The 243,793-nt window shown below is 36.7% G+C and overlaps 3 protein-coding genes across 20 annotated transcripts; all 3 read right to left on the reverse strand.

The window, feature by feature from the left end:
• Nucleotides 1–2,249: 2,249 nt before the first annotated feature.
• Nucleotides 2,250–12,866, reverse strand: LOC117412226 (sodium- and chloride-dependent GABA transporter 1). 3 transcript variants are annotated; one of them, XM_058988488.1, is made up of 15 exons: nt 12,477–12,866; nt 10,851–11,196; nt 10,434–10,565; nt 10,015–10,115; nt 9,703–9,812; nt 9,477–9,609; nt 8,765–8,899; nt 8,574–8,677; nt 7,651–7,775; nt 6,998–7,110; nt 6,162–6,293; nt 5,787–5,889; nt 5,481–5,581; nt 5,041–5,208; nt 2,250–4,282 (listed from the first exon to the last, which is right to left on the reverse strand). In XM_058988488.1, exons 2-15 carry the CDS (start codon nt 11,086–11,088, stop codon nt 4,178–4,180), a joined length of 1,800 nt encoding a protein of 599 aa, XP_058844471.1. In that variant the 5' UTR covers nt 11,089–11,196; nt 12,477–12,866; the 3' UTR covers nt 2,250–4,177. The 3 variants fall into 3 exon arrangements, with proteins under 3 accessions (XP_058844471.1, XP_033876279.1, XP_058844470.1); XM_034020388.3 differs by having other exon boundaries at nt 10,851–11,255; XM_058988487.1 differs by lacking the exon at nt 12,477–12,866 and adding an exon at nt 11,708–11,903 and having other exon boundaries at nt 10,851–11,255.
• A 30,336-nt stretch (nt 12,867–43,202) lies between these two features.
• LOC117412225 (sodium- and chloride-dependent GABA transporter 3-like) lies at nt 43,203–69,044 on the reverse strand. 3 transcript variants are annotated; one of them, XM_058988484.1, is made up of 15 exons: nt 68,749–69,044; nt 68,025–68,258; nt 65,871–66,005; nt 65,245–65,385; nt 64,445–64,526; nt 62,573–62,705; nt 60,216–60,350; nt 50,210–50,313; nt 49,749–49,873; nt 48,401–48,513; nt 48,046–48,183; nt 45,932–46,034; nt 45,721–45,821; nt 45,259–45,429; nt 43,203–44,577 (listed from the first exon to the last, which is right to left on the reverse strand). In XM_058988484.1, exons 2-15 carry the CDS (start codon nt 68,242–68,244, stop codon nt 44,425–44,427), a joined length of 1,854 nt encoding a protein of 617 aa, XP_058844467.1. In that variant the 5' UTR covers nt 68,245–68,258; nt 68,749–69,044; the 3' UTR covers nt 43,203–44,424. The 3 variants fall into 3 exon arrangements, with proteins under 3 accessions (XP_058844467.1, XP_058844469.1, XP_058844468.1); XM_058988486.1 differs by having other exon boundaries at nt 68,668–68,752; XM_058988485.1 differs by lacking the exon at nt 68,749–69,044 and adding an exon at nt 68,446–68,607.
• A 26,439-nt stretch (nt 69,045–95,483) lies between these two features.
• LOC117411782 (plasma membrane calcium-transporting ATPase 2) lies at nt 95,484–243,092 on the reverse strand. Of its 14 annotated transcripts, none has more exons than XM_058988497.1 (26): nt 242,760–243,090; nt 209,803–209,858; nt 160,254–160,775; nt 144,723–144,920; nt 140,143–140,400; nt 139,816–139,941; nt 136,742–136,867; nt 136,024–136,056; nt 134,729–134,821; nt 131,223–131,264; nt 129,439–129,603; nt 127,657–127,871; nt 127,240–127,482; nt 112,706–112,947; nt 111,900–112,134; nt 109,510–109,689; nt 108,956–109,043; nt 108,581–108,687; nt 107,877–108,068; nt 105,040–105,253; nt 104,117–104,328; nt 103,857–103,964; nt 103,304–103,486; nt 102,483–102,657; nt 100,599–100,649; nt 98,253–98,341 (listed from the first exon to the last, which is right to left on the reverse strand). In XM_058988497.1, exons 3-25 carry the CDS (start codon nt 160,450–160,452, stop codon nt 100,642–100,644), a joined length of 3,642 nt encoding a protein of 1,213 aa, XP_058844480.1. In that variant the 5' UTR covers nt 160,453–160,775; nt 209,803–209,858; nt 242,760–243,090; the 3' UTR covers nt 98,253–98,341; nt 100,599–100,641. The 14 variants fall into 14 exon arrangements, with proteins under 14 accessions (XP_058844485.1, XP_058844472.1, XP_058844474.1 ...); XM_058988498.1 differs by having other exon boundaries at nt 98,288–98,341; nt 100,596–100,649; XM_058988502.1 differs by lacking the exon at nt 100,599–100,649 and having other exon boundaries at nt 95,484–98,341; nt 102,571–102,657; nt 242,760–243,092.
• Between the last annotated feature and the right edge of the window lie 701 nt (nt 243,093–243,793).

Below are 243,793 nucleotides of genomic sequence, written 5' to 3' on the forward strand. Positions count from 1 at the left end.
ATATTGTTAGCATTAAAAATTGTTACAGTTCAATTTAGAAAAAAAACACATCTTCTCTACTTGGTATAGTTAAGGTAGAGGATTAATACTGTTGCCTACACAGACTTGCATATCAAACACCAACAGCAGTTTAATTGAGACATTCTGATCTTATTAAGCTACATTAATCAGAAGGTCTAAAAGCTCAGCTTTACTACATTCTGCTGAAATCATTTGCCAAAATACATGTTCAAAATTAGAACGAACAGCAAAAAGAGTTTGCACGCGATTCACAAGAGGTTAAGTTATAAACATAAACATGGGGAATCACAAAACTATTTCAACGTTCATAGAACGACCGTTTCTGTGGCTTCTTCCATACTATATCTGCCACAGTATACATTTATCCACTATGTAGTAAATGTCACCACAAACACATTGATTTAAATAGAAATAAGTGAGTGTGGTTACCATGGCATCAAAGGCCTATTTGTACATCCACTGTTTGTTTTCTTTCCCTTGACAAACATACCAAAACATTGGGAAGTTGGCTCTTAATATATGTGTCATTGGTGGAAGGAACGATTCTTTGGGAAAGGACATCCATGGTCAGAAAAGGCACCTACCAACCATTGTAAAGTGGGGTGCTGCATCTCTAGGCAGAGCTGTGTCTTCACCTGTGAAATCATCTAGTTCTGACCCTTCTGTGGTTTGAAGCGGGGAGGAAAAAGCAAGCGCCTCGAGGGAGAACAAAACCGCCAGAAATAAATGACTCTTCATTGCAAACCTGTATGGTTTTAAAAGATAAGACATTATCAGTGTTCAAAAGCTTCTCTTCCTTTTCAGAGACCAAACAAAAGATAAAACAATTACTTGGAAATGAAAAAAAAGCCCAAAGAAATTATGGGTGCTAAGGAAAGAATCATTTTAAACCTGTTGACTTTAACACCAGCTGCTTTGAGTTACAAGCTGCTTTTCGGCTGGTTAAAATAGGCAGCTGAATCTGTCAGGAACAGTTGGCATTGATTTAGTCTAGGTGGTCCAATTTAGACACAGCTATCAACTCAGACAAAACGAAATATCTAATGATAAGATCATTCATATAAATCAATAGAGATGTCTACCTTTAGCTTAGGGTACTGCCACAAGAATTAATATTCATAAACAAAAACGTATGTTGTATTTACCTCTAATTAACTCGATTACCAATGTTCTGCGATGCTCTTTAAATGTCCATACATTTCTAAAACGTAAAAAAAAACACACACACACACAACAACAACAAAAAGACCACAATGAACTAAGAAATAAACACCTAACACCACACGCACTTGGCTTAATCAGATTTCGGGGGAAAACACACAAACACACACACACACACACACAAATACTTTCAATAACGAACTAAACAGTGCATCAATCAACACCATATACGTTTTTTTTTTGTGTTTGTTTTTTGTTTTGTTTGCCAATGTCCAATGCTTTGGGTATTTCTAATACAGTATATAAATATGTTTTGAATTACAGTAAACTCACTACCCCACTTTAAAAAAAAGTTGTAAAAGTTAAGTGAACTTCTGATTACTTACTTCAGTTGTTTGAAAATTAACATCCACTTCTCAGCTGTGGTTTTGTTAATATAACAGTAAGAATTAAATAATATGTCCCTTTTTTCCAGAAGGCTGTTTTTTTTTTGCATACAGATTGATTTTTGCTGTACCTGCTATGTCTCCGCGAAGTGAGTTTACAGTAGATCAAGTTGTGGGCTGGGCTTACATTTTCGCTGGGAGGTTTGCGTCTCAAAATCGTTGTTCTTAAATTACAAGTGTGCCCTCTGGGGCTATGTCAAGGCAGGATATATTATTATTATTATTATTATTATTATTATTATTATTATTATTATTATTATTTAATACAGGATTTTTAGGATCTACAAGATAAATAAACAAATACATAAATAAACAGATAACGTGAATGAGAATCACATATGCCTCTCAACCTATCAATTCATGGACTGTGAGGTTATTAAATTTGTGCTGAATTTGTCACAGTTTAAGTATAATCACTGCTTCAGATGACCATGAACATGCTTCTATAATATTGCATTCATTTTTAAAATTGTACTACCCTTGACTGGATAATCTAGAGGCAATTTCTGTAAATATATATATATATATATATATATATATATATATATATATATATATATATATATATATATATATATATATATATATATATATATACAAAAAGACCAATGAGACAGCACACAACATAATAAAGTCTTTATTTGAAAGTCTGGAAACATATATGACAATCATGCTTTTTTCATATAACACAATCTAGAGACATTTACAAGTTATATTATTTTTATAGATTATTATACATTAGGCCCATGAAACTGTCAGAAATATACAAAACAATTATTTCTACTAGACGTTGTAACTATTTTTTTTTTTTTTTTTTTTTACATTTCCATTAGCTATGTGCTTACGTTTCTGAGTTCAACATATTATTGCAGAAAACAGCCAATAATTTTTTTTTTCTTTTACATTTAGACCAAAAAAAAAACTCATACAGATTCTTACAGTTACATGTTTTACTCAGTACAGTTTTACAACATAATTTAAGAGATAAAACTGCAGTATGGTAACGTTATACAAAATTCACCAGACATATATTCATTGCACATTTTAGTTATATAGCTTTGCAAAGAAAAAAAATGACTTCTTTAACCAGATCCCTGTCACTTATAGCTGCCATAGAAGCAAACTAACATGTTCTCAAAGTAGATACATTGGCAATTGTTTGTGGATTAAAGCTATGTGCTTTTAACCGGTAAACTATATAAATAGGGACAATTAAAAAAAAAAAAAAGTCAACTCTCTCTAGATATTTATTGCCAACGTACTGTTATTAATATATTTCATATAAAAATCAAAACATCTTGTTCCGGTAATGTAAGTGCCCTGTAGTCTGCCGACAATTGTAGTTATCACTGGTACCCCTTCTGTTAAGCATAGATTTAAGAGATAAAAAAAAACTTGCACAGTCATTTAAGTAAACTGTGGCTTCAAATAAATTGATTCATTGTTGGCTTAAGGCCTTCATAGCACATATTGATATAACAGTTTCAGAGAAATTTGGTCACTTCCACCATCTCTTATTCAATTCAGTACCTGAGGGTTGGCACATTAATGAAAGAAGCAGGTTTGGATTTTCAGCTAATGGGCCATCACAGTTTTAATGTTTCTTTTATGAAAAGATCAGCCCGTGCTTCACAATGATATGGTGAGGTGCTTTTTTTTTTAGTTTCATCAAATCTAGATGTTACACGGAAAATGTCTTTGTGCTGTGAAATGTTAAAAATCAGCAATTGTTAAAAAGAAAAATCAATAACATACAAAGTTGTTATAAAAGTAAGATCAAAGTGTAACAGTCTTTCCCAATATTAATCTCATTTGTTGACAGGTGTTTAATCATTTTAAGGGTTACCGTTAATAGCTGTCAATACTGGCCATGTACTAAAGGACTATTGGTCCCAGCCCTGTGGATGAAAACATATGTTTGTGTTACAAAATACAATCCATTGGAATATAAAGATATTCCAGCCACATACCATTTGGCCATGCTTGTTGCACATTCCCATAAAAAGCATAGCTCATAAATCCTTAGTTTCCAAACTTAATCTTATATTGCTCTTACCTGCCTTTTAAATATATGTATTCAGCTCTTGTTTGTAAAATGTTACACATTTTCTTAATATACTGTACAATCAAACTTACTCTATTCTAAAATGATTCCAGTAATAGTATGTAGTTTTATAGCTCAATAACATGTAAATACAGTATCATAAAAGTTAGCTTGTCATAATCGTGGTGTCCTGCGAATTAACATATTATACACCAGCATCCAATTTCAATTGTAGTTCAAATTACAGTAGTTAAATGGATATAACTGAACGTTTTAGAAACCCTAACAGTCTACATTTTGCATATGCAATACAAACTATCGCTAGGACATTGCTAGGTAGATTTTTACGAATGAAAAATAAAATAAAATAAGAAAACAAGTTTTGTAATCAGGTTTGTCAAATTTTGCCCCTGGAGGTAGGTAAATATTTTTCAGACATGTAAGTCCTTGGTCACGTACAACCATGATTACTTTTTCTGCATTAGAGTTGACATTTTGAACAGGTTTAGATGTAGGCTTCTTCGATGACAGGATTGGCATTCTCAGCATGCTCCGGTCCACTCCCTTGATTCTTAATATCTTCTGAAGGCTGAATCATTTGTCGAAGGCGCTGGAAGCACATAGTTTAAAACGATTCAGTTACTGTATCACATGTACATTGGTTTTCCTCCTGCATAATACACAGATCTTACTTGTCTATCAATATATGTATTTATTTATTTATTTTCTGATTAACTTACTCCTGAATGGATGAATTGCAGTGCTATCCAGTGGCAATGAGGTGACCAACCCACATTGCCCCACGAGCGTACCTCAAGCCTGCCCAGGAGGGACCTCCCTCTTATGAGGTGAGGGAGAATTTAAGTCCTTATGCCCATTCAATCCTTGAGTTCTTTGAGACTGCCAGCAAAGCTGGCCGGTCAATTTTGTTGAATAGTGCTGTGGTTTGTCCACAAAGTTGGGACTACTTAACTGATTTCACTTGTGAGATCGATTCAAACTCAAGGGTGCATAACTGACTACATTTATTTAAATCCTTGTAAATATGTATACTTTCTTTTAAAATGACCGGAATTGTTCCTCATCATAATAGAATGTTTTAAGCTTAGCCCACAGTTATTGTGTTCATTATGGACATCTTGAGGTATACGACTGAACTGCAGCAATGCATGCACATCTTTGAAACTGGAAAAGAAACTAGTTTGGGATACAACACAACCCTCTTCATCGGAACTGGTGAAATGTTACACAACCTACCTTACCAGTCAAACTCCTCTTTATCTAAATGCCTGTTAACAAAAACTTTTTTTTTCCATTGGCATGCTACTGTATTTGATTTTATCAAAATTATACAGAGAATTTCCTTACCTCTTTTGGAGAGCCCTTTAGCGTGACAAATAGGTAAACCATAAAGCCAGGGATTAAGAGCATGGAAGAGAGAGCCATGCACCACCCAACCCCTTGACCCCATGCTGGGAAAACGTAGTTGTTCATAGTCAGCGGAACCATTTGGAAAGCACTGAAGAAGAATACACCCTGGGGTAGAGGAAACAGAAAGGGTTACACAAGAGGAGTTGTTTTGCATACAAATGCTGATTTTATTATCCTTTTTTAATTGCATTTAGTATGATTTTCATGCAAGCTTTCAATACTTTTGAGACAGTGTTCCATCAGGTGGATCTGGATTTCACCCGATAAAGGGAACTCCTGTATGTTCTCTTGAAAGCTTGTGTGTATAAGTGAAATTAACATGCTTCCTTCTTTACATCGCTGGGCCACTATTAAAAGTAAAACAAAAGATAACTTACAGCTACAATTAAAGGAGTGAAGATAGACCAGCACAGTTTCCACCAGATACATGGCCTGTATCCAACCATTTCTTCAATGTTGTCATAAAATCTGTTAACACCTTCAAAAAGACACAAGCGAGAGGGGGATGTACCTCATGTGTTATAAGACAAGCATACATGTAATGTATTTCAATATCTGCCACATTACCATTGCTAGGCTTTTTGTTCAAGGAGGTGGGGACCGGACTGCCTCGAAAGGACTCAGTATGAGGGCAGGGCAAGTTTAGTTGACTTTACTATCTGTCACTATAAGTTAATACATACCATAGCACCAGGATATGGAGATGCACTCAAAGAAGACCAGGAACAGAAGACACATTCCACTGGCAGAGTAGTAGTCAAACAGTTTGAACACGTAGATCCCACCCTGGTGACATTACAACATTGTGTTATAAGCCTTGCTACAAAGTTCTTATTGTATTGCGCGCAATGTTCATATTATAATATTCTTATAAACGGTTTCTCTTGGTTGTTATTGATAGCAGTTACTGAATACAAAGAGCAAGTTCCGTTTACATACAGAAGAATAGTACATTTACTTAAATCAGAAACATAACAGAAGTAAGAATGCTATATATATATTTATGCATTTTTGTGCATTTTTAAGTGTCAGACTTAAATAATAAGGATAAAGGTTACCTGGGTGATATTTGATAGCCCGATTAGATATGACACGAAGCACACAACTGCAATAAAGATCTCTCTTCTGGGACGCAGAAGCTTTGGAAATTCATCAACCAAAGCTGTTATGAATCCTTCCACTGTGCAGAACTAAGAAACATATTATGCAGGTTATTAATCAGATTTAAAATTAAAAAAATAAATAACTTTATTTTACCACTAACATTTCTGCAACATTACATATAAATTTATAATGACCACTTTAAATGAGTATAACATCCCTTACAAATCTTTAGAGAAATAAATACAATGGCCATTTAATGAAAGAGCTTCTCAATCCTTGCCCTTGGATACCTCTAAAAGCCCAGGTTTTTGTTTCAACCTTAATTAAATAATTTTTTTTAGAGAATTGGTCATGGTAGTCACACTAATTACCACAGAAGCTCTGAGACTGTGAAGTGTAATTGCAAATCTGGGAAAAGCAATTGTATCATTTACAAATATACTACTTAGTTAAAGGAAAGAACAGTGGCATTATATTCTTGAAGCTTCAGTTAAAATTATGAGGAAGGCATCTAGCCACAATGTGTCTAACATTTTTAAAAACTAAATAATGTAATCTTTTTTAAAAAGATGTGAAGTGAGTGCTGGTCTTCTTCTTGTAACAAGTAATATTTCTCTTTGACCAGAGGGCACCCGCAGTGAATGCTATGAACTGAGATTCCAAGTGTTCTGTGGAGTTGAACACAAGCCCTTTGATCATTTATCAGCTAAACATTACAGCACTCTTTTCTTCAAAATGACATCCTGTGTATGTGTCAGTTTAGAAATGAAGAAATGCAGAACACTGTTACCTGGCTGTCAATCCCAAGCATAAGCAGCATGGAGAAGAACAGAATGGCCCACAGTGGAGATATGGGTAACTGCGTCACTGCCTCTGGGTAAGCTAAAAAGGCCAATCCAGGACCTTGACAAAAAACATATAGAATTGAAATGTGCTGTCATGGGTCTTAGATATAGTCAAAGTGAGAGGACATATTCTGGGAGATACAGGGCTGCTATTTGTAATGCATTGTACAACGGAAATCCATTGTTTCAGGTTCACAAGGTCTGTGTTTAGTTTGTTATGCAAATGGAGATGATAATTTGGCTCAGTAAGATGACAGAGAATTACCAGCTCCTAGGGGAAGACACTATTGCAAAGGGGTAAAAGAAATGGTAATAAACAAATTTGAAGCCAGATTCTTCCTCCAGAGAAGATAACGTGACTAAAACCAATAGCCCAGTGTAATATTTATTCTCTGCATGGCTTCATACTACAAAACAGGAAATATGTATTGGAGGGCTGAATTACAAACACCTCATTTTCAAATCTGATGTAAACATCTCTGCCATATTATCAGTGTATCGAATTGTAATAATAAAAAAAAAAACTTAATCTGTTATTATACTGATAAATCACAGTATATGCATGGTCAATTTCATTATTTATTAGGAAAAAAATTACCTGATGCAGCAACATCTGCTATTGGCCTCTTTGTGACATTGGCCATAAAGCCGACTATGGAGAAGATGACAAAGCCAGCAAACATACTGGTAGCAGAATTGATGCAACACACAATTATGGCGTCCCTATGGATCAGGAAAAAGCATAGTATTTATTTCCATTTTGCAGATGACCACATTCACTGACATTTCTTAAATTGATTGTATAGAATATAAAAATATTTTAACTTTGTATACACAGTATATTATCTGGAGCTCATTATCCAGACACTTATACAAGTTTACCATGGTGCATTTGCACAGTCATTTAACAGTCTTCCCATGCCTTTCCCAAGGTTATACCATGTATTTACCATAGTTGACCGTTTTTTAAAAATATCTTTTACCTTGCCTCTCTGGGCTTTACAATACTTGCTTATGCATTAGCATGCTTTCACTATGCTTTTGCTATAGGAAACATTTAGAAGGAGAAGTCTATTAATTGCCAGTTACCTGGACCAATATTATTACACTATTGTTATCAGTTTTTTTTTAGTTTTTTTTTTTTTTTTAACGTGATAGATGTTAATTAGGATTTTGCGGGTTGCAATAGTTATGATTTTAAAACTAAAAAGCATGGTGCCTGCAGTTGGATAGTTGTCCAGAAAATCAACTTATTATTATTACTTATTTCTTAGCAGACACCCTTATCCAGGGCGACTTACAATCGTAAGCAAATACATTTCAAGTGTTACAGTACAAGTAATATAATAAGAGCAAGATAAATACAAGATAAAAACTTAACCAGACTGCTTACATGCCCCCATTAGTCTGTTTATTTGACATTGTACCGTATACATTTTCAGTAGTCTCTGCTGATTGGCATATTTTTATTTCAACATTAATAAATATTAGTTGCACAAGATTCTTTTTTTCCCCACTTACTTGTATACATTGTTATGGAAAGGGTTGTAACTTCCAAGGGCAATCAATGAGCCCAGCCCCAACCCATAGGAAAAGAAGATCTGTGTGGCTGCATCCAGCCATACCTGAGAAATGAAAAGTAGATGTTTTAACAGGGCACAGTCAGCAAGGGCAGGACGCTATATGAGAGATGGGAATCCTGGGAGCCATACCTCGGATTCTTTAAGTTTGCTGAATTCAGGAGTGATGTAGAACAGGATTCCTTCCTTGGCACCAGGGAGAGTCACTCCACGGATAAATAAAACAAACAGCATGATGTATGGATAGGTGGCAGAGAAGTAAACCACCTGGAAAACAAAATGATTTGGACATCATTTTAATAAAAAAAAACAGTTTTATTATGCTAGCCTGGTAATGTAAGTTAAGTATCTGTTTGGGGCGGGGCGTGGGAAGGGGTGGGATTGCATGTCAATCTGCTAAACGTGTCTTAAACCCAAGAAAGAAAATAAGGAAAAGTAGGAACTTTGCAAAAATTGGTAAATTAGCATAATTGCTTTAATGTATTAATTGTATTAATGTGAGGGTTTTACACCACAGCAATTGTGGTGTTAGAAATATGGGGCTAATCAAGGGATTTTTAAAAACTGGATATGTGGATCTACAGCATTGAGGGTTGCATTTTTTGTGTTATTATTGAATGTTGGGCATGTAAAGGTCTCCTAATATTGTAAATATAATATTTGAAATAACAGTAGACCCAATGAGTTTTTACATTTTAAACATTGTATTATTTGTGTGATTAAATGTGCATACTTTACCTACACTTCAAGTTGTCTGTACCAGCACCTCATTAGATAAGAGATTAAATATGCTTTGAATATCAAGAATCCACATGCTTTAGAATGTTCAACACCTGTCCCTCACCTTTCCAGTCCAGCTAACACCTTTCCAGATACAAAAGTACACAAGAACCCATGCAATTGCCAGAGTTATTGCTAGCGGCCACCGGATTTGCCCTGGTTGATCCAGCCCATCTGTCATCTGATGCATGTTGCGTCTACAAAAACAATTACAAAAATATGTCAAATATCTATACCCCTCAGCATGGAATGCGTTTTTGTAACATTACAAAAAAATGATAGTATCTTACTCCCAAAACTCCGTGACTGCACTTGTAAGGTTGGCGGTGTTTACAATACTGTAGTTTGTATAGCATCGATCTGTATTCCATGGGTTATTACAGCTTTGCCAAGGAAGCTCCTGGAAAACAGTGGATTAAGTGACTTTTCAAGAAACCCAGAAGATAACTTGTTTTAATTACCAAATTGGCTACTGCAGGACATTATAATAAAGGAACACATGCACATGAACTGATTTGAGAATCTGTAGGCAAACTGTTTTCACTGGTATAGATTATAGAATATAATTCTATTTTAATTTGCATGGAAATAAATATACTTACAGTGGTAAAGGAGTTATACAGGTAATAAATAGCCCAGGAAATAATGACAATGTAGTATATGTTTAGCCAGAAAGACAGGACAGCAGCAGCTAGACCCACACCTATAGTGCAAAAAAAGGATTGTACATTAAAATAAGGATGATTCAAAAAGTAAATGATCTTATTCAGTAAAACAATATCCAGTGTAAACACATAGAATCTGCACAATAAAATGACAAATCATCCAAAGCATATACACTATGTAACTCTGCCCATATTATTTTACTAATTTGAACAATATTATTTCCATTACAATTATACTGTGATGTAATTTACATATTACAGTTTGTGGAATTAATAATAACAGACAACATGAAGCACCGAATGCATTCAATTGCAATGGCTGAAAATATAATGGTTTCATTTATAAAATATAATACCTTTGAACATAGGAGCCAGTTTCCAGACTCCAAGTCCCCCAATGGACGTGTATTGACCAAGGGAGCATTCGAGAAGAAACAGGGGCATTCCAGCAAATATGAGGGTCAGAAAATAGGGAATCAAGAAGGCTCCTGGACAGAAAGTAATAAAGAAATATTGTATTTTTTACATTTCTAAAAGTAGTTGTAATTACAATATTCTGTTAAATTTGTTTTTTTGTTTTAAACAAAACTATTAAATATTAATATATAAACTCATTTTAAAATCAATATATCACTATTTTTAATTGTTCGTCCACCTTTATAAATATTCAAATGCTTATAATGTATTAATGTACAGGTGGAAGGGAGGGTTAAAGAACATTCTGTACAGTACTCCTTTTTAACACTCCTTGAAGCCAACGAAATCTTGTTTACCTCCACCATTTTTGCCACACAGATAAGGAAATCTCCAGACATTGCCCAGTCCGATTGCATAGCCCACGCAAGAAAGAAGGAAATCAAATTTTCCTTTCCAATTTTCTCTCTCGGGAAGCTCCTTTTTCGTCTTCTGCACTTTCACCACCAGCGTTTTTGGTTTGTCATTAGTAGGTGGTGTCTCGTTAACCTCAGTTAAGATATGTCCATCTGTTGTTTTAGTACCATTTGTCGCCATGTCTCTTGGTTTGGCAAAGGTCCTGGCAGACGGACGGGAGATTTCAGAACCAGACCACGTAGACAGCAGCTTCGCGGTTCTTTACCCAATTATGGGACCGACAAATAACTGGAAAACAAATAGGCGCTGATTCTGCTTAAAAAGTGCCACCCAGGAAGGCGGTTAACCTGAAAACAGATATGGGGTCGTTAGCATCAGTGTCTTATACACAAATAACCCCCAATCACACTTTCTTTTAAAATACCTTCCTTCAAAATTAGGAATGTTTCAAATTACTAACCAGGCAAAATATACCAATGGACAAGATTTACGAGAATAGTTACAGTAATAAACATAGCTCAAATATATTGTTGCTATTGCACTCTACAGCGAAGAAGGTATTACCTATCGGTGCAATGTACTGTGTTGCCAATGAGTAGTACCTTTCGTACACAACGTTACCAAATGTTCAACTTCTATTGACCCCCACTACCGAATTTAAAAAATATTTAAAATAAACACACGTGTGATAGCTCTTACACAATTTCCCCGCAGATTTTCTTTTAACATTTAACACATCTGACTTAGCTCAAAATATCAAAGACAATAATTGTAAAACGATTTTAAAGATCAAGACTACCTGCGTGTATCAAGTGCATCCACTATCCCTTTAGTACTGTGAAAACCAAAGCAAAACACATCATCCACTATCCCCTTACTATGAACACCAAAGCAAAGCGAATTGCACATGAACGTGCCAAACACTACCCTCAAAATTACACTGGATTAATAACGATTGCAGCGTTCCAAAAACAGATAATTCTGCATGTTAACATTTTAAACTGATGGTAAATTTCATATCATAGTCTTAAAATACCAAGCAATGGTCGCTCTTTTTTCCCCCCTCTTTGTCAGCTTTGCTTAAACTCATTTCCATAGGTTTGCACACAGGTAGCTTTTTTTTTTTTTTTAAAGGAGACAGAATGTTTTCGCTACTTTCTAAATTAATTTTTTCATGTTATGTTGCTGACAAATTTTCCAAGATAGTCTATTCAGTGTCTTTGACATACACCGAAAGTGACAGCGTTTACTGTTAGCACTGAAACACGAGTCAGGCTAGAAAATAAAAAAGATGCTGCTTTATTCCTCTTTGTTGTAAATATAACTTGCCTATTACAGTGGGCAAATAATAAAATAATTAAATCTGGGTAGCATTTAAGGAAATATTGGATCAAATAAACGGCTTTCTTTTTTCAAACAAAACTTTATATTTATTTTTTTGGCAAAAACATAAATAAATAAATAAATAAATAAAAATCCTAAAAACAAGTATAACTTCAGTACTTCCAAATGTTTTCTATTTATGTACTGTATTAATTACTGATTAGAAACCAAACAGAAATACTCACAGCAAAATCGTCGTATCTGTCAGTGCGTTGGTTGTGGAGGCATCCGCAGTTTATTCTTGAAGTTAAAGTAGTGGGACCAACCAAAGAAAGTTTATTTTTTTCCAACAAAAGCCTTTTAAACAACCATGGACGTTATCCTGGTGGGAAATGAGACTGTGCCTCTATGAATGATGCTGTCCACAGGTGCGTGGTGCTGAAGTAAACCCCAACACAAAGAAGGAGCAGCCTCTTCTCCTTGTGCCACCGTCTAACATCAACCACCAGAAACGTTACATGAAGCACAAATCCACACTCTCGTCTACATAGCGTCAATGTCATCTGGAAGTCAGCCCTCCCATGTACAACATATCTACCACTGAGATCGCAGCGGGTTTTCGACTGGAGCATCTTCTTGTCTCAAGGCTTTATTTGGCTTGGGTTTTTCACATAGTGGGTTATTTTACAGCATTTGATACTTTGATACTGGTCATGGTCAGATGGCGCCTTATGTAATGTGGCTTTGCGTTTGATCGAGTGTGGCAGTTCGTAAAGTTTTTTGATTTTTTTTTTTCTTTTGGAGCAGGTTCACATTTTTCACTCAGTTACCTGATCTGATTCTGATTTTCAATACAATGGATGCCATCTGATGCTGGATAGGAGCCAGCTAACGTACATTTTAGTACCGCCTGAAAGTATTGCATTTGATTTTCAAACAAGATGTAACATGAAACAGCTATGCACTTATATGCACATGTAGAAAACAAGTTAATACAGTAAAACTAGATTTATTTTGAGTCTGAAATTAAGAGTACAGTATGCGTTTTTAGACAGATATTATCTAGCTAAGGTTCGTAAAAAAACATTATTATTATTATTATTATTATTATTATTATTATTATTATTATTATTATCCACCAAATAATACCCACTTTATATATGTAACTCACTGCTGTTATCATTGTTTATTGAACAACAATGATAGGGTAAAACACAACCATATTTGCACCTGTCACGAAATACTGGAGGCAGAAACAACGAGCTGGTGCAGAAAATTGGTTCTGGTGAGCAAATCGTAAACTAATTTTCTGCCAGACAATCAGTTATTTGAAACTGGCATATTACGAACTAGATGTCAACCGTGGTCTAGTTTCTGGCAAAATGTGATAAGGAAATTCGTCAATAAAGGGGGTCTGGAGGTGTGAGATAAATTGAAAACGATGCTTATAATCTTCTTAGCTTGCTGTCTCCAGAAATAAAATGCCCTTGTGAGGGAACTTAATTGAACACACTAAATGCAGAATTTAACTCCCACATTGAGATAAATGAACAGTTTCCCGCTAGAGGATTGGGCACCACCGTGTTAGTAGGGACGTTTTAATGAAGTATAATTGAAATACAGAAAACATTCAACACTTGGTAAACAACAACAACAACAACAACAACAACAACAACAACAACAACAACAACAACAACAATAATAATACTAATACTACTACGACTATTAATAATAATAACAACATTACTTTTTATATAAGAGATAAAGGCATATGAATTACATAACGCTCCTAAAAACAACTTTCACATTTATCTGCTTATTTTTATGGCAGCTTAAAATTTTTTCAAGATCCCCCTCCGAAAAAAAGTCTACATTTAAGAGGAGAACGTTTGTAAGATTTAGCTGAACTTCACATGACACGTGAATGTCACATGACACGCGTGCCAACGACTAATGGCAACTGTTCCACTGGCGTGTGAAGAATCGATATCAACAAGAGTAGGTAGCAATTTATGAATATGCAACTGGTATGGTCGTCCTGTGGATTTATGTTTGTGCAATCGGCAGGACGGTTTTCAAGAGGGAAAAAAGTTATGAAATTACCGGTAGTTACTTAAGAGAAACGGTCAAAGAATTCTGTACTGTTGATATGTTATTATAATAGACCAGACCACAACAAGCACTCCCACATGCGAATGACATGCACCACACAATATGTTCCTTTGAATAATCTACGATACAGAACGGTGCAGGAAAAGAAAGACGGATCATTCAATGACGTCTTAAAACTTTCCCATCTGGAAAGTGCACCTGTCAAACGTTTGCCTGGACATTAACTGACAGTATAACTGACATTATTGACACACATCTTTGAAAAATTAAAAATCTAGCACTGTGTTTTCAAGAAGTCAAAAAAATGATGCTGACCTGTAAGATCCAATGTATATATCAATGTAAGCCTTTCTGGTAGTGTCATTGTCACTAACAGCAATATTTAAGCAGAAAGAGAATGTGACCTCCTGCTAAAAAGCACTGTTGCTCAATAAATATTTAAACACCTATTAACTCTTGTACTGTTGTACATCACACAGTCAGTGCTGGCTAAGCCTATGTAGTTGAAAGGATTGTTCAACAGGTCCTGCAGGCTACTGACAAAAGTAGGAATTGTTTATTGAAGTATTACTTGGCTTTTCAAAGATGAATATAAACTGTTTGATGGTTACATTGTCTGTTCTTTTGTTGGCTTCTTTGACAACAGTTACATGCGCATTTAAACATGCTTTTATTTATAAAAATAAATAGAAAGCCATCTTTTAATAACTCATTATTATTTATTTCGTAGCAGACACCCTTATCCAGGGTGACTTACAATTGTTACAAGATATCACATTATTATTTTTTTTACATACAATTACCCATTTATACAGTTGGGTTTTTATTGGAGCAATCTAGTTAAAATACCTTGCTCAAGGGTACAGCAGCAGTGTTCCCCACCTGGGACTGAACCCACGACCCTCCGGTCAAGAGTCCTAACCACTATTATTATTATTATAATTATTATTATTTATTTCTTAGCAGACGCCCATATCCAGGGCGACTTACAATTGTTACAAGATATCACATTATACATTATTTCACATTATACAGATATCACATTATTTTACATACAATTACCCATTTATACAGTTGGGTTTTTACTGGAGCAATCTAGGTAAAGCACCTTGCTCAAGGGTACAACAGCAGTGTCCCCCACTGGGGATTGAACCCACAACCCTCTGGTCAAGAGTCCAGAGCCCTAACCACTACTCCACACTGCTGCCCTCATGAGTTAAAAGCTTTGTAAAAAGACATTCTCCTACCTTTTCTTTTTTAGGTTGCAGGGCAGAAGGTTGTTCATTGAACCGCACTAGTCCTCAAAAATCTCAGCTGTGAGCAGGTGCCTGCTCTAAGGTTTCAGCCCCATAAATCACACCCTTAAGCAGCTCCTGTATTGTACTATTGAAGTTAATGAGTGCCCAATTCCAATGGTTTATATACCCTGTGCCTTATCCCTTTGTGCTTTTTATGTTCCTTGTCTTTTCTAGTCTTATCTGACCCCCCTCCCTTCCCCATGAACAATGATAAACCACATGCAGTACTACAGTATAATAATATACTATATCATATTCAAAGTTAATTAGTGTCAAAGTATCCTAGTTGTAATTTATTTTTTCATTTGTATGTATCCCATGATACAGTTATATGTAGAAACACAATTCTACAGTGCATGTAACTACTGTATATTTGTATTTTCTAAATTTCCTATGAAATATGGAGTAAATATTTACCTCAAGGCTGGTAAAGGTCCCTATGACAATTTGGAATAAATTCCTATAAGATCCAAAATGTAGGCATGCAATCTGAATCACTGAAATAATGACAGATGGTAAGTAAATGGTAAGTAAATGAGGGGTGAACTAACCTACTAAATGATACAACATGGAATTTAGCATTTCAAATCCCATCTGGTTTACTTTCCCTCTGGGGACTGGGTATGAAACATGCCACACATTAATGAACCTGCAGTGCAATTTCAAGAACTGGGCAAAGTGAAACTGGGCAACACACTTGATTGCTCAACTGAAGACAGAACCTTTGAGACCACATGAGGTGGCAATTAGATATTCTTACTGGAGCTCAATTTTCAGATTTAATGCATGATTTGTACTGAATGATTCAAATCTATAATGCAAATGGTACCGTATATATATATATATATATATATATATATATATATATATAGAGAGAGAGAGAGAGAGAGAGAGAGAGAGAGAGAGAGAGAGAGAGAGAGATAGATAGATAGATAGATAGATAGATAGATAGATAGATAGATAGACAAGGCCACCCCCCCCCCCAAAAAAAAGACTGATTTGTTCCAGACTGTCAATAAAAAAAGGGTTTGACCAGAGAACATAGTGAGACAATATTAAGCGAATCAGCTGAACCAGCTGAAGTGGACTGCAGTGTATTTAAGCCTGAGTTATAGCTGTCAGTCAGTTGCCAGCAAGCCACAGTAATCTTATTTCAACTCACTTGTATTTTTACTGTCCTCAAACCTGCATTCTTTACAGACTACTTTTTAAGATCATCATTGTATAAGTATAAATATCTTATCCCTATGTTGTGGAAATACTGAGTCTATAACACAGCCCTACTGAAAGGAGCACTGTGTCAGGCATCCTTAAGGAATGGTCCTCTAGATGAAAATACTGATCCGTGCATGTGCTGTTTGAAGCAATGGTGACTGATACAGCAGGCTGCAGAAGATTATAACATCTGAAAGGCTTCAATCAATACTGACAAGAATCCAACAGCTTAATGCAGGTTGTGAGAAGGAACAACATGCACAGGGAGTTGTGCAGTCTCTCATAACCATTGCACGCTGCATTGTTTGTCATGATATACATGCAGCAGTTTTCTTAGCATTTGTTTGACCACATTTATCTAGGGTAGTCATCAGGGCATGATTCAAAGACGTGGGGGCCCTACGCTAACCCATATTTTGGGGGCTCTATGCATATTATGGCAAATGGTGTTATTGGCATATTGGTTACTCCGGCCCTGTGTTGGGGACAGAGAGTGTGAGAGAGACAATTGTATATGGAGTGGGGAAGCGGACATTTCCAGCACTGAGAAGAACTGAGCACGGTTTTATTTGTCTTAAATACATGTTCGGCCATGGAGTTTGCACAAAAAAAAAACAAGGTGTCAAATACAGATGCAGTCAGTGCCTGTGCATGGTAACCATTCATTTTCCAGTTTCAAACCAAAATTAGGTTTTGCAGCCTTAAGAATTGCATTAAAATTTTTTTTAAAAAAATAAAAGCTTTTATATTCAATGTGATTGGCGTTGCATTTTATATTTCATTATGGAGGGAAAAATATATATTCTCCCGATTGTGGAGCTGCCATATAAAAATGTGAGAAATGTCATCAGTGTGTCCATCTGTCTGCGGTTATTATGTAGTCTATATTGTTCTCATACAGTTCTACGGTTATGCCCCAATACAGTGCTGTGAACACGGTTTATATTTTCTGCACTCTTAAGGATAGTTCACGCACTACAGTGTGGTCTGTTAGCCCAGTTGAGACTCACTTATTTGTGTTCGTGGGTTGCTTTGAGCTCTCTATGAGATATTCTGATACAAACAAGCCCTCACGGGGCACCTACGCTATAGCGTAATTTGCGTATAGGTTAATTCGGCCCTGGTAGTCATGAAGTGAGTGAATCATTTTGCAATGCTGCTGTGGACAAAATTCTTAACCAATCGGAAAAAATGATTTCTATCAGGATGTGTTGTGCGTCTGCACTGTGGAAGAGTGGCTTGTCAATAAAACTAGTTACACAATCATATCATGTCTGAGGTCTTATCAGTGACCTTGGTTTTAAAGTCAAATATTGATTTTCATTTCACACAGCTAGTCAAACTAACACTGGTTTTACTGTACTGGTGCTTTGCTCTATGTTGTGTGTTTAATAAATTACACACATTAATTGATACGCATTGATTTTTATTATATACTGTATTTTAGGCCCACGATACAGTTGTTCGTCTTAAGCATGGCAAAGCATGTCAGCTTTAACAGTAACTAATTATTCATTAGAACAACACAAAAGCATACAAATTAATTTTACAACATTGATACAGACTGTACTAACCTGACCCATGAGTAAATCTGTGGTGTTGTTCAGACATAAATGTGCTTCAGCCAGTCGTAGCTGATTTGGAATTGCTTCTGCAGAATTCCTACTGAATTTAATCTGCAATGCTTCTGTTGTAAATGAAACAGAAAGGGCATGCCACTGAGATGCCAAATGAAATATCACTCTGAGGTAATTAAAGCAGCAGCTTATACTTGGAACATTTCTTGTTAAAGAACTCGAGAAGTGGAAACGGGTTCACTTAAGGAGACTGAATCTGTGCATAGTTAGTTACATAGCTTCTGCTCTTTGTGAAAAAAAAATTGAAGTTTTGAAAAGGAACTATAGACAGTGAACCTAGTAATGCACTTTATCAATGTCTTTTCTGTTTTTTTCTTCTTTTTTCACTTTTATTCTACCTTTAACAAATCAAGTTCCTTGTTTTTTAAGCCATGACGAGAAGAGGTTATTTTGTCAGAGCTACTCAGAGACGTGCAGCTTCAAGGAGCACAATAAGTACCATCTTCATTTGCAGTGAGATCAGGTAGCATGGAGCCATCCCTCCAGATGGAGCATCAATACTCAATTTCCTCTTTTACAATGGGTTGGTATGAGACTGAAATATGTGTTGCTGTCCAACAGATGACAGGGGGGAATGAAAGCCCTTTGTGCTGGAGAAAGTTTTTGTGAACACCCGGCTGGTGTATTCTTTCAAAACAAATTCCACAGATCACTCGGCTATGGAAACTGCCAATCATGAATATGAATACCATCCACTGACTCGAATAATTACAGCATATTTTTAAAGAGGATTTGTAGCATATCTGCAAAAACAATTATCCAAGTTATAATGTAGCTTTGATTATGAAACCAAAAATAAATAAATAAATTATACTTAAAATCAGGGTCTTTTCAAGTGTGCGGTCTTGAAGTATTGATAAAGCATTTATGACCAAGTATTGTATTGTATTTCCTTTTTTGAAAAAATGGGATTTAAAATATACAGTGGTTCATTGGGATGGAACAAAATAAAATACAATTGCAAACTGGCATGTCGGTCCTAAGTTATTAGAGTAATGGAGTATTGGAGTAGTGGTTAGGGCTCTGGACTCTTGACTGGAGGATTGTGGGTTCAATCCCCAGTTGGAGACATTGATGCTGTACCCTTGAGCAAGGTACTTCACCTAAATTGCTCCAGTAAAAAAAAAAAATCCAACTGTATAAATGGGTAATTGTATGTAAAAATAATGTGATATCTTGTAACAATTGTAAGTCACCCTGGATAAGGGCGTCTGCTAAGAAATAAAAAAAATTAAGTGATCTTAAAAAAGCTTGGATGGGTTATAAGAAAATCTACTTTTTCAGCTATTGATGTAAACTAAAAATAGTTTGATCTCATCTGTAAAATAGAGACACCCATCCATTCTTCACTGAGAAGATTTATTTACAATACCCCAGACATGAAATGATGCTTACAGCTACCCTGGATCATTGTAGCCAGGTGTTGGTTGTTGGTAGATTGATGTGTCTCATTTGACAGTGGCTGTAATAGGATACAGCACCTGCTGTACAGTGCGAAAATGGAACAAAACAATAGAACTTCACAGCGTTCAAAGATATAACTTAAAAATCATGAAGGACTGTTAGAATGATGATAGCTACAGTATATTGAAAGACTTGCATGAGTATATTTTCTGAGCATAATACAGTTGTAAGGGAATGTTTGTTTTAGTAACACAATACACGTGTTGCTTGAGTTAGATGCATTCTTATGTACTAGTTTCAGTGTTAATAGATGGAAAGTGAATGATATTGTCTGTTGATGGCATTGCTGTGTAGTCTTCTGCACACCTCATTGTGGTGATTTTCAGTGTCCATTTTGAAAAGGGACGAGCGCCAAATAAATGATTGCAAACCTGGAGAAACCAGGCGTTGTTCAATCTACATTTAGACAACAACCAACAACCTAAGTGATACATCAGTTATACAAAACCCAGCACGGGAATTGCAATTCTTTCCTGTCTTCAGTAGGAAAGATGTCAAACCATGCAGTGCTGTGGATTCATTCCTTGAGTAATGTTTTCTCTTACCTTATTAAGTCACAGATATTTTTTTTCTCTCGCTCTATTCAGGGTATTAAATGCTTGTTTTATGAGCTCCTTTAAAAATAAAACATGTGTGTTTTTATTCTAAAGTTAGGGGGGGAGAGGCTAGCTTGCCTCTTTTGAAATGTGGAGATTTCCTCGTCACTCATATCACAAGTTAGTGGTTAAACTGAGATTAGAAGCAGGGTCTCCAAGTTCTCACCACTAGTATAGGGAATTCTCAGGTTTTGGTATTGTACTAATCAAAGACCACGAGAAATACAGTTGCTATGTTTTGTCTTAAAATGCTATATATAACCCAATTCAGTGCAGTACATATAGCTATTTATTATACAAGGTACATCAACAGAAGGCAGACAGAGATTAAGAATCAAATGTGTCTTTTCACCAGGTGACATAACAGCCTAGAACAAATAAGTTGAATAATTGTAATATTTATATATCTGTTGCTAAGCAACAAACCAGCTAGACTTCACTTTGGCGAAGCTCATCTACTGAATCCTTTGGGATTTCACTATGTCAGTAGCTGAAACAGGCTTCATTAATTTTTATAGAAAGTCTATGAAGTGTGCAGATTAGGATGGTAAGGTTAATTCAAATTAACAAAACAACTGCAGAGCACTCCTTTGTACTCAATCTGTCAAGCTGTATGCAAAGAGTACAATGCAGTATTCAAACCATGCTTTGCCTGTCAATTTTTGCACACTACAATAATAATTTCTGAGTAAGAATTCATTTTAATGCATAGCAACACAGGGACAATTTAATCTTGACTCCCTCAACGATTCACTAATGAGCCAGAGGGAACACAGTAGATTTGTTGAGACCTATGGGACCTTCATATTGTCCCATAGGCCTGTGTACCTGTTTAATTTAGACCCAAAACAGATGAACTGCTGTTCAGTAGCAAGCCAGACCAGATTGTGTCACCAAGCCCAGCATCTCTGTCAGAAATGTAAAACAACATGTTTTACAGTCTGTATTAACTGTTATCCCAGTTGCCTAAAATTGGAAGCAGTATTTTTTTTTATATACTTGCCAAAACAAGCTTCACAAGAACACCAAATAAGCACAAAAAAAACAAGAAATAGAGCAGTTCTACAACAGCTGTAGCTTCTTGTAGACACTGTAAGAACATTAACGAGAGGCCCAACTGGTGTAGAATTGCTGTCCAAAAACATCTCCTCATCAGCTTCTCACATTACTGCATAGAGAATAAGAGAACAGATGCTCTTTGCCTTGCCATATAGTTCTCTGAGCCCAGAAATCTTTCTTTGGTACCTTACGATAGCTTGCAAAACTTTGAACTAGTCATGTGTCAGGAGATCTTGGACAGGCGACTGCTAGAAAATGTATTTAGGCCCTCTTTTCTCCAATGGAGTAAGGTAATGAATAGACCTCTCAGCCACAACAAAAGAAGATATCATATCTGGGGCAAAATTGGCTTCCATAAACCACTAGCTGTCACACAATTTCAGTCCCACATGTGGGTAGCAGTGTTTAACAAGGAAAGGGCAAACTTACACAATCAGCAACAGCAGGAAAATATTTAGTCTAGTAGAAATAAAAGAAAAAACACACACTGTTCATACATCTTTGCTAACTATATTAATCTGTCTGCTCAAAAAAAGGAAAAATCAATGCTTACTAGAACATTACTGTCCAGACGAAAGGTACAAGAATGTGTTTCTTCTAACACATACAGTGCAGTACACTTATTGAGCCCGAGATTCTGTTAATGTTTACAAGACATGCAACGTATTCATTTAGGAGCTTGTTTAAATAGGCTCTGGACACCAGTATGCTGCTAATCACGCCGGAGAAGATTAATAGTGCAAATCAAAAGAAGTATTTTGCCAGAGGCATTATCTGCCAGATGAGTTTCCTGTGGCCTGTGTACCTGTTTAATTTAGACCCCAAACAGATGAACTGCTGTTCAGCTGCGACACTAAAATGTACTGGATAGCAAAGCAGAAAGTGATCAGTCATCATTTACTTTTGTCATTTAATTTGCTAAATGATGATAAACGTGTTGCATTACAAAAATAAATGGCATTTAGGAGTTACATGTTATCACATACTTTATGACACATTCATGCAAATGAAGGGATAGTGAATGGTGCAATTTAGCTCATATGATAGAATACTGTTTTATTATATATATATATATATATATATATATAGAGAGAGAGAGAGAGAGATAGATATATCATGAAAAGAAAAATAATTAAATGGGGAATTACATATATTCTTTACTTCATTTTTACAATCATTGGTCGTTTTTTCATAACATTTGCATGTGGGTAGAACAGACTCAAGATTCTCTTACAGAATACTGAATAGGTTTGGTAGCAGAATCAGGGCATTGTCAAATATCTGGGTCATTAACACTGTTTACATGTAGATTTTAACAGGATAAAAATGTCAGTATATGCAACCTACGCCACCTAGGACTGTTGAAGAAATGCTCCTAGCCTTCAAATCAATCAATAAAAACCTTTATTTATCCAAATGAGTCAACTGAGAACACATTCTTATTTATAATGACGACCTGGCAAGAGGCTCGCAACACCACAGCAAACAACATCAAACACAGATATTCTTGTACGTTATCTTGATTTCTGGGATTCCTTTTTCTACATTTCACTTTTTGGCTGAAGACAGACTCTTTTTTGATGTGTCACAAATGTGTGCCTTTAGAAATGTAGATCCTAAATCACTGTAGCCTACGGCTTTTAGGCAAACACCGGTCAACCAGTTGTATGTAGGTGTGCCAAGTTATGTTGTTTGCAAACACTTGGATTGCTTTTAGCTCATTAGCTTGTAGACACAGATTGCCTGCAGATACTGACCACAGCTGCAGCCTAAATAGATAGCTTTTATGTGGAGCAGTCTTCTGTGGCATCCATCACCATTTTAAGATGGATTTTGCAGATTTTTTTTTTTTTTTCTTACACCAACATGGAAAAACTGTAAGCTGCAATATCTGCCAGAAAACATTTGACCTTGTAGAAACGGAACCCAGGAAATATCTTGAACAAGAACAGAAATGGCCCTGGGGTTTTCTATCAGATTTTTTTCACACCTTCCTTGGTTAAGAAACAGGGATCAGTACATTGACACACTTTACAGAATGTGGAACATGTTGTTTATAGGCATTCAAATATCAAGGTACTGCTTTCAAATGAAAGCTGCTGGTTACAAACGAAAGGGTAAAAATCTAATTTCCTATTTGTCAAATCTGTTTGACCCGAAAGAGTTTTAATTCCAATAAGCAATATGTTACATGTTGGGTTTGCTATAGATATCATGTTGGATTGCTGGTGGCTGAAATTATTTTAGAATGAGAACTACGGATACTTTCAAAAGTTCAAAATGTTGTTATAACCACGTTCTAAAAAGCGGTTTAAATGCCATTGGCTCCTAGTCGATATTTCAATGTGCATTTCAGTGACTTGATGCACTGGAATAGCTACTAGAAAGCTACAAAGCAATTGGGTTCCACCATAACCGATCAATGCTTTTCCAATGATTTGCGTGTTTTCAATGCCTCTGCGTTCGTTCACGTGATCATTTGAGGTAGAATGAGGGGATGCCGTGGAAATGCAGCACTGGAAAATATATTAAAAAGATCAAATCGGCTTCAGTTCATTAGTAGCTTTGAAAAGAAAACCATTACAACATCAAATACATGTTTGTTTTAATGTGTGCATCTGTTATTAATTCATTTTTAGTAAGATTATTATACTAGTTCTATGCACTGTAAAGAACATTTGAAAATAGCCCAATACTCACAGTCCCTGTTCAAAATATATCCACAACAAGCTACAGTAAAATTTATACAAACAAAAAAAAATGTTGTAAAGTGTAATTATACCTAAGGTACTTATAAAGCTCAAAAGGCACTTAGGTTTATTTTAACATTTTTTTTCTACAAATCTAGGACAACATAAGAATTCTAAAACACAGAGTGATAGGAGCTGAGAGCAGTATTGATGCTCGAGTTACAATTTGTCACTGGATGGAATGTAAACATGTCCCAGAACAGAGCCACACTACCTATTAGCAGTTGATGATGAAGAGAAGGCATACTGAATTAATAGGCTGTGCTGCTGATGGACTTGTGATTGATATGTCAAGTAATTGCCTAGCGAGTTTGAGGTGAGTGCAATCATAGCTATGTGCTTTCTGTGGAGATTTAAATTAGCTTAAATTGTTCTCCTTTCTTGGAAATACACTGTGTGTGAAAATAGTCGCAGACAGCTGCATGTAGTGTTTTGTTTGCATGTTAGATGTGATGTGTCTTTTCTGTTTGTTTCTGTAGTGGCTGTTACACAAGGTTTGAGCAGTTCCTCACACTATAGGTTTTTTGTCCACTTCCCATGTTCTGTACAGTAGTTAAAAGACAACGGATGTACATTATCAGGTCTTTTGTCTTTCAGTTGTCTTTTACTATTGTGGAGTTTCATTAAGAAGAGGCGTACATTACAGAAAATTTACATTTTTCCACAAAGAAACAATGCTCTGACTCCCTGGTGCTGCAAAATGGGATTTTTTTTTTATCCATGCAGCTCCCCTTATCCCCTGCAAACCCTCTTCATCACTATGGAAACAGCCTGGTTAGCTTTTCGACTGGCTTGTGCCAGGCCGTCATTTTATATAACACTGTGCAGAAGAGCTATTTTGCTGAATGTTTGTAAATTAATATAAACATTGCTTTGAAAATAGTGCTTTTATAGCCACATTCCAATAAACATTTTAGTGTTTTACCCCTCGGAAAATTCACTTTATTCCGAGTTAAAAAGAGGAGACCATAATATGTGATACTGCCATCTACTGAGAGCCGAGTGAAGTGCTTTATTCAAAAATAATAAAGCACTTTGTTCTGCCAAGCATTTGCTTTTTACTGGTGCATAATTATTTACAGCATGAGGCACAGTCCCACAGTCGGTGAGCCACTGTAATATGCTTTCTTGAAGGAAATAGTATACGGTTATGAAAAAGGGAGTACAAAGAAATAAGGTACCTTTATTTTCTCAGCTCAATGTGAAACTTTTTTTTTTTATATAATGTATTGGGTTACATAGTTTCTGCTTTCTCTTCCATTATCTGCAATTACCTCCTCTTACAAACTGTAATGTTATGGATCTACATTGCCCAACTGTGCATACTGGTAATAGATAGCACTTGTTCACACAGTAATAGATTTAAATTTTGTTAATCCATTAACTTAGCTGCAAAGAGGTGCATTATTATCTCAGGAAATCACTGCTGTTGGAAATAGCCTGCAGCATTTTTTTTCAGTTGTTCCTGATTTTTCCAAAATCCTCCTATTCCTTCCTTTTTTGTTATTAGGCTTTGAACTTTTCAGTCTGCAAATAATGATTTGGAGGGAATGATAGAGATTAAAATCATATAATGCCAACACCTAGCGTAGTAAATAAACCACATGTACTTTATCTATAATCATTTATTTTGCAAGAAAGTGAATTTCTGAAAGTGAATTCCAATTCAACCATTGGTTTCGCCTCTCTTCTTTTCTTTTTTTAAATTTTTCATTGGTTGAACTAGCTACCGGTTCACAGTGCAGTGTCTACCAAATTTGATTGACAGATGACTAATCAAAGCCGTTAATGATGTATAGCGAAAGTATGAACAAAGAATAACAATGCTGATTAACTTCATGAAATGATGATCTTTCCGCATCATCATTCTGGAATTAACAATTGAAAGTGCAATTGGGCTGTATCTGAAACTTTAAATCATAGTAATTTTTAATCTCGGGTGCATCAGTTAACAAATATTAAGCGACTGTATCTGAAAATAAAAAAAAGCCCGCTAAATCTTTGTCAGCCGAATGTGAGCGTACATGTCAAACAATGTGCTGACATAAAAGAAAAAAGATAATACGCAAAGCGATTTTCGGAAGTTTATATCTATACTGTATATATATATATATAAGGAGGCTGTGTGGTCCAGTGGTTAAAGAAAAAGGCTTGTAACCAAGAGGTCCTCGGTTCAAATCCCACCTCAGCCACTGACTCATTGTGTGACCCTGAGCAAGTCACTTAACCTCCTTGTGCTCTGTCTTTTGGGTGAGACATAATTGTAAGTGACTCTGCAGCTGATGCATGGTTCACACACCCTAGTCTCTGTAAGTTGCCTTGGATAAAGGTGTCTGTTAAATAAACAAATTATATATATATATATATATAAAGAGCACTCGCTGTATATAAAATTATGAAGAAACCAGTAGGCTGTATAACATTGATTATACAGTATATTTAAGTGTATTTATCTAGGTAGTTCAGTCTTTTAAGAAACAAAGATTACTCGCTTAATGTTTATGAAGTGGCACATCTGAAATCAATCACAATTAACTGTGTGTATTATCCTGTGTGCTTCACTGCCTAATTTGAACTTTAGTATTTGTTTAGCTTGTTTACTGCTGAATACCTATGAAATCTGTGGAAAGCTACATTAAGTTGTGAGTGTTGAGTGCAAATAATATTGATGCAGCTCACATATCTAAAAAAAAAAAGGACTGGACAGACATATCGATTTTTTATTTTTTAAAGCGAGTGCTCTTTTTGTGATTAACAGTAATAATCCCTTTGATTTCTTGGGTGAGGAAGTCATTATAGAATGGCTTGGAATAATATGTATCTTAATGGGAACAGTAGCATTCTGAGGTATGTTTCAAGTGTATAATGTTGCTTATTCTGATATTTGCAAAAGAGCAAATTAGCATAACGTTGTAATGGTTGATGATGATAATCATACTTTGAATAATGCAGTCGCAATATCAACATATTGTAATACATACATACAAAGGCAATAGGGATAAAAACATTCAGAAAGTGCAGAATAGACATTCATTAAAATGAGCTAAAAATGTGTTGGACTGCAATGAAAAAAGCTATTATTTTATTTAACCAGGTAAAACAATTGAAACAGTTCAGTTCTTGTGGTGATCTGGTCTAGTAGGGTCCCAAAAGCGCAGCGACACGCACAAGCGAAACTTATATTTAAGTTGGTCAGGTTTAATTTTCCAGACCTCTTCTCTTTAATTTTAGCTATAGTGTGACCGGAATATGGTTTTAGTGTGATGTAACGCCATTAAATAGTGGTCAACCTTAAAAAACATATTTTTCAATGCTGGTAAAATTCTTCAGTAAGTTTATGTTATGCATTGTAATGAATCTGAAAATTCTGTAGGATTCTGTAAACATAAAGAGGGATGGATACTGACGGCTCGTTTGTAAACCAAGCACGCTCTGTTCATCGAGGAAATGAAGTGGCACACACAAATTACCATCTGGATAAGCTAAAGTAGACCCAATCTCACTTCTGCTCCATTAGCTATAATGGGCTGGATTTGTATAGCTTGTGATTCTCATAGAGTAATAATACATAATGAGCTGCCAAGTACATAAAAAAAACAAAAACCTACATGCATCTATACCTTCCTTGGTCATTAACATCACAAACCACTCTAATTATCCAAGTCCTCTTAGTTACACTATATGTAATAATTATGACTGGATTTAGTTCTTTCATGAGTATGTGTTACTTTTACAACTCCTTTTTTCAACTTGCATTTAATGCTACTTAAATGCATAATGGCTTCATCTGGAAGGAAAGGGGCCATTGCCAAAGACCTGTTTAGCTTTTGTATTGCTTATTTTTCTTCACTGGTTTGTGAAACAGTGTATAAAAAGCAATGCACCGGGTTACAAGAATTCAATTACACATAGAATGAGACTCTGTTACTTCATACCAACGTGTCTCAATGAGGTCCCTCGGCATCTTTGATTAGCCCTTGAGAAGCTCATCCCAAGCTGGTTTCAAGGAAGACTGACTGCATGTTAGTTGGTACAGTATAAATGAAATTGGTCCAAGTGTTGTGCAAAAGGAATGAATATTATGAGATTTCTGCTTGAATCTGTGATTTCTGCACAGCACACAATGTCACTAGTGGTAGCTGCATCGAGAAACTTAAATAAAAAGTCAAATAGTAAAATCCTATTTCACTAATTAGTACGGGCAAACATTAACTGTGTCACCTTTACTGTAAAAGCCATATAATTTACTCAGTCTAATCTTACTTGCAAGCAATACACACACACACACACACACACACACACACACATATATATATATATATATATATATATATATATATATATATATATATATATATATATATGTTTTGTCCAACTGTTGTAAATGCATGTAAATAATAGCTAAGATCAGGCACTGAATGTGCATTGAATTGAACACATGGAATGGGTTGTTTGCTGCACGTGGAATAAATGAGACCTTTCAGTTAACCACAAGTGGTGATGTAACCGTGTAGTGCATCTTGTCTGAAGTTGAATATCATAACCAATGAGAACACAGTGATCTAAAATAAATATCCATGTGATTTGCCAAATAACACAATGATCTGTCAGGCACTGTTATGTAAACCCTGATTTCTTCCTTGCAGAGCTGTCAGTAAACATTGCAGACACTGTAAGAAATGTCCTCTGGTTGGTGTCAGCATCCTCATGATATGGGCTCCTGGTAGTGCAGAGGCTGAATAGGAATTATTTTTCAGTTTTGTTACGAACGTGGGCTTGTGTACTCATGTGCACCTACATTTTACAAGCAATTAAGGACTTAAGGTTTCATTTTCTTTAACTGGCTTAAATAAATAAATAGAGCTCTTCCTGATTCTACCATGACCACTGCAAACGAAACACCTGATGGGGTGTGTGTTGTAGTATCGCGATGTTAAAAGTCATGCTGTGGAAGTATGTTTAAAAACCTCAGGCGGGTTACAGTTGGGTTGAGAGGAATAATAACATTGGAGTCAGTTCTTCCAAACTGTATTGTAAAGGTGATACAATGAATTCATGCTTGGAGAGTTATGTTCCTTGCAATGTTATAATGAAAGACACACAACCTGAAAAAACAATAGACTAATGACTATTTTATATAGTACTTTATGTACTGATTTGTTCAGTCCTGAAGCAATGGAAACATGCTTATTCCCAACATAATGCAATCTGACTGTAATGATCAACTTGAAATTCAATTTGAAAGGGAAAGGAATTGACAGAGGCTATGCATAGCACCATCCTGTGTGAAAATAATTGAAGTTGATAAATTCAATCAGTAGGAGAGTTCTTGTGTGATAGAAGGGCTGATGAAAGACGACAAAAATTTAACAAGAAAATAAGTTCAAAGAATATGCATTGAGAAAATGTTTTTTTTTTCTTCATTTTTAAACTAAACAATCTTTTTCTTTATTTTAGCAACCTGGGGCAAAAAGAAAATATGGTATACCAATTCTTGCATTATTGCTGGAGTCATTTTTTCCCTTCTGTTTGCTTTATCTTCCCAAACATAGAAACAGAAAGAGTGAAATGATTGCCTAAGATTGCAGTATAATTTTACAGGACATTTACATTTGTATCATGCAATGTGTCTGTCATAGTACAAGAACTGCAGCATATTGAATGTCCAGTGCAACCCATTTAAACAGGCATCCATTATGAAAGCAGATTAGCTCTGACATTGCTTTCAGTTTCCGTTGCTCCCTGTAATGCAATGTGTCAGGGCTATCACAGGAAAATTTAACATCTTGGTGTTTTGTAATGCAAGCTGAGAACAACTGCCTTGTTATAGCCTGGAAATGTTCTGATACTGTAAATACTAGACTTTTCAGTCCTGGCTGGACAATTCTAGTTTCATATACATCTGGGCTTAATTTTATTAGAATCAGATATTTTTTTTCAATATTTTATTAATATATTAATACATTAATAATGTGTCACTAGTAGTGCACAATTACCTATAATTGTTTTTAATTTCTTAAAAATCTCTTATTTAAATGTTTCATTTTTCATAGTATGCAAATCAAATAATTTGTGCATGCAAATCAAAAAAATATATTACCGGTAGTTCAGAGACTAGAATCCAGTTGGTTTGCTAATACGTTCGATTCTGTATCAAAGTCAAGAATCTAATGACGTGGGGATCTTTTTCAGGCGGGTGATCTTATTGACATTTTAAAGCAAAAGGCCAGTCAATTCTTTTATCCAGATTGTGACGAAAAAAGAGACAATTAAACATAGCCATGGGGAGTTTATCATATTTAGAATGTCTAGCAGCCAAGTTCTAAAAAAAGTGAGCTGCATTCCTGTGAAGAGTCATAGATAAGATCAGAGAACCATACCCCAGAGCATTCAAGCTACGGAGAAGGATTTCATTAACTAAGTCTCTAAAAATGATACCACTCGAGGTTATATTAAGGTGCCGTATAGGTGATTTTTATGGTCTTGGAAAACACCCTGCAGCTGAACCCCATTGGGAAAGAATGGTAGATTAAATATGTTCATCTGGTTTTTATATGAAAAAGATATGCATGTCAACATTTCTCTTATCACTTATTGAAAGCCAGGAGGACAGTCATTAGAATTTCAAGGTTACATTTCCAGAAAAGGGCATTTAGTACAGTAAGCGAGAGTGAAAAATTATTCTGCGTTTTTAATAAGTAGGTTGTTGAGCAAGGTCATTGAGCGTTCTCAATTTTGTAAATATATACATAGTATCTCCAGACCCTCATCTCTCCCTACACCCCCACTCGACCTCTCCGCTCCGCCTGCACTAGAAGACTGGCTCTACCTCCTCTACGCTCCCCTGCCTCCAGAGCCCGCTCCTTTTCCACCCTCGCCCCGCAGTGGTGGAATGACCTTCCTACAGATGTCAGGACTGCCCAGTCCCTGATCACATTCCGGCACCTCCTCAAGACTCACCTCTTCAGAAAGCACCTGTAGAACTCCTCTGTTCTTCGCCTGGGACACTTATCACCCTTCCTTAAATGCGCTTTACTTGCTCTTATCTGCCCCCTATTTTACTGCATTTAATCCTGTACATCAGAGGACTGTAATCTGCCAAATGTTGTAATCTGTAGTATTTTGTATTTAATCATATCCTGATGTAACTATCACTGACACTTATCTGCTGTATCATTGAATTGTATTTTGTCACACTTGTACTTGCTTGAACCAAAGTCATTGTATTTATCTTGCTCTTAATTGTATTATTACTTGTACTGTGATACTTGAAATGTATTTGCTTTCGATTGTAAGTCGCCCTGGATAAGGGCATCTGCTAAGAAATAAATAATAATAATAATAATAATAATAATAATAATAATAATAATAATAATAATAATGATAATGATAATGAGCCATTTTCTGCCACACACAATAATTAAAGAGAACATATTAGAGAACACAGATATCTGTGTTTTTAATAAAATCACTTATATGTATTTTTTGTTCTACATTGAAGCATATTTGATGTACAGAATGTCCTTAAAATGCCATCTCACTGTGATTTTTTTGCATCATCACACCAATAGGCAAAGCACGGGATCAGGAAAGGCAGGACACTGCTGCTGGACATTACCAGTTGATGTCTATATCAGCAAAAGGTTACCATGACCAGTTCTGACAAGTTTGCCCACCAGGCTTTTGCATGCAGTCCCATAGAAATATAATTAAAAAGACTGAATTGAAATAGATAATGGCAATTGCTGAATCACTCGTCTTAATCATAACATCAGTCTTGCTTAAGACTTAAAGCTTCTACTGACTGTCTTCAGTATTTTTTTTCAGTGCTCTGCTAATAAGCCAAATATGCCATTTGGCTGTACCCATTGACTCTTTCTATAGCATTATGTGAGTAACTGCCCCTTTGGACCTGTCAATGAAACTTTGGCTTGACTTTAGATGCGATTATAATTCAAGTAAAAGAAATCACCAAAATCACAGTTATGGATTTATCAAAATTCTCTTATTTTTTCCCCAGTGTTAATTAAATGTTTTGTTTTGTTTTTTACAGCCTGGCTGTCACTCCTAATGAAAATATGCTGGCAAGGTAACATGTACTGATTAATATGCTGGGACAGAAGAAGTTACAAAATCAATGTATATTGAGATTACTGAATTTAGACAATAATGAAGGAAAACCCTCTCTTTAGGAGGAAACCTCTCTATCTGTTCCGTCTTGGCTGCCCATGGCGGTCCTACATCCTATTGACTGTGTTATGGCAAGGCATTTTTCCAATCCCTATTTCATAAGCCCTTTGTTACTTTTAAAAACATTCACAATTTTACTCTTGTCAGTGCTATAATCAAAATGAAGAACGTAAGCATGCAAGCATACAATAGTTTCCAGGTCACTGATATCTCTAAATGTATTGCTTTCATTGTGTGTAAAAGTCTAAAATAGATTTTGGCTGCTGTAAACACACGTGATGGTTTTCTGCCTGAAGTAAGTAAGCTCAAAGTCTATAAATCACAAACTGAATGTCATAACCATTCAGAAGATAAATGCTAGATAAATAGCAATATATTAGCATTGGCATCTGCAATCAATATTACTTATACTGTCATCAGCTTACAAGTCCAGGCAAACCAATTGAACTCATTTTAGCTTGATACAGCTGTTGTTATGTCATGTTAAGATTTTTGTTTTCTTTATAAAAATTCAAATACAGAAGGATCAATCAATGTTGTTACTTCTTATTGCCACCACTCTATTTAGAAGCAAAAGAAGATCTGCAGGTGATGTTTGTCTGCAACTACTTGGCCTATAAGCTTTACTGTTTAACTTTTCCCATCTACTGACTGTAAAGTTACAATCTCAAAGTGGGGATGGATTTATGAGCACCAGAGTCTTTTTGATGTGCGGTGCAGATAGGCAGCGAGGTGTGGTGGCGAGATTTAACAGAGATTCCAATCAGCAAATAAAAAATATCGATTTATTTATGCCACGCAAAATCTGACACAAGAACGACTTGGTAATGTTACTTCACTGCCTGTGATATTTAGTTATTGTGACAGCCACGTTCCTGGTCGATCGTGTGAGCTCGTCACATCAGGAACTTTCTCCTGATCAGCATGGATAGTAATTAGACAGGAACAATGATATAGGTTTGAAAACAGGGTGGTACCTGTACTTTTATTAAAAGTATGGTTTTTCCACAGATATTATCATGATCTTCTTCACAATTAACATAATACTCTACATAAACAAACAAAAAAACTAAATATCACCGATAGAATTATCACTTTACGTTCAGAGGTATTCCAATATAGTATTATTTAGGTCTATCCATATATTACGATACAGTAATTGGTGTAAACATCTGCACCCTTCTATAAATATGTGTTCTAAATCCCAACTGTTGCTCCCTGGTGGGGATTAAGGGTTATAGAAAGGGGAGGGTATGAAACGTCATTCTGAAAGACATTTTGGAACAAACTGTTCAGTGCCATGGCTGAATGTGCTATTTACCCACAGTGCCAATTAATTCCCCTCTGTAATTAAAATATATTCGGAACATGAACACAACTCCCTTTTCCCTTCTACTTCATTTTGATAAAAATGTGCACTATAGAGACTGTAGTGAATAGGGGCAAATAGAAACCACCAATATTAACTAGAAATTGTATTTATCTGTTACCCTACTCTGTACTGTATTGTTTGTTATTTTGACAATAAATGACAAAATGATAAAAGCTTTTTCCATGGTTGTTTCAGGATCATTTTGCCCTCTAAGATTTGTGACTGTAATCTTACTAGACGACTGACACTTTTTTAATTTTCTTGCATGCCTGTAGCTAAATTGCAAGAAAAAATATTTGTCATGGTTTAAGAGGTTTATTAACTTCAAAGCAAATGGAGCTTGGTTCTAAAATCCATAATTCATATCACACACTCCTCAGCACTCTGAACAAAATAGATTTCTTCATGTGTACAAAGTTACAAAGCTAATACTCAGTGTTATAGACTGGGGGGTGGACGCAGGTCCACTTACTTTTTTGGAAGGGTGGACACTGTCCACCCGCTATTTTTGGTGAAATGGCATTTTTCACACTCCATCTTTATTGTTATTTTTCTTGAATAGTAGCCTATTTTATTTCTCCCCAATACTTTATCCTTTAATGTTCCTGACGCAGCTTTTCCTTGTATTGCGTGTGCGTCTGCTCTCTGGAGCAAACGCAGTCACTGGAGTCTTTGTACTGAAATTGACAAGCGGCACCGTGAACTGAAATTGACCTGACAGCAATTTTTTTTTGTAAAGAATGTTATCACATAATAATAACGCGTTGATTCAGTTAAGACATTTCTAAAGTAAACAAAGTGAAAATTAGCATAACAACATAAAACTGCCTTCCTCATCGATCCTGCGTTCCTAGCAAGATTTTTTGATCTGCTGAAAATAATTGTGAAAGCTTATAATATTAATAATAATAATAATAATAATAATAATAATAATAATAATAATAATAATAATAAATAATACTCTGATGATTGAAAGCAGGAAGGATATTCTTCCTTACAGTTTATATGTGACGGCAAGGTCAAGGTTATTTGCCTTTCTTTTTGTGTACAATGTATATTTGTTCTCCAGTTTTAAATAATTATTGTCTAATCCTAACAATTTGTGTATTTAATAACTGTTTTTTTTTATTTAAAATGTTTAAACACTTTTCTTTGGGACCAGTTAGGAGATGTGAGTAGTCAAATTGTTTTCCAAATGGTTTCATGTGGGCACAACTGGCATTAACGTTTTTGAAAATCCAGTATTGCACCGAATATAGCCTTGCAGCCAAATAACATTCATTCTAATTATTATACTGGTAACTGATGGCCTAAAACTTAGTTCCAATCTTCACATAATATAATTCTTTACATGCAAATATACAATTTCTCATCCAACTAACAGTATGATTTTTCATGGATCCAGGCTCCCCAGACTCCATTTTTCAGCAGACTGGATTTTAGGCAGTAGGTCACTTTTTCATCAGTGTCATTATTAAATCCCACTCCTGTTTAAGATCAATTGAATGCAACTCGTTGTTTTGCAGGAGATTAGGACAAGGCATCTTTTAAAAACAGACTTTTATTGCTGGTACATTATTTTAAGAAAATGTCACTTCTATGGTTAAGAAACAGAAGTAGCATGCAGCACTGAATCTACAATTCTTAACAACCAGAATAAATCATCTAATAAATACATTAGGACAAAAAATAAAATAAAACGAGCAAAAAATCAAAACAAAGACTTTGTGCATTTTGACAGTATAGCCAAGATTTGATTTTATTTATGCTGTGGAATTTATTGATATAATCAAGTTGAAAGGTCATAGGTTAAAAAGATTAACCTCTCCCAATGTCTGGTGCCATGTGTCTATTGAACCTGAAACGAAAGTTAATTATGATAAATAAATCAAACCTTGGCAGTATTTTACCAGCTGAAAGGTTTCACAGTTTTCCCCAACATCTGCCATTTATTAAATATTTGCCTTCAAGGCAAACGTATCAGCATGACCCGACCATTATAATGTCTAAACATTTCAAGTCAAAAGTATTTGTTGCTACCCAACATATATCAATAGTGGCAGACAACAGTGAAATCCAAAATTAGAAATTCAGTGATAAAAAATCGCTTTTAATTACAATACTTACTGTAAAGAACTGTTAATTATATTTGTTTGTATTGCTTAAAATGTTTTACTCGTGAATCTTCAGTTTGTTGCACTGCATAGTCTGATTTTCATGCAGCAAACAGGTCAGTCGTGTTAATAAGATGCTGAGAGACTACAGTGTTCTAATATTTCAATTGTTTCCAAGCATAAGTACATACTGTTTGCATGTATTAAAAAAAGGAATACATTACAGATTGAATGACATCTGTATGCTGTAGCTGGTAGTGGAACAGAATAGCAATAGACTCACAGAATTAGATCATTACAGTGCAGTGCGCAGTGGAGATGTACTGCCACACGTTTCAATATAATTTGCACTGAATGTTTTTTTTTTAGGCTTCTGAGACATAAGACATCATGTTTAGCTTCGGTTGCTGTGTATGCGCCTCCCGGAATAACATCATCATTTGTGCAGCACAAATGTTTCGCGATGGCGCTGTGAATCATTGCTGAGGAAAAGAGAAAAAAATGGACGACTAAAAAAGTAATTTTCCTTCTCCTTGATGCTGTCACCCTGAATCTTTTCACACAGTAGCCGAAAGCTGTCCTAGCATTTCAATGAACTGGTTGAAGGATATTTCACCCCATAGTAAGGCCTGTAGTCCTTCAGGTTTTCTTAACAGTTGATGATACTTTATTAAGGTTTCTTCTGCAATTATGCGAACGGCTTGTTGCCAGATTTCCATCAGCAGTTTATTTTCTTTCTGGTGATTGACTAATCATCCTTTTTCTTAGGCGATTACAACCAGCTTGCTGGAGGACAGAGACGTATATGTGTGTGTGTGTGTTAATCATTTTATTAAAATGACTAGAAATCAGTAGATGTTCCGATATTTAACAAGCAAGGGGTTCAAATGAAAAGAGATATTTTGTGGTTAAAACATTAAGTGTTTTATGTCTTGTACCAGGGGGTGTGCTGACACTTGTACATGTACTCGGAATTGTCTTTAGAGAAGTATTTTTTTTGCAGGTATTAAATAAATCAGTTCATGAATGTGTTAGTTTCAAAACAAGAAAAGCTGTCCTTCCCTCACCTTTACAGCTGAATATCAGTCAATGGCTATTGACTTCGGCATTGCATGTTTTAAAAGCCGATTGAAGGCAACTTTTCCTCTCATCAGGAGCGCTGGCATTTTTACTGCTTTACTGCCATACATTTCGAAATCAACACATTAATGAATAGATTTATTTAATACCTGACAATAAATACTTCTTAGAGGCAATTAAGAGTACGAGTGTGAGTATCAGCCCACCACCATTTTATACCATACGGTATGAGCAAAGGTGAGTTTATTCTTGTGGTTGCATCCAGACTACTGTATAGTTTCTTTAAACAATAAGGCATCACTTTACCCTTTCCTGTTTCTTCCATTATTCTTTTTGAATCACATCATACTGGGAAAGTCAATACTGTTTATTAAATTAACAAGTACCAGCTTTCAAGACCTCAATGGTCTCTTCTTCAGGCATAAGCAGAAATTTAAAGAAACAGAAGTTATTATTTACATTTGCATACAAGAGTTGTTAGATATTTGAAACAATGCAATTCTGAGTACAGAGAAATATTCCATTCCTATAGTAACTAAATGAGATACCTTGATAAACACACACCAAAAAAAAACACCACACACTTTCACATCATGTTATAGCTGAATATAATTGTTTTCTTAAGAATAGCTACGAATTGAACTACCTGAATTTAGTAGCACCTGAATTTAGAATACATACTTGGAAAGAGAAAAAACAAAATCCTGGACATTTTCTTATACACATATAAATGCTAATCGTCAACCACATTGATGCTGTCCTTGTGTATTTTTGGATGGAGGATAGGGTTTGTAATAGGCGAAAAAAACACTACAAAATCTATTTGCTGTTCAAAGCTTTCCAATGTCAATATTATAAACCCTATAATGTTAATTCTGTTTTACACTAGTGCAAAAGCTTATGTTTGCTCAACAGTAAAGAGCCTTCACATTATGTATACGCATAATTTCTCTCGTCCTCAGGAGCCTTTTTACTGCAACTAGATATCAAAGTAGTGCCCACAGTAATAAGCTGTTTTATTCATCTAGTTTTCCTTTCCTCTTGTCTCAATGGAAGTAATTGCCATCAGACTGTATTAAGGTTGTGTGTTAACAAAATATTTCTAATGGTTGAATATCTTAGAAGAGTTAAGGTAACAGACAATGGCACCGATTATCTCCAGCTACGTGGCTGGCTGGTAGCAGAGGACTGACATTAATAGAGACTAACCCTACCCCTGTATTGACTGCAGCCCCACCTCCCCAGAAGCCAAAACTATAGAATGTAAATGAAAATATGTAAATACACAGTTGAACAACAGTGTACATGCATATATATATATATATATATATATATATATATATATATATATATATAAAATGTTGTTGAAGCTGACACCTGACACCCTGGGATCCTTCAAGAAGCTGCTTCATGAGATCAATAAGCTCCTTTCTGGGATCAATAAGCTACTAACAACCAAACGAGCAAGATGGGCCGAATGGCCTACTCTCATTTGTAAACTTTCTTATGTTCTTTATATATATATATATATATATATATATATATATATATATATATATATATATATATATACAGTGCTCACCCTGCATAATGCTATAGTGGGGAGCCATAGTTACAAGACCGTGCTATTTGTGTTTCTCCTTATAACGAGTAAAAAAGGGCTACTGTAATGGCATTATGGAGCAAATGGGAGCCACGACACTACCGTGTTATAACGCACCATAAAGAGGCGTGTTATAATGGGTGAGCACTGTATATATATCAACCATAATAAAACACTCAATCATAAGATATTTAGCAATACTAAAATAAACTTGTATGCAATGATACTATATAAACTTGAGACCAGCAGAGTTCAAAGGTCATGTGATTCTTTGGAATCAGAAAGTACTCACTTGACCTTTGTATTGTTTCTTCAGGGCGATTTCACATCAAGTCACTTGTCAGATTCCGGCACACTTGGATGAGGCTCTATAGGATTAAACATCTAGTTTTAATCCTCTGGAGTACTCCGATAGGTCATAACGTTGTTTATTCTGACCCCCAGCCTAGACTTACATAGTTAAAAAAAAAGAAAGAAATTGGTCAATATAATATGTTTTTCTGCTTCAGTCTGGATTGCTTAGATCAGGTATGCTGTAACAATGTAGTAAAGAAGATACATTCAGAATACATGTACTGTACATCTCCTTCATAAAATGTTCAAAGCCTCATGTAAAAGTCTGCACCCACTAGCTTATTTTGCTTTTCACTTCAGATACATACATCCAAGCAATTATAACAGTGTGTGCCTTACAAATTGCAAATCAGAGTACATTTTCTTGTTTAAACCACCATTAGCATAATTATCCCTGAGTTCACATTGAACCTAGACAAAGTACTGTAGCGTGCAGCAAGGTTGGTAGGTGACGTAATCACACACAAAGACATAAGACCAATATACGCTCCTTGCAAAGGAGCCGGTTCTTTTGTACAGAGGTATCAGTGCTATGCTTTAGTGCGAGAGATCCCGGGTTCGCGCCCGACCTCCACCTGTGTGTGGATTGCCTTGCCCTGTGTGATGCGCCTGCCTCCATTAACCGAGATCGCTACATTAGGTTTTGGTGACTCCGAAGTGGCCCGTTCCAGGGGTGCTGTGATGTGCCTTCAACACAGTGTCCTGAAGGTCCCTGGGCACCACCACCTGCCAGCAGCCTTTCTGTCCATTTGGGGCTTCCCAGAGACGCTTTAGCTACAGTATCTTTATTTATGAGGAATAACAAAGCATTACAGATGCAGCTGTCTAAGCAGTTTATGGTAGTAAAATAATGTGTTGTACTAGTGACTAAAGGCATTACAAGCCTGTAGCATCGAGAGGTGACAGTGCTGGGAATCCATACTCAGCTGTGTGCTGCAGATTACATTCCTTTTCTCCAGCTTTTACATTCCTGTAAGCTTTTTGCTAACAACCAGTTAGCTGTGAAAATGTCTTACAAAAACAACAGTGTCAGTCAAAAACAGCTACTGTTCAGCTGACTTATGTAGGTTAATGGTAACTGCCAAACCATAAAAATTCCTACAGTTCCTCATAAAACTAAAATAAACTACACAATAATTACACCCAAGAAGCTTTCTAATGGTTTAGATAAATCCTCTTTCTGTCATCTTTTTAAAAAGATTGATCTCAATCACGTTGTCAGTGGTTGTTCCAATTCTACTGCATGTTACCAAGTAGAGTGCATCTCAAAGTACTGAGCAACAATGACAGGTAGGTAGCACTGAATTTAAAATGGCTTGGACCACAGTGCGAGTGTGAAATTGGAATGACAACAGGCTGTGCGAAGTCGCCGTTCTTCTCTCGGGATGTTGCATTGGTTCTGGAGCTCTCACCAAAACCAATCCAAAAGATTCATCAATAAATCCCTACTGTTTACATACTTGCTAAATGTGATTGAAATTTTAGACTGAAATCAGAGCCAGAACACAACTGACTTGTTTAATTATACATGGCTGGAAGCATGCCTTAATTAATGAAAACTTTAAATCTAGCGTATTTGACCATTTCAAAAATAAAAGCCATGACCGAACAATTTACAATCCACAAACTGATGTTACAGTCAAGTTATTACATAAAGGGCGCTGAAGACCTTAGTCTAATCTCAATTTTCCAAGCTGCAGTGTCCTGTTGACCTGCTTCAGATTGTCTCAGTCATGTCATTGCAATGTAATTATGTTCCCACTGACTGGATTTTCTACAAGACTCTGAAAGATCAAAGAAGCTTGGGACCCCAACTCAATACTGATACAAAGCCACATATAAACCATAAATCAATTTCACTTTAGGACAAAATAATTGGATTTCTTGACTACAATAGTAGTGCTTCAGCTAGATCAACTGTAAACACTGAGGCTCTTTTTTTAAACCTGCAGACTAATTATGGTGTATGACTGTGAAGGAGGAAGTGGTTTTAAGATTAGTGGCTATATGTTCTATAAGCAAAATCTCTACCCATGCATTGCCAGCCTCCCCATAGGGCCACACACACACACACACACACACACACACACACACACACACACACACACATACACAAGCCTAAGGGTTATATACACTGCACTTTCTCCTGAAAAAATCTATGCCATTTCAGTGGCCAATTTGTATCAGTTTTTTCTTTAGTAGCATTATAGTTTAAAAACAATGATGAGGTGGTGCTGTATCTTTATAAGTGTACAGCTATGAGGTCTGAATCCCTGTGCAAGTCATTTTGAAACCAGGCTTCTTGGTTGATTAAAAGCATTTAAAATCAGTGCCCAACCAGTGCCTGGAGCAACAGACATGAACACATACATTAAAATGCAGTAAAAACTTCAAGATTCAGGCCGAATTGCAGTATTACACAGAACTGTAATGCAAGAGAGCTACTTTTTACAAGTAATAGACCTGAGCAAGTCAATATAATGTACAAGAGACACCACAGAGATGTGGGTATGTGTAGAACAATGATGCAAGTTCAAAGACATTTTTAAGGATTGAAACAATTATATGATGCATTAGGATGCATACTGTGTTTTTATTGGGGTTTTTTGGGGGGGGGGTTTACACAATTGTGATTGGGGGGGGAGTGGGGGCTGGTCTAGTCTTTTTCTGCATTTTTGATACAATTTATTTTTTGGCTTTGCTGCCATCTGCTGGTTGCTTAGCATAAACTTCATAATGCTTTTATTAACATTTCGGCCTCATTCATTATGCTTTAGCATCCCTGAAGAGGCAAAGCAGTTAACAGCACACTAGTGCTTTATAAAGACTACCTCTTGGAAGGGGAGGTACTGAAAGATGCTTATTGATAACACTACTGTGTAATAACCTAAAATAAAAATAAAAAGCAATGAATAAATAATACCAAAATGGCTACTTAAGAGACATAAATTAGTATGGATGTAGAACAGTGGACAATGCTTACATATCTGTTGTTCAAAGAGTATTTTTAATTGCCACCAGAACCTTAATTTTTATAGTCTTAACTGTCTTGAAATGGAAAATATTCTTGCATCTTGACAATAATTTCAAGACCAAAAATCAAGAAATAACAGTGAAGAGATTTGTTGTTATTATTATTATTATTATTATTATTATTATTATTATTATTATTATTATTATTATTATTATTATTATTAATAATAAAACAACCTTTTGTCAACCCTCTATTCCAGGTGCCCACAGACAGTAAAAAAAAAAAAAAAAAAAACACAGCTAAATGGATCATTCTTCTATAATGCTACAGTATAGCTGTTTTTTTTCTGCCTTCATGATCCTGCCTTCATGCTGCAGTCATGTGACCCTGTACTGCCTTTTTACAGTTTCCATGGTTCCCAAGATGACAATCTTGTTTAAATCATTTTATAGTAACCCATGTCTATAAATAGTAGATTCTTAGCAAATGTCATGCTCAGACTGTGTTCAGTTTGGTCCTGGGTTTGGCTCTGGGGCTTGAGAGCCTCAGCATGTATCCCAGCCTCTCCCCCCCTCCTGACAATGTACAGCTAATGCAATTCGGTGCACCTCTCCTCTGCTCAGCTCACAGTCATTTGCATTGTATTATGGTTCTGTCTTGCTCTGACCTAGCTTTTTAGTAAGCTTCAGTACTATATGTGGCTTGCATGTCGATAGATAGATAGATAGATAGATAGATAGATAGATAGATAGATAGATAGATAGATAGATTTTGTTTTGAGCTTTGTGTAACCTCCCAGCAGGGGCTTGTAAAAGAGAGAAGTGCTTGTACACAGTAGCGGAACTGAGTTCAGTGTGTTACCTTCTAAATAAAAATGGATTTTAACAGAATGTTTCGGCAATCAGAGGTTCTGACCACATGTTTATAACAATCATGCACAGATGATGACAGCTGTGGGACTCTTGATATGATCTGTTTTACCTGTTTTATTTAGTTTGTTTGTTTATTTTTGATAGTGAATATACAGCATCGCCCTAATTCTATCTATTGTGAAAATTAGCTTCTCAAAGAGTAAACATTTAGATTTTAGAAGCATCTGACCTTGAATTAACCCTGTCCAAGCATGTTATCAAAAGAAAGCAGACAGCAAATCTTACTTTTTATTCTTTATTTTTAAAAATGATTAAGCAGACAATAGAATCTTGTGCCCTGTGAATACCAAAATCTGTGTGTAAAACAATACATACAGTACAAACTTCTCAATATACTGCTAAAACTTCAAAAGGACTACTGTATATCAAAAGTCTTCAGAGAAACATGGTTTTTCACTTTTTTTATCTCAGAAATAGGTACACAAACACTAGAAGTAAACTTTAAAAAAACAAAACTTAAAAAATAAAGTTGTTAAACCAGTATTAAATGTGCAAATGTACAAGCACAAGCATTAGTAATAATACATGACGATGTAGACCATGCCAAAGGGCTATGTATGTGTACAGAGTTCCTAGTAAATTCACCATACTGTAGCAGCAGTGGAAAAGCTATGGCTGTTCTTAGGGTACCCTTCAAAGCTGCCAGCTTTTGTTACATTCTAAACATAACTGTATTAAGTGCTTGGTGCTGTTACCTCAACATCAGCCACATTAACCTGATGCAAAAGAGCAAGGATTTCCCCCTGAATAAAATCATGTAGACAAACTAAGACTAGTATAGCTATATAGTAAGTATACACAATGTCTCTTGAAATATCATACAGAAACCAAAACTGGGTATATATCAGTCAACTTTGATTAAACTCAGTTTAATCATGTGGCATGAGTTCTGAGTTAGCAGTCTTATAAAATATCTAGGAAAAATCGCACTCTCCAAACTCGCCCTGCGAGTAAATAGGAAACAGCGAAAACAGGGTGCTTCATTTCAACAGATAGTTAAAAACATCAGGAACAATAAAGTACCCTGGAATTAAACTAGCATTTTAGAAACCCGTCTACAGCAAAGTAGACAGGAAACTTAGCCCCCTCTCACCCCATAGACATACATTCATATTTGGAATGGTCTGAAGATATCTACAATTAGAAACATATCTATACAAACACTTTTTCAAGGATAAAAGTTTTACAGCACATTATACATTGGCATCATTCTAACAGTAAACATTTACTTGTGTTACAATATTACAAGAAGTCACTTATCTCAAGTACAGTTTATAGTTGGTTACTTTTACAATTAATAAAAAGTCACCTTCTTAATTATAATGCATACTTAAAAAATGAACTTGTTAACTGAGTTTGTGCAAAACAAGCGATTCTATAATTAAATGGAATATTATTTATTATAATTTTTTACAAAACGACAAGGATTTTTTTTTTTTTTGCTTAAAAGTGTGTTTCTTTTTCCGTGATTGCTGAGATATTTCCTTCTCCTTTGAGTTTGGCATCACAGTCATTAACTGCATAGGACAATGAGCTTCCGCCTAGCTTACCTCGCATCTTCAGATCTGGATTGGCTGTGGTCAGTTTTTTAATTCTCTGAAATTAGAACGAGAACAGTTTGGGTTTCTATGAAGAGCTTCAAGCAAACTTGTGAGAATTGGTGCGATTACCTCAGTCCTAATTGAGCATTCTTTCAGATGTAGTTTTATATATAACATTACATTTGTACTGCTCTTGGGAGACTCACTCAGCTCCCCATCACTGAACGATTGAAAGAAAGGGAAGAGGGAGAGGAAGCTCTTTCTTAGCTCTTTAAAGACTTTCAATTGTGTCTCCTTTTATACCCCAGGCATACAATGTTACACTTTGTTTACTCAAAATGTAATGAGTTCCTTGTATTCTTCATCATCCCTCTCACTGAGTCTTGCTCTGAATATAAATTATGAAGCCCAGTTTAGGACTTCTATAAATAGTCTTTTGTGCTTCCACTTTGTACTCTGCCTGCACTTTAAGCCTCAGCGATGGGATTCTGTGACCTACTGGGACTTGGACTTTGTCTAATTTTGTTCTTTCCTCCAAAATAAATCAACTGGTGCCTGGTTAATTATCTAGCATCAGCTAAGCATGTTTACAGTTTGGGTTAGGGATTGGTTGTAAGGTGGAATATGATTTTTGTAATACTGTACATCACATTTTCCAAAGTCAACAATATACAAGTTTAGTTCAACTGGAGAACGGACCATATATAACCCCCCCCCCCCCCCCCCCCCCCCTTACCTCTGAAAAGGTTCCTTCTGTTCGTAATATTTGAATTAAAAGCCCGACCGGAATGCAAATCATGGATGAAAGAGCCATCATCCAGCCTATTCCATTCCCCCAATCAGGATACACATAGACGTTATTATATTTCAGGGGCTTATACTTTATCAAGTAAAACAGGAAGATGCTCTAAAATAAATACAAAAATGTGCATTAGAAGTTATACAAGACTCAGAGAACACATTACATCACATTACATCATAAACAGTGATTTAATAAAATAATGACTGCCCCAGGAATGATTTAAATCTTATTAACATCACTAAATACAACACAAAGACAAACAAAAGGACAGGTTTACAGGCGGTATTTAGAACCATTACAGTTCTCATGATTTAAAATAGACCCAAAGAATGACAAGGGTATTGAAGTAAAATCTAATAACACGATTAATAACTATATAATAAAAAAAAACCTTACTATACAGATGCCTGGGGTTAGAAACATCCAGCAGAATTTGATCAATTTTAATGGCCTGTACCCAATCATATCTTCAATGTTGTCATAGAATCTATCACTGCCTGTAAATAAAGCAACCGATTAGCAAACAGGAAACGGCAATTTGCATATCATTAACAATTACATAATTATACAAAGTAAAAAAAAAATAGTACTGAAAACTATTCCTTACCATAAACCCACCCTATACAGATTGACTCGAAAATCGCCACAAACAGAAGACACATTCCACTGGCAGCATAGGAGTCAAATAACTGGAAAACATACATTCCACCCTGTCAAAAGAAACTGGCATTAGATACATCATAATTAAGGCTTTTGTTTTTTGTTATTGCTTATTTCTAGCTATTTTCGAGTTTTATATAAATTGTTTGGTTTTTTTTCGGGCCTTTCGCTTTTTAGATACTGTATGAAATTTTTATTTTCGGTTACTTTCCAAAATTCTTGGGTGTTACAATATGTATAGTAACTCAACAGTGCTTGCACACTTCAATTGTGCTTTCTTTCCTGTAGGAATGTGCTGCCACTCAGTAGTTGGGGTGGGTTTAAAGTATTCAGAACAAGTCAAAGCGAGATTCAAGTCAGGAAGGGTATTTTATTTATTTATTTCACAGGAAAAGAGGTAAAGTCAATGTGAATTGAGTAACCATTTCCAGTGTTTTTACGGTGTTTACTGGAAATACACCAATTTAATCATTTTTGTATTGGGGGTGTTTTTATCGGTTAAAACCGAAAATCAGAAGCCCTAATCATAACCTTTCAACTTTGCAAACATCGCCAAACTCGGAATAATACCTAATTATTATTTATTTCTTAGCAGAAATAAATAATTTCTTATTTCTAATACCAAAGTACTAAGTCAATAACTACTTAAAACGATTTTAAAATGACATGTTTGTGTTCTGATGGTTTAAATGATATCAGTCGTCAAACCTAAACCCCACTGTGGTTAACAAACAAGCGTTATCTTAAATGTAAATATAATGGCTTTCAGACACGTTCCTGCCTGGCTAAAGCCTCAGTTAAAATGAAAATCCAGTCCTACAGTAGCTGTAGCCTTTATCTTGCTCATTTCATAGACAGATTACAAAGCACATTGAAAACATAATTTGTTAATGCCAAAGCTGATTTAATAGCCGATACAAACAGAAATAAACATAATGAAGAGCAGTTTGGATACTCAGTTGTATAGCGCATAACCCTTAAGAGGTCCATTTCAATAATCTTAACAGCAGAAGACCCACATTCGGCCACCCTTTAACTCTATATTAATCCTACTGGAGTTTTCACTACATTTAATAAGATACTTTACTGGAGATGAACACGTTTAATACCTGCTGTAAGATCTGCTGTTGTGGAAATCATTGAAATTGATCTCCAGATTTTATTTATGACAAATACTGAAACACTGTCTAAAAGCTGTTTGCTGAAAACCATAGCACCTTGACTAATAGTTTAAATTCTTACATATCCAGCTAGAGTTGCACATTCATTGATTTCACGTGAAATACAAAGGGTCTTGGCTTAAGACTCATTTCTCACTGGTGTGTGCAATGAATACTAAACCAAGGTCATGCATTTATCCCTACACCTTTCATCCATTTGCATAGTCAAGAAGCACTAAATGTATATGCATCACCTATATGCCGTGAAGCATAAAGTATCTAGCAGCTGATGCATGTAATACATTTGAATGTAACTGCACACAGAATAGATATATAACCTTTTATCCTTTCAATGTTTCATGCTTGTTTTAATCCTTTAACATACAGTACCAAGCAATGGCAGCCCATTGAACTAAACAAGATGTATCCATACGGTTTTCTACCCAGTTTGAAATGTCACCATCCTACTGCAGCCCATGTACCAGCCCAGGAGGACTCTATTGCTGTTGTCTAGCCAAACAGCTCTTTTAAACACAGCCAACTAAAGAACCAGAGTCCCATAATATGAAAGGTTTGTACAACATACAGTACAGCTATGGCCAGAAGTTTAGCATCACCCTATACAATTCTATCTAAAGTCGAATGAAACCCACTGAATAATACTGTGTTAACATATTGAATTACATACCGCTTTGTAGTTTCCCATATGCTAAAATTGACACAAATTGAAAAATGTGGCATTCCTAAATCTAACATGAAATACTGTACTACTATTATGGCTTTCGGTAGACTTTTTCAGGTTCTAGTTTCTTTTGGCCATAGCTGTAGGTCATACAAAATGATGTTAGAATACCCCTATCTGTATATAAAAAGCACACTTTTCTTTTTTTTTTTTTTTTACCTCTGTCAACATTATGAGCCCAATGAAGTAGGAGAATATTGAAAGTGCAAGAATCAGGAGCTCTCTTCTGTAACCTCTTCTGAAAGTCTTTGGATACATATCCATTACTGCAGTCACTAAACTTTCAACACAGACAAACTGCAAATCACAGAAATCCAGGAGAGAAACAAGTGTTACACACAAGAAATACTGAGCAGTATCATATCATTGTGTTCCGTTCTTTTAAATGGGTATTGCTCTGACTTCAGAATGAACTATGATGGGTCCAATTCTAGAGATGCAAAAATCATGCCAAAAACCTGTTGATAACATGCTCTGTAATACAACATTGCATTATGTGTATTTATTTTTATACCTGGCTATCCAACCCAAGGAAGATGAGCATCATGAAGAACAATCCAGCCCATAAGGGTGACAAAGGCATCATTGTGACAGCTTTTGGATAAGCAATGAACGCCAGCCCAGGACCTGAAAACAAAAATGAATTGACAGGCCTAGGGTTGAGATTTAAGCAAAGAGACCTGGCACAGAAGGAACTGTGAGCATGAACTTCTCACGCTAAATTGACTACCAATGGAAATGATGGGGAACAGAATTGAAAACGTTTGATTGAGAGTGTTCAAAATGTCCTTGACATGTTGAAATTATGGACAATGTATGGACGTTTGTAAAGAACCAGTCAAAGAATATAGCCCAGGTGTTTTAGCAGCATATCCCACCAAGAATAAAAGAATTACACATTACAGGTGATAAACAAGTTGGTTATTGTGATCTACATGCACGCCATGCAGTACAGAATCCTGTAACAACAACCATAGAACAATATTTCATAAAATACCCCAGTTGTTTCACATATTTATCCCAGGGAGCGATTTTCAAAGCAGTTATACAACTGTATGTCAAATGTAATTAATTTTGGAATTAACAACTTTAAAAACCTTTGTATAAGTCTATTTTCTAGGTATTTTTAGGGGGTCCTAAAAGGGGGGGGGGGGGGCAACTTATACACCGGTGTGACTTATACACTGTTTTTTACGGTAAATCTATTCAAGAGTCTTAAAGGTTCTATAACCATGTATAGAACATCCCCTGTTAAACAGTAACAGGAATACCTGTATGTGTCTTGCAATATATTTAGTCAACCTCCTCCTGAATGTTAAACAAGAGGTTAGTGTTTAAAAGCTGAGTGTGTCAAATAATGTATGTTCTCTGTGCAAGACCCAGTAGACCCTCCTTAATATTATACAACTAAGCATCTCATAACTGGTTGCTATGGTGACATGTGAATCTTTTCTGCTGCCATAGCTTTTATGGAAGGGATTTATGTAACAGTGCTCTAGTGATAGGAAGAAAACGGCTCAGATATTTGTGCTATATCAGCACACGGGAGTGTTTCAGATTTAAACCACGCTTAATATTTGGTCAAGCAATTTGAATTTGATTGTTCATTTTGTTAGAATTTTGTTCAAAAATTGTGGGTATAGGCAAAAATAAAAACTGTTACATTATTAATGTAAATTTACTTTTACATTAGTTGAAATATACACAGCATGACATGTAGGCAAATGCATATAGATGACAGTGAGTGAGGTGACCAATAGATAGTATGTCCAAATATACAATTATATAATAACAGTTGCCTCTATGGAAGTGCAATTCCTCCCCACATCACACTGCTGGCACGTCTTTCTCTTGTCACTCACCCGATTCTGCTACTGCCTCTATGGGAACATTCTGTTCAAAAGCCATAAATCCCAAGACTGAGAAAATGGCAAAACCAGCAATAAAACTAGTGCCGCTGTTTAGACAGCACAGCATAACACAATCCCTAAAAAAAAAATGAACCACATATTACATCGCAACTACAATAATGAAGATCTGTATTGTCTTTTGAAAATGATTCGATTGAATACAGTATGATGAATACTACAGTATAACACAGCATATTTATGTAAACTAATTCTGAATCACAACTGGGGATATGCTAAAACATATTTTTATTTTATTTTATTTACACATACTTCTAAATGTATTTTGCATGAAACATAGCACCACCATGTGGATCTGAATTGTACTTGAGAATACCCGACACAAACCATAAACATATATTCACCCAACTGAATTCAATTAGAGCATTTCACATTGGCTATGCAAACTACTTTACCTGTAGCAGTTATTGTTATAGCTGTTATAACTTCCCAAAGCAGTCAGACAACCAAGACAGATAGCATAGGAGAAGAAGATCTGTGTTCCTGCATCCACCCAAACCTAGGGAAAATAGAGGTGCAATTTTTACATATGCATGTATAAATAAAGAAAAATCTAGACTATCAAGGTTCGATGCTGTTCATATCTGTCAACGATTTAATAAATAGTAAAACATCAATTCTACTCTTACAACATATTTTGAAAAACAGTTCCTGTTGCATGACAATCTAGCAGCCTGTCCTTTCCCATTAGCAGGTGTCACATACTGTATTGGCATGCTTGGGCTTCCCATGGCTGACCTCACCCCCTTATTGCAATCTCAATTGGACAGGCAGAACTAGCTGGCCTCACCCCCTACTACTGCCCCCATTGCAGGCTATTCCTCTCCACTGGCACACATATTGCCTGCTTTGGGGGAAAACAGATACCAAAATAATCATTACCAAATATTGTTCACCAAAATACCAACTTCTGATGGGACACTATAACCTTCAAACAATTAGAAATGCAAATACAACAGAAAAAATGACATCTATATTTCAAAACATATTTTTCACAAAGGTTCCCATATTCTACAGTGCTATACATTTGCCAGTCAGCAGGGGGCAGATTTTCACAAATATGAAATGCTAACAATACAGTATGCACCCTAACTTTGTAAATTATCTACAGTAATACATGAGTTATGAATTATTGTGTCTCTAAAATACTAAACACAAATATATGTACACTTGGATACATTTTAAAGAAATATCAGTGACTAGGGTTACCATATGGCTCCAGATTAACTGGACGCTTTGAGACAGACCGGGATTTCAAAATTCCACCTAAATTGAAAGTAATTCACGTATAAATGAGCTCCACCTTTGCTGAGATTAATCCTGCTGTGGTGGAATTGCTTGGGCGCAGCAAACAATTCACACTGATCAGCTACTTCTGATCAGATCTTAATGAACGAATAGCTAATTTATCGATAGAGCAACGAGATGATGATGCGATTGTATTTGCAGAATAATATGGGCGATTGAATTTTAACAAACAGAAAAAAATAGCGACTGGCTGCAATTCATTCTTAGTATAATACAATTATTTGACGCACATGCGGGTATTTAAGCACCATTCTTAATTGTAGCTAAGGATGGTTCATTTACACCTTCATTTATTTCAATTTAGGGGCAAGTTTGAAATCCCGTTCTGTCTCACAGCGTCCGGTTAATCTGGAGCCGCATGGTAACCCTATCAGTGACATAAAAATCTGTACATTCCAGATTATATCTCACATGAAGATTGGGGCACTCAAAAAGCATTTAGACACAATGAAAACAAAACAACAACAACAAAAAAAACCATTTGAACCTCAACTTGCTAGCTAACACAGCTCTCCATTTGCATTCAATGCAAGTCACCCAGCAAACAAGCAATATAAGAGATTTACTGAAGAGGGTTTCTTACATTCCTTCATACTACTGCCGTTCTGAAAGTAAATTCTATCAGCCAACAGTACACAACCTGACCTGGAGTCACATTCTACTCTATACGAACAAGGTATTATTTCTACACATTTAAAGACAAATTCATCTAGAAACTCAGGGCTAGAAGCTATTTAATCCAAATTGTCATTAGCACAATTATTTTTCTGAATCAAAAAAAAAAAAAAACACCAATTAAACATCCACAATAAATATGAAAAGTGTAACACTCCATTTAAGCCCCTGAATTCAAACTCTTAGTTGTTTATTTCTGGTTTGGTAATTTTATGGGTGTGTTTTTCCTTTCTGAATTTTTTTGTTTCTTTGCTAATGACGATTTTGAGCAAATATTTAGCCTTAACTTAGCCCTTAATGTTTACACCTAGATGTGCACATTTTATCTTTACATAATAGTGAGCTGCTGGATATTAAATTATGAAAATCTATTTCTACATAGACACTTGGCTCCCCCTCTTGGCACTGGCTGGTATTGCTCTGTTAATGTCGATTTACAAATACAATAGAAATGTAGTTGGCAGGAATGTTCAGGTTTTTGGAGATATACTCACTCCCCACCATTCGCACTAGAACCGATGAACAGATTGAGAAATTCAGTGTAATTGGAAGCAGTTCCAACACAGCAGGGCTGCATGCAAAACCTTGTTTTCTTTACTTGGGGCAGATGCTTAGCGGATTAGATACACACCTGTTTTATCAAGGTGCAGGTGTGTTTTTTTGTACTGGGACATTAAGGGAAGTATTTGTTTAAATGAATAAAATACTTTTCCAATATAATTTGAGCTACATTCAGGGATACTTAATGCACTGCACTTTTAAGAGCATGGTAGATGTCACTATCAATTTGCCTCAGTACTACTACTGGTTTGAGAAATGTCATGCTAAATTAAAGAATGGACAATTCATTCTTTAAGTGATCCACAGTTGCATGAATGATGCTGTTATGTAGCCAACGTTTCTCTATACTTGTCAACCAGGAAATGCTGTGAGGTCTCAGGCAAACATCCCAAAAGCTGATGTTGAGTGCTTACGAACAGCACCTCAAATACAAAATCACCTAAAATGCAAGACATCATGCATTTGGGAGTACATGCATAACAACACAACAACAAAGCTGAGTTTATACTTCCTTAATATAAGACTTTAAATATATTCTTTAAAATAGGCCAGCAGAAAGACAGAGACAAATGCGTCATTTTCCTTTAAAATGGTCTCACATAACCATTGAACCACTAATCTTATTTACTGGGGAACAATTGACAACTTGCAGTATTTGCTTCACTCAGATGGTTTCCAGGGCAACACTTCTGACCTACAAACACAAACCTGCTTTACTCTAAGGCCACCCTTTCTCAGCTAATGTTCATTTATGCCCTTTTATTTCACACACAACTACTCTCAACTCTCCAATTCTGCCCACTATAACTCTCATTGATGGTGTCCAGCAGGAATTTAGCTGTTCAGGGTGCTCTGTTTAGCCATGCCTGGACTGCTCTGGCTGCATACAGGCTGTTTAAGAACTCCTTCCAACACACAGAAATGATTATCTCTCAAATCTGTTTTTAATTTTTAGAGATTTGAGCAGGGAGATGCTTCATTCAGGTGAACAAACTGTTATTATAAAACTACTACTAAGGAGAATTATACCTCGACACCTACGTTAAAAGTGCACAGCATCCCTTTTGGAATAACACGACTGTGATTCTTTGATCCCATATAATAAGACAATCTCTGGAAGGTCTTTAACACATGTTTTGGAATACTAAGTTCAAAAGCAACATCAATAACATCATCAACGGCTATTTCATTTAAATGGCACGTTTGTTACACTCAGTCACAAATCATTGATATCTGCCTGAGGCAGGTCTATCCTAGAACGTGCATACAGTACAATATTTCATCTCAGAAGTCCCTGGTGTCACTGCCATAAGGAAATCCATCGCTTTTCTCAGAAGGCATTCCATAAAGCTGTCCCCAGTTTTGCGCCCTTGTGGGTCTAGTATGCTAGACTCTACAGGTGGACACATTAATCGTTGAAACTGTACAAAAACTCACAAATGTTATAATAACAGTTTTGTGTTTTAATTTTTTTAAACATAGTGTTTGTTAGCAGCCTGATTTTAAAGAAGAAAATGACTTACAGCCTGAGCGGAATAGGATTCCGTGGGATTTTTTTCCCAAGACTGAAACTCTGTTTTAAATAAACAGCTGTGTTTTCTATGTCTACCTGACAACAGCCTTTGTAGAAGTGAATGATTACATGAAAATCACTTCCTTTTCACTCCATGTAAGGATTTCTTTGGGTTGCTAGGCATTCACGTTTCTAACTTCTGCTAATGTTACTGAAAGGAGCCCGAAATGAATATCTTCATTATAAGGACTAAGGGGGCTAAATACTGCTAACGCCAATATATTTTTCAGGTTCCCATGCTTTTTCCAGGCTTGTTTATGCATTTATTATGCTTTACCATAGTTACCTATTTTTTATAATGTACGAGTGTGTTTAAAAATGCTGTGACACTATTAAATCATAGCAACCCTGCTGCTTTTGCTCACTTTGGATTACTCATACTAACCTCCCTTTTGTATTCCGGTATGTCACCTAAAACAAACTACCTGTGTTTGAAACAAACCAACCCTGTGAGAGCACTTCATCGACATAGGCTCCATCCAATCACTGTATGACTAGTGTGTGCCGAGGCTGCAACAAGCTTGCTACAGTAAATAAATATCCTAGCCACATCACATCCTTTGCGATGCCACAACTCCGTACAATATGCCAACATGTTTTACAAACTGCACAATCATACTACAGTACATAAAATGTGAAAATAAAGACAATGATTTAATCTGGTTTAAAAAGGCCCACTGACATCACCAATACCTTGTTTCCATGGACAGCCAACTCAAGTCGACTCGAGTTGCGCTGGAATTGGTATGAAAAAGGAGGCGTTTCCATGGTTTTCCGAGTTACCCAAGTTATGTGAGTTGGGCAGGAAATATTTGTGAGTTAAAATTCAAGACATGCATTCACTACAGACGGTATTACAGTCAAATTGTTGATGATTTAAAAGATAAATCCTTCTAGATATTCTTTAGCATTTGTTTCATGCAGCACATATACCTCTGGCAGACTGGTATGCAGAACAGGGAAAGAAGTACTGGACAAGGGGAATAATGTGTCAGATGTCAAGGTGGATATGAGAATGGCAGTGATGAAGCAAATTTCCTTAAAAACATTAAAAGTAGACCAGACATTTCCATCAAAGGATTTACAACATGTGGAATTGATCTGATGCGATCAGAAACCCAGAGGCAGTGTAAACTGTGCCTGTTACTGTAGTAGGACTGTTCTTTTTTCTTTTAAGCATTTTTCATATAAAACATATAAAACAGAGCTGATTTTACCAGTGCTTGCTAGTCTAACTGATTAGAATGCCTTTCTTGTTGTTCTCCAAGTTGCTGCAGTGACATCGTAGTATACGAATTACTGTAAATGAGATAATGTTTTAGCAGACAGATTTAATTAAGTAAACATTTATTTAAATCTTTTTGGAATAAAAAGTATAAATGCAAAACTGCATTGCATTTTTCTTTGTGCTAAGTGAAAAAACGGCAATTCAAAATCAGTCAAAATCTCACAAGGTAGCAAATCTGCCGATTTTAATACCAGCCAAAATGTCCCGTACGGTATGTTCCCGTCCCCTACAACATTATTGATTGACATTTAGTGATGTCATTTCCTCCCAGCCCAAATCCAGACTTTAAAATTCAGGCTAGCCCGAGGAGTGAAAGCGGACCAGAGAATTGGGGCTCCCGCCCGAATTGGCAGCCAACACGAGTAATTTAAAAACGTGGGAACGGAGGTGTGGGGGGGGGGGGGCAACTCGAGCACGTACCTGGGTGACATGGTTAATGGAAACGTGATATAAGATTCAAACTTGAGGTACACCAAACTGAGGAAAGCAAAACAGTGCAGCTGCAGATATGCAAATATGAAACATTAGAAATCCCCAAATAGGGATATTTTTTAAATAGTTATTAGTATTCCACAATTCTGTAATTTATTTAAAAAATATAACAGGCCTCTGCACATCTGCAATTATTCCTGGGATATTGGTGTCCAACTATAATGTGTTTATTATTGACCTTTAGAATAAGTCTTATCAATCACATCTAGACATACTAAACAATGTCAATAATTTGGCCTCAGTACACAAAAGATTATAAAACCATTCACCATTCGTTGCATATATGTAGTCAAGTTTGTACAGTGAATCTTGATTTCTTGAAGGCTTTTAATAGTGTGCTGCATAAATTACTTCTACACAAGACTTTTGGCTGTTGGAATGGACCAAGGCTTGTTTGTACAACAAAAACAGCATGATCTGGTTAAAGGCCAAATGGTATCCTGTAATTTCTGGTTGTCTTCATGGGCCAATATTGGGCCCTGTGTTGCTTTTGCTATTTGTTAATGATAACCTTTGTGCTGCCAAATCTTCTGAAGTAGTTTAATTTGAATATGATGAATTCTAATGAGAACTTCAGAATGCCTTCTTAAATTAAATGCACTGATGAAGTATGAAGATGCATTTCTACCACCGTCAATTCATTTTTATTCCATTTATAATTTAAAGATAAATCTGATGCAGGGATTGGTGCAAATCTGATTTGCATTTGCATGAAAGTGCTGCTTTTAACTTGTCATGATCTGCTTTGCTTCTGTATGTGTCTGTCATGCAAATTGTATTTGTTTTATAAGATCTTAAAAGTGTCTTACAAAAAAAAAAAATAACTCCAAGCCCAATGTGATGTGCAAATACTGTAGCATCCAGTCAGATTCAGTCATGATGGGTAAGACATCAGATCGGACAGACTTTGAGAGAGGGCTCAGCTTCAATGACTGTAATCTTCCAGTACTGTGTATCTTTCTTTATTGCACTGTAGCTGCTGTTTTCAGTATGAATAATTCTGTGCCATCAGGTGTGTGGAGTACCTAGATTTCTACAAGTACATCTCATTGAGTAAATTTGAATATTCAAAAGCCCAATTTTTTTTGCCAGGTCTAATTTTGGAATTTCTTCCTTGCATTCAAATGACCAGATGCTTGTGCTATACTAACTGCAGTCTCCAATTTCGTCGAGTACAAGGGAGTTTTTCTCAGGCCAACCTTTAAAATATGTTTATTTCCCAATCCAGTTTATGTTGTTATTACTTTATTTTTATTTTACTTTTGTATTGAAAGATCACTAAAAAACTTAATTAAAAATAAAATAAAAACAGTTCAAGTTTTTTTTTTCTTTTTTAAAAACTATTTTTAAAATGTAAAGTTATTTTACATATTGAAATTGGTTGTCTTAGTCTTTTCCATGCAAACCACCTATTCATATGCATGCATTTTCTATGGCATCAGAATTTTATTTGCCTAGTTCTTATGTAAAGTACTAACCTGACTGCTTCAGATATATTAAAAATACAAAAACTGCTTTGAATGCCACTATTGTCAATTCAGATACAGATACAGTATGGGAAGTACCTTGCCTTTTACAACCATCCTATTGAGATTTGTTACTTAAATCTGCACATTTAAACAATCATTTCACATACTAATGCTGTAAAATAGGTTTTTCTTTTAAATATCCAGCACAGGAAAAAAAAAAAAAAACTTACAGAAAATAAATATATCACAGCAGTGTTTACTGAAAACGTCTACTGTACCATTCTACTGTAACTTAGATAGTACCCAGCACATTCACTATATCGAGCTGCCTTGGTTTTTACAATGCTTTACTATGCATGCCAGGGATTCGCCTTGCTTGCCTGCTCTTTACTATGATTTTACCTATTCTTACTCTGCCCAACTAATCAGCTATTATACGGATACCATGAACTATAATGAATCTGATATTGTGCTAAGGAATGCCACACATGAATGAGCAATTCTCAAGATATTTCTTAAAAAAAAAAACATTTTCTGTCGCCCGGGACATGCATACCCCTAAAGTATCATCCATAACCTAAAATTCCTCAATCAGAATTCTGAGGTACTGTAATACTTCTAACGAAAACATCTGTCTACTTGACTTAGTTTCTTAAAGTTTTTACCTTGTAATACAGGAAAGAGTGACATTGGTATTAATTAATGAATAGGAGCCAAAACACACTCTAAAACTCTCTTTTTACACAGAGTAATGCCAGATCACGTCCCTGAAATATAATGGATTTGTGCAGGCATTACAATGGTGTCCATTATCTGCATGTCACAGTTGGGGAAGGCCACAGCAAACATTTGTAAATAATGGTTCCTCACAAGTGGGATTATTTGTTTCTATGGTGAGCAGTGCCACCTTCTTAATTATTACAGTGAAAGGGGTTATTTTTACTTTAGAGAACCAAATATATTAGGTAGTGGGCTGTATCCTCAACCTGTAATAAATACACCTTCATTCAGGTACGTAATGTTATAGGTTTACAATCAATTGATTCGTTGTGCCATTAGGCAGCAAAGAGACTATAAACACTGACTATATACAGTGTGAACAGCACTTTCAATAAGGTTCTATAAAATATGGTGCCAGTAAAGTAAGGTCACAAAGATTTATGAATCCAGCCCTGTATGAGGTCAATGAATTACCAAGCAGCTAGTTAAACTGACATCTTTGTTCACCCTTGCCTTACTGCAATTCATTTACAGAAGGAAAGTAAACCCTTTGATATAAAACTGCATGTTCATAAGCCAAGAAAATGCTGTACTGGTTACAAGAAGGCTCTGCAGGGGGAAAGCTGACTAAGACAATAGATAAAGATGAATACTGACCTTTTTTAACTGGAGCGACAAGAAACCCAGCCCCTCAGCTCAGTCACTGATGCATATTACACTTTTTGACTTTCATCTTTTTTTCCCTTTTCCATCTCAAACCAGGTTTATCAAACAGCCTGTTCTTATCAAACCGCCGTACTTATTTTAAATGTTTTTTCTTAGCTACTGCTGTCTATTTATCCACAAAAAGTAATAGAATATTTGTCATGTAAGAAAAATGACATCATCCAGCTTTAGAGATTTTAAATAATGCATTTCCTGTAACATGTCAATACAATACAAAGCTTCTCACAGTAGTTCTTTTATTAAAAGAGTAGGTTCTCCAAGAAAGAAAAACATTTTTTGTTTAACCCAATCTACTCATTCATATGCTGCAAAAGCAACTGTGGCTGCTTTCTATGGACCTGCCCAAAAGCAGTCTTTTGTGGCCTTGCTATGTAGCCATCTTAAGTTTCAAAGCAGGATGATTTACAGGTTGTCATTATTCTGCCTATGGGTTGCTGTTTGGCAACAAAACCACACCGCTGAAGGGAAATGGTGGAACTCAACGACATTCACTTGAGTCTTGGCAGTGACCAATTTCCACCCACCGGTCATTCTGCATTGCTATTCAATGAATAACATTTTAGGACATGCTGCCCTCGTGGGACAGTGTTATTCAAATAATTTACCCCTCCCCAAGCACCCCCCAAAAAAGCATCACACACATCATCCAAATAGCAACTTCTCGAACTCCATCGAGTTCACACAACATATCGAAATATGTCATACAAAATGTGTGATAACATCTATCTATCTATATCTGTATATTAGGGCTGTCACTCGATTACTAATTTTGATCGGTTAATTTATGGGCATTAGTTGATTAGTCAGTAGATTAATTGGTGGATTAATCCATGCACATTTTTAATAAAGGTAACGATCTTATAGCGGCTGTCCTGCATAGTAATAATTAAAAAATTAATAATCTAAAAAAAAAAATAAGCCCAATGGGAATTTGGTCCATTTTTATTTTTATTTTAGTAAACAAATGTTACCGTCCTATTACCCTCATAAAACAGATTTAGGGACCTGATAACTGTCACACAAGCCCCAAGGGGCAGAGCAGCACAGTTACACGTACTGTTTAACCATGCACAAACACGGAAACAAAACACACTCAGCGGTTTATAACTAAATCAACAGTTCATTATGTTGGTCAGGATAAATGTGCCACGCTGGATTTTACCACATCATTCACCACAGCTGGTTACAATGCACACGAGTAACTTTGCAGACAAAGTTTGGCAATCATTTAAATCAGCGTAGGTAAATATTCCAGCTCCAAATATGCGCATATATATTTATTTCACTTCTGGGGAGAGAGAGCACTTCAAAATCAGCACTTCCCTAAATAACAGCATGCATTTTGTCTACCCAGAATGCACTTCTAATGCACAATTAAATTGTAATCAAAAATACTTTTTTTATGAATAACAGCAAACAGCCGCACCAGATCCACAATTACTCAAAATAAACCAAATTAGGATATAGTAGGTGTTCCTTATAACCTCTTTACACTCTGCCAGCCTCTGCTCATGCCTTTTTTAATGGATCCATGTTCATATAATCTGGTGTTAAAACAGCAGAAGAACTATCTGGCAGTGTTGGCCTACCTGTGGGTCTGAGAGGCGTGAGAGATCTGGATACAGGTAGAACTTTATTCCCTCTGCAGCTCCAGGTAAAGTAACCCCTCGAATCAGTAAGATCATCAGCATCACGTAAGGGAACGTGGCAGTCACGTACACAACCTGTGAAAAAAACGAAACATCTATTAATGTCTTGGCAAAGTGAACCATGATGACTTTTTAATTATAATTAAATGTAATGGTATAACATAATACGGTGCATGAATAATTGATGGGAGGATCACACATGGTTTGGCTATCCTAAGGGTCTGAATATATACAGTATTTGAACAGTGTTTTTACACTGTACAGCATGTGCTGTACCAGTAACAAGGGGCATAGGGTGGAGGTACATTTTATATATTTTTCACATAATTCAATTTCTAAGAAGAGAAAAAAATCTCTTCTAAGATGCCATGCGCTACCTGCTACCCCATCAATGTGCTATTACTGTTGTTCATGTACCAAGCTAAAGAGGGCTTCATTCAAAGGGTGAAAGCTACACGCGAATTACATGGAAACACAACACATAGGCTTATAATAAAGTACTTCCCATGTACAGAATTCAATACCACCATTTTTTATATCTTGTTCAGACAAAAAAATAATAAGCCAACAATAAGCAAAGCCACAATGAAAAGAAAAAAAAAAAACCTCAAAAAAGCACAATTTCAAATAAGAATGTGATTACATGTATTTCCAGCACTTACAATTAAAAGGTTAGTGACCCTGACATTTATTCCCCTGATGATTGACCACATTCTTCTTTGAAAATGCTTATCAAAACCCGATTGGAAAATGAGAGCTCAGAAGGAACAGGGAGGCAAAGCCTTGACCTACACTAGTGGGTTGATGAAAAAAAGCACTCAGCAAAACATCTCATGCCACATGAACACAGAAGATATAAAAATAGAATGCTTGGGCCTCTGCTAGAACACGACTTGTCACATTGATGTTCACAGACTATCAAACTTTTTTCTCAACAGGCTTAATCTAAACAAGGTGGCTAATCAGAGTACGGTACTCTCCTAACTATAGTGTATGCCTCGGGGAAGAAATACAGAAACTGGCTTTGTTGGGGCAGTGAGAGGAGCAGCAGGAAAGGATTTGGGGTGAACAGGCTGTGGCACTTTCACCTTTGGGATTCTTAATGTTTCGCCTTTGATTATTATTATTTTTTAACCCTTGGGAACCCAGTGGTAAATGTTTCATTCTTTTGATTTACAGTTGTAGTTTACTGTGACCACAGCTATGTGAGAAACACTCTCCAGCAGCACACAAAGGCCTGCAGCGCAGCTTTGAGATGGCCTTGAATGCTCAGGTCTGTATGGCGATGAAACAAAAAAAACCTTCTCGCTCGCTGCTTTAATTCCTCATACAGGGGAGGCAAGAGCGGAGAAACTCTGCATGCTTCTCATGAACAGTCTACTTTCCTCCTGTGAATACAGAAATCAATCTTAGCCTGGCTGTTAGAGCCTTGCCATGAATGAGCATTCTTTGCTATTACTTCATGCTGAAACAAAAGGCACTTCAGGAGATATAACCATTGCTGCCCAGCTCCTTTTCCTGGACCGGCACAATGTGGGCCCATTTCTTTTTCTTCACACATCTCTTTCCCTTTCTTTGCTGTTTCTTTATGCCTCATTGAATCTATTAGACTCTCTAAAGGGTGCTATTGAAAATAGTTCTGAGGAGGGCTAGTGACTGAATCCGAACTGTTGGCAATGGGACCCGGCTCCTTATACTGCAAAGGATGGTGGGTAAAAGGCAAAGGTAAAGGAAGGCCGGAGCCCTGTTTTGTTTTCAAATCGTGAGGACAATGGACTGAACCCCTTTAAAAGCTTTCTAGCTGAACAGGCTGTAAAACATTTCCAGTGTTACACTTTATTCATCTTTTGTTCCAGCATATCTTTGTTTTTATGAACTGTTTTAACAGATTTGTTTTAAATGAATCATACTCTAAAGACGTCAAGGTGGAATGCAACAGCATTTCCTGTTCTAGAAAAAAGGGGTATTACAGGTCTTTATGGTCTAAGTTTGTCATTTTTGCGAGTACGCATTCCCTTTTTCCCTATTTGCTACGTATTAGTAAGTGTGCCTTACCCCAGAGCAGTACATGCAAAATACATTTACTTTCAACAGCACAGCAACTGGTTTCTTTAAAACCAATTCCAAATCAATCATGCAACTTAAAAAAAAAACTAATATTATATATGTGTAGAGTTTATAACTGAGGCTGCAATTCCATACAGCAATTTGATGAAGCTTACCAGCAGGCAGGCATAGATAGAGTACTGCCTATGTTTCATTTAGCCCTGGGTTTCTAGTGAATGATTTTTTCTTACCTTTCCAGTAGATTTTGGGCCCTTCCATATGCAAAAATAGCATATGATCCAAGCTAAGAGAAGACACCCAGCCAATTCCCATCGTAATCCCCCAATGTGTTCAATTCCACTCGATATGCCCAGAACTCTTCGTCTGAAATTAACACATATATTACGTTTGGAAATGCCATTTCAAATATTTTAAAAAAGAACAGAATATATGTGACTCAATAAAGGGTCACTGTTCAGGACAGGAATTTGGGTCTTTTCAGATTTTGTTTCTGCTGAATTATGTGTACAACAACAGCTGTTGGCAAAGCAAAGACTTCATGCTGTTAGGGCACTTTTGGTTCCTACTTTGAAGCAAGTGATTTGAAGAAAGTCGTTTTTGTGAAAGGAATAAAAGCGATTTAACAGTTTAAAACTAGCAAGAAACTACTATGAACAATAAACCAATGGCTTCTTCCAAAAACAAAGTTGTTTTTTATTACTCCAGGAGGTTTAAGAAACATTGCCAGAGAAAGATGCGAATGGTATTTTGCTTTCACTACATCTTCAGCTTGAGCCCAGTAAACATGGTGGTGATTTCAAAACACATCAAATATTACTGTTTGATTATAAGAAAGATAACTTATTATACATGTACTGTATCCGATTCACTAACACTCAAGTATCTGCAGCACTGTTGATATTGTGCTTACAGTATAGTCCTAGTTTGTTACACATTCCCCACATGAAATACAAACAGCATCACAGTTAGAAGCTCTATCATTGGCAACTGTACAGAAAACCCATACTTAATAACAATAATACAGTATGCCAAAGTTGGAGCCATGCCATCTTTAGCTGTGCTAACTTCCTTGTTAACTAGTAATGTAAATGGATTGACAAATGATTACAGTAAAAGGGTACGCATTTCAGTTGTACATTTTCATTGGTTTATTGTTTAAAGCACATTTATTGCCAAAATAATTCTGGACAGTAAACCAATTCCCAATGTTTTCATTTTTTGACGACACATCCAAACGTTTAAAATACAAGAGATCAGAAAACTCCTTGAGACATGCTTTGAACACTGCAGGAAACTGAAACAGAAACATGAAAATAATTTCCTGTTTTTAAAATTCGGCACTAGAGCTTAAATGTACAGGGAGTGATAGTGATATCTAAATTTACTGTATAAACACACATTCTCATTTGAACTCATTTCAATATTGTTTATACATTATAATTTATTGAGAGAATCATAGAATACAGCCGTGTACCAAATGTGAAGACACTACTTCAAAGTAGTCTATATTATCGACATGGGCAGAGGTTAAACCAGTGTGGTTTTAAAAAAGTTACTAGGAATGTCATAGAAAACAGCTGTGTATCAAGCGTCAAGACAATAACTCAATCATAATTGTACTCTTTACAGCAGAAACATAAAACTCAATATGATTACCTGTTTCATATCGTGGCCAGCTGGTGGAGGTGCTGTATAAAGTTACTGGTGTAACTAAGAAAGGGTGGGGTTTGGTGAAATTGTTAAAGTAAAGGACTAAGATTGAGGTCTAAGGTCTCTGTAAGGTTTTAACATCTACACCCCACCCACTAGTCATGTTACGATGTACTTTTGAGCTTTCAACTGGTAAATAATAAATATTTACAATACACCAACTCCATCTTCTGGATATTTAATAAACTGCAGCTAATTACCCAGTGTACTCTTATGCAAAATTCAGTATGAACCTCAACTGACATGCAGTGTATTTGAATTTGAGTGTTCTGTTCACCTCTCTGATTGAGTACATACTTCGGGTGAATGACGTGTTGCAGCATCTGTTTTTATACATGAACATGTGGGGATACCAAGGTAATCATATAGTAAATTAAATAACAATTACTTACTCCCAAAACTCAATAACTGGAGAGGTTGCATTGGCATATGTGCAGTTAGTTGAGTTTGCCCTCTGGAATTCCACACAGTTGTCTGGCAAGGAGGGAAATAGAAGACAAATACCTCTTAACGTTCACTTATATTGCATGCCACAGACATCACCAAAAGCATACTCCATGCAAGTGTTTGAGTGTTTGTTCAACACAAGATCGAGTTCATATGATACCTGAACAGCTTCAATTCACTAGAAAGCAATACATCAAACATGGTGGTGTATTTCTATAGAGATGTCATTAGAAGAAATACACCAGCCTTTTTTTTTATTAATTGCCTTCTAGAAAATCGATTGTTGGTCCTGTAGAGCACCACTCCTCTGCAAACTCTTTCTGGTTGTTATTAGAGGAAAAGAGAGCTGTGACTTTTCTCTTTACCATATTCCCCAGAGCTGACATGCAGTTGCAATTCCTTTTTGATACTTTTAAGATCCCCCTGCATGAGATGTATTGGGGGGAGCGACTAAACTGGGACCAACCAAAGCCTGTTTCCTATCAGGAGGACAAGCAGAGAATTTCTGAAGCAGTGGACTGGTGCTCTGAACTACGAGAATGTAAAATAAATGCAGTAGTGGGATACCATCCCATTAACATCACTAAATACAATACAAATAAGGTGGAGTTCTGTATGATATTTAGCAGGTTTATTAGTTTTAAGAGGGAGGTGTTGAGATCTGCAGCAATTAAGATCGTATTCAATATTTCCATTTGTATGCACTATTTTGCAAACCTATTGTTGCAGATTTGATGATGCATACCTGTATTCCATTCATGTCCACAAGTTGCCCAAGGTAGATCAGTTGTAAAGCAGTTAAATAGGTAAAAGATAGCCCATGACAAGATAATGATATAATACACATTTAAATGAGCGCAGATGATTTGGGTGGCATATCCAATACCTGTAAAAAAAAACAGAAAATGATTAAATCAAAGTGTACTCTGTGTTTGCTTCAGATTTTCTGCTTCACAGAAACTTGAACATATAGTAAGTTATAGAACACCCTGCAGTGTTTGCAAGAAACGCATTACTTTAGCTGCGCTCTATCCTGTGTTGTCTGCATCGCAGTTCTATATTTTGAAGCACTATCCTGCTTGTTTTGATATTATTATTCACACAGCCTGGGTCATTAATCCCCCCTGGGAATACATTTCTCAACTTTTACTTAGGAGCGTTTTTAGAGAATTTCTCTTGGTGTAACAAAGCTCATGCTCCCTCCTCCAACAATGATTGTTTTCTGATTCCACCATTCATGTCAACCAGAGCATGACTCATTATCTGTAGACAAAAATGTGATACAGCAAAGGAAAAGCAATGTGTTTAATAGAGACTGCCTTTAGCTAGTCAGGTATGAGGGACTGCAGCTACAAACATAGATATAATTACCTTCGAAAAGTGGGCACACTTTCCTCCAACATGTGATGCCTCCTTCACTTGTAAACTGCCCCAATGCAGTCTCCAAGAAAAACACAGGAATTCCACAGCAGATAAAGAATATCACATATGGAATTAGGAAAGCACCTAGATATGATCAGAAAAGGGAATTGTTAACATACACCCTTTACCGTAATTTAAATTGCACGTAATACAAACTAAATCAATATCGTTATGTAAAGATCCTTAGATCATGTAATTTACACAGCTACTGCACTCAGCTGTGCAAGGCACTGATATTTCGCCTAACCACATAACAAATCGATTTTTGGTTAATTATAGATTATTATATATTTAATAACAAACGTTTAATGCTGTAACACTAATCTTAGAGATCTAATGAGATTGTAACTCCTTGTTAGACACCCTTGATGGGTTTACAGTGTTATTCCATGTACATGACCTGTTCTCTATTATTCTCTGAATAGCACTCCTGTTTCGTAAATCAGCCATGCTGTGGCGTACCTTTGAGTGTGAAACATTTAAAGTCTTCACATTATTGTACCGGTGGATTGAGAAGTCAAACAAAACACAAAGGTATGCTTTTCAGCCCTGTTACCATATTACAGTTACACTCATTTCACCTTAAATTCTCCAGTACGTCAAATGGCAACACTGTGCTGCCACAGAACCAACACAGCATATATTATAACTATGGACCAGCTTTTTTTTTTTTTTTTTTAATCTAAATAGAAAATAAACATACGCTTATAAGTGTACGGTATGACACTATGGGTCACACCCTCATTAGTGCAATGTTTTGTTCTGGTAGAAATAAAACAGCAAATGCCACTGTGATGCAAATAAGAAACAAGTTAAGACTCCCTACAATAAATTACATTTCTGGGTATCGGGATATTTCTGGTTTGGATCTTTTTTGCGTTCTTTTTTGCCTCTGAATTTTTTTTTTTCCCCCCAGCAAATGAAATTATCCATATTTTAGAAAAAGAATAATGATGATAATATATGTTTTGCTTTTTACTTCATTTAATAAATTAGTGCTTAAGAAAGCTCCCTAAAAAGGCCTAAACATCACTGGCCTGGTTCAACCAGGACATTCATCCTGGCATATTGTTCAGCATGCTACTGCAGCATGACCTGTTGTACTTATTATTATTTATTTCTTAGCAGACGCCCTTATCCAGGGCAACTTACAATTGTTACAAGACATCACATTTTACATTATTTCACATACATTATACAGATATCACATTATTTTACATACAATTACCCATTTATGCAGCTGGGTTTTTACTGGAGCAATCTAGGTAAAGCACCTTGCTCAAGGGTACAACAGCAGTGTCCCCCACTGGGGATTGAACCCACAACCCTCCAGTCAGGAGTCCAGAGCCCTAACCACTACTCCACACTGCTACTTGGACCATACATCACATTAAATCAAAGTATCCTCACTCGTAAACTGACTCATACATTCCTTAATAGTGTTGTTTGTCCTGCCTTAAAGTTAAAAAATAAATTGGTATAATGACATAAATCAGAAACATTTTAATGCAACTTTATGGTTCAGAGTGTCTAGTTTTTTAAACCTGCACACGCCTTGAGGATATTTAAAGATGCTGTGTGTCCTTAGAATGTTAGCATGTAAATATAAAACAAATGCCAGGGTTACAATTCATAGTAAATGTGCAACTTCAAGGCCTGGGCTCATGTATTTCTCTTGGAAGTCTCTTAATTGATACTCATTAAATTGGCTGTTTCACACCCCTCACACTAGTACTAAACACATGTTAACACTGCATAATACAAATCCTTCATAGGCATAATTGCACTGTTGTTTACATTTTCCAAATAACACTAGCAGGACTTTTGTTTGGACTGTATAAGATAATATGATCAGAGCACCTGCTGAAGTATTTGTATTTGTTTAACGTATGTCTTGCAGTACTTTCCAAACAGTATCACTATTTTCAGAACTATGTAATACTACAAGTGCTATAATAAAAACACAACAAAGAATCATGGAAAACGGCTGTTGTGTTTTTTTTTCCTGCTTGTTGTATTTTAATGTTTCCTTTAATCTTTGTAATAAATTGGATCACTGTCGTAGTAGATTTGTTGTTCTGTCAATTAATATATGTCTCTTACCTCCTCCGTTCTTATAGCAAAGGTAAGGGAATCTCCACACGTTCCCCAGTCCAATGATTTCTCCTGCCACAGAGAGCACAAATTCAACCTTGTTATTCCAATGGCCTCTTTCATTCACTTTTTTGTCATTACTGCGGACTAAATTGGTGTTGGAAGCTTCGGGGTCCATTGCATCTTCTGGTTTTCCATTAATTATTGGAATAGTCTTTTCATCCGTCATGACGTTTCAACAGCCTGTGTGAAGAAAACCAGTGAGTTTCAGAGATTCATTGTTATTTATTAAAAATAAATAAATAAATAAATAAATAAATAAATAAATAAATGTTACAACTCAATTTTTGTCAATATTATAGAACAATATCTGACCATTATATAGACAGAGAGAAAGAAAGAGAGATTTTATTTTTCTATAGAACGATACCTAATCAACAGCTGAGGACAGCTTTCATCTACAAACTGTGTCGTAGTACGTGGTGCAAACCCTCAAAGGGTGCCGTTACAATATACATCATCTCTGCGATGTTGTACTTTAAATGTTGCGGATCCTCCCAAAACAAACAGAGATAGTTTTCTCTGAACGTCACATGCACATGAATACAAAGTGGCATCAATGTGAGAGGCAAAGACCTAGAGCCAGGATCACCTTTGATGAAACTAGGATTAATTAAGACTTCTCCACAGTGGATGAATGCTGAACTTGACAAGATGAAGACACATTACTCACCAATATAGGTTGTAGAGTAAAACTTCCTGGCTGGCACGATGGTCACCCGTAACTGACGTCGCTGGAGAAGGGATGGTTTTGAAAATGCTAGTCAAAAAGAAGAAAAGATCTCTGGATCCGTTTTGTTTTTTGTTGATCTCTCTCTCTCTCTCTCTCTCTCTCTCTCTCTCTCTCTCTCTCTCTCTCTCTCTCTCTATCAGGGAAGATTGCAGTTATGGAGATATCTGGTACCCAGGCGATGTAAATTTTGCAAATGCTCTGCCTCAGACTGATCACAAACGCCTCTCTTACTGGATCAGATCCATGTGGCCAACAACAACACATAGCCTGTCGCTTCCACCAGTAATGTCATTTACAAGCGCAGCAATTAACGCAGCGACACCAAGAAACTCCCCACTCGGGCAGGACGCTTCGAATCAGAGATTGATTACTGATAAGAAGCTTGGAATGTTACGCTTGGACACACGTAAACCCACAAAGCAATAGCCTAGATCTTGCAATTGCTTATTATAATTACAGTAAAACATACCCACAAATTGCATACTATTTAAATTGACGGACATGAACAAAAGAAAAAGAGTTCCTTATACTGCATACATTATTGCGTGTTGTGTGACACAGAGTAAAATCAATAATTATATAACAATGCAATAGCCTGAGTCATGCAGTTGTATATGAAAACCTTGCAAAATGTGTAATGAACCTACAGGTTTGGTAGGTGTACTTTTCAAAATGCCCTAGTAAATTAATAATAATTCTTGCAATATCAAAATACCCGGAGCTGTACAATAAAGGGGGAACAAATGGTAAAGACAAGGCAATGAGGGAGAACGTCTGGCAGTCCATTTCCAGGGAACTGGATATACTAGTGTGTATGATTCGTTTACCTTTACTGAAATAAGTATTCTGGAAAGCTATTATGTATTCTACATTTTTTATTAGCTGTCTAACAGTGCTATCACGTGTGGATTTTTCCCAGCTGATGATACAATGAGAGGAGAGTCGCCTATCACATCGCGCGTGCCTGTCGCCACTGGTGCGATAGGTAGTGCCGCAGCGTCCGGTCCGGTGTGTGGAGATCTTAAGGCTCAAACAGGTTAGGTCATGCTGCAAAGTTTCTCCGTTTCAATGTCACTTGCAGTGGTCATGCAAGCAGTAAAAGAATGTTTAGAATATTGGTTCCTGAACAGAAACGACTAGCTTCATACTGGTATTTAACAATGTTTTCTTTACAAACGCTTTATGAACCCTTGAGAGCGTGTTACACACGAGTGCACAGTTTATTAGCTAGAAAATGGGGTGCGCTGCAGGATGGCAAACGAATCCAAATGGGCGATTTTCCCAGCTCCCAGTGTGTCCAGTAGTAGAGAAAGTAAGACTCTCTTTATATAGTTTTCACATAAGGTTCAATAGTTATTTGACTTGAACTTGCAATTTAAAGTAGCAGTATATTGCAGAAACAGCTAGGCCACCAAAGAGGCTGACTGCAAGAGAGCTGTCAAGCTGCCATTTTGACTTACTATTACGAGGTGAAATTAACAATGCAATATATTTTGCTGATTAGATTGTGTAATCTGTCTGGTGAAAGCACCCGAATTTGTTCTAGAACCATGTCATTTGGTTATTGTCATGCCTCAACTCATTGGAGATGGTGTGACCTGTCTGACAAGACAATATAAAACTGATATGTTACTGTGACAGGCCTATCCCTTTTGTCTTTTAAATTCGTCTTTGTTTTCCTTTGTACATTAAAGTACTGGACATTCAAGCCCTGTATTTGTTTTAAAAGTAAGTTTTGTCATAGACAAACTGCATTCCTTATGTACAACAATTCCAGATTAATGCACTCTGTTTTTATAATGTACAAAATATATGTTAAAAAAGAAATTACAATTTTATTAGTCTCTATTTCAAAATACTGTAGTAGGTTCAGTTTGTATCCTGTCTACTGCCCTCTACCTTTGGATCTGTATACAAGCTGTAGCAACTTATAAACAGAACTAATGGTTGTGAAATGTATATATTTAAAGCAAGCATACATTAGTAGCTTATTCAATTGTACTATAGGCTATACCGCTATCAGTGTATACATTGAAAAACGAAAAAAAAGAACTGGTACATAAACTGGCACATGCATTAAAAGGACTTGAAATACAAACATACCACTTTCATGTATACTTGCATGCCTTTGGTATGTCATAGAATAAAGCAAAGAAGCTGTGAAAAGAGATGAATTATTTCTTATTCTACAAAGATATTCTAAAATGGCCTGGACACATTTGTTGGTACCCCTTAGAAAAGATAATAAATAATTGGATTATAGTGATATTTCAAACTAATTAGTTTCTTTAATTAGTATCACACATGTCTCCAATCTTGTAATCAGTCATTCAGCCTATTTAAATGGAGAAAAGTAGTCACTGTGCTGTTTGGTATCATTGTGTGCACCACACTGAACATGGACCAGAGAAAGCAAAGGAGAGAGTTGTCTGAGGAGATCAGAAAGAAAATAATAGACACGCATGGTAAAGGTAAAGGCTACAAGACCATCTCCGAGCAGCTTGATGTTCCTGTGACAACAGTTGCAAATATTATTAAGAAGTTTAAGGTCCATGGAACTGTAGCCAACCTCCCTGGGCGTGGCCGCAAGAGGAAAATCGACCCCAGATTGAACAGAAGGATAGTGCGAATGGTAGAAAAAGAACCAAGGATAACTGCCAAAGAGATACAAGCTGAACTCCAAGGTGAAGGTATGTCAGTTTCTGATCGCACCATCCGTCACTTTTTGAACGAAAGTGGGCTCCATGGAAGAAGACCCAGGAGGACTCCACTTTTGAAAGAAAAACATAAAAAAGCCAGACTGGAATTTGCTAAAATGCATATTGACAAGCCACCATCCTTCTGGGAGAATGTCCTTTGGACAGATGAGTCAAAACTGGAGCTTTTTGGCGAGTCACATCAGCTCTATGTTCACAGATGAAAAAATGAAGCTTTCAAAGAAAAGAACACCATACCTACAGTGAAACATGGAGGAGGCTCGGTTATGTTTTGGGGCTGCTTTGCTGCGCCTGGCACAGGGTGCCTTGAATCTGTGCAGGGCACAATGAAATCTCAAGACTATCAAGGCATTCATGAGCGAAACGTACTGCCCAGTGTCAGAAAGCTCTGTCTCAGTCGCAGGTCATGGGTCCTCCAACAGGATAATGACCCAAAACACACAGCTAAAAGCACCCAAGAATGGATAAGAACAAAACATTGGACTATTCTGAAGTGGTCTTCTATGAGTCCTGATCTGAATCCTATCAAACATCTATGGAAAGAGCTGAAACTTGCAGTCTGGAGAAGGCACCCATCAAACCTGAGACAGCTGGAGCAGTTTGCTCAGGAAGAGTGGGCCAAACTACCTGTTAACAGGTGCAGAAGTCTCATTGAGAGCTATAGAAAACGTTTGATTGCAGTGATTGCCTCTAAAGGTTGTTCAACAAAATATTAGGTTAGCGGTCCCATCATTTTTGTCCATGCCATTTTCATTTGTTTTATTATTTACAATATTATGTTGAATAAAAAATCAAAAGCAAAGTCTGATTTCTATTAAATATGGAATAAACAATGGTGGATGCCAATTACTTTTGTCAGTTTCAAGTTATTTCAGAGAAATTTGTGCATTCTTCATTTTTTGTGGAGGGGTACCAACAAATTTGAGCACGTCTGTAAGTGGTGGCTTAGATTGGTTTTGCATAGTAAAAGCATGAGACTATGAATCATTCAAATTTAACACCATGGGCACTTGTCATATCAGTGGTGTGCTATATTTGTCAATAAATAGACTTTAGTAGTAAGTCATATTTAAAAAAAGTAATCTTTAAGCTCTGTCCAAGTAGTAAAACCAGTAAAACTTTCAGCGACAAATATTTAATTCTAATCGTACTAACCTAAGGTTTGTTTCCCCATGCCATTCCAGATGCTCTGTTCAGAGTCCTGAAACTCCCATTGTGAACTTTGCCATTTGTCTGCCCTTAGAGTCCACTCTTCTGCAACTCTTTAGTCTCTTTCTTTGTGCTATTCTGAACAGGCTATGAAAAAAAAACACCAGGTCTTAAAATAAATAATGGTCTTACCTTCAGTAATTAGGAATGCTTCAAATTAAGATGCCACTTAGGAGTTTCATTCTTAGAGATGTCATTATCTTTGGGAACCTCTGTCCCATGTGTCAGTATTTAGTACAGTCAATTTTAAAAAGCTGAACAGGTTTAGGCAAGGCATGCGTAAGAAAGAGTGCCCATTAGACATGGATATACCGTGTAGTCCCTAAGGTTCCCCATTCTTTACTAGCTGTATTGCCCTTTCACTGTTCCCCTATACTGGTGGATTATAATACCATTTGATCAAGAAGAATGTTTTATACATGAAAAGCCGCTGCACTACACTTTGTTAAAATATACATGTGTAAAGACATTTTGTTTGTAACATAACATCGGAACTCAACCACAGTTATTGTGGCCATAGCAACAGACCACAGATTCATAATGAATTCACACGGAACGTTCATTTGAATTTGGAACTAAAGTTGAGTATATCAAGAATGCACAAGCAGATATAGTGTTCCACCTATTACCATTTAACTGGTACGATAAATTGTAATAAAGTCTTATATTAGTATAAAGACCTGCAGATTGGATTGCATTATCTGGCTACTGCCACAGTCTTCTGCTCCCAGGGGTCTCACCGTTTACTGCTGTCAACATGATATCCCAGCTGTGAGAATGCACTGACGCTCAGTAATTAAAACGCACACACTGAGTTATGCTTAATTATTAGACTGAATATCATAACATGTAAAAATTGTCAGAATGAGTTATGAGCAGTTAGATGCTATGGTTTTAATTAAATTTGGTCCCAGCACACACATATGCATTTTTGCAAACATGTAAATTATAACCAATACACACACACCCCCACGCACACACAATACACACTATACAGAATGAAATACTGTGACTGTCACAACAACCTAACATCATCCGTAGTTAAGTTGCATACTGTATTTCTGTCATTTCTTTTTTTGCTAGTATGTTTACAATCCTACGGTATGTGTTTCTGCTGAAAACGAGACACTGCAGTTTAGAAATGGAAGGCTGGACAGGGACGTTGCTAGGATACCAAATCTACCGCATTTGCAATACAGTAAACTTGTTTCTTACATAGTCAAACCATTGTTTTTTTTTTAATTGTAATATCACATGGGAAAATAATGTGGTGTATTGTCAGCACACATTGCATGCTTGGAACTGAATTAGCTATTTGTGTATTTCTAGGTGGTGAGATTTCTTTGCGTTAATAATGGCTGTGCTCCACAGAGCGTTCTCATTAGTTACCCTATTAGAATTCCTCATTAGAAAACAGTTGTGAAGCTACAGTGCTACTGGTTTAGAATAGGTCCCTCTCAAAGGCACTTCTTTACTTAATAAAAAAAAAAAATCAAACCTATTATGAGTTTAACATTATTCATGTGAAGTATATTTAGAAATTCCCTAAAGTATCCCAGATCATTTTGAAAATAATTAAGGACCTTTGGCTCCCAAACTCTGCTATGTCATTGCCTGGAACAAAACAAAACCACACAAGAGCTTTTATCATTTCCTTTTATTAACTGTGATTACATTTCATTACATTTACTACAATCGGCATTAGGAGCTCAGGGGCTCATTCCTAATAGTGGGTTATTGACAACAAATGACAGTTGTACTTATAAAGCACCTATTATTTAAAAGATATTGTGAAAGTATAATAATAAAAACATGAGAAATGTATACTAGAAAAAAAAAACTCCAGCGACACAGAAGTACAGTGTTCATCAAGGAGTGGCCAGGCCGTGAGCATTTTAAGCGTCTATAAAGAATACAGGACTTAAAACGAAAGTAACACCTATGTCTTCCTCTTTTGCAAAACTCCCTGACTTAAATGTGGTTTAAAATACAAATTAACACTGTAAGGCAAGGTGCATTTGTGTAATCTTCTTAGGAAAACTACAAGCACATCGATATTTAAATGAGAGTGTTAAAACCACATTTTGTGAAATGTCCCTCAAACCGTTTAAAAGAAATTGTAGAATGGTGTCGGGTGTGAATTAGTCCCTTTAAGAGACCATTTTTGGTTTGCTGGTTTGTTGAAGTGTGTGCAGTTTAACTTGCAAAGTAATTTGTTATGTTTTGGGTGACAGTATTGTTGCACTAAATAAGTACAAAATATTGGAACACAGATGGGTGCAAATTTGGCATCATGGCGCTGGATTCTAGCAGCAGGGTACCTCAGAATGCGGCAGTAGCATAAAATTCTGTGTGTTGTTTTTTTATTCTCAATCCATCTGGACGACTCACATGACCCACCTACACTCATCCACAAATACATGAGAGAACTGCAATAAAAAACAGCAAACAAACCATCAAATCTTAGCGTTAGGGGAAGGGCTCATAATACATGTGCAGTGTTTTTAACAGAGAATTATAATATAACACTGAGCATCTGTACAGCTGTAATAAATGAATGTCTTGATTAACACAGAGAGTTAAGGCAGGGAATCTGTGAGGCTGCAAGCAGTGTGTCTATGAGACAGGTGGACTGGATACATCTTGTGATTTATATACAAGTAGTGTAGCCTTTGTCTTCTTGATGTGTAGGAAGAGAAAGGCGAGAGAACTGTCAAGCTGTCCCCCAGAAGCGATTTTGTGGTTTTTTTTTTTACTGTTAAAATGAGAAGAGTAATTGCACACATTATTATGAATATCTGTGGTTGTGTTGATTGAAATTCTACACTGGTGGCAGCTTATTTTAAAATCAAGTCAGAAAAAGGTTCTCTATTTATTCACTAAACACTACAGATGCAGACACCAAGAACAAACAGCAGCTAGTCTATGTTCAGTTCATTTTTAAAAAATCAGTATTCGTCAAGTGGTAATGAACCCCTCCTCCTTTTATCATTGAGACAACAAGACCACAAGTCGTGAGTTGAGTGGTTAATAAAAATCAGACCACCCACACGTTAACAAATCTGCCAAAGCATTAATGAATGCCAAGAAAGGACTCCATGTGACAAATTGGATCATGTAATTCTGTGTAAAAAAAATAACTGAGCGCAGTGTTCTGCACATTTTGTTTTTTCTGCAGGTGAGGCTGCAAAAGGTGAGTAAAACAAACAAACAGGCAATGCCATGTATTAGATAGATATGGCATACAGTGGAAGCAAACACCTTTGTGGAGATACTGTAAGCCAGTTTTCATGTTGTCCTTTGCATGTTCATCATATTAGAGGTAACCTTGGAATGCATCCTGTTACATAAAAGTTTGCGGTTATCATGGGATGGAAAAACAAATGTATCCCAAACCTATACGTATAGCGATAGCAAGATTATACATTTTCAGACATGTTAATATATTAGCATGTGTGGCGATACATTTTATGTGATAAATCACCAGCACCTGACATGTTGCCATTGATTTGTATTATGGGTTCATTATCCACACAATTATGCAGGGCTGGCAACAGCCAGTCCTTTCACTCTGTCTCCATATATTTGATTGTAAAGACATTCTAAACTAAAACGTTATAATGTCTGAAATACGAGCAGAGCAGACATTCAGAGTGAGTGTGACACTGCCTTGTGTAGCCCAAGGGGAATACAGAGAGAAAAAGACTGTCACCATGTTTACCTTTCAGAAGAATTATTAATATGATTTAGAATCACCTTTCTGGTGATGCAGTTAATTTAAGATCTGAAGAGCAACAGATCGCATTATTATCTTAAACCTGCTCCAACATGTACCTCCACCTACTGTGCTTTTATTGCATTTAGCAAGATTAATACAACCTTACATTCGATTAATATAGACTTTCTTTGTTCAATGAACACAAAGTATCAGAGCATATAAATACACCTGTCATGAAGCTGTGCTTTTCTCTGTCAGTTCTAACACATCCTGCAAGAATGTCTCATTAAGTAAAGGTCACATACTTATTATTCCATGGATCAAAGTTCACAAGGGTATGCACAACTATCCTCAGCAGGGACCAGAATATATTGACTGTTTGAGACAAGGGATTGATCAAATTTAGACCAATATAAACCCACTGCCAGTTCTTTTTGGTTTTTTAACAGAAAAACATTACTGTAATGTTAAATAAAAAAGAAGTGTAATCAAGACACAGCAAGTTAGATATGTTAAAAGTATCCTGAACTGATGCATATATTTTCTCAATAACAAACTCAAGTCTCAAGTTTATATCCTCAATATAATTATCTTAAATGGCTTCTCAATACACATTGACAACCATTAATTTAAAATGCGTAAAACATTGTGTATATACAATCACTGATAGTTATCTCTGAACTTGAGTTTTACCAGTGGCTCCAAACAGTCTTTTGCAAAGCTGAAAAGGATTGCAAACTGCATCTATTGCTGTTCAAATGCACAAACAGTAACTCCTGCTAAGCATTTAAAGTTGTTCTTTAAAACATTACAAAGAAACTAAGATGAAAGCAAGGTTGGGAAATACACTCAGTGTGAATCCTTAGAATAAAGTGGTACCCAAGGAATACAAAAAATAGCGTTGCTGTCTCTACACAGTCCTCACAGCGGTACCACGAAATGAAATAGAGGGTTCAATCATGGACTAATAATGCATCAGTTTTGAGTCCCAGGCTAGCTAACATCTATTCATTAGAATGCTGCTTATAATGTTTTATTAAACTTTGCAATTACAAATAACAGACATTTACAGATTGAATGGTTATTCTTTACCTTTTACACCAAATTCAAAACAGCAAAGAACGCAATTTAGCGAACTGTTTCTTTCAATGACAAGTGTAATCTCAATTTGCAGGGAAAAAAAAGGTCAAATTCACACTATTCCTTATTTATGGTGTACTAGAATCTTCCTGGCAGGCAGTTGTATCATTTCAAAATCCCAGATGAAAATGCATAGAATGGAATTTGAAAGTAACCTAAAGACAATTCCACCTTTGCTTTACAATACTCTCTGAGGACCTCAGTTCATTTTTTTATATAATAATGTATATACATCAGAAATCCATTGAGAAATGATATGAGTACATGTAAATAACTATGTCTAAAATATTTACCATTCTAAATGGGACATGCCAGCTTTCCAGCTCCTCCAGTGAGGATAAAAGCAGCTGCCCTTTTACAGGCCAATCTGTGCCTCTCTGATGCGATGTTAGATGGTCTTTTGTGGGCTAGTTCACATGTCCACTTAAGGTTCTCACGTTGATTAATGGAGGTTCTGCCTTGCAAAGAACCATGCAATGTTTTAGAGATTATTGTTCTTCAAACTTTAGAATTAGCCCATTAACATGTTGCTAATACAAAAAGTAAAGAGTGGATATGTGCAATTAATGAATTAGGACAAATACTTTATCTCTGCTGAATGCTGTTGTGTAAAATACAAATATATTATAAAATACAAAACACAGAAAAATACATTTACACATTCGAAAGAAACTTTATAGCATATGGAAGCAATGTATGTTTTTTTTTTTTTTTTAAATCATAGCAGACTCCACATAAGTGCATTTCACAGCAAGCAAGTCATTAGGGAAAAGATAAGAAACGTGGTAAATTAGAGTACCAACCCAATCAAGATACTACAGTATTTTGCATACAATTATTACAATTGTGGCAAAAATTGCATATTATATGTATTATATAATCAACAATGCTTCAAAAGAATCAGGTTAAACTAGGACAGTTATGTTTTTTTTTTCCGGTAGAACCATCTCTGGGTAAATATGTATAGACATACGATTGATCATTCATTTTATGTGTTGTTGTACACTGACTATCATATATCATCTCAAAGAAACAGCAGCATGGGTGATTTGGACTGTCATTCAGCTATAAGTGTGACATTTGTGTAATTATAAGAGGGATAGCAAGATGCAAACAAAAACAACAACAGTTTTGGCAGAAAACTGGTCACTAGCACCGTTATTCCCGGTGTGAACATGACATGCTTGTTTCTCTGAATGACCAGGAGTAAGACATTTATTTAACTCCATACAATCACATCCTTTGGTTGGAAAAAAATATATTTTTATTTCTACTATAAGTCAGATACATGCAGCAGATCTTAAGAAGCAGTGCGACCCACACTTATCTTAGACAAAGACAGTTAGTAAATATATCTCTCTGTAGCTGCTGTACATTACCCAAAATATAAATCTTTTAGGTAATTGCAAAAATCAGTCGTTCTAAATTATACTAGGCACCTTCTGTGTGTGTGTTTTTTTTTTGTATCTAAAGAAAGCAAAATATGGGGAAACTTCAGTACATCACTGTAGTACTAAATGCCCCCTTTTAGTGCTAACCAACCATTTACCATCAAAGGGCCTCTCTGTTGACAAAACCAACCCAACTCTAGCTCCAGAGTTAGGCTGATCACCCCCTCCAGAAACACCTCAAAGCCAGACATGCAGAAGATGGTTAAACAAAACAACACTGCTGCCAAAAAGCAATAAATAAATAAATAAATGAATGAGTGCCTATCTCAAGAGTGGACTCATTACTCAGTACTTGCCTGCACTGCTAATCCAGCATTGTGCATTGCTAATCCAGCGTTGTCTGCATTGCTAATCCAGTGCTTACCAGCGAGGCCATGACGATGATCTGGTACAAAAGAGTGAGGGGTTCCTATAAGGAAAATTATGTTACATGTTACCCTGTGCTTTCTTGCAAATTGTTAGTCTTTTAGACATGGGTTTTAGTTTTGTACATACTTTAAAAAGTTTTGAAAAATTGCTAGACACTTCATGTGGACAAATCATTTTACACAATTTCTTTATATCGTCCAAATGTAAGTATGTATTGTAGCTGAAGTGTTCCAGTGTTCCCAACACAGACATTGGAAAACCACTGCACAGGCAGAGACTGAGCCCAAACTCAATACCTTTCAATACCTTGATTTGATCTATTTTCAAAACTACTGTTAGCAAAGACTCCTGGAAAGAAAAGAGCATGCTATCGTGAGTACTGCCATAAATGTCAGTCATTTTTGCTTCTTTACACACCTAGAAGTTCAACAACATTAAAAGATTATACTGCTATTCAAAACAGCATGATAAAGATGGGCCCATACAACATAGCTCTTCTTTTTGCATAATTGGGATAGTCGTGATTCAACAGGACAAGCTTGCTGCTCATGAATTGACAAAGGAGCTTTGTGTTGCTGCTAATGCTGATTAAATGAGAGATTCCCTCAGCAGTTACCGGCTAGAACACCAAAACTGAACATTGAACCCAAGTGAGGAAGTGACCCATCGCATGTATGACAAAGCCAAAGTTATCAATCAGTAGAATGGAATGACTATCTGTTCCAAAACTATCAGCACAAATACAAGAGAGAGAGAAAGCGAGCAAGATCACTTTTTAGACAAACAATGGAGAGAGATGCTATGATTTCAAACATAACAGAGTCCAGCTATTACACTGTCTCTACTACTCTTTAAAGTTGAATAGGATGCTGTCAAAGTTTCACAAATTATATTGTCTTTGTTTTCTTTCTCCTCCCAGTAAAGACGTACAATCTGGTGTTGTGTTACATTCTTGACCTTCTGGAATCTTTCAGCTAATGTGCCGTTAGATACCTGTGCCATTAAAGACTATCCATTGAGGTAATATACTTCAATTAGGACCAAACACAATGCATAGAGTTGATAATATTTCTGCTCCAAAACAGTAAATATGTGGTTTATATTGTGGTGTGTCATTTTTAATGAGCTATCAGTGGAACCTGTGTCATATGATATATCATACATACGTTACAACAAAATCCAATCCTGACAGATTTTTTAATTCTGTGCATTTTCTTCTCTCTATAAATTGTCCCTAAAGAAAAAACAAGAATAGCAAAGGCATACTTTTCTCAAATACTACTGAAAAAGTGTCTATTAATAATATATATATATAAAGAATAGCTTTGCAAATAAAAGGTTATAAATATAGGTTGTCCAATGCTTTTCATGTCAGTCAAAGGATTTGGCAAGAAAATGACACCTTAAGACATGCCTGTGTGTTGAGTTTATACAAGAGAATACACACTCGTGTTATACAGCGTCCCCCGTGTGTGTATGATGAATTCAAAGTTGTTAAATGAAATACGAAATTAGAGGTGCTTATTACATGCAATGCAGGACAGAGACTTGTGTTAGGTTTTGCCAATAAATCTTATTGCAAGGGCCAATTTGATTGTTCCAGTCATGCTGCTTTCAACTGGGCTTTCACAGTTGTTTAATCACATTTCCCTATAACCTTGGTTCCCGGGAACCTTTCCTCATTATAGAGAGAATTTCAAAGCAAAATAAGCAGCCTCATAAAGAATGTCCTGTGTTTACTATAACTGCTCAAATAGCAAACCATAGCTGGACACATCCCTGCACCTCCACCAAGCACCACATGGTCAGGTGATGGACCCTCAAACCAAGTGGATTTGAGGCCAACTGTTTCATAGTGTACAAAACTCCATAATCAACTAAATACCATTCATGTGTACCGTGGAGGGTTTATCCTGGACTACTGAATAGAGATTAACTAACTACATAAAACTTGCGCTTACTGAACCTAGTTCTTGTCTTCTGTTTATCAGTCACAATAGTAAGGTAGGTAGGCAGCATTGTCAGATTTTTTTTTTTTAATTCTTATGAATCAGGATTTTTGTAGTCCTTTCAAGTTTTAAATATCACAGAGGCAGCATTTTCTTCATGGATAGTGATTACCTAATCACACTGCATAAGATGTCCTTGCTTGTATAGGTGCACACGGACTTGAAGTCAATATGAAGTTAACTTTGGGCACCAAGACTTTTGCTATTGTACTAAAATAAATATTTTAGGCATTCAACAGTTAATAAAATTTGAACTTTTCATGCAACCAAGTCATTGAATAGAAGAACATGATGCAAAATGGCATTAGAGATCCAAATGAAGTCATTATAACATTCACCCCTTGGTTACTTGATCAACGTCATCATTTTAATCAAATGCAACTGAAGGTCAGGCAGAGCTAAAGCAAACAAAACCAACATTTTGCTTTAAAACATAAGCAGATTTAAAGCAGGACAATGCAATGCCTTTGTTTGTAATTCAAGGATTAACATTCCTAATGTAAAACTTCTGAAATGTTTGGCACATTGGAAGGTACTACAAGGCATTTGGCTGGGAACAAATGCTAGAATTGACTGCACAAAATGTTATTGCTTACACAAACTTTAAATCCTGTAGATACAGAAAACGTTTCTCTTTTTTAAAGCTTGCCTTAATTTAGTACTGCAGTACTAAATAGCATAACGTGGTCACGAGTAAAAACTCAATCTTTTCAGTATTTGTCTCTTACTCTTTACTTTATTAAAGCTTAAGCAATGCATACCATACCAGTAATTATATGTCCTGAAATGTACTACTTAACTGTACAAACTATTTGTGCTAAACATTTACTGTATAAGTAAGACGAGTCAGATCAAAACACCTGACAGTTTCAGGGAAGCCATTACTTCAAACCTGTACACAATTCTATTAACAAAATAACAACTTTCTTTTTAATAACAATCTCGGTAGGTAGATTATTTGGAATGCCAGTCAATTTTACTATATTTCTTCACAAATCAAGAAAAGATATTTCCTTTGAATGTATCTCAGATATCAGCGCTGAAGGTTTACCTTCAATATTGCTGAACTCAGAGGGCCTGATTTACTAAGCAGCGGTAATTTGGCCAGAATTGCTGGAGGAAAATTGAGATGACTGTGCATGGTATTTCCCACGGTGTCACACCCTATTTACTAACTAATTAGAAGCAAAAATACCGGTAGGAAAAATTATAAGGCATAAATATTGTGGGTGACAACAGGTCTGAAGTTGCGCACGGCATATATTTTATTGACAAGTGAAGGCGCTTACTTACTGGTGACGGCAGGGATAAAAATATGAGAGATTCATCAAGTTTCACTGTTACAACGTAACCTTCCAACTTTGTTAAAGCCAGAAAAAACCTACAGAAAAATGTACATTGTTAACCATGTTTAGTTACAATTTTAGTAACTATGTTTAGTTACAATTTTAGTAACTATGTTTAGTTACAATTTTAGTAACTATGTTTAATTACAACTGTGATGAATCTTGTAACATTGTGGCAGTTGAAATTTGCTTCTAACACTGTTTGATCAATAAAGGTATTTAAAGGTCGGTTGGGTAGGTTTTTTTCAGTATTATTATGTTATACTCATTTAGTTTTATTACGTGCATCATTTTCATCCCAAATGGAACTTCGGAACCGAGTGTTCCGGGCGGTACTACAAGGTTTTATGAATGAAGGCAGGTATTTATCGTAAAGGTATGTGAAATAAAGGTCGGTTCGGGCGGGTTTTTCGTCAGCACTGTGGTGCTCTCGCCTATTTATAAGGCGGAATTTTTCAGTCCTGCGCAAAATCCTTGTCAGACCTTCGTGAATGGCTCATGAATGTATGGCAGCTCGTTCTCTGTGTTTAACATGGTGCTGGCGGCAGATCTACTTCACCCCTTTCATTTTGCATCCGCTAAATTCTTGTTTTCCGCACGGAAATGAGAATAGTAAGTAGGACGGGGACAGAACTGCGCACGGTAATCATTGTTTTGCACACGGTAAACACTTTTTAATGATATCCAGAAAGTACATGGGTTGTAACTGTCATTGGCAGTTTTAAGACAAAACCTCTTCACTAATGCTTAGCTGAAGTTTTGAGGTTGGTCCTCTCCAGTCCTTTCTATAGCTCCTACAGTATGTCTCTTGTTGGCAGAACTTTTTTTAAGGAGGGGTCTAACTTTAGTGTTAAATCACACTTTAAAAAAAAATACTTCAACGTGACTGAACTGGATTTAAACAGAATAGACAGTGTTCCGGAGCCCAAACAAATGGATTTAAATAGAAACAAGCAAATGTTTCCTGATTCGTTTTAAAATTCAAGCCACATAATGAAAAGCACAATGGATGAACAAGTAGATGTGTTGTAGCTTAAATATATAACATTTTACGACATTCAAAATTACGTAGTACCGTGTTGCAAGCAGAAAAGTGATTTGCATTGTTAAAGACATTTAAACAGACCATCCATTCTATTGAAAAAGCCTCGGATAATTCAAATCGGGATTAGGTCTCTGAATTTCCTTAAAAATATTATTAGCTAAGAATCACAAACTAACCAGAGTAAGCTGGCTTTAAAGGTTAAGCTAACACAAAATGTAGGGACAATTTTAAACAATGTGGCTTTGCACAATCTTCTTTCTCCTCGGGGCGTCATTCCTTGCAGGCATCAATGAGAACTAGGACTGTGCGAGTCCCAGAGGCACTGTGTAACCTATGTATTATAGACATTTCAATAGCACAATGTTCTGTTTTATCTCACAGCAGTTGTTTTCAATTAATTCAAGGCAAAGACGTTTGCTTCTGCAAACAGAGATACTGTGTTGCTTAAGAAGCAACTGAAGAGAAAACTCAGTCTCACAGCAGTATGTTCAGTCTGACTCCTAGCTGGTTTATAAAACTGTGCACGGTATGGGTCTTTGGTGAGCATATGCTAAAGCCCTTAAGAAGAGCAAAACAGTAAAAAGCAACTCAAAACTAGACAAGAGAAGCCTTTCCTTAAATGAAACTGATTCCTTTTTGGGGAGCATTTTCTTAGTTTCCCATGTCATTCCCACATCCAAGCTTTCCTAACACGAACTATAGGTACGGTGATCTCATTAGAACAATTATTAAAGGCTGCATTTTCCAACCCGGCCATCAAAGACCCCAGGGCAATGTAATTTTAAAATCCATCCCTTCAAAAAAGGCACCAGTGTTGGCTGTTTCTAAAGGACTGTCAATTACCTCTACCTCAGTTCAGCAAAGGAAAACCAGCGTGATTCAAGTCAGCGCCAATAGAGGTCTATTCTTTGGGGAAATCAGCCTGTGTATGGCCTTGAATTTATTTAGCTTTAAGCTCCATTGGGCTGTGGGAGCTCACTAAATATTCATTTTGCTTGCCAGACACATCCCTGCATGCAAATGCCAAATACCAGAGGTAGAGTGCAATTATCAGTTAGAGCGTTCAGTCTCACTTGTATGTTTAAATTGTTGCAAACATTTATGGAGCAGTTGAGGTTTTATGTTCTTTCTTTTTTTATATTCTTTATTAGTTTACAGTCTATTTTAATTTTATAATTTTATAAAACCTTACCTCTGGTCACCAAAGAGCACAGGCAGAGAAAGATGCAAAGCAACTTAAGTGTCAGAAAAGTGTTGCCTCTGTTGATAGAAGCACGCATACTGTTGTTATTTGTAGTTGGCTAATTCCCCCCCCCCCCCCCCCGAACTGAACTGAAGAAATCCCCTGAACAGGGTTTTCAAAGAACTCCTCTTGCTGAGAGGCTGAACTTTCCCACAGAAACAAAGTGCAAATTGTTTCGTTCTACATTAATCTCGGTTTTAGCAGTCACTTTGCACAACATTGCCAGTCTGCTGCACCACGCTTTTAGATATGATGCAAATTAGGCATTCCTCACAGCTGTGGTTGACAACAGGAAGTCTTAAAGAGCTTTCAAAACAAAGGAAGAAAAATGGGCCTTATTTATTCATTCACTGAGCATGCTCAGTGCCACTGTGCATCATGGGATGATCCAACACCATGGCAACTGCTGTAGTACATAAACCCTGAAATGCAAACACTGTATGCGTGTGGCTTAGCTGGGTTTCAAAGCTGGTGTGAAAATCAACATATGGATATTTTATTAAGATTCTACTGCTGAATACTGACATGCCATTTTTACAATGAAATGGGGACTGACTGTTGAACATACATATCTAATATAAAACATTACTTTATATAAAAAAAAGACCCATCCCAAACATTTGTACTCCTAAAAGGCCACAGTTAATAACAACAAAGTCATTAAAATGGTACTTGTCAAAGCATGGCTTCTCTAAATGCAATTTAAAATGAATATCATTCTGTGCTACAATACATCTCTATAATCATATTTCACATGCTGTAGATCCTCTTAAACTTCAGCCTGGTAGTTTTTTATGGATCACTTGCCATGATTATGGTCATGTGTACAGTCTCTACTTTTATATAACACCCAGGTTTTCGCAATCTATGAATTATTTACTGGAGAGTTTCACTGAAGAGATATTATATTGCTGCACATTAAACGCATGCATTTGCCCTAAGACAGAAAATAAGGGCTCCTGTGGACAAAGCTGATTTTTACTTTACCCAATCGTGCTGTTAAAAGTCAGAGTCAGAGACCCTCTGGTAAATCTAGTGTAGAATTAACCACACAATAAATGTTTCCATTTGACATTTACATTATCTTAAAGAACAGCTGATGCAACCCAATATAGTACAGAGCTTGGTGGCTACTTTCAGATCTGATTAGGAAATAAAACAACAGCTAATGTTACTTGAGACCATTTTATAAATCGGAGTTCCTTTATCATGCTATACAGTACCAGTCATCTTTTAACTTTGAAAAAATGACATTTAAGGGACAGTAAGCATAGTGCTACTGTACAAATGTAGATGCAGCAGGTGAGTCGTGCTGTATCTTTCTACAAAACAGCATGCAACTCATATGTGGTTATCCAGGATAATATTGGCACTATTCCATTTCTAAGATGTGAATTCCAATGGTAGAACAGTATGTCCAGTATTTGGTAACCCTCCACAGTGTCTTTAACTGCACTGTAATAACATATCACAAACAGCTGTGTAGTTACAATGCAACTACGACTTTTGTAATTGCATGTGGTTGTATATTTACAATATAATAACTATGTAACCTACGTATGTGCTATTACAGTTTCAGTGTAGTTAGATACACTTGATGGACTGTTGCCATGTATTTAACCCTATTTGATAAGGGGGAGCGATACGGTATTTAGCACATGTTGATAAACATTTTAGTATCCACTGTTTTTTGTTAATTATCTTTTCAACCTAATTTCAGTTATATTTTATATAAAAAAACCTCTGTAATTAAAAAAAAAAAGACAAAACAGCTGTTTAATGGTTAACGCTGTTTATGTCAGGGGACTAGGCATGCCCACATACTGTACATCGCTGTGGACCGATAAAGGAGAAGAGGGCTGCAGTAGTGAGACAGTGGAGAAGAGAGTTTGTGGGTCTGAAGGGTTAGTATTATGTGAAATATAGGGCAGATGTGAACATTATATTAAGCACCCAGGAGCACATTGGTTTTACCTGATGGACAGGGAGATGAAGATGCCCAGGGAACACTTGTTATTATGCAGTAGGACCTTAAGTCATATTGCTGCAATTGATTGAAGGAAGGTCAAATGCACTCTACTCATGTCATCAGGACAGTTTCAATTCATTACTTGTGTGAAAAACAATGATTACCTGTCAATACCGCCTCTCCAAAAAGGGCACCAGATAACCCCCACAGTATTTTGTTTTAAATAATATGAAGGTGAAGAAAGCAAGATAGAGATATGATAAGGTGTTTTCATGCTGAACCTTAATCTTGAAACATTTAATTGTCTGATAATTGTTTTTTATAGTTCCACATATAAAAAACAAATATACCCAACATACATGTGCCCTATGGGCATGATAATACAGTATTATAATAAAAATCACCATCTGATTATTGAATCCTTTCAAATGATTACGTGATAGGAGAGGAAACTTAGGCAATAACGCTTTTCCGTAAGTTGTGCTTATCCTGTAGATAGTGTTGATGAGGAGGCTGTGTAATACATGTCTTTTTAATACACATGCAGCTCATATTTCTGTAATATAAATACCCTGGCATCATTGTACATTTTTCCAAAAAGCTACATTGTCAGTTTTGTTTAGTACACAACCCGTTACTTGTTTTAGTCACAAATAAAAGCAATGTGGAAATTATTGTGATTATGTCAAAAGCATCATGCCTTTAACTGCAGACCCCATGGGCTGAATAGACAAGAACATTACTTGAGTTATTTATGTACCATTTGAATTCTTATGATATTTTACCATATAGCAAGAAAAGAGACCATATAGTCAAAAATGTCCATGTTTGTCAAAGTGATTCTGGCTGGGTTGTTTCTGCCATTGGTAAGTTTGACTAATTGTACATTTTTTGTTGTTGTTGACTAGTGCTGTTTTGTAAGATGTTAGCACCATGTGATAAAAAATAATTATTAATTTGAATGATTAAAAAAAAAAAAAAAAAATAATAATAATAATAATAATAATAATAATAATAATAATAATAATAATAATAATAATAAACACAAGAGCAACAACCCATTTGTGGTTTTGTGTATTTCTTTACAGATATATACATTTTTCTTCAGGTGACGGAAACAAATGAATTGAGAGCATTGGGACCTAATTAAGCTTGCACTGTACTGCAAGCCTTCGTGGTGTCAATATATCCAGGACTCATTGATTTAGTGCCGGGTCCTGTTATTGCACCAGACTGGAGCAGTGAGTTCCACTTGGTGGTATAATTATCCTTAAAGGTATCTTGTCTTCTTATTGTATCTTAATAAATCCTGGCAGGTTTCTGTGAATACTAAGTTACAGTTAACAGGACAGTCAAATTAAACCGCATCAGTAAAATGAATGCACATTTTTAATACACTTCACATTTATAAGCAGGATAAATAGCTTCCCAAGAAAAGAAATCCAGTTCTGCTGAACTGCAAAGATCTGGAGGTTTTTAAGCAAGGAGCTGCAGACCTAGATCTGTTTTTAACCTAGAAAACATTGCAGGTATAACTGTGGAAAATGTGTGAGTTTCAAAGACACAGTATTCAAAGCCATTGGTACAAGTACAGTGCTCCAGTCTGTGTAAGGATAGAGTGGGGGTCTAAGTCTCTCACAGCAGATTCAGTTCTCATAGGACTGCTCAACTTTAACAGTCATTAAAAAATAAAAACAAAATACTTTTCTACCTCCTATGGTATAAATCATTTCATCAAATCTCTACATGAAGTCAGAAATGTTTAATTCATTTATTTTTTAAAGATAAACATCACATTTCAAAACAATACTGCCTTTTTAAATTACTTATTTTAAAAACAAATCCTGAAAACATAACAAAAAGAAAAATAAATATTTCGAGGAGGGCTGAAGCGCTGCAAGCGAGCCCCCCCAACCACAATGCAAAAGAGCCAGGGGCTCGTCGGCATTCATGGTTTTAGAGCTCCCAACCTCATCCCACCTCACCAACAGAGGACAGACTCCACAACGGCAATGCATCACACAACACTGCCTGCGACACCCAACCTCAACTAACCTGTGTTCTGTAATTTAACCCCCTACTGACGGAAATCTCAGGTTCAAGTCTTTCCCATACTCTTGATGTCAATGCTATAACCAAGAGGACATTTTTAGACTGACACCTTTGTAGTCCCAGTGCAAAGTCAGCACTTTCGTCTAACTAATAGAGCAGGGGTGGCCAACCCTGGTCCTGGAGCACCGCAGGGTCTGGTGATGGTTCCACCTGAGTTCTCAATTACTTAATTGAACCGATCATTTTATTAATTGGTCAACACTAACATTTCCAGGTCTTTAGCCATTAATGATTCTACTGGACAGGAGCTATGGCTAAGTGCTATTAGTAAACATCAGGATCCCATTGCTCAAAGAAGGAGTCGTCATCCCGGAGGTGCAGGACCGAGCGATTCGGTCTCCTAGCTGGATAGCTTGGCTCCTTCCCGGGGTAACCTGTAAACAAACAAACGAATGAACGTGAACTGAGGGAGAGAAGCATACTAAAAGTGAAGGTCTTAGAAAGGAAAGGTTTTGGCTGGGGCTCCCCTCTGACTCATGTAGTGAACCTTCCTTCTTGGAGGACGGGGTGGCTCGGCTGACCCAAGGTTGGGAAGTGAAGCTTCACTTGCCCCCAGAGGATACCGTTACAGAGGTGACGCAGCATAGTGGAGGAGGTTGGGAGGAGAAAAAACTGAAACACAGACAAAGAATGGGGAGTGCTCAGGGTTTATATACGATTGGTAATTGAATTGGCACGAACTGAGAAAGGAGGTGGAGTCCTAACTCCTGTCTCCTGAACCCCACCTAAAGGTACCCAGAAAACCTGAAGGATTGTGGCTCTCCAGGACCAGGATTGGCAACCCCTGCACTGGAGCAAGGAGCTAAGAGGGCAGGCAATTGTGTTTCTTATTGAATTTGATGTAGAGGTGTAGACAACAAAGAAAACGGTGAACTTGAAATGAAGAAACTAGAGCTACTGTACAGGTTTAGGGTTCAAGGCTTCCATCTGAGACCCTTTCCGTGGCAGTTTAGCTTAATGTCAAGTTAGTTATCACACCCGCAAAGGAAGCTAAACATCTTTTCATCAAGTTCTTCCATTACAATGTGCATGCTCCCTTTCAACAAGGTTTCTCTTCATTCGCACAAAATATCTTGAAATAAACAAAATTAGCATGACATTCATTAGCCTGTTCATTAAGAACATTTTTCAGTACCTTTTTTTCTTTTTAAATCAAGTGCTGTCATTAACTGTGCAGTTGAAGCAGCACATACCATCATATAAATACTGTAGGCACCATAACACCTAATTATTGCCAGGAGATGATGTTCCAAATCAAAGTGACATGATGAAATTGGAATTGACTGTCACTTCATTGCTGGTAATAGGCCATTAGTAGAAAAATTCAAAGCTTTTTGTAATGGCTTTGATTACAGAAGCTTAACAGATATAAATAGGTCGGCTTAGGCATTTTATTTCCTTCACATTTCTTTGTGTTAGATTTATTTTTCTAGTTGAATATATTAGTGTGCTTTTATATTTTAATTTACACCTAACAAAATGTCAAAAATCAAACTAAGACTTAAATCATTGTACAGAAAATCATGAACCCATTTTTAAAGCATCATGTATAAGATATATGAACATGAAGTACCAAAGCTTCATATTAAAATTGCCTGAGTTTTAGTTTTAGTACTATTGTAATCTTTTTACTGCATTGCTGGTCAGCTATAAAAACATGCTCTCTAGCAAGCACTACATGTTGCTAAGGTGATTTTCTTTCTAGTCTGTGTAGAGGGTACTCAGTCTAATGCACTGTGTCATGGAATCATAAAAGCTGTAACCACTTGATCCTAAATTGTTGTAAATGGAACCTTTCAGGGGGAAATTACAACTTTTTTTTTTTTTTAGATTCCTCCATTTTTTAATCAAAACATATTGTACAGCATCACCTTTGACATGCTGAGTTGAAAAGTCTCTTTCCATGTGGTTTCAGAGCTTGATGTTTGTTGTGTGTAATGATTTCCTATTTGAATATCTAGGGTTGCATTTCCATTATTTGGCTAGGACACAAAGTTCAACAACAGCATTATCTCTTACCTCTGGACTGTTTTAACATTATTATTTTTTATTATTTAGAAATAATTACTGTAGTTGTAAAAAATAAACTAAAAACAAAAAAGAAGTAATATTTAAAAAATGTTTTGTAACTTTAAGAATAGGCTATACTTTTAAGTATGCAGTACTTTCTTCAAAATATTGTATTTAACTAGCATGTTCAAACTGAGTAAAGGCAACACAATATATCTGTATTGTTCTTTTTGAGCCTCAGCTGAGAGGAAATAAACAGATTTGCATTTCGTAAAAAGCAGTAAAATATTAAACATCACTCTTCATCACTATTTGTATAACTATTAGAAGCTTAAAAGAAGCCCAATGTATTGCCCTTCATTAAAACCATTATGTTTATTTAAAAAAAGACACTTCACTTGGGATTTGGCAGAGGAAGGTTGGAATACACAGTCCAAACGATCGCATACACGTACATTCAGAAGCAACGAATGAGTTCCTTCTAAATGAAAGCCAAGGAATTGGTAAAGGTCTGTTTTTTTATTATGTGCATCCCTCAGATAACCCCTAAGGCAGACAAAAAACAGAGATTGATTTCCAGTGACACAGTGACTTGAAAAGATCAAAGATAAATGAGTTCAGGTGACCTTAACCTGTGTGTCACTGCATGGATAAACAAAAGCCTTAACACGGTCTTCTAAAATAGCAGGCTGTTACTACCAAGGCAAATAAGAAACAATGCAAATGAAAGCTGTGATGTTTTGGGTTTTAACTGTAAACATGACCTGATTCAATAACTACTGCTTTTACACTTTGCAGATCACGTACAACTAAACATATTGTTATTTTCTGTAAATGACCTGCTACTGCATATAAAACGCACATCCATAAAACATAAAATATTCCCTTTCTATATAACTATAATCAAATATAGCAAGAGCAGACATGCACTGTCCAATACCTTGGAAACTGTTGTACAGGCCATGTATTGCATGCTCTAGCACACTTGTAGGTGAAAGCGTGAAAGCGTACAGTACAGGATTTTTATAAAGTCATTACCAAGCCAGACATAAGCTCTTTCAGCTCTTTTAAAACAGCAGAGAAAAGAGATGGGCTTTCATCTGAGATCACATTCCCCCATGGTTGTACAATTCAATGGGTTGTTAAATGTACATTTTCCTCTTGGACCAACAACCATCATTACACATGATCAGCTGTGAAACCCACAACCAGCTCTGGCCCGCTGAGTACCGATGTTGGACACTGCTGAGACATCTACACAGGCAGACAGGTGGACAGAGTGGCGTTTCTTGTTTATAAAATTCACATTTATAAGGAGTTATATTATATACCATACCAAAGACCACATCTAATAATGAAGGCAAAGTGCAGGGCAGTGAAAAGGAGGCAGATCATTCCAGAACTCCTTTATCCATTGATCTTCCCCTGCTTAAAGACCACAGAAAGCTATTTCATCTCATGATGCATTTCATGGCAAAACAGGTTACATTTCCTCTGCGGATTGGTGATGAGTATTTATACTTGATATATAAACAAGGATGCCCTCTTTTTCAATCCATTATAACCCTGTTTGCTTTTCATTTATTGATTGCTTCCAGGTTATATATCTTCTGTATGCTTCAACAGCGTTACGAAGGTACATATGATATTAAGGATAAAATTAAAGGAAAATGAAAGCATTTTTTTTTTTCCTTTCTATAGCCTGTTATATTTATTCATGGATAAACAGCTCCCTATAGTGGAAGCCTTTGAACATGACATTCAATACTCCATACTAGAAAACCCTGCGTGTCTTTGTTTCAAACCTTAACCTAGCTAATGTTTTTTTACTGCCTTCTCTATGTAGCCATTTTAAGGTGGAGTACCATCGTCTGTTTCCTCCATTCTGGGAAAAGATAAATAGGGGTCAACCAGTAATTGATATAGTTTTTTACTCTCAGCATGATCTATGACGTTAATGGTCTTTACAGGTAATACACTGAGCATCTCATGTTCCATATGAAAGCCATGGTTTCATGATCATTCTTGCACGCGAAACAGTAAGTGTTGGCATCAGCCTCACAAAGCCCACTCAATGACATTACCTTGCATTTGTTGGGATCTAAAACACAGAGGTCAAAAGACGTTCTAATCATACATCATTTTATTTCAGTAGTGTTGTTTGCTGGTACTGACCTGTTTATACATGTTCAGAGTTTTTAGTATGGTGTCATTTTTGTTTCATGCCAATAAAACAAGCCAGTAAAAAGTCCAAGAGAGACCTGGTGTGCGAGTGGGATTAGCTGGACCGAGGCTGTAAACTGTCCTGTAAATAATTTGTTTGTGTAGAAATTAGACTTTCCGCATTTAAAAAAAAAAAAAAGAAGATGGTCAGGCAATGAAATCTGGATAGTATCTAAATCTACAGTTCAAATAGACATTAGAGCACAATACTGTTAGCGAGCTGTTTCTGCAGTGCCCAGTCTGGTACACCAGCTACATAAAGTTCAACATTTCAATGTGAAAATCAAAATAGCGGTGGTGGATCCCTCGCTTACTTTTTCTCTGTTCTTTTGTATTTTCTACACTGTTTGGGGGAGATCTAAAAAAGAAAATCTATATAGTGCAATGCCTGTCCCCGGAGCAAATGGACAGTGAAGCATGGATAGATTAACAAGTGGCAGATCCAGCACGTTTTACTTACAAAGAGTTAAAACTAAAGCTTTGAAAAGTACAAGCAATGTAAACAGGAATTAAAAGTATTTTTATTTGAAAGTCAGTCAAATAAAAATGGAGTTGAACTTTAAGTTTGATAAACAGATCTAGGCAAGAATAAGGAATCCTGGGTAGCGAGTACTGTAGCACTATGACCTTGCTTCTTGAAAAGGGAACCAGCCCACACGCTCAAGCGTTTATTTTCACATTCCAGTCATGTAGACAGTCAGGTGGCCTTTTGGAAACATTGATCTCATTGTGCTGCTGTATCTGTGCTCTAGCTTATGGAAAGATTCCCAATGGTACGTGGAAACAGAATAGCCCTAGGGTTAGGGCAAAAGAGCACAGCTTCTTAGTAGAAAACAGGAATCATAATAGCGATGAGACAAAGCCTCTATGGAAGCACACTTGGTACAGCGAGTCTAGTGAATTTAATAAAGAGATTTTCTTGCTTCCATATTCTTCTAAGCACTGCTGGCACTCGTGCACATTGTGTTGGCTTCTATTTTTCATCTGCTGCTGCTGTATCACATACATACCATTGGACTCATGATCTTAATATTTACTGTACATTCAACATCATCGGAACATTTGAGTCCTATACTGATGTTAAAACCAGATTTCAACAACTGGCTCTGAAATGAAACATCTCTGTTGGATATGGATGGGATGCTGCTAAGTGCATAATAGTTGCTGCCTAATTATAGTCATAGAACTTCTGTTGTGTAATAGTGCTCATAGTATAAAACACTCTGAGAAGTGCATGAAAAAGCACTTAATGTTAATGTTGCTTGACAGAAGTATACTTCATGCAGTGCTGTTAAGGCTTTTAAACTGCACAGCAATGTGGCAAAGTACAAATCATCCTGATGACTGAACCAGACGAGAGCTTGTCATTCCCCATACTTTGACTACTATAAAAGTATATAAAAAGTACAATGACTTATGAACAGTGTAAAGACATTACAGCAGTATTACTGGTGGCCACCAAGGGGCAGTGTACTCTAAGGATTTGATAAGAGTGATAAAACACATAGACGTGTGAAAATGAAGATAACCATTAAACCATTTCAATTTACAATTTAATAGTCAGTGAAATATAAAACCTGCTCGCTTAAAGCCAGCTAAATATCTGGTTTGTATTGTATGCGGTTTTTCGTTTTGGGGTATTAGCAGTATTTTAAAAATCATTGTAGCAAACAAATAATACTGTATTTTATATGAAGTAACATTTGAAGCTGTTGATAACTCTGTTTGCCTTAGTAAGTTGCATCTTTAGATACAAGTTCATTCTAGTTTCTGCCTGGGTTCCATTTCTATACACTTAAGACTTACTGTACAGTGAACCCAGATTCAGAGTACGAAACAGACAACGCCTCCTTCTTAAGTGTATCAGTGAAAAGGAGTAAAAAAGAAACTGATCATGAGCCTCAAGTTAGATGTGAGCCTAGGTTTTGTGTGACTAAGTTTAGAGCATTGGAGCCCGGGATCTTCAAGTGTTTCTAATTTCTATAATTCTGATCCCAGAAAACATAGAGTACAGTAGATGCAATGGACAATGTGTGCATGTGCTGCACTAAACCCTCAGTGTTGCTTAACCAACACATGTCATATCAATAAAAAGTCTGGTAAATGGAGACCAGTATTGTTCATGCTGCTCTGGGAATTTATTTAATTTTCTGCTTTTTTTTCACTTGTGCTCCTGTCAGGTATTGTTTATAGACAGTAAGCAGCAAGAGTCATAGTTCATTATTTTCTTCAGACTATAAAATAATTTACATCACATAATTTACTGACTTTTGAAACCACAAACATTCCAGAAACACACTCTAGGGACAGGGGAATAACAATCAGAAAGCATGACTGTTTGCATAGTATTAAATGAACAGAGACATTGAGTTCTTTATTTACAATTATTGTCTAGATAAAAAAATTCATAAAAACAGATGGATGAACACATATCATTTACTCATACATGGCTAGATTGCAACTGCCATGTTGGGTTTTTTTTGTTGGTTTTTTTTTGTTCCACAAAATTCATGCTGCCAAGTACAGTACATAGAAGCATTTATGCATTGCAGTGATTTTTTAAATAAATTGGTCACGTATTTCATAATTTGCACCCAACTGCAAAGAGCTTTAAAGCAACAAAGTTAAACACTTTGTGCAGAATGTGTGACCTGTATTTGTGACTTGAATAATAGCTCATTTGACTAAACAAAAGCTGCATCACATATACAGAGCACAGTCTCCGCTCACAGAAGCCTGAATATCTATGCATCTCAGATGAAAATTGCTATTTACAAAAGAAGAATATACTGCACGACTCCATACCATTTATTTCAAAGACGGGTTTCTGGTTAATGTACAAATGTGTTTTAAAGGTTGGCTGAAACTACTGAATGTATTAAAACACCTTTTGAAAGAGAATAATAATAATAATAATAATAATAATAATAATAATAATAATAATAATAATAATTCAGGAGTTGCAGAAAAGGGCACTCCTTAAAAAAAAAAAAAAAACATAATAAATGGTCCTTCACTTATATCTCTCGCAAACATCTAAGCTGCTTAAATTTACACAAAATCTTATACAGGCCACATAACTGAAATCCTGGTAGAAAGTGGGATTTGACCTACTGTATATATGAGGATTGCTTCATGCTTCCGAGTAAGCCCCATAAATAAAAAAAATTAAAGATAAGATACCAGGGCTGTTAACATCTTGATGCATTTATTAGTATATCCTCCATGATAGTCTTTCAAATGGCCTTTCTTTTAGAAAGCACAATAAATAGTTAACATCTACACGGTTGAGAGGCTAGAGTATATTCAGTGACTGCAGGAAGACAAGCTTGGTTAAATCACACAAAAGCACATCTACAGTAAATATACACCACAGAAAGTTTCATTCATATCTGGATAGTGCAGAAAATGAGAATTTTTAAAAATTCAAAAAAAACAATCCATAGTATCTTTGTTCAAAATGCCAACAGCCCAAAAGCTGTGATTTTTCCTTTAAAAAAAAAGACAAAAGAAAAAATAAATCTAAACCACTAAAATGAAAAATCAACACAAGATTCCACAAGACTTCAACACAACTTTTGATTTCCATATAGATAAAGCCAAATATAACTTAGTTTGAAATTGTTTCTCATATTATAAACCCATCACAGCCTTTGATGGTTACACTTAATTTAAAACATCTCATTTGAACAAGCATTGCTTATGTAGCAGACATTTCAATAAAATCGGTTCAGAGTGGCCCTCTCAGGATCGAGACTGACCAAACATGAAGTCCAAGCATTCCATAAAAAAGAAAAAGAACATTAAATAAAAAAAGAGAGAGAACCTATACCAGAAGATTTGTATTTGGAAACAAAGGAAGCCTTTCAGTTTTGTTCCCCACAATCATGTAATATTAAGATGCCACATTAAATAATATATCCCATTATATTTTGGCTTCTTTCTTCTAAAAATATCTACATATTTAACAAAAATAGCAGGCAAATTCAGTACACAGTTTGTAATAAAACACCCAAGTCCAATATTACAGAGGTACTCAACAACTCGATTTGTTCATACTACATCAGTAGAACCGTTTGTACCCTACAAATAAACCAGGAAGTATCTACAGCTTTTGTAAACAAATTACATTCTCTTTAGGACATAAATAAGTTAAAGTAGTAAGAGCCATTTAAGCAGAAACAAGGCAACATGCCAACAAACAAAGATGATAAACTCTGTATATAATATATGTTTAATAAATGCAGATTATTTATAGGTTCCTCTTTCCAATTGGTGCAAATCTACTGTGCATGTTGAGCTTTGAAACTTTAATACACATTTTTTTCTTGTTACTTAAATAAATCTATACAATTAAGTCCATGCCACACAAGCACTTCAAAAAAAAAGTCACAGACCAGTGAATTGGATAAGCTGTCTTAAAATGAAGTCCGCTGCAGTTCCCACCAAAAAAATTAAATTAAATAAAAACATGTGGGAAATGTACATTCATGCAGGAGCGATTGTTTTTTTTGGGGGGGTGGGTCTGACTTGTTCGAATCACTTTGTCAGTGATGTCTTACTTTTCCTCACAGAGAAGAGTAGCTCTTTTAAAACAGTTTTTCAGCCAGCAGTTGATTCGGTTTTGTTGTTTTGTTTTTTTTTGCAAAGACATGTTCAGCTAAAGTGAGGTCTCCAGGCTGTGTAGAGGGCTTCCTGGACTTGAAGAACTAGCTGATTTACTTGTGTCAGTGGTAAGATTAATTCCACTATCGATAGCATTGTTGTTCTTGTTGGGTGATGATGGTTGACTGGAGTTTTGCTTGAGAGCTGCATCTTCTTCTATGTCTGTATCATCTATAAGGGGGATGTGGGGCTGGGAGTCTTCTATTCTAAACTCTGGATGAGTCATGAAGTTGTGAATGGAGGATTTCGATTCAGGTTTCTCCAATCCTTCATAGAGGGAGCTACGGAATGCCTTCACGACGCGGATCTACAAAAGAAAACCATGGCAACAAGAAAACATTAAGTGAGTTCTTCAGTGATAATTATATAAATAAATAAAGAGAAACAGCATATGGTTAGGGTGGTGCAGATAGCTGTAGTCCACAGTCACGAGACTTAGAAGCATACACGTGCATTGTGAGGTTTCGGTGGGAACTGCAATAAAATTTAAAAAAAAACACTGTAATAAAAAAGCCATTGGAGATAATGGACAGCACAGGTCATTAAAAGCAAAAGATCCAATGTGTAAATACCTAGAGACAAGCCATGTTAATAAAATGCAAATGTAAAACCCATGCATGGTTGGAAAGTCTTGCAGTAAGTAAGTAAGTTGGATAAAGTTTCAGTTTTGTTTTTAACATTATTGGTGGGAAGAACAAAAGACACACACAAAGACTCCACACAACAAAAAGACAATAGCACAGAGAACTAAACGTAATGGAATGAGAAGATTGATAGCTTGCTTTGACGTTGCTTGGTTGTATGTTTGCAAAACACAATGGCAGCAGGCTAGAAGCTCATAAGCCAACCACAGTACAGAATGGAACATGCAGTACAACACCAGACCACATGAACGTCGGACAGTGGCACACAGACCGCTGTGCTTTGAAGCCTGGAATTGGGGAATACACCTGGATTTTTACAAGCTTGACTCCATGCACATCTGAAGTAAACACTCAAGTATAGGCCCAAAATAATTTTATCTGCTCATTTTCAACAAAAAAGGTAATAATAAAATCAAATACATATTTTGAAATACTTAGTTTAATTTATGGCTCTCCTACCACTACCAGACATGTTACACTGCCAGTTTTAGTTATGTATTGTTTGCATCCTGGCCAGTCATCTCAGATCAACAAAACTCCAAAATCAATCTCACAAGTAATCTCTGTACCATTCAAATAGTAAGTAGGCTTCCGGTTTTCCTGGAGGTTTTGTTTGGAAACATTCAGGGAAAAATCGGTTGTACAAACAGATTAAGTAAAGAAATGTATTTTCAAGTTTTGCACATTCAAATCTTTGAAAACCTGGTTCCAAGAAGAAATAGCATCTTAATTTGTATCTTTAAAAATATCTACATTATCATATTACTTGTCTATAGTAATAATAATAATAATAATAATAATAATAATAATAATAATAATAATAATAATAATTTAGTATCTGGAGTACAGTACATTGTGAAGACTGCCTTCTGCACTTTTCCATACAATCACATTTGAAAACATGCTTAAAAATTATTACTTCTAGTTAGAAGATCACTTACTTAAATCCCTTGAACTTTTCTAATGGCATTCGTTAGAGCTATAACTACACAACAGATATTTTCTACTTTACTGTCCATTTTATCACTGTATTAGATTCAACATTATAGATGCTATTCCTCTAGTTAATTTCTTTTAGGATGATACATCTTTCATGCATCATTAATAAATGTATTTTTAAATCAAATGAAAGATTACAGTTAATGAAAAAAGTAGGGCATTATTGTCATTTAATGTTTTCTGCCAGTTTTTGGAATAAGTTTTATTCATTACAATTCCTAAGTTCTATTTGGTTTCAGCAAGGCAATCAAAGAGTGCTATTTTATTGTGTGGGTTTTAGCAGATTCCATAAATATGATTTGACCTGACTTTCATTTAGCTGTTAGTTGTTTTATTTAGTTTTTGCAGACGCGATAGCGTATTTTGGCAAGTAGATAAAATCTCTTAGACTTTACAGACTAGGGATGATAAATGACAATGAGGGTCAGGACAGATCATGTAAATGGTAATGCCTAGCACCTATCCAGGCAGGACTGGCACTACTGGGTAAACCTTACATGGTTGGCAATGCAAAGGCAGAACAAATAATGAACTACAGTACTGTAACTCTGTGGAGTTTGTATTTCAAAATGCAGACAACAACATGGCTTTTGACAAGACTATGGGAAAACACTTCAAGCATTGCTGTTGACTTGTCTTCTCTCTTCTTGGTAGCTGAAAAAAAGCCTCCAGTATTTATCCACATCCTGAAAAGTAAGACTTAAAAATACTTTAGCGAAACAGATAACATGGCTCTTTAATGCAATACAGAACAAACCACGGGGAAAAAAATCTTACTTTTGTCCTAGAAAACTACATTTATCCAATACATAGATTTGGCACTTTTTTGGCTTATACTTGAATGTTTACCCAGCCTGGTGAGTTTGTTGCCTGGGATTTTATTCACATTAAATTTCAGACTTAACGGTTAAGACTCACAACCTGAAATTCATGGCCTCCTGTTGCACCCCTTGTCCAGGGTTCTCTAGCCCTCTGCAGGAAACAAACACATTTAACATTTAGACAAACACAAATGCTCTCTGGCTAGAGGTAACTAGATAAGATTGATAGGAGGGTTAGGGGGTGAGGAGGGTCAAAAAGGAAAAAGAAAAGCTAAAGATTTGTGCAGAGATGCCACCCTCTAGAAACGTCATATCAATTGGTCTATAAAAATCTATACCGGTATTTGAATATACATATATAGTACTACACTGTCATGCCTTGCGTAATAATTAGCTGTGGGTTGTCTAGCTTGGAGGTGTTGGTCACATTCATTTACAATATCAGTCCCTCAAGAGGATTAAGATCTGGCACTAGAACAGGAGGTTCAAGCCCTACGCTCTTCCCTATAAAAAGAAGGCTCCTGTTTTTACAATGAAGCATGGCTGCCATGCAACCTTGGGCCATTCAAATCACTTGATCTCAATGCAATAAAAGCCATGTAGAAATACCTTGAAGTACTACGCCAAGTTATAACATTATACACTCCGGATAAACTGTGATCAATATGTTAGAGTTAAATCCTCTACACACCGGAAAATAGGATTGGTGACTATTTTTGTGATTTTGTCGCGCGACAGCTAGGGAACTGACCAATGAGGAACAGCTTCCCTTGCACGCCTTCAGTAAACAATGGCAGAAGAAAATATAATTATTAAAGTACCCAGAGCTGTACAATAAAATGACACAAAAATTATAAAGACACGGCAATGAGGAAGAACATCTGGCAGTCCAGATATAGCTGGTGTGTATGATTTGTTTACCTTTACTGAAATAAGTATTCTGGAAAGCTATTATGTATTGTACATTTGTATTAGCTGAATAACAGGACTATCATACATGTGATTCAGCTGACGATACAATCATTAGAGTCGCCTATTTTGACGTGCTCGTGACTCCACAAGGTTATATAAAGTGGTAAGCGATAGAGCAGTCAATGTATCCACAATGTTTCCGTGACTTCCACTCTGCAGATGATTCATTTTATGTTCCAGGAAGAAACCATCACCACCCGATGAAAGCAACGATGTGATACTGTCTGTTCAGCCTCCTCCACACATCAGGCAAACAAAATAAAGTGTGATCATCACCCAGTTTAAGTGCTGAAGATCTCAGCATTAAGGTGCCAGTGTTGGTTCCAGCTATAGCCTTGGTGCAATTTAGTGTAGCATTCTTAATTCAATGTTCATACAGTGTGTCTATATACATGAAATACATCAACACAATCTCAGGTTCTCAGGGAAAGACCTTTTGAGTTACGCAACTGCTTGTTCTTCTAAATGGCATTTAAACTAATATGTATAAAATCATATTTTATGACACTGTCTCCGGAACACTACCTCTCTATGCATGTGTGAGTGTTTGTGGATGACTGTGTGTGCGCCATACCATCTCCAAGCAGCTGCAGCAAATTCCCTCACCGTGGACTAAAATCACAGCATTCTCTCAAATAGGTGGTATGTAATTCTTGATTCTACATATTTTAGTATATATTTTACTTTCCGAATACTGTAAGCATTAAAAGCAAGCCATAATGGGTTTAAAACGGTCAAATTAGACAGGTAATGCCCAGATGGGACACAAGGATACCAAGAGGAACTTTACTAGAAGGTTACACAGCCTTCAGGCTTGCAGTTTTGTAACATAGATATTGTAAAAAAAAAAAAAAAAAAAGTGTACAGTTATCTACGGCAAAGCACACTGCTTTGAGATGTGTACAGTACGGTCTGGTTTCTGTTTAATAAATAATAAGGAGAAATAACTGAAACAGCTGTTGTTGGGTGGTTGGCATCTCTGTTGATCTGAGCACTAAGAATTCACACTCACGCCCAGCTGTAGCAGCAGCAGAAGTGCTGGTAGGAGAGGAAAGAGCATTGGATAACGAGACTTGACTAGGGCTAGAAATATTGGTTACATCCTGATGTTGACTGGTGGTGGAGGATTGCCGCCTCAGGGCTCCCTGAAAGGAAGTGCCACTCTTGAATGTATTCACTACTTCCATCTGCAATGGAGGAGAGAACGAGACAGTTTGCTTAGAAAAAGGACAGAGGAGTAGAATGGACCAGGGCACCAATAACCTTCATGATCATCCCCCATCCCCCAATCAAGTCCATTGTTTAGTAACACAGTACACAATAACAGAATTAGTCTGTCCTGTTAAAAACAAGAATGGCAGAAATTGAGCCATTTCCATGGCTTACTTCTGAAAGGAGAAAAATATTTGTTAATGTTGCAAAATCAAAATAAAAGTATGAAAATACACGTATATATATATTTGTAAGTAAGCCATTCAATTGCATTTCTTATTTGCTTTTTGTAGGTTTGTTATTTTAACGGTTTCTCCTTTCAGATGGTTTAAATTTCACTATGGAATAGCCACAAAGGTAGAACCTCCATAGAGGTACAGTGTGTTTTATTTTGATAAAATACAAAAACTGCCCCACTATTGTCAAAATGAATGATTTTACCCTGAAACAGATGGAGGAAAAATAAACGGTTATATATCTCTAAAAGGAATATCCTGATAAATATTAAAAGCAAAACAATTGTTCATACTGTATAAATATATCCATTTCAGAACAGTGTGTTATCAGACTTGAACAGCAAATAAAAAAAAAAAAATTCATAACAAATATAAAGATAATTACTTGAGTCTGAATCCTGTTAAGCCCACGGAACCACAGGATCTGGCCGCGGCGCAGCTCTCTCTCAGAGTGGTCAATCTCTTCTGCATCTTCATTCATTTCCTCTTCTGGCATCTCATCCTTATGTGTGAGCTGCCCTGCTCCTTTTAGGAACTTCAGACTATTTTTTGGAATGGTTGATATGACCTGAAATGAGAAATAAGGACTGAGAAAAAAAAAATCACCACTGGGTGCAGCTGAAATGTTAAAGGTTGAACAGTGCAAGGACAGGGGTGGTCATGATGCCACCTTTCCCCTTGTGATCTAGAGCAGCACTTTGTTTTATGATCTACTGCCGTTTAACTACCAGGTATGAATACACTTTCTAGTTGTGTCTTTCCACATGAAAGCTTGAACAACTTAAAAACAAAACAAACAAAAAAAACACCTGCTGTCTAAAAGGGTCCTCTTCAAAACAAGCTGGCTGTGCCACCCTAGTGAGGTTTTCCTGGTGCATGTAGTTTCTTTTCTTTTTTTCCAAATTAAAGATGAGTGTAAAACAGTGTAACATAGTTACCTGTCCCCATAAGAGTTCTCCAAATCCAAGAAATAGGCACCACAACCACTTGTCAACATCAAGTGGAGAGCAGCTGAAGGGTTTTCCACCAAACTGCACGATGACAATCTGTAAGAAATGTATGGATAAGGGCGTCTGCTAATAAATAAATAATAATAATAATAATAATATTATTATTATTATTATTTGTCATACACAACTAATACCCCACTTTTATTCATTATTATCTATATATTATATATTATTATATATTATGCTACCTGAATGCCAAGTGTGCCTAAAACAATAGAGCAGAAGATGGGGTTCCTGAAAATGCCATCAAAGACGTTTCTTTCACCGTGGATTTTACGAGCATTGATCTCATTGAAGAGCTGCATCATAACAAACGTGTTGAAGATAATGGTGTAGTGTTCAGATGCAGGGGCGTGGAGAGGGGCGTTCCTGCCACTGTCGATGTTGAAAATCTGTTCACCTTAAGGAAAAGAATGAGAACAGTGTAATAGTCTTGTATTTCTAATGACATTGTAACGTGGTAAGAAAATATTTCAGTAGCATTATAAATGAAATAGTTATAAAACCTCATATCAGCAACAAACAGAATGTGAAATTAAAAAATAAACAAATTCCACCAGAGAGAGATCAAGCTTGCTATTTCATACTGCAGAATTTAAAAACTATCTGAGTAATAGCATTTTTGCATTTTACTTCATTAAGCACATTGAAATCTCAATGCTGGGTTTCTATGTTCTTAATATCACATACCTTGGTGCTTTGTTTTTATTACAAGTACTGATGTTGATTTTTACAGTTGCACTGAATGACATTCAGTGTGTATGAACAGCCAAAAGGGAAATTAAAAGTGGTCGTAGTATATTTACAGAACTTGCTTGTTGTATAGAAAATATTGGATAAGAGTGTATTTCAACACATAATTTCATTGATCAGGCAAATTGTAGAAATAACAAAACAAGGAGAGAAGCATACAGCGTTAAATGCTTTCTAAATACAAGGATGCAATTATGTACAGTTTATACAGTGATTGATAAGGCTGCAAATGTACAGTATATTATAATGCCTTTTACATTGAAAAGCACTCATTAATCAAGTCAGAAGTGTGCATGGTTAAGTACTGACAACTTTACTTCAATCTAAATCCACTTGGGAGTTAGTCAGCCCCACATACCAGCAAAGAGCAGGGTGAAGATAATTATAAGCTGATAGATGCCATGGCCAAGGATGTTTTTCATCATCGTGCGGGATATGAGCGGCTTGTTTCTTCCATAGGGTCTCCTCATCAAAAGGGACTCTGTCGGAGGCTCTGTGGCCAAGGCCAACGAGGCAAAAGTGTCCATTATCAGATTGACCCACAACATCTGGACAGCTTTAAGTGGAGAATCCTGGTGGAACAGAAGATTAGTGTTACACTGTCTATCCCATTGCACTTCAATCAATGGATTTGTAGCGTTGGCTGAGAATACAGTCATTGTTGTGCAATTGTTCTACTGCAATACATCTCTAATACTGTAGAAAATACAATGTGTGTGAAGAGTATTCCCGTTTATTTTCACAGTTTTCACATCCAGAGACCAAGCACCATTGCAAAGAGAGAAATGAATACAAGCAACAAAAATAACTGCTTTGCAATTTTAATCAAGTTCATTGCATTGGATCCCAAATTAATCCTAAGTGAAACGAGTTCATAACCCAGTCTTGCTGGCGGAGAAAAATGAACCTGTACATGATGACACGGGCTTACGGCTAATTCTGTGTGTAGATTTGATTTTTCATTTATAGGCAATGATATATGCAATAGTTTTGTATATTTAGGCTTGCAGACAACAGAATTGAAAAACAGCCAAGGAGAATCAGGGTCCAATAGGATACTCATCAATCACTAGAAATACTAAAATGAAGAAGAAAGGTACAGTAAATTAATAAACTGAAAAAAGTCATGTTTCAGCATCTGCCTTCTTTAGATAGCATGGGGGAAAAATAGCTAGATAGACTGATACAAACTATAGTAATATATAAAAAAGGCATTCAATGAAGATCTGGAGTTATACACAATAGAGTGGTATTGATTTAGCATAGTGTAATGAGTGAAGTACGTTTCACACCACTCTAATTGGCAGTGATTCGTTCTGAAGGCAGTGAAATGTCACTGTTTCAAAAGTGCCAACAGCAAGGCACTGGCTCTGATAACAATCTATTATCTGCTGTGCTCTACAGTTCACTCAAGTGTGGAAGCCCATTCCAAGTTGAGGTCTAGACATTAAATACCCATTAGCTTGGGCAGCTGACTGCAGCTGAATTTTCATTCCAACTAGAAACCCTTCTCTGTTGATCGAAGCTTTGACAGAAATATTCCTTAGACTAGAGAAGACTTTCAATCTCGCTCAGCTCGCTGGCTCATTTAAAAATCAACAGAATAAATAATGAATAAAAAAAAAAAAGTTTAGCTTCACAGGCTCTCTTATCATACCTTTTCACATGGAGGTCTGGATTTAGTGCTAAATATGGTACTACTATTACAGGGAAATTCCCATTTGTATTTAAGTCTTATAGATGATTCAGAAAACAATTATTTTGATCTCAACTAAATTAATATCTTGGAACCGAGGAGAATTATTTTGTCACAATTGTACTGTACCTAAAAAGGAGTTGCTAACATATGCCTTACTACACGAGTAATGCCAGGGCTCATCCACAGAAACAATGGCTTGCAGCATTAGTCTGGTAACCAAGAGTCCCATTTCTCTCACTGCACACACTAGAAATGCAAAGCAGATGCCCTTATGCTGAGCTTGGGCCTTCTAGTTGCCTGACAGCAGTAATTATACTGTAGGTATGAACAGATACCCAGAGGAAAGAACTGGAGATGTTTACAACGAAAATGGAGCTTGCTATGATTGTAGCGCTATTATTCCTGAAAGAAAAAAAATCTACTTTGACCCTGTCCTTTTTTATTATGACATGTATTTACAGCAAACTTCGAAGCACCACGTCAGTGGGAGTGTCATTTTATGATAATTAAGAATGTGCTATGCTAATATTTCCGGTGTCAGTCATAAAAATAACCATGCTATAAATTAAACATGGCTTGTATTAAAAAGGGTGTTTACAACAGCAACTTTTAAAAGTATAGTGCAATGATGGTGTGATACAAAATAAATTCTAAAAAAAGAACATTCCATTCTGGGTGCCAGAAGTGGTTATAAACATAGCCTGTGTCATGAATCGAATCATGTTTGATGTGGATGCTGCATAAGCCCACACCTCTTCCAGTTTGTTACTCAAGATAGAATTGTGTAGAGGATTATTAAGGCCATGCAATCAGTTCTGCAAATCAAAATGTTTGTTTTATGCATTTCGCTCAAAACAAAATATATATATATATATATATATATATATATATACACACACACACATATACACACCAGTGTCATTCAAATATAAGAAACAGAGGAATAAGAAAAGACTTTTTTTAGGTCATGGGTTAGAGGCATTAAAAATGTATGATTGATAAGATGCAAGATTGCTCGCAGCACTGGTGTATTTGAAATCCTGGGTAATGATTTAAACAATATTATTACATAGAGAAGATTACCCCAGGGCTCTCCTTATATTAGTGCACTCCAATTAAGGTTCTTGTATTATATAAACATAGACATGCTTGCTTATTTGTCCCCAGAACAAAAGCTCTTCAGACACCCATGAATAAATCTACCAGTCATTTCTGTAAACCTATTACTGCTTCTCTTCAGTCATTTTTTTGTATTTCTATTTGGAAACATCAATACACTGCTGATCAGTCTTAGGATCCTGGGAAATCATTCCAAGAATATACACTGAACTGTGCTTCAATACCATCGTGATGGTTCAAACATGTGATCAGGCATTTCATAATAGGGTATAAAACAACTGGACACTCAAAAAGCATTCATACTTAAGATTAAAAATCTCTCACAAATGTTCTTTCCCCTGCTCAACAAAAGCAACCCTTCTTTCTGGTGACCTCACCTGGGTTATGCAAGCACCTGTGAACGCAACAATCACAGCCACAACGTTCACAGTCAGCTGGAACTGCAGGAACTTGGAGATGCTGTCGTAAACATTCCTCCCCCACATCACCGCCTTCACAATGCTGGAGAAATTGTCATCTGTCAAAATAATATCAGAGGCTTCCTTCGCCACATCAGTGCCAGCGATGCCCTAAAAAGTTAAGAATTAAATGCAGTGAACTTGTCTTAGAGACACTCGGGTACAGTAGAATACACTGCACAATGCTGCAATGTCCAGATAGACAGTAAACAGTTGATAGTGTGCCACTCTGTTACTTAAAAATAATATTTTATCTTGCAAGAAAAAGATGTACCTGTGCACAAATATCTGGACCCATTTAAAACCATGCTACCTTTTAAACATGTTGTCAGCATAGTGTACATTTATACATTTCAAAGCTGGAATTCCTTCTCAAATAAGCCCTAGTCACTGAATATGAAAATGCCCAACGACTGAGTACAATAGAGGTAGTGAAATTGTCCATTAAATTCAGTATGTAATCACAATCTAGGGAAATACATTCAAGATATACACTAGAGGGCACTCAGGCTTCATCAAGGGGTATCCAGGAATCTGCTTAACATGATTGGATATCGGCTAAACAGCTTTTCACATAAGATGTAACAATCCAGTGCATTTGATTTTTTTTTTTAAAATGTTACCATAGCAAATCCAACATCTGCTTTCTTCAGGGCAGGTCCATCATTGGTCCCATCGCCAGTCACTGCCACAACCTGCCTCTGCCCCACCTGTGTGCTATCAATGATACCTAGAACCCAAAGACCAGTTTCCATCAAAAGTATTCAAACTTAATTAACTGTTGCATTTATTTATTTATTTAACGTTCCAATGTCTGACTTTTACAATTAAAGAATGCTCAATGGAAGCATTTAAAATAAACAAGGAACCCAATTGTTAAGAAATTGACCATAGTTAAGGTATTTGCCACCCATTTTAAAAATAAAAAGGTATTGATTTGGGCCCCACACACCCGAGAATGCTACTCAAAATTAGACAACAGCATAACAGGACTCTACCTTTTACCAAGGTGTGCTTGTCAGTGGGAGAGGACCTTGCAAGTACACGTAGTTTGGGCCAGACCTTGTCAATTCGTTCTTGTTCGACCTAAGCACATAATGTCATTATGAAACACTGTTTTGAAATCAACATGTAAAAAAGCTTTTTCGGTTTAAACATGTCATAGAAGAAATTGGTTTTCCAGATTTCTGTTTTTAAATGCTTGAGACAGGACTCTTATAACAATAATAATCCACTATGTAGCCCTTATGACAGGTGTAAATTCATGCTGGTACAAAATAAATAGAAATGTCAGTATAGGAATTTCACTCAATGTTTGTGATTTACATTTCTCAGTGGGTTTTTGTTAAAAGAATGACTTATGTAAAGAATTGTATTTAAGTCATCTTCAATGAGAACTCTCTTCAGCAGATCAATTGGGGTTTCTCCAGCTCAAACGAAACTAAAGGAGCGATGGCATAATAACATTATTATGTGTTTTTCTGTTTGGAATAAAAAAAATGGTGCCAATTACTGTGTACTCTAAATCAGTTCTGACGTATAATGGTCTTACTTCTCCTTTCTCATTCCGGATCCTTCTATTGAACTCTTTCCCGTCTATACACAAGAAGTCTTCTCCTGGGTGAATGATGCCACACTTAATGGCAATGGCACGGGCAGTGTTGATATTGTCACCGGTAACCATGCGAACAGTGATTCCAGCACGCTGACATTTTCTGATGGCTTCTGGGACCTGATGCAAAAAAATAATAATTCACACACATTCAAGTATGAAACCACACGATCAGGATTTCATTTTATCGACGACACCCCTAAATTGTACTACTGTGAGGTTGTTTTACTATTATTATGTATTAGCTCCTTCGAATGTACCTTTACCCTTTCATGCATGAAATATCTTTTAAAAGTAGTTTTCCATTGTTTTAATGGGGAAAAAATTGCATCCTTATATGAGGCTATCATGCATTTGCGTCTTCCTTATGTCCATATAAAAGAGTAGGAGAGTTTCTTTTTACCCATCCCCATACAAGGTCGACATGCAGGAAAGGGTTAATGTATTTTGAAACCTTTCCAATATTGATCGACAAAAAAAAAAAAAGCCAGCCTTAGAGGACAATATTTAAAACGGCATTCATTTCTTTGGGAACTACTGTTCTACTTAAGATGATAATGTATATGCTTATATACATATAGAGACAATATGTGTATTGCCTTCTGCACTCAAGATATTTCAGAAACAAAGTCTAGTTCTGTCAAGCTCCACTTAACTCATCTGAGAATCACAATTAAAGTGGATGAGTCCATTAATAATGCAGATCAGCAGAGGTGGCAGGTGACTTTGTAATATTAGATATTTAGCTCTGTCCACAAATTGTAATGCTCTTTACATTCCCTTTTCTATTGATTTAACAAAGTCAAGGAATCTCTTTACCGTCAGATATCAGGTCTTCAAAACAATAAAATACATTAATAAACAATAAGTTAAAAGGTAAACCAGCATGTATTTTAAGTGATTATTGCATTGCATTGAAGTGAACACTAGCAAAAGCCTAGCTATATTGTAAAAGGTAAATGTAACTGGTCAGTGCCAGGTCAATAAAATATACAGGACTGATGTGCCAGTGATTTGGTAAAGGACAGCATCTCTGCCCATCAGAATTCCTGGAAATACAGGATTCACAAATTTCTTACATGTATACATAACAGCTGTACATTGGTTACTTGTAACAATTCAGTAAATCTTACAGACAATAAGCTAATGCTTAAAATACAAAGAAAAAACGAAATACATCTCTTAAATCACCAGATGTTCCGAGCGTTTTTTCACTTGAGTTAGCTAGCTAGTGATGGTCTTACACCAGAATGTACTGTTGAGACAGTATATCATTTGTGTGAAATGTCTTATACTGAATAACTTGCCTGTGTTTTATCTGTATTATTAAAAACAGTGAATCACAACTGAACGTTGTGCACAGCTTTTTTTCTGAAGAAGATCAGATGCTTCCTCTCTTGCAGGAGCCTTCAGTACACTGACAGTTATAATACTGTACAACCCCCTTGAGAAGCAGCGAGAGGGATAAAAGAGGCCAGTTGAATTATGCAGGAGGTGAGCTAGTTTTTAATTATTCTGTGTAGCTTCCTTTGGTCTCAGATACAGCTAAAGGACAACATCTATTTTCTAGGGCTGACTAATCCTTCCCTATTTTTAATTTGAATTAAAAGGCGGCAATGAAGTCCAACTATTAAATGAGTCCCTACGGTATTATACAAGAACATAAATCTAGGGCGCTTATAGAGAAAGACAGGCCTCTGAACTGAAATACACAAACTCTGAAGGACTACATGACATTCAGCAGCTAACAAAAGAGACAAAGCTTATTATTATTATTATTATCATTATAGTCTGAATTATTCTACCCTGATCTCCACATTCAGATATAAAAAAAACATTATGAAGCACGTTCTTCATCTGCCGTAAAGCAAGTTATAAATAAAAGCTCGCCAAGGTACCTCCCTATTCATTCAAATCTGAAGCCATGTCACCAGCTCTCTGCTTTTGAATTGTCATATTGTCTCAGGGAAATCAATTTGGGAAAGACAATTCTCCATGTGCGTGCAGTGTAGGGCGATTACATCATGTTTCTTAAGAAGAAACTCAGAAATTACAAACTTGTCTACCCAAAGGGCATTTTATTTAGGTAAACCCTAAAGCATGCTTTTAATGTGTTTTAAAAGACATTTTAAACTGGATTAACATATTAAAAGACGTCTTAACTAGCCCACTCCTCTTAACTGCACCAATATGTTGTGTAGATGCCGTTTTCAATCTTTGCAGAACCTCATTCTCTTCAAAGAAACCTTTTGAAGGCAGATATAAACCAAAAGACCAGCCCACCTATTATTTCACAGTGCGGTCATATCTTACTGTAGATGATCTCTTACCTCAGGCCTTACTGGATCTTCAATGCCAACCACACAGATGCAGGTCAGGTCCGTTACAATGTCATTTTCATTGTCCCAGTCAGGCTCTGGGCTGGCTGGGAAGTCACGGTAACCTATGCAGATGGTTCTGAGACCTTCACAAGCCATGGGCTCAATCACCTTCTTCACCATTTCATCACGGTCCCTGGGCCTGAAGATGCGAGGATCTCCTACTGCATTCAGAATATGGCTGCATCTGTATAAATTACAACACAGCCCTGTGGTGAGAACCAAGGACAGCAACCTACAGGACTCTGGGTTGGAATCAGCTGGGTTCGAATTTAGGATTTACCTTTACATACGTGTTCCTTTGTCCAAAATACATTCCCATGGGATTCAATAAATAAGGTCATACACTTTTTTTTTTAGATGCTACAGTGCATGAAAACTATAGAACTGTACAGATTTTTTAAAAACCTTTCATGCATGGCGACCGATAGAATCGTACGAAAGATGCAAATGCATGATGACCTCATATAAAGCAATGAAAATATATATTTTTAGCTTTTTTTCAATATTTCATGTATGAAAGGGTTAAAAAAATAGAGCTCAAGGTTCAATGGTATACCATTAAAATAGGAAATGCTACACAATGTATATATTCAATACATCACTTAAGCCTTGAAACAGTCTACATGTACAGTATCCCTGTGTCTTTTCAGTACTACTGTAATACTATCTAAACACTTTTTCCCCAGTCACAAGAGCAGTTTATATGACAGATTTACAGTCACTAGCTATCTATAGTCAGATTCGACTGTACTCACTTCTTAAGGACTATCTCAGAGGCCCCTTTGCTGTACATTCTGAAGCTCCCATTAGGCAGTTTAGTCACTGTGCTCATTGACTTCCTGACAGAGTTGAATGTGTAGACCTTGTACAGCTTCTCCTCTGGGATTTGATCCCGAATTGGTTGATAATCTCGCTTCAGGTCCAGAATAAACCCAAGAAGACCACATTCAGTCTTGTTCCCCACCTGCCGTGGAAGACCCCCGTCTTTATCAGGGGGCTGCAGAAATAACAGCAAGGAGGGAAAAAAAAAAAAGAAAGACATCGATGACATTTTCTCCTAAAGCAGAAGTTAGTAGTTTAACATAATGGCTTGATCAACATTTTTCCTTTTCAACCTTTAAAAACATTTTATATGATGAAAAAAAATCAAGTTTAGTAAATGTTAAAAACAAAAACAACATGTCAGAATACCACAATTTATCAAATGTGTTTGTCACTTGAGCAGCAAGCTTTCTTTGTCCTGGAGTAGAATCTAAAAACTTTCTGCTTGTAACAACAAAACACTACAGTCTATAGAACAATCATAATCCCAATTAATAACCTGCTTCTGCTGTCAACAACAGACAGCTCTGCCTTGTTCTGCATTATACATCAGAGCAGCATCTGTAAAGATCTCTAGAGTAACTGAGATAACCACAATAAAACTGACAAGTCACATTCTGCAGGCATAACTAGTTCAGAGTCCACACATTCCTGCAGTTTACATTGCAAGGTTTAGCGACTACTACTGCCCTCTTTACTGTCTGCTGCATACAGTATATTACTGTAGAACCCCCAGAGCCAGTCTGCTAGATTTACAGTATAGACTTTGTATAGCTATGTATGGAGTGTTTAATTATATCCTTACTTCACTATGTACAGACCCAGGCCGTTGATTCTCAGATGTTTTTTGTTGTTTAAGGGCCAACAACATTTACCTTGCAACTGTACTTGTATAATCAGTATTCAGTTTATATATTGTAATGCATTTATCAGTAAGATAAATGAGATACTATACTTTTGAGACATACCAAGACCAGTTTGCTTAAATTACTGGTCACCAACTGTTGCAAATTTTAATAAAAACTGCTTGGCATATACAGCAGATACTGTTCATATAAAGAAGTGGGTGGATGTGCAGATTCAACACAGATTCGGTTTGCAGGTCATTATAGGGAAAATAAGGGGATCTGAATGTATCATTAAACATTTAGAACGTTCATCCCAGCTATTTAAGCAACATAAGGTTAATGGCTTTTTCAAAATCAGCAGGGAATTAAAGGCTGACCTTTGTGGTGGTTGTAAAGTATCCTGTGGTTTCTGGTGTTCAGATTGACTCTTTGCTAGTATTTCAGATTGCTGACAAGTAAACATCTGTCTCAGCTGTGCCGTGCAGCCTGACAGTCAATAGACTGGAACCCCAATAATCTAAAATAGTGGGCCAATATCACAAGGGGGCAGTGACAGTCAAGGTTTCTAGAGATTAATAGCGAACCTAAAGTGATTGCATTTGCACCCTTCCAGAACCATGCACAGGACTCTGGGCTCCCATTGGCAAGAAGCATATTTGTCATATTTGCAAGCTGCAATAATGCTGAATGTCCCTGAAGTCTTTCTGCAGCTATTTCTCAAACACCCTTTGTACTGTTTGACAGTGTGACTTTACAAAAATGTCCCTTTTTAAATCAGTGACAACAGCAGACGTTTTTTCTTGCTGCCCATTCCATCAAATGGATTGTAGTCTTAATATAAAAGCAAGTGGATATTGTTACAATTACTATGTTTGCAGTCTTCCATATTTCTGTGCAATAATATTACAGCACATTGAATCAACTGCATAGTGTAATTATTTTATTTACACAATACAAAAAGGGTTATCAAATGTATGGAAATGTTGTGTACCAACTTGAGTGAAGTACAAATTAAGCTTAATGCCCAGCAGGGTGATACTTGTAATAGATAGTGCTGGTAAGAGCGTGCAGGTCTGTTCTGCTTATTAAAATACAGTAAATGTTAAAGCTTCAAAATCAATCCCTCAGATGTCACATGAAAGGATAAATATACCTTTCTGAGATGCAAGCAGTTAAATTTGAAAAACAACCTATTCTACATCATTATTATTAATGTTATACCTCTTTTTTTTCTAGGGCATTGAAAAGATGACACATTTTCTACCGCCCCAGTGATATACTTCATTGAGTATTCCAACAAGTTCCTTTGATGTTTATTTAAGAATAAACTATTAGATTTTTTTGAATACCATTTAAAAAAAAAAAAAAAAAAAAAAAAAAACGTGTTTGGTATTACTCAAAATACAAGGTTAATATAACATATCTTTCATGTGGTATTTAATTAAAACCACCCACTCTCACTACTAAAAATGAGTTGTCATTCTATACAGCTCTTCGGTTTTCTGTGAAGACGTTTAAACCTAATATAATGCTCCACAAGATGATTACCTGGCTTCCTACAATAACCCAGCCTAATGGGCTTTTTTTTTTATCAGTTCCACATTTCTTAATGTTAGAAGTGCCATACATATGCAGCAGGGAATATAAAAAGATTAACTCGCATGTAGTGTGAACACTCACGCAAGTGTAGGTGGGCTTTGAATATCTCCTAGCAACAGATCACTGTATTCAACATGCTCCTGGTAGCTAATGATTGGATATCAACATCTGAACATGGTTGCCATTGGCACCATTGCACTGGTACAATTTTTTTCAATGAAGCAGATTTTTAAAAATCTTGTAATTTAATCATTTAGCATTATAGGTTAGTATAATCTTTTTTGAATATGTGTTAGGAAAACTGAAAACATGTTTGGTGTACACAAGACTCTTGTAGATTGTAACCAGGACAAGGTTAGTTCTCCAAGAACAATTGCTATTTTTTTTTTTTTTGGTCCCACTGCTTCACCTCTTGAACACAGATGAGCACAAAAGAACACATTTTAAAATAACAGTAAAACAAAACAGCACTCAAACTAACAATGAACTATTAGGTTTTCTTTCTTTCTTTCTTTCTTTCTTTCTTTCTTTCTTTCTTTCTTTCTTTCTTTCTTTCTTTCTTTCTTTCTTTCTTTCTTTCTTTCTCTACTAAATCACATGTTTCTTCTCTCCCTTGGAAGCAGGAACTGCCCTGCTTTTATACACGCCCTTCTAGTCACATGACTTGGATGACCCAAACAGTTTTTTTTGTTTGTTTTTTGTTTTAAATAAACCTATGAAGTATTACAAAAAAATTGGAGACCATACCCTTTCTTTTCACAAATAAGTAAATAATAAATATTCAAATAATTAAATAAGAACAAAAAACAAATACTTTAAGCCATAAACATTTCACTTCAACCTGGTCATGTGACCACCCATGCCATATCCCCTTACTGCAGCTAAAACAAAAAACACAAGGGTTAAAGTGAAATAGAAAATGCTGTTATGGAATACATACTCGCATTTATGAACTGTAGAGTATGCGAGTGAAAGAACACAAATTGTACCAGTACCAAAATAAAGTTATTTACATAAATAAACCACACTATTTACATGTAAGGGGGTTTCACCCATCACAAATACATATATATGTGTATGACAGAGGTTTGGATGGTTTACAGGTGGAGCAGCATTGTCTCGAGGAGCAGTTGAAATATTAATCTTCTGTTTGATCTCAAATCTGACTGCATTTTTGATGCACTAACCCACAGGACTTTGAGACATGACGTTACAAAATAACATAATTTAGCATGGTGAACTTTTTTTTTTTTTTTTTTTATTTAACACAGTGTCAGTTCTATTATCTCAAAAACATAAAGTAAAATACGTCTCTGTTGTGTATTGTAAACAGAATTTACCTAGAAACAGTCTATTAAAAAAAAAAAAAAACACACCTTTTTTTTCCCCAAATTGGCACAGTACAGTCAGGCAACAGCTGCTGTCTCCACAGTCCACACGGACTACAGCGAGCCACAGCATATGGTGGTAAGCTAGCTAGCAACTGTATTTCCTTTCCAGTATGGTTATATCACCAATAAACCTCTTTCCCCCGACCCTCCCCACAGAGGGATCAGCATTTTACATTCCTGAAACTGCAGGCCCTTCCAACCCCACTGTGTCCTCCAAAGGTCATTTCCGCATTAACGCTTTCATTTGTTCTATACACAGAACTCAAAGAATAGTCACCCGCTGAGTACATTTATGAATTACTGACGGCATGACATTACATAAATGATAAAAGAGCCATTTACTTTCAACCAACGAGGGGTGTACAACCTCTGTTGAGACATTTCGGGTAGATTTCACTACATGAAGGTGATGGCAGGGGGTGAGGGGGCAGACCATCCAACCTTTTAAAGTCAATGGATCATATATATATATATATATATATATATATATATATATATATATATATATATATATGATTCTTCTGGCCATATCCTGTACACAACATCACAGTGAGCCTCAGGAGCAAGCAATTACTGTACTGTGTAGGGGGAAATCATACTTAACATCTACTCTAAATTACTTGTTTTGGTCATATCTGAAAACCTTTTAATAGTAAAATAGTCCATTACCTACTGTACCTACTTACTAGTAGACTTGAATGTGCTTGTGGCAAGATGTATTCAGCAATTGCTTGTATTTATTAAATAGGTACTCTGGGAATCTTTTAGTGCACTGATGAAAAGTTACTTATGATTACGTTATAGTTGCAGCTATAGCTACGGGACGCCTGACCTGTAATAGGGGTTTTGAATATTGTGAGAAGGTGGCAGAAAACAGAAGATAGAAATCAATACTTTGTCTGTTGCAATTCTCTTTTTATAGCAATAACATGCTGTGACAGAAATACAATGATTCTTGGTAGTAAATCTCCCTCACGACCTGTGAGGGCGCTAAGCAGCGAGAACAGAGTTCCCTGGACGGGCTGGCCTGACAGTTCTTTCCCAGGGTTCAAGGGAAGTCGGCCAGCTAGAAAGGGGGCAGAACTCTATTGCATTAACGCATTGACCCGGAAGGAAAACGATGTGGCAGTCGCTGATTGGAGGGGCGGGTGCACTCGTTTACAAAGGGGTCATGTGTGACGGCATAAAAAGGGACGGAGAAACGCAATCTGTTCCTTCGCTTTGGTTTGTGTTTTGAAACCTGAAAGGACTGTGAGAGACCCAGTGAATTATACGTATCGTGGATGTTTTGTTTGTTTGTATATAATTGTCTTGTTTGGGATTATTAGAGAGCTGTCGCCGAGGGTCAGCACAAAAGCCGGAACAGCACTGCACTACTGTAAAAAAAAAAACTTGTATCACCCACCACAAGCACTACTGCACGCACCCAGGACTGGAGACCGTGTTGATATATTGTGGGGCAGATATATTGTGTTTATTATTTGGGACTGCAACCCCGTTGTTATTTACTCTGTGCAATACACAATCAGTACGTTTACATGACAAAGCGTTTTCCGAAAACTGAATCAGAAAACCGATTTTCTTAAAACGTCACTTTTCTGCGTTTACATTTTTAACGATAGAAAGTCTAATTATAATTCAACTGTATACATGGATTTAAGTTTTCGGAAAACGCAGGATATTTTCGCATGTAAAGTACTGTAGTAGCCTAAGTACGATTTGAACAGACCGGACATTTCTGCGATAGAACGGAGACCAATCCAATATAGTGCTTTATCGAAGTGTCAGGTCTTAAATTCAAAGATTACTATCCTATACCTCTATTCAGATTCCCCACAAAGGTCAAAGTTTGCACATGTGCAGTACGCTATCGGAATAAGTTTTCCGAATAGTGCGTTTACATGATATACATTTGGTTAGTTTTCGGAATTGAATCAGACATTTCTAGGTGCTGTTTTCCGAAAACTGACTTTCGGAATATTCCGATACATTTTCCGAAAACTGTGTTTACATGACTTTTGATATTGGAATTAGTTTTCCAAAAAATATCGGAATTCTTATGCTCATGTAAAGGTACTGATTGTTATGTATTGCCTGGGGATTATTGTTTGGTCGCCAGAGCTGGATATAAAAACAACAATAAAACCTTTTCCAAACTGGATTATAAACATCTCTGTCTGCTTCATCACTGCATCACGCCTGCACCTGTATCCACTCAGCCACTTTGCCACACATGCCTCTATATACTGTCAATTATCTAGCTGGACCCAGAAGTACTTTAATGAAATGCAATAGTGGTTAATAAGAAATCAGTTACCGCTGACTGAAAGTAGGAAAAGAAAATATGTCTATGTTGTTTCAACCTTTACCATCATAACAAAGCATGCAACACTCATTAAGGAATGAAAAACGTTCTAATTACTTACATTTCTTGTACATCTTATATTTGATCTGGCAGTAAGGATTTTCAATCTTATTGATTTACCAATTACAACTCTCTTAAAATAACTAGGTCACCTCTACAGGATAAAGACTTTACAACCCAAAGACAATTGAAGGCTACTTGTTTTCCCTTGTTTAATTAATAACGTTTGTTAAGTATTATAAATTATGTGAAGGCTGGTAATTTACCGAGTATGGTCAATATATTTATTTTTGTTTAAATGTACAGGGATGTCGACATAATATTGCCCATTGGGAGTTCTGTTGAAGCGTATATGTCCATATTATATGGTTACTTAAGGCCAGTGGTTAAAGTGGAAATCTGAAGCTGTGGGGGGCGGGGGTGGCGGGGGGCGGGGGGCAGGGGGCGGAGGCGGGGGCGGGGGCGGGGGTGGGGGGGTGGCGGTACCTAACCCACTAGGTCATTCCTCTTAGAAATTAAAAAAAAAAGTTATTAAGTATATTAGAGAAGAAAGTCTTTCTGAAAGTGTTGATATTTGCAGAGTAATCTAGGAATCCATCCTTTTATATTTTTTATATAAGATAGGGAGATTTGATGGTGGTCTATTACTTGCACTCACTTTTATTTAAATAACAGTTGTTAAGATTATCCCACACAATGACAATTTAACTGTACAGTTTCTGTGTAAAATCATAAGCGCCTCATTCCTCCACAAACTTTCAATTATTCTGTAACATGGTTTCAGCTCCTTCTGGCCCTAGGGGGCTCTCCTTAGCGATTTTCTTCGATGGGGGGAGGGGCTTAAATACTGTATGTTGTGTAACATGTTTAAATGCTCTATTACGAGTCAGATCATTTTGGTTGGTGAATATCAAGGGTGCAGTCTTCTTCCCTTCCCATCTGTCATAACAAGAGTCAACATTTGCCTGGGTCTGGCTCAGAGATACCTATGAATGATTTAGAAAGCAAGCATGACACCGCCATTTGAACTACCCTTGCTGGCTTGCAACTGATCAAAAGTTCCAGAGACCAGATGGCAGAGGGAACCTGAGACAGGGATCAAAAGGAGTCACTTCTGAGCTTGCAGTAGTTGCTGTGTATCTGTCCTACATTCAGCAGCATGCATTGCTAATGGATTGTATTTCTGATACTGTTTTTAACATAGCTGGTAATGTGGAGTCAATATATGCACACACAGGGGTAGATGTACTAACGTGAAATGTGCTAAACATGTGCAATGCTGTTTGTGACTTTTTTAGAGAATGCTTTGCGGCAGCAGTTTTTCTTTGCGGTTCAACCTTAGATGAATATGTAATTATGGCCGTTCCTGCATAAATTAGCAAAAAAAGGAGTGGAAATGAGGGTTCTTAAATATTATAATGAGATATACAAAATTACACTTACAATTGAATTAATTTATTAAGGACTTTTGCAAGCACGTTTTAAATAGTCGCAATTGTTGCTGGCATTTCCCAGTCCGCTTTTTTGTCGTGTATTGCCAGTTGTGCTCAATGCATTTTTGAGGCGAACACCCAAATACCTATTTTTCCCTAAAAACAGGGTGTACGTACAAGCCTTGAAAACACATTTCTGTGACATTTCTGGTTTACCCAACATGTTGGGAGCAGTACACGGCACACATGTGCCGCTAACCCCTCCAGCTCATTCTGAACATCTGTATTTTAATAGGAAACACACCTATTCTATTAATGTGCAGGTGGTTTGTAATTGTGCACAATTTACAACGGCACCACTGACTAACTTAAATAAAACCTGACAGTATTCATTTGGCTTACAGGCTACTCATGATTAGGGATGTCACGGTATACCGTGGTATTGATTGCCATGGTTTTGAAACCGCAACCACTTTTCTTTACCATGGTTAACGAGTTCACGGTTTACCATGGTATGCAGAAGTGGTTTCTGTCTCTATCAGCTCCTAACTGCTGCTTGTCAATTTTGACCTCTTTATTTTGAAGATTTATTTTGTGTTACCAGTAGCCTACAGACTAAAATACAGACTGTATCTCACTAAGATGACGCAACAAATACAAGTATATTGCGGCTCTCTTCATTAACATATTTTCTCTTAGTACATACGACAAAATGTATGCTTTGCGAATTGTCGCAACAAAAATGCAAATTGCTAGCTATTGTTTACCTATATCACTGAATTGGTTACAGCTCTGTTTTAGGAGTCTACAAATGGATAAAACACCAATTACCTGGGTTACCAATGACTAGTGACTCTGGAAAGGGAAAGTAGAATGTAATACTCAGAGAAATGTATATTAGAACTTGCTCTTAAGTCATGAAATTACAAGACCAGGCAAGTATTGATCTGTTTTTAAGGTGAATGTCCAAATGTCTTATACAATTGGAAGCCTAGGCTGATATTCAGGGGAGGGATTATTGAATGATTGCTCTCTCTCTCTCGCTAGGATTACTGAATAACTGCCCATTAGATCATTCCTATATAAATCTCAGGTAAACTCACCTGGGCGTTGCCGTCGCAATCCCAGTTGTATTTCTACCCTCCACCTCCCCAACTTCCACCTGAATGCAGGCAGTCCCCTTGATGGGGTGGGGGGGACGTGTCGCGGTGGCTTTCATCTCCCCTTAACAGGTGGGACCAGCAGCCAAATAGTACATAATCTCCTCTCACCATACCCATACAAGCAGTCATGATCCCAACATTGAATAGCAACAGTTAATTGGATGGACATTTAAAGGTTAGACTCAAGGAGAGGTTGAATGAAAAAAATAATGGCAACTATGTCATACTTATATTTCGCATTTGTCTATTTCTAGAAATGGACTAATGGAAATTTTTCGCATTATATACACAACATAACTCGATAGAAAAGACAGCAATGGTTCTTAGGACATAGCCTTTAATAGCCGAGACAAGCAGGTTTTAGTCGTGTGAGTCATTTCCAAGATAGTCTTCATTAGCACGACTAATCACAAACCAGAACTCAGCATGACCTAGATTCTAACACCCTCAAGAGTTTGTGCTAAGGAATAAGTCATAACAATTGAAGAATGTTTTTTTCTCTTATGTAAAAACATTTACGATTTGTATCCCAGTCTTCGTCATAATTCATTATATTCTGAATCCTGCATTTACTTTATTGCAGTGTATTTAATCTAGATTCCAGTTGTGTGGGAAAACATTGTCAGTAACACAGAAAATCCTCGTCTACGTGATCACTGTATGGCAATCAGTATCAGGTCACTGAAGAGGAGCCTCACTGAACCTGACCTTTATGTAGGATTAAATCAAACTGCTATAATGCATGCATTTAATTTAATTACAGAAATGTCTCACAGCTGAGGCGATCGGGGAAGTTTCATCTTTCAATCCACAATTGTGGGTTAATGGATAATCCAGACTGATTTTATGTGATCTAAACTCCAGTCACAAAATGACTGAAATGACATCACATGTAATAAATGACCTGTCTCTATGTGTGGCGCTTTTCCTAATTTTATTATTATTATTATTATTATTATTATTATTATTATTATTATTATTATTATTATTATTATTTTTAGATTTAGGATTAATATCCGCAGCCTCCTCAAGACTCACCTGTTTAGACTGCACTTGAAGCACTCTCGATACAGCCCTCCTACAATGTCCTGGACTTGCCTGACCGCAGCACCACGTTACTGGATCTACAGCTGAAGCACTATCCTGGCACTATTGCACAACTACTATGTCACTGTAGATTCAATCGTTGCAATCCTAACTTGTTGCAATTTATTTCATATTGTATTTTAGTAGTACAATTTGCACTTACTGTAAACTATACTGTTTTTAAATATCGATTTTGCATTGTAACCCTGTATTGCCCTGAAACACCTGTAAGTCACCTGGATAAAGGCATCTGCCAAATAATAATTTAAAAAACAAGCTCTGAGTTGCATATTTGTGAGAATGTATTGTCTGTCATTGTGGACAGTTTGCCCTGTGTGCTCTTTTGTATACATAAACAACTATCATTCACATACTGCGATAAGCAACAACCAGAGGAAACGCAGACACACCAGCATTAAAACTGGGCATGTTACACGTCGTGGCTTTCCAGAGTTACATATGTTTCACAGAATGGAAACTTAGCAGCCGAGTCAAGCACTGAGATGTTCACTCCACCACATTGTGAGCTACTATACAGTATATAAAGGTATACATGTTTAGGGTGAAAATCATACATGAACTATGCCAAGACTTCACAGAACACAAATATGAAGTCCAGTCTCATAATCTTTAGTAACTATGATGTACTTTTTTGCTATGTGAGATATTAAGGTTTTGGTACCCTGCAAACAACGTTGGGGACTGTTTTACACTAGTAGTGATTCTGTGGTGTCACATTGTAGCTAGCATGCTTGCAAATGGATCTTCAGAAGCCTTTGTGCCAGCAATGAAAAGCCAATTTTTGAAGGAAATGTCAAATAACAGATTCAGAGAACAATGCAATGTAATTTTGTCAACAGCAGATGCTTATCCTCATCAAGAGATTTACAATAAAATCAAATTTCACTTTCTCCAGCCTCCAGTTTTTTTTTCTTTCTTTTTTGCCCATCAGGGTAGGATGATTTGGCGATAAATGGCCAGGTGCAATTATGTAATGTGGTTGTGTGACATTTTCTATCAGCGCTGAGAAGTTAAGAAAGCAGCAATGATGCTGCTCAGTCAACGTGAGCGCATGCTGACTGACTTCATCCCACATAATGGAAAATCTAATGAAAATTATATGGATATCAGTGCCATCCCCAGCCTTCCCAGGACAGCGATTACGACAGCGCGGGAAACCAAGCATGAAGAGCGGACACAAGGCCTCGTTAGTCTTCTAGGAATCACATTTTTTTTCTTCAATCCCAGTATTTGCAGATGGCTAGAGATCCCACCAGTTTGGTTCTATCAGGCCCACACATAAACATGTGTATCATTACATCACAATACTGCAGATTTTCATTTAATTTAATGATGTTTATACTGTAAATGAATCTGCAATGCAAACAACGATATAAAGCAAAGTGTTACAATTATTCAATTTTCGAATAATTTCCCCATGGTCTGCTGACTGTATGCTTCCTGCCAAGTTTCATTGTTCTTTGCAACATATTTTCCCAGGCCTAGCCATTAACCTGTCAAAAGGCTTTTTTTATTATTATGCTCTGCCGATTTATTACAAATGCATTTTTAACAAGACATCCAGGGAATCTATGCCAGGGATGCTGGCACTGTTTATGTTGTTATCTGTGAGGTAATTGCCATTTGAATGGTCAGCTTTGCTGTTATTTGTGTTCCCAGAAAGATGAAGGGCTCAAATATAATCTTCTTAGATGCAGAAGGCCAGTTGTGTGTGAGAAAACATGCATTTTAATTCTCATTGTTTTACTAAGCATCTCCCATGCATCAAATATTTGGATAAATAAATACTGTAGTTGTTTTTTCCTCTTTGTACAGTACATGTATTTCTATGTTGCTTGTACAGTATGTCTTCATTATTCCATCCACAGCAATACGTCTAATGTACTGTGTTAACGTGTTTATGTAGTAAACATTTAGTCTGCTTTAGTGGTACAATATGAATTCCAGCATGTGAACCTGCAACAAGATACCTGTACAAACATCCTGCTTGAAGAATGATGTTTTCCCTGAACAAAGATAGCATCACTGAACTTTATCCTTCACCCATGGCAATGTTAAGTAGCTCTTTTTCTCTCTATCCTGTTTTTTTTTTTAATTATTATTATTATTAGTTACCATGAGGAATATACTATCTGTAAACTAGAATAGTCTGGTCTGATTTACCATGATGCTAAGGTTGTTCTATAGATAAGAAGATTAAAAGTTCAAATTAATTCATCAAGCCCAGTTGCGATGTTTTGCACGACCTGCTCTCATTTCTAAACAGGTCTGAAACATTTTTTTTTTGTCATTTTTACACCTTGTGTTGGTGTTGGTCCTCATCAAATGTACTGCAATGGAAACATTGTTACTCTGCCCAATGTGAGCATGTCTTCAACCTACCATGAAGGACCACTCTGATGGAGTGAGAAGCAGTTCAATGCTTATCATGTGGATTACTCTGCTGAGACCATCAAAATCATTTTACTTAGGATTCAAACCCAAGCCTCTAGAGGTGGTACAAGATGTACTAAGAGTGCATTGCATCCATATTTATTTTTAACAATAACTGACCCAGTTATATGCATTTAAATATTACGTTTGTTTTTTTTTGTTCCTAACTTTATTAAAAAGAAGATTACAATATTACTAAGAAATTTAATTTGGATTAATTAATCAGATCCCTGCAGGAATTGTCCACAAGGTCTTTCTCTCCTCATTTTTGTTGATTGCTCTAATTCTTTTGCAAATTAAAATTTAAATATAAACAGCAGTTAACCTCGTAAATCTATTCAAAATCATAAAATGCACCACACTGAAGTGTTCTTAAATGCAGAGCTATTTTTGACTTAATAAAAGCACAAGAACAAGGCTCACAAACAGAAATACAGGACACATTAATATCTAGAACAAACACAACACTTCAGTGGGATTCTGAAGTATTGTGTTTATTGTAACAAGGCTAGCATATTCTAAAGTAGGTCTTAAAAGGTTATCTTTTTGAGAGAGTTTGGCATTCTTATTAGTGGATTTATAAACTAAAATTGCTTTCTGTTGACAGACAAATGATAATCTGATCTGTGTTTTTCAATTTCATTACAGAAGTGGTCCAACCTGTTAATCCTTTGTCCATTCTGTCTAGAGTGTGGCAGTCCTGAAATGCCAAACTAATGCTACTTATCTGCGCACAAGAGATTCATTTCATAACAGAATGAAAATGCAGATTATGCACCGTTACATTGTTTATTTTATCATTACAAGTATATGCTCAGGATCCGATTCAAATGCAATATAAGACAATCTATTAAATCGAGTCTATTTGGCGTGCTGCAACAAACACCCCTTCATGTGATGGATTTTAGAAAGGTTTTCCGAACAGTTTATTAATGAAAATGATATCTCAGGTCTCGATAACAAACAACACTCATTCGTATCTTTCTATGTTGTAAATCAAGGCAATATGAATCTCCTGTTTCACGTCAACTCAATCGATTTCTAATGAATTATCCAATACAGCAATGCACCAGCTATCGGAAAAAGGCTAATTTAAGTATTGTGACAAATAAAATAGAACACAATCATAGCTCTCAATTAACACCAGTTCGATCTGATTTACGTCTTAATGCTCATCGCTTAGTGCACATGAAGCTGTCCAGCCCAACACATTAGAGGACCATCACTCAGACTTCAAAATAAGGTTATAAATGCAAACAACTGTTTGCACAGACATAACAATCTAATAGCCAACCAAGAACCTGCCAAATAATTGTCCTTGAAATGTGTCAAAGAAAAAGTATTTTAATGACTTTCTAGCTTCCTTGAAGTCATTTGTAAAACAGATGGCAAAAAAACAAAACAAAACAAAAAAACACGGTTATTCCAATTTCTGGCATTTGGGCACTACTTCTATTAGCCTTTCACTCAGAAAAGTAGAATGTAGGACACATCCCATGTTGGCAAGGCTTAAAGTGCATTCTGATTAACTTCCAGGACCTCTGGATGTTTCTATTTTCAATCATCGAGTATCCAATGCTTTGCTGCACTAAATGAATGTACTTTATTTTTAGGATATCCAGGGAGGGCTAATTTAAACTGGTCATTGATTTTTTATTTTTTTCAAACACCAAATTCATGCCTTTAGGCATTTTGCAATAGCATGCTTTCTTTAATGAGAACATAATAATGAAATTAAATTGCCTGTATCAGTTGAGGTCTGACTGGATAACTGATGTAAGTGTATCTTATACAGAATAAGAAAATTTTGCTTCATATAAGGTAATGCCATATAATAGGGTTGGCTCCAGACCATTGAACGAATAAAAACTGTTCCCCTATTAAAAAGAAATACTACTGTATAGCAGTCTATAGCATTGATCAAAACGCTATAATTTATTATAATATACTATACAGTATATATATATATGTACACACACACACACACACACACACATATAGTAAGGCTTCCTATTCCTAAAGCCTAGGGTTTAATAGTTAGCAAAATCTTCCTGTCAAGATCAAAACTGATTATACAAACCAATGATATTTCTGAAAGAAAAAAAACACACACACAATAGAAACGTACCAGTATTTTAGTTGTATATGCACTGTTGATCGAGATTGAGTGAATCATGAGATCCAGTGTTTTTGCCGGCAGGGCATCAGAGTCTGGGATCTCTTTATAGTGAGTGTCCCCAACATAGGCCTGCACGACTGTCATCCTATTGGTTGTGAGGGTGCCCGTTTTATCAGAACAGATTGCAGTCGCATTTCCCATAGTTTCACAAGCATCCAAGTGTCGGACCAAGTTGTTATCCTTCATCATTTTCTGTTCAAAAAAGTAAAAATACACACACACTTACGGTTTCAAAGGCATTCTTTTGTCTCTTTTTAAAAATGATTCTGGAGGTGATCATGGCTGATCATAGGTTTATGAAATAAACTGAACATTAACGTATTGTATATTAAGCAGACTTTCCAAATATATTAAAGAGATACCTACCTTAACAGAGTAGGCCAGGGAGATGGTGACAGCCAGCGGGAGGCCTTCAGGAACAGCAACCACCAGGACGGTGACACCAATGATGAAGAACTTGACAAAATACTGAATGTAGACCGGCGTGCACTCTGGCAACCACGGTTTCTTCTCGATCACAAAGTTCTCAATAGCAAAGTACAGTACCAGAATAATGACTGTGATAGCTGACATTACCAAGCCTGAAACCCAAGAAAAAAGACTGGTTAATGATCAGGGGACAGGGTCAATCTTAACATGAAAACATGGCATTGTGGAGGGCCAAGTGTCAAGTGGGTGACCCGGCCCTGGTCATTAAAAGCCAGGTTGGCTTGGCGTTCCCACGGGTCAAGGAAGCAAAAAAACGGAAGGGCCTTTTTGCCTACAGCAGACCCCACCGGCCAGGCGGCCAGGTGAGCTTGGGCGGACACCTGCAGGGCTGGCCTTTGTCTTCCAGAGGCCGGTAGCTCACTGACACCTGGTTTCGAATTCCTGGGTGTAGAAGAGGAAGCTGGCTCGGTTGTGGGATTGAAGGACACCCACTGAACCTTGAGTTACCCTGTGCTGTGTGGGGAATTGCTGTGATGAGGGGGAAAAATGATTGGACATTCTAAATTGGAGAGAAAATCGGGAGTAAAATAAAAATAAATAAATAAATAAATAAAAAATGCCAGTTTAAGCAAAGCACGGCAAGTGCTTCGGTATAAAATAAATGTCTTCTCAGTCCCATGGCAGAAGAGCTCCATACTAATGTTGACAGCTTCAGCTCATCCGGTTTTTCTGATCCCTTAATAATTTGCCAAGTTTACAGCAAACAGAGTAGAGATTTCTCTTGAACGAGGTAATCTCCTGTTTTCCAGGTGCAGAAAATGGCTTCGTAGGTAAGGATTACTAAGTGCAGCAAAATACAAAAACTACTTAACTGAGGCTTTGCAAATGGGATGTTGTGTGCACTGGGTATCAGGCACACAATAAAAAATGAAGTAATGTTGTTACAAGGATATAAATATAACACCTATCTTCCTGACAGATGTGATTACACGTAACATCTTATACACTGCTTTATTAATAATCTATGCGTTCATTAATATGTCAGTGTGCTGTCAAGCACACCCCATAGATTATTTACTGATGTGACCTGAAAACTTTATTGAATTATGGTCTAGCATTATTGTATAAATCCATTTCAGCCACCACTTTGAAAAGTTCCTTTGTATTTTGTTATGCAATACAAGGTGAACAGACCTGGTCCGAAATTAGGATAAGCTTTTTAAAATCCAATCCTAGTATTGCTATTAAAACTTTTCACCAATAAATACATTTAAAGCTACAGTGCCACGCACAAGTTGTAGTTTACTGATTAGTAAGATGCACATTTGAACTACAGTAAAAAGACAAATAGAAACAAGACCAGCCATGGAAGGCTCCCAGGGTGAAAAGTTTAAGGGTAAAATCTGTACAGCAAGCTTTAACAATGAAGGCCTCAAAACACAAATGTTTTATTGTAAGATTCCAATAACCAAATGTGACCGAGCTAATCATAAAATACAGCTGTGTATCAAATGTGGGCTCTTATTTAAATTCAAACGATATACGCAGTTCTGTACTGTTGTTGGCTACTTTTACAGACGACCTAGAGAATCATACAATATTGTGTTGAATGTAAAGTTAATATCACAAGGTTATTGGTCAAAAAGTGACCACAACATGGCAGTCATATTGCTATTGATTACAGGAGTTTCCATATCATTGAACTGATCTCAAGCTTACCTGCTTTACCAATCTGAACAGCTAACTTGGTCAGTTTACCCTGAAGGACAGACTTTTCTTTCTTGTGCATATTAGCCTTCTTCTTCTCCTTCTCATCTCCATCACCTCCCTCGGCACTCTTCAGAGGCTGCATCTCCATGGCGGCTGCACCGTCTTGTTTCTTAGCTAAAACGATCAAAAGGTACAACTTTTGTAATGTTGCCTCCTTTTTACTTTAACTATCCCGTTTTTGCCTTGAGTTGTAGACACAAATAATTCACTTGGCTGTATTTAAGGGTGTGCAGATGTTTATGAAAATGGATCGTTGTGTCTTTGTGGTATTTTCATATCACCATGTTCTTTCATTAATTATATAAAAGCATACATGGTTTGTATTCTCTTCATTAATATGGTTTTATCCATAGTGGCGACAATATTGTGGTACTGGGAGATGTACAGTAATCGCTCTCCTCTATGCTGACAGAACGCTTCACCTTTACTTATTCAGTGCAGGTATGGTATATATTCAATGCAGGTATGGTATTTATTCAGTGCAGGTATGGTATTTATTCAGTGCAGGTATGGTATTTATTCAGTGCAGGTATGGTATTTATTCAATGCAGGTATGGTATATATTCAATGCAGGTATGGTATATATTCAGTGCAGGTATGGTATTTATTCAGTGCAGGTATGGTATTTATTCAATGCAGGTATGGTATTTATTCAATGCAGGTATGGTATATATTCAATGCAGGTATGGTATATATTCAGTGCAGGTATGGTATTTATTCAGTGCAGGTATGGTATTTATTCAGTGCAGGTATGGTATTTATTCAGTGCAGGTATGGTATATATTCAGTGCAGGTATGGTATTTATTCAGTGCAGGTATGGTACTTTTCTGAGCAAAGACAACCAATAATGAAAAGCAGCTGTGCACTGGGCAGTCCTCTGAAACCAAACATTTCACTAGAAATGCAAAGCAAATCTGAAACTCAGGATACAATATTAAATCGGATTGTGGTCGTACATCGCCAATCATTGGGTGGATATGATCGGCTCAAATATGTAGGAAAGTATTAAAGAGTTGTTAATGGCAAACCCCTAGACACACGCTTGCATGTCGGTTTACAGAAATGCTTCATTTAAAAAAAAAGAAGGTTTATTTAAAACTATGAATATTCTAAGACGGAAAGTAGCATGTATACCATATACGCTATCTAAATTTAAGATTAATATTGTATTGTTTTTCAGTTAATATAGTCAGATAACAATGCTCTCACATAAGTGTATTCAATGTACTACAGTATTATATATATACACAGTATTTTAACAGCAGTGGTAACAAGACACAACACTGTGCAGGGAGGGAGGTAAGATGGCCAATTGCAAAGTGGTTTGGGACTCTCAAGGCTTGATTAGGCCCACTTTAGAAAGGAAAAACTCTGACTCCAGTTGTACCGTGTGACTGATTAGGTTCACGGTAAAACTGGAATGGATCAAGCTGCTGTGCGAGTCTTACTCCATCCTTCCTCTGAATAACAAATATAGAAAGCAGTGATGTTAGATTACTTATGTACTATATACAGATATAATCGAAAGGAGAAAAAAATAAATATTAATCTCAATGGTTTTATACAAATTGCAATAGTAAGGCTTAAAAAAGGAAAAGGCATCTGGAAATACATTCAGAAACAAGAGCTGGCTTTAAGAAAACCACGATGAGCACAGATGTCAGGTACAATCGCGTTTCAACCACAGCAGAAAAGGTGCATCCACAACCCAGTGTATATGAAAGCAGGTTACCTTTATTCAGGTTGTTCTCCATATTCCCATCCTGCATTTTACCTATGATGAAGACATACGACAGACAGAACAAAAATAATAAAAAGCAGACGATAAACGTTTTTTTTTCACAAAGACATTACAGTGAATTTAAAAGGAAAGACACAGAAACATCTTTTTTTATGGGACAATACTTTTCAAGAATTGCTCAATAACATTAAACATACATACATAAGATGGCATATGCTCAATAGGATTTATGTAAACCTGCCTTCGTGAATACGGTTTTTGTCCAGTGACTCACAATTTCTAGTCCTCCAGGAGATTTGGAAGCCCTGCATACTGTATTTAATTGCAAATTTAAGACAAATGATCCCCAGTACCAACTAGGATATAATTTGACTATATATAAAAACACTGTCCATTCACATTATACAGTATGAATTGTGTACTATACACCTTTATATAAAACTGTTTCAACTATTGCATGCATGAACTATTGAAAATAGCTGGGGGAAAAGGTAGTTTTGGACATAATATATTTTTCATTTGAAATTGTTTCAAATACATTTTTTTTACATAGCTTTATATGGGGAAAAAATGGCATCCTCATAGGAGGTCATCATGCATTTGCATCTTTACATATGTCCCCATATAAACACCATGCTTGAAAGTGTTAAACAAGTTGTAACACCTGTTTCAAAGACCCCGATTAGAACTACCTTACCTAAACCAACATTAGTTAGTCCAAGTTCAGTGCTTATCGGGGTCTGTGAAACTAGCCAGTAGTGTTTCATTATTCTGCTCAGCCTGTTATAAAATTGTATCGATACAGAACTCAAAATGTAAAGCTCATTGTACAGATCTTCAAACGACACTGAATAACAATCTGTAAAATGTCAACACAAAACAGTGAACAATTGTCATGATATAAAACATAGACACACAGCTAGAATTTTATTTTTAAGAGTTTTTTATTATTATTATTATTATTATTATTATTATTATTATTATTATTATTATTAACAACACAATCAAAATGAATGTATGCCCATTACTATGGAATTGATTGAGTACTGGTTATTCAATGGTCAAAAAGACTGAAGGTTCTACATGAACTAAAACAAAAAAATGTACCTGTTGATATGTGGGAATGTACTGACTTTTGCACAAATGCAGCCTCTCAGCTTTTCATTTACTGAAGAACTGAAACCAAAGCTAAGGCATCTGTTTTCACAGAACAGGGGCTATAAATACAATAGCCTCACTGAGAATTATTGGCAGCGTTAGTCACATCCAGACTACATTTACTAAGATGGCTTTGCAAAATACACATTGAATTAATGTAATACAACACTCTGGATCGATATCTCTTCTACTTAAATAAAAATTTTCATAGGCTGATTGATAAGTAACATTATTTCTTAAACTATCTAATGCACTGCTAATGGCACAAACCACTACTAAGTTTATCAGTCACATTATTGAACAATACATTAATATCATCTCTTAAAAAAATAAATATTTGTGTAACCGAATCCAAAATATTAATTGTGAAAAACAGAGATTCATTCAGAACTCTAAGTTGACTAATGATGTTTTCAGGCAACATCATTTATTTTATAGTAATACACCCCAGAACTGGACTCCTTAGCATTTGACCACTGAAACTATTGTATTGGACACTATAAACAGCAGAATAATGTAGCATGTTGCCTGAAAGCAAAGTTATTATTTTGTTCTATAATACCATTTACATTCCTTTGAATAAATGACCATTATGTTCCTACAATATTGTACATAGACTATTCAGAGTTTTGTACTGTGTGACCAGCATTGCACTTATTCTTACAGATATTTTAGGAAATATGTTTTTTTATTAGCAACAGCTTTTTAATTGGGTTTAATGTACTGTATCAATTTCAGGACATACTCAAATTGGCTGTGTGTTAACAATAATATGGATTCTCAAACATCAGTGATACTTTCATAAGATATTTCATAGGACATCAAGGTGTGAGAGGGAAGGGAAGACAAGCACAATACAACAGACACATGCATGTCTCTGTTACAGTGGACAGTGAATTGACCCCCAAATGCACATGCTTGGAACACACACACACACACACAAAACATGATGTTCTTTAAAATATATGCAGGGTCTTCATTGGGAAGGGCTTTTAAGGAACCATTTTTGTCCTCTCTAATCACAGTCACCAGTTCCTCTTAGTCTGTGTTCCCTGCATCATTAACAAAAAGTGTTCTTGCATTTCCAGTACGAGCAGAGGAATGCATAGCTGAAAGGGTTTGCATAGGAAATAACACTCGTTCCATCACCATGGAGAGTAAAATCTGATCCAGCTACAGAAATCCGCTGTCAACTGTAGCAGGCAGAGCTCTGGTTGTCTACCAAGCTGACTAGCGGTTCTGGGATGCAAATGCATGGCCTTCAAATGCATGACCTTCGAATGCAGAGGTTCACCACTCTAATTCAGTGCAAAAATAACTTCTTTTTTTAACACTAGCAATGCCCAAACCTTTCTATTTCAGTGGAGAGTTGTTTTTACATCCCCCTTCTTTGGTTTCAATTTAAACGTAAATGAATGGCAGAAATATCTGAATGGCTAGAGTTGGCAAATCAATAATGCTTATTTTCTGATGAGTATTTAAACACATTTCCCATTGAAAGACTGTCGATATTGATTCCAGTGGTAACGTAACCATACAGTACTGAACATTACAGCAAGCAAACGTTTGCTATTCTGCTACTAAAATAACTACCATGACACTCCTAACCCTACAGTACAGTATCTCTTCATTTACTAGAACCCTTGGACCCTGAAACTAATCCTTCAGGCTACGTATCGCAGCGAACCTCCTATCAGCTCTTTCTTCTTCACAATTCTGAGGGGTTTCATCAACTTTCTATTTGTTAGCGACTGTTGGAGACTCAAATTGTTATTAATGACCAATTGCTGAACAATTAGATATTTTCTAGATTTGGAAATTGCTAAAAACCTATGATTAATAAGGCCCTTAGAAATCGATACTCCCAATTAGGTATGCATACAGATTCTTAATGAATTATAAACCTGGGTTGGTCTTCCTTAATCATCTACACCAGGGAATATATATTCACTTGTCTATATTATTCATCTTCTTAGGTTCTCATTAAAAAATACATCCTGGTTTGCAGTTTATCATCATTAAACACACCACCACCACCACCACCACCACCAAAAAAATGAAGATAAAAAAGCTATATATTTGCTTATTCAATCGAATCTTACAGTACATTCCGGATACCTACTGTACACCCTGCTCTGTTAATGTACAAACAAATTGAATCAATTTATATTCGATTTCTAGTGGCGATTATTGTGACAGTCCTAATTTCTATTTTTTCGTTCTCATAATCTGATGACATGCATGTTGAACAGCTGTACAGTCAGTGACAAAGGAAGGTCAAGACAGTTGGAAAAGGAGATACCCATCAGATAAAAACAAGATAGGTGTTTTCAACATACCATTGACCAAGCTGGTATTACCAGTGGCACTTGCACCTGCTGCACCATCTGTAGCTATAGTTGAGATGGGGTGGGAGGAGGGATGTGAGGAGTCTAGCAAGTAATAATGAATAAAAAAAAAGGATAACAGAGAACAAAAATAACATGGTTAAGAAAATTAATTAACATAATTGCCATGGTTAGTTCATTCTTTTATACTGTAATGAACGCAAAGCCTCTTGCAGTCATAACATTAAAAATGCAACAGAAAAGACTGATCACATACAGCATGGATTAAATTAAAATCTTAAAATATAGACCAAACAATGATTACATTAATGACACACTACGCAAGAATCAACAATATCCCATATACAGTGTGTATATATATATATATACTGTATATATATATATATATATATATATATATATATATATATATATATATATATATATATACTGTATATATACACTCTAAAATCTACAGTCAAACCGGTATTGAAGACCACCTTTAGAGTAACTACTTATTCATGTACAGTATATGTATATAAAGTATAAAGTATAAAATATACTGTAATTTTGTAGCATAATGTGCACCCTTTTTAAATTCATAGGAACACTGTGTGTTATATACAGGTTGCACATTATATACAGTGCCTTGCAAAATTATTTAGACCCCTGACCAATTCTCTCATATTACTGAATTACAAATGGTACATTGAAATTTCGTTCTGTTTGATATTTTATTTTAAAACACTGAAACTCAAAATCAATTATTGTAAGGTGACATTGGTTTTATGTTGGGAAATATTTTTAAGAAAAAAAAAAATCTGAAATGTCTTGCAGTGAATGCAGTAAACAGCACTTTTATCTCATTTCAGATAAGCGCCACAGATTAGCATGACATCACTGAGATCACGGAGGACGAAGGAAAGAAAGCGTCCAAATGGCAATGTGGATGATTGCAAAGTTTAATATGACAGACATGGCATGTAATGCTGTAATTATTTAAACCTTTTTTATTATTACTGGTTCTATGCAATTGTTATTATACAGAAGGATTAGGCCAAGCTCACAAACAGTAGAGACATGGATGATATGTTTCCCATACTTAAAAAGACGTCATTATCAAGCTCTTGTTTTTAAGCCACTAGGACCTGAAGCTGGATCAGAGGGGAAAGGGGAGGGCAGGAGGATTAGGTTTTGCTGGGTAGTTTTGGTTAGGTTAGGGATAAGCTGCTCAAGCCAGCTGCAGATTTGCAGTTAGAACCTCCTTGTTCACAGCTAGGTTAGATGAGACATGAGCAATACTCTACCTGGCGGCTGGTGTCCATCCTCAATTGTCTCACCTGTATTACAATTTTCAGAATGATAAGAAAATAAAAAGATATACCTACTGTAGATGTTCTCTGATAATATCTCACATCAGTTTACTTTAAACTTCAGTTTAAGGATCTATTATGAATAAACTATCATTTAAAAAGTTGTTAAATTACTTCCCTCGTTAATACTGGAAAATAATCAAGCCCTTTCAACCTCCTTTTAAATGTATCCTTAAAGAAAAGTGCTACCAGTTTCACTTACAACATTGTTTTTGTACATATCAAATGCTATATAGTGTTACAGACTTTAACTTGTGTGCTCTGGGTTCAAACCCAAGCTGACATCTTTTCAGCCTGCCAGCACATGTAAAGCATTTGGACAAAATGAAGCTTAAAAGGTACACATGAAAGACACAACATTAAACAGGCTTCTACTTTTCATCAGTTTGCAAAATAACTAAACTGACAAATTAAACACAGTACAGAGAGTTCTTGTTTGAAGTTAACTATAGTATCATTATGTTTTGATGTTATTTTTAATAATCAAAACAAGTGCTGCATAATCTTTCAGTACCAATGCCAAAAAAAACAGTATTTTGGACGTAGTCCGTTTTGAATGCAGACCTCCGTATGAATTAGGTGTATGGTGCCTCGCTGTACTGCAGTAACGTTTCAGTGTCCATGGTCTTTGATATGGGGGTACCTTTCTTACCTTTCTTCTCTTTCTTCTCCTCCTCCTCTCCACCGGCCCCCAGCAGGGTGAAGATGATGCCAGTCTGAGAGTTGACCCCCACTGCAGTGACCACCATTCTCCCTGAACCCTCCATGACGTGGGTACCTGAAATACACAACACCGCACTTTGTCTATCAGTCCACCCTGACTAAATAATCCACATCTTGTGGGGAATGTTGGTCTCATTCCACATTGATCCAATGTTTATTACAGATTGATTTCTTTCATTCTGCCACTTAAACTGAGGGAATAAAAATTTGAGTATTTTTTTTTTATTTAAGCAAAGTAGGACACTGTGCTGAAACATAAGTAGAGACAGCTGATCCACAAATCTTTGTCTTTAGGAGTTTTATTTAATACAAATACACACCAAAACTCCCATGTATGCTGAAGTTAGTGGAAGGAGCTGCTCCTGAGTGGCAGCTAACCTGATAGTGTTGTTGGCACCGCACAAGAAAACTAAATCTATACCCGGTGTGTATGATGCAGTGTGGCACAATAATGAAGACATTAGTTGGAAAGGTCACAGAGCTTTAAGAATCGGTTTCATTTTGCAAAGATGAACCGGTGTTATGGTCAGAGGGGCCGGATCATGTAACATGAAGCTGTTATTATAAAAATAACTGACCTTTTAGGAGAGTCTAAGTGCTGCTGTCTTCAATATCATATATAAGTGTCAAATGCTTTAAGAAACATACCCTTTTACTAAAAAATAAATGTAAATGAATACTGCATTATTATTATTATTATTATTATTATTATTATTATTATTATTATTATTATTATTATTATTATTATTATTAATTGCACAGCAGCCTGTTGTGGGGAAAGTCTGACATCTTACAAAAATGCTGCCCTATATTCTTACTTCTGAAGATCACTACAAGAGTGTTCATGCTTCATCAATCTAAAATAGCCAACAGTTTAGTGAACATTATTAGGTAGGGAAAGTGGGAACGCTTCAATCAAGCTTAAATTATCCTCAGGGAATCTCATGGTCCTTTTGCAGCACAATCCACTCAATCCATTGATATAGAGACTTCATATGCCTCTATATCAATTCACCTAAAACAGTTCTGAAGTAATGGCTGATGTGATCCCTAGGTACAGCTTCATCACCCTCCCTTTAAAGCTGCAGAAACGGCTCCCGAGTGGCGCATCCAGTAAAGGCGCTCTGCGCGGAGTGCAGGATGTGCCCTATAGCCTGGAGATCGCAGGTTCGAATCCAGGCTATGTCACAGCTGACCGTGACCGGGAGTTCCGAGGGGGCGGCGCACAATTGGCTGAGCGCTGCCCGGGTAGGGAGGGCTTAGGTCGGCAGGGGAATCCACGGCTCACCGCGCATCAGCGACCCCTGTGGCCGATAGGGCGCCTGTGGCTCTGCAGCGGAGCCGCCAGATCTGTGTTGTCCTCCGGCACTATAGGTCTGGTGGCATTGCTGTGGATCTGCAGTGCGAAAAATGACGGCTTGGCAGGAGCACGTTTCGGAGGACACGTGTTCCAGCCTCCGTTTCCCGAGTCGGCGCGGGGGTTGTGAGCGGTGAGCCGGGGATACAGATAATAATTGGGCATGCTAAATTGGGGTGAAAATCGGGGTAAAATATTTGTTGACGACTAAATTAAAAAAAAAAAAAAGCTGCAGAAACAATAGTGTCTTCTACAGTAATGTAATGACGGCTACCACGTGTGTATAACCCTGTTGCTTCTGGGCACAAATATGTTGATTGAGGCCAAAAGCAAGGGCTAGATGGCTATACCAGATTGGTGCTGATCGCTACAGTGCTGTTTTAATTAAACTATGCACTGTAAAAGAGCAAGATCTTCAAGCTATAGCCTAGTTTATAATGGAATATGATGTAGGTAACACTCCAGTGATATAAATATCACAAGGAAACCCCATACCCAACACAGCTTCAAGTCATTCCAATTATATCACATAAGTTGTTCATAGTACGTTGCATTTTTAAAAGAATGACGAGGATGATGCCTTGTGCTGTCCCTTCCCACATGTACAGCTCATTTTAAGAGCATTAACTTGACCTGCACTGTCTTCGCCCAGTTAAAAGAGGGTATAAAATACAGGTCAAATATCTTTTTTATGCAGGGATGGGATTGCTTCTATCCAGAAAACAATTGCAAAGCATTTCAACAGTAATGACTGAGTCAAGACTGAAAACAAAATAGAATGCAATCATCAATGCAAAAAAGAATTCTAAAAAAACTGTGTCTAAGACAACACGCTTCTGATTTTATTAAAATGCAATTTATAATTAAGAACCCTTTTCTCTTGTCGGGAAATGTCAGGCTGTTGTGATTCAACTGGTAGCATTTCAATTAATTCAGTGCACACAGTTACTTCTACCAGTGGTACCTCATTGGTTAACTAGCAAAGATCATCACTGCTACATTCAGCTTCACGGCATACGAGGCGACTTAAACAGTCAAAACTTTCAAAACACAGAGAAACTAAAACAGGACAAACATAATCTTACTTCATGTGATCAAGTGTGTGTTTGACTTTTTAACCCTTTCATACATCAAATATTAAAAATAGCTGTAGTTTTGGACACATAATAAATATATTTTTCATATGCAGTCATCATGCATTTGCATCTTCCATCTGTACCAATAGAAAGACTAAAATTTTTTTTTTTATCCGTCCCCATATGAGGTTGCCATGCATGAAAGTGTTAAACAAGTTGTAACACCTGTTTCAAAGACCCCGATTAGAACTAATCTTGGACTACCTTACCTAAAATAACAGTAGTTAGTCCAAGTTCAGTGCTTATTGGGGTCTGTGAAACTAGCCAGTAGTGTTTCATTACTTGTGCTCAGCTTGTTATAAAATTGTATCGATACAGAACTCAAAGATTAAAGCTCTTTGTGCAGATCTTCAAACGGCATTGAAAAACGACACCATACCCATATGAGGACACCAGACATGAAAGGGTTAAAGTCAAAGAAAGACACATATTATTATTATTATTATTATTATTATTATTATTATTATTATTAGTTGTAGTAGTAGTCATAGTCGTAATCATGGTAGTCACCAGAAAGAAGCATGGGGTCCTTGTCTGGAGCTTTGCTCACATGGTCTGATTCTCCAGTTAATGAACTTTCATCAATCTTCAGGTCATTTCCCTGTATCAAAATCCCATCTGCAGGAAGTAGGTCACCTGTTAATAAAAATAAATAAATAAAAAAAAAGCAGCTTATAATATAACCTTTAAGTACACAGTGTATAAAGCCACTATTTTAAAATAATGAACTGGGGTAAATAATAATTTGTACAAAAAAAAAAAAAGGGGTGTAACATTGATAGGCAGATGTGTCTATAATATGTACTGTGTCTATCAGTATTATTCTGAGAACCATACCATATTTGATTTGTGCAATGTCACCAGTGACGATGTCTGCTACCGGAATCTGAATGACTGTGCCAGCCCGGACGACGGTGAATTTCTGCTCCTGTTCAATGCGGCTTTGCAAACCTCTAAACTGCTTCTCCTTGCTCCAGTCATTAAAGGCAGTAACAATTACGACACAGGCTACAGAGAGTAAAATAGCAGCTCCTTCAATCCAGCCGGCTTCAGATTCCCCCTCATCCTCCACTCCAGCTGCAGCAGTACCGCACGCTGTGAAGAGCACAGGCAGTGGACACCAGTTAGCAAGCTCATTAGAAGCACAAAGGGCACTTTTACAGCTAGCTTCTTCATTCAAGGTAGGTACACTCGTAATGTTATGAACTGCAGAGTTAGTTTGGGTTCACAATGCATCTTCGCAATGCAAAAGAAAGGAAGCTGCTGTTGTGAATTATTATTATTATTATGTATTTCTTAGCAGACGCCCTTATCCAGGGCGACTTACAATTGTTACAAGATATCACATTATTTTTACATACAATTACCCATTTATACAATTGGGTTTTTACTGGAGCAATCTAGGTAAAGTACCTTGCTCAAGGGTACAGCAGCAGTGTCCCCCCACCTGGGATTGAACCCACGACCCTCTGGTCAAGAGTCCAGAGCCCTAACCACTACTCCACACTGCTGCCCAATGTCAGTAGATACAGTAGATACTATCATTCCCAAGACCTAAGATTCTCTATATTTTGGGCTTGTTTCAGTATCAAATCTTAGACAAAAGTTTTAAATACTGTATTTGACTAATATTATTAATGTTATGTACAGATGTTTTATCCTAACAGTAATTGACTTTATCCTGTTCTCACCTGAACAGAACAGTATATTTTATTTATAAAATATACTGTTTCTTTAAATAACAATCAGATAGATACACAGACTGTCAGATATATATTTAGATTCCTAATAACACTCCATTGTCCATTGCTTAAAAAATCTCAAAATAAATAATGCATAAGGTCCGATTCTGTCCGACTCAAAAGGGACAGCTATGTATATCATTTTTTATTATTATTATTTACAGATTCTCAGACCCAAAAGAGCAATTTCCTGTGATAAATTATGGAGAGGGTTCCAACGCAAATCAATTTTCGTCTACATAAACGTTTATTACAGAAAGCAATGCATCCAAGCAATTCATATAGAAATCTATTTTGCCAATAAGTTTCGTACACTGTAAGTCCTGCAGTCTGAACTGCTCCCTGAGGAAGCGTTGCCTGGTTTTATAGAGCACTTACACGTCAGTCCCTGAAGATAGTTCTAGGAACACAGATGTACAGTATAGCGATTACTTTTCCACACACTGCAGGGGTCGTAAACAGCGTCAGTTAAATTTAAATCCACTGATGAGCAAGTCATTTTAATTAATATCTCACTATGTATGTATCCTTGCTGCTTTGTCAGCTGTAAAGAATGAAAGATCCCTGGTAATAACCTCAGTTCTATTCGTAGTATTGTAATCACTGCTCATGTAGCCTTATGAAAGGGTCATTCTTTTGCCCTGATTCTTTATGCTTTACCACACACATTCATACTACACGAACATTTTAACCAATATTCTAACTTTTCTCCTCTCCAACGTGTGACTAGTTATTGCTTTTCTAAAGTGGTATAATAGAGAGAGACAGACAGCTTTAAAAACAAATAGTTTTCCAACTTTCTGCAAAGCAAGTGGTTAGTAATCATGCCCTTGGGATAGGAACCTGTCATGGATTTCAACAGCAGATATTTTGGCAATCATTTTCCACCCAGCCTGAAAGCATTCACAATAAGAGAGCTGTCACTGCCACAATCTCAGTGTTTTTTTGTTTTTTTTTCTAGCACCTCATTGTCTTTCTTTATTTCAAACAGTGGTTTTGCATTCTTCAGTCCTTAATCATTTCATTTATAAGATCCTCCAGTCACATTTTTACAGTTTACACCTGCAAAAAACTGTAATGCTTTGTAGGGAAATATTAAGAATACTCTTGTTAAACAGTTTATTGTTTGTTCAGAATGACGGATTGTGTCCAAAACAAATGTCCTCAAAATAATTACAAAAGATTAGATGTTTGGTAATAAAAGGAAAGAAAAATGCAACACATCTTGACTGTGTGGTCACTTTTTTGGGTGATTTCTGATCACAACATGGATATGTGCTGTCCGTGGTACTGAATTTCCAGCAGCAGCAGTTACATAACTGATGACATTTATCACAGCAACTTGTAAACACAGCTCACTTGGCATTTTGGTACTGAAAACATAATTTGCTTCGTCTACAAGACTCCTCGGTTGCAGTAAGGTTTAGAATATATCACGTATGTCAGTAGGCTGTGCATAATGCCTCAATTCTTTTACATAGGGAATGTTTCAAACAAAACAGCTACAGTCCGCAACCAATCAGCAGCATGTATCTGTTTTCTCTGCTCTCCATTTTCTGTAAAACATCCTGCAAGCAGAGTTACGTGCATTCGTTCAATTAATGCACATGCCTTGATTTCAAAATGTAACAGTTAAAGATGCATTCATGAGCAGTAACATGTAAGATCAAACAAAGCTTTCTGTTTTGCTTGCATGTATTGCATTCAGTATGCAATGTAATGTGATTTCGATGTGCTGTTATGTGACTCAACCCATACTTGTTACATACAGTACTTTGCTGCAAGAATAGTGGCAAGAAGACTGACTTTAAATCATATCAGCTTAGAATTTAGAGAAAACGGAATAGCATTCATAATAATTCACACTGCACACACGTCAATTATACAATCTGTGGTACAGTTCATGCTTGCTTTAAATGCTTCAGATATTCTCATTATCATCTTTTGAAACTATAAATTCACTGTAATGAACACATTCTTGAATGAATCGCCCTTGTTATTAGGCATCGCACTGCAGTGGCTAGTGTGGAAGATGTATTGCTTGAGGCATCAGGCATGTGAGTTCATTATGCAATATGAATTCCTAGCAGAAGCTTGCAGCTCTGAATTCATTAGATTGCTCAAGTCATGCAAAAATGAAATGCTGTTTCTACAGAACACTTTTGAATATTCAGGAAAGGTGATTTTGCTGTATTGAACATTGCAGTATTATTGATTATGCACTAAGATGTACAGAAAAGATGTTTCTGAAAATGAGCAACCTGTTGCAAATACTGGCAAAGGATAATTGTGATTTATTTTTATATTGATTCTATTTAGCAAATCACAGGTAAAATGCAGCTGTGCAGATCTGCTTTTTAAAAGGTATTAGAAAAAAAAAAATCCCACTAAAGTAATAAAACTGGCTATGACACATCCATTTCAATACACCTTTCACCCATTACACTCTCTCAAATATCAAAACAGTAACAAGCATTTGCAGTATGCCATGTAATTAAATTCTCAGTTGTTATAATAATTACTTACTCAGCATTTATAAAATGCATGCTTAATGGCTGTCTTCGTTATTGCAAATTTTACAGCATATGGGGTTTGATATATGGCTGAGACCTAAAGGTTATTTCTTTAATGATATCTGGTGCACAGTTCATTTACTCAAGCTGCACGAATTACCTTTTTAATAGGTTTCTGTGATGTCTTAAATGGCTCAAAATACATTGCCTGTTCTAATGACAGAGTTCACAGATGACAATTTTTAATGAATGTAGGGAGACCATTATAAAACAAGTGACATTGAGAACTGTGGTTAAACAGCTTACATTATGTGTTAAAATATAATCTTACACTTATTAGGATAGGGTTTTATCCTCACTATATTCACCCACCACACGGATCGGGGGACAGGGAAAAGCTGGTACTAATAGAGGAAGATCTTCAGATTATCTCCTATTTTAAGAGTGAGCTGGTCTTTTACATTGATGTGGTCAGAAGTAAGATGTTTACTGTAATTGGATTATAACCTGCTTCTCTCTCAGTGCACATTGTTTTTAATGGTTTGTTGAAACTGGCACCAAGTAATACATTGTAGTCAGGACAGTTACAGGCAGTCATCGTTTGTGCTAGGCACTGCAATTGCCATCATACTGATTAAGATAATAACTCTGATGGACAGAGCCATTGTGGCTTTTCTTGGCTCTGTGGATTCTATAGCCAATGCTCATCCACTGTTTGGTGTCGTTTCCTCTACCTCATCCTTAAGGACATTTATATGACAAAAGATTAAAACTAATTTCAACACTCAAAAAATGGTTGGTAATCCATTCCTTGGTAACCTGTAAGACATATGGCCCTAGTCACAAAACTTTCAGGACAGTTTTAAGGAATGTTTAAAGGAAAGTTTTATTAAAATACATTTTAATTAATTAAATCCAGTTCAGAGTGTGTTAGAGGTTTAGAGAGGGTTAAAGCACTCATTAATTTATTAATGCTCAAAAGCCATTACTTAAAAACATTGCTTATAACAGCCTAGTTATATATACAGTAGCAATAAAACATCTAGCAATCCCTGTGCTGCATCTTGTCTGCAGTATATTCATTTTTCATGTTCTTTTTCTAAGTATGCAACAGTAAAATGCAATTACAAACCTGGAAATGAACCAAAAAAGCTGTACTCACCTTCAATCCCCTCTCCTGGAGGCTGATAAAAAGAGAGTCCCAAGGAGATAATGGCTGCGAGTTCTAAGATAATAAGGGTCACATCTTGCAGTGCTTCCCAGATTAACTGTAAGAAAGTTTTTGGCTTCTTTGGAGGTATAAAGTTTTGCCCGTAGACTTCTTTTCTTTTGTCTAAATCCGCTGCGTTGTTGGGCAAGCCTGTGAAACAAAACAAACAGTGATTTAGGATTTGCCATCGAGATACTGTGTTCCAGTACTAGACTTGCTGTGAAGCAATAATGTTTTTTTTTTTGTTCACACCCAATAGATTTGTGGTCTTTGACTTTAGTAAAGTCCATGACTTCCTTAGGCCTTGATCCATTTGCATTGAATTGTTGTAAGCAGTTTTGATGCATGTGGCATGACTTTTTAATGACCTTTTAGAATGTATGAGCTGATGTTGTTTTCTACAGGATCAGGACTCAAATACACAATTGGCACCAAACCTGTCCACTAAACTCATCTGCCAGCGTTGTGCCATACTGTATGAATAACAGCTCTGACATGGCAGCAGGTCACGCTCACTTAGACCCATGGCGAAAGCAAATGGTACGTACAACATGTGTACACAAGGTAACACTACCAAATGAATGTATTGCCTTATAAATATGGCATTTATTAGTATTTTCTACACGTACATATTTAAATAGTTTACAATAATGCAATTTTACTGAAAAGTCTTTGCAGTAAAAGAAATTCAACCAATTCAGAAACCAGTACCAAATCAAGCAATTTAATATGGATCCACCACATTTAAAAACACTAATTGTATGCAACTACACTACATAGCTTATTGTTTAAACATCATTTGTTTGTTTCTTTACAACAGCTTTGGTGAAAAAAACAAAACCCTATGTAAGCCAACCTTTTTCTGATTATACCAGTAAAACAATGCAATACCCACAGCTATGATCGTCAGTCATTTGAGAAAGCAGCACTGAATACAGGCAGCATTAGTACTGATGCCAAGAAGATAAATGTACCATAAACAAAATACTAATAGCAAACTATCATTCCTTCAGGAAAAAAAAAACACATTTCATTTAGGAATCTATTGCTATTGGAGAAGATGTATAATATGCTTCAGGGTTGAACTGAGTGTATGAGTCTGTGTAAATATATGGCCAGTAGACATGGGTGCCTTCACTATACTCCCACTGCAGAGGGTATGCATTGGTCCAACCCAATATTTAATCAAATATTCTTTTCATTGAGGTCCAGATAAACCCCAAGTGGATTGGGATACAGTACCATGTGCTAAGAGGATTAAGATAGCTGCATTTTTGAGGGATATGCAAGGTTTAGCAGTTACATCTTGCTTTGAATTCACAAAGCAATTACAATGAAGACACCAGTACAATAATGCATGATGATAAGTGGTGCTTCAACTGGCAGTAGTGTATAGAAATCCAAATATCCGGCTCACCATTAACAAGGGCAAACTGTTGGCAGCAGCAGCAAATTACAATATTTTAAAGCTCATATGCTCAAAGTAGTTTTTATGGCTCATAATATTTTGCCAGCAGCTGGGTAAATAAGATTGCACATGCATGCTATTTCTATAGTTTCCATACAGACAGGATTGCATGTGGTTGTTGTTTCAGCTGTTCTCTCTGAGTAAGTGCCCCTCCTGATCACTAGCCAGTTATGCCTATACAGGTTTACCAAGGCAGGCTCCCATCATAACTTTCCTCTATAACATGTTTTTGAGGGTGGGAATATTAAAAGGGAGCAGGTTTAATAAATACCAAACACATTTGGCACTATCACTTACTTGTAAGTTTTATTCACACCTACTGTTTATTTATACACTATTGAAACATACTGAGTTTAATGTTGAGTGTGATTAAATGTATCTGAAAAAAAGTCTTGGGTGAGATCATTGGTGAGTCTGCAGAAAAAAGGTGAGACACAGTTATATTTGCTTGCAGGCTTGCTGAAACAAACCTGACAGCATAGAAAGTGTGCATGCAGTTTGACAGCACAGAAAGTGGGCATTCCATTTCTATATGGTATTCAGAGATTGGTTTTCAAAGCTAAGTATACGTGTCGGTTTAAACACTGATTTATTTTTTTTCCTCTCAGATTTTACACGTACTGAATAATGTGTGTAAAGAACAAATTGTGTTAATGTAGCCATGACTTGCGCTACAAATCAGCATCTGAAAGGTAAGGGACTTTCAATAGCGGTGGCACAGGGGATCTGATGCAATGTACAAAGTAAAAGGGGTGTTGTGAGCACTGCTGAGTACAAAAGGATCTAATGGAAACTGGGGGTTCTAAATAGACTGGCACACTATAAATAGGTTCATTAAATATTCCTATAAATGTCTGCCCTGCAAAGAGGTATTTCACTGAACTGTTCTTCCTAACATCGGGTTACTGAGTCAGTGTCTGGGGACACAACTGGACTACATGATTTGGAAAATATAATTAGGGCTTCTGATTTTTGGTTTTAACCGATAAAACCCAATAAAAAAAATGAAATTGGTGGCTAGCAAATAAACACCGGAAAACACCGGAAAAACTGTGGAAATGGTTAATCAATTCACGTTGACTTTACCCTTTTCCCATTAAAAAATAAAACCAATACTACAAAAATAATAAATACATTTCCCAGTGCTGCTGGGCAATGTCCCGCCTTCCTGACTTGTATCTATCATTGATTCGTTCTGAATACTTTCAACCCGCCCCAAATATTGAGTGACAACACATTCTTACATTTCTATTGGAGACTCCGCTTGCGAGATTTGAAACGAGATTACAATCATGAATGGAGGCGTGTTAGCGAGATTTAAAGCTGTACTACGGAGGGTTTAACACAGAATTGTGGCGAAATGTAAAAAAAGAATAATGTGCCCGTGACCATAAGGATTTCATTGTGGAAGACAGCAAAGGAAAGAAGGTACAACTTAAGTGTGCAAGTACTGTCGAGTTACTAAACATATTTTGACAGAAAAAAAAAACACTCCAGCATTTTGGAAAGTAACCAAAAACACAAATTTCATACAGTATATCAAAAACAAAAGCCCTGAATTTACATAAAACTCGCTAAAAATAAATAGCTAAAAATAAGCACCGAAAAATACAATTAATAAAAAACAGAAGCCCTAAATATAAATCAATTCCTTGATGCTCGTACATGAAACAAATACAATAGGACATCTATCAGCATTGTGTATGATGACATGGGTTAAAAGCTCATTGTGTGGGATGTTTGAGGCAACTAACTCCCTAATAGTGCATAAGCGCCAGCAAGTACAATTCTGGCTTAGTGTTTGAAATGCCTTTACAACGTGCTCATTTAGCAACATATATACTGTATCCTTCTTCCAAGAATTAAAGGTCTCAGTACATACTGTAAAAATGTAGGTCACCGTACATAATTTTGTCAAAACCATTGTTGCCCAAGATACATACAACCCTTATAGTCACACAAGAGATTCCAGTAGTTTACTGTATCATTGCGTAAGCATGATGCAGTGTCATCATTCACTGATTGGTCTACCTGTATGACATCATACATTTCATCCCAATAGGATTACATTCTGTATCTCAAAGTGGGGGCATCCTAAGAAGGGGTAAAAGCTGTTTAGAAAATGTTACTGAAGAAAACATTTCAGAGAATAAATAGCACTATAAATGCCACTGTTTTATGCTATGAACCCAGGAACCCATTGAACTCAAGGAACACTGTGCTGGTTTGTTTACAAATGGCCTTATTTGTATTAATCGGCTTGTCAGAGTTTTCATTAAGTATCTCTATTCAAAATGTTTAATCTACAGCAATTAAATGTTTTAATCACACCACCACACCACAGGCAGCGGAATAACCCCCCCCTGAGCAATAACTATTTATCTACATGTCAGAGACATTAATTATATACAAGTAAAATTATTGGTATTGACAACAACCACAACGTCTCCCTTAGGGCTAAATGTACAATTCTCTGTATACTGTGCATTTCCTTACATGCTATTCAGAGATTTTCTCAACAGCTAATATAAAGAATTCACAATTATACGGGTTGTATTAGAACTATTGTATTAACTTACCTTTATGCTGAAGCTTTATAAATATAAACCTCTAGGCCTTTATTCCTATATACTGTGAAGTCAAGTTTAGTTTCTGCTTGAAAAAAGTAAATGAAAGACGTTAAATGGGTGTGCATTTCTAATCCTTTTCCCTATACTGCTGAATCCACAGTAACTCATCACCTGAACTTACTCCTGTGTTACACAACTATAGTGAAACTGTACAGGCTGCGACTAAGCCGACCTCGTTTCCAATTGCCTCATTAATCACACCGATGGCGTGATCTGAGGATCCAGGGGCCATACACTGCAGCAAAGAACACCCTCATTAATTTTGTAGTAAACCCAGGACACTCCACTAATAATGAAGTCAGCTATAAGACACACAGGCTTTAACCCTTTCCTTTCTAAATAATTTTTGTCGAGCTGAAGAATATACTCCTTTATTGAGCATACATGAGAACAGGACACTTTTTATTTTTGTATACATATATTTATACACTACCTCAGACTAGGACCAAGGAGTCCCGTGAGGTTCCAATGTGATTTCCAACAGCATATATTAACATTACTAAGACAAGGCAGGGTCATGAGGTCCCGCCAGGACTGAAAGGGTTAAAAAGATCAACTATCTATTTAGATCTTACTAAAACTCCCCAAACAAGTGTCATTAAATAGGTCAACTGACGTGATGTCCATACAGTACCACCACAAGCAATGTTTGCAGAATAGTTATATTCTTTTACAGCAATATAAATAAAGAAATACCATAATGTAATTTTGTTGATGCCTATATATATATATATATATATATATATATATATATATATATATATATATATATATATATATATATATATAAATAAAACTACAGTTTTAGAAACTACTTTGAGCCTGGTCTGCAAATCCATGAAAAAAAGCTTACCACTCTTTTAGAATTCAGAAAAGAGATTTAATTACTGTTCCTTAAACCTAAAAATAAATTACCATGGAAACCAGATAATACTTTTGAGAAACCAGGAAACCATGAATGCCTACAAATAGTGACCTATGTAATTCAATAAGAAAAGCTACACTGGTACACATATATGTACAGATAGACACATAAGGTAGGAAAATTGTAACATTTAAACTGGTACTGTAACGCTTAATGTCACCTAGATACTGCAATACAAAATGTACAGATTTTCAGGGTTGCCATAGAAACTGTTGGTGTGCTAATTTCTGTACAGTACAACACGATGTAAAGTACATGCTCACTAAAACACATACACTATAAGAACACAACACAAAGTTAAGAAGTGCTTTTTTCAGTAATCACTGTTATATTTAGCAGCAACTGACTTATATGATTACAGTGAAAACCTTAAGTGTGACAGCACTGTGATTCAATCTATTGAGTCACTGAACCAATGTATGAGGGCAGAGCAATTCAATGTTCTTAGATTATTTGTCCACATGGATGTGAATGCACACTACAGAAAACTAAACCAGCAGGGTTACTTTGTTTAGATTTCTGTTTAGGCAGCTGTACATCATAAACCATACAGTATGTGAAATGTATACAAAATGTATACGAAATTAATATCTAGTTTCTGGTTAGAATAGGTCAATAAATGTTCTTGATTGAAAGATGAATATTAAAGATCTATTGCGAGTGGGTATGACACACTGCCCCAAAATATTAAACATGTTTAAACTTTGCAAGCCGATTGAAATCGATCGGCCGAACACGCCTTGGTGTGACGTGTATACACATTCCATTTACTGCCCTTCGAGTGGGGGGGGGGGGGGGGGAGGAGGTTCATACGGACACTAAAGTCCAAAATGGTCTCCATGGAAACAGTAAGTGCGATGATACACGATATCGACCTTTTCCTGCAAAATCAACACTTCAGCACATTGTGTGGGTTACTGTGGTTACACACAGACTGTTAGACACAAATACAATAATAATATCCCATGGACAGAACCAAACTAGGACTGCAGGACTACAGTTCTGTACTGGCTCTTCAATGATTACCACCTGATTCAACTTGAAATGAAAACTAGTGTTGTCAGTGTACTGTAACTTGATATGTCCCATTCCTTGCCACACATGTGTGTATACAGACCTGTCAAAGATCATACTGTGAGCATCCGAAAACTGTTTACTGTAAATATTAGGACTGAATCATTTTGAGATAGAGGCTGCAGGGCTGTGACATACAATATGACTTGACAGCCTTTCCTTCCTGAGCTCCAGAGTCCAAAATCATGTTAACCCTCATTCTACTGAAATGTTAACTATTATTTTAAACAAATGATTCCTATATGTTTGACATATCTTGTTGTTTGTTTTTGTCTTAAAGCCTCTCCTTTTTGGTACAGGAACATTGAAAAACAGGAACAGAACTGAACCACATATAATGTATTGTAGCGTGTGCGGGGGAAGGCAGCAGCAGTATATATACTCCTTGCCAGGAACCGGCTCTTTTGTACAGCGGTATTGGAGCTATGCTTTAGTGCGAGAGTTCCCGGGTTCGCGTCCGCCCTCCGCCTGTGTGTGGATTGCCTCGCCCTGTGTGATGCGCCTGCCTGCGTTAACCGAGATCACTACAGTATATTTGGATGGAGAAAAGAAAAAAAGAAATGAAAAATCAATGAGGAATAACCGTAAGTTAACATTTTCCAATCCATCCTACTTGGAAAAGTTAGCTATATCATTTTAACATTAATATTTAAAAAATAATTCAATTTTTTTTCCTATATGTTATTATAAACAAACCTAAAATGAGAATGTACTGTTTTTCATCTTCTGTGTTTACAAGTTGCATTTTCATATTAAATATGTCTTTGTTTCCTTTGTTGTCCCTATGGAAATCACTCTACTCAAGCAAACAGAATAGCAATGTGAATTTTCTCTTAAGAAAAAAAAAAAACTTTAGAAACTTGAACAGTAAATGCCATTTAAAAATAAACATATTCTACTTTGGTAACACAAAAGCATTAACTAAAGTACTGGTATTTTTTTTAGAACATAGAAGATTTAAAAGTAGTTTTGACACATTTCTACAATACACATCTTAGAATCTAAATCAAGCTACAGTATTATAAGTAAAATGTATTTCAATCTGAAACGAGGGTCAGTATCAGTTACTCTTTAGCTCCTTATTTCTAATACTTGTACATGGGGGGGGGGTAAGAGTATTCGCTCTCCCACAATCTTCTGCTCTCTCTCTCTCTCTCTCTCTCTCTCTCTCTCTCTCTCTCTCCGACCACATTAATTACACTGTCATAAAATGTGGTTGACTGATTGCAAGAAATCATGCCTGAATGACACAAACAACAGATACTGCAAACCAAGGACAAAACTAGCTGTTCTTCAAACATTTAGACACTTATTAATTATGCAATGGCTCACATTTTATCACATACAAATACTGAAAAGCTGCATGTCATCTTAAAGCAATTAAGAAGGTTTCTAAAAATGCGTTAAGATGACATGTTACAAAAAGAAGCTAGCTTGCTATAGCCTGTCATTATTAATAGTAAACACATAATAAAATGTAGAACATCCATTGTTAATTATCCTTTTACTTGTAAATTACTGTACCACATACTCACTTCAAGTATCTTTGTCATTTAAAATAAATACAATAAAACAGCTTACCAGTTTATAAAATATGTTAGATAAACGATACTATTACAAATGAAGTTTAATGCCAAATGCACATAGGGTTTAAAGTTAATACACATGTTTGTTTTCAACATGACTATTTTGTAATACTTGATTGTGTTTTTCAACACAGGCCAGTGCAACAGAAACATTTCATGTGTCATGCAGCTGTGGTGCCAGTGTCAGATTTCCGTTTCAGGGGTCAGATGTAACCTCATCCCAATGACGCACATTAAAACGTACATTACCCGAGAAACTAGGCCACCAGAAAGACAACTTTCAGAAAAATCCTATTGAGTTTAACTGGCTAATTCTAGTGCCATGTACAGCTGGCTGCATATGTATATTTGGTTGCCTGAGGCTACAGCCAAAAATGCACACACAGTATTATGAAATATACAGTAATTGGTGGTTTATTCCTGTACCGTGTTCTAACGTTCTATAAGAATATTATATATTTTTCTTATATAGAGGGTGATGTAAGTATAGGCACAGTGCAAATAATAGCGGATGCAAAATTGAAATAGCTCTGCGCCCTATGTAAGCTTAAGAGCAATGCAAATTACTCAACACGCACAAATAATGATCCGCAATTATGATAATGAGGGTCTCAATGAGCGCATCGGTCTATTTAGAGGCTGCACTTGCAGAGTTAGGAGGACAGAGAGCAGTAGTCGCTGTGTGATATTTGTGGAGCACGAAAATATGAAGCAAAAAAAATATGTCAGATGAAGGGCAGCAATGTCCTCTTGTCGAACGGAAAAAAAAGAAAAGTTTTCTGAGAAAGAGCTGAGAAATGGAGTTGTTTGGAAAAGCCTCAGCCAACAGCAGTTATATGAATATCCTTAGGAAATCATATGTATTGGCCTGCCCTTTTCAGCATGACATCCAGAAATTTGCCTAGCACTCTGGAAAAGGTGGATTGAGCTATCCCTCCAGATATTCCAATTATGGTCTGATTGAACCAGAGGCTAAGTAGTGCAGAGAACACAGCACTTTCACATGTGCAGGGATAGCGTTCCCTAGATTGACGCGGGGGTCCAGCTCATCCCTCACCATTCTTTACATATGCTGTATCCTGCTAAACAGGATTTCCGGCACCAGTATGGAGGTTTGCATCCACAAATCACTTTGCGCGTATCCTTACATCATCCCCATAGTTTCCTTACTCAGTATATAGTTTCCTTACTCAGTAGGGTCCATTTATCTTTTCAAATATACAGCATTCATATTGAAAAATCATTTTATAGATACTGCAAAAAAACGTGTTAAATCATGTTCAATGGAGACTGGAAATTGGGAGATTTGTGTCGCTGTTGTGGTATAAAAAGATCCAATAAAACCAACGAAAAGTCCTGACTGCTGGAAAACCGCACCAGGTAATTACTGTACTTGTGAAAAGCAAAACTAATCTGCCTCCGTCCACAGCATTGCTTAAATACACATACTGTATTAGTCTCTTGAGGGACAGCTTGAAGACATTCCATGCCTCACAATAACTGTTCCCCTGGATATGTTATATATGGGTGCAGTATCAAATTAGTATTTACAAGGAAACCTACTGAAATGAGTTGATCAATACAGGTTTTAAATGGTTTGGTTTGAGGGAGGCCGTATGTCCAGTAGAAGCTGTAGCCTGCTCCTCCCACTTCTGCCAATCCTACAGAATGCATATGTCATTGGAATGCAGTGCTACATCTTTGACAGCACTGAAGAGTACTTTATTATTTATTTGCATATGGGGACTTTTTTAGGAAGGCTGTCAAAAAAAATTATCTACTGAAAACAGTCCCTTGTGCATTTATTTTTACTGTAAGCCGACTGATTTGGTTTTTTTCCCAGCAGTGGTTCAAACCTTTTTTCCTTATTATGCAACTGTTACTGAAAAGTTTACAGCTGATTCCCCATGACTGATGTGATACAGGTCACTCTACAGCTAACTTCCTATTTATATGCAACACACTATCCAGCATATCTTCTAGAAATGCCCTAATTGCATTCACATGTCTCTGCCCTTAAATCTTGCCTACTAAGATCTGTGTTTAAATTCCTGTGCCAACTCCCTTCATACTTGAAAGCTCTTGCAGCTGACCTTCCTTCCACCTTCATCCCCTGCTAAGCAGTGCTAATACAGACATATACATAATTTCTTCCACAGAACCCTACCCTTTAACAACATGAGGTTGGAAGTGTGAAATCTCTTGTTCCAGAACAGAATCTCTACTAATTCTAGAAATGCAAACAGAAGATTCTAAATCAGAACCCCACCCCCCATTTGGATTTTAAAGCCACATGCTTTGTAAAAAAAAAAATGATTCTATTTCACCCTATTTTCAATTCAAACTTTGTTATACAAATAATGAATACAGCTACAGTACTCAGTATACAGCAGACTGTACTGTGTGCTTCCTATATATAAATGGTGTGTTATGGGTCTATACGATCGCGTTTTTGTATCATATTTCAGCCTCCACAGTACTGTATGTGTATTAATCTGACTTGGGCAATGCTGGATACAGGATACTGAAACCAAGGGAAGCTGGCTTTTTTGTCTAACATAATGAACATTGTATGAATAAAAGATCCCTAAATAACTATTGCATTGAGTGGCATTGAGTGGAAAGGACTGCTTGATGTTACGTGCAAATATCATTCTAATGAATTTTAAGTTGCATCCTTTGTTACTTGCAAAATGTATTTTTAGTCAAAGGAATTATCCCAATTCAGAAATCTCCTGTTTAATAGAAAAAGGGTCCTGTTCAGTATAATTTCCCAATTATTTAAGCATCTCTGGTAAATGACTACTTATAGACTTTCCTTATAGTTGGATATAAGACACAGATGGAAGATCAAAGGATTCGCTAGGAATTACATTGAGTTTGTGATCTGCTGTCTGTAACAGAATACTGTACAGTTTTTGAACTTCATTTACAATTTATATATTGCCATATTTAGGTGGTAAAACTATTTTTAGGGCTGTTGTAAGTTCCGCCTAACAGACAATGACGTGCATGATCTGCATGCGTATGGCCATGAAATATTACACTTAAACCGAGCTGTTGTTTTTACACACAGCTTACATTGTATATTGGAAACATTTCTTTGTTTCGGTAAATTAAGGTTTGTTAGACTTCTCCTAATAGAAGATTGAATGGCAGATGATTTGGGAGCTCCCCATAAGAAAGCAATTGAAGAGGGACTAATGTACATTATACAGTGGAATTGAGATGCAGCTCAATTAAAACAGAGTCCTGACAGTTGCTAGAACCCTAAGGTATAACATTACTGTTCTTCCTTTGGTTAACTATAAACCATTAAGATTTACTGTCATAGAAATGTACTCATGGGGCTATCCATGTGTGTAATCCAACCGCACAGCCACAGAGGATGAAATGGGCTTGCTGCAATATTGCTGCATTTAAAAAGCCCAGGATTATAAAACTAGACCAGACCATACGCTAGTCATATGTATACGATCAACTTCCATTTTCAGTGTGCTTTATATAAAAATAAATCAATAATAAAGAGATTCATGTGGTTTTTGTTTTTTGGGTGGAGAATATCAATGCATTCAGATAACAAGCTGAAATCTGTAACACAATGAACCCCACTCTGAGCAATCTGAAAAATGATGATGCAACATTCAGCTATGGTATGACAGGCAAACCACCAGATGTGGCATGACATAATAATTAACCAGCCATCACGGTTTTACAGGGACAGTATTTTTTGAACCACCCAAAAGCAGCATGTCAATTGCTGTGACCTTTTCCTGTCCTGAGCAGTTGAGCATGAGCTGTAACAGTGAGCCTACAATAGAAACACAGCCTTGCGCCTTTTGATATAATGGTGAGTGCACTGCTTGTAGGTTGCAGTCAGTCTACTTCCCAACACTAAATCATGAAATACTTCCTTTACTCTTGCCATGCCTTTCAAAGTCAAACTTAGCATAGATCTGATAGCAGCCCCCACTGGATAGAGCACCAGGTGATGAATCTATCATTTATCTTTCAAGAATCCAGAAGGCTACATGCACACGCACACACACACCAACACACACCAACACAGTCCTTCACTTGTGCACTGGTAGTTTCCTTTTTACCTTGCTCCTCTTCCCTCCCAAAACAACATGATTATAACTACCACATGTATAAAAAAAAGTATCATTCAATAGTGTATCTTTCATTGAAATAAAAATTAATTGCTTGAATCACATTGACGCGCCATTGCTGTGCTTAGATATGTTAGATACTGAGCTTGCATGTAATAGTTTGGTTTGGGATTGACATTATCCGATTGGAAAGGTTTATACAAAGTTAACTTCATGAATCACGGGTCAGTGGGTATCATATGTATACAGTACATATACTACAGAAGATCTGCACACAAAGGTGCTGAGTGGCAACTCACACTACGGAAAGGCACACAAAAATCGTCTGGTTTGGTTTTAATCAGAAAAGGATGTTAACGTAGCTGGTTGCATATTAGCTGAAAGTAAAGGAAGCACTAAGAATGAGACAAAGCAAACCTTGTTACAATAGCAGGGCATCCATCAGTAAGTACCTTGTGAGCATGACTGACAGATCAAGAGACAGTGGTTACAACAGAGTCCCAATGGTCCAGTGCCCATAGGCAGCATGAAGTGTGGGCTGACGAGTCACGGTTCACCCACTATCCAGAGTGATGGGTGTGTGGCTTGCCAGGTAGCATCTCTTACCAGATGTCCCCATTACATCTGCTGCAATGTGTCATTGAGGGGGCTGACAACCGCACAGGACAGAAGTGAAGGTCACGGTGTGTGTGCATCGTTTTCACACATGGTCTGAATGAAGCATATTCGGGAGGTAGTTCATCAGTTGATGAGACACTTTAATGGTATCTGAATCTTGAAAATCTTAAATACAATTTAGGATATGTAAAAGTCCTTCAGTAGAAAAAAACACCGGTCATTGGTCAATGGAATTCATTAAGCTGTGTTCAGACATAGCTTAAAAAACAATAAAAAAAATAAATAAATCAAGACCAATTCCAGAACAATCTCAGTGTTCAGAGTAACACTCAGATTGGTCCGTCTCAGACCTGCTGGACCAACAGATCAATTTTGTAACTGTCTGTCATTTCAAAAACCCTGTGCATTAGTGGATTCAACTGCAAAACCACCAGATACAATGCTTCTGTTATTGTAAGGAACAGTCCAAAAGCTTGAAGCGTATTAGGCATAATTTCTCAAAATTCTCATAATTCAGTTAAAATCACAAATAAACCAGGAACATGCTGATTGAGATTTCATGAAGATCTGACTCTTTAAAAACATACTGCTGTAGGGCTGCATTTTAATCTCGGTTACACCAGTGCAGATGCTGTGGATTTAATGCACTTTCACTAGTAGTGCTGAGAGCAAAATAGCTGAAATGCCATGGTATTTTTTTTCCCCTCTAGGTCACTTGACCTCAAAGGCAGTAGGTATGATGCCACTGTCACCAATTAATAGTGATAAAGGGTACTGAACCAGGGGCCTTGGGAGCATACTTCTTCAACTGTCCTGCTTCATCCCCAGCAGTTATATTAACTTCATTCACAGCAGTTCATTTAATCCGATAAGCATGTCATTAAATGTTTTAAGGTCAATGTATTTTTCTTGCCTTTCTACTGTTATTGCTTTTTCCAACAACTCTGGTGGAATTTCCGTAGTTCAACACATTACAAGTCAAGTCAACGCTACAAATACTCTGCCATTGATTTAATGATTGGTTTTAAACTAATTTAATAAAGACACTTACCAGTTCTCCTATGTTAAGTTTTGCTCTGTACTGTTTATTAACAATGGAGGCACTCCACATATTCTGACCTCAGATAAATGTCCATTAAACCCACAATATTGTGTTGAACATGGCAATACAATGGCCATGAAAGAAAAAGAAATGTTTACAACATGCTTTCAACGGTTTATGTTTCCTTAAAAGGATGTCACATAAATAAATGAAAAAGTCAATATAATACAATCCTGGCCCTATTTCATGTAACAGGGACAAGCAGACATCAGGATAGCCCAGCCCTCTGCTTTCATTAAGAGTAAGTGCACCTGAATGAGAGGGAAGTGTTGCTCTTCGAATATTTATGAGACAGGATGCTGGCCTTGCAGTTTTTTTTTAGATCTTAGGTAGTTTACACAAGCAATCCCAATCTGTTTTTTTGTTTTTGTTTTTAGGGGAAGGGAGCTGCTAGGAATAATCCTATGTAAAAAATAATCTTGTGGATATATTTTTTAACCCTCACCCCATGAATCAATATAAAATTACCTACAATACTTTAATTACTAATGTTACTATAGGCTTTAAAATGCAACCCTGTTCTATTGCTGAATCAACCAAAGGCAGAGCCCCCCAGACCCTCTTTAAAATGTCGACTAAAATGACTGTATCATGAGTCATTCACCTTGTTACTAACCTAGAAAGCGTTGCTACTTAGCACTGCCACGTTCTAGTTTTCTAGCTTGAGGACACCATGGATTACTATGATGCAGCTTAATTGATGACAGATGCCATTCGATATTATTTCACATTTTTGGACTGCTTCACGAGACGAGGTACAAAACTAGTGAAGAAAGCATATGAAGATGACTGAGTTCTGAAAGTGAATGTCTGCCCAGCAGATTAGCATGACTTAATAAAACCATGTGTCCTCATTATCAAGTGGCACTTTTGCTGCCATGCTGCCTTGTATGAGCAGAATGATGTGACTTCAACACCAGTCTGACTGAAGGCAGAATTAAGTCAATTCTGGCAAAGCCAATTAAGCTAAGAGATCCAGAATATCTGGGGATACTTTACTGTTGCATTAGCCGATAGAATTACGTTTGGAATTACAGCACTATTGATTTAAATTGTGTTGTACGTTGGCAGGCAGTGTTTCAATTTAGTTTACAAAAAAAATCTAATTTTGTTTCTGCTGTCTGTACGGGTATTTCATGTATAAGGCTGAAATTAACCCAGATAATAAAATGAAAAAACAACAACTTTGAACTATCTTACAGAATGTAGGGATCTGTTTTTACGCCTAACCCAAGTTAGGCCGAAACCTAGTTTTTATGTCTGTATGTCTGTATGTATGTGTGCTGTAAAACATGATACCGTTAACTAAAGTGTTCAAATGCAAGGTTTTAAGAAGAAGCTCCTAAATTAACGTAAGGCTATGCATTACAAGTTTTATAGTTTATTTAGTGCTCTGTTTATCTTTTTTTCAAAAAAGAACTTTGCACTGAAGCAGATGCCATTCATTCCTTGTCATTTTGTTTTTTCATTCTATTGCTATTACAGTTTATTGAATAAAATAATATCAGACTAACAAACTGTAGGAGGAGGGGGTTATTTTAGAGGTAATATCATATTTATAAGCTGGCTTTATTCTTTAATGCTGTTCTTAAGACATTCCACATGTACAGTATAATGATTGTGACCATATTCCCCTATATAGAGAGACACTTGTAATATACCATCTATCAAGAGATGATTTTAACTAGAATGCCAACTAACGTACTGCTTATAAATTGTTACAATGGAAACTTCAGCATGGCCAGCTTCTGAATGAAGGGGTTTAAGAGATATTCATATTCCAGCTGCAATGCATATCTGTGCTTATACATATAATACATTTTTTAAATAATATTCTGGATGAATCATTTGCATTGAGCGTGTTATTTAAAAGATATAGACTGAAAAACTCTCCATTTTCTGCAGAGCCTGGATTGTATTGTTATAAAGAGAATCTACAGTGATGCAAAGCCATTGCTGCAAGCTTACCGTCTGTTGGCGATGTTTTCAAACGCCTGCAGAGCCCATCCATATCCCCATAGTCCTCCCGGATTTTGATGACAGCCTCCGAGCCTCGCAGTTCCATGAGGGAGCGCAGCTCTTCCAGCGTGCAGCCAAACTCCCCCGCATGGTTGGCCTCATTTCTTTGGTTCTTTGCATAAAAAACGCTGTTTGTCATGTCCCCCATGGTTGCTTTTATTGCTTGTAGCTCTCTAGCTTAAATTTCTTTTTTTTTTTAAAAGGTTAAAATGTTATCAGTGAGAAAGTAGAGCCTCAGAATCAAAGGGGCTAATTTTAGAAAATCCACCTGTGTTCACTGTAAATGAAATATTACGAAGAATTCCTCAGTTTAGGGGGAAATAAATGCAATCCAATAGTTCCAAATGCCCTGTTAAAAGTCCAGAGGGTTGCCTGCTTTCAAGGCTGCAGACCAGCTTCACTCCATATACAGTTTCCCATTCTGGTTGTCTCAGCTTGTAACGTTCTACATGGTCATCTTATCCATTAAGCCTTTGGAAAAAAGAAAAGAACAGTAACGTCAATTCAAAATTAAAGAAGGTGAAACAAAATAAATAATTTTTCATCAAGAAAAAGAAAAAGAGCATTTGTCAAGCAGCATTTTGTCTAACATGTGGTAGTCAGAGAGCAAGGCAGTGGCATAGCTTGTGGCTCTGCTGTCAGATGCTGCTCTGTCATCACTGGAGCTGCCTTGCTCAGAACTAGTCCTATCTGTGTCACATGCACTGCGTTCTCCTCTCACAGCAGCAGCAGCAGCAGCAGCAGCAGCCACAGCACTAGCAGTGTGCTACACGTTGATCAATCCCAAGAGCAACAGCTAAATGACATGCCTCATGAATATTAATAGCCCAACCATTATGCCTCATCTTAGGATGTGACTGGTTATTTGCTGTGGCTTTAGGCTGCCATAAATCAATCTTATTTTCCAGTAAGGACAAGAAAACTCCAGGCATACAGCTTTATGTACCGGCTAGGTCATTTCAATCTCAAAGATTAAAACTGTCACCATTCCTTCCATGCAAATAATTGGCATAAAGTGGTACCAGATTAGAATTTATTTTAAATGGAATGGCATGTTTGCAACATGTGTTTCTTTCAAAACTGCACACATGCACTTCCATTCATAGTGGATGGCAGGTAAGATTTTTTCATAGGCACATATACACATTTGGTAAACACAGTTTTCCCACAGTAACAGCTCAAATAACGAATATAAAAGCAGGGTGTAAAAGTAAATGAATTTATTCAAGTGATACTTATTTTTTCTAAATATTTTTACAATCGTTGTACCCTTTGATTACAAATAGATAACAGGGGTAGGTGGTTTGTTTGACTTTAAATGGATAAGCACTTCCAATGCCTTGCCGAGTCTACAACAGTGAAGACACAGAAAATTCTACACCATTTTACCTCAAGCCAGTCCTGGTTTTTCTTAATGAAACAAATAGATTTGCATTTCACTTTAATACCCTAAATAACAACCAGTTCCTCTACAGTTTCTGCTTAACTACTTGAACTGTAGCTGTGAAATTATTTCCGCTACTTGTACTTATTTAAATTAACCTTCTGCATTTTCCATCCACAACAACCTATGTAACATGGCTCCCCAATGGCACTGTAACTACGTCTCCACAGCCTTGAGAGCAAGGCAAGGATAACCGCCCAATCCAAAGCCAGCTGAGGGGCTGTGCTGTTCAATGGCTGTAGGTGTAGTGTGAGGTTGCTCTGACTCTACACAGGCAGTCCAAAGAGCTGCTGGACAGTGCTTATCAGGCTTTAAAACAGAAACACAGAAGTGACAGGTTCCTCATGAGAGAGCCTGCCTTGTAATATAAAACTGCAGAAACAAACACACAGGGTCTGGTAGAAGGTGGCTGTGTCCTTCGTTCTGATTCTGCTCAGATAAAAAGGATTCAGGTTCCTCCACCTTAATCCTGCTGTGCCTTTAGCTGTATTTCAGGATAGTCTACCCTCTTTTCAAATCTCATTAGGCCTCAGGAATAAGAAATGTCACTTCAATTTGCAGTATGTCATATTCCTTAAGGATCCCTTTTTTCCCAGTTTTTGTATTTATAGATAATGTCAATTAAGGAAAATGAATTATAGCTGTATTCCCATTTGACCATCTACCCTTCATCTAACTATAAAGAGAACAAACTGGTTTAACATAGATCATTAAAAAAGAATAAGAATTGCACAGGTATGATATTTGTGGAAATTCTGGTTCTGTTCATCCTTTGTCTTGTGAGCATGCTTCATTCCTTCAAGCTTGGAGGTAGGAGTTCAGAGTTCACTGCCAATAAGTGCTGTGTGGTGTGATGAAGGCTCTTACCTACTGAGGGATACAGCACCATATCATATGTGACCTGAGCTGTAATCAAACTCAGACCTATAAAAGGCTAGTGTGCTGACCCACTGCACCACCGAGACTCCAAGGCTGAAAGCCATGTTGGGCATAAAGGGCCAGGTTGTAAAAGGGGTCTAAGGGGTTCAGGTGTGTGTAAGTAGGGTTTCAGATGTAATGTACTGTGTTTAGCATAAGAGTGATTTTAGTTGGGCCTCATTAACATTCCTATGGATTTTAATACATTTACACAGAGAACATGAGTAGTGCTTGCACCAATACTGAATTGTGCTCCAGTAGCATGAGCTGTCAAAGGCTGTTTTCCACAAGAAGTTTGCCTTCAGGTTAAAGAAATAAGATTTGTTGCCAGGCAGAAGGCTCTCCTAAAGTCCTGAGTGCTCTCAGCCTGAATTAATGTTTGCACTGTTCTTAGAAATGCCATCTATTCCAGCTGTGCCAGTTCTGTCACATTAAACAAAGCCTAATCGAATTTCCACAGTTATTCAATTGCCGAAATAGTTTGATTTCTTCCTTTACCCCATTATCACAATAACCCAAGGATGTAAAAAATGTATTTAAACAATAGTTAAAAGTTGAATGTTTAGAAGGTTAATCAAATTTGAAGTGTTTCCAATGTGAACACATTTCTTTTCAGGGGCTCTCAAAGTTTTTTGTTTTTGTTTTGTTTTATGATCTTTTCCTATTGTCTGAATTAGTAGAAATTCAGCAATCATGCACCAAAATCCATGATAACTCACTTTGGGCACTTGAAAACACTACCGTCTCCTGTCATGGTTATTAAAACATATTGTTCTGTTAAATAAAGCAATTAAAGTCAGAACAGAATAATTACAGATCTACTCAAGTTCTGTTGTTGGCAATGCATTTGATTACAATTAAACTTTTTTTAAAAAAAATTGACGTTCAATTGGAAAAAAAATAATTAGTCATTAAGTATAAGCAAGGCTTTTTAGCATTATCTATTTTTTTTTTTGTTAAAAGGAAAATCTCAAAAGAAGGCTATTACAAACAGTACTAGAGAATGAGAGCTCTGTGGGAGATTCAGCCAACAACTGAAAATCAGTATTATGAAACACAAAGCTGTGAAAAGAAGGCTTGTTTCATTGTTGGGGAGCAATGACATCAGAGGTAGAATTCTATTATAATAACAATTGTTATATAAGCGTAATCTCTGCCATTCACTTTAACCTTGAGATAACAGGATAACAATAAAGAGATGTCGGCGAGCTCAATGGCAGTCAAACTCAAAGCAGACGCAGAGCTGTTCATGAAAAAAACAGGCCCTTCAAACAAGGGAAGAGCAAAGCACTTCCCATATCATAGCTATAACAAGGGCACACCGAGTGTACTTGGAAACAACAGCCTTCCTCGCAAATATAAAATCCTTGACGCCATCTTAGATTTGATCAACCCAGATCTTAGAGCCAGTTGCCATGTTTTCCTTTTCTGTGTTAATAAGCACGATTAAACATAGATTGCAGGAACTAGCCACTGCTGCCAGTTAGCTGACACTATAGAAAAGCCCTGGAGTAATCCCACAATTTGACACAGGGGCAGAATCTGTACATTGCTTAACATTGACAGGATTTCCGCATCTCACTAATCTTGTGTAATGATGTCATATGGCAAGATGCAGACAAATCTTTTTTTCTTTTTTGGTAGTAAAACAAAAAGAAAGCCGTAAATTAGTTGTGTTACCGGAGTATCCCAAACATTACTTTCTTTACTTTCTTGCCGTCTTACTTTAGAAAATAATTGCCAAACATCGGAAGGCATTGTAGCTCGGTCGGTACAGTATTTGTAATTCTAGCACAGCGCTCTTAACTTGCTCTGTTACTTTGAAGACTCCTGCACAGATGCAGTCCCATCAGTAAACACTCACAGGGGGGAGAAGGTGAGCTCAATCGCATGCAGATTCAGTGAGTCAGACCTGAGGGGAGCAGAGAAGCTCTGCGCTTAATGCAAAAAATAATTGATGATTCCAAATGTTATAAAAAAAAATTAAGCTTTCCTTTGCTTAAACCCTTTACACAAAAACGATGCACAGGCTTGACTACTGATAGTTGTCAAACGATACGATGCATCGATAAATCAGCCTTAACAATTATACAACAAATAGGGTGGTGATTATAAGGAGTACAAAATAGGCAACTGTATTAATGCACTTTTTATTATAACATCATTTAAAAAGAATACATAAATATAAATAAATAAATAAATAAATACAATTAATAAACACTGAATTTCTGCCAAGGTATGTTTTACTGGTAGAAGTTCTTAATATGTTTAATTCCCCCTACATACATAAAATAAACCATACTGCTCCTGCTTACCTTTACAGTCAGGATTATGTTGCATCTACACAGTGCAACTGAGTACAGTAATTATGGAGCGATTTCTTAAAATAGGGGGAGAAAATATATCAATAACTTCTACCAGAAAAACATACATTGGCATTGGTTATAATTATAAAGTGCATTGATATAGTTGCCTATTTTGTACTCCCCCTATTTGTTGTATAATGGTATATACCGTTACTGCAGGAACCAGCTGACGTCAATGTTACATTCAAAATAACCCCAAGCACCTAACAACAGTGTTCATGTAAATTAATTGACCCTCTAAGGGAATATTGCTTTGGAATTTTGTATATGCGCCACAGCCCTCCCTGAAAGCATTGTGCTCCCCCCCAGCGGACCCCGGTCCCAGCTTGGGAACCCCGTCATACAGTACTTTCCAAGAAAGTGTCAGGCAAGAAACTCAGCCTGCTTCTATCTGCAAATGAAACTCAGCCCGCTTCTATCTGCAAAAGAAACTCAGCCCGCTTCCATCTGCAAATGAAACTCAGCCCACTTCTATCTGCAAAAGAAACTCAGCCTGCTTCTATCTGCAAAAGGAACTCAGCCCGCTTCTATCTGCAAAAGGAACTCAGCCCGCTTCTATCTGCAAAAGAAACTCAGCCCACTTCCATCTGCAAAAGAAACTCAGCCCGCTTCTATCTGCAAAAGGAACTCAGCCCACTTCTATCTGCAAATGAAACTCAGCCCACTTCCATCTGCAAAAGAAACTCAGCCCGCTTCTATCTGCAAATGAAACTCAGCCCGTTTCTATCTGCAAAAGAAACTCAGCCCGCTTCTATCTGCAAAAGAAACTCAGCCCGCTTCTATCTGCAAAAGAAACTCAGCCCACTTCCATCTGCAAAAGAAACTCAGCCCGCTTCTGTCTGCAAAAGAAACTCAGCCCACTTCCATCTGCAAAAGAAACTCAGCCCGCTTCTATCTGCAAAAGAAACTCAGCCCGCTTCTATCTGCAAATGAAACTCAGCCCGCTTTAAAATGTAATATTGTTCCAAAACGCAATATAACGACAGGTTTTTATCTTATCAGGAGTTTATGGCTGGGACCAAATCAAAACTTTGACAACCCAATAATCGCACTTAACAAAACTGTATTTAATAGCGTTTTCTTTTTATGAGTAGAAGAAATAAGATACTTTCAAAAAAAAGAAAACGCTATTAAATATAGTTTTGTTAAGTGCGATTAGTGGGTTGTCAAAGTTTTGATTTGTAGGTGGACTGTAGGCATAATCCATTTTTTTTTTTATAAATCTAAGACTATTCCCATTACACAAGATACTGTTTCTCATGCCATGGGGCATTTTTTACTTCCTTATTTTTTATTTTGGTTGACACTAACAGCAGTCTGATTTGTTCTAAACAAGTGTCAGAATACCAGGGGGAAAAGGCATGGATGTGAAGCAAGATGACAGAGAAAGTGCTGGAAGCAAGCTTAGCTTCATGCTTATCTTCTTTCTAATTTGTGAAAGGTGACAAACAGGCTTCTGCTTCTCCATAATTAGTGGGATACAGACATCACCGGGTGTTTCACTGCATCAGCAACTACCCCCAAAACCATTTAACCTTTCTATTTTTATTCTGTGCACATTTAAATGAGTAATATTACACACGGCGCTAAACCAAGAACCTTGATGTTGGATATTATTTTCCTTCAAGTATATTGTCCTAGCTGGTTGCTCAGAAAAGTAAACAGATGATTTCCATTACCTCTAACATGCTTAAACCATGCCGTTAGACACCCCGAAAAAAAAGCATGTAATTAACATGACAACATGTTTTACTGATGTAATGATGTGCTGCTGAAGAAGCAATTTTTGAAAACATTTTTGTACAAATTCAAATGGGGAATCGAAACTTGCCATTGTTTTGGCATCTTTTTTTTCTGTTTTCAGGGTTGGAAATCAGGCTCCCGTTGCATATCAGTTTGATCCATTCCTAGTTTTACTATATTTATTATTTTTATACAAATGTATCAAGATTGATTATACATAATAAACACTGTCTTGTAATATTAACTGTGCCCCCCCCCCCCCCCAAAAAAAAAAAAAATCCTTCTTTAATTTGATGAAACATTAGTAGAGAACATGATAGGATATTAAAAAAAGTTTTTAAAAAATGTATTTTTAAATCATAGATGATATAAAGTGCTCCTTTAAGAAATGTGATTAAATGATTTGTTTCCTGGATGTCAGGATAATACATTCAGAGTGGGCACCCCTTTTGATTCAGTTTCTTGTGGGTGTTCAAAAAGATATGCATTTTTAAACAGAAGCTGAGTCCTCTTTGCATTTCTACCACCAGGTCAAGTTTGGGACGGAAAGCTATTCTTGCAGGGCCCCTCAAGCCTTTAGTACTCTTAATAGCTGCACAGATTTCCCTTGAAATATGACTGTTCTTCCAGTACATGCGAACCATTTGTATGCGGCAGTAGTTATGTAATCATACCATGTCATCAAACACTCAGCTTGCCTTCTCTGCCTGGAGCCACCTGCTTTTATCTTCCTTACAATGCAACAGAAGACTACAAAACGCAGATTGGTCTCGACGAGAGCTGATTTTAATGGTGCTAGAAAGCGCTAGACAGGCTCTATTGAAATATAGAATGCCAGCCATTGTTTGGTGTCTAAATGTGGAGTGAAAAACACCCCAAAACATTTATTTTCTTTACACGCCATGCACCAAAACCAGGGTTAAAAAAAACGGACATTTATCAAATGTATTTTAAGTTATATGTCTGTAGTGGAAAGAAGCGCACTGGTAATGCCAGACATGGAACAAATGAGGTCTATTCTCTGGCTAATCTAATTGTCCACAGAGCCACTCAGAATTGACGTGACAGGATATGAAATTTGTACATGTGCAATCGCATAATAATTAAAAGCATTGATTATATCATTGGTATATTTTTGGTTATATTTATATATATTTATTTTTTTATTGAGAGTGCCCAATCATGTATTTTAATAATGCAATCCACATACCGACTGAAAAGGACTGGAGATCGGTCGATGAATAACTTTTCTTTTCTTTTCTGGATGGCATGCAACCTTAAGAAGTGATTTGATTTCTTATAAAGTCCATGTCAAATTCTTGTAAACTACCTTTCATGAATGCTGGTATCACAATATTAAGATCTTATCAAGTGTGCAGGTTAAACATTGCTAGAAAACCCAGAATTTCCTCTAGAGTCCATGTATTTAATGAGAAATCCATGTAAGCACAGCTCTTTTTTTACTCACATATAATTGAAACACTAATTTTGGACTTTTCAGGTTTAACAAGGCACTTGCATCCATGGCAACTGCATGCATTATTACTAGGGGTCTACTTAAATCGCAGATAATTTGCATTTTATTCGCAGGTAGGTTATAGAATAAAATTAGGATTTCGCTGACATTTCACGGACCTGTTGAAACAGTAAATAAACCTAAATAGATAATATTTCAGAGCACTATAAAGGCCTTACTAAAATGGAGTGCTGTCATTTGCTAAAGGCAAGAGGCAACATCCCCCAGCACATTCTCTGTCTGTGTTGTGAAGACTTGCCCATACATTGAGACTGCACGTTCTGCATCCACTGAGTTGGTTGGAAGTATAAGGCAAAGCTTTGCCAAGTTATACAGATGCGGAGATCGATTAGAAACAGTCCCAAAACTTGTATACGCAAGGGTATCTGGCATTCTTTAATAAAGGCCATATATGCAGCATGTTCATGTTGTTTGTCCCATCCGGGAATTTATTTTATTAGTACCGAGTCAAAAGAAAGAAAATGTGCCTATTCGGGTCTAAAATTCGAACTGCGTTTAAAAAGTAAGCAGCAGGTTGTTTGAAGCGAGGTGGCTGTGCTGGATCGTACCTGTAGTACTCATTTAACCTGGCTGCAACCGACAGGAATACTTTTTGTCTGCACTTTCAAGTTTGTTTTCTGAAAGCTGTTATTTGCTTTACCTTATGTTTAGCAGCCTCTAATAGAATTATTTTGATTAATGTGTGATTCTGAAGCTAAATAGCGATCAATCGTATTTTCTCCAAAGTCACATTACAAGATTTGCAAAACAATCTACCTCCATCTGCATGTTGTTTCTTTGGGATATTTCTTGACACGACAAGTCAGTGTTCATCTATACCTTATGAACAGCCTCATTAGCTAGACTAAACCCAAAACCAGTCATTGCCAAAATATAGTTCTCCGTGAGTATTGAAAAAACTTAAGTTCAAAGGGGCTATATGTTGGTGGTTTAATTGATTTAAATACTTTGTACACATGCATTATAAAGGCATATTTTGTTTGAACTCTTTACTACAAAGGTGACAATCATTATTGATTATCATTGAAGGGCCTGAGGTATTAGATCTAAAGGGTAGTGTTAAGCATTAAAACATGACAGAGGGCGTGATTGACATGAGTTAATGAGACCCCTAAAGGCATAAAGGGGCACAACTTGATGTGGACTGCCTTAAACCTTTTACAGGTGGGATTATCTCATGTTAATCACACCCCCTGCCGTGCCTTAATGCTTCAATGTCTTAAATCAGAAACATCATTTTATAATATTATTTTACTGGTTTATTTTCTCAATATAAAAAGCCAGCTGCTACTGGGAACAGAAATGTTACCATTCATTTTCAATCTTTCTGGCTCAACATCCAAATCATACAGATCATACAGGACAAATTAAAATAATATCGGAGCGTAAAATAGTTGAGACTACTAAATACAACTGTGAACAGAGCTATTTCGAAATCCAGCGAAACTACAGTCGCTGTAGCCTTTACTGTTTTTTTTCCCTTCATATCTTAGCTACTGAATACAAAACTTCATTCAAAATTATTCTGATGCTATAGGGGAGCCCTCCACGCTATGGATATGTTAATAGTATGACACAGTAGTCTGAGCGGCGCTCTGATTCACAGGCACAGAACACATCCTTCTAGGTGGCAAGAGCCTGTCGTGTTAATTTACCCAGCGCTGCCACTGTGTTTTAATGAGGCCTGCTTAAAGGTGAATCTTAATTTCAATATTATTATTTTTTTTATAAACATGTAGGCAAACCAGGTAACAATTTTTTTTTTGAATATGTTCATAGAATTTGAGTGCGGAATGATGTGCTAAGTTAAATGTGGATGATGAAGCGGCAACAGGTGGTCCAATGGAGGTGGTCCACTTGGAACTGGATGCAAACAAGACTTTAAAAAGAGCCGTCACAAAAGGATTTGGGTGCAGGAGGTGATGGTTTTCTACTTGATTGCTGCATTGATGATTCATATTGACTTTGTACTGGGACAAAATTCAAAAACATGAAAAATGTAGTACTTAAAGCCCTAATCCACTGCACCAGTACACTCCAGACAGATGTGTTCTTGCTGTGCTGATTAGACACTGCAGGAATTGCCTGTGCCCCATGTGCACATGGGAAGCATTCATTATTTCATTATAAAATAATAGCTACTTGCGCAGAAATAAAGCCAATTTAATCCAAAGCGAATTGCCACCAGTGATGAATCTGTGAGTCCGCCTATCAAGCCACTGTAACAGGTTGGATGCTGGGGAAGCCTTTTAAACAGAGCATGAATATCAATGTACCAAGCTAAAAGAACAGGAAAAGCATTTTCTGTCAGACATTTATTCTTTAGTACTAATATTTGCAATTTTTCTTGCAATGGTCCAATCAACTGCCAAAACATCCATATCCTGTAAAATATATTGTGCCAGAAGCATATCAAGCCACAGTGTCAAAGTCTATTAATTATAATATTAGCAGCTTCCTGAATCCTTATTAAGAGATGCTCCATATGCTGACCTAACAGTGGCGTACAGTGACTACTGCTGTAAGAGATGGAACTACAGTAATATACTCAAGTGTGCCAAATCCACCTATCAGAGGAGAAGTGAGCAAAACATGATGCGTGTCATGATGAGGCTGTTAATCATAATACAGTACATCATCAAACGCATTACATAGCTATTGTAGTCCACAAAATGGTTCTTGAATGATGAATACAATGGCCATTATACCCCAATTCATGACATGTTGTCAGCCCCATTTGACACTGAGTAAGCACCACTATAGGTCTGGATATACTGTATCAGGTTGTTATTCCATCATGGGGTTACAGTGATGTTCAAAAGACTTTTAGTGACTAGCCCGTTGTTGACGGTGTTGCAGCCTTCATTCCATTGTATTGTAGTCTACATGTTACCTGTCCAGGGTCCTGAATAGAAACAGGAACTAATGGCTCAGGCTCAAACCAGAACACCAAACAGACAAAATAATGTATGGTTTGTAAATGATGATGGGGGGGGGGGGGGTGTAATATAGTTAGAATTAGAACGACTTTGGAAAAACAAAAGCAACTGCTCTGTATAAGTTGATCAACAATGCAATCAATCCATGTCCTGATTGCATCCATTCAAATAACAGCAAAGAAATAATGTCCTCAGTCTTTAATCACAAAATGCTGCAGTCAATTCTGTAGCCAAGCCAAATCACGATACAATCTATCACTAACTGAGGACGTGCCTAATTCACCAATTCCATCAATCACTAAATTGATTAAACCTAATTGATAAATGATGATAAACAAGCACATGTCCCTCCCAATCTGAATGATTCTTTAGACTTTATACAGATTTGCAGAAGTTATTTGCCATCTTACCATATTTCTAAACTGAGATTCTCTGTCCTAACAAAATTGTGTTTATTACTACCCTAACACATACATTTTACTTAATTTAAAATACAGTAAGTACTGTGGAGATATGGATTATGAAATAGTTACGCAAACAGAAAACTTGACAGGGTGCAATAATGCACGCAGTGACCGAAGGGAATATCTATCTATCTATCTATCTACAGTAAATAATGAGTTTGAGTCTTAATGCGTAATCCCAATTACGCATGTTTATCCCAGGAGGGATAAACATCTGTTTAAGGCTAAACAATTATTCGAATCTCCTCCACAAATTGTATATTCAGTTAGAATTATGAGGCCTCCCACACACCAGTGAGAAGAAAAAGAAATGTAATATTCTGCCTCCATCTGCTCTCTTTTTAATCTTTGAGTTCTTATCCAGCTCCCAATACTGTTGCATTTCGTATTACGGGATTTAAACAGGTTAAAGAAATCTTAAAACCCAGAATTAGGAATGTTTGCTACTTCCAATAAGGCTTAGATTGTATTCAGCATCAACAACGTTTAGTCAAAAGGAGATATTTAAAAGCTCTTCTCCTAACTAGAACATGCATACCATTATTTGATATGGTTCCATTGTCTGTAGCTTTAAATTATAAATGTCAAATCTCTCTCTCTCTCTCTCTCTCTCTCTCTCTCTCTCTCTCTCTCTCTACATATATATATAAAATGATCTTTTGTACCTCAGTATCAGTTTGTTGTAACCTACAGCTTTAGAACCACATATTTTTTTATTTTAATTTCAATTACTTTACAAAGTTCATGTTTCAGTTTTATTCAAGCCACCACAAAATGATGTTGCCGTGGTAACTTATCCTAAGTTAAAATCGTCTATGTAATTGAACGGTTTGCATTGAACAGTGTTTTTTATTATTGCAATACATCAGTAATATTTCATGAAGGTGCTCTGTTACATACCAGCACTGGTAACCTTAGAAAGCTGTACCAAACCTTCAAAACTACATATGGATGTATATGAGTAACACGATACTGAAGAAATACAGAGTATATGAATTGGTCTGAGAGCCATCAACCTCTGTAGAATGTACACAGAGGCACAATCCCACTGCTTGATTGATTTCATAATTGAGATGGCAGCTTTCTGTATTTAACCACAATGAATCCTACAGCTGTCCTTACAGTTATATATGGCTTATGAGTCACAATCAATCACCCATTGAAAAACCATCACAAATTGAAAGGTACAGGCCTTAGGCAGTGCTTGTACGGATGTGACAGTTAGGGCTGCCATTGCTTAAATCTGTTATTTGATCTGGTAGCGCATCACTAAATGCAGTGCCCTGTTACTTGACCTCTATGAAATAATACTGACAATATACAGTAGCAAAATTAAGAAATAAACAGGCCTTTCAATTACTGTCACATTCTTTAAATGTAGGAATTGCATGGCTAAATGATTACATTTAGAGGCTATATGCGCCAAGATTCATAATGAAACTCCGGTACATTACCAAGCAGGTTTGCACATTAGTTAACTCAATTATAGAGGCCTTTACGACACATGCTTTCAGGGTGAATGCATCACAGTGAAAGCTCCATTCAAACATCCTGAATAAATCTGCCAAGTCGCTTCCATTTTTTAAGATGAATAGCTAGTAAGGACAGAATAGACCTGTTTGTGTTTTTATTGTTTTGTTATGCATGGCAGTGTGTTGCATAGAGCCACTTTTCTTGATACAGACAGTGAGCTTTTCAAGAATGGCAACATGAACTGCTCTAAGCATGTAAGCCTTTTACGCAAGTGCATAAAAAAAATACATGCTATATTCTTCACATCACCAAGCATAGGCTTTTATTTAAGTGATTTTTTTAAATATAAATAAAGTATGATTATTGTATGACCTTTTACAACTATGGTAATATATATATATATACACAAGTTGAGTAATGCACCATGGAGAGTATGGGGATTATCCAGCCACGGTAACAGCAGTGATATTAAAGAAACTAGAATTGCATAATACATATATATGTACATGTAGTATCAAAGTATGATTCTATTGCATCACACAATTCCAGTTTCTTTAACATCGCTGGTGTTACCATAGCTGCAAAAACCCCATGGAGCATTTCTTTACTGATTTGTGACTGCATTCTGTAAACACATTTTAAAAAATAAAATCTGACAGCACAGCAAACCCTGGTAAGGTTTAATTTGAATTATTTTTCAATTGAGGGTATAATTCATGTTCAACAATGTTCCTGTTTTTAAGAACTTCTACACTGTTGTTAACAGTGAATGACTCTTGAACTGAGTATAGTTAGTGTTCTCTGTCCTCTCTGCCTTTTGCCGTTTAATGGTTAGTTTCACAGAACTCAATTCACACTAGTCTTAATTAATAGATAAGTGAAACCAGTTGATAATCTATAAACTATATGGCTCGCTTGCAAAACCAGCATCAACAGTCTTAAAATAAATGTTTGCAGAAAACTGAAACCATTCTGTTGAACGTGGGCTATATTTAGGCAACTATGGTTGTGTCCATAACTGTAGCAACCTTCCACTTAAAAAACAAAACAAAATGTTATGTATTGTAAAACAAAATTCCAATAGACTTCAGCTAAAGAATGAAACTGCCTGCACTCTGGTTTCCTGAGCTGATAAAGCACCCCTTGATGCATGTCCTAAAAAGAAACGAAATCAAGGACACACACTCCAAGGCTACAAGGCTCGCTCCAATTGATCCTGTCAGGGGAGGCAGCCAGCCAGCTTGACATGTTGCATGAATTCTACAAACAGCTGCTATTTTCTTTTTTGGGAAAAATGCCTTAACCCCATGAACCTCAACACACAAGTATAAAACCGCATGAGATCCCCCAGTCTGGCCCAGCTTACATTCAGATTGTACCAGTGCAAAGTTTGCCACTCTTTTTTTGCCAAGGAGAAAAACAATGTCAATGTCTTTGCTTAAACCTAAGTTGTTTCATGCTAGTTTTATAACAGCAGGATCCATTTTATAACAAGTTTTTCTCCATGGTGAAAATAATGAAGGCAGACTGTTAACTGGTATAGACAGAATAAAAAAAACAGGCCCATTTGTATAATTAATTTTAGATATTGAATATATAAACAGTAGAGCTATGGCCAAAAGTTTTGCATGACCAATAATTTTAGGATTGAGACATAACTAAATGAACATAATTTAGATATTTTATTTAACATCATGTAATCAAATAAACTACAAAATTATATTGCACAAGCCATAATAGTAGGTATTTCACATCAGATTTTCGAAATATTAATTTTTTCCATTTTTTTTTACAATTTTCCATTAAATATATATGGAAAACTACAAAGCGGTATGTAATTATATATTAACGTAACATTATTCTGCAGGTTTCATTTGACTTTATGAATCAGAATTTGGCCACAGCTGTATGTGTTTAATCTTCTCGTGGAGCATCCAATCACACTGCATCCTAAATCCCTTCAGCAATGCAGCTGTTGACAATGACTCAGGTGCAGTAGAGTGGTGCAGAAGTAAAGACAGCAGATTCACTATTGCAGAGAATACCTCAGCAGCCTGTAATTCATAACATTCTAATGGATTTGGTTTGTAAATCCCAGTGGAAAGAAGGGGAAATAAGATTAAACTCATCCACATCTCCAAGCATTTAATGTACACTGAGAATGTTTGATCTCTTGTGCACACTCCATTACAGATACAATGTATCGCTCTGCAATAAAAAAAAAAACAAATGGTTTTGTTTTTTAAAACATAACAGATCTGAACCAACAATGCTGTCAATATTAACAGTGTCCATTTATTTTTTTACATAAACTCAATACCCCTTACACTGCTGTCCACAAAAACAGGTATTCCTTATTTTTTGTTCAGTTAAATGTTTATCTTTAGTGGGTGGTAAAGCAAATACAAGGAAGGCATTTGGAGTGGTACTAGTGTCAAAGTACTTGGTGCGGAAAGGCGCAATGAGGTTTTATTTTACCATAAGGCTGTGTTATCTATTGGTGTGACATAACACATTCTACGCCAATCTTCTGCTTCTCCAAGTGCATCATGCAGTATAATGATAGGGTTGAGCTTTCAGGAGACGCTACACCTCTAATAAAAGGGGAACACATTAACTGAGCTCTGTACAGCAGTGAACACATGACACTTTAAACAGTTAACACCAAAAATAACTTCCAAAGCATACCTAGTTTTGAAGTTGCTTTTAGATGTTGTTAACACATAACTTAGATCTTCATGGGCCCTGAAAAATCATATTGCTCCCAATTTATTTTTATATTTTGTTATAAATAATACAAGATTTAACTTCCTCTCTTTGGTGCAGTACATACAGTATGTATTTATAGACAGTCGTCGACACTAGTGACTGGTACCCTATGCATGGTGTAATATAATTTCCATTGCTTTCGGTTGGAAAAGAGAAGTGCAGCATTTTGTCTTGGAAAGGTAAGCTTATTGAATTAAGCAGTACATAGATAATTGAATTTCATGTATTAATTTAACTGCCGTAGGCGCAGTCAGGGACAGTAATTAAATGTGACACTGAAAAGCATGATCTGCAATCAGTAAAGATTCTGAGAGCCTCTGTACCTTGGCATTATTTCCATTTTGTCATCACACAGTGGGGAAGGTTAGTTTTCAACAGCATCTATAGGCTTCTTTCCAAAAGAGTTCCCATTTAGTTGAAACAAAATGTGAGCATGGAAGCCTTTGCACCAAAAAATACAATACAAGCCATTGGGTGGGTATTATACAATATATACAAGAATTATAGAGCCAAGCTTTATATACTAGGTTAAAATAGTATATTGTTTCAGTCTGGTATCAAATTACTCCTTTATTGAAATGCCACATGCCACCATTAAACATTTTAGAAGGTAAAGAAAATTATCAATATTAATGTATAGGGTTAAAAAAAAGCACAATTTATGAAAAACGAATTCACGACACATTTTCAAATCCACTCACATCATGACCTTTGTGAATCAAACCCAGTAATTGGTCAGCTTTCACTGGTGTTGTTGAGAAGGTAATTACAGTCTAGCTCTTCAATGCAAAAGTAAAATCAGTCTCTTGATTTAAAAAAAAAAAGGTTTTGCAAAAGTTTATTAAAATATGCATATTAAGTTGTAGCACCTTACGTGGTTATGTGGCTGGATTATGCTTTTTCAGTAATTGCAGCCATTTATAATTTTGCATTCCAAAGCACACTTACAGTTCAATTTTCTTTTTCTGGAGTCCACTTTGCAACTCCAGGCTTCTGTATTGCATTTTGTAAGCCATTCATCTGTAACACTGCTACTGTTTCTTAGTATTGTATTTTTAGTTACTTTTTACAGTCTTTAAATAACTCATGGCTTAATTGTGAAAAATGGCTACTACAGTACTTGCTCTTTACTGGTAAAAAATAAGTACCATGGTACTACTCTAGATGTGAGTCGGCTTCACATTACAGAAATTACAATTTAATCGCGTGAAACAAGGAAAAGCTAACAAGCAGCAATATTACTTTGTGGAAACATAAAAATGCTTCTTTTTTTCAGGTTTTCATTCGTCCCCTACATTGAAAAACAATCCTATTTCATAATCCCCAGACTTGCTGCTCACCTAAGCTGTTGTAATCATTATCTTAATGATTCCAAATCTCTGAGTAGTTCTGCTAATCACATCATCATCTGATAATGATTTATCTTGATCTAATCCTGATTCGAAAACGCACAGCATCTTACAATAAGATAAACACAGCACCAGCTTCATGTACACCTGTACTCAATGGTCTTTGGCTCTCTGCTCACCCTTTATGACACATTGTGAGAAGACTATGCTGCAGTCTCAGCTGAACACAACAACTGATAACAAATTTGTACAAACATAAATGTTCCCTTGTTGTCTGGCCTTGGGTCAGCAGCTTTTTAAAAGACCTCCTCTTTCAGCAGTATACCAAATAGAGGCTTTACTGATCTGACATCCGCATTGACCCTGGGGTTAGGCAGTAAGGGTGAGGACAACTAGCATCTGTTTACGTTGGTGGCATTTTCATTTGACTGTAACAACCATTTACTGTGATCCAGTCAAGTATTGACAGGTGCACAGGTTTATTGACTATACTGGAATAGTCCAGGAGGCATGTTTTCAGATAAAGTGTACAGCACAACTGTTTTAAAAAAGGAAAGCCATGTGGAGATGAAATCCATCATCCATGTGTCATACTTAGATTGTTAAATAAAAACAACACTTTCTATTAAACTGTAAACCAAGAACAAAATGTAAATAACGTGAAGCTAATATGTTTTAAAATTATATCTGGCGAGAATTTTTATTTTTGTATATTTACGAATCATCAGATTATACAAACTATAGATATACATCTTTAACTAAAGGTTCAAACATTTTTGTATCTACCAAATGTGGCGTACATGATGGGTGGGGGGGATATATATACTGTTTGGCCTGTCCTAATGTTTTTTTTAGATGCATCCCCATCAAAAATTATCACTGCACAAACTGAAATAATGTAAATAGTCAGGACCCCAAAAAACAGAGTAAAACCTATCTGAGCTGTGGCCACTTCAGACTGTAGAGACTGGCACAGCCTGAGGCACACCTGTACTAAATAGCTTATAATGCCATGGCCTAACCTTGCAGATCCCCTTTTCTATGAGAAAATATACATGGCAATCATCTAGCTAATGCATAGCCTCCAGCACACCTCAAGGCAAGATACCTGCTAGGCTAGTAACAAGCACACACTTCTAGTTAGCCTCCTGCATAAATCATTATTATTACCACAGGCAGCCACCCAACAGCCATTACTCATTCCTCAGCTCAGAAGCACAGCTCCATCTGTCCCTCAGGAGGACTGCTTGCTGGAAAAGGTCATCCAAAGAGGTAATAACACACACACACACAGCGCTTCATCTCACCACTGACCGGTGTGTCAGGCTACAGCTGCACCTACACAACAAGGTGAGTCAAGGAGCAGAGACCTGTAGCATGGGCACAGCCCTCAAATAAAATTAGGACGAGGTGGTGACAGGAAAGGTCACGCAGCAAAGCTTTAAATTGAGCTGTCTTTAAAAAAAAGGGGCCTTATTTACCAGGCCTTATTTACCAATCCAAAGCATCAAGACATCAATCACAAGATTTCCCTTTATTTCCAGATTCACTACTTTGGATGTTTTGAATCGGTTCGCTTTGGAAACGTTGCATGGTCTTGCTTTTGTTGTTTGGGTTTTAGGTTGTCTGAAAAGCACATTATTTCAGCAAGTATTTAGTAAAAAAATAAATAAAAAAGAGATTGAAAAATCATAACTCAGTTCCTCAAGGGCATTTTGAAAAACCTCATTGACTGTAAATTATTGCCTAATACTTCTGTTGCTGGACCCAGACTTAAACCATACTGTAACTACGCATGGTTGCTCTCCTGTTTTTTATGTTGCTATCAGCCATCTCATGTTGTTATATGAAGCTCCACGTTACTAGGAATCCAGCTGTATACCTATTTGGCACAGAGCATACAGCTGGATTCCTAGAAATGCACAGCATCATATAACAAACATGAGATGGCTGGCAGTAACCTACACTGTATAAAACAAGACAGCAACTACTCTGAACATAATCTCTTGTGTAAAGGTTTAATTAGACAAAGAATGAACCAGAAAAAAATGTAAAAACAATCTCCATTGTACAAGTATTACTCCAATAAGATCGTATCGAGTGAAAATATATTTTAACATAGACAGTTTGATCAGTGCTATAACGTTCTGTATGAGCTATTCCCTACACATTAAATAATCCTCTTTTTTTCTTCTGCTGTTCATTTTTTTTTTATGGTTTATTGATTGGGATTTATATTGCATAACAATATAGTCTCTTATGGCTAAATCCCATCAGGTCTTGATATAATGTTGATATCTTAACGAGCAGGGCTTCTTGCGACTATTTCTTTTGTTTGCGTGGGAATTTAAAAGGAAATCCATGTTAATTGTCATCATTTATCAGGAGTTCATTTTCATTTTGAAAAGGAGGCTGTTAATTTATGAAAAAGTATATAACTCACCTTGAAACAGTATTTAAGTTCTTTGGTGTTAAAAAATAGAATAAGCAAACTACAGTCTGGCTTTGCTGGGAGAGGCAGCAGTTGCAGCAGCAGAAGCAGAAAATGTAATTTTAGACCTTGAGTGCAAGCCTGAGACAGACCCCGAATGAGACGTCGACAATACAGAGAGAGGGTGTACAGGACCAGGGTTCATTTACCAGATAGGACAGCTATTGTAGACCTCTGTCAGCCGTGCCGTACCCCCGCATATGAAGGTATTGGCAGCATTGTCCTTCTATGTCTCTGGGTCATTTCAAAGGGTCACGGGTGGCTTGATAAAGAGGGTTAATGGTTATATCAGTATCCCACTTAATCAGGAGCAGCTTCAACATTTTAAAAGGGAGTTTTATGACATTGCTGGATTTCCCAGAGTAATGGGAGCCATCGATTGCACACACGCTACACTTAAATCACTGCAGCACCATGCATATACATATATGAACAGGAAGGGGTTCCATTCACTAAATCTAAATTTGTGATGCATCCTATAACATCTGGAACGTATGTGCAAATCATTTCAGAGACCCAATACGCCAGATGGCATATTAGTGGGTCAGTATTGTAAATATTTTAGCTTTTTCTATACTTCTATATGCTAAAATGATATACCGTTATTTGCACCCAGTGCAATGTTACTACCAAGGAATTTTCAATGCAACTATAGCCTATCTGGACTCTGGATACGTACATTATATGACAACTGACCTCTACTGTAGATTTTATTTTAATTATACAAATACAAACCTAAGAGTAAATAATGACATCTTGGTATAGAAAACGGCATACCAGATATTACAATAACGTTTCCTTACAGGTGATTGAGGATTCGCAACACCTGTATCTAATCCACACACGAACGAAGAATAGGCGTACAACAGGGCACACATGTCCACTATGTATTGGGCTAGGGAGTTCTATCGTCATTTTAAAAAGCTTAATAAATACAGTATATAATGAAGTGTTACATAAATTGTATACATGTACAATAACTAACAACTCCCAGTACAACAGCAGGTGATAACAGCAATTTATTTTTCTTGATCTCGTTAGCATGCAATTTGATTAACGAGTGTAGTCGTTGAGAAAGGAAGTGATGTACATGACTGGCGACAATTACGTTTTTTACTGAGACCGAGAAATTTGTTCATTAACGACCTCATCGAGTCAATTTCAAAGCATTATTGGATTGATTTTATTAACAAATTCCATTTGTAAATCACTTACTATAATAGCTGTTGTTACTATACCATGAGGTCCATACAATAACGCTGATTTTTGACCCCCCCCCCCCCCCGCCCCGCCCCCTATATGCTTTACCTAAAACATATGTAACATGGTACGGTATGTATTGATGTTTTCCCATTGCTTAGCTCTGAATTTATGTTTTTTTTTTTATTTGGTACCAGCATGCAGCATAACAGTAACTGAAAAATGCTGCTCATGCATAATAAATAGCTTTCTTTAGGGAGCCAGATAATAATGCGATGTGACATATGAACGTGAAGGCCCAATTTACATAAAAGAATTGCACGCTAGCAACCACTTTACTAAACAAACACAGCTCAGCACAAGGTCATTTGAGAAGAAAAAAAACGAAGGAGCAGCCCTTGACAAGCTCCAGAGTAGAGACAAAATCACCAGGGAGCCATTGTACTAATTTTATCCAGTACACAGCCACTGTGTAATGCTGAAAGACTGATACAGGCACATGAGAACGGAGATGTTGGTGTATATACCTGTACCTCACAACAGACTGGGGAAAAAAATACCAATGGAGCAGGAAGGTGTGTGTGTGATAGGGGAAAGGGAGGAAAATAACAATAGAAAATGGAAGCTTTCTCTCCATGTGTTTCCTTTGGTCAGTTGCATAGGTAGTCACTATGGGGTCAAAGGGATATCAGGGATTGGCTTCCAATCATGCCAGTCATTAGGGGAACAGCCAGTAGGAAATTGAATGAAATAGAATCACCATTTAAAATCACACAAAGCACCATTTTGTTGCGGCTGAACCAGGAAAAAACAAAGCGAAATAATTACCAACAGGAAGCTTTTTAAAAGTCACATGGTTTACAAAGTTGACGTTGTTAAATCTAAACGCACCCTTGCCATGACGTGTGTTGCTTTCAAACCCCTGAATGTTTCTGTGCATTGTCATTCAATCTCCAGTAATGTTACATCTTTAAAGAAGAAGGAAACATTCTCGAAACCACTTCCATCAAAAGTCTACAGACAGTGTTTCCTCGGCTTCCCCCTTCCCTCCAGCAGCCTCCTTTAAGTAACACGATGGAGCACTGGGAAATGTCAAGGACATTATAACCAATTATCTGCATCATAAACTCCCAGCCCTCCTGAAACTGGTTTGCAGTAAATTAGAAAAACAGTGGACAGGGGAAAAAAATGTCAATAAAACAACGTGTTAGATTATTTATTTTTCTATCACCGAGGAGAGGTGTATCAATATGTATATGGCATACAAAAACTTCTTCCAAACACACTGCTGTATACTGATAAATATCACTACTCTGTCAGTATAGGACAGTGAGAAATAATACATCCACTGTTTTTAGAACCTCTATCTTACATTATGCAAGTTTGTTTGCCATGATTGCCCAACTTATTTGTAATGAAAAATAAGTTGTCAACAGGGATAATGCATGGATGGGCTGCTTTTAAATAATTCGACAATGAATCAAAGATGCTATCCTGATACCTTATAAAACACACTACAACTTATTGGAAAAGGGACCATGGTAGAAGCTAGGAACAGATAGGAGACTGACCCCATGCAATTCCGGTGAAAGGCAATAACTCAGCTCTATAAATGCTCAGAATTTAATGAAATAAAAACAGAAAAACTTTATGAGTGCTTTGAACAATAGCTTCCTCTTTGTCTAGATGGGCCCTTCCATTTGTTTGGCATTGCAGGTTGATGGTCTGGAAATTACATTTGGATCATTCATGGCTTTATTTATAAAGGATTAGCGTGCAAACCACTGCATTGCAGTCACTGGCATATACATTACTTTACCAGCATGAATAAGACCATAATGATGACATGTCAACCCAGCTAGCTTCTGCAGTTCTGGTTTACTCACGGTCAGGTCACATGCTCTTATGGTACACGAAGAATGTATTTAATGTACTGTATGTGCATTTAAAAAAACAAAACAAAAACAAAAGCAAAGAAAAGAAACAGAGTTTTTCGTAAATAGGTCCCGATGACTGATTATTTTATAAATACGCTGCAGGTATTTCATTATATTTTGCGATACAATGTCTGGTTTGCTAGGATTACAAAAGCAGGCCAATGGCATCCATCAAAGTCAAGATTCTCATTGTGTGATTAATAAACCTGAGAGTCAGACCAAACCAAGGGCATACTTCACAAAGCATGTATCCCACTGCTAGGTTGATGCCAGTTTCTTTTTTATTTCTAAAAAGATGAAAAAGTTAATGTCATAAAACTATAAAGCTCGTCATTTAAAGGAGCTATACAGCAAATCTGTCATCATAACGGTGATAAAGCTAGTTCTATACAAACACCTTCTCCTATGAGACCGACATCATTATAATGTGTTTTTTTTTTTTTTTTACATGCATGTGCGTATGTGTGTGGGAGTGCCAGTGTGTGGGTTTCTGGGCTGTGCAGCATTGAAGCTTTAGATTGCTATTGTTATATCTAGAATTATCTAATGTGTGATTCAATTGGAGATCTTTATGGTTTGGGATATAACAAAATAATCTTCCAATTCAGTTTTGAATGCACTAAAGATGCCATTTTAACTCATCTATTACGGACAGGCATTTCGCCCTGAATAACAGATCTTTTAACAAAGTGTGTGCAGTCCCTTTAAGCCACGTCAATCATCCATGGACAAAGTGACAGACAACTATATAGCCTTGAAATGCTTCCATCGGATGTGGATCCCACCATCAATCAAGATGTTTAACACACATATTTCTCTGATTTTAGGAAAGGTAGATGTTGCGGTGATTAATTCTTAAAGCAGGTGGTGTTTGGTAGTTTTTCAACTTACAGAAGACATAAAAAATCTGTTAAATCTGTACTGCAATCAGTCACCCTTGAGGGACGTCTGCTGGAAATGAATTCAGTATGTTCCTATTACAGCTCGTAGCTGAATTTGAATAGCTAATGAAAGAAAACCATCAATAGTAGAAACCTGTTAATGAGGCTCTCATGAAGATTTATCAATAGCACAATAAGTAACAACCAGGGACAGGATTCTGTCGCTTCTACATATTTTTTTAATCCACTAATAATTTTTAATTTTTTTTTTAGGGTATATAGGATTGATTTTGATTTAAACAGTGTTCCTGTCTTCTCTTGGTAAAAGATGCAGAAAGACAAGTCAATTTAATTTATTCAATTAAATAGTGAGTGTTTCTTTAATACTTATTTAATGCTGCTGAAAAAAATCTTGAAGTCCGTGCTTATATATATGACAAGTCACCAGTATATTATATTATAATTCCTCCCTGCATTCATAATCTGACCTGTTCATCCACAGGCACGTGGAAAGCACACACAGTCAAACCCCTCCCTCCCACACACCTATTTAAACATTGCCTGTCGTGCTCTCCTCACACTGTGCTAATTAATATTCCACACCTTAAAGGAACAAGTTTCAGAACAGGAATCACGGAAACACATTCTAAACCAAGCTAGGGTTGTGAACAGTGTTTGTGGTTGACATTTAACATTTAACGAACACAGCGTTGAGAGTAATATGCAAATATGTCTAGAAATGTACTGTATAGATTGTATTATTAGGGGCCTGTTAATGTATTATTACAAAGTAGAATTCAAATTCATATATCTTGTAGGTTGCTTTAATATAATACAAACAACATCAGTGTATACTAAAAAAAAATAGATTCTCAAATTCTCACTTAGCGTCAGTAACCCTTTAACTGCCCTTTAGTCTCTGTAAGTCACCTTGGATAAAGGCGTCTGCTAAATAAACAAATACTAATAACTGCCAATTTCCTTCTCTATTATTTTAAAACTATTTTAAACATTAAAAGTTAATTACACTGTTTTGAGCATCCCTGAACTCCATGTTGAGCTACGGGTATAAGGAAGTCCCCCAATGCTTGCAGGGCTGGACATAGGGAAACAAAATTAACTCAGTGTGTTTCATTCAGCTGCTCCTCCATTTTAAGTGTAGTTTTAAATGGGGTCATATCTTCAATGGCCTTTTAACACTGAGAAACTGATTTGGAAATGGAGTAGATCTGCACTATGGTAAAAGTAAAATGTTAAAAAAAAATAAAAAATGCAGTAGATAAAACCACAAATAATTTGATGCTTTATACAGTGAAATCCAGCCTGCCTATTGGCATGGGCTGACGTTGTAAGTCAACAAGCAGGATCTCTTCAGAGGTGCTCGGAAACACTGCCGGTGCCTAATTATGGCTGCGCATACACTTGTGTTACAAACAAGTCCATTAAACAGAAAGTGCACTCCACTCTCGCTGAAACACTGTCCTTGACAGCCAAAGCAATTTGTGTGATTATGTGGGTGTTCTCATTAAGCTGATCTGAAAAGGGCTCACAGGCAAGGTACAGCTGCCTTACATCTGAGACAATGCAGAAGGTCACTATAAGTTTTGCACTGAAAACTTCTGCTAGCCATTAAGGTAACAGATTTGAAACTTTACTCAGAGATGTGATCTGTTAGTGCATGACTGAAAACCTATAATAAAGTAATATTGTGAAATACTACTACTACCACTACTACGACTACTACTACTACTACTACTAATAATAATAATAATAATAATAATAATAATAATAATAATAATAATATAGGATGTCATACTTAATTTTCATAGGGTATGTATGCAGACTTGTACAAAGGCATTATCATGCCATGGATGCATCAAATAATTATAACTAAGCACCCAACAGTAGAGCACTTCTCAGGAAATGACTTTAAAATCAATGTTAAAACCACTGATTTGTGCCAGTGAACTGGCCCCCTGTATTATTAATTACAATACTGTACACCCCTCGCTGAAATATGGATATAGTTGGACTGCAGCCCCTCAAGGAATTAAAACAGCATCACTGAGAAACCACAGCAATGTGATTTACTCTGCGGGTGTAGGAATGAAGTTACTTAATGTAATAAATGCATACATCATCAACCGTTCTTAAATATTCATTGAGGGACAAGCCACTGGGTTTTACTTAACCAAGGGTTTTCTTGACTAGCATCCCGGCAGATCAACTGCATATGCAAGACACACAATGGCTTGCGTTTTCAATCCCTCTCAGGTTGAAAAACGAAAGTAATGGAATTTTCAAGCAATGGTACAAGAGAGATTCGTTTTTTGCAGGTACAGTCTCAGGACACATGCATATGTAATATAATAGAAGGTATCCATACTGCATACACTGCAAGGATCGAATTTGTAAAGAAAAAAAAGAAAACATCAACCATACATGGTTCAGCCAAAAGACGAACCTGTTTCATTTTATAATATGTTTTTTTGATACAGAATTGCATTTATGATAGCAACAGAATCTCTAAGCACCTGTTATTTTGATAGAACCATAAGGCATACAATTTGCTAAACACTCAAGCAGCAGCATTAGTACATGGTAAATATACCTGCAGGAAACAGTCCTGTACAAGCAGCAATGACAACATGTCACTCGTTACAATCTGATTTTTAGATCAGGAAATACAATGCTGGTCATCTTTCAACGGTTTTATTTTTTTATATGAGGAAATAATGCATTCAATACATGTTCATCAATTGCCTCCTTTGCACGTTAATGTCCATCTTTATGCCTATAGGACATTAATACAGTGCTGTGGCAAAGTGTTCAAAATGTATTGCGAAGTTTCAATCACAGAAAAGAAAAACAGTATTTTATAACACCTACCTTAAAGATCTAAAAATATGTCTCAATATGCTGTGAAGTAATTATCTCATCAGTGTGAGTTAAGGACATGCAATGCAAATGCAACTAGCTGAGACTACCAAACCTCTTAGAGCCACGAAATCAACATGTTAAAAAGCAGATTGACTGCTGCCCACAAGTCAGCAAACCTTTAAGACAGCCCTGCAACTAGAGACCAATTTAACCAGCACACTGACAGGATCACCTTCAGTTTGTAATAGCTATGATCTATAATTATTGTGCATATTGTTCAAGCTGATCCCCGCTCCCTATTCCCTGAATAGTGCTGTGAACCATTAGGGAATAGTATTATACCAAGAGCCCTTCTGATGTTACGGCATTGTATGCATTTAAAATTAATAAAAAATATATATACACACACACAGACACACATACACACACACAAGCACAGTCATACAATTTAAAACTTGTATTTTACAGGCAACAATAAAAAATGTATATATATATTTCAGCTGAACATTAGAGGTCATTTCAAAATGTATAAACCGAGATGAATGCATTTCTAAAAACACTGAAATCAATTAACATTGCAGCACAACACAGCTTTGATACATGCAATTACTTGCCAATACTGTCCATTTTGCATTGATTATATAAAGAACATCAAAGCAATGTATGCTGCTTGTGCAATAGGATATGTAGGAATGTTCACAGCATCAGTCAGACAAGCACTAGCCTCTCTCCTTACCCACAGCGTCTCAAGTACTCTCTCATTGCCCTCTTGACGCATTGAAACTTCCAAGCCAGGGGTCATGTCCATCCCTGTGGAAAAAGAATCAATTTCTTCTTCTACAAAACACAGGAGTCCAAGACAGAAGAACTTTCTATACCACAGCATGCCCTTAAATAGAAAACCGCTCAGCACAGCATCCCTGTGCCACTTGTAAACAAATTACATTCTAGCGGAGGCAGGTCCAAGAGGACTAAGGAAATGAGGTGATGCTGTAATCCCATCAAGCTATAGGGTCAGCATCCTAAAATGAAAAGACAACATCTCTCCATACAGTCTCCATCTGACACAATGAAATATAGCATCACCCTTTGGCCACGCACAATCTGATTGCTATTCTATATAATATTCTGTAAACGAATTACCTTTTGAGAGGCACATATGACAGTCTGAAAACAAATGCATCACCCTGCCCAGGCAACAATATGCAGACCCTGTTCTCATCGCCTGCTTTTCCCCATGAAAGAGAGAAGCAAATTCTCCAAATAAACAAGCACATCCTAGCACTGTTCTTTTTGTTCTGCCTTTTTTTAAGGGGATAAAAAATAGCTTTATTTTTTATTTAATTTCATGCAGTGAGCATCATCTTTACTTACTTGGCTAAGATATCATCTCAAATCCAAAATAATTTAAATTACACAGCAGAGTAATCACAGTTCAGCATCTGTAAGGGATTGATAAGCACAGCTACATTACCGGAGTCCCTCTGCAGGCTGTACCATGTCGGGGAAGCAGTGGGGGTGAGGGTACAGAATGTAGGAATGCTATTCTTAAGTATTAATTCTGTCAGTAAACCATAGAACGCAGACAGGGCACAAAATCACTGCTACATCAGATGGACTTGTGGAGGTACACTTAGAAAACAAGAGGCAGAAGATGGGAAGTGAAAAAAACAGAGAGAAAAACGAAGACAACAAATGCAAGAGACAGCCCTCTGCTCCGTTGAATGCATCCCTCAGGGACAATGACAGGAAAGGGAACAAACCACCAGGAACACGCCACTTAATCAGACAAAAAGTGAGAGACCTTAAAGCACAAGGACTGGCAGCTCACTTCCAAAGAGGCAGAACAATCAGAAGAATTGCTCCTACCTCAGAGATAACACAACAAATAAGGGAAATCAATACCAAAATCTGAGGTTTTCATTTTTTTTTTTGCAAATATTTGACCTTGTTCACTCTGTATAAAATCTCCAGTTTCTGTCATAAAAAAATACTTCCCAAAAGGAGAACACAGCAACATGATTGAGAGACTTTAATTTAGACAAAAGCATGCTGCAAAAAGAAAATGGAGAATGCCTAAGCGATGGGAAACTAAAATGACTTAACCTTCAAGAGAACACCTCCTTCTTTTGAAGGTTAAAAAATAATAATGCATTGTATACTTTATTTTGAGTGCTACTACATACAAGAACACTACCATTGAGTGTTTTCGTTTCATAGGTATGATCAAATAAATGTGGTGAGCTACAGTAACTAATGAAAATGTCGCTCCATACATTGAGTTTAAAAGACATCATGCAATGAGAATCCTAGTCAACACTCAGATTCACTGCCTATACTGGTTCAATTGAAACATTTCAGATATCTCAGTTCTGACTTCACCTTTTGTGTGTCATGATATAAAGTGTCATGAATTACAGAACACTCTTACGGCGTTCCGTTGGCTGTGTTCCATTTTTAATGTGTCATGAATTACAGAACACTCTTATGGCGTTCCGTTGGCTGTGTTCCATGTTGTCCATATTGCAGTGTTATCTTTATTACTCTTTTTAATTTTTTAATCACACATCATGGCTCAGAAATCAACTGGGCAAAACATTTCTCAACATTTACTCGGGAGCGTTCGGCAGGAGAAAAAACAATGTGTTCTAAAGATTGCAGTGTATCCGGATCACGCTCCCTCCTGCCACAATGCTAGTTTTACTTTCCCTTATTTCGATCTGAGCGTCAGCATTGTTGCAGTCGGGAGATAGAACCGGATACACTGGGATGTTAACAAGCATCTTTTTCCCCTGGCGAATGCTCCCGAGTAAAAGTCGAACAAATACCAGTTTCTCTGTGTATGTACCTATGATATGTGAATTAAAAAAAAATCTAAAATAGTGCGAATATATTGAGAAAAAAAATGTTGCAATATGGACAACAAGTACAGCAAAGGAAAGTAATTGCAGGGGGTATTGTAACGCTTTGAGATGTTAAACCAACTGCAGTTGTATGGGGTATCCACGATAAATAAGGTTAATAATCCTTACCATGAAATAAACAATGCATTTAACTATTAAATGTAACTGGGCTTCATTCATGCCAATTCTTTGTGTTAAAAGGATATGGGGTCCAATTCATTAAACTATTCCATTGTTGTGAATGAATGTGACGCAAATCATTTATCAAAATAAATAGTCGTGTTCAGAATACAATAACACACACATTGTGTATAAAGCACATCCCTTGTATAACACCTGGAGCTGTCTTGGGTTGCAGAGCTTGTAAATGCCCACCCTTTCTCAAAAATACCATATTATTCCAGAATCCTATCACTAAGTATGCTGCACACCTCTTATATAATGTGTATATAACACAGATTCTCCTGACAGCTAAAAAAGGGTGTGTATTATATTCAGTACAGTTTTTTTTGTCACCCTTTTATCCTAGAAGTTAGAGAAAAGGCTCGGATAGATACTCTATCGATGTTTAAAGCTGTTAAAAAAAGCCATCAAGTCCTTATATTTGTGGTGGATGTATCCCACTTAGTTATAAGTAGCCTAACTAAAGGTTCTTCCATACTCCAGTTTATGTATACATTATTAAATGCAGAATCTTTATTTTCAGTATCCCGTTTTAAAATGATGATCTCATTAGAGTGTAACGGGAAAAAAACTTTTAACATGGATAGCTTAGTCCGATATAAATTTGATACATAATGGAGCTACTAAAAACCCATATTAATCCCACTGCTTTTAGCAGCACAAATCTGCCCTACAGGGTTTAAGCCTGTGTTTTCTCTAGCCATAGATGGTGTGGGCAACTCTAACCATGCTTCTAAAGCATTAGTGGGAGTAAGTGATCAGGTGTTATGCCAGCCTCTGAATATCAATTCAACTGCTTCAAACCAAAGGCTGCAGTGCACCAAAATCATGTACAGCATGAAAAAAGATACAGTTGAAATTGGGATGTATAGTACTGCAAGGGCAGCTCATCTGCTGGTTCAGTATCTGACACCAGGTGTAATAAACATCTATACCGTTTTGGGATAGCTAGTAAAAATTGAATTCTTAGATATAGATCACCAATAACTCTTGCATTCCTCTTGATGAAGCCTTTTAAGTCAAAGCCTTTTAAATGTCTTCTGTTGCCTGTGTCAGGTACCATAATTATATTCTTTATAAATCTTGCTAGTCTGCCACCTGTACCCTAACACAAATTAGGTACTGTATTAGTATTGATGGCAAACAAAATGTTTTAAATGGACAGGTCATTATTTGAAAACAAGAAAATAAATACAAAAAACTGGACCAGATTTACTGAAGTGCAAAAATAAACTGCTCCAGAACCTGAACATAACGTCTCGTAAAGGAGCCGGAAATTAACATCTTCACACTGGAACAAAAGCCTGGTAAATCCAGCCCTAATGTACGGACACAGTAAAGGTTTGCAACTTAAATATGACGATCAAGATGATGCACAAGGTTTGTCATTTCATTTTCATTACCTACAGTGATCTAAACGATGCTCTGATCGCTCAATCCATGTTGTTTGTTTCTAACATACTGTTCAGTAAGTGCATTAGAAAGGATGCAACATTAAGGATTTTAGTGGGGAATACAGGCTGCTGCAACAGTTGTATTTCTCTTTCTTTTAACTAAAGACTAAAGAGCAGAGCTTGTGTTTTTTATATGCCTCCAGCATGTGCACTGTAATTGTTAATCATGCTTATAAAGGTCTTTGTTTCTGCAGCATCACCAAGGCCAACTGAGATGCAATTTCCCTCTCAGTAAGGGATCACTTCTACACAGTTAAATTACTTGCACAGTTTACACTTTATTTAAATACATTTTGTTATTTAAAAAATCTGCATTGCTATAAAAGTAACTACAAAACATTTACTAAGCAGTACAAAACAATATCCACATATGTAAAAGTGTAGCTGAATGTGGCTACTGCATTAATCTAGTGACAGTTACACCTAGACAATGTCTACCCTGACTTAGCAAAACAAACCAATAGAGAATCATGCCCTAGATATTACGGGAATTTTAACATAATATTCAAATATTGACCTTAAGATGAAGGTTGCATTAAAAAGGTCAGAAAGATTTAAACACGTAGAAATAATATGCAAGCAGAAGAAGATCAAGAAGAGTCCAAGTAGGAAACTAAAATAAATTAGTATTCCCTTCCAGCATCTTTTTTCTTTTTTTGGTAGGCTCTCAAATGTGCAGTATGTGAACAAGCCATTAACCCCTGAGCCAGACCCATCAGTTTGGAGTCCATCTTTGCTTGCTGTGTGTTTCTGTCTATCTGCAGTGCCTCTGTTACCTCATCGTAGTGAGTCATCCCATTGTCACCTGGGTGACAGAGGCCAGCTGACAGGCATGCTTTTCTGAATAATAATCAAGCAGCCATCATGCAGGATACAAACACACACTCACACACACACACACACACACACACACACATTGAAGCAGAAAGTAGTAGATATACTGTAAGCCACGAAAAACCAAAGGGAATGTGTGCCAATGGGAAAAAAAAGGTTTTTGTAGTTACCAAGGTTCTTTCAAATGTTTGCAATAAACAATTGAGATATGTTAATGCCAGTTTAGTTACATTAAAACATGCAGATAATCAGCTACATTGTTTTTCATTATTAATTGGAAAATGTTTTCAAAAGCACTACATGAAGTAATGAAATTCTGTTTAAAGAGTCCAAAAACACCACACTAGGGGTTGTAGCTTTGTAGAAGGACCACCATAGCAGCTGGTAAAACCCAGAAGCAATGCTCAAATAACACCACACTTCCACAAACTCAAATATATTTTAATTTAACTGTTTACATAATATAACAGCTCCTTCTATCTTTTACCCTAATAAAATTGTAAGTCAAAAAGACATTAGCGCTAGACAAATACCTTAAACTGTTCATTGACCCTGAAGTTTAATCCCACAAAGCTTACTGGGTACAACAGCCTAGTTTCAGTCTCAATATTAAGGTTGTATGTCCTCTAGTGTATAAATAAAAACATGATTTATAGGTCTGCATTTAACTGCAGCAAATTATGCCCGTTAGATTGCATTATGAGTCTCAGATGTGTCCTTGCCTGATCAGATAGAAAAGGAGCAAGTTTCAGAGTGTCAGTGAATGACAGACTTACAGTACAGATGTAAAAGTAGGTTTGATAGACAAACAGACACATACCCATACGCTCTGTAGGTTACTCGAGTAGTACACTAATGATGCACAAGTCAGCTGGCTCTCAAGGGTATACAGCAGCCCTTGTGTGATGTTCTAGGTGGTTTTCCTATTCAAGTAGAGCAATAAACTGGTAAATGAATGCACATCTTGCACCATAAACCACAGAGCTGGCTGCTGAGCAGACTGGCAGCTATTATCCATGAAGGAGTCCTCAGATTCGCCAACTTAACCTCATCCTGAAGGAATCACTGTGCAGATACCCTCATACTGTACATTTCAGTTACTCATCTTTTAAATGCAACACAATTACCTTACACCTTTAAAATGACCTTGACAAGAGGTCTCCTCATTTTACTTTCTCTCTTAATGTCTTGACTTTAATATAGTGTGAATTTAAGCGTTGTAACAGTATGTAACCTAAAAAAATATATGTTGTCTAGTCCCTGTATAAGTACACTGCCTCTGTGGTCATTTCTTATGGTCTCGTTGGGAAGTTGTAATCTCAAAAGATCCAGTGATTTCCCTTAATTGAAGTAGTTCAGTTTTCACTAATACTGAGGATAAGAAAATAGCTTTGTCTTGATGATTATCATTTGTCTTTACTGAAACACTAAGACAAAATAAAGCTTGCCAGGCTGCCTGGTTTTACATCAAAGTCCTAATTGGAGAGGGGCCTTTATTGTACCCAGAAATAAAGCACACAATACAAGTAATGTGTTGAAAATTAGCCCAATCATTGTGTTGTAGCAGCACCAGAACCCAAATGCAGTCAGATCAAAGTGTTAACTCCAGTCTTTATTTAACAATATAAGGAGAATCAAACAGCTTGCAAATGAGTTAGAAGACGAGAGTAAACGCCTAGGAAATCTGGCTCTTTGTGCTGCACACATACTGCATAATTAAACAGAATGTTATGCATAAGCCAGCACCTACATTTTCCATACAGTAATCTGTGAACTGCATGCTGCACTGGATATGGTCATTTACTGTACAGAATGTATTTCAACAGTACATCCTGTTCTATACACTACTTTGGAGTGGCCACATATATAACACATTATAAGCTACGACAGTGACACAACAGAAATTCTGAGTTACACGGATGATCTGAAATTTGACAAATCATTGTACATCACAACATTTAAAAAAATTACTCAAATGAGTACTTACTTACTGAGTACACCATCCTGAAGCACAGTAGTGCACCTTGCAATTTGAATTATTTTTGTGAGCAATGCTCAGTACCGAAATACAGATCGTCTTACAGTAGGACCCCATTAATGTCATAACGGTCACTTAAATCTGCAACAAACGATGGTTTGAGCCAATGGAAAGCCCTGATCCTTCTAATCATTTGCCTTGTGTGGCTGATGTAACCCTCATGTTTCTCTGTAATCAAAGTACAGTACTAATTAAAAAACTTTTGAGTTTATATGTACTGCCCATTGCCCTGCATATTTCTGACGGTAAAAAGGTAACTTATTGACATGCATAATGTGGCAATGTGTTTCATATATCACAAGGACTAAATTAACCTTAAATCTGTGGGCTACCATGGTTAAATATTGCTAACAATTTTCAATCTTAGGAATCGTGACAAATGGAAAGAGTCATTTTTTAAGGAGTGATTCAAGAGGTTTTAATAACACTGTGCAGATTTGCTTCACCAATTGGAAAATTAAGAATTGCTAATGTATGAGCTCTCAGCTCCTGTCATTGTGCAATCTTGAAGGTCAACATTCCAGAAAAAAAAAATATATATATATATATAAAAACCTTGGTAGTAATACTCATTCAGCAGTATTGTATAGTAAATTATAAAGAAGTGATTTCTTGCCAAATACATAGGAGGTTTTCAAAAATGAAATACTGCAGGCTATCCATATAGGTGATGTTGTTTGCATAATCCGCCCACATCTTCATGCAGCAGTTTTCTAGAAGGATATTACCACCACAAATCCTTCTCCTAAAAGGTGGAAATAGTAAGAGTGTAGCCTGTGCACAAAATCACATACTTTAATTGCACACAAATCAAAGGAAATTGTTAAATGTACTAAATTCTGAGTGGAGCAACTTAATGAACATGCTAGTACGTTAGTAGAGACAATTAGGTATCCTAGGTGGTCAGCATCCTTTAAAGTTTTTGGAATAGCAAAGAACTTGAGACACGATACAGTTATAATATAGCTACAGTACATGCCACATTAGAAAGGTGCAAACAGCAGCGAGACAGTGTGATCAGGAGAAATGCAAATGTAATATGTCTTTACCCTTTCTGTGAGGCACAGTAATGAAATGGTATTCAAACACTTTCTTCCTTCATACACTAGGGAAATCCTAACTAATCCTTAGGTACCTTTGAACTGCGAATTACTATGTTATACATGTTTAATTTGAATATTTCTTCTTAAGCTAAACTATCATGGCAATGTGAGGACTGGAGTTGACTTGGAAACCAATTACTGTGTATGTCATATTTTGCAGGTGAAAAGAAAGAAAAACAATTGAAAAGCAATTTGTCCGAGGAAGATTCAGACAGACGAGCACCCACATGCTGTATTTATCAAGAAAAAGGTATATGATAAAATAATTTGCAGAAACAGGTAAAACATTTTTTTTTTTTTTAAAGTATTCTGTGGTTGGTGATTTCAACCTAGGATTGGGAGTCCTGAAATGTGAACCCCAGAAATACTGAGTAGCATGTGCTGAGCCCTAGGCCTGCATTTTATTACCTTTTAGCAAGGCATTTTGTGTGCAGAGATATTCATATTTAAACCAAAGTATTATTTATTTTGAATCTTTGGGCATCTTTGACCATTGGGCAAGGCTAAGAGTACCTTAAGGTTATGATTTTAAAAAGTCTATCCCAGTCGTGAGTCCATGTTAGTGTCTCGATGGTATGCTCCGGTCTGTCTCTCAGTTAGCCTCGAGACACCCTAAGTATAACCGGTATCTATACTGCCAATTGTTACAGATGCACACCTGGAATAAGGTACCAGAAATGCTTTTAAAATAAAACCCACACTATTCTGTAATGGTTGAGTGCCTTTATAAATTGTAACAAAGACTGTACAGCCAAAATACCTCATTGTGATCACTTCCAACATTGCTGGTTGTATAATTCTCAGTTACACTGAATGCATTTCATCTTGTCACCAAACTATCTTATACTGTACTGTACTGTTCAAAGACCAGGACACCTACTGTGTCATTCTTCCTGACAAAGTGTTTTTTCCAAAAATACTTGTGTATAGAAGCATTTGAACAGCATTACCCAGGAACAATTTAAATAATGCAGAGTACTGAAAGCCACTAGGAAAACATGGGCTTTTAAAGTCTCTCCCTCACTCCTATCAGCAACTTCTGACATTGCTTAGCTGAGACTCATAATAAGAACGGTTGACAGCCTCCAAATAAATGCACATTTGTAAAGCTTTACACAACAGCTGACAATAAATGTTGCTGATGACTTTATGAAGCAAGCCACAAAGAATGTGACTTGTTACGTGACTATACAGTTGATCTACTATACGTATATACACAGGCATATGCACACACAGGTCAATCCCATTTATGTAGATTAAAGGCTTAATCTTGGGACCAAAACAGGCAGCACCTCTGCACCAATATCTTTAAAATCATGCATCTTGATATAAAGGCAGACGACACAGCAGAGGCGACACAGTAGCTGAGAGGCAATGGAGTCTCTAGAGCAAGACATAGCAAAGACAAAAGCTCGGAAGCAAACAGACACCAATACACTATTATGTACTATTCCAGAATTTCAATTGGAGTGACCTTTTCTTAGATTCCAGAACGTTATACTTCCATTATATGATTCCACGGATTGACTTAACCTCTCTGGTTATGATACATTCAAATTAAAACATGTTTTTTCAATAATAGTCGACAACTAAATTGAAATAATGAATTTAATTTAAATTAGATCTACTTCTTTATTGTCTTGCTGGACAAAAATCGTAATAGTAATTCAACATACCCAATGACCACCAAATATGATAAATCCAGATTGGTAAAAGTTTATTTTAAAGGTCATTATTTAACATGTAACCCTGCATGGATTATTCTGTATGGAACCAATGCAAGTTGAGAAAAGTTTTTGAAGTTAATGGTTAATAGCTGTACCTGGGTGTTTGGAAACTTCCGTTTAGATTCTAAAATGAGCTCTTTAACACTGACTGCACGTCTCTCCTAAAGAAAACGGCTCACAGGCAGCAGATACAGTTTGCAGACACTCATTAACTGCAGAATCCAAAACACGTATTCTACAGTTCAGACATTTGGGAGGATGACATTTACAAACAATAGTCATAAGATGATTAAGATGAACAGACTCGAGGAATTACATTTAAAAATAAACTTAAGCAATGATGGAAAGTGGTGTTACAATCTCAGGCCTTGATATATTATATAAATAAACTTCTTAAAAGCCATTGACTTACCACTTGCTAGTTTACAAACGCATTCCTCTCCTACCCAATTGTTAAGGAAATAGAGAAGGCCTTATACAGTACTTTCTATCAGGAAAAAAGTATTTGCCCAGTATAGAACAGTATGTCCATGATGGGGGCATGACCTAAATCAAACAAAACAGCAAAAGTTTATTTTGCAATGTACTGTATAACAGTACTGAAGAAAGTGGGACATACTGAAGTGGGACTCCATTGACCTCAGGATCAGCAGAACTTTTACTGAAAGATGTTGCAGACAAAGGAATGTAATGCAACAAAGCTTAAAAGGGAAATGTTTTTGATGTGATTGTGTTTCTAAAAAGCAACACCTGTACTGCTCCACACCAAGAAGGAAAAAAAGACAGCTTGAATAGGCTTTCTAAAACGAGAAGGGCTAAGGTCATACAGAACATGACAAATCAGAGCTGTCTCAGAGGTGAAATAGTATCTCTCGCATCAATGTAAAAACTTTAATGCAATCATGGCTTCTGTATATTACATCAAATATCAAATGGCACTTTAATGTTTTGCTTATTGATTTTGTTTTCTGTTTGAAAGCCAAAAGGTAATTTATGTCACAATTAGATGAGATTTGAGAACCAGCTGGGTTTGTCAAAACTGCAAAAAAAAAAAAAAAATGAAAAAGAAGTCCAATTAACTTTGCCTTAGCTGCTCGATTTTTTAAAATTATTGTTACAAAAGATAAAATGTAAGTTGTGCTGACGAGTTTAGTAAATGCAAGATCTTTGCTTTTGTTTTTATTGTCCTGCTGTTGTATATTGGGTTAAACTTCTTGCTGGATACAGAGCACTAATGTGATGATCTAGCTGGCAGCTACTGTTCCACCCCCACTCTAGCAGGGGAGGCGAGGACCAGAAACGCCTTCTTTGGTCTTTGTAGCATTGTTTCTTGATGAAGAATGACTTCTCCCACTCTCTAGACAGCAAGCCAGCCACCCCCAGACAAGGCATTTCAGACAGACATCAATACATTCACACATTTACAGATATGTCAACGATCTTTGATCCAAGACAGCGGGGCAAAAATTGTACCCAGAATTGTACCCAAATTGTACCCAGAATTTTAATCATGGGATTCTCTTGAACAACAAAATGTACGCAGCTCATTATTTTCTGTTCTTCCACAAATAGCAGAATAATTGATGCAAATAGAAAATAACATTTAAAAAAACACTGTACTTTTCTGTGTTGTATATGTTGAAGAAGATTTGACGGCTATGTAATGTGATATTGGCATTATCAGTGAAAAACAAAATACATACAAGCTTTCAAACCAAAAGTTTGGAGCATAGACATCAAAGATCCTGGTAAAACCAACATTCCTTCCTTATAGAGCCTCAAAGAAATGATGTACGGTAAAAACTGTTCTTGATTTTTTAGTTTCTGTCCTTCTCTTGGTGGCCATTTTTACCCCAGCGGACCGCAGCATTGAAATAGTGTGTTTACTGTATGCTAAATAATATTAAAACCTTACCAGATACATCAAAACATGGTGTGTAATAGTCTATACACTGTAATATATCCTCGTCTGCAGTAATTATTTTGACTTCGAGGAACGCATTTACAACCTTCTGCCAAGACTACCTATCAATCCTGTCCATCACACCCTTGCACATGACTCTATCTACAGTAGTCTTCTTGTCTAACTTCCTCATTTCCATGCCAGATTGTATTTTATACAAAACACTTCAATAAATCACTCACACTTGTAGAGTTATGCATTTATAGTATTTTGAATCAACTTTAAAATATCATTAAAATCTGTGGGCAACAGGTCGCAGATGATCAGCTATTAAATGCAATAACATACAATGAACAATAATTACAAATCTGATTGGTGAAGATATTTTCCATTCACCTCATATACTATTTTATTATAGGGGTCCGGTGGTTAAAGAAACGGGCTTGTAAATAGGACTTCCCCGGTTCAAATCCCAGCTGACTCACTGTGTGACCTTGAGCAAGTCACTTAACCTTGTGCTCCGTCTTTCAGGTGAGACGTTGTTGTAAGTGACTCTGCAGCTGATGCATAGTTCACACACTCTATTCTCTGTAAATTGCCTTGGATAAAATGAACACCCAAAAATAAAGGTCCCTATACATACTGTATATCTCCTGTGCCCTGCGTAGATTCTTACTGTGGGTCTGCAGAAAATATATAGGGCAGGAAGAAAAGGTAGTCTGCTATCATGTCTTATTTTATCTGCAGTATCTCCCAAATGGCAAGCAATAACCTAATTAGAAGGCAAGTAAACTCCTGCTGAAGACCCAGAACTCCCATCAAGGCAGCACTCAGTCCCCAGCCTGACAGCCAGAGCTGACATTCCAGTGTGACCGTCTGAAGAAAATGATCCATACCAGTGTACCCTCAATCCAGCTCTTAGACTGCACTGACACACTGTATACCAATAAACTGCTGTCTGCATCTTCAGCACAATTTATACCAGATTCTTTCCGAAAGCATCGTTTTTTTATATTACTTTGCTTTTTTTTTAGTTCAAATAATTCTTACTATTGTGTTATTATGTTATCATGTTTTCACTTAAATGACTGTAAAAAATATATCAATAAAATAAATATTAGAAGTTTTACTTTCATATACATTATAATAGTTGTTTAATACAGAACACTACAAACTAAAAATGACCCATGAGTCTTATTAGTCAGTATTACATGGTGTTGTGGTGGCGATCGTTTTCTCCTCATCCACCCTCTATACAAATCTGAATTTTTGTCAGACAGAAATGAAGGTTAAAATGTATATTCTGACTGATGGGAATCACTGCAAATTGCAGCTCCATTAACTTTATTTCATGCAGGTAGCATCGAGGGATGGAATGCTGCATTATCCTTTGTAAAATCAAACATGTTCTGCTGCTGGATTCCGCAGCAACAGCCACTGCATAATTCATTGTGATTCAGTCTATTTACCAAGTGCTGAAATACACATCTGTCATGGTCTCTAATCCAACAATTCATGCCTCTCCATATTCACTGCTGCAGCCTCCTTCTTCCTGCACCCTATCTCTCCACTGCATTTTTTTTTTTTTGCATTGCCAAGCTGGTGCTTAAATAATATATGTGCCACACTGGTATCATAAAAATGGAGATGTGATTTTTCCTGAGTAGGAATAGTGAATAAGCCATCTCTGTTTGCCTGGGACTTGGTAGGCCATCAGTCTGGACTGATCTGTAGACTTGGTCAAGGGGTGATACAGAACTGATACCTCACAAATGCTTTGCACTGTGCATGGAACACAGGCTTTTTACAAGTCAAACTCTTATTAAACTTCACCTCATCGTCTCTGAACAGCAAATACTTAAATGTAATTGAATAATTCATTTGTTTTAGAAATAGGCATGTAGGGTCCTAAATCTTAGGCTCCTAAGATAAATCTGAGTCTGTTATTAAAGTTTGATAACGTTTGATCAGGTTGGGGGAGTTTTCTTAACTGTTACAAGTATCCTGTTTTGTTTTGGGGATATTTAGATTTTCTGACCTTAATGTTATACATATAATAAGTGCCTGTTTGTTACTCTAAGCTGTGTAAAACTGTAGTTACTTTTTTGTGTTAAACAGAACACATCTTAATATACTGTAATACTTTAAATGACGGTATTTCTGACTTTGTAGGGGCATACTTTGTGGTATAGTATTTCTGTGTTTCCAAACCTAACAAGATTTCAACCAAATGAACATCCAAAACACAAAACACAGGACTCATTAAGTACCCAATAATACCCATGTTGTTATTTTATCGTCTTTTCACTTTACTTCACAAGCCTCCTACAGGATAAGGTTCACTGCAACAAAATCCCCTCTGATGACAAATGTCTCTGCTCCCAAATATAGCACCCAGATTTTTGCAGCAATACACACCTCCATTTAAAGTGTCTAGATTTACCCAGTGGGCAATGGAAAAGTAGGGTGGCATGGCAGACTATTGGCTTAATATACAAATGTGTTGTATGTCAATACTACTTCCAAAGCCAGTTCTAGTATCCCAGTACTGCAAATTATGTTGAGATATGAACTCACCTATAAACATTGTTCCAAGTAGGGGGGGGGGGGGTTAACCTCTTTGCCCTCTAAACAGCACTTGCTCTGTGATTCTGCTCACAAAAGGATTGTAGGCTGTTCAGCTTGCAGGGGATTAGAAAAACATTTTCCCCTCAGCGAATTGAACAATCACAAACTCAATTGCTTAGTGGTCAGTGTTAGTTGATTTGGAGTGAGATGTAATGAGTTTGATCACCAGCAGGGGTTGGCTTATCCTAAATGCAAGTCCAGGAGAAGGCTCTGCAAAAATATCACCATGGCAACCGGTTAGGCACGCAGTCCGATTACAGGACTCGGCTAACGTCAACGGTCACCGGCAGGCAGCGACATAACGGTGGAACTACAGAAAATTAGAATGCATTGTTTCTTTCCCTAGTCGGGCCAGTTGGCATGAGAAAAGAGAGAAATGAAGAAGGAGATGTGAACAATCAATGATTTTCATTCACTGCCAGTCCCAAAACCTCTCTGCAGCAGCAAGGAAGTGGTCTGAAAACTGTATCTTACTGCAACCCTGTCCCTTCGAGCAGGAATACTTGGAGCAAAGAGAAAAATAACAACATTGATTCGGGAATAGTACCTTAAACATAACATGAAAAGACGGCACACTGTTAAGAGGTTTGTGTAAAGTGATTCGGGTATTCCAAAATAAGGGGATAGTGTGTGTCACACCTAGCAGTTCTACTGAGACGTAAACCGTAATGTATGAGAACCAGGAATCAGAGTTATTCAATTACAACCTTGACCATAGCTATTTTTATAATATAATAATGCTGAAACTTCTGGCAGATGCACAACACTTTTATTCTCTGTCATAGGACTTACAAAAAAAACTCATCCAATCAAATCCTGTATGCTTTATGTCACACATACTTCTACAATAATACCACTAGGTGGCAAGATAGCAAACTAAAGGCTGACAACTTGAAAATTAGAACTTTACCAGGTTCTGAACTAGTTGGGTGCGCGCAACTCTTAATTGTATGGTACAGTAGCAATGCGTGTTAAATCTGCAGAGCTGTGTATGCTCTTCATTCCAATTAGTCAAACTAAATACTGGATAGTTTCCAATTACAAAGATCCTCCAAAATAACAGTTGTTTACTTTGATAGTATTGTATAGTTTGCTGGTGTCTGACTCCTATAGCAAAGCTGATTTGACAGTAATACAGTAGTAATTCTGATAAGTAGCACATTGAAATCCCTTATGAATTACTGTGCATATTGCATATTTTAGGTGTTACAGTAGGAATGTAAATTAGTAAGCCTTATTCTCAAACACCTTACCCATGATAGTAAAAAATAATAACTAATAATATAAATGTGATACTGTAATGCAAAGAAAAGCATTTACATTTTAAAGATGATTGGTATGGGTTTGGCATGAAGTCCAGTGATTCCTACTTATTTTGTTCAGGTTACTACAATATATCCACTGTCAGAGTCATTTTGAAGCATTTGTCTATAACAGACCGTTAAAATATTTAGAGGTTAGGCATTGAAAAGTATCTCTGTTTGTCTTTATTATTTTTGTTTTCACAACCAACCTTTTATCACCAAATGGTACCGCATTTTTGATAGCTTAATTCACCCAGGGAATTCTCATTAATTCAAAGTGGTTAAGAGTTACCGAGGCCACCTGACTTTCATTTACTCGATATAAAGAAGTACTGTTTAAGTTATAGAGCAGGCAACTCAGCCTAGGCGAGATGTGATTCTTGGCTGACATTCTCCCAAAGGTCTTTAAAAATAAATTAAATAAATAAAATGCTGTACACGGTGCAAAGGTTTGAAGCTTTTAGTATCTTGAAACAGATTCCAAAGAGCTTGCCACAGAACTGAAGGGAACAGTGCTGAAAACCCATTAAAGGCTCGATCTTGGTGTGTTTTGAAAACTGACTCAAAATAGTCCTCATAATACAAAAAAAACACACACACACACATATCTATACATACAGCTTGTATATTGCTTGGACGGCCATTACTGTAGAGATTGGCATTCCATTTTAGGCAAAGAAGCAGCAGTTGCCTCATCAGCTGTGAAGTATGCCTCTCATGGGGACGAGGTAGAACAGTGGTTAATGGATCAGCTTTTCACAGGTGGTCTGGGTTCAATTCCAGTTTAGGTGAAAAACATTTAAGCTTGGGGGTCTTAATCTAGCCCTAAGTGGAAAGTTGGTACCTAGTGCATTTTCATGCCAAACGTCTCTGCATAAATACAGCGCGGTTTAAGTTGCCAACTTCATGAATACCAAAAATTCATCCCTACAGAACAAGGTCAGTAACATAAACATCATCTTCAATGATAACACATTGCATATGTCAGGAGCATAACGAGTCAGGCAACATGTCTACACCACAGCTTGTAGAATACATTATCATGGTAAATGCCCAATGCACAGTCTAACTGGACAGGTGGCTCCCAATATATAGCAGTCAGTATCTAAGACAGTATCTCAGGAATGAAGAAGGAACACCTACAGTATTATTCTTTTTAAAACTATTGGATTGCATGTTGACCACTCTGGGTTCAAGACAACGGCAGCACACTTGCCTGCTTGAGCAGTCTTGCCAATTCACAAATTAAACAAAATAACATTCAGCAAGGCTAACTGTGTCCATGAACTGAAGCTCTCTCCACTGGGAGAAGAGTAATCTAAGTGGCATTCCTCCTAAAGGCGAGACTGCAGGCCACAAGGTGATCATGTAGTACAGTGTTCCCTCGTTATTTTGCTCTCTGACTGTCTGCCGTACTGCACACTTTGAAAAATGAGGAAATATTGAGGGTAGTGAATCTGCAAGGGGAAATTATGCATTACAGGATATGGTAGGAATTTAACATGGACGAAACACACATTATCAGAATTTGCTGAGGAACAAACTGTGAAATAAACATCCATGAGCCACAATTCACTCTACTGAAGAGTGTCAGGTGATTGAGCTATGGCTCCTCGATGTGCAGCCATACTTCTTGAATTGCTCTGGCTGTTCTTGGACGATGCTGCCCCAATGCATCCACTGTGTCTGACATTTCAATCTACAGTACCTGACCTCTATCCCACTGCATCATTTCAGGATGATTTATTCAAAAACATGTGTTCACCATCTAAGATATATCATTTTCCTTTTTAGGGTCACTGACACTCAAAATGTTAAATATCTTTTTGTCTTACTCTATTTCACCATTGCAGTTGTTGGTACATAGTTATGGTTCAATATATCAAAACGATATAGATGAGCATAACATCACTTTTGGACTAATCTGACCTTGCCAAATTGTGTATTGTGGGATTTATTTATTCTTTCCACTATCTTATCCTATAATAAACAAGCTGAAATCACCAATTGAGACTGAAAGATTCTTTATAATAGAACCAGGGCCATGGTATCAATGTGTACATTTCATCGAGGCTAACACTACCGCCCACAGTGTGAAACAAATAACTCGTTTGTTGTCAGTTTACATTACCTGAATATAAATTATATTCACAGTGCTTATAACGGTAACTTAGATGAATAACACATTTATTTCTATATGTACTGTATATCAGAAGCATATATATATTGTTTTAGTTCATTTATAATATAACCTTTCTTCAGTACAGCTACAGTATAATTAAAATATCAGGATTTCAGCAGCAGCAGAATCTTTCTGTGTTGTCTACCTACAGGCTCAATACATATTCCAGCTGTCGGAACTGATTTCACACCTGGATAAACAAACACTTTGTGTTTCTCGTTTTCCTTGGCTACTGTAGCAGCGCTGCAAGTCTGTACTTTACACAGACACAAAACAATTCTGGCTAACATGATCACATAATACATCAGGGACACCTGTATAAAACCAATTAACACCTTTATATAAGTGCACTGGTGGGCTGCTTTGTTACACAAGAACTTGCAGCTCAGTGCAAATACAGTGTTAAACATGAATCACTTTCATGAGAAACCTGTTTTTTTGTTGGTTTTTTGTTTAAAATATTTAACACATCCATGTCATGCCTCCTTATCTCACTTTCAAGTTCCAGCCTCGCTCCTATTGTAACCCAAAATGGCCTGGCTGTCATTTCTAGCTGTGTATTGGTTGAAAGAGAAAAGGACATCAGCAAAGATGAGAAACTGAGACCTTGCACCTGTTAATGCAGGAAGCTGGTTGCTCCCTTGTGCTCCTTGAATGCAGAGGAAGAGAACAAATAGGTCAGATGTGTGGTGCCACATTACTCCATGCTTTTAGTTCAACAGCGTCTGGGAGGGAGATATCCTGTGTATCAGCATATCACAGTACCGGAAACAACTCAAAGATCACCTCTATATATACAGTGTGTAAATATGTAGTGGGACATGGGGATAGATGGGCAGACATACAAACAGAAAGTCTTAATGAACACCCTGATTGTAATACTCTTGCTATCTTGTGTATACCACAGTTGGTAAAGCAGTTCTCCAGTTATTTGCTAAATGCATTTAATATTGTAATTTGCTCTTATTCCTGATTACATACCTAAGCGTGTTCATCACTGGTGCATTTTCCAGAGGACCTTGTTTTAAAGATCTTCACGCTTGCAGATCCAAACCCTGATGCTGTTTAAATCAATGCAATATGCATACAAATTCAGTATCTGCACTGTGCATTGAGCTTGGGCTTGTGAATGTGTGCTAGCAGACATTGTGCTAGCAGGCACCATGACAGCTTCCCCTCATTGATGTGACCTTGACCTTGGTGACAATGATCATCGTCAGGTTGTAGGTATTCCCCCATGCCTTATGACGCATGTTGTCTTCAATCCCTTTGATTGTATGTTGTTGTTCCTGAGGTGGATTACACTGAGCTGGTTGCTATGCAGCAACGTGGAACTCACAAGACATGTGATCGCCAGTTTGGTGCTGATGAAGTGATGAATTTCCACATTGGCTGTGTAACGCATTGTAGTTATACAGCTTTTTTTTTTTTACTTCTAACAGAGAATATGTCAGTGAGTAACGCTGTTGGTGATACAGACATTGAGGAATACAATGTGAACAACAAGGCATGAAATGTCACTACAAGAATTTAGGCAATTCAAAGATATTGGGCTTTTGGTTCTGGGAGAAAACAATTGCCAGGCAGCTAAAGGTTTAAACTGTTATCACTAGACGGTGATATAATTGTAAACATAATCTGTAGTGTTATACAGTATACATTATATTGGTGTAACACCACCACACCACCATATTGTGAATGCACAATATCTTAAATGTTTATTTCTCGCGGTAACTTAATGCAATGACAAAAGAATAAAAAAAGAGATAAACATGTTTATATTTCTTAAGAAAATGTTCTTAATTTAAGGTAATTACAGATGTAATTTAGACAATTCTCCACCATAATCCCTATAATTTCTGTCACACTGACTTTCCAGCAATCTGTATTCATGTACAACCTGGCTAGGAAGAACACGATTCATTTTAAATTATTTCTATTCATCCTGCTGCCCACATTCCTGTGTGGATCAATTTCTGCACATTTGCTGGAACTTGGCTAGCGCCAAGCAGCTTAAATGACAATGGAGTGTATGATTAAACAGCAGCGGGTGGAGGGATGTGATGCATGTTAACCAGGACCGCCTGCTGTAGCACCGATCTGCAATCAGCCAGTCCACAGTCTGTGACATGCATTTGATCAGTCCCCTGCAGCATTGCTGCTATAGCTCACAGTCATACCAAGGGCATACACCCTGAGCAATGACAGGATCCCCTCGTTCGTGCGTGCGTGTGTGCGTGTGTGTGTGCGTGTGTGGGGAGGTTTTTTTTTCTCTCCTGAAAACAGAAACAGCCTTTAGTGAGGACACAAAGAAAATGTATCAAGCTTCTGTTGTAAATGTCCAGTTTAAGATGTCAATCTTGTTAGTGAGATCACTGCAAGAGACAACTCTTTGTTCTAATTGCAAAGGTGTTATTCACCAGCAGAACTGAATGTATTTACTTCTCATTGAACCCTTCTTTGTTTGTGATGAGATTATATTTATAATTGGTTGTAAATCCAGGATTGAAATAACCAACAAAAGAGTTTAATTCAAGATGTGTTCTTATTTCCTCTTCTGTGACCTCAGCAAGTGTTGTTGTCTTACAAAAGGGTAACTAATTATGTAACATAATGTATGTATATTATATATTTTGTAAAAGTGACTAGAATATTTACTAGTTTACACATTCAAATATATGTTATGCCACGCCTTTACATTTTCCCTATAGTTCTCAGGAGACTTTGGTTATTTTCATTTAGACACGGCAATTCAATACAAAATATATATTCACTGCAAACACCGTTTTATATTCTTCAAAGAAAACAAACGTACTGGGTCAGACGTTTCTAAAAATGGGCATTTGTATGAATTATTTTGCTTTGATAAATAATTTTGACAATGAATAATAACGTTTGACAATGAATAATAACGTTTCTCTGGGTGCAGCACCCTACTTCAAGGTATTACTTCTCATAGCTGCATTATGAGTATCACAAATTCAGACCAAGATTCTTCCATTTGTAGGAGTCTGCACTTAAATTGTGTTTTGGCAGAGCAGTGAGTTTGACAAATGCATTGGTTCATTCACTCACAACATCTAAAGCAATACACAGAGTGCATGTATACAAATCTGTAAATCTGTAACCATCCGATGTAAAAGTACCCTAACCCATCCCTCATCTACTTTTCTCTGCCAGTTATCTTTCATTTTTTCCTTCCCGGTTACCAGTTTTAATAGCATATGACCTACATTTCTGCTGATGTGCTTTTTAAAATTATATTTATCATAGTTTACATTGCTAAAGACTAACAGAATTTGAGAAGCAATGTGTCTATTTTATTCAACGTAGAGTAGAACAATGAATGTAATGGACTGCTGTGGTGAGAAGCAGTTGAAAGGACGTTTGTGAGCATGAAGAAATTGGTGTTTTCCCAATGAGTCACTGGATTAGGTTACTCTCCCATGATTCCAGCAACCAGGAAACAAGAATTTACAGTGCAATAAATTGCTTAAAATATTTCTCCAGACAAGCAGGGCAAACAGCAGTGCTTTTGAAGTATGATTTACCTAATTAAGTTATTAGCAGTTCTGCAAAACAAAATTATTTCTGTAATAATGTGTGTATTTTGTTTTCTGTTAATTGTGTACTACATAGGCTAGAGTAAAAAATAAACTGCACTAAAATAATTTTGTTTTAATAAAAAAATATATATTTTATTATTTTCACACTGTACAGTAATCTGTAAAATACAGCAGCTTGATTTATTTTGAGTTACTGGTAGGCTAAAGTAAAAACAAAGTGTGCTACAGGTTTTTATTTGCTCTTTACTGTTGTATAGGCCTGTACTGTACAGATTTATTACAATATTTTTTTTTTTTTTTTTAAATCATACAACTCATTCAGACATTTCCAGTTTAGCGAGGGGCTACTAATTAAATCAAAAATATGAAAACCTTTTTGATGGAATTTTTTTTTTTGATTTGGGGGTGGGGGCGAAGGTGGGAGGGCCCACTGGAGGTCCATTGCCCGGGGCCCACAAAAACCTGGCGCCAGCCTTGTCTAAAATACACAGGTCTCATGTGTCAGACATTTGTGTCTTAAAGAACCATCCATTTACAACATTCATGCACAATGATGTCCTTCTGTCTGTTCAGAATGTAACAATGCCTTCTTATTCCTCCCTATGCTTTTTCACATTGATACTTCATTTAGGTAACATAACTGACAAGAGGTCCTGTGAAATACACCAATTAATGAATTCTGACTGAGACATGTCAACTGACTGCTATCACAAATTTCACAAACCCGAAGCTGAAACACTGTTCACACTGTATTCATTTGCATAATAAACACTTTATGACTTGATAAGATGCCGAAGCCTCAGCCATGCTTTAACCATTGTAAGTAAAAACTGTATAAATCACTTCCTCATGCAGGAGCACCATTAATCTAAGTCAAGACTGTATCAGATTTTGTAAAGGATACTGTAAATATGGATCTAATATAGCCCCAAGGGAAGTTTGCAAAATTCAAAACATAAATATAAGTAATGATTTATAACAACTGGCCATGTGAACAATCAGTGTGTGTGTGTTCGGCATGTATGTATGTTCGGTTACACTTTTTTTGCCAGCTTTTATGTACAAGTAAACATTGATTCAAAGGTTGTAAAGCACCACCAATACAGCTGAGGCTGGACATAGGTAATCATGGAAAAGACTTGTGGGCCTGATTCCAGAACAGCTTGCACACACTCCAGTGGCAAGTATATATCTGTGCCCATTAAAACAAGGCTTGCCCTTCTGGTTACATATTGAGTCAAATTAATCTAAACAGCTATTAAAAAGTACAAAGGTGATTTACCGTTTCTGTTTGAAGCTGACTGAGGTGAAGGCAGATCGAAATGTTTCGCAGAGTTCCTAGAAATAAAACAAGACAGACCACATAAGTTATACACAAAAATAAAGAGGATCTGGGGCAATGCAACATTTTGTTGTATTGATTTATTTTATTGAATTTTTTTGACCTGGAGAGTAACAATTGAGACCTAAGCCTCATTTATAAGAGGATCCTGACAAAGAGAACACAAACATTCAGCTGAAGTCACAAACCATCAAAAATGCTGTACTGGTACATGCACATTTGCAAGTTATCTGACAGGAACTGCAGTACTTTCTGTGGCCACACCAGTGTCACCCTTAACTGACTCAGAATTAACACATACACAGTCAACTGGGACATAGTCAGTAATATTAATGTCTTGGTCGAGAGGCTTTCACAGCAGAGCACAAAGTAAAAGTCTTGTTTGTATTGACTCCAATGTGGGGGACCAATGTATGACAGTACTTTTACTGCACTGCAAACACAGTAACAGTACAGCTGCAATACCCTGTATGGTCATTCCACGCTCCTTTGACTCATAGTGCTAAACCTCAGGTCAGGGCAACACTGCTAAAACACAAGAAACAGCCATAGATCTGGGCACCTCTTCTCACAACTTAATCCATCAAGTCTTCAGTTTTTGGAATGGTCTTGATAATAATGTAGTTTACAAGATAAGGCTACATATAATGACGTAATGATACACGGGAATTCATATTTATAAAGGCAAAGTTTTCCACAGCACACATAGTTAATGTGTGAGTAAGTAAGGCTACACCTAATTATTCTGTCTGAACCCATAACTGTGTTTTATGTATGCAGGCAGTGCCAGAACACATAAAGTCTTTGCTTTGGGCTATAAGTCCACAGAAGGTTTTACAACGTACAGATGTGACGAATTCCTTACTTGTAGACCTGTGTAGAATTATCACCTTTTCCTAAATTAAAAATGTACACTCTGATATAAATGTCTTTCACGGTAATAATAACGCTTTGTCGAACCTTTTTTGAAGAGTACTCTGACAATGAAACGCTGCATTCTAGCGGGATTTCCCCCTAAACTTATTTCACTTTAAATTAACGCCTAATTCTTATGCTTTTGCTGTATTTCTTGCTGTACTGGGAAGATTCAATTAGTAAACATTTATGGATATGCAATTATTGTAATTACAATTTTAAACTTGATCTATTTTGTATAAGGCCCATGTACTTCCAGATTTTAAAATCTGGATTTTCTGCACTTTCTGCACTATTGACTAAAAACGAAAATTCATAAATAAATGTTACTACTTTTATTTTGAATGTTTTTCATCCCCCTAAAGCTCCACATGTTTTTTTTCAGATGATAATGAAAATACTGTATATTAATGCCTTACATAATGAGATTGTGGTTCAGCTGGGAGATACTTAAAAGTGAAACCCCCAAACCCTCTGCTAATGTACATGAAAGTCAGCGGCGTGACATTTAGAGTCTGACAGCATTTTCATATCAAAGAAATATCTTCCACTGGCCTTTATGCAAACTACTTGCAAACGCTATTCCTTGATGTACAACATTTTTCTAAAATTGTTCAAATGTTTCTAATTGTCAGTGTGCAGTACGTGAACATTTAGACTGTGGCAGTGTCTAACTGGAATACTACGTGTGCTTCTACTTGTTTCAACTAAAGAAAATTAAATAGTCTCGTAGTTCTATGGTTAATTACAGAGTGAGTGGACATACATTATAAATGTATTAATACAATTTTATTACCATAGCTAGTGTATATCATAATATGTGATATACAGGCTGGGCATAACATATGAGGTGTATTCAGATAATAGTATTCTATGTAGTACAGTGTTTCTGAACTGGAAGAGTATAGGAGGCACACAGTATACACATGTGCGCATTATACTGTATTCCAGGCAACCCCTCACCAGGAGCATAGACCGCAAACAAATTACTTCTCTTTACATACTGACTAGTAATAATGTTTGTATTGTTTTTCTCTTTTTACTCCTACAGCGTAACCTCATGTTAACATAGCAGAGCTAGTTGAAATTCGTCCAACAAGCAAATAATACCACACACACACACACACACACACACACGCAAACACGCGCACTGACTCCCTCAATGTCACATGTTTGACAGTGCATTCCTCCGATCTATCCCCTGAAGAAGAGGCCCTGAAAACGATTAAAACTATCTGACAAGCAGTATTGAGAAGTCTCCCGAGTCTCCTGCTTTCCTGCTTATGTAATTGTTCTAAATGCCCTCATTAATTATGCACTGTAATTGCAGTGAGTAACCTCTGGAGCCGTGCTGCTTCTGTCTATTATTAGAAAACAACGCTCTTTCAGGTTGCCCACAGGACTCTGCTATGTCCACAGTGCTGCCTGCATGACTTCATTGATAATATCTGGTAAGGCACTTTAACACTTTTAAGCTGTTCTTTGGGCCTGCCGCGGCATTATCAAGTTATTTATTCCCATGGCCATAAGGGATCTTTCCACTGGGCTGTATTTTCCATCGCTCAGAATGTAAGAAACTACCATCTGATATCCAGGATTTTCCATTATTTTCTATTCAGTGTGCTAAGAGAAGCACTGGTAGCTCACAGTTGGATTTACACAGACATGCCATGCCTCATGCATTCAACACGAGACATTTCTACCCCACCAAGCAAGAGACATTCTCTTCTCTCACAAAGGCTATTTATGACAGGATTTGAGGTTCTAGAAGTATTTTTAAAAGCAAAAAGGTTTTTTTGGAAGCACTACAGTAGAATCAGTAGAATGAAGTAAAGGTGGAAGCAATATTCAAAGCTGTGAGCCAGATATACAGTAGAAGATGATTCTTTACAGTGAGTGCAACCACTGCCTCTACAGAGAAGGAACAGCTCATGCTCTGAGGTTCTCATCACAAATGCTATATAGCTAACTGCACGCTCAAATCAACTAGAGGATAGTCCTCAGCAGAGCGGGATTCCTAACGTTCATAAAGGAATTCTGTTTTACCAATACACTTACCTAGATACATAAAGAACTTTAGTTATAATTCCCTTTGGAGAACCTGGGGTATCTATGATCCCTTCTAAATTACTGAACTGAAGTAGAGGTATGTATTAAAAAATAAAGGGATTCTAGTCTGGCTTGAGGTGTATTTACTGAAACTGAAATGGAAAAAGATTTTGAGTCAAAACGCTTGTCATTAAATGAAATAACAGTATTTCCAAATTCAGCACTATTTGCATGTTTAGCAGTTGTGGATGGCTTGAGGTATAGTGACAAGAAATCCATTATCAGCTGGGAAAATAGATGTACTGCACTTGGTTTGATTTCCTTCACTTCTGCTCTGAGCAGTATTCATTTCTATACAGAAAAATAGTTAGATTTTCCAAGCATTATTAAACCGAAAAGGAGCAGGTACAGCCATAAATAGGTTGATTGTGATGCAGTTGGCCTTGTTAGTATTATCTGTCCTCCCAATCAGTGGTAAGACTGAATGTTTTGTCTGCCCCAATTTTCAACTGAAAAATGAATATCAGAATTTAGAGCAAGATGTTTTTCCCAAACAAACTGTGTCATAAATCCTCTCACCACTTAATCAAGTAAAACCTTGCAAAGTCACAAGAGGCCAATCTTCCCTTCAGCACACTTAATATACCACACTGACATATCACTTTTTCACCTTCTAAAAGAGCAGCACAACACTTTGTAAGGGAAACAGAAAGCGAGGCTTCCACACAGGGGTACCATAAACATTGCAGCAACATAATTCATTAATGCAGAAAGCAACACAGGAAATATTTTGCATCAGCACAATGTGTTTATACATTATTATAGGTTAAATGGTGAAGGTTCAGCCTTGACAGCTGTTTTTATAAAGTGTGTGAGTTCCATGAATAGCAATCGCACCATAAATTACATTTAAATGCAATTGCTGCAACAGGGGGGAAATGTCCCAGATTACCAGTCAATCTGAATGGACATAATCTTTTAACATTGCGGTATGTTATGACAAAGAATACATGTCACTAGCAGCTGTTTACCAAGCCACCAGGCACACTATACAAAAAAATAATTGAGACCCAAAACGATTGCTAATAAGGTGTTATGGTTTACCTAGTGCACATGTATTGTATTATCCTGAGTCCTAGCCCAGCTACTGACACTGTATGTATAAGGATTTCACTCAAGTTCCATAAGCCTCAGGACAGACCTTTCAAAAAAACAGAACAAAAATGATCCCAGAAGTCAACTTTAACTTTAGCGTAATGGCAAACTTTTGTAAGAGGGTTTTTTTTTTTTTACCCTTTTATCTAAAGTATCGCAGGCTTTGTAATACTCTGTCATAACCGTTTACAAATGCCTACACTGTCTTCTATCTTTATGTTCTGAAGGACGGTTTCCTCAAATTACATGCTGTGGTCATTAAGATGATGGATAACAGTGCTGGAGGATTGAGAATGAAGGCCTCTGAAGGACAAGCAGAGTCCAGTGTGGACAACAGCAGTTTAAAATCAAGACAGATAAAAAGGTTGCTGTACCAGCTGGTATAGGACACAGTTTCTATCCCACAATCGCAGGGCTGTAACAATATCTCACAACAGGACAGGTTACTTCTCAAGAGTGGGATGAAAGTGTAACAAGATTTTGTTTGTATTTTATTTAAACAATGTATTGTATTATTAAAAATGTTATGTCTTCTTGTGGTTCCTCGCTCAAAATCAGTTTAACTATGTTGACCCAAATATCATCAGAAACTTGACTATAAGGCTATAGTCAGATAATTGGTTCGATAGATGATGAAAAGATTAGTGATAAAATCAGAATTGATTAAAACAAAACACATCTGTAAAAGCAAAACCGCTCAACAGTCAGTCCTCGTTGACCTTGGTTGTTGTTGTGTTTTGCTATATCTAAATGCAATTTATAACCACATATCTCAAATAGTTATAAAACCTTATTGTTTTAAAGCGTTTACTGTATTATAATGAAAAAAGAGCCAGTAGAAAATTAGATTCAATTTGAGAGGCACTGAGCTTAACAAACAAGTACTTGTAATAATGAAATACTGTTATACTGTTAAGATACTAGAATATTGCTGCTCTTTCGTTTGCTTTATTGTATAAGCACCCTTAGTACTCTGACTAAAATTCACAAAAAACATGACATGAATAATTCATAAACAATTGAAGAAAAAAAGACAAACCATTTCTTGCAACAAATTTGGTTTTCATATTTATTGAGCGGTCGACAACAACGTCTGCGCTTTACCTAAATGAGTGCATGTCCTACTGGAGGTCTAATTTTCCTTGCCTTACGAGCAACATACTAAACAGTGTTGGGATTCGCCAGCCCTGGTACAGCAGAGAATAGGATACTCAGCTTGTGCACAAAGACATTTACAAACGAGAGGAGGACATTCGGCCCATCTAAGCTCGTCCGGTTCCTAGTAGCTGATTGATCTCATAACTTTGTCAAGCTGGGTCTTAAAGGATCCAAGTGATTCTGCCTTGACAACATGACTTAGGTATCCAATCCCACGTTCTGTGTGAAGAAAGTTAGGAATGGTACCGAGACTGACCAATGCCTGATCTTTTGCTGAACGAGTGACTATAACTAACAGAAATGCAATAGCATCAGATTCATTACAAAAAAATCACTCAGATAAAAAAAAAAACTTTCAGCAGACTGTGGATTATTTAAATGTTTTAAAAAAGTGAAAATAAGACCTCTATTGGACGGAATTTTCCTAATTTTGGGTTTTAATAAGAACATGCAATTGCATAAATAAAGTGTCCTGCTAATGAAGATAGAGGGGACTGTGAAGATCATCTGAAAACCTCTGGTTTCTGTGTAAATATCAGAGGGTGATATTGCTGTAAATGTTCAACAATATCAACGTAAAGAATTAATTAGGCTAGGTTAAGTTCCAGAACTTAAAAATCGTCACAATTTAAAAATCTTATTTAAAGAGATTAGTATTTGCAAAAAAAGGGGGAGAGAGAAACCGCTAGATCTTCAAAGTTTACATTTAACATTTAGAATAGGGTGTGTTTTTTAATTTTGCAATAATGCCGATTAGGAGCAAACATCTTTACGAATCTAGCCCTAAAAGACTAGAGCTTCTCTTTTGGGACAAACATTGCTTATGTGCATATGCTTCACTAAGCAATTGATTAATTTATCATTTTATCTGTCCATTAATCTAGCAACATATTGATTGATTTTAGGCTTGTCGAGAAACTGAGCACCAAAGGACCAAAACAGATCAATGGGCTGACTATATTCAGACATCAACAATATAATAGGTATACTAATGCAGTCTCTACCCATGTGGAAAACTGGATGCACTTTGTTCCTGACCAGACTTTCTTGTAGGTTTAGTGTTATATACACGACACTATAGATTAGAAAAAATTTGTTACTTACGTATTGCCAAGTACTATAAAACTATTCCTGCAAGGTTAAAAGCTATGACCGGGGCAAGATTTTGGTTTCATTAAAAAGGAGACAGACACTGTTTTAGAACGTGAGTATCCTGATTAGTTAAGGCTTGGGGATTTATGTACTAACCAATGTAAAATAAAACAGAAAAGTATTAACTGGGCTTGTTGTGGGGTAGAGAGACATTAGCTATAGCTCTATTAGCTAACCGCTCACAACACTGGGGAATGCTTTCTTACATGAAAGGAATGCTAAAAGGCATGAGCCACTTATTATCTGCATCGAGCACACGACTGTCCTGAAAAAAGATTAATGGAGCTACTGAAACTATTTGCCCACAAGACAAAATATTATTCAGGGTTTTGACTGTGAAAGAAAGCCTGCAGTCCCCAGACTAAAAGACTAAAAAATGTTCAAAGCACAAAACATTACAAAGAGCTGTGTAAATCTGTTTCCTGGATAAAACGTTGTGTGCAAATATTAAAGTTCATGCAATAATCTCTATCTATGTAATCTTTATTGATAATCAATAATAGAGTATAAAAAAAAGAAAATCTAAATAAATACATTGCTCTGCATTCTCTCTCTTTGTTGCATGAGCTCTTGGGAATTGAGCCAAACATGACAAGCACCCGTTTAAACAGCACGCATAGAAGTGTAGTCTCGTGAGTCAAGGTGTCATATCACTCAGAAATATGACCATGGCCTGTCAGAAAGGTTTCTGATACACTATGTGATTGCAGTTTGTTTGTATGTCATAAGGAGTTGTTGTGGTTATGGGATTTTGAATCATCTCTGCCGCATTCTGCTTCCAGTGCCTGATTCTCTCTTCACTTGGCAACAACAGAGTTTTAAAGCAGATGTTCCCACACTCACTTAAGCATAAAGTATACATCTTGCTTTCCATTTTAAGAATTCAAGTGCTCACTTCAAGATTTTCCATGTACTCTAGCTCAGGATGAAAAAAACAACATTTCATGCTTAAATTGGTATTGTTCATTTAAAAAAAAAAAAAGATGGCTTGCCTTTTCATAAAATCCCAGACATTTGTCTGTCTGCCCTGCACAGTTTCCCAGTCATACACAGGCACGCATAACAGTGCTATAGGATTTGGAATTATGTGGATCGGACTATGGCTAATTTGATGTCTGTTTTGAGAATTTGCAAGTGGGGGATATTAGCCAGCCCAGAATTGTATTGACCTGTATTGGGATGTATCCATGGCACTGGGGTTAACTCCTCTGATCTTATTCACAAAAGTCTTTAACTTCCACAGAGTAGGCAGAGCCACAGTTTAGCATCTCATCTGAAGGACAGCATTTCCTGCACACCACTCCAAGACACTGACTGAGCTGTGACTCAGACGAAAGAGTGCCCCCTTGTGACCTACACCCACCAAAATTACTTATAGCAGCACCTTATCTCCATATGAGGCCAGGTCTCCCATCCTAGTGCTAACCAAGATCAACCTTGCTTAGCTTCTAAAATCAGACATGATGGTATGACTGTTCCTCTTCCGTTTCTATGTGGGAAGCACCAAATAATTGTGTAGTATCTTAAAACTGCTGCCACAGAGCAAGTGCTCAGTACGGTAGGTGGCACCTAGCTCATATAATGTTGCATAGTGCCTGCTGTACTGACACGGGCTGGCTATGAGAAACTGCTGAATTAGCTTCTGATGGCAAGAATATAAAATTACTACAAAGAAGCAATCATACACTGGCACACTGGCCTTGATGTGTGCAAATTATATACTACATTAAATACCATTACATAACACAAAAAATTAAAGGGGTACTTACTTTAAAAATTGCACAAAGTGAAAGTACTGTACATTTTACGTAAACATTCGGTGTTCTTCAGGGGTGTAAATATTCACTCAAGCCAGGTCCCATCTATCCATGCCAGCAATGCATTTGTCAAGAGAAAGCACTCGGCTGGGCCTCTTCTCATGACATTATGAAATAGGCAGTTCTGAGTTGCAGACTTACTACTGAGTCAGATGTAAGCCTCTATGAGATCAAATAAGGTCAGAATGGAACAGCTGCACCACGTCCCCTTAGCAGGTGACCACATTGCTAGTGTTTTTCAAGTTCAAGCTCAAATACAGCTTTTCGGGGTCAGACACTCACGCCAGAGGTGGAAATGAGTCTAAAACGTAAAGCATAAAATAGTAACATTTGTAATGCTTGGCATTTTGGGAAAAATGTTTACAGGAACAATGTGATACAAGAGACAGTGTGCAGATAGCATGCTGTCATCATCCAAGGTCCTAATAGTACAGATATGAAAAGCCAACTGGAGAAACGGACTTCCCATGCCCTTTAAGTGAAGGTTGGAGATCTCCCACCAGCAGTATTCTCTTAAAATAGACGTACCCAAGTCTATTCTATATTTAGAACCTAACTTGTGTTTTCCAGAGTTGGTGATTTAAAAAACGAATGTACCTTCAGAAATACACTACTTTAGCGAAATTGTTTTCAGTTATTCAGCTATCTCCCAAATGCCACCTTTTAGTGCAGAATAATGTTAATTAACTTTTTGCCAAACGTGTCAAATTGCAGGGGGAAAAAGTGACTAATGTTGCTAGAATAAGTACAATGAATGAATACATCGACTACTTTATGAAATAAATGGCTATTGTTTGTAGTTACTGTCTTCAGACTCAGTCTGAATGTATTGTTGATTTCTGGGACATTTTTTTTTGTTTAAACTTAGTTGGGTTAGCTGACTATAGTGGACTGGTAGAATTCAAAATTAAAATATAATTCTCTGTTTAGTTACTTTGGGGATTTAAATAACAGTTTAACAGCTTTTGAATATTTCCTCAGAAAAATGATATAATATTCTAAAGAACAGTGTGTAACAGCTTAGAGTAGCTGGCTGAAACAAAAGCCAATGCATCTACAGTAAATTCTAAGAACAGAAGCTTGTTCTGTTTGTTGCCTTTGTTTTTGGTTTCAGTAATCACATGCTGGTAACTCAGAAGTGTAGGTCACCCCTGGTCTCAATGGTGCTCTATGCAGTTGGGGTGAAAAAGGTGGTTTCTTGTGGGAGAGTGTTGCAGAAGGTTAATTCAGCTGTTCAACTTCATGACTTAAGGTTACTTCTTTCAAAAGTAGAAACAAATACTTTTTTTTTGGTTTAATCTAATTTAAAAAATATCGATGCAGTTCTTTACGGTTTCAGGTAAGGAATTCCTGGAAGAAGCATAGCAAAAAACATGTTTTTAAAAGATTAGGAATAAAAATGTACCCTGCATTATACAACACACTGAGCACATGTGCATATGTGTTGAATGATGCATGTACAGTACTGGCAAGGTATGTCACAGCTGGCTATAGGCACTTGCAAACATTTGGACTTTACATAGTAGAAATTATATTTTTACCTGTGTGGGGTATTTTATAGTACATTAGGTATGTAAGTAACCCTGCAACAAGTCTTACAGGTGTCAGTGCCCTAAAAAAAAGCCGACTGCAATGACCTACATACAGCAGGAGAACTAGAATGGAATAACAAATGTGAATGCACAGTTTCAGAGGCTGAGCGGTTCTCAAGATCTTCATTTTATCCAAACAAATTGATCCTTCACTCTAAAGTGCTAAAAGGTTAGAACAACATGCTTTACTCTGTTAATCAGATTTTGTAGAATTTAGCATGCAACAAGAGCATGTAGGCCTACTTGTTTTTCTCTAAATAAATTATGACTCTTGCTTTAAAAATAAAACAACAAAAAAAAAGTGTCCCAATAGAATTGTTGCGGAAGACTAAATCATTTGAAGGCTTCTTGTGGGATGAAAAGACAACTCCATGGGAATTGCTATGCAGAGGCTGTGCAATACATAAAGGAGCTCAGAAAAGACAAGCGGGCATGACAGTAGAGACGTACATCTTTAGAGACAGCAGTACATAATAAAAATAACATCCCTGTGTTCATTTGGTCAGCATAGTTACCGTAACTCTTTAACATCACAAAGATGAATCTACCCAAACTATAATGATGTTTTCTGTTTCAGTAATGTACAAATCCTGATATAACTGGGAGTTTGGGATTAGTAGTTTATCATTTTTGCATGAGATACGGTCAGGATTGTATCCCAAATCCCATATTCAGGTTCTCACATACCATCAAAAAAACACATATTGAGTGATTGTAGTGAAAGCTTTTCATACAGTAAGTCCCAGTTGGGGGTTTATAACTCTTCCACAGTCCATACACCTCTTTAGTGAACCCCAGAGAAGCCAACTGTTGTGGCAGGTGGTGAAGTCAGGACTGCTTGTTTGCCATGCATATGTGATTTCCAAGCTAATGCAGCAGCCAGGGAAACTGTCATTGTCGTTCTGGGAAAAAAGTCTATAGAACTTTAGGGGTACAAACAGCTTTGGAGTAGTGTAATGGTAAGATCACTGGGTTTTAGTGCTGACCAAGTGCTTGGAAATAAATGTAAATTTACTAGTCTGCAACCTTGTTGGTGATCAGCTGGCAACCTTCGCAAATGAAAATTCTAATAACAGCATAGCATCTAACCCACACCCGAATGCCTGACTGAAGAAATTCCATAAGTAAGGTAACAAAGACGAATCTGAATGCAATAAAAACCAGATCTGTAAGCTCTGCGTTATATTAAAATATGGCTCAGCTATTTGTTTCTGTTTTTGGGAGATTGAGCCTGGAGCAAAGTTGAGAACATTTCAGAAATGGTACAGCACTTTAAAACCTTAGAGGATCTTTTACCAAAGGTAAACTACTGTAGACATTTTAATCGTCATTCACTAAGCTTGCACACAATTGTAATTGTTTTGGATATTCTTCACCAGCCAACTGCAGGCCCATATACAATCATTTTTACACGACTTGGTTTGAATTTTCGGACTTTAAAACACTACCTCACTACTTTGTGACAATTCATAACAGAATCTGTGTTCTCCATGAGCCACTAATTATTGTAATTTGTACCAATGTGTTTACTCAGTGTTTTTGCATCAAACGCTCCATGGTGAGGGATACCACTAGCTATAGTAAAGTAAAACAGTGTTCCCTGTGCAAGTCTCTTCACAAATTCTACCGAGTCAAAGAAAAAGCAAGTACAAAAAATAAACCCCTAAAACCCAGAAGAAGGGATTTATAAAATATTATTAATTCATAGAATTTCAGAGTAGAAAATAGAACAATGGGAATTATGCTCACTCGACAGTAGGACAAAAAAGATACTTGAAGAATGATGAAACTCGAGCATTTCATGAAAAATGAATAAAAAATGTAACAGCAGGAAAGCATTTCCTGAAGAGATTGACATTCTTGTGCACATATGAGCCATTGCTATGCATGCCGCTGGCAATTTACAAAGCATTTGTAGGCCACAGGTTTACTGTTCCTTTGATTTTAAAAACTCCTTACAAGTCAAATGCCTTGCCAGCTCAGCAATCTGCAACTAATTAAAAAAAGAATCATACTATGTTCAAGCAAAAATTGTAAAATAGGTCACTGTAAAGAGCTTAGTACACTTTGTCAAAAAGTTTTAGCACTGGATAGTGGCCCTGAGTGCGTACAAACCCAATTTGTACTCCCCTAAAAATATTCATGATGACACAAAATATAGAAGAAATGTATGAAGTGCATAGCGGTATCTTTGCAAGCACATCCACATGAAACTGTAGCATATGTTTTATTGAACAATCTGTCAAGCACAGGAAGCTTAAGAAAGAGACAGCACACATAACTGCATTTTAAAGCATTGTTCAGCTTTAAAATGCAGTTACTGTGCATTTGTGTTACTATACTGCACCACTGCTGTGATTTTGATTCAGGTTGACATAACGTGGGCCTAAATAGCACATGGATTGTTCAGTATTTCAATTTACTAACCCTAACCCTAACCCTAACCCTAACCCTAACCCTAAGCCCTACAGCAAGCACAGAGCATGAATTCTTGAATTGCCCTTACCTAAAATCAAACACAATCATTGATACGATAAAAAAGAAAGGGTTTATTTTCTTTGGAAAAGGTACCTGGAAATCCAAGAAAAATTGCACCAGTGATTTATAGTAATGTTCAAATGGAAGAGATGAGAGATATGTAGAGTTACCATATGACTCCATGTATACTAGGACAGTTTGGGAAAGTTCAGCCTTTTCTACACACACCCCGATGCATTCTGGTATGGTTTACCTGTCTCAGGTACCTTTCACAGCAGGACTACACTTACCAGAATGCATTGGGGTGTGTTGAAAGCCTGAACTGTCCCTAACTGTCCTGGTGTACATGGAGTCATTTGGAAACCCTATGTTAAAGCCAGATAAATATTTTTTTTATCAAATTGGTCATTCCCTGGAACAATTTCACAACTCCAACATCTGCACTCCAACTATATTGTATGTAAAAGCCCAGGACGAAGCTATCATTTTTCATACTCTTTCACTGGTCCCAGCGCTCCAATAACTGTGTACTGATGTTGACTGTTTGAGAGAAATATTATCACTAGACTCACAGCCTTTCCAACAAAACAATATTATCAAGCCTTACAGCTTTCAATTTCAATTTATAAAAGACAACTTTTTGACACAGCATGATGTATATTCCATTAAAATACCTCTTTAAGGAAATCATTTAGGGAATTAGCCATGGTGACTTATAACTGATGAGCTTCAAGCTACTGAGAAGATTTCCAGTAGGTTTAGTGCAATACACATCTTGCCAGTTTGCAATTTATTAACTCCAGGTAGGCTCTAGGCATCAACAGAGCAATTCTGCACATCCATGCTAAGACTTGTAACAGAAATTAATAATTTCTATAGAAGCATAATGAATTACATTGTGCTCTAATACTGTAACTTATTAGAAACCTAATATAATTTTAGACATAATACTAATTAAAGACCCCTTAAAACACCATTATATATATATATATATATATATATATGCATGTCCCATTAGCTTTTCAGTAAAAAGCCTAATTGTATAGGTCTGAATACATTTCTTTTAGACCTGAACCTAACTGTACAGCATCTTAACAGTCCAGAATGCTTTACATTGTTAATTGCAAATAACAATTTAAAAAAAGAAACAGTTGGTAAATTCAGAACATAATTTAACAAGTAACTAACCTATGCACACTGTTAATGTAGAAAGGAGTTGAGATTCCACTCCAGACATGCAAAGGGAGTCAGTTATACTGGTATACTTATTAGATGACACTATCTGGGTCACAGTTCATTAGCAACATACATTATTAAGATTTTTAGCAGAACTTTAGGTACTAGTTACATGTTTCACTCGCAATGCTGGGAAACAAATGAAAATAAGGGTACAGCTAAGGAGAATAATAACTGTAGTTGTAGGACAGAATAGGAATGCCAAAAAGCAGATTCATTGGGAAGTATTTGTTAGGAATAATCCACGGACTGGAATGATATGGCTTTCAGTATGTTTGACATAGTATTGATACAGTACGGTTGACTACGAGAGACCAAATGTTTGGCTTAATCCATAGGTTGTCAAATGTATGTACTGTCTAATTGGACATGCCTTGGCTGGTTTTGACACATGTAGAAGCGTCCACAATTCAATTATTAATTTCTCATATTCTTCCATTACAATGCTGATGTCACAAGCTCTCTCTAGAATGCTGATCTAATTGAACATCTGTATTCTATTTGAATATCATTAAGAGGAATATTTGGCGTGCCAATATTCTTCCAAGTGAATTTTTTTACAGAATGCATGGAATTCCCAATCACTCTTCTCTCAAGTTATTTAGACATGACAAATCACCAGATATGATGACAAAGGGAGTAACCGTTGAACCTTGGGGCGATGGCATCAGCTTTAACCATCGGAGATGTTAGATTACATTATGCAATGCTGTATTATACCCCCAGTCATTCTGAGGCACAATCTGACATAGACAAAGTATGAGTGTGACACAAACTTCTATATCTCAAGTGCATTGCTGTTTAACTCGCATTAGTCATTGGGGGGGGGGGGGGTAAAGAAATATGCAGTCATGTTGCGAGATACACAGAAAACAACAGCTGGAACATCAGCCATAACTAACTTCCCATTTTAACTATTCATCAGGTGCACTATTAAATTAAACAGCAGCTGTCTTTCTTGCATAATATTATCGTTAAGTTCTACCACCTGCTGCATCAGTCAAGAGCCCTGATTACGCCACCCCACCACTCTCAATGGGAGAACGCTGTCATATATATTTAATATTGAAATAGTTTAGAGATGGTGATAATTTGCTAACTTCCAGGAGATTCTTGGTTGACTCTTGGGTTTATTCATATCCTTGCCCTTTTTTCTTATTTTGAACTTGTCCCTATCTAGATCCATCTCATTTGGGCTACTGTAAAAAGTATATTGGTAGCATATATCCACTGCCGCCATAGCTGTAAATGCAAAATCAGAATCTTGGAAAAGTAAACCACCATGACCTACATCAATAACTTCTGCTAAAGAATGGTTTAACCAAGTTTTATGACAATTGGATAAGCAGTTCTCTATAATGATATGAGTGCAGTGATAATGCGAGATTATGACATTATGTATGGAGACTTTCCCCACCAGGGGATAATAACAGAAAGTCAGAGGCTGTAATTATTTACACAGTGAATCATTCTTCTGTTGGTGTGAAGTGATTAGTAGCTGCAAACCATGTGATCTCACAAGGTATTAATATACATGGAAGTGAGTTATCTCAGTAATTTCTCTACTGCTGATTGACAAGCAAAAAGAGTTACAAGGCAGCACACGAAACACTGAATATAGGAAGCGTAACAGACAGCTGGAGCAGTGTGCTTAATCCCAAGGATGGAATTACAAGCTTCGACTTTCTTGCATGTGCATATGAAGTACAGTACTGTGCAAAAGTTTTAGGCAGGTGTGAAAAAATGCTGTAAAGTAAGAATGCTTTCAAAAATAGACATGTTAATAGATTATATTTATCAATTAACTAAATGCAAAGTGAGTGAACAGAAGAAAAATCTAAATCAAATCCATATTTGGTGTGACCACCCTTTGCCTTCAAAACAGCATCAATTCTTCTAGGTACACTTGCACAAAGTCAGGGATTTTGTAGGCATATAGTCAGGTGTATGATTAAACAATTATACCAAACAGGTGCTAATGATCATCAATTCAATATGTAGGTTGAAACACAATCATTAACTGAAACAGAAACAGCTGTGTAGGAGGAGTAAAACTGGGTGAGGAACAGCCAAACTCAGCTAACAAGGTGAGGTTGCTGAAGACAGTTTACTGTCAAAAGTCATACACCATGGTAAGACTGAGCACAGCAACAAGACACAAGGTAGTTATACTGCATCAGCAAGGTCTCTCCCAGGCAGAAATTTAAAGGCAGACAGGGGTTTCCAGATGTGCTGTCCAAGCTCTTTTGAAGAAGCACAAAGAAACGGGCAACGTTGAGGACCGTAGACGCAGTGGTCGGCCAAGGAAACTTACTGCAGCAGATGAAAGACACATCATGCTTACTTCCCTTCGCAATCGGAAGATGTCCAGCAGTGCCATCAGCTCAGAATTGGCAGAAAACAGTGGGACCCTGGTACACCCATCTACTGTCCGGAGAAGTCTGGTCAGAAGTGGCCTTCATGGAAGACTTGCGGCCAAAAAGCCATACCTCCGACGTGGAAACAAGGCCAAGCGACTCAACTATGCACGAAAACACAGGAACTGGGGTGCAGAAAAATGGCAGCAGGTGCTCTGGACTGATGAGTCAAAATTTGAAATATTTGGCTGTAGCAGAAGGCAGTTTGTTCGCCGACGGGCTGGAGAGCGGTACACGAATGAGTGTCTGCAGGCAACAGTGAAGCATGGTGGAGGTTCCTTGCAAGTTTGGGGCTGCATTTCTGCAAATGGAGTTGGGGATTTGGTCAGAATTAATGGTCTCCTCAATGCTGAGAAGTACAGGCAGATACTTATCCATCATGCAATACCATCAGGGAGGCATCTGATTGGCCCCAAATTTATTCTGCAGCATGACAAACGACCCCAAACATACAGCGAAAGTCATTAAGAACTATCTTCAGCGTAAAGAAGAACAAGGAGTCCTGGAAGTGATGGTATGGCCCCCACAGAGCCCTGATCTCAACATCATCGAGTCTGTCTGGGATTACATGAAGAGAGAGAAGCAACTGAGGTTGCCTAAATCCACAGAAGAACTGTGGTTAGTTCTCCAAGATGTTTGGGCCGAGTTCCTTCAAAAACTGTGTGCAAGTGTACCTAGAAGAATTGATGCTGTTTTGAAGGCAAAGGGTGGTCACACCAAATATGGATTTGATGTAGATTTTTCTTCTGTTCACTCACTTTGCATTTTGTTAATTGATAAATATAAACTATTAACATGTCTATTTTTGAAAGCATTCTTACTTTACAGCATTTTTTCACACCTGCCTAAAACTTTTGCACAGTACTGTATATTCGTTTGACATACTTCCATGTTAAATACAAAGTTTTCATGCATTTTTAATATAAATATCCCTTATGAGTGCTGAAGACATAAATCGATGACTATCAAGGATCCCGACCACAACTCACCCTTTTAAAATGTATTAGCAATAGCTTTCACTAGAAAAGTCATTTGTTAGGCATGTTAATATTATCAGGACATCGATCAATATTTTTGAGCCACACTGCTTAAATTATTTACCACAATGCAGTACTATGGCTTTAAAAACACATGGTGCATTTTAGAACACATTCACAAGCTTGGTGTGATTACTAAAATGATTATTTAATATTTTAAACTATGCATATCACATTTTGGATCACTGTTTGGCAGTATAAGCTTTCATTACCAGTTCAAAACAACCTCCATAAATTGAGTGAATAAGAATAATGCATTGGATTTATTATTCATGTTGCATTTAAACTTTGCTTCAAATTTGCTTGGCTGAGGGGATGTTGTCTGACCATCAGACCTCCCTTTGGTTTGGAAAAATATTTTGGGATTAACTGCCTGGCAAAAGAGAATACGTAGGTGCAGTGAATGGAAGGCAACCACATTATACAGTACGTATAGGTTACCAGTAAATAAGGACAGTGATCATCTTTCAAACCTACATTTGCAAACTTCATTAAGTGGTTTGACCCTTCTGAATACAATGTTGGTTCAATGTCAAGTCCGAGTTAACACAAACTAAACATAAAATAAGCACTTAAATCACAAAGCACTTGTACTGCAATGCAGTAAAAAAAAAAAAAAAAAAAAGATGCAAACTTTGCACAGGAGCAAATACCTTTAAAGCATTGCTCTTTTGGAACTGCAGTCTCAAATAGACTTTCAATCATGCCTGCCCCCTGGATGTCAATGCAAGGATCAGTGTGAGTCTGTCCTCAAGTTATTATAGCGGTCAAACTGTAGAGGAAGAGCAAAACAAGACAGCAGATGGCAATTACTGCAGACTCTGCTTTGTGCAGAAAACGTGCCACCCGTCTGGATGAGAACATTTACAGTTCTTTCTGCCAGTCCGAATTCTCAGGTATTAACACAGAAAGTATAAGAGCCGTATTTACCTGGGGAATGATGCTCTTATTAGACATAATATAAAAGCTCCAATTTGACAGAGCAATTTTATTTCTTAGTTTATGGATGAGCTGTGAGGTCCTAGCAAACAGGAATTCCCATGGCCTCGGGGCTCAGAGACACGTTTGCTGGCTGATACTCAACTGCATAAATATCTGATTCTCTCCTCATTGTTTGGTTCTTTAATGAAGCCACTTTCCACTAAATGCAATATGCTGTAGCTTATTTCTGTAGCTTAGATATCTGTTGTTATATAATATACAAATAATTGGTTTCCGCAATATGAGTCTGGAGATGCAAAATGTAACTGAAACATATTTTCATACTTTTTTTTTTATTTGACTGGCACAATCCAGTTAAATTTAACTATGCGAGTATAATCCACTTACATTTCACACCTCCATCAGGTGTGACATATAAACTTTCCATTGTATAAAAATAGAGGCCCAGCTCTTGCTTACCATTCACACAACTGAAATAACAGACTTCAAATGGACTGCTGGAGGGTCTGCTTGACACTTCGTTACCTAAAGGAACTTGCTTGCTGTTCCCTTAGTATACCAAAGAAATGAGTCAGCCTTTAGAGGTTCACACTGCATTAAAGCTGGAGAGGGAGAGACATCTTTAACATCTGATCTACCAATCGTACAAACGTTCTATCCTTCCACAGAATTACAAAGGACTGCTTGGTGGTTTCCTCCCTCACCCTTTCTCATTATTTTTTTTATTTGAAAAATGTTGTGTGCCCAATTATTTTATCCCCAGTTTTCTCCACAATTGGGGATATCCGTAGGCTCAGTGGGCATCCTCCGATCCCACGACCAAGCCAGCTTCCTCTTTTACATCCAGGAACTCGACAGCCGATTTACCAACGAGTTGTCGGCCTCTGAAGGACAAAGGCCAGCCCTGCAGGTGTCTGCTCTGAGCTCACTGGATGCCTGACCAGCAGGATTCGTTGTAGCTCGATGAGGAGAAGCAGTCCCTGGCGGTTTTGCCTCCCTAACCCACGGGAGCGCCAGAGTCAATGCAACGCTTCCTTTGGACTCCCCAGTAAAGACCAAACACCCAGCACAGCCAGGACGCGAACCTGTCTCCCTAGCCCTTGACATATAATTTAGAATCTCAGGAGGACATAACCATTAAAAACCTTGGGCCTTATTCTAAAGTCAGGTGAAACAAGTATTCAGGTAGCTGGTAAGGCTTAGAATGACTAAACAAATGTTTATTTTTTTCCTTTATCTGATGATTGCTTACTTCAGCTGGGTAGACATTCTGCAATAGAAACGTGAACGACTGTTCTTAAACTAGTGGTTATTTTTCCTGAAAGGCTGTGCCTGCTTTCTATTGTTTGTGCACACAACAGTCCGGTGATGCTGAGCAGCTTGGACATTCCCATCTTCCAGTGCTCCAGTGAGATATTGTATTAATGATGCAAATGGTAACAGCTGCCCTACTTGACATGGCAAAAAGCAGCGGGTGCCAGATAATCATAAAAATGAAATGGCTAAACAAAATGTAGAGTAACATGATAGGACAGCTGAGACGAAAACAGTAGGTGTATATTATTTTGGATCCTTTGTTTGGTGATTTGGATCTACAGAGTAATCAAACGTAATAAAATCTGTTTTTTTTTTCTATTATCTGGAAAATTGCTCAAATTGCACTTTCAATAACCAAGGCATGATAATGGTAACAATGGACTTTTTTGTACATAACTGAAAACCACTGTCAAAACTGCAACTGCACTTTCTCCTGTGATTCAGAACAATGAAAGAAATGCTGTCTCCTTTAAGGACGATGTAATACTCCTTAGATTCTATCCTTTGCACTAATAATATTATATAATAAAGAATCCATCTGACTCATTCTTCCTGGGGCACTTCACAAATAGCAATAGGCATCTAAGACAGAGCAATGCCATTGAAAACAGTGTTGAGTTCCTTCGATGGTAAGCAGGGAGAGTGCTCTTTCTTATAAAATACAACATAAACAGATGGGATGTTTATGACAAGGTGGTCACCTACTACATTCTGAGGAATGACAGGCAAACCCGCTGGAGAGCCAGCCCCGGATCACAGCAATCAATCTGACTGAGACACAGTATGGAATATACATGAATTTCCCAGCTGACTGAAATCTATTCTGACTGTCTGGATTATGCAGTGTCCAAGTTTCTGACATGTACTGAATGCAGCAATATTCAAATGACCTCCAGCAGCAATCCATATCATTGGCCAAATTAAATTAGTGATTTCATTGCCAGTGAATCTAAGGTGCAATGAATTCTCTTGGTGGGACTGATAAAGCCTGTTCCTATAACCTTTGACATGAAACTAATGAAATAATGATTTATTAGACATTTACAAGCCAAAGTGAATTCAAAAACTCACTACGTGTGGGGCAAAGATTGAGCATATAACGCTGCATTAATTCTAATTATTTAATTACACTGTACTATAGGTTGCTTAGTTAGAAATTAAAGAACAACTTTGAGGCATATTGATTGTAATGAGCAGGCACAACGTGTCACTATGCAGGTTTACTGTGTTCCACTTACATCTTTACTATCCATTTCCTTGCATGTACTGTAGATCTGCATTCTGTCAGGAATTAACATAATCAAATCCCAGCAAGATCTCATCTCCCGCCTCCTTTTCCATGCTTCGGAGCAGTGATCGACACTGGAATTCCTCCAACAAGCCCAACCGGGATTAACAGTAGGTAGACAAGCAATCAATAGTGCTTTTGCTAAAGAAATACCAACCTGGACAGCCACACGTAATGCAAAAATACATTAAGGCTAAAATACTGTAGCTTATACATAAAAACACGTCCCCAATGCAGTCGTTATAAAATGTTTTCTTGTATGGATGTTTGTTCGTTTTGAAGGTATCTTACAAGTAAATTAGGAATGTTGTAGTGTGTTTAATTTTCTACATTTAGTATTAAACACGTTTAAACATTAACATATTGGCAATTTTTGTAACCAATCAAAAAAGGCAACATTAGAAGGCCTGCTTTTTATGATACGATATGTATTTTATGCAAAAATAACCATACAGTGTACTCTTCCTGTATAAACACCCAGTTGACCCAGGCCCGGATTAATTTATACGCAAATGACACAGTAGCGTAGGGCACCCAGCAGAATTGGGGCTCACACGAGGTCCACTTTTTGTTTGGGACATTTGACAAAAACTGCATGCAGGCAGTGCACTCACATATTAACTGTGTTCACTGTATTAGTGCATAACCGTAGATCTGACAAGAATAGTACAGGCTATGTAATAACCGCAGACAGATGGACACACATTTTTATATGGCAGTTCCACAATCGGGAGAATATATATTTTTCCCTTCATAATGAATTATAAAGTGCAATGCCAATCACATTGAATATATAAGCTTTTTTAAAACTGCAAAACATAAAAGTGCCTAATTTTGGTTTGAAAGTGGAAATGAATGGTTACCATGCACAGGCATGATGGGAAATACTGTACAGTGAATGCATCTGTATTTGTCACCTTTTTTTAATTATCTGTGCAAACTCCATGGCCGAACATGTATTTAAGGAAAATATGCTTTGGGCCTCTATATTTGACATGTACTCTATACCTTTGACAATGGATTAACGTTTAAGAAAAATGTTCAACCGTTTAATACTTAGAAAACATTTAAACGATTAAACTATTAAGCACCCCTATTCTGAATGACTTGCTGGATTGATCTCACAATTTGCGTATGCCTTCGTGGTGGAGTGGAAATATAACCTGCTCAGTTGCAGAAGCCACTAAACACGCCCACCTACTGGCTGAGATCAATGAGCATAATCCTGCAAGCACACTGGCATTATTTGCCTTGACGGGCAAACACCCATCTAATTGTTTTTTGTTGTTTTGTAGTTTTGACATGTGTGCAAGATTCAAGGTGTTACATTTATCCTTTTGAGCTTCAAGGCTCCCGTGTTTTCAGAAGGACAGTGACCAGATTAACTTGTTTCAAAAGGAGCACCACAGAAACAACAGTGGATGCAATCTGAAAAGACAAACCCTGAATGACAGGAATAAGAGACGGCTGATCCAACTTTACAAGGCTAATGAGTGACGAGCACATGGGTCCAAAATAAAGTCATGTGACAGGTGCAGTTCAATGAAATGATTCTTTAAAGTCAATACAATAAATTATTGATCAGATGAACTCAGGCATGATGACGAATGGAAATTGGCCTTAAAATAACACCTGAACATGATCGCTGGGCATTAGAAGACAACTCAGGTATCTCTGTCAGATACGGTTTCATGGAATGTAAGTTTCAGTGACATCTGATTGCATGATACTTAACATCACAGCTTTGGGTGTAATGCAGGTATTGGGTGGTACAGTATTTGAAGGATTTTAAAATCCAGAATTTGTTAAAAGAATAATAATGATACATTTACTTTTAGTAATATTTCAGGTCTTGAACAACTCTTTTACATGAATTACAGTATTAGAAATCTGGGATAACTGATTTGAAGAGTTAATACTGTTCATAAGGTGAATTGAGAGTTACATACAAACACAAGCTTGCAAGACCTTCTTGGGGTGAAACTGGGGTACAGCAATAAAATATTGTATTTAAAATTCCGTATTTACTGAGATTACCCCCAACTAGGCACTGCCTAAAATGAAATATTACTTAAAATAATATAAATTATTATAATCTTCTCAGATGTCTTTAAGGATAATGTATTCCAGGCTTTTTAATCCAAATACATAGCATATCACAATAGATATATGTAAAGCTAATATAGTACACAACAATAATAATTTGCGTGACTTCCCTGCACTGGCAATACACAGATTCAAGCAATGAACAACCATTAATAATACACTGATATTTTTAGCATGGCACCTCAGCAGGGTGTGACAAGCCCTGCATAAGCACATCTGGTATGAATATTGATCAAGTTATAATAGTTGCTGGTACACATTTCAGCCAAGCAGTTAACGATGCAAATTGAATGGTGTGATAAAACTTTCAACCCCAAACCATTGGGGTTTGTATGACAATATATAATTGATATCCTCAATAAATTCAATACCCACAGTAAAGCACTCATGAATTAACTATATCATGAGAAGCGTGTGGGGATAAAAGCGATTGCAATGATTCATCTCTAGCAGCCCTCTATAATATTGATTAACAGATCCAATTTTCCATTTCTAACACCTGAAGAGCCATTGCGTCTACAGTCGTTGAGATTAGCATAAATAATTACAGTTCTGTAAGTATCGGACCATATTAATGGATGCCTAAATCACAACTCATTATACACTCAAGAAAGGTCAGACTTGCTCCCCTATAGTTTAACCAATATGTCAAGAAGAATTGAGTAGTCACAAACCTGATTATCAGGTACGCAAACACCTTGCTGTGCCAAATGTTTTATCTTAGTTGGAAAGAAGGTGTTTTAGATCCCCATTATAGGGTTACTGTCTTTCTGTTGCTGAATCACTGGACTTATTTGATTAAATGTTATCAGGCCATACAAACAGATCAATGCTAAAATCTGAAGCCATACATTGCCACAAATCAATTTCTAAACTTGGAGGATTGACAGTAGATTCGTACTCAATGGGCAAAAAAGCAATTCATTCAAATAGACAAGCAGCACAGAATATAAAATGAGTTTTAAACGTAACAGAATGCAGCTTTGAATCATCAATTCCTTACAGCTTATGGGCTACCAAAACCCCCCCAAAAATCAACACATTATTGGCCATTTTACCACAGTAAGTTGGTTATAATGAGTAAGAGAATACATTAGTTACCAAATAAAGATGTATCACTCTTTCAGTTTGATTTTGCCTGACACACTCAATTTTCCCTCAATTTAAATTCTGCTGGGGTCACCACAATTTGGTGGGTGTTCTTGCAGTACAAGCCCGGAAAGCTCTCTGGAGCTCTGCTCAGCACAGCGATATTGAAACTCAAGTTGATGCCATCACAGGGCAGGTGAAGCAGCTACTGTACCTCCATGGCTGGGAGCACTTGAGCATGGACTTGCCCAGAGCAGCTGCCTGGTCACGTTGTTAGGAGTAGCTACGGACTACATGTCACGGTAGAAGAAAGAAAAACTAAACTCAGGCAAGCAATTTACTGTAGCGCTGACACATAATTGAAGATTCATTTAGGCATCAGGCAAGTAATAAACGCTGTTTACAGGTGCGATAAAGCCTAGCGGGCAGATGGACATTTCTGCAGTGTGTACTCCTGACGTCAGTCTCAAGGCAGGTAGCGCAGCGGGCAAGATCACACCACTCTATTTTGTTCTGTTTTCTCTGCAGCTTGCCAGGAGAGATGTCAAGCTAGCAAGCCCCATTATGAGATTGTAAAAAAACAGCGAGTGTGAATTTTCTGATTCCTAATCTACTGATCAGGAGCACTGAAGCAGCTCTACGAAAATCAAAAGCACCCGGTCAAAAAGAGAACAGTTGAATGGAATGCAAATAAGCCTGCATTTTAGTATTCATGTAAAGTATGTGAGCTGCTGAGGCATTGTTAGATGCTTTTTCAATTTGCCATTAGGATCTGTGGATTTAAAACAAAGGACGCAGTTATATTGTGGAAAGATCATTTTTAAAGAAACGCAACCCTTTCACGGTGCTTCAATGCATGTTATTTATTATTTATTAATAATTTTTAGTGTTCGAGAGAGAACACTATCTTCAAGGGCACTAATGAAGATATGTTGTTGAAGGGAAAGTGCATTTTCTTTTTATGCAACCCTAAGCTATCCTTTAAAGGTATGAAATCGAGCTTCACTCATCCGGTATTCTCTTAAAACACAACCTATCAAAGTGCAGAAATCTTTCTAAAAGTAGCAAAGCCTGATTTTTCATCTGGGTAGCCAGTAATAAAACTGGCAAATCATCTATGTTTCAGGTATATTGTTTTTATGGAATCTAATGATGATAAAAAAAAAAAAAAAAAAAATGTCTGGATCTGTGACATCTGACCAGGATGTCTGTTCAATATTTATTGGCTGCAGTTCACAACCAGGGGATCGAAGTGTAAAGGAGTCTTGTTTTCCTGTCACATCAGAAAATACACTGTATTTGGAATCCATTTGTCCTTTCATGTGGTACGCCCTTGAAACTACTCTGCAAGGTTAAATGCTCTAAGAGCTCTTATGAAAAAGGAATTGGGAAATTATTCATAATGCAAGATAGTGAATTGGGTATCTAGTGGGAACTGGGAGAGAAATAAATAACTCCAAAGGAGAAGTAAGGGTCATTTTCAGCAGCCATGGCTCTGGCTTCAATGTCCTGGAGAAAAAGGCGTCTTTATCCTCAGGTACTCCGAGGTCACTGAATAAATACACTGCATATCAAAAGAGACTAAACTTCCAAACCGAATGAATGATTGACCTTTCTGCATCTTACCAAAAAACATTAACAAAGGCTTTAAAGGAGGCAAACATTTAGCATGTCAGGCTTTGATCACAAAGCAAGTACAGCACAAGAATACACAATCACTTTGCTGGCTTACAGAATCAGAGGGCTCTACATTATGGCATCAAGTACAAACAGCTCCTACTGAAAATGTAAGCACAAGGAGCCTGTTTTTAATGATCTAAATGGCGATAAATCAAAAAACAACAACAACATGTAACTCATCAAAAAGAAACGGTTCTCCTTGGTATTTGTACTTTTACGAATAATACACCAAAGCTATTGTTTTTATAACTGTAGTGCACAGAGGGTGCTGCTTTAAATATATAGAATTGAGATCCATATTTTATATTTTGCATGCCACGAATTTATCAACGTTATTAAAGGCTCTTTTTTAAGCTTTACTTTAAGCAGGGCACTCAGCATGTGAGATCAAGGTTGTAACCAACTCATCAACAGGGTTAATGTTTTAATTGTAATCTTAAAAAAAATAACAACACAAATCTCTTCCTCATGGACTAAATGGTTTCGATAAGGAACTTAAAACAAAGCAGAACCTTTAAATGTGTTGAAAATAGGTGGAGCTGAGTATTACAAGCTAATCCTGACATTAGACCAAAACCAAAACAAGTCCCAACAGCTGGGTAAATAGCCCCCATGCAAACACTATGCAAGTCTATTTTCTCAGCTGGAGCAGATTTTCTATATCAGATATGGATTCTAATTGCTATGCATTGTCCAGTAAATGGTATTCAAAATGACTCCGGGTGGAGGCATTAACAATAGCACATCCTGACCTTCCAGCAAGACTGGCCCTCTAGGGTGCAGAATCACCAAACTCTCCCAGCAGTTTGACACATTAACAAGATTTTCAACTAATACAACTGATTTTTATAAAAATTATAATTTGATTCCTAAAAATTGTTTGCAGCAGCCTACCTCTGTTGAATTTCATAAAATGTGTTACACCTGATTACTGACACCTGAAAAAAAACATACAGTGTACAGTACGTACCTCCCTTTGAGATAATGAACCTAATAAAATGAAATATGAGCAACCAGATTCCTAGTTAGGTTCCTGTGCTCTCTCTGTGTACAAATACAGTAAGGGGCCACAAAAAGAGACACACGCTCAAGTAGCCTTAATTACCACTACCATTGTTTATGAAGCTAGCAGTAATTTTGATAAAAGTGAAAAATGAGCCAAAATACTTGTGAAAAACGGCTACTTCCTGACATTTTGATTTAAATGTTGGCACAGCACATTCGATTTCTGGACGCCATCAACATCAACACAGCCCAGCTGCCAATGCACTTGCACGTGGAACAAAACATTGCCTTGCAAATTGGTGACCTGACATTCATGAAACTCGTTCGATCTGCAAACAAAAGAATCTGCCTTTGAATGACAGGATATTACAAATGTAAACAGCAAACTTCATTTTCATGAGGGAGGTTTTGTACGGATTCCTGTGAAAAATGAAGTGTGGTATACCTGGGGTACTTCTCAATTACAATAAGCCTAGAAAATTCGTTTCGTTAGTGGGTCTGGTGTAAATTTATAGAATGCAGAGGAAAAAAAAAAGAATATAACTATTTGGCATGTCTCCAGCTATTGGAAAATATTATCCAGGACAGAAATTTTCCAGCAACAGAATCAAATTCGAAGTGTACAGAAGAGGAGGCAACAGTTTAGACTGGTTGCCCTTCATGTTTAAATAAGGACACATTCCCCTGCATGCCAGCAGGGTGCACCTAGAGCATACTGATAGGGTGTTTGTTTCCAAGCAGAACAAGACAGCTTGTGTCATCCAACGTTCACCAGATAGGGGGTTGGCAGCATGTCTGTAAAGGTCATTTACCCATCACATCATAAAAGTCTCAAACCTTCTTAAGCACATGTTGGGTTTTTCAAAGTGTTGTATTCTAATGCTCTCTAGGCATTACGCTACTAGACTGACTTCTGTGGTTTATGTTAAAGTGGTTGTGAATTTATGGCCAGCATAGCGGTCTATGCATATATCCCCATAATATTTTGCTTGCTTATTATTTACTTTAATTGTAACTGTTTTATCATGTTCTCCTTGTAAGGACATCATTTGATTCTAAAGAGCGTTTTTTTTTTCTACATTATAGTTTTCTCAACAAGAAAGAAAGGAAAAATAAGTACAAAACTATAAGCAAAACTTTTTTTTAAATCTCTGAACCACAAAAAATGAATTTAGCAAACAATAAGGTGCATGTCAAAATGGTAATGATGTTGCAGTGCTGTTTTGTATGTCAAATAGAAGATAGAATGTGTCTCAAGTATATGGAAAAGTAGTCCCATGACAATTTTGGCTCTCTGGGCCACACCTATATATTGAGTCATTTATTACTTTAGAACAGAACCTTAATTCATAAAATTCCTACATACGACAATGCAGTGAACAGTACCATTACTGTTTACCCCAGTCTTTAATAAACGTCATTCAGGCATTAAATAACAATTATCCAAATCTGGTCCCTTCTCTTGTAAAAGCTGGCAGACTCCCAACGCTCTGGCACAAAGCTGGAATGTATTATAGGTTATAAACCTGCAAGAGACAGAGCCGATGAAGCAGTGCAGCAGCATGATTACAGAGGTCATAGATTTCATAAAAAGTCCCCAGAAGTTTCTAATAATTTGCTTACCTTATCAGAATGTATCTTCCATCACTGAGAAAGTCGTCAACCAGAAGGTTCACTTCATTAAAAGATTCAGCATAAAAAAAGCCCCGACCCTGACTGAATTGATTCTGCCAAGTACAATAACGTAAAGGGCTTGTGGTTTAGGTGGCTCAGTCAAAGGACAAAAGGACATGAACGTCATCCTGCACTAAATCAATGCGAACCCAGGACAAGCAACGAAGTACAAAAATACAACTGAACGCAGTTCATTGAATGCTATGTAAAACAAGTCTCAAACCTGTTTATCGCATCACAAGAACTGCAATCGTTAATTATGTGTATTGGCACAAAGTATGGCAGTGCCAGAGAGATCTGCCATGGAGACTGCATCACTTTCTCACTTGTGCCACTTGTAAGGCTCATGTGCAGAAAATAGCAGTGTCTACTTTTGCTGTAACTCGTCTGTGTATATGTAATGGGCAGTGCTGTGTGATCTGTCCTGTCCCGTCGCTGAGATGAGATGAAGTTAAAAGCTCTAAAACCACGAATGCAGATGAGCCCGACTCTTTTGCATTGTGGTTAAGACACTCGCTTGCAGTGTGCAAGGTTGCCAGTTTGCACCCAGCCTCCACTCTGTTACATACAAACAGAACGGTTTCTAGTGCTGTCAGCTAGTAGTGAACGCAGAACAGATGCCTGAAACATCCTCCTGCTGAAATAATCCTAAACAAACAAAACCCTGTGTCATTTTATAATGCCCTTTAAATTTAATGGAAGCAGTTACCAGTATAATCCTCAGTAATACTGGGAGACAGCCAGGTAGCTTACCATATAAATAGTTCTATTTGTAAATGTTTCTGAATATATGAAGTAAACATTTACTTTGTGAAACAGACCAGTGAGTCAGGTTCATCTGCTAGCGTTCACCTTACGTTTGACAGTAATCTAAACCCAGGAGTTAAGATCCTCTCTCCTCTTAGAATGCAGTGCAACTCAAATAGGTTCATTTGCATTAAGGGAAAACTACGGCAAAAGACCACTAGAATTATGTGTGAAACATTAGCTCAGCTGTAACTGCCTGAAAACCCAATTAGCCAAATTTTACAGTGACCTATAAAAACAACTCATAATCTGTTCCCTGTTAGCTTAAAGCATACATAGAGGTTCTGGTTTTCGTGTTTACGTGACATAGTCTGCTTACTACCCCTCAAGTGGAATTTGTAAATGAGTGTTTAACCTGATTTCACCCGAAAAGTCCAGATCCCTTCGCAATGCTTTGATGCAGTTATGAAGCAGGCATATATTCTTAATTCATGGTGCCAAAAGATACTGGCATATACTACTACTGTAGATGCTCTCTTAAAGCGTTTTTACCCACTGTGTTGAACTTTTACCAGTTTTTGGCTTTCTCCTTTCTCTGTTTATCCTTTGAATTCTCAAATATGTCCAGTTCACATCTGCTCTGCTGCTAGTGGCTGTTTGTGCTGGAACAGAGAGAGCAGGGGCTTAACCACTGCATTCATACAACAGTCCTGAGGTGAACGTGTTAACATCCACAGCCTAGATTCTCAAACCCAACAAAATCTGTGTGTCTCATTAAATATAATGAAAACTATACTCAGCATATTGGGATTATGGCATATCAAGTCTTGCTGTTGATTTCACAATACAGACTTGAATATGACCATTTAGGAATGTTTCATTGAAAGCACTGTATGTACCAGTTTAAAAGTAATATTAATAGTATTTCATTAAGGTAAAAATGTTCTTTCTCCTATTTTTTATTAAAATATTGTAATTGATGTAATCATAATATGACAACTTAGTCATAAAATCAAGGGTTTTTATTGTTGTTTTAGCAGGCCAGTCTTCTTTTGAGCTCAGTCTTTTTTATTTGTGCCACCCTGCAGTCTTGAATGAAAATATTACAATAAGGGGCAACAAGAAATCAACAGTGGAATAACTAACTAGATGCCTCGTGTGCTGCAGAATGCTCTTCAGTCTGTTGACACTGATACCACATGAAGGTGTTTCCAGTGCTGTGAAGATCAGGTGTGTGGGGGAGTTCTTGAAACATACTAATCTATTCTGATCTTGGGAATTGCCTGGGTTGGATGATTCAATTTTAGTAGGCTAGCCAATGATATTCTGATTGCCAAGTTTTGTTATCATGTAAACTTACAAAGCATGTGTATCTTTGTACAATAGTACATGCAATGCAGTATTTCATTTTCTTTAATGTGGAGGAGCACATAGATGCAATTATGCTGCAATCTTGGCATTGCCCTGACCTGAATCCTGTTTTACATAACCCCCTGAGAGTGGTGAGAGCTTGAAGGATATATTTTGTATTTCTGTAAATAACCCAAGGCTTCCTGGACACAAATTAACTCTGCATAAATAAAGATATTATATTGGGCAGCTACATCACTCGAACCAAGTACTATTGCTGATCAATCATTTTTTAACAGCCCTTATGGTGAATAACTGGGGCAATGATCAGTGTGTGTATAACCACTGCAGAACCTTGCACATATACAGCATGACTTCACTTTCCGATGGGTACCCTTGTTTGCTCACAAATTAAATATGGGCACATGTGCGGCCCTTGACTGAATAGAGTCAACCTCATTTATTGTGCTGTGGGACTAGGGCCAGTTCTGACAACCTTGACTGAAGTTGGATATAGCATCTGGAGCTCCTTCTCCATCTCGCTCTTGACAGGTGTTTAGTGTGCTCTCGGTCAAGGCAGATTAATAAGTAGAGTCTCATCTCATTAGTAAAACTCACTGCACTGCTCTGCAGATGCGATTCTAATTTTCATCATTCCTCTGTGCATGCAGCTATCGGAAGATGAGAGAAGAATACAAGCCTAGGACAGAAGAATTAGACAGTGACGGTCATCTGAATATCAGGTCTCTTTTTTGGACCTGGAAAGCAATGTACAATACATGGCAGATTTCCACATAGTTTATTTAATCAACACAGGAAGATGATATTTTGCTAACATATGTGAAATCAAAAGCTAGTTCTTTTTAGATTCCTACAAACAGTGTGTTACAATTGAGTTTTTAGTTAACATTTTAGTTAACATGAAAGGATCATGCTCAGCTATAGCAAAATATGATCAAGGAAGAGTTTTTATTAGTATTTCAAAAGCGCTAGCACAACGTTCAAAACCAAGACTGAATTCCAATAAGTGGAGTACAATATTGACTTCATTTAATGAGTGACTATTTTCACACATACACACACACACACATGTTTTAAAGAACATTTTTTGGGGTGTGAAATTCCAGCCTGTGGACTTTAACATGTTTACTTCAGACATAGGAGGTCCTCTGTCCTGGTACTGAATCCTTTCTCTTGTATAATAACCCTTGAACTACCATGTGAAAGAACTGTATGAATTAGTATGAGCATGGAGGAGCACTGGCACCCCTTTTTATTCGTATCCAATTAATTAGAGATCATTTTGCAAGGTCCTTAATCTCTAACTTGAATAGCTGCTAACTGGACAATGTACTGTATACTGCATCTGTTTTACAGTTTGTTCTTCATCACTGCAAGTCATGATGTCTAATTTTGAGGGTTTTTTAAAAAAAAATCGCCTTAGGAGCTTCAGACTAAGATCTTAGACGTGTGAGCAACACTGGTACTTACAAAAACAGCCCATGCCTTTTTAAAATAGTCACATTATATATTACAAAGCCACATTAAGAAATGCATCCTTAGGAATACCACAGTGCTGAAATTAACGGAATGTCTTATTCAAATGCTGCAGCTCAGGCCATTTACAAAGCTAGCCAAATAAGGGAGGAAATGGTTATAGTTACTGTAAGAAACACATCTTAAAAAGTAAAATCTGTAAAACGGTTAAAATGGGTGCAGGTCTAGTAGAAGCTTTCCACCCTTTCCTGTTTATGTATTTGTTTGTTTGATTGATTATTTTTATCATTCTTTTTAAAAGGAAACATTGTTGATGGCATGTAATACATGTAATACTTGTAAAGCGTTGTCCTGTATGTAACGTCACAGAGTCTGGTCCTTTAAGGGTTAAGTTCCATACATTTTAATCTGGCCAGCCCTCTCTAGTTACAATACTAGCAAGCTGCCTTCTGGCATGATTAACGTGGCCCGCTTAGAATTTTTTTTTTTTTTTTTTAATGAACGCAGTATTGTTTACATACTAGATAGAAAGTTTCGTTAAATTAAATCAAATGCTCAGTGTTTCATTGCATACTATGACATTGTTATTAAGTATACATTTGTAAGATCCATATCGTATAACGGAGACTCCCTTCATTTTACACATTACACTAACATTTAAAAAAAAGAATGGCATGTACATTCCCAGTGTCACTGCACAGACACAACGTGTGGATACTAGCACACTACATTTGACCGGTTGGACTTTCAGTTTCATTGTACAGATTCCAGTACAATGTAATGAACGTTATTCGTCTGAAATAACTGAATGGCATACACTTAAATAAAGATTGCAATGCAATTCCAGAGTTATTAAACAAAAACTTAGGACATGCATCAAACACGTCAGTTTGCATTGGTCCAAAACCATTGGACTTCGAAAGTAGAATATAAATAAATAGGTAAACTCAGTATTTACATTTTTTGTCGTGCATCCAGTAACAACATAGTTATAAAACATATGTATTTAAATATTCAATACTGTACCAGCAGCAAAAGATGTTGATTTCCCCCCGGTAACAATGCACCACTTCAAGGTCAACAAATGACATTTTGAGTAAAAACAACATACATGACTTTGTTAGAAACGAACAGAATATAACATTCAACAGAGTCCGCCGTTTGCATAAAATAGCCGGTCATTTGAGTTCCCTTACCTGTGTTTGAGAAGAGCGGTGGGGAGGAGAGCGAAGTGGACGTGGTATTGCTGGAGTGATGCTGTTGCTAAGTCACTCAGCACTGCTCACACTCTTGCAGCGCAAACGCACAGAATTCTAAAAGACAAATCCATTTTCAGCACGCCGCCTTTCCACGAGGGCTCCCGAGGTGGATTAACAGCAAATATAGCAAGCTACTGTCTGACTGTACTGTGCAATGTTAAATGCAGCGAAGGCAAAGTAACTTAAAGTTTGTCTGTGTGAATGCTTGAAAACAGTTAGCTCTGACAGAACAGTTTTATTTAATAAAGTATATAGTGAGAATGTACCTGTCTGTCCTCGTTTTTCATGTCATGTGACCGACCGTTTAAAAAGTACCTTAACAGTGGCTGAGGGGTATGATTGGTATTTTAGCTGCAGTAAGGGTAGTATGCAATACACCTGAACTCAAGCAGTGTAAAATCTATCACACAGCCAATAGTAACTGTTTGCTTCGCATTCATCATTATCCCTTTATCGCGATTTACTGAACATATAAGAGATCTGACACATTACAACGTTAATCCAGGTTTCTAATTCATATTTGAGATTTGCACTAAACATTTTAAGCACTAGCATACTGGGGACATATTTAACAGATTGATTATTTATTTATGTATTTATTTATTTATTTTAATTGCCGGTTATATCTGTTTATTGAAAACAGCGAATTTAGTTTTGTTGCTGTTGTTCTGCAATAAGTTTAATTTTATACCAGAAACTTTTTTTCAAACAAAGGTGTTAGTTATTTCAGCATTTTTTGCCTTTCCTGGAAAAACGGGATTCTTCTACCTCTCCCAAACAAATGCTGGAATGTATGTAAATACCAGAAAATATATATTCCTTGGTACAGCTGGAAAAGGTTTTAGTAAAAACAAAGGGAAGATTCAGGCTTAAAAATAACTATTTTGCAAAGATGATTGCTTACCTATGTTTTTGTTGCTATGTGTTTTTGGTGTTCCTATGAAGAGTGTTGTGTTTGTAAAATATCCTGC

The sequence above is a fragment of the Acipenser ruthenus genome, chromosome 16, assembly GCF_902713425.1.
Source record: "Acipenser ruthenus chromosome 16, fAciRut3.2 maternal haplotype, whole genome shotgun sequence".
NCBI lineage: Eukaryota > Metazoa > Chordata > Actinopteri > Acipenseriformes > Acipenseridae > Acipenser > Acipenser ruthenus.

Bases quoted from the DNA above. Each gene is read 5' to 3' on its own strand.
- LOC117412226 (XM_058988488.1), bottom strand. From the start codon at position 11,088: ATGGCGACAAATGGTACTAAAACAACAGATGGACATATCTTAACTGAG. The intron at 7,776-8,573 runs GTAAGTGGGGAA...CCTGATCCATAG, and splicing joins TTCCATAACAATGTATACAA to GGACGCCATAATTGTGTGTT. The intron at 7,111-7,650 runs GTAATTTTTTTC...TTTTTTGTCAAG, and splicing joins AGCAGATGTTGCTGCATCAG to GTCCTGGATTGGCCTTTTTA.
- LOC117412225 (XM_058988484.1), bottom strand. From the start codon at position 68,244: ATGACGGATGAAAAGACTATTCCAATAATTAATGGAAAACCAGAAGAT. The intron at 66,006-68,024 runs GTAAGAGACATA...GATCATATCTAG, and splicing joins TTGCTATAAGAACGGAGGAG to GTGCTTTCCTAATTCCATAT. The intron at 65,386-65,870 runs GTAATTATATCT...TTTTTTTTACAG, and splicing joins AGTGTGCCCACTTTTCGAAG to GTATTGGATATGCCACCCAA.
- LOC117411782 (XM_058988502.1), bottom strand. From the start codon at position 160,452: ATGGGGGACATGACAAACAGCGTTTTTTATGCAAAGAACCAAAGAAAT. The intron at 109,044-109,509 runs GTAAGACCATTA...TTATGTGCTTAG, and splicing joins TCCGGAATGAGAAAGGAGAA to GTCGAACAAGAACGAATTGA. The intron at 105,254-107,876 runs GTGAGGTCACCA...CTGTTCCACCAG, and splicing joins CAGGTGCTTGCATAACCCAG to GATTCTCCACTTAAAGCTGT.